The sequence below is a fragment of the Pogoniulus pusillus genome, chromosome 4 (assembly GCF_015220805.1).
Source record: "Pogoniulus pusillus isolate bPogPus1 chromosome 4, bPogPus1.pri, whole genome shotgun sequence".
NCBI lineage: Eukaryota > Metazoa > Chordata > Aves > Piciformes > Lybiidae > Pogoniulus > Pogoniulus pusillus.
Window position 1 is genome coordinate 15,239,009 of NC_087267.1, and position 288,358 is coordinate 15,527,366.

The 288,358-nt window shown below is 39.2% G+C and overlaps 1 long non-coding RNA gene and 1 other non-coding gene across 2 annotated transcripts; one reads left to right on the forward strand and one right to left on the reverse strand.

The window, feature by feature from the left end:
• Positions 1–10,698: 10,698 nt before the first annotated feature.
• On the reverse strand, positions 10,699–10,800 carry LOC135175166 (U6 spliceosomal RNA). The gene has a single exon (XR_010302277.1). It is a non-coding gene; the product is annotated as a U6 spliceosomal RNA (small nuclear RNA).
• A 99,973-nt stretch (positions 10,801–110,773) lies between these two features.
• LOC135175099 (uncharacterized) lies at positions 110,774–117,941 on the forward strand. Its single transcript, XR_010302237.1, has 3 exons — positions 110,774–110,818; positions 114,427–114,528; positions 117,827–117,941. It is a non-coding gene; the product is annotated as an uncharacterized LOC135175099 (long non-coding RNA).
• Positions 117,942–288,358: the final 170,417 nt, after the last annotated feature.

The window sequence follows — 288,358 nt, forward strand, 5'->3', positions numbered from 1 at the left end:
TCCTTCCTTCCTTCCTTTCTTTCTCCTCTATAAAATGACAAAATGCTGTTTTAAAGCCTTGGACTAAGTTCTTCTGATAAGTCAGCTGTTGCATATTCTTTGCCTACGGACCGTGACTTGTAATTTGCAATGTACTGTGTAGGCAGCAGTTTTACAGGTACTTGTCAATCTATTTTACTATATTCCTTGCCCTTGATGTTTTGTCTCCCACTGGCTGTATTCTCTCTTTACATTTATTTTCATTTTAACCCCTTAGTGGTCTCTCCTCTTTTTATCTAAGACTTATGGGATGAATTTAATAGATTAAAGAGTTTTAAGAGTTTTATATGTCACTGTTGCTCATGACAACCTCTAGTGTTGGACTAATCAAGCCATACTGTAGAAGAGTTCTTCTCTTTATATTATAAGAAGCATGGTGCACTTGGGATGCTCAATTAGGCTTTCCTTCATAACAATAACAATAATAATAATGCTGTCTTTAGTGGGCAACACATTATATATGTATATTTACATATATACTTACATATATATGTATATTTACATTCTATGATTCCATATTTGCAATTATTTATTTAATAAAAGTTCAATGTTCCTTTACCAAAAACTTAGCAAAGTTTTTGGTAAAATATTCTGTATTTAAAAGACCAATAGTCATGAAAATATACTGTCCTCAGTAACCACATTGTATCTCATCCTTTTCAAACCTCAGAAGATTTGGAGTGCTCCTAAATGAAAAGGAAAGAATCATAGAATCAACCAGGTCAGAAGAGACCTCCAAGAGCATCCAGTCCAACCTAGCACCCAGCCCTAGCCAGTCATCTAGACCATGGCACTAAATGCCTCATCCAGTCTTTTCTTGAACACCTCCAGGGACAGCAACTCCACCACCTCCCTGGGCAGCCCATTCCAATGCCAATCACTTTCTCTGGCAACAACTTCCTCCTAACATTCAGCCTAGACTTCCCATGGAACAACTTGAGACTGTGTCCCCTTGTTCTGTTGCTGGTTGCCTGGCAGAAGAGACCAACCCCCACCTGGCCACAGCCTCCCTTCAGGTAGTTGTAGACCGCAATGAGGTCCCCCCTGAGCCTCCTCTTCTCCAGGCCAAACAACCCCAGCTCCCTCAGCCTCTTCTCATAGAGGTAAAAAAGAAGTGGTATGATTTTTTCTGTTTGATTTTGGTTTTGGTTTTGGGGGAGGGGTGGGCAGGGAATGATGACACAACCCACAGAATATTGAAACTTGGCTTGAGTAGTTAAAATTCATTTTAGATAAAGAAAAGCTTCACTCATAGTAGAACTCTACATTTCTGTAGATGATAAATTTGCAAGGGTAGAGCTGTCAGAGATCCAAACCTACTTGTAATTTATGTTTCAATAGCAAAATAGCTATTGTAGAAGAAACAAGAAAATGTTGAAATTTGTCAGTGAAATGTTTTGACATTTTCTGAAAAGGAATCAGTTTGTTTTGAAACATTTTTTTTGTTATTTTATCCTTACTGAAGCACCTTGTATTGATAAATAAAATTTCTCTTTTTCCCTAAGAAGAAAGCTCTCTAATTATTTATTTTTCAATTCTAGGGGAAACTTGGTCAAGATTATCATATTCTCTTTCTCAAACAGTTTTAATGAAGCAGAACATCTTCCTTATATGAGTAATGTAAAGTAATGCTTTGAAAAGTTAATAAATGGGAGATGAAGCCTGTCTTTACACCCTTTGGTACTCACTGGTTATCATTGTATGAATACTAAGAACAAAAATAGCTAGAATAAAGCAAAAATGCCAGCCCTTTTTGTAAATAAGAAGAGTCTGTGATGTTATGATTAACTTCTTCAGACAATGACCTTCTACCTTCATATCATTACAGAAACAAGAATATCTAAAAACCTGCAGTTAGGAAATACAATCCTACTGAAAATATTGACAAACATTTTTATGCTTCATAACCATCTGGATAGGACTCTGAGAGTCCACAAAATCCTTAAAGAGCCTGGATGTTGAGTAGAATCATAGAATCATAGAATCAATCCCAGCTCCCTCAACCTCTCCTCATAGGATTTGTGCTCCAGGCCCCTCACCAGCTTTGTTGCCCTTCTCTGGACACGTTCCAGCACCTCAACATCTCTCTTGAATTGAGGGGCCCAGAACTGGACACAGCACTCAAAGTGTGGCCTGACCAATGCTGAGTACAGGGGAAGAATAACCTCCCTTGTCCTACTGGCCACACAGTTCCTGATACAGGCCAGGATGCCATTGGCTATCTTGGGCACCTGGGCACACTGCTGGCTCATCTTCAGCCTACTATCTATCAGTACCCTCAGGTCCCTCTCCTCTTGGCTGCTTTCCAGCCACTCATTCCCCAGCCTGTAGTGCTGCTTGGGGTTGTTGTGGCCAACGTGCAGAACCCTGCACTTGGCCTTGTTAAATGCCATCCTTTGGCCTCTGCCTACCCATCCAGCCTGTCCAGGTCCCTCTGCAGGGGGGTATCCTTCTGATTACATCAATTCAGTGTGGCAAACACATTTGACAAAATGCATTACAACAACTCTTTGTGTAATCTTTTTAGATTTACTGGCGTATTTACAGGTGCTGGTCACACAAAATAAGGAAAGGCAGCTCTCAAGCAGTTGGTAGCTCACCTACAAAACAGCAAATGCATACTTTATCTCCAGAATGAATATAATTTTCATTTTTGATCATTGTAATAAAAAATTAAAGTAACTGAATAAAAAGAAAGCCCTCCACAAACCACAAAATTAGACTGGAAAAAGCACGCATGGATTTCACAATAAGCTCCTTGAGTTTTCAACAGGTAATTATCAATTCATCAGTGAACATGTGAAACTCATTTTCTCCTATGTATTATTCTCTCTGATTTGATGAAGGAATAGACTGGCAGATATTCAGACCTATGAAAAATGTTCATTTATTTTCAGATACAGACTTTAAGGATGCTTGAAAATGTTAAGAGACTGGTTCTAAATGTTCTCTTATTTTCAGGTATTTGAGGGCTTGGGGTTTTTTTATTTGGTTTAGGTTGGAGCTTTTCGTTTGTTTCTGTTGGTTTGGTTTTTAGGGTTTATTTTTTGTTTGTTTGGGGTTTCTTTGGGTTTCTTTGTGTTTTGGTTTGTTGATTTTTTTGCTGTTGTTTTGGGGATTTTTTTTGTAGTTTTGTCTGTTTGTTTGTCGAGGGTTGGACAGTACTCTGTTTTTACACCTTCAACCCATTTTTACATCTTTCATGCAAACTGATTTTTTTAATGTCACTTCACAAAAGAAGCATCATGAAACTGTCAAGTGTGTTTGGAGGGTTTTTTGAGTACATATTTTTTAAAATGCTCTCTTCAGGCAGTGAATTTTTAGTTTCTTTTCCTTCATTGTGAGTTTTCTTCAAAACTGTAACTTTTGATATCTGAAAACCATTAAGAAAAGATGAAGATGATTGAATTTTTTGTCTGAGTCCTCTCCTCTTTTCTCCCCATCCTCCAATTACTCAGAAAAATTATCAAAATATTAAAGTATGTTTTTCTTTAGTTTAAAGAAAATATAGACAAGTATAAAAGCAGACTTGTGGTCAGCTCTGTTCCTCAACTCAACTTTTTTTTCCCTGGGAAACAATACTGGGATTCAAGATATCCTTCTTTTGGAACCAGGAACATACCTGGAGGTTTCCAGATTTAAACTATAGGAAAGTCATTTGTCAGGGGTTTTAAGTTGTTTATTTTTCTCTCTCTCTCTTATTGCCTTGATGAAAACCCCTGCCATGTACAAAGTCTAATCCTCCCCAACAGCTGTGCAGTGCACCCTGATGAGAAATGTGAAATATGATGGAGTGGGAAGATTCCTTGAGCGTAAATTCAAGGCCAAACTTTGCTGGTTCTCTCTCCCTCTCTCTCTCTTTGTCTGTGTGGATTGTGGGTTGCAATACAAGGAACAATTTTACTCTCTGTTTAACATAATAATATGTTTCCATAGCATTGTACATGCTTTAATTGGAAGGAAATGTTCCTAAGGCAATGTTGTAAGTGTTTTTTTACCTCATAAAAGTTTTAGTCCTTTTCCATGAAAAACAACATCTTTCACAGAAACAACAACTGAAACCATTAATTAGCCTCTATTTTAATTAAATGATGATCCTCATTTAACAGTAATTAAATTTCAATAGCTAGATAAATTAAGATAAGAGCATTTAGTTTAATTAAATTAGGTATGGTGTTATTTGTTATTACCACTGTGAATGACTAAAAATACAACTACAAATTTCTTTATTAATTTCTTTGTAAATGTAAATGTACTTTATCATTTAAAGAAAATTATTAACACAATGATCTCACTTAATTAAAATAAAACACTTAAATTTCAATGCATTTCCATATCTGTAAAAGATAAGTACAAGAAAGCTACTTAAATTTTCAACTTTAAATGTAGGAATCCACCAATTTTTGAATATTCTTATATAAGAGAATACTGTATACCTTTAAAAAAATAAATCTACTTATTTTGGTTCAAATTTCTACTCCTTTGAGTTCAAATTATTGCAGTGGCTGCCTATCTTGCTAAAGGAATGAAATTTTAAACATGTCTTCAGAGCTCTGTGTGTCTCTGAAGTATTAAAAGCAACACCAATAAACAAGCAAACAAGCAAAGCACACTATGCTGTGTATGATATTCTAACCAAAGGGGGAAAAAAAAGAACAACAGCAACAAAGGAATTAAGGCTTTAAAATTTATTAAAATGGTAAATATTGCCACTTAAAAAAACTAAACCCACTCTTCAGAACAGGAACTGAAAAGTTGATCCATCTTGGAAACAATTTCAGAATGACAGACCTAAACAATCCAGCCTGCCTCTGGCAATGGCAGGAGATCTAAATCCTGTACTTTGTGGATACTACTGCTGAGACTCAAACAAAAGTCTTGGGGTCTATGCAGGTTTGACTTCAGCTCTGGATTCCTGACTTAATCCTGACTTAATCCTGACTTGACTAGAGAAACTTATGCAAAATGATGTGTTGCTACCTCTATGATATGACACTGGGCAACAATCTGATCTGAAACAATGATCTGAAACAATGTCCCAGGTTGAGGCTATAGGGTTAAAAATCTTCTGGGGACTAGAAGATTGTTACTCAATCCCATAATTCTGCTATCTTGTTATGAGCTCATAACAAGTGAGCTCAGTTCACTCTCCTTTCCTCCTCCTCCTGCCCTGTGTGTGTGGCAGGAGCCACTTTATCAGGAATAACATGTAAGCAGTAGGTCTCTTTGGTTGGCAGAGGGATTGAAGGGCAGAGGGAGAGTTTACATTTAGTTATTTTGGGGTGGGGAAAAATTCAGTGGGGTTTGCCATGGATGGGGAAATTGCTTTATAATGTCTACCTCTGTATTTTCTCTCTCTAAATATAATTCTGTATTTTCTCTCCAATTTGATTTAAGAGTTAATTTCTGTTGGCTCTCTTTAAAAAAACACAATAAACAATCATATTTATTGAGCCATCAGTTGTTTTCTCAGATGATTACACTCTGTCAGTTTCTCCTCATTTCTGTGTTTACCAAGTACTTATAAACTATGATTCCAGAAAGGAGGACCCCCAAATATTTGCACTTCTTCATTCTTCCCCCCTTGAAAGAATTTAAAATTCTCTACAACACCTTGTTACAGGTCACCTCTAGCTCTGACAAAAAAACCTCCTGCTATCTAGTTCTGCAAAAATTACTATTTTTGCTTGAATGTATCTCTGCAGCAATTAGCACTGCTGTGAAGACATAAAGGAGATGATAATGATAATAATAATAACGTTAAAGAGTAAAAAATTAAGCATATTCATAATTTTCTGTTAATATATTTACATGAAAATAATATATTTAAAGACAAAAAGTTCAAGGGGTGTGAAGATTTTATTACTTAAATAAATAGTTAGGAGCTGTTGCAATTTCACCAACAGGTAAATGGAAGGCACATCAGCTTTCTGGAGATAAAGTTTGTCCTCAGTATAGTACTTAGCAGAAGAGAAGCTCAGCAGGTGAGCAGCAAAATAAATATGGAAGTTTAGCACTGTAAATACAGATTCCACATCTGCTGCCTGAAGACATAACTATGATCCTCTTCCATTATGCAAAATAAACAACACTGGAGGTGGATAATCCTGTACTGTAAAAGACTTCTGTTGAGAATACTCCTTTTGACTGAGAAGGTGGTGTCCTTTACTGGAAGCTAGACTTAAATCATAATCTCTGCATGGTTGTAAAGTGCTTTATATTTGTATGATAGGTAATCTATTGTATATAATTGAATTATTCTTATGGATGAGGTAGGATTAGAGTGCTTTCAAGTAGAAGAAAAATGTAGACAGTTGATCCACGGTTAAAACATTTCAATTGATCATAACCTATTCTTTCACTGGTCTTTTTAAGATAGCACTATTCCTGTTGTCTCACTTCAATCACAAACTCTACAAACCAAATTCCATATGTACTGAAATGACTGAGGTCTTTGCCCTACCAGAACAAAAAGGACAAAAAAAATAAACACAGTTTCAGCTACAGCTGCTGTCTTTATTTTGGAAAAGACCAGGAAATTTGTCCAGACTACATTTCTGCACAATGAATACTTTTAGTATGATCATTTTGGGGGATTGGCAAGGGAAGAGAACCATTAGGTAAAAGTGTCTGTGAAGCAGCTCTTACTGTCACATTTCACAATATGAATACAATGAAGATAGAGGCAGGTGTAAGGACTGAAAGAAATGACTGAACTAAATGATGAGGGAGAGGATGGGCTCAAGGGAAAGGACTCTGTTAACAACTGAAGCACCAGAATAAACTCTGGGTTGAAAACTTGACCAAAAAATCTTGCCTTCACCTCAGGTACACTTTCTTTGAAAGTTATTTCCTCCTAGATAAAGAGCCCTCTGTAATCAGCATGTGAACTTCTAAAGGCCAAAGCTTAGGCTTAAAAAAGAAAATATGGCATCAATCAAGGTTTTTTTTTCTCCTGTTGGTTCCTTTTTGTCCAAGAGACTATTGATTGCTGCACCATATCACCTGATCCTGGAGTAAAGGCAAAGCTAGAGAATAGTGTGGATTATCAGAGAATGGCAAATATTCAGCCTGATAAAATTGAAAAGAAGTGCTACACAGAGGAGTCAGGCTGTTCTGTTGTACTTGTCTTAGATGTATGGTGAAAAGTCCATTATCTCCAACTGTGCTGGTAACTTCCTCTGCATGCAGAGGTACTCCTAGGTGTTGCTTAGCCACATGTATTGTCTCCAAGTGGCTGCTGTGATGGGCTACAAAGCACTCTGGTTCCTACTGCTCCTGCTTTGCCACATGGCCACCCTACTGTGTGGTGGGACAACCACTCCCTGAATCTACTTCCATCCATTGCCATCAATCTGGTTGTATATAGATATGGTATCTTGTTTCCCTTCCCAATACCTTTTTGTAACTCCCCTTACCTTAAATACCTTTCATTTATTGTTAAAGTTTTTTTTCTTTTAACTTCCAAATCGAAGCAAGACTATTCTTTGGGTGTTTTACCCCTTCTCATTCTCTACTTCTAATTCCTTTTTCTTTCCAAAGGGGGAGGAGGTGAATAAATCTGTCCTGGTAGGGCATAAATCCTGTCAGGCCAGTTTAACCCTTGCTCTCCTTCTCCTGTTGCAGGTCCATGAGTGGAGTTGAATGAGCAAACTATAGAGGGTTTGGCCCCAGCAAAACCTTGAGGGCTAGGGGCTTAGCACCATGTGTCAGGTGTCTTGTGCTGCCCCTCAATGTGCCTGCATGGTCAAATGAGGCACAAAGCTTTGAATTCATTGGCCAGAATAATGATGCTAGTGCATATTGGCCAGTTTCATTTCAAAATTATTTAATGGGGGGTGATTTAGAAGTTGTGCCTTTCTGCACTGAACCTTTCTGCACTGACCCTCCACCAGGAGCACATTTGCACCTTGTTGACTGGGAATCAAAGCAGCTATGTATTTGCAGCTAGCACTAGCAGCTCGGCAGCAGCAACTCAGTTCTTCTCTCCTTCCCTCTGTCTGGAATATTTTGTACTTTACCCCGGGATCATTATTGTGAATTTGAAAGTGTCTTTGGTATAGGAGACTTACTCAGGGACCAAAAGGCATCATGAGTACATATGCTGGAGTTAATGCTAAGACTCCATAAGCGTAGTCAGAATTTTTCCTGGTTTTGCATTCCTATTCTCGAAGTTTTGATTGTTTAAACTGTTTAATTCTGTGGAACTAATTTTTAAATACTATTAACAAAGTTAACATTTATAAAGGAATTAATATTCATAGTACATAACTGGTAATTTCCAATACACTTTTCTTGCATGTGCAAATCATAAAGTCAGTACTAACCAATTCAAGGAGAAGAATCCCAACTTCATATCTTAGCAACAAAATGGACTTCCTTAGAGTGTATTTTCAGAGTCGTTTTAGTGCCTTGTCAACAGAAAATGAAAGGCTCATTTGTTTCTAAAGACCAATAAAGTAGTTCTCAACATATAATAATGTTATTTTATGAACCTCCAAGTTCGACAGTAATTTCAGTAGAATTTTCATGATAATAATGTTTATAACAAAAACATTCAAGACACAAGATAATGGAAATACAGAAGTTATGCTGAATAGATGAAATAAAAAATAATTTGACTCTCTATGGCTCCTTTTTAAAAACATTAACTGTATATCAAACATTAAAAGTCTATGTGCTTCCATGGTTAAAAAAAAAAGTGTCTAATTGTTAGGTAGAATGGATGCACAGAGGACCAGGGCTATTATTATAAATACCACAAGCCATCATTACTATTATGTGGAGGGGGAGTCTCAGAGTTGCTCAAGGTAATAAATATCCAGATTTGTAAATTAGTTCCTAAACTCAGCAATTTTTAAGATGGGAAGATGGAACTGTTATATGAAAAGATGTCAACTGTTATCCAGGGAATCTGAAAACTGAGACTGAAATGGGATATAGATCAAATTGCCACAAGCAAAATTTAGATAAACTAGTGACCGACACAAGAAAAAAATAGGCGACCTCTGCTGTCAGGAAGACACTCTCCCTGGCACTGACACCTGGTAGGTTATAGTTGAAAATCTCTCTAGAGTGCAGACTACAGGAATCATGTAATCATAGAATTATAGTATGCTTTTTTGTTGGAAGATCACCCAGTTTCCTATTGTAAGCCAGGACACCTAGTAGACCATGGTTGAAGCCTCTGTAACTTCTCTGGGCAACTTGTTTCAGTGCTTTGTCACTGTCATGGTGAGGAATTTCTTCCTAATGTCTGATCTAAATCTATCTTCTTCCAGTTTGAAGTTCTTCCTGCCCTTACATGCCATTGTAGAACGACTTCTCCAGCTATCCTGTAAGCCTCCTTCACATACTGGAAGGTTGCTTTAAGATCTCTTCAGAACTTTCTCTTCTCCAGGATGAATAATGCCAACTGTGTTAACCTTTCTTCACAGAGAAGGGGCTCCAGCTCTCTGATCATCATTGTGGCCCTCCACTGGGCCTACTCTAACAGTTCCAAATCCATCATGTGCTGGCGGCTCCAGAGCAGGACACAATACTCCATCTGAGGTCTCCTGAGAGCAAAATAGAGGAGCAGAATCACAATGCTTCTTTTCATGCAGCACAGGATGTAACTGGCCTTCTGGACTGCAAGCACACATTTCTGGCTTATGCTGTTTCTCATCAACCAGTATACTCAAGTCTTTCTTCTCGTAACCTCTCTCCACCCACTCTCAGCCAGCCTGTATTTTTGTTTGGCATTTCCCTTACCCAGGTGTGGGACTTTGCAGGAACTTAATCTCCTCTAATACCAACGAGAATGGAGATGCTTAACTCACAAGTATAAATTAAATGAAGGTGTCTCAAGGTCAAACAAAATCTCAGACCAGAAGGATTCTGAGATACCTTTGTCGCATGATTCACAAATAAAATTTATCACGTTGTAATGTGGACTTAATGTTGATTTCTTTCACTCCAGAACTTTTTCTGCCATTCTGTTCTTTACTTTATAAACATTATTTCTTTGAGAAAGCAGAATTGGAGTCTTTCTGTGGCAGCAACTTCCAGAACAACATTCATGGCCATAACTTCAGTCTATGTTATATAGCTTTTTTATGTAATCCCATTAGCTATCATCTCTACTAACAATGAGTGTCACCCTAAAACATCAAAGAAGTTTGTTATTTTTTCTCATTAAATTCTCCCTTGAGTAGCAAAATGGGGGAAATGGAATGCTGTTAAAGTCTCCACATCTACTATCATTCCTTGTCTTTATTTTTATCATTAATAGCCAGTTAAGAAAAAAATAGATTTTGGCAATAATATAATGAAATGGCTCTCTGTTGCAACTGGTGCCTGTACTTTTCTCCTTGGCTTGCTTTCTATGTAACTAATCCTTCTGCTTTCTAACTCCCCTGCTTGATCGTCCAAACTCAACTTGTATGTAAGGCAAACGATGGAATAAGATAGAGGGGTGGAAAGAAGGTAGAAGGGTGGTTGGGAGCCCCTCCTGGGGACTCTGGTTTCTAGGAGGGGTGTTGTGTTTCTATATTACCTTTATCTTGTATATTTATGTATATATTGTAAATATCTGCTATTATATTGTGCTAAGGTGTTCATTCCTTAATTTCCAGATGTCTGAGTCTAGTCTGGGTGATTCCAGAAGAGTGAGGGGTGAGTAACACCCAAACCATCACAGCTTTATTTTGGCACCCAATGTGAGGCCATGCTAATCTTCTCTGTATTGTTCCAATTTTAGTATATGTGCTGCCAAAGCAGGGTTGGCTAAAAGACACATTTAAATCTAAGTAGTATAAAGCAGCTCAACTGGTTAACATCTTTCCCTATTCTTTTATTTATTCCAAGAAAACTACCTCTATATTGCACTTATTATGTCATAACTAATGTATAATTAAAATTAACTTTGATGGCAGTGTCTGAGCTTTAGATAAAATAATCAAGTATTAATGAGTAAAAATCAACTCATCCTCAAAAGATATTTTGGATAATTGCTAAAAAAAAATAAAATATTGATAACCAATTTTATATCTTAACATCTGTCTGTGTATTTAATGTTACAATGTTCATTGTAAACAGAGGGGCTCAAAGCTAGAAAATGCACCTGAAAATATATGTAGGTGATACACTGTTAAATGTCACATCATTTGTGAGGAAACAAATAGGCATATTTGTGTTGTCCTAAACCTGCTGTACAGACTGTCGGAACCAAGTGTCTTTGTGGTGTATATTGTTGTGCTAATAAAATTTTCCTCTATGATTTTCATTCTATTCTGCCACCGACCTTCCCCACACACAGTAAAAAAATAAAACAATAAAAAAATAAAAACCACACACACCCAAACCAAACCAAACAACAACAACAAAAATCCAACTTGATATGGGGATATGAAGAAATAGGGGATAGCATAGAATAGAACATTATGACTAATAGTATATCTACACTGGAAACATAGAAACAAAATAGGAAATCATGAAATCACATAGAAGTAGATGACTCTCAAGGGAAGAAGCTGGTCTTAATCACTAACAAAGGATGTACTCACAAGTAGCAACATGAAAGCATTCCAAGGTTATCTAAAGAGCAAGGCAAGAGCAAAGACGTCATAACATTATTTGGGAAAAGAAGAACTGACCAGCACTCACCATAAACCCATCAGTAGGTATCCATGGTGAGAAAAAGCAGAAGACCATCAAGGACATAAGTGAGCTAAGGCTGAGAAGGGTATTGCAGACCTGCACAATCATCAAATTCCAGGCAAGGGGTGAAAAGTACATTGTGACAAACACCCATGGCCTTCCTCCAGAAGACCACCACCCACACTTGAGGGACCCCTGCCCACTATTTCAGAAGGGAACTATGCAGGCGCAGAGGACTGATAAGATAATTAACATACAAGCTGGAATAGGTGTGTTTCAGTGATAAAAATGTATAGGCATTTCATGAATATGCAGGGTTTCAGTGTACAAATGTGGGAGAGCTTGCTCCTCTGGGTTATGCACGACTTTAGAGGAAATATCCCCCATGCATCTTGCATAATAAACATACCTAATTTATAACTTTCGAGTTATAGAGTTCTTTCTGTACATCAAACCAACCAACCAAAAAAAATCCAAACTATCAGCAGAGCTGTAAGGACTGTGCAATAATAGGACATTATTACATTTGCTGAAAAGCAAAATCCTGGTTTGGAAATTTCTAAGTAAAAATTACTCTGAAATAATCAAAGAAAGGTTTTGATCACATTCTAGGTCTGTGTTCTGATCACCACTCAGTAAATGCATGAGTCTACTTTTCTCGTTCTTGCTCCTCTGCATATCTCCTGCAAAAGCTTCAACCATATGTCATTCAGTGAAATGAGCTCTTTTATGAGTAAATTAAGAAGCTTTACAATCATATGTGCACTAGGTTTTCATTTAAAAAAAAAAAAAAAGTTGATTTGTTTCTTTCATTTTGATTTTGTTGTGTTTTGGTTTTTTTTTTTTTAAGTATATTAATGCAGTATATTAAGGATGTTAAGAGGTTTATTATTCCACTGTAATATTTTATAGTATAACAAATTAAATGCATTCTTCAAAGCTTTACTTAGTTTCTTTGTCATGAACTCTTGCAATAATGCTAAATGAATTCGTAATGATTGGACACTTAAAATAATGAGAAACAATCCATTTTAAGTTTTAAACCTTAACAACTCAGCAGGAATGAATTTTAATAATAGCAATAATGTATTCGGGAGATATCCCTGTAGATGTCGTATACAATTAATTTGTGATAGGTCCCAGTAATATGATCACCATGTAATTTAGTAGACTCTTTTTTTAACTTGGTTCTGATGGAAAACATGTTTGAAAAAAAAAAAAACAAAAAAGAAAATTTTGCAAGGCTGCTTTTCCAATGATGCTTCAAATGTATTATTCAGTTCTGCTAGAAGTTGAGGGGTCCACAGTTAATATGCACTGGGAGCGCTTAAGAGACTTTTACTATAGTTTATTGCAATTAAGCCTTCCAATTCTTGACTTCAATGTCAAAGCAGGGACAGCAATTTCAGATTACTCTGGCTGCCAGACCCACCATTTCTATTCAGAAGATAAACTCCAATTGACTTCAGAGGAGCAAGTTCAAGACCTTTGTGAGTAAATAAAACCCATGAATAAGAAGCTCTCTGATGAAAAAGATTAGCACACTACTTCCTTAGCAAGAGAGGCAAGTTCTTATCCAAGAGCTGCATACTGAAAAAAACCCTTTCTTTGTTTAAATAACTGTCTGCACTCCTAGACTACACTAGCAGTTTCTTAAAAGTGCACATAAGTAATGAAGGTGACCTGAGTGTTAAAGGATAATTGCATCGTGATTTGATTTAAAATACCTTTATCTTGGTGTGCTCAGAATGTCATTGTTGTTGCATGTAGGTAACAATCTTATTTATCTGAAAATCTTGGGGGAGATTAAAGGGCAGGTTTAGGAATCTTGGTAATTAAAAAAGTTCAATAGGACCACGCCTCTGTTGAAGCCTATATGTTTGTGCTAATGTTTTGTATTGATTATGTGAATATTGGATGACACAAGTTCAGCAGACTTTGTATGACCTACAAATGTGCCAAAGCAGTAATTACCAAAACAGAAGTTGTCAAAAAGGTCCGCTGAAGCTGAAGAGGGATTTCTGGGAAGGGTGGCAATTTTCTTTGCTCTTCCTGACAGTATATTCATCTAAAGAATGAATAGCAGCATTTTCGTGACTGAAGTCACAACAGTCACTCCAAAATGAATCACAAACCTTTCCTTTTCTTTATTGAGCCACTTATTGTTTTAATGGAATATGCCTTTGACACAAGATACAATGTAGACAGCATCCTTTTGAGAGGAAAATACCATGTACATGAATTAATTTATCAGAGGATTACAGTAATTTAGAGGGTTTGGATTAATGATTAGCTGATTAACACAAACAGAATCCAGTCCAGGCAGACTGTGCTAAATAGCATTATTAACAGCAGCAGACAGCTCTTTTTTTCTTCATGAATCTGAAAAATGTTGGTAATTATATTTTAGATCAGATTTTTTTTTTACTTAAATTGAATGGAGACAAACCAGCAAATAAATTCCATGCTCACTAAAAATCTTCAGCAGTTTCTATTCAAAGAAAAGGCTTACTACATACATATGTGGCTTTTTATATGTGTCTGCAAATATATGTGTGTTATCTGTGCAGTTTACACATATTCTACACATATAGAATTTAAACAATATGCTAAAAAATGATAGATTATAATAATTTTAAGTTTATCACATGAATAGTATATGCCATATAATCTACAGGGCTAGAAGAAAAGATTCATGGTACTGAAAGAAACAAAGGGAAAAAAATGTTAACTTAATGGAGCTTAGAGAAACTGCTACACCAGCAGTATCTCAATCTCTGAAAAATGTGCATTTGCACACAGGAAAACATAGAACTTTTCCTAAAAGTTGTGGAATTGTATATCTAAACTCAACTTGCCTCTAAAATAAAGAATAAATCCTTCAGAGTGGGCATTTTTAATGTATTCTATAAATAAATTTTCATAATACTATAAACAGACTTCACTGTTAGAAAAATCTCATAGATTCTGTCCTGACCATGAACATGATGACAGCTTTCTAGTCTGCTGTGAAATGGTTTTGTGGCCCAGGCCTGCACATAAACTTGTACATATATATATTTATATATATATATCTCATGAGCTTTTGAAAGTTTAGACATTCATAATATACAGAATTAAATCAAAAAAACATGTCTCTTCAGGAACACAAGGTACTACCTGATATTATCTTATTATAGAATCAATTATCATAGACAGTGTCTCTTCTAAAGACAATATTCATTTTGGTGTGTTGTTCTATCAGGTAAGCAGAGCAGTGGTTATAGTGAAATATAACCCATTTATTTTGGTTTCTCACACCTCTCTGTGTCTACCTCTTAACTTGCCATTTCACTCGTAGCAATACCACTTTTATCAGCATTGCTTCCCCATGTCATTTATAATAAAATGCAAGTGCCAGTAAGTCCCTCAAAAAAAGCTTTCTACTTTCAAATTGTTGTCTAACAGGGAAATAAATGTTTATATCTGAAGTGATACCTCCACAGGTTAGCTAATCTTTAAGCATGCAGTATGTTCACTTAGTTCACTGTCAATTTACATTCGTGACTCCGTTAAGTTCAGCAGCATCACAGAGAATTTGATCTTTGGTCCTTTTGTGCAAGCATATAATTGCATGCAATTTCAGAGTTCCTCTGGCTGTTAAACCAGCATCAGCTGAAGTTAAGCTTTTGAGAGTAATTATTGGTGCCTTACAGGGATGCTACATTTTTCTGTACTACACTGTGTCCACAAACAATACATTTGCAATAATACAATAGGTCAAACATGCAAAGCAAACTAACTTGTGTGGAATTTCCTGTTCTGCACCTGCAGCTTTACAAACAAAATGGTATTAAAATACCTTACTAAGTATCACAAAGACCATAATAAAAACCTAGCATTAAATTGTTAGAAAAATAAAAGTATTTGTGACCTCATTACTGAAGAAAGTACTAAAAGTTCTATCTTCTCTGTAGAAAAGACCTCTCTGGGCTCAATTAATTTACATAGACCTTGGAGTACATCCTTCAGCTACCACTGACCACATCTGCTATTCTGAAACTTGTTATTCTTTCCAAACTGTTGTTGGTTAATTTCAACATTATATAAGACAAGGCAAGTTGTTTGCAAATCAAATGGTAGCCATGAATATTTTCTTGCATTATGTTGTGCATATCCAATATAGATATGCATACAAAAGTGTGGATATATATACATATATACGCACACATATGTATATATTCAGTGTATGTTCAGAATGTGTATGTGTGTATTAATAAACACAGTTTTATGTTTTTATACCCTAACTCTTCAAGATTCTCTGAAAACCAAAATATTGGTTTATTATTGTTTTTTTCTCCCTCACAATTTAGCAATTCTGTTTCTTATTAGTCTTGTAGACAACAGATTTACATTTTAATTTTAGCTGTTCTATTTTTTTTTCTATAAAGGCAAAAGCTACATTTTAACTTTAGAGTTGTGCTATAACTCCACTACTTCTGTGTGCTAGTTTGAAGCAGGCTAGAATGTTTTGGTGAGAGAAAGTAGATAATTGGCTGTGAAAGGAAAACAATGGTGATGTCTCCTTCCCTCACAGTCTTGCTGAGAGGTATGGGAACAAGAAAGTAAACATTAGATAACACTTTTCACCATTTTCTCACTCTGCTTCTGGCTTCAGACTGAGCTACATCTCCTTAACCTCACTGCCACTAACCTTGCTCCTTAACCTCTTGGCTGAACGTCTTTTCTTCCTAGGACTGGGGTAAGGTTGAGAGGGTCAGGGGGCAGGTGCAGGGGTGGTTGAGAGCCCCTTCTGGGGACTCAGGTTTCTGGGAGGGGAGTTGTATTACTTTTACTTTGTATATTTCTGTATATAACTGTATATATTGTAAATATCTGCTTGTATATTGTGCTGCTGTAAATAAATAGCTTCATTTATATTCCCAGAGTCCGGCTGAGTTAGCTGGGGTTCTTTCTAAAGTGTGGGGGGGGGCAGATAACACCCAAACCACCACATTCTGTTATGTGAATCTACAGAATATGAACGAGGTAGTTATTCAGGTTTTGTTTAACATGGCAATATTCAAAGCTTGTCAGTTGTAGTGAATCTTATGTTAAAAAGACATACATACAAGCTAAATATATATAAGGACAATTCACAATGTTTACTTCGAGCACCTACTGTGGATACCTATGCTTGGAAGACAGGTTCTCATCAGTGAAATCCACTTCATATAAAAATCTTCACAGCTGCCAAACACATGTAGTCTTGACTTTGTAGAGCACAGTGTTTTTTGGGGCATCTTCAAGGCTTGGATTCTGCACAAGGTGCAAAACACATGTGGCTACGTGTTTCATGTCTCTTACTTTTATCACAGCAGAAGTTCATACAGCTGTTAGCTACTTTTTAAAACACTGTTTTTACTGTTGAACAAAAAAAAATGTACTGTTAAAAAACCCATCTTTTCAATTTGGGGAAGAGTATGTCACTGTCTCTTTTTTATGTTGAAACAAAAGTATAGAGTCAGATCTTGTATATGACCACCGCTGCTTACAGCTGGCTCAGATGTTCAAGCTAAAAGACTAAAACAGATTTAAGAGGAGTCTGCATTAGTTTCCTAACTCTGTACAACCATTTTCTTGGGTAGAAAATGGAATTCAATGTTGTGAACAAGCCACCTGGAAGATGCATCATTCCTTGAGAAAAATAAGTCAGCCAGAGATGACTAAGGTTTTTTTAGGCCATACAGTGTTTGGGAGGTTGTTCAGTCACTATTGACTGACTTGATGTAAAGCAAAAATGTAAAACTGAACCTATGTGATTGCCACTTTTTCTGCCACCTAGTCTCTCATGTAGCTTCCATGCCTGCAGCATTATTCCACTAAATCTGCTTTCCCTAATTCTTTTATTTCTCTTCCTGTTGTCTTTGTTTATATATCTGTTTGGTTAATTCCTTTGTTTCCCCAGTGCAATAACAGGGAACTGCTGACCACAGATGTCAAAGTCTTAGCCAGGGTGAGGCCACTGGCATCCAAATGCAATAGTGTCACCTGCTCTCTAAAAGAGAAACATGTCCTAAGCAAAGCTTCTATTAATGCAAGTAATCCATTTGTATGTAAATATATAAAGCTTTAGTGGAGATATTTGTATGAAAGCACAAATATGATTTGTAAGACTGGGTTGGAAAATGTATCATGTAGGAAAAACAGGGAGCTAAAATGTTTGTGCTAAGTAAACTGACATCCTGGCCTTGTGGGCCTCTGAAAGAGAAATGATAAACAACTCATTGTGCACTCTCACAGTGCAGCTGCTGCAAAGACATGCGATGATCTGGCTGACCTTGCTTAACTGACATGGATAGCAACAGCTATGAGATATACTCTGTGAGGAGTTACTAAATCCAGAATGCTTTGCCAAAAAGTTATGTGATTCGCAGCTATATAAATTCATAGTTTAGTCTCACTCTTTTTATTCAAATCTCAACTGACAGATTTCGCAGAATCACAGAATTAAACAGGTTGGAAGAGACCTTCAAAATCATCAAGTCTAACCTATTATCTAACCTAATCATCCAAACCATGGCACTAAGTGCCACATCCAGTCCTTTTTTTAAACACTTCCAGGGACGGGAACTTCACCACCTGTCTGAGCAGCCCATTCCAATGGGAAATCTCTCTGTCTGTGAGGAATTCTTTCCTGACATCCGGCCTAAACCTCCCCTGGTGCAGCTTGAGACTAACATCCTCTCCCTCTGTCACTGGTCACTTGGGAGAACAAGGCAAGCCTCCTTACTTTAGAAATGATATATAAATAACACCATCTAACTAGGTATTTTCCAAGGCTCCAAAGATCTTGAAAGTCTTTCAAATCCCAGCAGCTTTTTTTTGTTTGTGCAGTTGTCAAGGTCCAGAGAGCAGAGATGAACAATATCTCTGTCCAGAGGAGCAAGATCTGTTCTTACGGATTTACGTGTTGTGAAATTAAGGTGCAAACGAGACCATGCATCACCACAAAACTATTTATTAAAGGATAAGTCTGGACAAAACAGAGGGAGAGAGAGAGAGCGATAAAGAGAACGATGGAGAAGAAGAAAAGAAGCAGGGAAGGAAAAGAGCTGTGATCATATTATCCTCAGTCGCAGATGGGGGAGAGAGAGACGGGTGCGTGGCCCAGGGATGATCCTCTGTGGAGTTCATCAGGGGTTCTTCCGGCGGTGGTGCAGCTCTGGTAGTCTGGTGGAGGTCCACCCTTGGTAGTCTGGTAGAAGTGCACCCTTGGTGGTCTGGTAGAAGTGCACACTTTGGCAGGCATTCCTCCTGCCTTTCCTGCAGTTTTCTGCTCGGTGTCCAGCTGCAGCTCCCCAGGAACTCTTCCTGTGTGTTCTCAAGCATTCGCAGGGGTCCTGTGGCAGCACCTGGGGAGGGCCTCCGCCCCCTCCCTGTCTGTACCTGTCCATACCCTGAATACAGATAAACCTTTACTCTTTGGGGTAGCTGAGATAAGATGTAGGCATCCTGGGCATTGCAGCCAGGCTGAGGTCCAGGAGTTTCCAAGGCACTGTTGATTCGCATCCCTGAGCTTTCGGCCAAGCACCGAGTCTGAGTCTCAGAAATTAACAAAGGCAATCTTTATATTTGTTGATTAACAAGAGAGAGGATTTAGGCTATCAGAGCAATTTCTGAACAGAAGATTTTAAGAACTTCAATTAAATAAGGCGGTGATTAATGTTCACTGTTTCAGCACCAAGTGCTGCTGTATTGTCACTTGTCTTCTAGCCATTTTTCCCCTGTAGCATTTTTACAGTACAGGTAATAGGTACACAACCACGATAAAAAATGCATCTTGCTTCCTTTTGAAAGAAGGCAATAGCTCATTTTCTATGTAATATTATTAAACTTGAGACAAGATTTTCTGTTTAAAAAAATCATACCTTTTCAAAGCTAAGTAAGCTTGTAGAAATACTCTTCAAATGAGTAGTTGTTACAGGATCTAGTTAAACTGTGGCTAGGATACTGAACATACACAAACCTGGTCAGTTCAGCATTCACGGAAATCATTTAAATTCATTTCACCATATTTACAAGATCAAACTGAATCATTTGCTTTAGTGGGGGGGAAAGTGTTTCCTCATCACACGTGTGCTCAACCCACCATAAACATTTGCCGTTGGAATGGGCTGCTCAGGGAGGTGATGGAGTCACAGTCCCTGGAGGTGTTCAAGAAAAGCCTGGATGAGGCACTTAGTGCCATGGTCTAGTTGATTGGATAGGGCTGGATGATAGGTTGGACTGGATGATCTTGGAGGTCTCTTCCAACCTGGTTGATTCTGTGATTCTATGATTGTGTGACACTAGCTGCAAAAAGAAAATGTGCTCATTTGAAAGATGCCTTTATTCACAGAGTTCATATTTTTCACATGTAGGGATGCCCGTTGGCAAACCCACTGAAAAGGTGCCTCTGAAGTTAAACCACACAAAATAATGAGGTTTGGTTTGGTTTGGTTTGGTTTGTTTGTCCAGCTGAGAGTGTAATGGTTGTATTTAATTATATAAATATAACTCTGAAAAAGTCTGATTTCGAATGAGTTGTTTTCAGTATCCAACTGAGTTGGTCAGTGTCCAGCTGATGATCAGATACACACAGTGTAATGAAATACCATCTAACCATTACAAATCAGGTATATATAAGTTAACAGGACATATAATAGAAAAGTTGATTATCCTAACTTGACAGAAAGGCTCTATCAGTTTTCACATAAATATACTGCAGGGACGTTAGTCCATCATATTGGAGACAAAAGCAATATGTTTAAAGAAACATGGACTTGAGATAGTTTGGTTTTCAGCTTTCTGGGTTTACTGTGTAACTGCAGTCAAATCCGACTTAAAAAAAAATATTTCTGCACTGAGGTTAGCTGGAAAATGTAACCTTCATTTTAAATTCTATTATTCAGCCCAAGAAACTGCCGAATGTGATGTGTCTAATATTGTTAGCTCTACTATATATTGAAATACATAAATGCAAATGAACTGACTAGTCATGAATTGCAAAACAGCTAGTAATATATTGCTAAAGGGATGTTTTTCTTGTTATGTTTCATATGAGAATCTCATTCTTTGGAATGTCATTCAGAATATATGGTATTTACATATCTATCTTACCTTGAAAAGGAGGTCTTTAAATTCTTAGTCTTGGAGGTACTCATATGCACAACATTGGTTCACTTAGTTCTAAAACTTTTTATGCTCCTAATCACCAGAGTGCTGAAGTAACTGACAGTGCTATATGAAAAAAAAATCTGATGGAATTTTTGATTGGAATATGAATGCACTTAGAGATTAAAAGGACTCCCAAAACCACACCGTAAGTCTTACAGGGAATGTCAGCAGGATTCTGCGCTCCTGAAAATCATTGTGCCGTCCTTCTTCTTGAATTAGAAGTTGATTCTGAAGTTAAATATTAGATACAACTACAGTGTCATTGGGGGAAACAATGACAGCAAATCAGGGGATGTGGCTGAAGGCATTTAGCTGGAATTTGCTGTATCTGAATACCATGAAAGCTATACAGACCTCAAGAAATTTTGAATATTTTATTATGGAAACACCATTTGCCATTCTAGAGGTATCCCACAGCTCAAGTGTTTACTGATGACAGAGTTTCTCAGATGGGTACCTGCCCAATTGAAGCAATTACTGAAGCCACAGCCAGGACCTGGCCACTTTGATGTGACGGTGTTCAGCAGGCCCTGCACTCTGGATGCATGCTATAGACTCACACCAGCAGCCCTATTCCTTCTTTCTACTACAGCTCGCTTTTCCATTCACTCCTGCTTGCATCACTGATGTGCACAGGGCACACCAATCCTGAACAGGGTGTATAGCCTTTATCCCACAGTTTTACATCTTCCATAGTCCCAAAAAGTCCTGGTCTTGGGAAGAGATTAGAGAATAGAAATACTCATCAGTTGAATAAATTCAGAGTCAGCACTCAATATAATAATCATTCTAAATAACTGTAGATGTTAGTCAAATCTAGACCAAAAAAAAAATTATTTGATGATTCAGTTTAATATTCTGGGTTACATAGTTGCTCACTCACACTGCGTACAGGGCCTGTAAGGACAGCATAGTTTTAGATATCTACACATTGCTTCTGCATCAAAGCACCCTCCTTGGGCAGTGTTCAAAAGGAAAACAAATAAATCTTGTTTATTCTCACTTTGGCTCTCAGGAGTTTTTTACTTGTCAAAAGATTTAGCTTTTCTCTTTGTATCTTCTGCTGATTAGCACTCTCCACTCTTCTTCCTTGCTTTTGTCTTTTTCTCACTTATAATCCCCTAAAAGCTGTACTTTACCACTGTTACCACTGTCATAATTTCAAAGCTCTTCTGCAGCTTAAAACCACTGTCAGAGGTTTAAACTTCGGCATTCCTAAAAGTGCCAAAGCAACAGCATGCTATAGTGGTGCTGTTGAACTTGGCTAGATGTTTAAAAGCAAATCATATTTACAGCTTGGTGAAAACCAAGTTTTCAACAGTGTCCCATTAAGAAAGATGCAGATGTCTCTGAGTAACAAAGAAAGAACACCAAATAAGCAATTAAGACAGAAAAAAGCAACAAGTAATTGCAACATCAGCTATTTCAATACTGTTTCAGAAATGAAAGCATCATGTGTGGAAGTTCTCCTTGAGGTCTGCTGTTGAATAAACAAAGACTAACTGATCCAGTATATGCTCCATGATAGTGCTTTTATAATCTCATATTGAATTGGAAATATATGGCTGACCTCAAATGGCCTTAATGAATTTGTGTAGTCCAGTGCCTGGTACAGTTGTGACCTAGAGAGATGGTGATTCTTTTTAATCTTCATTTATGGAGATCACTTTCCTGAAGACAGATAGAGTTAAACCTCAGACATCCTGAAATTCTATATTTATTTAGCTTTAGAAAAATGTTTTTTCTCTTAGTACTTATTTCAGACTTGGAGTGAGTTTATATACACAGTCAAATTGATACACTCTAAGAAGTTACTGCACAGCAGCTAAGACGGACTAATTAGAGAGATACAGACTCTTATCCAGCAGCAAGCAGAAAACAATTTTACCTCCAGAGAAATAAATTGTGTAAATAGATACTTATAATCATTTACCCTTATCAATTATATGCCTTAATTTTAATTTAAGTCCCCTAATTTGTCAAGTTGTACAGCTAATTTCTTTTACCCTATCTCCACATTTAAGCATCTTACAGTAAATCTTGATTTATCATAAGGAATAAAACACAGAGACAAGATAGCCTCAATTCTAGTTATTTCTTCCATATTCTCTCAACAATTACTACATTCATGTCTCTACCTTACTGAGAACAAGACTGAGGTCTGCTTCTGCCATGCAAAACAGAACAATGCCAGTAGGAAACTCCTACTCTGTATAATACTGATCTCTTTGAAGGCATATTGCAAATATGGATGCAGGCCTTTGCTGTTTCTTGAGGAAAATGTGTATTTTTATTCCAGCTGTTCTATCATTGAGATAGATAGATAGATAGATAGATAGATAGATAGATAGATAGATAGATAGATAGATAGATGGAAATACAGAAACAAGTTTGGGAAATTTTAAACAGAATCTTCCAAAAAGACATATAGAAATCCTTTTCCTAGTGTCAGTGGCCAGCACACAGAATCATGTTGGTGAGTACTTGGTGCTGGTCTAACAGAAGTATTTGTTGCTCTCATTACTGTCTTGACGTTGGGTGCTCTGACAGGGCATATCTGAACCACTGAATTAGTAAAAGATGCTCAACGCTTTGATGAATGTTTAATAAGTGAACTGACATCACAGTCATACATTTTCACAGTTTTCAAGCTCTGCAACAACCACTTTCTGGAAATACTCTTTGTTCTAAAGAGAGAAAAATGATAGTCAAAGTGTAGGCTTTTCTATGAAACTTTAATTATTTTTTGTTTGGTTGGTTGGGGTTTTTTTTTTGCAGTCTTTGAAGGCTGTTTACCTACAATAAATACAATTTCAGAACAAAAAAATAATTTACAGATAACAAATATTTAGTGATCTTTGGACATAGTATAAAAAAGGGAGAAGAGAGACTTATTAAACAGTCTTGGATCTTTTTCTAATCAGACTTCATATTGTAGTCCAACACATAAGAATTAGGCCATTATATCATGGGTAATAAGTGAGAACATTTTAAGTCTGTTGAACACTGAATATTTCACAGTTGATTAAATTGCTGAAATGCAGGTGAGTTTGTCCTCTGAGAAAATCCAGTGTTTGGTGCTCCTCAAATTCTTACTTTCATCTGTGCAGAATGCTCATCTAATGAATAAAATAAAGCACATCAGCTAGCACATGGCCTGATAATATGTGGTATTGTTACATTTATGCTGCTCTGTTTATAAGAGGATGTAGTCAGTCTTGTTTGGGATTTGTTTGTTTTGCTTTGCTTTTGCTTCTTGTTTTCCATTTGTTTCTTGAAGGAAGCCATATTTTAAATTGCTTGGGTAGGAAACTTTTTAATTAGAGGCCTCCCACAGTACATTGCAGCAGCAGAGATTGTATGGAAGAAATACATTTAAGGAACACGCTAAGCAAACCAGCATAAATTTTTCACAGTCAGTTCTCATAACTACCAGTAAAGAAGTAACCTCTCCAAATCTTTTTGAAGCAAACATAAATCTGTAATAAAACAATCCACAGAAAAACCTGCTTTTTTGGGTTTCATTTTTTATAGATAGTCCTATGGCAATGAGCCAATGGTCAGCAATATTACAGAAGAAATCTTCCTTTTTCATTTGCTACTTTGAGATGTTAGGATAGATTTTCATAGTCTGATGCACAGAAATAATTGAAGTACTTCCAAGTGTAGGAGTTTTGGTCTCCACTGTCATAACAACTTCCTTTGGAAGAAGATTCTGCAGTCATAAATCTAAGACCAAAGGACCCAAAAGGAGTAACAGTGAAACTGATTCTTGGCAGAAAACTTCAAAGTTCCCACATTCTGTTATGGGGAATATGAAAATACATTAGATAATAATTGGATGATGAAAAACTACTCACTTTATCTGCTATCCAAAATCAGGCTCTTTGCTTACTTTCTCAGTTGCCTGCCAGCTGCATTTTCAGTCTCACAGAAAGCAAGCACTATTTTTGAACCTGTGAGTGACTGGCCTTCAAGTTGAGCAGAACAGAATATTCAGTGACTAGAACTGCTGTCAATGTCAGTGTTGTTTTCAGGTGATTCTGGAGGTAGGGACGTTCCAGGACTTCTTGTTTTTCTTTGCTAGACTACTCTTAGTGTTTTCTGCTTTGTAAACAGGATTTTTGGATGTTCATTATTTCATTTAAAATATTTTTGACTTAAAAATATTTGGATTGCCCCATCATGCTTTTAGTCCTTCTGTTCTCATACCTGAAAAACCTATCTTGAAACCTTACATACTTAAGCATGTTAATTTATGTCTGACACACATTTGCAATAAGTAGTTATCTGTTAGTAGAAAGATGGCAGGACAAGATTGCACAGTATACAAGTAATATGAAATGTAAAAGAAAAAAAGACTATGTCACCCATTTTCCAGTCATAGAACAAAGAAAACAGCATCACAGAATCAACCAGTTTGGAAAAGACCTCTAGGATCATCGAGTCCAACATGTCACCTAACCCTTCTAATTAACTAATCCATGGCACTAAATGCGTCATCCAGCCTCCTTTTAAACACCTCCAGGGATGGTGACTCCACCACCTCCCCAGGCAGCCCCTTCCTATGCCAATCACTCTTTCCGTGAAGAATTTCTTCCTAATGTCCAACCTAAACCTGCCCGGGTGCGATTTGAGATTGTGTCCCCTTGTTCTGTCACTGAGTGCCTGGGAGAAGAGACCAATCCTTACCTGTCCTTTCAGGCAGTTGAGAGCAATGAGGTCTCCCCTGAGCTTCCTCTTCTCCAGGCTAAACAACCCCAGCTCACTCAGACATTCCACTTAGGGCCCGTACTCCAGCCCCCTCACCACCTTTGTTGCCCTTCTCTGGACGTATTCAAACACCTCAACTTCTTTCTTAAATTGAGGGCCCCAAAACTGGACACAGGACTCAAGGTGTGGCCTAACCAGTGCTGAATACAGGGATAGGATGGAATGTCTTCCCTGGTCCTGCTGGCCATGCTATTCTGGATACAGGCCAGGATGCTGTCAGCCTTCTTAGCCACCTGGGCACACTGCTGGCTCATGTTCAGTCACCTGTCAACCAGTATCCCAGGTCCCTCTCTGCCTGGCTGCTCTCCAGCCACTCTGTCCCCAGCCTGTAGCACTGCATGAGGTTGTTGTGACCAAAGTGCAGAACCCTGACTTAGCCTTCCCAAAACTCATGGTGTTGGACTGTGCCCATTTGTCCAGGCTGTCCAGGTCCCTCTGAAGAGCCCTCCTGCCTTCTAACAGATCAACACATGCTCCCAACTTGGTGTCATCTGCCAACTTACTGATGCTGGACTCAATCCCCTCATCCACATCATCAAAGAAGATATTCACAGTATCACAGTATCATCAGGGTTGGAAGAGACCTCACAGATCATCAAGTCCAACCCTTTACCACAGAGCTCAAGGATAGACCGTGGCACCAAGTACTAAACAGGACTGGGCCCAGAACTGATCCTTGGGGCACACCACTGCAGCCAACTGGATGTGACTCCATTCACAACCACTCTCTAGACCCAGCCACCCAGACAGTTCTTGACTCAGCACAGAGTTCTCCTGTCCAAGCCATGGGCTGCCAGCTTTGCCAGGAGTTTGCAATGCCAGACAGTGCCAAAGGCCTTGATGAAGTCCAGATAGACTACACCCACAGCCTTCCCCACATTCACCAGGCAGGTCACCTGGTCATAAAAAAAGATTAAGTTGATCAAGCAGGACCTGCCCCTCCTAAATCCATGCTTGCTGGGTCTGATCCCCTCTCCATCCTGTAGGTGCTCTACGATTGCACTCAGGATGATCTGCTGTATTATCTTGCTTGGCACTGTGGTCAGGCTGACAGGTCTGTAATTTCCTGGCTTCTCCTTCCAACCCTTCTTGTGGTTAGGCACCACATTGGCCAGCTTCCCATCTTCAGGGACCTCTCCAGTGTTCTATGTCTGTTGATAAATGATGGAGAGTCATAAAGTTGATGATGATGGAGAGTCATAAAGTTGATTTTTTTAACTTGTTCACTTCTATTTAGGCTAAATTTTTTTTAAGCATTAAAACAAATAAACATTAAGGCTTGGCAGGAAAAGCAGGTGATCATTGTTGGTCCGAAAAACAATAAAGAGGACATGTGAGAATATATGCTTTAAAAATGCATTAGATATTCTATAGCAGTAAAAAGTATTGTGAATAGGCTCAGGTATCCTTTTCAGCAGTTTTATTCCATGGATATAAAAGCTCACAAACATTTATAATGGATCAATATATTTATTCTGCTTCATTCCAGGTATTCCACTTAATAATTTTTATGCTTTTATAGATATGAAAGCAGATCTATTTGTACATCTGGAAAATGTTGTTTCATGTAATTAGGATAAATATTTCACAAGGAAATATTTTATTCTTGTTTGTTTCACCCACAAAATCCAAACCAGTATTATTCATACTGTTGAGTTATATCCAGTAGTACTGTCCAAACATTATTTCAAGGTGAAAGAGGTAATACATTCTGTAATAAATTCTGACAGTTTTCGGCAGTATTATTGAATGACATGGAAGTGCAGATCACAGGATCACAGGATATTAGGGGTTGGAAGAGACCCAAGGAGATCATCAGTCCAACTCCCCTGCCAGAGCAGGACAATACTATCTAACACAGATCACAGAGGAACACATCCAGACAGGCCTTGAAAGTCTCCAGAGAAGGAGACCCCACGACCTCTCTGGGAAGCCTGTTCCAGTGCTCTGTGACCCTTACAGTAAAGAAGTTCCCCCTTGTGTTGAGGCAGAACCTCTTTTGCTGCAACTTACACCCATTGCTGCAACTTACATCCATTGCTGCTTGTCCTATCACAGGGAGCAAGTGAGAGGACCCTGCCCCCCCCTCCTGCCCAGCCTGAAGATACTTATAAACATTTATCAAATCCCCTCTAAGTCTTCTTTTCTCTAGGCTAAAAAAGCCCCAGGTCTCTCAGTCATTCCCTCCAGTCCCCTAATCTTCCTCGTAGCCCTCCGCTAGACCCACTCCAGCAGATCTCTGTCCCTCTTCAACTGGGGAGCCCAAAACTGAACACAGTATTCAAGATGAGGTCTCAACAGGGCAGAGTAGAGGGGGAAGAGAACCTCCTTTGGTCTGCTGGGACACATACTTCCTAATACACCCCAGGATCCCATTGGCCTTCTTGGCCACAAGGGCACGTTGCTGTGCCATGGTTAGTTTGTTATTCACCAGGACTCCCAGGTCCCTCTCCACAGGGCTGCTTTCCAGCAGATCCCCTCCCAGCCTGTACTGGTGTAGTTTCTTATTCCTCCCCAAATGCAAGACTCTGTACTTGTCCTTGTTGAACTTCATCTGGTTCCTCTGTGCCCAGCTCTCCAGTCTGTCTGTTTCTCTGTTAGAGAAAATCACTTTTCTCTAACAAAAATCAGTGTCCAAATATTAGGGACATCCTCAATTAGATCTGGTGTCTTAGAGCTCTCCAGTATAAACCACCTCTCTGGGCAACCTGTTCAGTGTTCCAGTGGTTATTTTAAATTGAAGTCGAATGCTTTGGTTTTTCAGAAAATCAAAGTGACATGTTTTGAGATGGGGAAAAAAAGAGAAATACATTTTATTTGAAAGGACATGCCAAGCTACAGTACCCAAATACACCTGTCCTAAAACAAAGAGGCTAGGGAAACTGAAACATGAAGAAGCAAATTGCTCTAGGGCACACCCAGGAGATAACAGAAATACAAAGAATAGAGACATTTTCCCCAGCTCTTTGGTATGAAAGCAGTTGCTTATCACTTCAAATGGTACCTTCTTACAGTGCTGACATCAGCATTTCCAACTTTTGATATTTTCAAGCTCTGTTTACAGTCTATGTATTCATTAAGATGATTTTTAAATGGCCAGTTTCTGACAAGAAGATTTTGGTGATTGATAAATATGTTCTTCAGCTGTTTTCGTTCATCATAACAAAGGTGAATCTCAAAACTGCACTTCCACACAGTGGAAAAATAGCATTGAGGTTGCCATTTGAAAATACATCTAAGTTATACAACTTTGAACTGTCTGAATTATTTTCCTAGATTTTAGTATCTGCCCAGTGTTTCACTTCTTCCACATGAACTGCTATAACAAAATACAAAATAATATTGGTATCCAACGTTCCAAAAAAATGGAAATTAGGTGGGGTGACAGACCTCGAGCAGAAGCCCTACGAGGAGAGGCTGAGGGAGCTGGGATTGTTTAGCCTGGAGAAGAGGAGGCTCAGGGGTGACCTTATTGCTGTCTACAACTACCTGAGGGGTGGTTGTGGCCAGGAGGAGGTTGCTCTCTTCTCTCAGGTGGCCAGCACCAGAATGAGAGGACACAGCCTCAGGCTGCGCCAGGGGAGATTTAGGCTGGAGGTGAGGAGAAAGTTCTTCACTGAGAGAGTCATTGGACACTGGAATGGGCTGCCCGGGGAGGTGGTGGAGTCGCCGTCCCTGGGGCTGTTCAAGGCAGGATTGGACATGGCAATTGGTGCCATGGTCTAGCCTTGAGCTCTGTGGTAAAGGGTTGGACTTGATGATCTGTGAGGTCTCTTCCAACCTTGATGATACTGTGATACTGTGACTCTTAAGAAGCATGACCAAATATTTGCTAAGAGCTACTGTTTTCCTAATGAGAAGAAATACCTTGACACTTTTACTGAATGTCTTAATCAAGGGTCCTCAAACTTTTTAAACAGGGAGCCGGTTCACTGTCCCTCAGACACTGTCAGGGGCTGGACTATAGTTTGTTGGGAGACGGACTATAGTTTGGTTCCAGCCCAGTAGTGTCAGGGGGCCAGACTATAGTTTGGTTCCAGCCCAGTCCCAGCAGCTGCTTGGGGGCTGCAGAGGCTAGCAAGCAGATTAAGTGACAGGAAGCAGCTGCTTGGTTCCCCCCCAGCCCCCAGTTGGTGAGGGTAGAGGGGGTCTATGAATACCAGTGGGTTGGATTGAGGACCCTGGGGGCCGTATCCAGCCCGTGGGCTGTAGTTTGAGGACCCCTGGTCTAAATCATCATGAGTTGACCAGAGATGTGGTTTCTGAGAAAGTTATTGCTCTTATTTCCAGAGTCTAAAGAATATAACATTTCTAGACGCCAGTCCTCTTTTTATCATTATATGTATTTATATAGAGGATCTGAAAAGAGCAATAACTCATTTTGAAGTGTGGTACATTTACCACACATGGTTCTCTTCTTGAGACTAGCACGGGTTTTATGAATAGCCTAACCATAGCAAATTTACATGTTTAAAAACTGATGGACAGTGTACACCCATCATTAGAGATAAGAATAGTCCTTTGTAGCCTGACTCATTATCCTCCCATCACACTAGGATACAATGGCTGTGTATCTATTGTTCTTCAAATTCCCACTTAAATCTAGACTGCCTACACACTGCCTTGCACATCAGTTCAAATTATAGGCAGTTCCCAGTGTTTTTATTAATTTCTTCTCTGATAAAAACAAATTAATTCAGTCATGAGGTTGAAAATTTTTTGAGCTCAAACTTCTGTTTTTGCCTTTCTGGACTCTTGTCCATCATTCAGGAGAATTAAAGCTCAACAAAACTGTACTGGCCATCACTAGACCAGAGAATATGAAGGTAATTTTCCTAGACTTCTGATTAAATGGGAGTTTTGTGTACACAAGCTATTCCTAGACTGGCACTATTAAATCTGAAGGAAAACAGAGAATTCTTGCAGAACACTGCATATTGGTTCACAAACATTTGAGATGGGACTCTCCTATGAAAGCAAGCAATGGTTGAATGGCTTTGACTAAAATGCAGTGATTTAGAAGTTGGTAATATCTTGCTTTTGCATTGTAGGCTTATACAGACTTCCTGTTGTGCTCTCCTGGTGGTGTAAGACGAAATGACAGAGAGAGAGCTAAAGAGATTTGAACATAGGAGAACTTTAATCAGGTGGCTTACCATGATGGTTTCTTATATGTCCACCCTGTCCCTTCAGAGTGATGGTGCATTCCCGGAGAGAGACACGAAAGGTCATTGTACTGGTTCCTGGTTTCTCACAGAAGTTGTGAAATGGATGGGAAATTAGGATAATGTACAATGGCACCCAGAGTTAGAGCAATAGTGTGTGAACATCAAGACCACAGCCTAAATAGGTGTCCATAATGCAGTTCTGATCCTTAGTTAGTGGTCCTTGGTATCATCACATTGCAGGAGACATCATTTCTCTACCCCAGTATTGCAAGTTAAATAGCTTTAGGCATTAAAAGAAAAATTGAAGCAGAGTAATTACTGTAGTGCTGAATGTACGAATGACTGTGAGCTGGCAAGTCATTTCCAGATCTGCTGTGTTCACATGTTGTTATCCAAGTTAAGAAGCAGAGATTTCTTCATGGATTTTGATGGCTTAAGGCTGCAAAGAAACACTAAACCAGAATGGAAGTTCATTTAGGTTCACAGTGCCTATCAGTTGAGGATGAGTCTGAAAGAGTGGAATACACTTCAGTAGAAACAACTAAATTCAGATGTCTACAGTTTCAGTGTGGATCTTGTTCTGAAGACCTAGTTAATACAATCATAAAAGTCTAAAAAGACATTTAAATGTTTATCCCCAAGGGTTATCTTTCTCATAATCTGAATGATTGTTCAAAAACCACTGACCAATGCCTTAATCCTGACCTGATTCCCACTTTTGGAAGTTCGTTTACTTTCCTACAGAAAGACAACTGTGTAAGAGTTATGATTGGTGATAAACATGATAAAGAGCATGGAAGACCTGTGCTTTTCTGGGTAATCATTTAAAAGCCATGACATGGTACTCAGGACATCTCAAAGGATGCTGCACTTGTGTTTAATCAGCAAAACCAAGATCTGGCTTATAGAAGCTGAGCACCACACAGAAGCATGGGATATCTAACAGACCTACATTCAGCAAGCAAACAGGTTAGAGGCCAAAAAAAAAAGCTGATAAAGCGAACTCTATTAGTTCAGTCAACTTGCTTCAGCAAAGTCAAACACATATTTAGAACAACTAGGCAATGAAAATTATAGGTAATGATTCCACTGCAGTAGTGAAAAATAAAATAAAATGACAGCACTCAAATATATTGACCATGACTTATTTCACTGCATTCTCACTGTTAGACCTTAATGGTAATATCTAAAACCAAGGAACAGAAAGCAATAGCATGGTTCAGAATGATCATGAAATTTGTTTCACAGTGTCTGAGATGAAGCAGGAGACCTCATATAATGAAAAAGGTAACACCTAACTAAAGCATATTACTAATGACAGGCCATGAACTGGCCAGGCCTTTTGTGCCTGGGCTGTTATTTCTAGTGAAAAGTTAATTCTTTCCACATAGTAGCCACATCCAAAAATCTAAGCCTTAGCTGTTAACAGTGATTCAACTGCTGATCTGTTCAAATTCAGAGCAGAGATCTGTATCTCACCCACCTGAATGACTTACTAAACAGATAGCTTCTTGCCATTCTCTCCTACACTACCAATAACCAAATCTGTGTTTGTAATTATTTTAAAGTTAAATGAAAACTTTTTTTTCCAACCAGTCTATTGATCTTCTTCTTTAACAAATTATCCTTTAATATTTGTTGCTAATTGGAAACAAGTCAAGCATTTGCAAAGACACTTTAATGGCAACTGGTGTTACCAAGAGAAAAAAAAACCAGTCTTTTTCTCTAAAGAAATTCCAGAGTGAGCTCTGTAAAGCCAGATTCTGTGAACAGAGCTGGGTGAATGATGGGCAAAGTCTAAAGGGAGTCTGCTGTGCTGTTAAGAAAAGGATAAAAAGAAATATTCTGAAGATCAGGTTCTCACATAAGGGATATATAGCTAACCTGAAAATGAATTGCATCGGAGAAAGGAAGCTGTTCTGTGTCTTTCTGGGGCTTATATTACTAAACCATGTCAAATTCTTCTGTAAGTAGTCCAGAATGAATTGAAACTGAGTGTTTATTTTATTTTGTGTAATCTTTACTTAGCTCCTGAAAGATGTTTAAGTGTAATTGACTTAATACAATAACAAAGAAGACAGTTCATGTGGACACCTTGAAAACATACTATTCAATATGTAAAGAGAAACGGAAAGTAACTACCAATAGCCTTAAGGTCTATGAAACATTTTTTTCCCTTTAAATGGTACACTTGTGGACATTTATATTATTTTACTGTTTAGTGCAGAAATGCTGTACCAAATTACACTGTAGAGAGTGTTCAGGATTTGTTGCATTAATTTCTTTTCTTGGTGCTGTGGCATTTCCATGTAGCATGTATCATAATAAGGGACACAAAAGAAATATGATCTTTCTGCTACTTAATGTATTTGGACTCTAAATGTCACAAAACAATTTAATATATTCCTCAAACTTTTAAGCTGCAGTCTCCAAGAGCTGCTACTATGTGAAAATGCTTGACAAAAATGTTTGTGTTATCCATTCACCTGATACTGAATAATCACTGAATTTGATGGGAAGTCCATCTTGCTAAATTCAAGACCTAACCCACTGTACTGAAAGTACTTCATGTTGATGTCTTGACAAAAGCAGGAAATGTTGTCCCTATTAAATTAAAGCCATTATAAGCATTTTGTTTTGATAGCACTGCTGAGATAAGTATGCAAATAAAGCTGTAACTGCATAGTCAGAAGTTATGTTTATTTTTTTTAATCCAGCATGGTTAAGAGCTTCACTATTTTTTTGTGTATAGAAAGATGTTGCTTATCACATAGACACAAAATGTCATCTTTTCAATATTTTTCACAAAAGAACCTTTGTTTGCAATATAAAAACATTTTTCTCAAGTTCCATTTTATAGCTGATTCTTTTGGTATAAAACACTATTTTAACATTTTCTGTAAAGAGTGATTCAGCAGTTCAGTCTTTCTGACAGTGATTTGAAAAGCTTGCAAGCTGCAGAGTCTCCGGACCAGGTAAGGTAAAAGAGATTGTTCAAAAAGGAGCTCAGCATTTGTTGTGTAGGAATTGTATGAACATGAGTCCTTGGACTGTTAAATTGAATCTTTTTCAAACTCAGTTTATGCAGTTAATTTTAGAATTTGAAGCATGCTTTTTAAAATACACTTTTAAAAGATTTTCTGGTAGTTGTGAGGTCATTACTATAACAGCTATTTACCAAACCTCTGCCGCTATTATCACCACTCTTTTGAAGTAGAAGGTGGTAGTGAATGAGTCTGAAAGAGCAAGGCCACTGTTGAACCAGTTGTGATATAAAGAATTGGGCCTGGGGGATTTGGAGTCAAAAAAGCAAGTTCTACTGATGTCATAATTGCTGTTTCTATCTGACAATCAAGGAACAGCTAGTTGCAAATGTCTACTTATCTCACATTTCCCAATGAATTTCTGTCTGATGTATTGAAACAGGGTACATCTCATAGCAATACAGGAATCATAATAAATCTTTGATATGACACAGAGTGGAGTCTGTTGCTAAGCATACATTTTTCAATCTTTCATGCCTGCACAGGAAATCGGATGTAAAGAGAAATCTTTAAGAGCAGGAGACAAATAAAGAAATTATTAAGGAAGTTTGTGCAAATTGACAAAACTGGGAGAGTGAGAGAATGGTATGTCCTGACATTCTATATACACAGCAGTATCTCAGACAAGTGATAATGAGATCTCTTCAATCCCTTGGCTTGAAACCTAGTTTGAACATGCTCTACATGTTGTTTCACCTGCAGAGAACTCTGCAGTTCTATAAATTTCATTAACTCATATACAACTTCACCACTGAACTCTTCTGCTGCATTGTGATCTTTAGTTTTGGTTGTACATTTTTGTTTATGTTGCATACATTTTAAATTTACTTATGTATTTCCAGCTCTTACAAAAAAAATGTCTGATTTGAAACCAGAATAGAAAGCAAGGATGGAATAGTCTAGAATAAAAGAACATTCAAGAAAAGTGGTGAAGCAAATTTGAACAACGTGAGATCTATCTGAGATATATACATATAAATATATATATATACACATATATATAGTGGCTGTTTGAGCTAGATTTCTAGCTGAGACATAAAAAATATTCAGAACAGAGAAACTTTGAAGTAGAAGCTCTGAGGGGAGAGCTGAACACTCTAGGGATAGAATCATAGAATCAACCAGATTGGAAGAGACCTCCAAGACCATCCAGTCAAACCTAGCACCCAGCCCTAGCCAGTCAACTAGACCATGGCACTAAGTGCCTCATCCAGGCTTTTCCTGAACACCTCCAGGGACAGTGACTCCACCACCTCCCTGGGCAGCCCATTCCAATGCCAATCTCTCTCTCTGGGAAGAACTTCCTCTTAACATCCAGCCTATACCTCCCCCAGCATAGCTTGAGGCTGTGTCCCCTTGTTCTATTGCTGGTTGCCTGGCAGAAGAGACCAACCCCCACTTGGCTACAGCCTCCCTTCAGGTACTTGTAAACAGCGATGAGGTCCCCCCTAAGCCTCCTCTTCTCCAGGCTGGCCATATAATGGCAGCAATGTATAAGTTAATATAATTTCACTGGCTTATCAAGAACTTTTCGTCTATAAGCACAGCTTGTACCTTCCCCTTACTGCTTCTGCTGCTTCAGCTGCACCCACTGTTATCTTCCCCCACTGCTGTTTTGGCTGCCATTGCCCTTGCTGCTTCGCCACTGCTTGATCCCTTCCCCATCTTCACTATTATATTTCTCTAGTAGTTTATTTCTCCTTATACTGTTATATTTAAACTATAACAAATACAATTTGATTTTTTTCCCTGACTTTCCAAAAAAATCCATGTTGTGGTTTATTCTACTGGGGATCCACCCTAAGACGGGGCAACACATACACACATACTTATATTTTTACACATTAAGTCAATATCTATTAATATTAAGTGATTTTTTTTTCAATAAATCATTTAAAAATTAATACTTTTGTTTCATACCTTTTCTTTGTGTCTGTGTAGTAGGAATAACTCAGAAGATCTCTGTTTTTTCCCATTGTAGATGAAAATGAAACTATGTTCTGGCAGAGCAGAATCTTTGTTTTCCCTTGAGCTCTATGTATGTACTTTAGTTTTATCAAATATAGTCAGACATATGTACAGTTTCAGCATATTCCAGTAGCCTCATTATCTGAGAAAGAAATCAGTTATGGGGAACCGAAGAAATCAATTATTTTTACAAATCTGAAAACTAAACAAAGAAAAACAAACCAAACCTCTACCTTCCACTGAAGAAACTGAACTCTAAAATTTTGATAGAAGTCAAAACCACCTGAGATATTTTGATTACTAAGTCCCATAAAATATTTGCTTTGCAACCATTTGAGTTTAGGCCAACTCAGTCTACTCTGTCAGTACCCCAAAGAGCGCAGCACGACTTCTACATGTTTGCATTGTCAATCAAGTCTGAAGCTTGCTGTTGTTTGGACTACACTTACACTGGTATATCTTGCTTTCTCCAGTCTTGCCAACTATGGTATTACACTTAACACAGAACTGACATGATAGTGATAAGCCAAAGAGTGTCAGGACACAGTCATGAAAGTGGTGATCAGTGTATGAGGAATACAGCTTTTCTTGAAAGACTGTGGGTGTTAAAGGACAAAAATGAATAGTGAGCTTGAAAAAAAAAATCTCTAGAATCACATTTTTTTAAATCAATTTGCATTTAACATGTAAATAAAATAGCTGAATCAATATTTGTCATATATGCCAATTCCTAAAGACAGCAAGGGAATTTCAGGTGAAAAAAGGGAAAAGGAAAAAAAAGACAGAACTTCTTTTGTCACACAAAATCTATAAAATCATACTTATTTTTCTGTATGTCTTCTCAACACCTTATGTAACTCACATTATGTTCTGAAATTAAAATCCATTGTGTACAAGCATAAACCAAGATGCATAAACTATGTCAGGTGCCAGTTCCGTTAGCAAACCTTAGATATAAGATTACTGGAAAGTGTAATTTCTCCTACAACACAGAAGTCTCTGATTTCCAGAACACTTCTGCTCCACATCAGGTAAACTCAACACATTCACACCAGTGTTAAAATGTCAGTCTACCTTGCTATTGCCTTCAGAATAAATTAAACAAAACCCAAGAGAAAAATGCTTCAGACAGACTAAGCAGTACCTCTGTGAAGATGATTCTCACATTGACAAGGCCACAGAGATGATTAAGGGAATGGAACATCTCTGCTACAAGGAGAGATTGAAGGATTTGCAGCTCTTGAGCTTGGAGAAGAGGAGACTGAGGGGTGACCTCATCAGTGTTTATAAATATGTAAAGGGTGAGTGCCAGGAGGATGGAGCCAGGCTCTGCTTGCTGATGCCTGATGACACAACAAGCAACAATGGGTGGAAGCTGAAGCATAGGAGGCTTCATTTAAACATGAGGAAGAATTTTTTTCACTGCGAGGGTGACAGAACACTGGAACAGGCTGCGCAGGGGACCTGTGGATTCTGCCTCTCTGGAGATATTTAAAACCTGCCTGGACATGTTCCTGTGTGATCTGGTATTGGTGATCCTGCTCTGGCAGGGAGGCTGGACTAGATGATCTTTCAAGGTCCGTTCCAGCCCCTGACATTCTGTGATTCTAGGATTCTCCTCTTTAGCGTCTTATTCTGTCCCACATCCTGCAAAGTATCTCATTTACTGAGCTGGTCTCTTTTGGGTCATTTCTTTGTCAGGGCATTCAATGCATGGCCTGAGAAATGAAATTCATATGAAACTTTAAAAACAATTCTTGATTGTTGCAGTGAAAAGCTTCAATTTTAGCAAATTTAGCTTTTTTAAGATAAATTTTTACCCTATTTCTCCTTAGGACAATGTATTGTGTCAAACATCTGCAAAAATTAAGGCATGAAAAAGCAGGTAAAATACCAAGAAGCAAATGCCTAGCATTTTGAGAGTGTTAATTAGATGTCTTTGTGCTTTCTATGTGAGGAATATTTTGCCAATGCTTGCTAATTATTACAGCAATTAGGTTTAATAAGTTGGGAATTTCACAAGCTTAGGTCTTTTGGGTTACACTTTAGCCAATAGGGAATGGGTGTTAATTAAGGACAAAGAAGAAAAAAAAAATTAAGAAGATTTGATGAGTTTAAGGAAACAGCAATTAAACAAAGTGGTAGAGTGATTTGCATATTTTAATAAGTCAAGAACTCTTGGATGTCAGGAGGTGGGGAGGGGGGAGGTTGTGTTTTCATTAGTAGTGTAATTTTTCCAAAAGGTGTTTTCAGATTTTAACACTATGTCTCCAGAAATATAAGCTTTTAGATACTGAATGTCAATTTTAAAGACTGTATTACTAATTATTTGAAGTAGGTTCTAGATGTTAGATAGAGAGTATCAAAATAAATATGAGCAGTAATAGAGCTTACTTTTATTTCCAGAAAACCAATGTGTGCTCTTGTGAGTGTGGCATCATATATGAAGGGGCTGCACAGGCTATCTCAGCTTCACCTGTGATATGCTACCAAGCACCCAGACAGTCTGTGTCCTGTAACAAGCAGATACAAATCATTAGGAAAAAAAACCACACTTTTTTCTCATTAAAATAACAACAGAAACGATATGTAAGGAAACAAATTTGCCTCCTTCAACAGAAAACAAGTTGGATCACTACATTCAATATTCAGTTTCAGGATACCATCAAGATTATCAATGCTGTCTTTATTTTCTATACAAAGAATAAATAACCAATTGTTAGTGTTAGGAAAATCCACTTCAAATTAGTTCTAAGGCATTAGAAATCATAGAATAGTTAGGTTGGAAGAGACCTCAAAGATCATCCAGTTCTAACCTCCTGCCATAGGCAGAGACACCTCCCACTAGAACAGGTCACTCAAGGCTTCATCCAAGCTGGCCTTGAACACCTCCAGGGAGGGAGAATCCACAACCTCCCTGGGCAACCTGTTCCAGTGTCTTACTACCTTCACTGGAAAGAACCCTTTCCTAACATCTAGTTTGGATCTCCTCTCTTCTAGTTTAAACACATTTCAGGAGGTTGGCCTGGGCCAAACTCTCCAGCCTATCCAGGTCCCTCTGGATGGCATCCCTGCCCTCTAGCAAGTTGACTGTGATACACAGCTTGGAGTCATATATATATATATATATAGCTCTGAACAGACTGAAAAAGCATATTACTTGAACAAAGAGCAGTCTTTCTTAGAACTTAATTTCACTGTCCCATGCAACTTTTCATTGCACATAGGTATTTTAATTGTTTAAAGCTTTACAGGTCTTTAAAAAATTCGATGCAATGAAAACTGAAACAGCATGTTCTGCTAAAAGTGTATCTTCCAAAGCAGCTTGTCAGCTCTGAGATATTAACAAGCAGAGGCTAATTTGGGTGCAATTCAGGCCAGAAGCACTAGATGTTTTCTGGCAACTTAAGATTCATAATGTTAGATTTACATGAGCCAACAAGGGTGTAAACTGTTGATTTATTCATCAGCTAGTGAGGAGTTGATATGAGAAACTTACCATCAGTGTTCCATGAACTATAGATATATAGAAACCCAATTCATACACTGATTTTCTCAAAATAACACCTATGTGCCTGCCTATGAAGTTGGTGATGTTTCCACAAAGCTCAGTATGAGCTACTTCTTTTGCATGGGTGGTCAGGCTATTTCATAAAAAGGTGGGCAGGAAATGAGGAGGAGAGACAGATGAGGAAAGAGAGATGGTAAGAGTGGAGAGGTCTTTATGCATAAGTACAGTAATTAGATAGCAATACACAATGTTCAGTGAGAGGAAGGGGAGGAGAGTCATCCACCTTCACTCTCCAGAAACCCAATGTCAGTTCCACCACCAAAATTAAACAGAAATGTCATAGGGTGTATTATTGCATTTATAGTCATAATAACATAAGAATCCTCACTGTCAATAATAATCCAGGCAGCAAACAACTCACTATCTAGTGCTATAGACTTTAAATTGCCACTTGTCATGGAGCAGACTGTCATAAGAAGTTGCAATGTAGCAGCACAATAAGAATGGGCATGACAAAAATAACACTGCACAATGTTAAAAGTTATCATTGACTGATAGAAATAAGAACACAAAACCACTGCTAGTCACAAAAGCTTAGCCATCTGTTGATGCAGTTACTACATCTTTCTTTTGTGGGTCTTGGGCACAAGCAAATAGACAAAAACATTTGTTCCATTTAGAAAGATGCAATTACAGTGATGTTACTATAGGCAGACTAGTGATAAAACGACCTTCCATCTCTCCAGCTGTGCTTTAGCTATCTACAAAGTAATTTCTATGCATATATTATAATTTCAAAAGCAATAGCTATAAAATCACATTCCAGTGGAAGCCTTCATTTCCCACTTATGACAAATAATATTTTATGAATAACCATTTTTATGTAAGTTATCACATTTCTAAGGTAGCAAGTGAAAGTGTCTTCTGCTGACTTGGCTGATCAGCTGGGAGATGTTTAATCAAAGAAAGACAAAAAAAGAAATACCACAGGTCTTTATACACTGAAGATGATGTGAAATAGAGGTCTGCTGCCTAGTCAAGTAAAATGTAAAGATCTATAAATAGAGTTTATTCAAAGCAAATCTGATTTTCATTTTCACTGAAACCTTTTCATTAAGCAAAGTAAAAAAAATTAAGGCCATTTTATAATACCTGATTTCATGCTGCTTTGACTGCTTTGCATTTCTCTTTCATGGACTTTCACTGCATAGTTCAGTATTTCCTCCTGGAATTGAAAATTTGGACATTGGTTACACTACCTGAAAGAAGTCTTCCCTGTCATCTCATTTTACTATCCCTTTTCCCAGTAAGTTCTCTCATCTCCTCAGAGATGAAATCACTGATAGAAGTGTTAGCTTGTGGAGTGGAAGGGACATGTGTCAGAATATCTCTGTGCTCAGCATAGCAGTGGAGCATGTCTTTACTGATCTGACACTGACTAAAAGAAGAAAAAGGTACCCCTTTTTTTATAGCTATGTGAGCTCTGAATCCTCCAAGATATCGTTCCACCAGGCTGAATGTCTGTTTAAATAAAAAGAATATTGAAATGAAAATAAATGTAAGAGCAAGATTACAGCATCAGACCTACAGGGTTCTTTGAAAAGGTGTCTTTGAAAAGGTATTAGGACATATTGTTAAGTAGCATCATGATGGAGCAGGTCCAGAGGAGGGCCACAAACATGATCAGGCATTTGGAGCACCTCTGGTATGAGGACAGGCTGAGGGAACTGGTATTGTTCAGCCTTCAAAAAATGAGGCTTTGTGGAGACCTAATAGTGGCCTTCCAGTATCTGAAGAGTGCCTATGATGAGGATGCAGAGAGACTATTTACAACAGCCTGTGGTGATAGGACAAAGGGCAACAGCTTCAAACTAAAGAAGAGCAGATTTAGATTGAATGTTAGGAACAGGTTCTTTACTATGACAATGATGGAATGCTGGAACAGGTTGCCCAGGGAGGTGGTTGGGGCCCCTTCCCTGAAGGTATTCAGAGAATTATATATCCTTCTGTGAGTCTTAAAAATCAAGATTCATTCTGATCCACACCCTGATATACCTAGTGCACAGATCACCCAAACAGGATGCCTACACTGCGTCTGGTAGCACAATGGCACATTTATCTGTGCCATTAATAAAAGTCTGTCACACGTTGGTAGATTATTTTGCAATTTTCTATTTATTGGGTAGACAGAACATGATCAACAGTAACATAATTTCTCAGTCCTTTATAATTACTGGCAATAAATGAACTCATGACTTCAGACTGAGGACTTCATACTTGTGACTACTACCTACTTGATATTACACATTGCTGGAGAAATGACCTTTAGTGACCTATGATAAAAATGTCAAATGTCATAGCTTAATGAATTTTCTAAATTTCAAGACTGCAGCTAAAAAGGGCACTAGATTGGGGGAAATATAGCAAAGGAGACTGAAGATCTCTTGATACCCTCTGATAGAAAGGTCAAGCACAGGAAATGTTCATTTGTGTGTAGTGGTTCATAATGACCAGGATTTTTGCTGTGTAAGGGTTATCTGTAAGAAAATTACATTGGTTCATTTAGTGATTTACAATTCTTCCAAATGAGGACATGTAATTCCTGTCAAGAAAGACAGTCTACATCCTCTCCCATCGTGCTTCCAACTTTTTAAAAGCCTGCAATTTCTTTTGAACATCTGTCTTTCTGATAAATGTCCTGTGGTCTTATTCTGATATTAAAGGTAGACTTGAATGAAGAGAAGGGTCTTGTGTTTTAAAGATGCCAAAATTTGATCTCATTATGGTCACCAAGGAAAGGTACTTACAGAGTTATAAATTTTCAGACAATTTTTCATTCAAGTCTAACTCATCTGAGAAATGTCTCTGATAGGGTAGTTGGAGCTGCTAAAATGTGTGTGTGTGTATGTATATGAATGCTCCTGTGTAAATAACAATTCCAAACCACAAAAAATGTTTCAATGCCATTAGTTATATGACTGTATACCACATCAACTCACATTCAAGTGGATTGTCCATCCTATTTGTTAAATGACACCTGACAGATGAAATTATTTTGACTCTGTTTTTCAAGAATGACAACAAAAAAGGTCATTGAAGAACCTGAAATTATAGAGAGAGGGAGACAAGAAAGCGACCTTTCTTTTGTCCATTAAGAGACTAAATTATCAAAGTGCATATAGCAAGGTTCAGCTATTATATCTTTCTTCTGAGCTCTCTATCCTTGACATCCAGATCATGTGCTGCTGACAGGAGAGAGATGACAACTCCATTTGTATCCCATGCCTCTAATTTACAAGCATGCCACCTGGAAAGACCTTGAGTGCTCCAAAGACCCCCAGACCATTTATTTCTATATCAGTCCATCAAATTCTTATTATCTACAGCATTCATGTTTACCTCAGTTCTTTGTCAATCTTGCTGAAATCTGAAGCACTGACTCAGCAGTCAGACTTCATTTTGTGTTTTGCCCTCAGAAAGATGTCATGTGTGTGGTTTGGCACTTTGTTGACCAAGAAAATGTATTTGTATTATCAGTGACAGTGCTGCACTAAGAAGTGCATTTAAACTGTCTGTTACAGCTACAGAGGTAGAGGAGAAAGTGAACGAAAAAAATGAACTCTATACAAGGAGAAACATCAGATTTTAAATGATGTCTTAAAAGAACATTTCTGTTTCTAAAGAACGCTGTACCTTCATAAACCAATATGTGCAACGGAGGTAGAAGATCAATCTCTACCCACTACTAAAATAAATTACCTACAGTGAGAAACCTCTCAGCTATGTATACAATGAAATACTAAAGAAAATGTTCATTTAGGGAGAACATGCTACAGTAATTTGAGATACCAAAATGTGTTGGTTTGGTTGGAAAATCATAATTTGTTGTGCAGATTAAAATTCTGTACTTATTTAACATGATACAAGACATAATGTTTCTGATTACAAATGACAGAGCAGGAGGGTAGAGGGTATTTCTGCATTTATTTTCCAATTTAAAAACATTTTCAAGCAGTATGACAATCACTGTTGCAGGGCATTGATCTGCTGCTCTTACAGATGCAAAACTATTTCAAAGTTAATTCTGTAGCTTGGTTGGGGTTTTTTGGTTGGTTGGGGCTTTGGTTTTTTTTAGGGTTGTTTTTTGTTTGTTGTTCTTTTTTTTTCCCTTTGAAGATATTTCAACTAATTATTGAAAGACAAATTGTGAGTAGCTTGTAAGGTCTGATGTTGCAAGATCATGGTAGTATGGTTGCTCTATCATTGAGTCTCATGTACAGTCCCACTTACAAGCATCTGCTGCCTATCACTTTAGAACCCCAGAGTGCACTTAAGGTCTAGTTGAGTGAAATACACAGAAGTGTTTTCTTGCCTAGAAACTTCAGTATAAAAATCTATGGTCAATACTTCATTTTCCTGGAAGATCTAAGGAGTTGCAATAAAGAAAAACAGTCAAACAGTTTTCAAGAGAATAGTGCTTAGGGAGAATGCAGGAAACTGCATAAAACAGAAAGAGAACATAAGAGATGCAGATGAGGGTAGCATTTTAAAAGAAATAATAAAACAGGTGTCCTATTTCAGTAGTGAAGATTTTAGAGAAGTATTCTTTGAGTTTGGCACATCTGATTACTACAGATAGAAGCAATGGTTTAAGAGGTTATGGATATAGAATCATAGAATCATAGAATCAACCAGGTTGGATGAGACCTCCAAGATCATCCAGTCCAACCTAGCACCCAGCCCTAGCCAGTCAACTAGACCATGGCACCAAGTGCCTCATCCATGCTTTTCCTGAACACCTCCAGGTATGGTGCCTCCACCACCTCCCTGGGCAGCCCATTCCAATGCCAATCACTCTCTCTGGGAAAGAACTTCCTCCTAACATCCAGCCTATACCTCCCCCTGCACAACTTGAGACTGTGTCCCCTTGTTCTATTGCTGATTGTCTGGGAGAAGAGACCAACCCCACCTGGCTACAACCTCCCTTCAGGTAGTTGTAGACAGCAATGAGGTCACCTCCGAGCCTCCTCTTCTCCAGGCTAAACAACCCCAGCTCCCTCAGCCTCTCCTCATAGGATTTGTGTTCCAGGCCCCTTAACAGCTTTGTTGCCCTTCTCTGGACACGTTCCAGCACCTCAACATCTCTCTTGAATTGAGGGGCCCAGAACTGGACACAGCACTCAAGGTGTGGCCTGACCAGTGCTGAGTACAGGGGAAGAATAACCTCCCTTGTCCTACTGGCCACACTCTTCCTGATGCAGGCCAGGATGCCATTGGCTCTCTTGGGCACCTGGGCACACTGCTGGCTCATCTTCAGCCTGCTATCTACCAGTACCCTCAGGTCCCTTTCTTCCTGGCTGCTCTCCAGTCACTCTGTCCCCAGCCTGTAGTGCTGCTTGGGGTTGTTGTGGCCAAAGTACAGAACCCTGCATGTGGCCTTGTTAAATCTCATCCCATTGGCCTCTGCCCACCCATCCAGCCTGTCCAGGTCCCTCTGCAGGGCTCTCCTACCCTCCAACAGATCCACACCTGCTCCGAGCTTGGTGTCATCTGCAAACTTACTGATGCTGGACTCAATGCCCTCGTCCAGATCATCAATAAAGATATTGAACAGGACTGGGCCCAGCACTGAACCTTGGGGCACACCACTAGTGACAGCTGCCAACTGGATGTGGCACCATTCACCACCACTCTCTGGGCTCTGCCATCCAGCCAGTTCTTGACCCAGCATGGAGTGAATCTGTCCAAGCCAGGAGCTGCCAGCTTTGCCAGGAGCTTGTTGTGGCAGACAGTGCCAAAGACCTTGCTGAAGTCCAGGTAGACTACATCCACAGCCTGCCCCACATTCACCAGGTGGGTAACCTGATCATAAGAGGAGATCAGGTTGGTGAGACAGGACCTGCCCTTCCTAAACCCATGCTGGCTGGGCCTGACCCCTTGGCCATCCTGTAGGTGCCACACTGACAGGCTCTGTAATATCCTTGGCATGATGACATCATCCCTCCACTCCAAAAAAGACCTTTTCACCTCACAACACATCCTGCCACAACAGAAATTGCTTAACTGCCATGATTCTCCAAGGATCTAAAGCAAAAGTCAAAAGGAAGAAGAAAGTTCAGTCACAGCACTCCTACCGAGGATAAAAGATGTTCACATGTTTTCTTCACTATCTGGTGCCCAAAATTGGATTTGTACCTATTAGTTTGTATATATGGGTTGGGAAAAACTAAAGCAGGGAAAGAAAATAGTTGCAAGTCGTAGGGAAAAATCCAGGTGCTAACATAGTTCTTATATGACATTTCTGTGCACATACACCTACATTTTCAATGCTGCATCACATTGCAAAACAATGCATGTGCCAAGGTCAGCATTTCTGACATGCGCACACACCGATTTGATGCATCTTGCTCCCTGGATGGGTTGGCAAATTCTCTGTCTCACTTAGCTTGCAGATGGAGGACAAGGACTTTGCTTTGTGTGGCAAAAACATGACATTGAGAAATAAATGGGCTCGGTTCTGCAGACATTGCCTTATATTTCCTTTGTATTTGAGAAGATCTCCATTTGCTTATATGAACATACGACTTCATTGGCATTTACTGCTGCTGTAGCACTCCTAGCTGTAGCATTCCAAGCAAATTGAAACACCTAGAATGATTACAGTACAGAGACGTTCTATCAAGCATACTTGAATGCAGAAAGCTATTTTATTAAAAGATGATTAATTTTCAGTTCTGAGATAAATTATTTCTATAAGTGAAAAAGGTAAAATTACCTGTCACTAAATATGTTAATGTATCTCACTTAAAAATGTCTTTCTGGGTGCATCTATACTGTTGTTTCAGCTTGGGGTCCCTGTCAAGGTCTGGAGAACACAGATTAATGATAACTCTGTCCAGAGGAGCAAGATCTGTTCTTACAGATTTCCATGTTGTGAAATTAAGGTGCAAACAAGACCATACATCACCACAAAAGTAATTATTAAAGGATAAAGTTGAACAAAACAGAGGAAGAGAGAAAGAAGAGGAGAGAGAGGGAGAGGGAACAATGGAAAAAAGAGCAGGGAAGGGAAAGAGCAGGAATTATATACCGTCAGCCAGAGATGGGGTGGGGGAGAGACAGAGTTTTCAGAGTCCAAGTACTTCTCAGTGTGTGTGTGGCCCAGGGATGTTCTTCCTCAGGAATTCTCCTGGAGTTGCTCTTCTACCTTTTCTTCTGTCTAATCAGGCATTGCTCAGGTCTTTTTATACAGTGTTTTAGTCCCAGTCTTAGGTGCCCAGGTGCAGCTTCCTAGAAAATCTTCCTTTGTATTCTCATACATTTTTAGGGGTCCTGTGCCACTTGCCTGTACATACACCAAATATAAATCAGATCTATATAGTCAGGCCAGCTGGCAAGTCTACTGCATATTTCATAAGCCTTTTACACCATCCTTTCTCTCTGGGGTAGCTGATGTAAGACGTCTTCACACACATCCTGACCATTCAAGCCAGGCACCTGGCCTGAGCTCTGGAAAGGCAAAAAACGAGATCTTTATCTTTGTCCATTTACATGAACAAGGGAGAGATGATTTAGACTCTCACAGTCCCAACTTCCCTCATCACAGAAACTAGATTGCTTTTAGCTCTCACTTTGACTTTGGGTTAAAGCAAACCAACTACTTATTTGCTAACCAGGACACCTAGGCCCACATATGGACTGTGAGAAATTTAATTCCACTGGCTACAGACCCAAACTCAGAGGCTCAGGTTAGACTTCAGTCTAAGATTTTGCATTGGGAATAAGTACAATGAAAAGAGAAGAGTCTCCTTAGACTTTATAGCAGATACTAAGCCCATCTCCAGGAACCTTCCATAACAGAAGCTCTGGAGTATGAATAGTATCTTAATTTTATATTTAAATTTCTTGTGAATGCTGCTGGGAGGAGAGTCACCAAAACTGATGTAAATGCGAGTGATCAAACACCATCTTGCACAATATGTACTAAAAGATGAGGCTAATATTTTTGCAATTCTACATTCTTAATTCACGTAACTCAAGACTGCTTCATTGTTTTTTTAGCAGGATCCATAACAAGTAATAACATTTATGCATTTATTTGTCTGTTTGTCTGTTCATTTGCTTGTTTTGGACAGAAAGCATCTGAATGGGTTGTGCCAAATAGATACAAGACAAAAGAAATGGACTCTACAATTGTTATATTTCATCTGACTTCATTAGAAAATTTCTATAGTCATCAAACCTAACCATCATTCATTCTATCTTTGCACATATTTTTTACATCAGTATGTAAAAACCGCAGTCATGACCTGATTTATACCATGTCTGGTTATTAATCCAGGCGAACTTCAAAGTCTTCCAATCCTAGCACATTTTCAAATTGTGGTGGGAGTTTTCATTTTATGTGTGTTAAACAAAAAGAAGAAAAGTTACTAACAGCACAGCATGCTCCCCAGAAGCAACACTGTGATGGTTTCGTTGCTACCCACCCCCACACACTTTGGAAATCACCCAGACTAGACTCAGTCGGCTCTGGGAATTGAATAAAGCTTATTATATACACAACATACAAGCAGGTATTTACAGTATATACAGTTATATACAGAAATACACAAGGTAAAAGGTAATACAGAAACACAACAGCCCTCCCAGGAACCTGAGTCCCCAGGAGGGGCTTCCAACTGCCCCTTCACCTTCCCCCTGCCCCTCTCAAACTTATCCCAGTCCCAAGGAAGAATGGAGGTTCAGCCAGGGGGTTAGGAAGCAAAGTGGATTAGCCAGGGAAATGGAGGGTGAGGTTAGAGAGAGAGATGCAGCTCAGAGCGCCCCAGCAGGAATAGTTGTGCCTTATCTATGTTTTGATTCTTGTTCTTATACATCTCAGCAATCCTATGAGGGAAGCAGACATCACCATTGTTTTCCTTTCACAGCCTGTAATCTAGTTCTTCTCACCAAAACATTCTAGCTAGCTTCAAACTAGCACAAACACCTATCCAGAAAGTTACCAAAGGATATGTATGACTTTTTAAATACTTAACCAAGTCAGAGTTGTGTTGAAGGGAGATGCTGTGGTGGAGGGGCAGTAGCCCCAAAACTGAGGCTTTTCTATTCCTCTACATGCCCAGACATGTTCTTCTGCCAGGACCCACAAGGCAGCAAACAAATTGTGTAACACACACATGCCCAGCCCGTGTACCCCTGAGGTCCGGGCAGGTAATCTCCTATTGGGAGGGTCCAGGCATGTCTCTATGGCCTATTGGGGCAAGGTTTGCCTTACAGCCAGCCTAATTGGTCATGTTAGATGTCCAACGAGCCACGAATCTCGGCCCCAGAGCGTTTAAAGAGAGGTGCACAGCAGCACCACGTGTTCAGTCCTGTTCAGTCCGATCAGACGATCCAGACTGTTTACCAGTTCAGAAGCTTAGAGCATTTTAGACTCAGCTCTGATACACAGCAGCATCCTGCTGCCCTGACCTGCTTGTATTGGCCTAGACATAGGATCAGGCCTTGCTCACTTGCAAGCATTACAGAGGCTTAGACCTCATGCATTGATCTCAAGGCGCAACCAAGCTACCTGCAAGCCCTCTGAGAAGCAGAGCACATTCATGCCTGCACCATACATATATGGGGAGCCGAGAGACCCCCTGCCTAAGCCTAGAGCTATCTTGATTCATCTGCGGAGTTAAATCTCCCTGCAGCAAGGCATAAATACTACTTGCCAGCTATCCTGTAACTCTGGAAAGACCCAGAGCTCAGCAGACCCTCAGACAGTCTGCAAACCTGCAAACACAGCTTGCTAGCTGCCAGACCGTGTCAGAAGCAACACGGGCAAATCCTTCTCCTGCATCAGGAAATTCCTGCCAGCTGATCATCCTTGGACACACACGGCTTCCAGAAGAAGAAGCAGCACGGAGGCAGAGATCACCCCAGGAGTGAAGGTTAGAGAAAACTCTATTTACCCCAGAGACTGGGAAAAGCTTTATCATCCCTTGCAAGCCAGGACAGACTCCAGCTTCAAGACCCCAATACTGGGCACACGCTGAGACAGAATCCTGAGAGGGTGATTAATGATTAATACTTAAGAGCAACACACCTAAGTAAGCTTTAATTCTCTTGTAATATAAGTTACCTCTATCCGAAAGCACACACAGTTTCAGCCCTTGCTGGGCAAACACTAGAGTTGTTAAGAGGCATTATGCCAAAGAAATATTTCTCTCTGACAATAATTGTTAATAATTTGATATTTTCATTTAATAATCGATCCCTGTAAGTATATATGTCCCAAGATATTTTCATAAACTTGCAAACGAACCCTGGATTTCATAGTGGTTGGGGGTGGTGTAAATTTGTAAATATTAATTTTAATAAATAATTTCATAAAAAATCAAAACCACCTCAAATGAATCTCTCACCTCCCCCTAACAGGGGAGGAATAGAGAAACTCCCTCCATGACAGACGCATACCCTTGAATGTGAACTGATATGTTTTGATTAACATTATTTTATTCTAGCTTCATTTTCCTTTCACCTTCTTTTTTTTTCTTCCCCTTTTTTTTTTCTCTGTGTGTGTGCTGGGCTGTAGGCTGTTTCTCAATTATGCTGATTATTTTATCCACCTTTCCCTCAATAATCCTCTTTGACACGGAGTTGTCAACCTAATCCGCTAGAATCTTTCCAGTTTCCTTGTATCAGACTTATCTCATGGGAAGGAAGCAGGATGGATATGCATGAGCTAAGGTTATAAAACTAAAGCAAAGTTGTCTGGCTGATCTCTTAATATGCTTCATGCAAAAGCCTTTCAATGTGGTTAGTGTGCTGTCTACCAAAGGCATTGCAACATTTCCATTAATCATTCTGGTGAAATCACCAGGCTAAGGAAAGCACTGTACCTAATGATACAGAATATCTCACCTCAAGATTTTAGAGGAATGACACATTCAGTGTTGTCATGTTTTCTGGAACCTGCATGAGTAGTTCCTGAATTCTGCTTAATGCTGGGAATGTGCCACTATGTACCTGATATCTTGTTGCTAAATTGTGGTCTTAAGTTCTCACTTTTTTATATCTGTTGACCTGCAAATTCCAGAGGTAGTAGCACTGCAATATTACCTGAGAGTGAGAGAATGTTTACACCTCAGTAAGGCTGTCTTCACAGGCAAGTATGTTTTGTGGGGAACAAACAATTTACTTTTTTTTCTACTAAATTAAATCACAGCATCACAGAAACATTCAGTTTGGAAAAGACCCTCAGGATCACCAAATCCAACTGACAACCCTACTCTACAAGGTTCACCCTAAACCATATTCCCAAGCACTGCATCCAAACAACTTTTAAACACATCCAGGGTCAGTGACTCAACCACCTCCCTGGGCAGCCCATCCTAATGTCTGAGCACTCTTTCTATGAAAAAAAAAATGTTCCTAATGTCCAGCCTAAATCTACCCAATCACAGCTTGAGGCCATTCCCGCTTGTTTTATCACTATTTACCTGAATTCTGATGTAGAAGGTGAGAAATCATACACTGCTGCAAGCTGTGACTGGTAGGTTTAGACTGGATATTAGGAAATTTTCTGTTTCCACAGCAAGAGTGGTCAGACATTGGAATGGGCTGCTCAGGGAGGTGGTTGTGTCACCGACCTTAGATGTGTTTAAAGGTCTTTTGGATGTGGTGCTTGGGGACACAGTTTAGGGGTGAAGATTGTAGAGTAGGATTGTTGGTTGGACTTGATGATCCTGAGGGTCTTTTCCAATCTCAACTTTTCTGTGATTCTCTGATAGCTGTGATATAACGAGGAAAAACATTCTATCATACTAGAGAGAGTAAAAATTATTTTACAAGCTTCTTTGTGGTGTTTCAGTTCTCAAAAAGGGCTTCCAGGCAGAAGATCTACACTCTCATAGTGTGTCTAAAAGCTAGCAGCTGTAATTACTATTTGGACGTCTCAAAAAGATTAAAAAGTTATTTGTGGCCAAATCACAACTTCTAAAATTTTCTGAAAAGGGAAAACATACCTAGATTCCAACACTATTCAGCCAAATCTTTCCACAGAAGAGGACTATAAATATCATGTATTTGGGAATGTATTTAGAGGAACAAAAATATTTTGAATGTTTTAGTAAATCCTCTTCAAGCATAGTAGAGCAAATTACTGCTATTTCATATGCGTGTGAATGAAATCTGCTTAGTATATCATAGGAAAATTAAAGTATTTAATAAATAATCTGCTTAGTATATCAAGGAAGAATTAAAGCATTTCACAAATTATCAAATATGCATAATCCTATCTAAGTCTTGTTAAACCAAAAAAAAGCCTGTAAGAGAGTTTCTGCAGAAAAGTTACTTCAGAATTATCCTTAGATAGATGAGTTCATCAATCTTAATAATCTTAACATTGAAATTAAATGTAACTGTTTCTCTATGCTAAACATGGTTAGGTCACATTTCCACCATATAGTCTAACATATAGAATCATTAAGGTTGAAAAAGACCTGTGAGATCACCAAGTCCTGCCATCAACACAACACTATTACAGCCACTAAACCATGACCTGAAGGGTCACATCTGCAAGTTTTTTGAACATGTTGAGGGACGGTGACTATATCAGTTCACTGGGCAGATGGTTTCAATGCCTGACCACTCCTTCAATAAAGAATTTTTTTTCTAATATCCAGTCTAAGCCTCCCCTGGTGCAACTTGAGGTCATTTCCTTTTGTCCTATTACCAGTTACATGGGAGAAGAGATTGACCTCCACCTGACTACAGCATCCTTTCAGATAGCTGTGGAGAGCAATACGTTCTTGTCTCATCCTTCTCTTCTCCCACTCCCTCAGCTGCTCCTCAGAAGACCCATTTTCCAGACCCTTCACCAGCTTCATTGCCCTTCTCTGGACATGTCCCAGCTTTTAATTGTCTCTTATACTGTGGCACCCAAAACTGAGCACAGTAGTCAAGGTGCTGTCTCACCAGTGTCATATACAGGAGCACAGCCACTTCCCCACTCTCACTGGACACATTACTTTTGGTACAGGCCAAGATGCTGTTGGCCTTCCCAGCCATTTGGGCACATTGGTGGTCACGTCTAGTCTGCTGTCCACCAACATCCCAGGCCCTTTTCCAGCTACTCTGTCACAAGCCTGCAGCATTACATAGGACTGTTGTGACCCAAGCACAGGACCCAGCACTAGGCCTTGTTATACCTCACAAAACTTATGTCAGCACACTTATCTAGTCTGTACAGATCATAGAATCACAGAATCAGCCAGTGTTGGAAGAGACAACTAGGATCCTCTAATTCCAACCCCCCTGCCATGGGCAGAGACAACCTACCCTAGATCAGGCTAGCCAGAGCCTCATCCAGCCTGGCCTTAAACACCTCCAGGGACAGGGCCTCAACCACCTCTCTGGGCAACCCATTCCAGGCTCTCACCACTCTCATGGCAAAGAACTTCCTCCTCATATCCAGCCTGAACCTACCATTCTCCCGCTTTGCTCCTTTCCCCCTAGTCCTGTCACGCCCTGATATCCTGAAAAGTCCCTCCCCAGCTTTTTTGTAGCCCCTCTTCAGATACTGAGAGGCCACAATAAGGTCACCTCAGAGCCTCCTCTTCCAAAGGCAGAGCATTCCTGCCTGCAAGCAGTTCAACACTCGCACTCAGTTTAGTGTCATCTGCAAACCTGCCCAGGGAGCCCTTGATTCCCACATCCAAACAATTGACAAAGACATTAAATAAGACTGGGCCAAATTCTGAGCCCTGGGGAACACTCTCTGTGACTCAATGCCAACTGGATTTAATTCCATCTTCCACAACTCTCTGGGCTCAGCCACCCAGTCAGCTTTTTACCCACTGAAGAGTAAACCTGGCTAAACCATGAGTTGCCAGCTTCTCTAGGAGAATGCTGTGGGAGACAATGTCAAACCCTTACTACAGTCCCGGTAGATGACATCCACAACCTTTCTCTCATTCAATAGACAGGTCATCTGGTCATAGAAAGAAATTGGGTTGGTCAAGGATGTCCTAATTCATGAACCCATGCTGGCTGGGCCTGATCCTCTGGTTGTTCTGCACATGTTGTGTGAGTGCATTCAGGATGAACCATCCCATAATCCTTCCCATTACTGAGGTCATGCTAACAAGTCTGACTTTCCCTGGATCCTTCTGGCCCTTCTTCTAGATGTCAAAGTCCAACTGTCTGGGACCTCCTCTGTTAACCAGAACTACTGACACAATGGAAAGTGGCTTGGCAAGCTCTTCAAACATCTCTCTCAGCACTGTCAGGTGGATCTCACCTGGCCTCGTAGACTTGTGAGTGTCCAGGTAGCGTTGCTTCCTCCTAGATTATGGGAGGTTTATTCTGCTCTCTGTCCCTGTCTTCCAAATGAGGCTAACTGGTCTTGTTATTAAAGACCAAGGCAAAGACAGTATTAAGTACCTCAGTGTTTTCCTCACGCTCGGAAGCAATATTCCCTCTGCACACGCAATAAAGGATGGAGATTCTCCTTGCCTCTCCTTTTGCTGTTAATGTATTTATAGAAACCTTTTGTAAGGTTTAGTATTCTAAATTGATTTGGTACCTTAATTTTGTAGGGAAATAACAGAAGGAGCTATATAATTGTTTTATAATGCTTCTTAACCTTTTGTTAACACTGATGCATAAGGTGTCGGTGAGATGTTGCATGACAAACTTTGTTTCTTCAGCCTCATTTTTTTTGAAGAAAGTGGAAGCAACATACAGAGAACTGCACTGAAAGAACAGCTCTTTTGTGGTTTGAAAATGAAGCACTTAAAAATATAAAAATATCTGCATAAAAATATCTTGTGCAAAATAATTAGCGAAGTAATATTGTATAGAAACTGTTACCATGACCAGAAACTTCTTTTACCACGGTACTCCGCTTGTATTCAGCAGTCAAGGAGGTGAAGCAGTGTTGGGTCTTCTCTATAGTAGTTTGTAATAGAAGTTAAGGTGAAAACTGCAAGGAGATAGGGCTGCTACTCTATTGTAGCATAGGAGTATTCTCATAGGAGAATCCTGCCCATCTATTTTGCAACACTGTGTCATGCAGCCTATCTATCTTCATGCCTACATTCAATTTTTTTTTCACAGTATCACCAAGGTTGGAAGAGACCTCATAGATAATCAAGTCCAACCCTTTACCACAGAGCTCAAGGCTAGACCATGGCACCAAGTGCCATGTCCAACCTTGCCTTGAACTGCCCCAGGGACAGCGACTCCACCACCTCCCCGGGCAGCCCATTCCAGTGTCCAGTGACTCTCTCAGTGAAGAACTTTGTTGCAAATACTCAGACTACTTTCTCCATAAAATAAAGGCATTTATACTGGCTACATACTGCGCTGCCATCTAAACTACTCAGTCATCCCAACACCATCAAGGATATCACAAAGAAATAATTAAGTACCTCAGTCTTTTCCTGATCTTTGATAGTAATCTTCCCCACTTCACCCAAGAAGGGGTGAACATTTTATTTGACTTTCTTTTTGTCATTAATGTATTTATAAAACTTTTTTTCTATCCTTCACAGCAGCAACCATGTTGGATTCTAACTGGGCTCCTGCCTTTCTGATGTTCCTTTTGCACGGCCTGTCTAGATTCATGTACTCCTCTTGAGTTGTGTGCCCCCCTTTCCAAAAGTGGTAAACTCTCCTCTTTTTCCCCTGGGCCCCTGCAAGAGCTCCCTATTCCGCCAGGCTGGTCATCTTCCTCAACAGTTCATTTTAAGACACATAAGGACAGCCTGTCCCTGCACCTCTGATACTTCCTTTTTGAAGAATGGTCAGCCTTCCTGGACCCCTTTACCCTTCAAGACTCTTTCCCAAAGGACACTCTTAACCAGTGTGTGATGGTTTGGGCTCTTACCCGCCCCCCCACACTTTTGGATTTGCCCCAGCTAACTCAGACGGCCTCTGGGAATATAAATGAAGCTATTTATTTTACAGCAGCAAATATACAAGCAGATATTTACAATATATACAGTTATATACAGAAATATACAAAGGATAAACAATACAAAAGCACAACTCCCCTCCCAGAAACCTGAGTCCCCAGGAGGGGCTCTCAAACCACCCCAACACCTTCCCTTGCCCTCTCAACCTTACCCCAGTTCTCAGGAAGAAGAGAGGTGCAGCCAAGAGGTTAGGAAGCAAGGTTAGTGGCAGCAGGGTTAATGAGATGTGACTAGGTCTGAAAGCAAAGGCAGAATGAAAAGACAAAATGGAGAATGTTTTGCTTCTTCTTCCCAGAGTTCTCAGCATGACTGTGAGAGAAGAGACACAATTGTCTTCATTTCACTGCCCATTATCTAGATCTGTTACCAAAACATTCTAGCTTGCTTCAAACTAGCACACAGTGTCATGAACAGTCTGAAGACTTCCTTCTAAAAGCCCATGGTAGTGGTTTTACTGACACTCCTGCTTAGTTCACCAAGAATGAGGAAGTCTATCATTCTACCATTTCATGATCAATAAGCACAAGACAGCCACTGACCACCACATCTGTGCCAGGAAGTTATCTTCCACACATTTCAGGAACCTCTTGGATTGTTTTTGCTGCACTGTGTTGTATTTCCAACAAACATCTGGTAAATTAAAGTCCCCCATCATAAAAAGGGCTGGTGATTTGGAGACTTCTGCAAGTTGGCTGTAGAATCCTTCATCAGCCTCCCCATCCTGGATAGGTGGTCTGTAATAGACTCCCAACAGGATATCTGCCTTGTTGGCCTTTCTTCTAATGCTTACTCGCAGACACTCAACCTTACCATCGCTGTTGTCAAGTTCTACACAACCAAAACACTCACTTAACATGAAGTGCCACTCCACCACCTCATCTTCCCTGTCTGTTCCTTCTGAAGAGCTTATAGCCATTCATTGCAGTACTGCAGTCATGATATATTTTGCATACACGGAAGAAAGTCAAGATTTATACACTTCTTCCTGTCCAGGTCAAGATAATATATATCCAACTTAGCAAGCAAACAAACAAAAATACTTGCTGAGATGCAAGAAAAACAAAAGCTATGGGAAAAATATGAGAAAAAGAGAAAATTAATTGATGTCTTGAAAATTAAATGATGTCTTTTTTCTGAAACAGATTAAGTCCCTTTAGTGTCCAGCCACCTCCATAAAAACAAGGCTTCATCAGAAGTACGTGTTATCATCACTCTGAACACCCCCTCCCACACCCCCCACTCTCTTCTTATTCATAGAATCATAGAATCATTGAATGATTTAGTTTGGGAGGGAGCTCAAAAATCACCCAGTTCTAATGTCCTGCCGTAGGCAGAGACACCTCCCACTAGAACAGGTCGCTAAAGTCCTCATCCAACCTGGCCTTGAACACCTCCAGGGTAGGAGAATCCACAACCTCCCTGAGCAAGCTGTTTCAGTGCCTCACCACCCTCACTAACATCTAGTTTTACTGTCCCTTCTTCCAGTTTAAAGCTATTACCCCTCTTCCTGTTGTTACAAGATCTTGTAAATAGTCATAGAATCATAGAATCAACCACATTGGAAGAGACCTCCAAAATCATCCAGTCCAACCTAGCACCCAGCCCTGTCCAATCAACTAGACCATGGCACTAAGTGCCTCAGCCAGGCTTTTCTTGAACACCTCCAAGGATGGCAACTCCACCACCTCCCTGGGCAGCCCATTCCAGTGCCAATCACTCTCTCTGGGAAGAACATCCAGCCTATACTTCCCCCAGCGCAACTTGAGACTGTGTCCCCTTCTTCTGTTGCTGATTGCCTGGGAGTACAGAACAACCCCCACCTGGCTATAGCCTCTCTTCAAGTAGTTGTAGACAGCAATGAGGTCACCCCTGAGCCTCACATATCTGAGTTACTGATTTGATTTTAGACAAAATTAAATTAATCTGAGAGGGTGTGCTAGCTGTCTAGAGTTTCTAATCGCCTGCTGAAGTCTCTCCACATCATTCTTCATTTCATTTCTCACACAGGAGTCACTAATGGTATTTCAAACTAGCTAGTAGGTAAAAATCAGGAACTGGATACTTCAAAGTTTATAGAGGATTTTTTTAAGTGAAGGTTTACAGAGATATAGAGCAATTGAAAAAAATATAATGAAGCAATATTCAGACAATAAATAATGTTTATGTGATCTATTAGATAAGTATTTTAGCTATACTTCACAAGCAGAAAGGAAACTTCTCAGCAGTTCACAATTTCTCATCCTTTCCCTTCTCCTGGGTGAAAGGAAGCAAAGAACCACAACTCTGAAGTCCACAGAAACAAACAAACCACAAAGCATGCAGTTGACATGAAGCATCTATTAAAGTAAATTGTTCCTGTATTAGTGTAAACACTGTGCACTGAAATTGTCCCTGTTGCCCTTTCTGAATGCTCCTCGACCCTTACTTTAACATGTCTCTAATATCTAGTTCTTTTTGAACATTAGATATGTGCTGCTTGAACTTCTTTAGGAGCTCAAAACCAGTCAGATATGTTATCTACTTCTCTCTCTTTTTTTTTTTTTTTTCAGTTTAACCAATACTTGTTTTGAATCTTTAGGATTTGCTGACTGCTGTACTTTCTACAATCACCTAAATATGCTGAATCCTTTGTTTTTCTCTGCTTTCATTGTTTGAAGATTTCTCCCTCCTCTACACTGGTAGTGTCTTCATATTCCCCACATCAACCCAAAGAATAGTCCCCTACTCTTTTCTTTCCTGTAGCTTTAATGTCCGAGGAAAAATGAATGGGAGTGCCCAGAAACATATATCAGTAACCCTGTACAGCTGCAAGGTACTGCTTAGAAATACAAAACTGAATGGTAACTAAAGTATAGCAACCAGCACGGAAGGCTAATTAACGTTAAGTTTTCCTTTGGCATTTGCTGGTGGAAAATATGCCACCTCCATGCTGTGACCTCCCAAGAGCAGAACATGTCATCTCTGTGGCAAATTGTGCAAAAACCATGTCCCAGTATTTATACTCTCAACTATATCACACAGCAAAGACACTGACTCTTAGAGAGAGTAGAGGCAGGAAGAGAATCTAACCTCCAGATTAGTTGAAAATCTTTCTTCAGAAGCTGCACTGGAGAATTTACCAAACTGTAGAACCCTCCACTGCACATTTGATTGACTGAATCATAATTATTTTTTCCAAAGCAACAACTGGAAAAGCACAGCAGTGAACCAAGATATAAAATGGACAGTAAACATCTACTGAACATTGTACATTATAAACAGAAAATAAGAAGAAAGGCACTAAAAGGTATCTCGAGTGTGAGAGGAAGCCACATTTCTGAGTAACTTCATGGAATTAACTGGCATCACAAAAGCTTTTATATATTTTTTTACTTCCATCTCTCCCCTGTCTGTCTTTAATTGATAAAACATCTCCATATTGCAAATTCTAACACCTATTTAATTATACTGTTAGAAAAGTATATGTGCAGTATGTGATATTTAACTAAACTAGCCTCACAGCTATTGCTTGATTTTGCTTGTTAAATCCATGGCACTGCTAAGCACAAAAACAAGATAAAAGAATAGAAAAGGTAATGGAAAATTTTTATTCCCATAGGTACATTATTGTGCCAATGTGCAGGAGTCTGTTGGTGCATTTCCCACTGAAAGACAGGGAGCCAAACTTTTTGTACTTAGTTAAATGTATATTTGCTTACCAAAAAGATGAACTAATGATCTAGAGTCAGTCTCAGGTGTCAAAATTTTTTCTAAGAGCCCTGAATAAAATGTGCCTGGTTTTTAAGCCAATTCATGCTTGAAAGTGAGGAGTGCTTTCTAACCTAAGGAAGAAGTCATCTGAACACTTTGAAGAACATGATAGGATGATTACTGAAGACAGGGGTGAGTAGTGACCCACTGTTTCCATGTCTTGAAGCATGCCCTGTAAGCTCTCATTCAAATGCATTTCTTTTCAAAGAACAGTTGATGGAGAAATACCATTTTATTGAATTACCTAGAGGTAACAATTTGTATTGGCTAAACCTTTGTCAAGTAAAGTCATAGGCTTTATTCTGGAGGTAATTCAAACAATTAAACACACATCACACATTTTATATATCACGTGCCTCCCTCCTGAGGCTGTGTCCTCTCATTCTGGCACTGGCCACCTGAGAGAAGAGAGTAACCTCCCCCTGGCCACAACCACCCCTCAGGTAGTTGTAGACAGCAATAAGGTCACCCCTGAGCCTCCTCCTCTCCAGGCTAAACAATCCCAGCTCCCTCAGCCTCTCCTCATAGGGCTTGTGCTCGAGGTCTGTCACCAGCCTCGTCACCCTTCTCTGGACATGCTCAAGCATCTCAATGTCCTTCCTAAACTGGGGGGCCCAGAACTGAACACAGTACTCAAGGTGTGGTCTAACCAGTGCAGAGTACAGGGGCAGAATGACCTCCCTGCTCCTGCTGACCACACCATTCCTGATGCAGGCCAGGATGCCACTGGCTCTCCTGGCCACCTGGGCACACTGCTGGCTCATGTTCAGGTGGGTATCAATCAGCACCCCCAGATCCCTCTCTATCTGGCTGCTCTTCAGCCACTCCGACCCCAGCCTGTATCTCTGCGATTATACACAGGTGTCGTATAGAAATCAGTTGCTCAGTCATGCTAGAATTAGTATGCTCTATGTGTAAAGGAATCTGTCCTCAGAAAAGGAACTTTCATGGGACTGCTACCAGATGGATGCATGGTTCTATATGCTGCTTATAAGCTCTTATTTCATGTCCACGGAAAAGGCTGTAATTCATCTGAACCCAAATCTTCAGAGAAGTAAGTGAATATTATTCATACTGACATCATTTGGAAACTCAAATTGACAAAATGTAGTGACTTTTTGAGCGTTTAGCATTTTAAATGGAAGAAAGAATATAATTGCATGATGCTGAGACAAACTTTTTATTTTGCAATACCATCAGTAAAGCTAAAAATAATTAATAACTTAGAAAATAAATCATCTCCACCTATTAGATTCAGGACTTTATTTTGGGAAATGATAAGGAGAAAACTGAAGCTTAAGCAGTCATTTCTATTAAGTCATGACAATAGATGAGCAATACTTGCCCTTGTTATGAAGGGGGAGACTAGTTGAATCTGAGTTTGGGGTGAAATGCAACGAGGCCAATTCAAAAGTTATGAAATAATTTATAAATATCTACAAAGGGAATTCCTCCAAACTTATTTACAACTCTCCACACAAATTCTTGGATGGGGTAAGCAGAACAATGGAGTTTTGAAAGGTTTTAGAAATGTCTTTGATAGAGTCTTGCAGCTTAATTCACCACTTGTGAGGTTAACCAAATTCTTTTAGCAACTTGGATAAAGAATTCAGAATACTCACTAGTCCTCAGTCTTCATGTCTGTGCTCCAAAACATATGTAGGAAAATACACAGTAGAAGTCCTGTGGTGAATTCCACGAGGGCTGTGACGTGGCTCGGCTGCTGGCACGCTGTCTGAGGAGACAAGGTCTCTCCATGGCTTCTCAGAAGATCATCAGATGTTCAGCCAGCTGGGCAGAGTAGGATCCAAGCTGGAGGCTAAGGTAGCCTGATTTGGTGTGCCAGGGGTCAGCGACCCTCTCTGGGCTGGCATAGCAGGCTGAGGTAGCAAGCGAACGAACGAATGAACAAGCACACAAGCCCCTTATTCACCTGTTTACCCCCTTTTATAGAACAATGGCTGAGGCTAAGGGTCTCTTTGGCCACGATATCACCAAATCACCTTCTGGCAATCACCCAAACATACCCAAAAAAGGAAGAACTCACAACTGTTCTCCTCCAAAATGGGAGCACATGCACCTTGCACGAGAAAGGGGTGTGGGTCTTATGAAACCCCTCTTAGGTGATCAAACTAAACCAGACTAGGTTGTTTTGGGCTTCTTTTGTCCTATTTTTCCCACCTCTTGCTGCTCCACCTCAGACCTTTAAAAATTTAGAGGATCTTTGAAGAAAATAGTTAAAGCACATTCGTTTTGCATGTCTTTTACCAATACCATACTGAAATACATTAATCTTGGGTCATTAATCTATGAGATCAATGTGGACACTGATTATTTCTCTTGCCCTTTTAGAACAACAATATACTCTGCTGTTGTGCAGAGAATCAGAATTCACTGGTGAAGTAGGCAGCAGATTGAGGGGATGATGAACTGCTATGAAAGACCACAAAGCCTTTGAACTCCATTGTGTATACAGTGGGGAAAAAAAAGAAGAAATAAAAGAACAAGAAAAAGAAAATAAATAGAAATTAAATGAAACTAAATGAAAATAAAAGGAAGGAAAGAACAGTGAAAATAAGCACCAACAAATTATTGAGGTTATATTTGGAAAAACGGATACTGTTCCCATTCTTGTGTGTATAACTTCTGTTCACAGACAGTTGTGCCGTTTTTAGCTTGCTCTTAGCAGAAATGGGTTGACATTATGACCAGGAATAACATATGCCATTCTTGTTCTGGGCTGATGCTAATTTGTGTAACACATTGTACAAAGACAAGGTTCTATTAATTTACATTTATCAGATAAGAAAGCTAATGGAAACCAGGCATTTGATGAGATCTAAAAATTTAAAGGGCAGCTCAGTTTGGCTGATAGGCAAATTTGGGAAATAAACTCCAATTCTGTGTCTTTTCTATGTGACTATTCTGTCTCAGGAAGTAATTCAAAGAATTCAACAAAGCATTGTAGATCTCAGCACAGTCATATGTGTATCACACTACATTGCACCATGAAGCCAGAATTGTAATGAGATGTCTCAGTCATGCTCTCTTGACCAAAATGGATTAATTGAGCATCAACTGGGAGTTCAGTTGGTAGTTTTCACAGTTCTGTAATCCATCCAAATGAACACGCTGGCTTCAATTTTCTTGTTCTCTGACAAACAATAGCTGACCAAATATTAGATATGTTTCCAGGTACCTAAGAAAAGAGTAGATTATTGTTGGGATAGTCACAACAGACAGTTCAAGGACCCTCCATGTTGTAAGATAAGGTGAAGAAATTAAGGGGCATTGTACTTGGGTACCCCAAATTCCTTTCTTCTCCCTCCCATTCCACAGGTTTGAATGGGAGAAGGCAGCACTAAAACTGCTTTCCCCACCCCTGCCCCGCAGTCTTGAAAAGAAGCAGTAAAAGGTGCCTTTCTGCACGAGGGCTGACCCATGGGGAAACCAATACTGGAATGAGGCTGGTGGTTGGCTGAGTTTTCATGCCCAGTATAAATGATAATTGAACATTTTGTCTAGAAAAAGGATAAATAGAGCAAGAGTTCTCACCATGAGGGCCTTGCCTTGGGTGTTCCCATCTTCAGAGTCCCCTGTCACTGTGAAGGACAGCTTCCTATTGTGACTGGACCATCCCCACTTTTGAACAGCTCCTACCTTTTGTACAGCTCTTGGTTTTATCTCATCCCTGCTTTTGGACAGTTCGCCCCACTTTTGCACCTTTTTGTGCAAACCTGAGGGCTTGGCAAGCCTGCAGTCCTTGAGAGACAGAGCTGGTGGGGCGGCATCTGGATGGCTCTCTCTCAGACCTTATCAGTAGCCAACTTCCTGTCTGCCTCCCAAGACTGGGGACGCTAGTGATTTTGGCTTTCCCCTGCTGCTGAGAGGGCAGCATCGTTCCATGACCATCCCACTCAAGAAGAAGTGCTCAAGACATTTCTGAGTTTGGCAACTCTGCCACTCACCTAAGGGATTCTGCAGCATGAATCTCTATTATTGGATATTGCCTGCAACATCAGAAGGCTGCTCCTGCCAAGGAATCCAGCAAGGGATCATTGTCGAATGCCTATCTCACCTCTATGAATAATAATTGCTATTTCCTTAATCTTCTGCTCAGCCTGATTGATAGTGAGGTAAAGCTGTGTTTATAGCTTAGCCTTTTCCATTTCCTGACTTTGTAAATATCTAAATTTATCTATAATATCCTTTTGGAAGAAATTCTTGATCAAACTGAAACTGTTAATAAACTAAACTAATTTTTGTATATAGTTTTGGGGCAAGGTTCCAGGAAAATGAAATAATTCTATTTTTTATAATTCCTGACTCAGACATGTTAATTCCCTGCCTCCATAGAATCATAAAATCATAGAATCAACCAGGTTGGAAGAGACCTCCAAGATCATCCAGTCCAACCTAGCACCCAGCCCTAGCCAGTCAACTAGACCATGGCACTAAGTGCCTCATCCAGGCTTTACTTGAAGACCTCCAGGGACGGCATTAAGGTCCTGAGAGAAAAAAAAAAAATCTCAGTCCTTATTAGTACTGAGTGTACTAGATTAAGGGCACAGGAGACCCCAATACAGTTTTCTTTTATAGGTAACCTCTAGAATTTTTATAGAATATGGTGTGTACCATTTTCTAAACTGCCTCTGGATTTTCCAGATATCCAAATTTGAGTCAGACACTCCTTGCTTTAGATAATTATTGATTTCCACTTTATGTTACCACCTAGATTATAGAAGGCCCATGAGCAGTTCAGTTTCATTAAGTCCTCAGTGCAGTCTTCAGTTAACAAGCTCTGAGTACCTGAATCCAGCTCTTTGGATGCACCTACCTTAAACTTCTGTGACACTGAGTAGATGGAATTTTCTAATTAATTTTATGAATTTGTTGCTGTTATGTGTCAAGAATATGAATGTAGAAGTATTGTAGGAAAGACTAGAAGTTTCAGCAGGTGTACTTCAAAATAAGGAGAATCTTCACAGGAGTTTACAGTAAGCAACAAACACACAAACAAATGAGGGAAAACCCCACAATAGATAATTGTATCATGCATAAGAAGTATCCTTTAACTTTTGTAATATCTGAAATTGATTTCCTAAATTACTATGAGTGCTAATTTGTCTTCATATGTTAGTACATTGAGTGCTAGAGATATAATTACCTTACTGAGATTTAAAGGGGTCTTAAACACATGTACTGTGTATGGCATCTGGCTCATCCTGAAAATTACTGTTCCATCATTACACTGGGCAAAAAAAAAATCAAGAAGTTACTTCAACTGCCTTTTATTCTGTTTGCCTTTCATCTGGGCACTTCTAATCTGTGACCCTTCTAATTTATTCCATCTTAAATCTACAGAAGTCATGCTTCCAGTCACTCTCCTGCATGTTGACCATGGTGTAACACTGTGAAGGAGGAATATATCTTTATTTTTAAATATTGTCTTAAATCTGGCTGTAAAACTTGAGTATTTTGCCCAGTGTATGGATGCACCTGATGTCACATAGATCAATCACCATCTGTTTTACTATGTTGTAAGCACAGAGTTTGCAAAGCTGAGAGCTTGGAGAGACAAATATTCACAAGGAAAGCATCATTTCAGTATGAAATTTAACATTCAAGAGAGTGCAAGCCACATCCTACATATTACATGTACCTCTGATGATATGGCTTCTTAACAAACACCGTCTTTGAAGAAAAGATATGTAGAACATCTATGTTTCTGTCAATATGGAATTGAGTCTCTTGGTTCCCACAACCTACCTGGTCAATTCCATCACTGAAATGAGAGGAACACTACAGAAATAATATTCCATTAGCTTTTGCAGATCAGTTTTATTTATGGCAAATCTGTGTAGCTCTGAACACTGAGTGAGAAAGATATTAAAGGACAGCTCTTAGGGCATAACCCATTTGTTAAGGTCAAAGCAGTAGACTTTGAATACATGCTACACTCTTGAAGACTAACTGATAAAAAGGTTTATATTAACTACCTTAAAGAAAGTTTAACAAATGGAAGACAGTTTTTGCTTTGGCATCGGTCACCAGAAACAGATTATTTGTTTATTTATTTAAATTATTGGTTTCTTGTAATTGCAGGCACTGCTGCTGTTCCAGGGAAAAGCTCAAATCAGAAATATCCTAACAAGCAAAGTCCTGATGCAATAAACAGTACACTGCAAAATGAACAGGCTTCCTTCTCTTCTCCAGTTTTATAATTCTCATCCACATCTGTAAAATCTCAACTGATTTGAGGCTTAGCTAATTAGAGATCATTTCTGTCCCTATAATATTCCAAAACAGTTGCATTCATAGAGCAATCCAACTCCCATCTCTTTCCTCCAGGTATATCATAAGATTCTCAGCTGCTCATTTTAAGATATGCTCCAGAATAAATGTTAGCCTATGTTATAAAAATTTAAGACAAAACTTTTCAGGTTTCCTGTTCAAATGAGTTTAACAAGAAATCTAACCATGTATCAGAGAAAGGAAAGAGACCACTTTTGTTTTGCTTTCTTGTCACCGGAGGAACCTAGGCAAGAAACTTCAACATCTAAGCACTCACAAGTGTTCAGAATAATCCCTTTGTGCCCCCTTTCTGCTCTGGGCAAGCATTCAGCTTCCTGAGGCTGTGATTACACAGGCAGCCAAGCTCTTCTGATGGCTTTTGGCTGCCAAGATAAGGAAGCTTTGCACTTCTCTTGCTTTCTTTGAGTTGCTAGCACTTTTCTCCCTTATTTCTAGAACACACAAACAAGGAATGTGAAACTGAATTTATCACTTCTCAGACAATACCTGCTGTGGAGATAAATGTCTGTTCCACTTCCTCACATTTAGAGGAAATAAAAGGCAAGTCTCACACTAGCTTCAAGACTCTTCATGACTATTTCATGTTGTTTCCACATACAAAGAATTAGCAGTAACTCTTAGTAGCAAGTTCAGTGTGGTTGTTTTCTCGCAGACTTAATTATGTCTCTCAGAATACTCAAAAATTTGTGAGTCAATTTATTCCCTGGCTCAAAATACTTGATTACTCTTTCAGACAAATATAAAACATCAGGAGTATTTGCACTCCAAATATCTTCACTAATCCAAAAGTGAACATATACTTTTTACTTCTGTGCCTAATGTGATGCGGTATTCGTCATAATTTCATAGAATCATGGAATCTTTTATATTGGAAAAGACCTTTAAGATAACTGGAAGCAAGTGTTAACCTAGCACAGATGAATCCACCACTGAACTTTGTCATTAAGCATCACGTTGTGGGAACCGAGGAAGGGAGTCAGCTAGAGCACATCCCTGTGTACCCTTTATGCAGGAAGATTAAGGTTAGAAACACAGTAAACTGGTATGCTCGCCTTGAGCAATATTTTTTACAGATGCATAATGAATTTCAAACAAAGAACTGAAAGTAGTCTGTGCCAAGATAGCAAACACCTCAATGTTATCCAATAAAAATGTTAAACCTGATATTTTATCCAATCATTGTATTCCACAACTTGTAGAGTTACCACAATCTGTGGAGTGGCATACAAAAACACTGCTGCTATAGCAATAAATGGCTTCAGCTACTACGATGTCCACATATTCTTGTACTGCTGTTTTGTCTGTCACAACTACAACAGTGACATCACATGTACAAGGCCAGGTGCTGAGTCCTGTGCTTTGGTCAAAGCAGCTCCAAGCAACACTACAGTCTTGGGAAGAATGACTGGAATGCAGTCCAGTGGAAAAGAATCCAGAGGTGCTGGTGGATGGCCAGCTGAACATGAGCCAGCAGTGTGCCTAAGTGGCCAAGGGAGCAAACAACATCCTGGCCTGTGTCCAGCAGTAGCTGGGGAGTGATTGTGTCCCTGTACTCAACACTGGTAAGGCCACAGCTTGATTACTATATTTTAGTCTCCCAAAGTCATTAGTGATATTGTTAGGACAAATGTCTTTCTGGAGGAAAGCAGAGAATGAAAAGCAACTGGAATATTATTTTTAAATCTAAATTAAAGAAGCTGAACTTTATTGTACTGTTCTAATTAATGAATGCATACATTTACATAGACATTGATAAAGTTTTTTCTCATTAATCTTATCACTATTTCTCTTTAAAATATTATCATATATAATTCTATAATGTAATAGCATAAAGAACCAACCTTCATCATTCGGGATCTCTTTCTTCCAGATTTCACTTCCTGGATTCTGTTTTTCTTTCATTTCTTATAAAACATGTTAAATTATACTTCCAGCTTACTGGCAGAACTTCTTATTTCCATTATGTCTATGTTGATTATTGTTATGTAGGCAAATACTCCTCCGCCCTCCAGAGCACTTGAAGATATCTTTTCCTATTTAACATTCACATAAGATCATTTTTGGATAATGACAGAAGACTGGATACTCCTTTCACAATATTCAAAACATGGATTATATCTTCAAACCAAATAGTAATGAAATTGAACCTAGAGAAGATTCAGGATATTACTCATACAGCAGTGGAATTTACAAGATGAAATAGCCTGGGGAAGAAAATGGAAAAAAAAAATCCATAGACATCCCTTTCCTTTTTTTTCCCCCTTCCCAGTCACAGTGTAAGTATTTTGGGGAGAATAACAGCTTTATAAATTATGCATGTTTGATAATGCCTAGAAGGTGCAGTAAGTTGAAGAAGCACAAGGAATTTGCTTCATGCTGGTAATTTGTTAATAATACACCAGTAAATTACACAGAAGAAGACATCTGAGAAATAGATTGGACAGATGTTTGGCAGATCCAGAGAACAGACAGAGAACTGTGAATCATAAAATGCTAGTAGGAGACAATCGCCCAATAGGGTAGAAAATTTCCTAAGAAACCATATCACAGGAATGGAGAGAGAAAAGATAAAGTATGCCTTGACATCCATTTTAAAAGTGAGGGAGGAACAAAAAGGATAATTAAGAAGAACATGGAAGTAATGAAGTGCTAAGGGAATTCAACCGTCAATAACAGCTTAAATGCAAGTAACTGTACCATTTGTTTGGAAGTTTTGATCAGAAGGATGACTACACTTTCACTGTAAGTAGTTCTGGCTAAATGTCCAACTCCAAAATCGGGATTCAAATCACCCCAGATCTCTCCAGATTTATCATGTGAGATATATGGGAATTGATCTGGTTATCTCTGAAGGGAGGGAAAGAGGGGGAGGGAGGAGGAGGTTTGGGTCAGGAGTCTCCTGGCAATCTGACGGGAGGGGTTTTGTGTTTCTGTATTGCTTTTAGTTTGTATATAACTGTAAATATTTGTGTATATTGTGTATATACATGCTTGTAAATTGTGCTAAGCTGTAAATATAGCTTCACTCTTTAACTTCGTTGTGTGTGGGGAGCAGGTAACTCCCAAACCATCACACAAGGTCATTCATTTAGGTCAGAACAATCACCAGTATCAAGAAAGTTTTAGAGATAGTGGGGAATGAAAAACTGGACATTGGCCTGCAATGTGCACTCACAGCCCATATGGCCAACTCTATCCTGGGCTGTATCAAAACAAATACAGCCAGCAGGTTTATGCCCCTCTAGCCAGTGTCATGAGTCAATGCCTTGTCTCTTGTGACAGTTTGGGAGTTACCTGCCCCCCTCACAATTAAGAAGATCACCCAGACTAGACTCAGATGGCTGGAAATTAAAGAATGGAGCCATATTTACAGCTTAGCACAGTATACAGATATATATGTACAAATATATACAGTTATATACAAATAAAAACTAACACAGAAACACAATACCCTTCCCAGAAACAGAGTCCCCAGGAGGGCTTCTGACCCAAACCCCTTTCCCCCTCCTGCTTTCCCTCCCTTCAGAAATAACCAGATCAACCCAGGTGGAGGGGCTGTAGGCCCAAAAATAGGCTTGTTTATGCCTTGTCCTGCCTGGACATGTTTTTCTGCCCAAACCAGAAGTAAACACATTAAATGGATAAAAGGGACACAACAGACCTGGTGCCATAAAGTCTGGTCTGCCACGACCCCTGATTGTAAACATGTTGTGTAAGCCCCCACACACCCAGCTCATGCTTCCCTGGTGTAAGCCCATGTGATTCCCATATTTGGGGAAAATCCAGGTGAGTGGCTTTTGCCTATTATGGTGAGGTTTGGCTGACTGCCAAACCTGATTGGTCATTCCAGTGGCCAAGGGGCCATTAATCTTGGCCCACATTCAATAAATAGGGGTACACAGGTAAACAACATGCTTGGACTCTCCCAATAGCTCAGACTTCCCTGCATAGTTCGGAGTCCCCCTGCATAGCTCGTACTCCCCTGCCTGCGTACTTACTTGCAGAGCTCACTTAAGCCTGCATATATATATATGTGGAGCCCATAGTCTCCCAAGCAGCCATGCACACCTTGCACGCCCGCTGCCTTATCATTGCCTGGTAAGCGCCACTGCTGCCGAGTTACTAGGAAGCAGACTCTGAATTGTCTGCACGCAATCGGCCTATGCAGCCAGCGTTACATCATGCTGGGACAGCACAAGATCCTACTTCCGCACCTGAGATCCTGTCTACGTATCCCTGGAGAGAGCATCCAGAAGAAATCAGCAGCACAAAGTCAGAGACTGTCGCCTTCCCCACAAGCTGGGAAGAATCTTCTTTCCCCTCAAGCCAGGAGGATTCCAGCCTCAAAGTCCACGGGCAAAGCTCCCCTGAAGTTTGGACACTAGGCGTAGGCTGTGACATAGCCCCAGAGGGTGATTGATGATTAATAAGAACTGTAAGTAAATGCTTTAATGCCTCTGTAACATCTGTTGCCTCTGCCACAGAGCAGAAACAATTTCCAGCCCACTCAGCTGGGTGAATAGCATCTAGACCCTGAGTGGCATTAAGCCGCAGGGAAGGTCCCCTCTCTGTTTATAGTTTGAATGTTTGCTAGTTATTAATAAGTTACTGTTGATATTCATCCTAGAATGTTTTCATGACCATGTAGAATCTTTTTAATATTAAATATACAGTGGTTGGGGGTGGCGAGAGTTCAGAATATTGAGTTCAATAAATATATATTTTTATAGAATATTATCTTGTACCAATTAATTTCTCCCCTTCGCCAAAATTGGAGTATGTGGCAGAATACCCCTCCGTGACTGTGATAAATCTGGAGATCTTAGGTGAGATGTCTAAAAGAGATGACAAGGAGGTTAGAGGAAAAAGAGGCTAGGTGGATTAGAGAGTTAAGGCAGAATCATCCAGAGACCAGATCACCAGAAAGAAGGCAGAGCCCAAAGTGAAGAGCTGAGCAGTCTGTGTGTGTGAAGTGCCCATCTTATCTATATTTTGAATAGTTGCATTTCTCAGCAAAAGGATGGTGATACAGGGCACACGTTGTTTTTGTTCTTTCTTTTCACAGCTAAGGATTTAATTTCTCTCAGTAAAAATTAGCCTCAAACCATCACATCTCTGTTAAATTTACTAGTTGGGATGCAGACTTTGTTTCACAAAGCTGTTCATACAGAAGTCAATTAGGAAAGATCTAGTCTGCAACTGGAAGATAAAAAATTAGGAGAATATTCATAGTTAGAATTTCATTTCTGTGTAGAACAAAAATTGATACCTTAGCCAAAGTGAGATGAATATTAGCAATGAGTGTAAATTGCAGCAAAAGAGGTTCCGCCTCAACACAGGCAAGAACTTCTTTACTGTAAGGGTCACAGAGCACTGGAACAGGCTGCCCAGGGAGGTCATGGAGTCTCCTTCTCTGGAGACTTTCAAGGCCTGTCTGGATGTGTTCCTCTGTGATCTGTGTTAGATAGTATTGTCCTGCTCTGGCAGGGGGATTGGACTCAATGATCTCTTTGAGTCCCTTCCAACCCCTAATATCCTGTGATCCTATGATCTGTAAAAAATTGCATAAATTGAAGAAGATGCTTAAATTAGATGTAGATATTAAAAAATGTTTTTAAAAATTAAAATTAAAGACAATTTTTTTTTCAAATAAGTTGACTGTTTCAATTAAATCATACAAAGCAATGAAAATATCTTTCCCCAAATTCCTTTACATTGTCATCTTGTGTCTTTTAACATTTTCTTTGCTCAGTCTTTATACTGTGTAGAATATTTCCATCTTTCACTTTTCTAAATTCCATGTATGCCTGAAATCCTTACTCTTATCACCCACATACCGTATTGAAATGTGTTCAAATGTGATTTGACTTAAGCTCCAAATCTAACACTCAGCACTGTTGTTGGGTACTTACTGGTTCATTTGCCCTAAGATACATTTATTTGAAAAATTCCTGTCTGTGGGGAAAGCAAACTTGAACTGTTTGACATTGGTCAATAGGCTGCAATTGTCTGAGCATGTTGGCACTCATCCACAGAATTAATCACAATGTCCTGTTGACCCAGTTTGAATCCTGTGTTGGGATTATACAGACTGTATTCTTTGGATTCAGCTTTGGTTTGGGGAATACCATTTCCAATTTATGCAAGTTTTAATTCTGTTTTCACAGCTGTTGACTAGCTCTCTCCCTACTGCTTTTATCTTGCGGAATTTGTCATGTTCTGTTCCCTCTTAAAGCTTTTATTTGGTGTTAGGAATAGGTTTACATTTCTTTGCCAATGCTACACTCTAAACCTCACACAAAATCCTCTCATAGGCCTTCTGAGAACCCAGCTTGGAGGGTACCGAGACATTTTAGAACCGTATCAATCTTTCCTATACAACAGTTATTTTTTTCCCTATGTTCTTTAACCACCATGCTATTTATTCTTTTCCTCTTCAGCAGCCTAAACCCTTTCTCACTTGGTCATGGTGTAATTCAACTGCACTTTAATAACAGCAGCAGTGGCTCATATTGAACTACCCAGTAGGTGAAATGAGGGTGTATTCTGTTCTTCAGTTTCCTTAATATCTGTTTAAAATTCAGTATCAGGTAAGTTCTGGAAGAAATAAAGCAGAATCTGGTAGGTTTTTTTGATAGGCATAGTTTAGCCATTACACATTTACCCCTTGCTATAACTACATAGGCAAAGATTTTTTAAGACAAAATACAGAGTTATTGAAGAATGTAAGCTATTCATGACAGTGCTGCAACAAGATTTATGTATGTTGAATAATGACTTTAAAATGAAATCTAGCAGAAATCCATAAACATGAAAGTGGGAAAGAGAGGAAATAAATGCAGCTTTCTGTGGACATGCATCATACTGAAAGCGTTGCTGATAAGGTGATGGAATAAGTAAGACTGACTAATCCATAGGTGGAGAGATGTTCCTGGGGTGCTGCCACCAGCTTCAGGTGTCCCAGGTGATGTGTCCCCACTGAGAAAGCTGGCATAGCCCACGTTTCTGGTTCATTCATCATAGGTCCACCTGCCCCACGCTAACAATGACTATGCAGTTTCCAGGGGTGACTTCCAGGCTGTTTTCCTCTGTGTGTTTGCAGGGGCTGATGCCAAGTGGTCTCTGCCCCTCTTTGCCATCCACTGTCCACCACAACCCCTGGGCAGTTGCTGTTTCAGTGTGGGCAGAGATGACAGGTGGGTCATTCAAGATGATCTTATGTTTGTTGAGACACCTCTTAGTTCTTAATGTAATCATCAGGATCACAAGGTGATTTACATATTCAAGAGAGAATTCCTTCCCTTCCTCTAGAAAGCTACCAGTATTCAGGAAAACTCCAGGTAATTACTATCATAGAAATATCTTCTACTAAATTTTGACTTAAAAAGACTGACAGGATAGAAAAGGATATAGAGGCAGATAAACTCTCACTATGAGGTAAACTGTGAACTTTTAGAATATTGACCTAAATACATTAAGTTTTACTTATCTATAAATACATGCTAGTGAAAAAATATACTACTTCCATCTGTTAGTTAACAAATGTAAACAGTTCCTGGGAGATAAAGATTTCACTGTATTCTACTTGGCTTTAACATCATCAAAATTAGTAGATCTTTTGTAATATGGATTAATTTAAAATTTCTCTGGAAGTTTTTTACATCAGAATCCATTAGCTCACACAGATGCTGTAGCGCTGAAGATCTGAAAAATAGCAATGATGGATATTTTATCACTAAAACTAGCTCTAGCTTACTGAATGTAAATAATGAGGTGAAACAACAAAGTAATTGTTCTTCTGTCAATCTGACCATTTGACATGGTCAAACTGTAGTTGATCGACTTTTTTTTCTTGTAGCTGTCACAATCTTCAGGGATAAAACCACAAAACATTAATTTCAATGGACTAAGCATATGCTTAACATCTTATCTAAGTGTAGTTTTAAAAACACATTTCAAAATATGCTGGAGGCATCTTTGTTTCTGAATTGGGATTTTAATTAGTACAACTGCTTATATGCAACTGAAATGTGCATTACAATTATGCTATTATTTTAAATATAGCTTCCCAAGGAATTAAAGTCCATGCAGTTTTGTGCTATTTCTGTCTCTATGTGTTTGCTTCTCTTTGCTTTGCTCACCTCTCAATTAATTTCCTGTTGAATGGTGTGCTAGTTTGAAGCTAGCTAGAATGTTTTGGTGAAAAGAACTAGATTACAGGCTGTGAAAGGGAAACAGTGGTGATGTCTACTCCACTCATAGGCTTGCTGAGATGTATAAGAACAAGAATCAAAACATAGATAAGACACTTCTGCTTGGGAGCCCTGGGCTGCATTTTTTTTTTTCTCTCTAGCCTCTCTGCCATCTCTCTGATTAATCCACTTTGCTTCCTAACCCCCTGGCCAAACCTCCATTCTTCCTTGGGACTGGGCTAAGGTTGAGGGTGGGAGAAGGTGGAAAGGTGGTTGAGAGCCCCTCCTGGGGACTCTGATTTCTGGGAGGGTTGTTGTGCTTCTGTATTACCTTTTGCCTTGTATATTTCTGTATACAACTGTATGTACTGTAAATATCTGCTTGTATATTGTGCTAGCTGTAAATATAAGCTTCATTGAAATTTCCAGAACTGTCTGAGTCTAGTCTGGGTGATTTCCAAAATGGGGGAGGGCAGGGGCGGATAACACCCAAACCATCACAAATTGAAAGTGCAAATAAATTTGAATAAATAAATAATTTTATAATATTTTATAATATCTATACAAATTGATAAATTTAAATGAATTTAAATTTCAGGAAATTCAGCAGCCATGTAGATTGGCAAGCCCCTACTACTGCTCTAGCCTTATTCACTATGAGAGACTGCATCTATCTGAGAACTATTATGATAGTTGTAATAGCAGGTAAATTACAATTCTTGCCTCCTATGAGACACTAGATCGTTCAGTCACAAGACAAAAAGCCATAGGAAAACTGGTTTAATTACTTAGAACTCTGCTTTTTCATAATTTTCATAATTCTTTTTCTTAAACAATATCTGTCTAAAATGTGTGAGCAGTGCCCTATTTTTTTTTTCAAGGGGAGAGTAAAGTATGTAAATTAAGAAACTTTTTTCTATTACTCCAACAGCATGTCATAAAAGAAACAGCTGGAATCAGAGTATCTGCTCTCACTAGTGCATTCCACCTCAGCGTTCCTCTGCTCACCAGCTGTTTTCATGCCTGAAGCTTCGGATTTGAGCTTTATGTTTTGCACATCGATTTCAGATGTGTTACAATGTTGTCTTAATCTGCAGCTGAAGAAGTCTGTAGTCTCATTGGGATAGACAATAATTTACATTTCAGCTGTGTTTCTTGTTGGGATGTCTCAGAAAGGACATTTTCCTGTGTCATTACTTCAACTGTGAGGAAAGATGGAATATTTATCAGCAGGGCAGTAAATGAAATAATAAAAACCAGCAAATCCCAAAAGTACAGAAGACCATTGCTGGGAGTTAAAATTCCAGTTTTACTATTACTAAATACTTAAGTGAGAGGAAGCAGACTAACATAATGCTATTTCAAATCTGTTGTTTGCACATTTGTGAGTGTATAAAAGGTGTTTATAACGCCTTAGTGTGCCTGGCACAAACTGCCATTACTCTTGCAAGTACAGATGTCACTTGTATGACACTATATTTGTTTCAAAGATAGAATTTCAGCAATAGTTGGCAGGAGATTTCATATAACCAATGGTATTTTTTCTTGGATCTATTTTCAGCAGACATAACCACTTTCAAATTTATTTATCAAAATATCTTTGGGTGTGCACGATTTTTTTTTCTTCCTTGAGTATCATATGCAAAATGTTTCAGCAATGAATACAGAAACAGTGGCTGCTGTGTGTGGAAGAATTTTCTTGCTAACAGGACATGAACTGGTAAGCAATAAGCAAACCTGTGCTGCCAAGTGTCCTTGAGTCCATTTTGGACTCAGAATACCAGGTGCTGGGTGGCACCCCCCACATACAGCTGCAGGAGGCTGAGCCCACCAGCTGCAGGGGATGGGCTCCTACGGGTTGTTGATATAAACTGACCTATCTGTACCTTGCACATAACTTTGAGCCAATCTGTACTTTCCACTTGTACCAATCTCAAACTAAGTTAGTTGTGCACATCTCTTCCAAGTAGCATATAAGCTGCTGTATTGCCTCAATAAAGCACACTGCTTGCAGCTAGCTCATATCGAGTCCTCTCGTCAGTACCCCAATCCTCCTCCGCTGGCTTCCCGACACCGCAGCTGTGGTCTTCTTCTGTCTTATTATACTTCTTTGACATGGTAAGAATGCAAATTACGTAGTTGAACAGGTACTGGCCATGAAACAATAGACATTACAGTATGTAATATAGTATAGCAACTTTCATGCAAAGGTCTCCAAGCTATCTTTATATATATATTTATATATATTTATATATAGATATAGATATGTATAGATATATATATTTGAGCAAACAATGGAAATAATATTCTTGATAATTGCATTAAAAGACAGGCTTATTTAGTTTTGAAAATGCTCACTGTCTGTTTCATCTATGTAACCAGAAAGACACTGCAAATTTTGTAGCATCTGAATAATTGAATGGTATTGTGAATTGGGAGTCTTATGATTGTAAGTAGGCAAGTAAGAAAAGAATCATGCTGCATTGCTGGTTGTATAAGGAAACCCACTAAGAAACATTTCCACCTCCTTCCTCAACTTGTACTTTTGCTAAGTTACACTGTGAGTTAATAATTAACTGTAAATTTAAAATTGCCTATTGTTAACCATCTACAGTCAAAAAACACTAAGCAAGGAAATCTGTGAATAATGGAGAGAGAATAAATTGAATAAGAATAATTTTAAAGGCTCCAAATTAGTTTATTTTAATATAAAATATTCGTAACTAATTATTCACAAAGCACTGATTTTTCAATTCACAAATCTGGCAGAAAAATAATAATTTTTTAAAAAATTACTCTTCTCTCAGTTCCCCAGGAATATGAACTTCAGAGCAGTTGCTTACTTGCCAGAATATAATTCTTTAGGTATGTATTTAAAACTATAGTTCCCACAGCTGTAATTCATGACTGTTCCTTATAGAAGGCTATGGGTCAAAGAAAGATCTAAAACATTAGATTTTATTCTATATTGTTATTAATAGCAGTTCTGGACAGTATCCTGATACAATGGCTTGCTATATCCCCAGCAGTCTAACAGTGAGTATACTTCAAACACTGATTGGCTGTCTGATCTTCTGAACCAAAAAGGCTTGAGGATTTTCCCTTACATTTTCAGCATTGTAGATAAACACATCCACATTCCTTGGATCAGGATATTTTGCATGCAATTAAATAATTCCTGTTTAAGGAAAAGATTTTCGTGTCTTGCAAATCACACATTTATAAAATCATAAAATCACAGAATAGTTGAAGTTGAAACACAAGGCCAACAAACAGACTACTAAACTGACAGCAGCAGGGCAATGCATCTCAAAAATAATCCACACTAATGATCTATCATCAGGCATAATTTATGTTCTGAGGTCTGTTGATGTAGTCTGTCTATCAATGTACTCTAAGCAAGAATCTGCTCTTATCTGTACTTAAGCTCTTAAGAGATTGATGTCTTTTATATATTTAACAACGACAACAACAGCAAGCTATATATTATTTAAGTGACTGCTTCTCCTATTGAAAACCACTCCAAAATTCCTTGCAGTCTTCAAAGGACCTTAGTGTTAGTTGATTACTCTAGCGCCATGCACCCCACAATAAAAAATCTTTTCAGCACATTTCAATTTTGCCTTAACTGATCTGGACAAGGCACTGGACATGACTAATGACTATAGTAGGTTAAGTATACTAACATTCAGTAAGAGCCTTTAGATGACAACATTTCAAATGGAAATTTTTTTTTTCCTAATGGATCTTTTCTTTCTAGATAAGTTACTATTGAAATTCAATGAAAGAGAGGAATGGTCTGAAATTTGAATGATGTCTGGATTGGAAACTTTGGCAAGGGTAGATACAGGCAAGAATTGGAAGTTTAGAAGTCATCAAGAGATTGAAATTCTCTAAACAAAACTTAGTGAGTCAATAGGACTTAATTGCTTAAATGTCTGACGTGCTAGATCATGCCTCCAACACTGGAAGCATTTTCTGTTATAGTCAATATACAAGTCCCCTCTCTTTCATTCATAGTATTGAACTTCTATGTACTGGATGTCCCGACTCACAGAAGGGCTAAGGTTGAATGGGACTTGGTTCAACCCTCCTACTCAAGCATAGCTACACCCAGGACAATATCTATATGAGCTTTCAGTATCTCCAAGGATGAAGACTCCACAACCTCTCTGGACAGCCTGTGCTAATGCTCTCTCATGTTAAGAGGAAAAAAAAAATTAGTTTCCTGATGTTTGAAGAAAACTTGTGCTTCAGTCTGAGCCCATTGCCTTCTGTTCTGTCATTGCACACAGCTGAAAAGAGCCTGACTCCATTTTCTTTGTATCCTCCTTTCAGATGTTTGTACTTTAACAAGATCCCTGCCAAGAGCCTTCAGGCTGACAGGCCTCCACTCTGTCAATCTTTCCTCCTAGGAGAGATACTTCAGCCCCTTAATCCTCTTAGTGGCCCCTTGATGTACTCCCTCCAGTAAACCCATGTCTCTCTTGTATTGAGGATCTTAGAAAGGGACCCGGCACTTCAGGTGTGGAAATGCCATGCAGAGGGAAAAGATCACCTCCCTGAATGTGCTGGCAACATTCCTCCCCTAGTTTAGCATTAGTCCTCTTTACAGCAATGGCACACTGCTGGCCCATGCAAGAATGAGAGATATTATGTACTCGTCTACAAAATGTTCTTTGTACTTGTGTAAGAAAGACATGCTGAAAGACATACTGAAAGATATGTAGCAAGCAATTCCAGCAAATTTGTTGCTATTCACTGACTGGTGTTTTTCTAAGTTCAAATGCTATCTAAAATTATCTGCAGGCTGCTTTTTGAAATATTAACTACTGGATTGTTTTCTCAAGTTAATGTGGCTTTAGATAAGAGTTTTAAAGACCTTTTCTACCCTCCTGATGGAAACTTCAAAACGTAAGCACAGGGAGTCCACAAGTACCTTCAATTCTTGCCTGGCTTAAAGGATTTATTCAAAACCCTTAAGAGCTCACTTACAATGGTAAAATTTCTGTGACATTTTATGATAATTCAATTCAAATTTATGAAATTTGACTTTTCTATAGCTCACTATTTATATAAATTAGTTATAGAAGACGAGTTTTACAACTTTGGATTGATCTATGTGTTTGGGCTCCAATTTCTGGAACTTGTCAACAGCCAGAAAGTTTTTGAGATGATAATTTAGGCTTATGATCAAGATAAGGTTTAGAGAAACCTATGTATTTTTTAAACTCTCGATCTGAGACAGGTCACTATTTGTGATTCATATTAAGTAGGTTCCTTGCTCCTAGTCTTTGCCTAAAGATACAGAACATCATGTTGGTGTTATCTAAGGAAATGGTGATGATTAACAGACAAAAGAGCAATCAGACTATTAAGCACAGGCTTAAATAACGACTGCAAGTTTCTGCTTACAAGTAATTAATAAATAGCTAGATAAATATTTCCACATACCAGATTTCATGTTGCCATGACAGTCTACCATAGAAAGCAGCTGAAGAAGATACAGGTTCAGAAGAGGAGAATATCTTCAAGATTTAAGATGTTTGCATTAAATATATACTATTTTGTTAGGACAGATCAAAGCAAATATGCTATACTTTTATGTGTAAAAGAGGTAGCAGTAGTCTGTATTAAATATTTGTCAGATTGGATAAAATAATTCTGATCTGTTGTCAGAATGATTATTGGAATGTAATTTTCTTTGGCTGGGAAGAGTTTAAAAAGCAGTTATCAAATATTTCCTGGGTCTACAGGATCACTTTTTTCTAATGGAAGCTCTCTTTCACCTGAATTGAAGCAGTACTGCTAATGCTTGGTAATGCCTATCTAAAGATGAAGCTGGGGAAAATTAGGAAAGGAGAGATATATAAGAGAAAATGGAAGATGCAGAAAACAAAAATCTATCTGAAGATGAATTAATATAAAATTTGAGAAACCACAACTGCAATTTTAGAAGTGATTTTCTCCATTGTAATTAAAACACTTATTATAGCAAGCCAGGTGAAAGGCAACAGATTTAAGATTTGACAGCTCCAAGTTCAGGAAAGCTCTTGAGGCCAATCACTGGTGCTGCAACATTTCCTGTCACTGGTGCTGCAACATTTCCTGTGAGATAGGATCTCTTTTTGGCATCGCTGCTGAGACCTTCAAAATCTACCCAACAATAATGTATACCCTCTAATGGTTATTCTCCCTTTCTGGCACATATAATTCAACAAGTACACAACTACCTGCACACAGATTTCCTTGGCATGGGCCATTTACTTTTCATAAAATCAAGGTGGGGGGATAGGCAAATCTAGTCTACCTCGAAGTTCTGTTTGAAGCAAGGCTTTGATGAATTTGGACATTACAGGTCATCATGGCAACCAATAGACAAATAAAAAAAAGCCCTTCTTTAAGAATTCTGCACAAGTTTTTTATCAGAAATCCTTGCAAAGTTTGTTGTTTAGTCAATGAGATAAAACCATGTTATATCGAAATCTGTATGTGAAGATTTCTGTCTCCTTGGTACCTCAACCAATGTATTTGCCTTTTAGCATTTCTCAGTGATGAATCAAGAAGGCCTTGACTTAACTGTCAGCTCCAAGAAAAAATCTCTGTAAAAAAATCTCTACATCAAAATAATGTTTTGTGTAACATATTCTTTAGGAAGAGCTCCAAAGACGAAGACTTGCATGTTAACCCTGCAGGCAATTTTAAGCACTTAGATTACCTGTCTCAGTCTTGCCCTTGAAATCTCTTAGCATCCTTTTGAAAGTTGCATTCTTCAAACTGGTGACAGTTTAATGGAAGGTCATAGTACTGTGGAGACATTATCCTAGTCCATTAGTTATTTTCCTAGCCACAGATTGTAAACATAAGTGTGGTGATAGTTGATACAATTTTCTAGCATGTGAAGGTAAGAACTATGCCAGAAATAGAAAATTGTTCAGAGCATTATTGAATCATGCAACTGATTTATTTGACAACCATGATATTTTAATTTGTAAAAGCTTATAATAGTGTTGTTTCCTTCGAACATCATCTTAACCTTTCCCAGACCATTCTTAAACAATATTAAAAAATAATTACAATATATATTTTTGTGTGTGTGTCTAACTTGAACTCTTTAGCCATCTCACCTTTTTCCATTTCCTCACAGGACTAAAGAAAAAAATAGTTTTTCCTCTGGTGTAAAATTGGTTTGTTTTGAATCATTCAGTCCTATTTAATATCTTTATTTGTGTCCTGGTTAACATCTTTATCAATTATCTGGATGAGAGCATAGAGCTCACCTTTAATATGTTTATGGACAACACCAAGCTGTATAGAATTGTCTATCTGTTCAAGAGTAGGGAGACTCTGCAGAGGCATCTGAACAAAAGCGACCAATGGGACAAGACTGATTGTGTGAGTTTCAATAAGGCCAAGTGCCAGGGTTGACACTTTGGTTAGTGATCAGACTCGATGATTTTAAAGGTCTTTTCCAATCTAGGCAATTCCATGATTCTTTGATCCTTTGATTCTTTGATCTGAGAGCCCTAAGGGTCATACTTTGTTACCAAGGTCAAAAAGATATTCTTATTAGGTTGAACACATATGCTACCAGCCAACAATAGTTCTTGATAACAGATTATGAACAATAATTGTTAAAATAATTTTGAAGGTTTGAAGTTTTTCCTCTCAGTGAATACTAAAATAAGTGAGAGGGCCACAATGTTTCATATGTTGAGTATTTACCTGCTGTCATTCAAGGAGCCCATGGCAAATGTCACTAATTCTCTAAGTGGAGTCTTTCAGTTGACAGTGATCTAGATTCTATCAGTCAGCCTTGCTCCTGCTAAGGAGTAGCTTCTTATCAAGTACAGCATGACCTAATTCACTGCCATTCATTAACTTACTGTTAAAGAGAAAAATAGCTTCTCTGACATGTTTACACTTTATATCCCTGATCCATACAGCTAATGTCCAGCTTCCCTACATGTGAAATCAATATCACCTTATTTCACAGCTCAGAGTTACTGTTTATCAACATTTTACACTATGGCAAAGTTGGGAAATCCCATTACTTCCTCTTGAAAATCTTTCTAAGCCTTGTTGTAAGCTGTGTATTGTGCTATGCAAAAGGCAGATCTCAAGAGGAAAGTTGAAACTTCTCTATTTGGACTTCTAACAAAAAGCAGGAGGAAACACTCTCAAAATAAAATGTAATCATGAGACAAATCAGTACCAGCTGTAATGAACACCTGAGACCCTTAAATACTACAAAATGAAAATGGCTTTTTGCCTCCTTCTCTTAATGATGAGGAAATGGACTTTTTGCAAGGGGTATTATCTAATTTTAATTTGATTACCTTGGTTGAATACTAATTCACTGAACAGTAACTAGTGTTATCCTTTAGTTCTTTTCTAGGGACTCCAGTACTAACAGCCGGTTATTAAAGGATTAAATTCTTCTCAGTGCATAAACAGCTCAGTCCATTACAAAGCCCATGCTTTAGTCCCCTATTTGGGGGTTAGATACTTGTTTTCACTGCAAGAAAAAATACATTTCGTTTTTTTTAGCCACTCTACTATCCTTTCTTCATTCACTGTCATAGTATTGACTAACAATCTAGGTTTTTCTTTCTCCTTTTTTTCGCTTTGCCCTACTTCTGTCACTGACTGTAATAGACAATATGAAACAGTGGGACTTGCTGTTGGGAATTATACAGTGAAAAACTGGTTTTTTGCAACTTGCTTGTTTATTTGTTTGGAGTTTTTTGGGGGGATTCTTTTTGTTTGTTTTTTATTTGTTTGTTTTTGAGGTTTTGAGTTGGCTTTTTTTTTTGTTGTTGTTGTTGTTCCCTCTCATTCAACTTGACTGGAGTTTCCTAAGACTCATGAAATAGTGTGAGAAGCAGAATTTAAGCTTAACCTTTTTATCTTTTTGCTAGCCTCACTCCTTTTTTCAACTACTAGATTACAGAAAAAGAAGTAAATAAACCAAATGGCTAAAGAAAAACTCCTAAACCAAATAACTAAAGAAAAACTCCTAAACTCTTTAACCATGCTGACAGCAAGCAAAACATGAAAATTACTACCATTTCTTCTTCTCTATCTGTAACAGATTTCCATTTTAACCTCGTGAGTAAGAAAGAAACATAATAGAAATAAGAAGAGGACTCAGAGCTAAGAATTTATGGCAGGAATCACAGGTGAGACGCCCCCTAGAACTCAGCCTCTTCCTAAAAACAAAAAGATGCTAAATTCATTTTTCATTGTGTATGGTTGCAAAAGCATTTGAGTCATCTGAAAAGCTATGCAGTTTGGGGTGGTTTGTTTTTTTTTTTTTTGGAGGCCAAGGAGAGAAGCTTGACAAAAGAAAAGCAAATAGTATCTTGATTTTCATTCTTCCTGTTGGTTCTCCATTTTTATTTGAGTTGTGTGTAGCCTTTAACTTTTTCAAGTGTATTTTTGTTACAGGAAGATCACTAAGGGGAAGAAAAGGTCAGTCAAATCAGAGAGAACAGAAAAAGAAAGGAAGAAAGGAGTAGAGAATGGCATCAGTGGGAGTGAGACTGAAGCAGTGAGCTGGATCAAATAGCTAGGCGATACCAAGAATGTTCAGTCTGAAAATTATACACACCCTGGACAGAGTCAATGTACAGAGGTCTCCAGGTCAGCAGTAAGGTTCAGGCAGCTGAATTACGTTACTAATAGTAACGTTTTTCATTTCAGAGACTCTCTGATCAGCACAGAAGATTAGGGGAAAGGGAAAAGTAAGATGTAGATGCGAAAAATTTGCCTTTAAGAATTACTCTCAGACCTCACTGAATATATCTTGCCAGGACAGGGTCTTCCTTTATACTTTAAATCAAGTGTAAAAACAGCTTTTCTTTATGTTTTTTCTTACTCCATTTTTTTTTAACATCACATACCCATTTTAACAGAGAGAAGGAATGAGTATGACCTTAGCCCAGGATTTCAAGCTAACAACTCATGGCAAAAATCCTAGTTTCCATGTCCTCTAGGACTGTTCTTAGAGTCAACTCCTTTGCTGAAGAGAAAATAGAAGTAGTGGACTGTTAGAGCAGGAATGAAGAGACAGCCTTGATCCCAAAATCTTTAGCTTAATTGAGACAGATTCTGCTGTATGTGTTAATTTTTGGCTTGCCATTCTGAATCTTATTTTTAAATATCTTTAAATGTCAGTGTTATCACTGGCTATCTCCTGGCAACATTAGGAACTTTTGTTTTTCAGTCTTTCTCTGAATACCTTTGAAAAGAAACCTTCTGTTACTTTTTTTGACACTTCTCTCTCAAAAGGCTAGCTCAAATAGACATGCCCACTATGAAGTACACAGTCCCTGGATTGTTTTAAATCTCTCATATATGGGACTAGAGTAAGCATCTAAGCAGGACAGGCATAATTCGAGAAGGCTAAAATTTGGGTTTGTTTCAATGTATTTGTAATTTCTGCTATTCTAAAGCAGAAAGAGAAAAAAAAATGAAGAACATTTTACTGCTCTTTTGCTTGTACATGTCCCTAACTAATAAGTGTACTTTCCAATAAGTGTACTTTATATACTGACCTAATTTCAAGGACATAGATAGTTTGTTTTTTTCCTCTGGTATATGTCAATCAAGTACAGATATTTATCAAGTATGCAAAGATTGTTTCTGCCTCTCTTCGTAAAAAAAAACTAAACTAAGATAATTTTTAAAGGCTAAAAATTTCAAAGATGTCCTGCTTTGAGGATCACAATGAAATCTGAATTTCAAGTCAATTATAAAGGATGCATATTTGAAAGTAACAGACTCCTCAATGCTGAGCAGAGTTCAGAGTTCAATATGTGAATTCTAGATTCTTTCATCAAACTGATAAAAAAACCCAAAATCAGACAGTAGAAGTGGATCCACTGAATCTGAGCTCCCAGGGAGGTGTTGAAGTCACCGTCCCTGGAGGTGTTCAAGAAAAGACTGGATGGGGCACTTAGTGCCATGGTCTAGTTGACTGGCTAGGGGTGGGTGCTAGGTTGGACTGGAAGACCTTGGAGGTCTCTTCCAACCTTTTTGATTTTATGATTTTATGGTAAGGTTTCTGAAACTCAGATAACTGTGATCTTTTCTCATTTGTCTTTTTTCCCCCCTTATTGTGGTACTTACTGTATCTGAACGAGGGCTACACCAAAGAATGATAGAGCACAGCTTTTTCTGCAGCAGGTAGTTTCTGAAAAATGTATCTGAAAAGAAGAATAATCTATGCTTATCTACTAAGCTATATAAGGAATAAAAAAGAGAGAAATCATCTTCAAGAGATGGTTTCATCATATTATGTTTTCATCGTGTTACCTTCAACGTGTTAGTAGTTTTGTTATCTCCTTAGGAAAGCAACACCTGAAAATGAGAAAGAAATTTCTGTATTTAAGAACAAATTAGATTCTTCTCTCAACTAATTATTTTTATCTAAAGCTGTGTTAACTATCTTGCTGCTGTGTCAGGTTTCTCACCTTCTTTTCATGCAACAGTTAGCTTGGATAATTTCACATTCAAGTCATTCCTGATTTATGGTTCTCTGAGCATTTCAGGTAAACTTGATCACTCACACTTGGCCATTAATAGAGACAGCACTACTTTGAAGACTGTAAACCTTACCAAGAAGGCTTGCTAGGTATTTGTCCAATCCACTCGCTTCTATGAGTGGCCCTAGCTGCTTTGCAGACCTGTCTCCTACCTGTAGGGCATTTGCACCAATAGTACGGCATCTCACCAGCCACCTTAGGATTGGGTCTCCTGACTCCCTTGCACATTCCTTTCTAAATTCCCTGATCTCTTTGAGGGGATCACTGGAATCCTGGATATTATCCTCCTCCTCTTCCTCCAGTTGTCATTATCCTAGAAAGAGAATTTTCCTAAGAGGACTCTTAAACTCCTCAGAACCATCCTCCTTCTTGGCAGCCAACCCAGCTGAGAACATAATCTCCAAATTCCAGGAACATCCCTTTACTCTTTCTCCACAGTACATCAAAGAAAAGGGAACCAAACTTCACTGTCAACTAACAGTTAAAGTAAAAATCAATAAATGACCATGCAACAGCTCAAAGTAAACAAAATAGCTCCATTTTAACTTTTGAGCCTAATTAGCAATCAATCAAATTGAATTAGCCCCATGTTGAAGTGCCAAAATGTATCATGTTCATGATCACCTAAGGAATCTGAACATGCACAGGTCCACGGGATCTGATGAGAGACACTCATGAGTCCTGAGGGAACTGGCAGATGAAGTGGCTAAACCACTGTCCATCATACTGGAAAGACCAGTGAAGTTCCTGCTGACTGGAAAAGGGCAAACATAACACCTACCTTCAAGAAGGAAAAAAATATGACCTTGGGAACTACAGACCAGTTGATCTGACCTCTGTTCTTGGCAAGATCATGGAGCAGATCCTCCTGAAGGCTCTGCTAAGGCAAATGGAAAACAAAGCAGAGGTGATTGGTGGTAACCAGCAATGGCTTCACCAATTTGTCACGCCGGACACATTTTGTGGCTTTTTATGATGAAGTCACAGCAATAGTGGACAAGGGAAGGGCAACTGACATCATCTACCTGGACCTGAGTAAGGCATCTGAGACTGTCCCACATGACATCCTGGTCAGCAAACTGGAAAAACACAGACTTGATGGGTGGAGCACTGCTGGATAAGGAATTGCTTGGATGGTCACACACAGAGAGTTGTGATCAACAGCACAATGTCCACCTGGAGACCAGTGACAAGTGGTGTCCCTCGGGCCAGTGCTGGCACCAGTGCTGTTTAACATCTTTGTCAGTGATATGGACAAAGCAATCGAGTGCACCTTCAGCAAGTTTGCAGATGACACCAAGCTGTGTGGCACAGTCAACTTGACGGAGGGCAGGGATGGCATCCAGAGGGACCTGGACAGGCTGGAGAGGTGGGCCCAGGCCAACCTCCTGAAATGCAATAAGGCCAAGTGTAAGGTCCTGCACCTGGGGAATGGCTGAGAGCAGCCCTGAGGAAAAGGACCTGCAGGTCTGGATTGATGAAAAGCTCAACACGAGCCTGCAGTGTGAGTGCAGCCCAGACAGCAACTGTGTGCTGGGCTGCATCAAGACAAATGTGGCCAGCAAGGTAAGGAAGGTAGTTCTCCCCCTTTACTCTGCTCTCATCAGACCTCACCTGGAGTACTGTGTGCAGCTCTGGAGCCCCCAACACAAGGACTCTGAACTGTTAGAGTGAGTCCAGAGGAGGGCCATGAAGATGATTAGAGGGCCGGAGCACCTCTGCTATGAGGACAGGCTACAGGAGTTGGGGTTCTTCAGCCTGGAGAAGAGAAGGATTTGAGGAGATCTTATAGTGGCCTTTCAGTATCTGAAGTGAGCCTATAAAAAGGCTGAGTGGGGACCTATTGACAAGGTCTTGTAATGACAGGACAAGGAGCCATGGGTTTAAACTGGAAAAGGGGAGAGTCAAACTAGATGTTAGGAAAAGGTTCTTTCCAGTGAGGATGGTGAGACACTGGCACAGGTTGCCCAGGGAGGTTGTAGCTGCTCCCTCCCTGGAGGTGTTCAAGGCCAAGTTGGATGAGGCCTTGAGCAACCTGTTCTAGTGGGAGGTGTCCCTGCCTATGGCAGGAGTTTAGAACTGGATGATCCTTGAGGTCCCTTCCAACCTAAACCGTTCTATGATTCTCTGATTCTATAATTGCATTTACTCTTTGGTTAGAATTTAATGTCCTTTATAAGATGCACATAAAATGTATTTTTTCACCTTTGGTCTGATACCAGTTTCATTTGCATGTCCTCCAGCAACCTTCCAAAGAGTGCTGATGTGTAATGACTGTCCTATATAGATTGTTCTTTTCAAAAGAAGTCTTCATAGGGCACAAACCCCTGTAGGCAATATCTCTACATTAAACTGTGTGTTCAATATTCTCAGAGTTCCTCCCAAAATTACCCCTTCTCTCTTTATTTCCTTCTCACTCAGTCTTTCTTAGCAGTTAATTTCATTCCTCCTTGAAATAGATTTTTTTCTTTTTCTGCTTTGTCTGTGTATTTTCAGGTAAGTTTAATTTTATCAGCTGTTAAAGAAAATTTCATTTAAACACAGTGCTTCTGAATTAAATACATATTAGTACAGAACCAGAATTTTTACTCTTTCATTTTGCAAACTATAACCCAGGTCTTTTATACATCATTTTGAAAAGAGTTTTGCTCATATAATGCTTGAATCCAAAGATACTAAGCCATGCAGCTAAAATGGATATCTTTCAAATTACAAATCCTCCAGGGAGATTACTATGCCTGGACTGACTGCATAGAGTTAGGTGATTCAGACTAGAAGCATATCTTTATGAGTTAGGAAGTTACACAGCATTTCAGTTTATCCTTAAGAAGCCAGGAAGCCTAGGATACCACATATATATACAAAAATGTGCATAAGAACCTCAAACAAGATGAGGTCTCCACCTTGTGTTTGTCTGGACTTGCTTATAATATCTGCAGTGTAGAAACTTCAGTCTGATCTGTGCTGACATACCTGTGATCTACGCTTGCTGTCATCCTAAGGCCTATGGCTTGGCATCACTTAGTTGAAGGAAAAATGCATGTAACAAAGACATTGACCAGCTGCAGAAACTCATATGTTTTGCTACCTGATTTTAACAAAAACAGTTGGAAATTGAGAAACCACATTACTAATAGAAACAATGAGAAGACAACTGCTACTTTTGCATGGGTAAGGCTAAGGAATACATTGAAGAAGAGGAAAATCTATCCAATATGAGCCCAAGCTGGTACAAAATCATGCCTCTATCATAATACCTTCACTATCAAGACAAGTTCTGAGATTCTATTTGACCATCTGCCCCTGTCTGAGTCATTGTCAGATTTATAACTGTTACAGTTATATTGGAGCATAGGCACAATGAGTCTTGACCATCAGAAAGGCACAACTGTGCATAAAGCTTATGTCTCTCACATCAGAAGCCTGATACATTCAAATTAGTCACAGATGCAATGCCACACACAAATAGATTTCCTGCATGTCAGCAACTGATTCTTGGGTCCTTCTTCCAAACTGCATCTTAATACCATGTCTTGAAAGCAGACTGGACAGATTGACATCCTTAGGATAACTTTAGTCTACCAGATTTTTTCCATGGCTTGTATTACGAATGCATTACCAGGTAGCCAGGTGGGGGGTGGCCTCTTCTCCCAGGTAACCAGCAATAGAACAAGGGGACACAGTCTCAAGTTGTGCCAGGGTAGGTGTGATGGTTTGGGGGTTACCCCGCCCCTCCCACACTTTGTATTTGCCCCAGCTAACTCAGACGGACCCTGGGAATATAGATGAAGCAATTTATTTACAGCTAGCAGAATTTACAAGCAGCTATTTACAATATATACAGTTATATACAATTATATACAGAAATATACAAAGGATAAACAATACAAAAGCACAACTCCCCTCCCAGAAACCTGAGTCCCCAGGAGGGGCTCTCAAACCACCCCAACACCTCCCCCCGTCCCTCTCAACCTTACCCCAGTCCTCAGGAAGAAAAGAGGTGCAGCCAAGAGGTTAGGGAGCAAGGTTAGTAGGAGCAGGGTTAATGAGATGTGACCAGGTCCAAGGCAAAAGCAAGAGAGAGAAACAAAATGGAGAAAAAGTCTTTCTTCTTCCCAGAGTTCTCAGCGAGACTGTGAGAGAAGTTGACATCAATTGTTTTAATTTCACTGCCCATTATCTAGTTCTGTTACCAAAACATTCTAGCTTGCTTCAAACTAGCACAATCCACCCCTTGTCTACTTCGCTCAGAGTATCGCTGAGAATTATCCAATCTAATCTAAACCAATATTTACACTAAAACAATATATATACAAGTTCAGTTCACACTTCAATCAGATGTAGGTGATTCAAAAGCTCAGAACAGGGACTCCCAGGTGATGTTGGGTTCGTGCTCACGTACTGTAGATTCTATCGTAGATTCTCTCAGTGTTGGGCGCCGATGTTACCTAGAACAGAAAACTCCTAACAGCTTAATTTAAACTCTCTCAGCTAAGGTTAGATTTCTCTGTGGAATACACTGGATTTCACCATTCTCCTGCATTACCCAGTATGTATGACCAGGACCTTCAGCAGATACCACCCCTCGGACAGGTTTCCCTTCGCCCAAAGGAGAAAATACCCAAACAGTTTTCCCTAACAGATTCTTCTCACGTACAACAGGAACTTTATCACCGTCTACTGTTTGGACCAAATCTGATTGTGCAGGTCCTGCTCTGTTTACTGAACCTCTACTATTTACCAACCAGGTAGCTTGTGCTAAATGTTTGTCCCAGTTTTTTAGAGTTCCACCCCCATGGCTTTTAGGGTGGTTTTCAGCAAACTGTTGTAGCGTTCAATCTTCCCTGAAGCTGGTGCATACTAGGGTATGTGATAGATCCATTCAATACCATGCTCTTTGGCCCAGTTTTTCACAAGATTGTTCTTGAAATGAGTACCATTGTCTGACTCAATTCTCTCTGGAGTTCCATGTCTCCACAATATCTGTCTCTCCAAACCAACAATGGTGTTACGTGCAGTAGCATGTGGAACTGGATAGGTTTCCAACCATCCAGTGCTGACTTCTACCATCGTCAGCACATACTGCTTGCCAGAACGAGATCGAGGTAAAGTGATGTAGTCAATCTGCCAGGCTTCACCATACTTGTACTTTGACCATCTCTCACCATACCATAAGGGTTTGATTCGCTTAGCCTGCTTAATAGCAGCACAAATGTCACAGTCATAGATGACTTGGGTGATAGCGTCCATGGACAAGTCAATTGACCTATCACGAGCCCATCGGTATGTTCCATCTCTGCCTTGATGTCCAGATGAGTCATGGGCCCACCGAGCTAAGAACAGCTCACCTCGGTGTTTCCAATCAAGGTCAAGGTCAAGTTCAGAGTTGGTATCAACTTGAGCAATCTTAGCAGCTTGATCTGCCTTCTGGTTATGTTGATGTTCCTCAGTTGATCTACTCTTAGGCATGTGTGCATCTACGTGCCGCACCTTCACTGGAGTTCTCTCCAGCCGTGCATCAATGTCCTGCCATAGATCAGCACACCAAATAGGCTTTCCTTTCCTCTGCCAACCATTCTTCTTCCAGTCCTTCAGCCAACCCCATAGAGCATTGGCTACCATCCACGAGTCGGTGTAGAGGTAAAGGATAGGCCAATTCTCACGTTCAGCCACATCAAGAGCAAGTTGAACAGCTTTTACCTCAGCGAACTGACTGGATTCCCCTTCTCCATCTTTCGTTTCGGTAACTCTCCTGGTTGGACTCCAAACTGCTGACTTCCATATTCGCTTGTTCCCAACAAGACGACAGGAACCGTCTGTGAACAAAGCATAGCTCTTTTCCTGATCAGAGAGATCACCATAGGGAGGAGCTTCCTCAGCACGAGTTATTTTCTCCTCTGGAGGTTTGGAACAGTCTGTGCCTTCCGGCCAGTTGGTGATCACCTCCACCAGACCAGGTCGGTCAAGATTACCCATTCGTGCTCGCTGGGTTATCAAAGCCATCCATTTAGACCAGGTTGCATCTGTGGCATGATGTGGTGATGAACCTTTGCCCTTGAACATCCAGTTAAGAACTGGCAGTCTAGGAGCTAAAAGCAATTGTGACTCAGTTCCAATCACTTCAGAAGCTGCTTTCACTCCCTCATAGGCTGCTAGTATCTCTTTCTCTGTTGCGGTGTAATTTGTCTCTGAACCTCTGTAACAACGTCCCCAGAAACCAAGTGGACGACCACGTGTCTCATTTGGAGCTCTCTGCCAAAGACTCCAAGTTGGACCATTGTCACTGGCAGCCGTGTACAGAATGTTTTTAATGTCCGGACCAGATCTCACAGGTCCCAAGCCCACTGCATGGACTACTTCTCGCTTAATCTGATCAAAGGCTGCTTGTTGTTCAGGTCCCCACTCAAAATTGTTTCTCTTACGAGTCACATCATGCAGAGGTTTGACAATCTGACTGAAACCAGGAATGTGCAGTCTCCAAAATCCCACCACACCAAGAAAAGAAAGTGTGTCCTTCTTACTGGTGGGAACAGCCATGGTAGAGACTTTGTTAATCACATCCTGAGGAATGTAACGGCGACCATCCTGCCACCGCACTCCCAGAAACTGAATTTCTTTGGCAGGTCCTTTGACCTTGTCTCTCTTAATGGCAAAACCTGCTTGCAACAGAATGTCAATGATTTTGTTACCTTTCTCGAAGACTTCCTTAGCAGTTTGGCCCCACACAATGATGTCGTCGATGTACTGGATGTGCTCTGGAGCTTTACCTTTCTCCAGTGCATTGTGGATGACTGAGTGACAGATGGTTGAGCTGTGTTTCCACCCCTGAGGCAAACGATTGAATTGATACTGGATTCCTCTCCAGGTGAATGCAAACTGAGGCCTGCACTCCTTTGCTATGGGAATAGAGAAGAAAGCATTAGCAATGTCATGGTAGCTCTGGGGTAGAGTGCTTGCCTGCCGTGCAAAAGGTCCCAAGTTCGATTCCTGTCTAGACTCTGTGGCGTTGTTTTTGTTTTTGTTATCAGTGTTTATGTTAGTGGTGGGAACACTGGCTGTGTTCCCAGAACCTATAGAGGAGGGTGGAGAGGCTGGCAAGGGGGAAGCCGACAACTGTGTTCCCTTGTTTTGCTGTGAAAGAGACTGCTTCTGAGACACAGAATTTTTCCTAGCTCTTACAGAAACTGGTTTTGAATTTTTCACCAATAATGCCAAAATTAATATGAATATTAAAATCATGAGGCAAATATTAAAAATTGTGAGAAGAAAAACAGTTTTACAAGAGCATGTACCTAAACAAACAGTTGGAATTCCTGTCTTAGGCTGAATAACTCTCATTAGAGCCATATTTAAAGCAGAATTTCCATTGATTGTCACATTATTGACCAGAGCTCCTGTAATGTCCTTGGTAATATTCTCAGAGATATTAAAACCAGCATAACCAAGAATAAAATCACCCCAGCTCCAGAACATATCTGAAACCTTAGCTTTAGCCTTATTATAAGCCAGATCAATGAAATAAGCAACAATTTGACCTTTTAACCAACTAAATGCCAAGAAAACAAAACCAGACCAGAGCAATGCACCAACCAAATACAATAGCTGCTTGATTAGCTTCATCTTAATTCCCAGAGCTAATTTCCACTCACTCCAAAATATCTAGCCCCACGTTGGGCGCCAATTAAAAATGTGATGGTTTGGGGGTTACCCCGCCCCTCCCACACTTTGTATTTGCCCCAGCTAACTCAGACGGACCCTGGGAATATAGATGAAGCAATTTATTTACAGCCAGCAGAATTTACAAGCAGCTATTTACAATATATACAGTTATATACAATTATATACAGAAATATACAAAGGATAAACAATACAAAAGCACAACTCCCCTCCCAGAAACCTGAGTCCCCAGGAGGGGCTCTCAAACCACCCCAACACCTCCCCCCGTCCCTCTCAACCTTACCCCAGTCCTCAGGAAGAAAAGAGGTGCAGCCAAGAGGTTAGGGAGCAAGGTTAGTAGGAGCAGGGTTAATGAGATGTGACCAGGTCCAAGGCAAAAGCAAGAGAGAGAAACAAAATGGAGAAAAAGTCTTTCTTCTTCCCAGAGTTCTCAGCGAGACTGTGAGAGAAGTTGACATCAATTGTTTTAATTTCACTGCCCATTATCTAGTTCTGTTACCAAAACATTCTAGCTTGCTTCAAACTAGCACAGTAGGTATAGGCTGGATATTAGGCAGAAGTTCTTTACAGAGAGAGTGATTTCCCATTGGAATGGGCTGCCCAGGGAGGTGGTGGAGGCACCGTCCCTGGGGGTCTTCAAGAAAAGACTGGATGAGGCACTTAGTGCCATGGTCTAGTTGATTGGATAGGGCAGGGTGCTAGGTTGGACTGGATGATCTTGGAGGTCTCTTCCAACCTGGTTGATTCTATGATTCTATGATTATTTAATATTTTTATTTCAATACTCAGATAATTCCATCAGGTAAAATTAGTATCACATTGCTCTTGTGAACAGGATTTGACATGTTTATACACAATCACACTTATGTAAATTGTGACATCAGTTAGTAGAAGGACGGACTGGTTCAGAACAAATAACAGAAAAATAAATTTCCTTTTAAATCAAACTATTTTGGGGAAGCACAAATATATTATTAAAATTTGTATAATATTTTACACTATGGAAAATTATTAATATTCTATTAAACATTTTGTACTTTGAAGGTACATATTGATTTGAGAACATCTGTCACATCCCTAGGGACACACTAAAATCTCAGTTTGCAGACCAGAAAAGCCAGTGTGCTGGAGAAGTCACATACATAAAATTGATAAGGAACCCCAAGGAGTGGCTAAGAAGTTAGTCACATAGGGAGAAATGTCTGCTTTCTTCAGATCCAGAGGCTGGACCTGTCTCCTGAGATATATTCTTTCAAAAGCCAAAACCTTTTATTTTAAAATAAAGCCATGATACAAAGCAATCTACCACCAAACTCATGTCATTTTCCCCCTGAAGAATATCCTAACAAATTGCAGGCCATTTTTTGTTCAGAAACCTTCTGCCAGATGAAATTTCACAACTATACAAAGGAGAATTCAAGATCCATTAGAAACACTCAGCACATGACTCTGTAACCTTGTGGGGTAGGCACTCATCAGGGAAATAGTCAATTATGAGTTTCTTGTCAACTCTGCTCATCTTTTTCCCCAGAAGACTGGTTACTAAAAAGTATAAAACAATATCTTGAAGCAAAGGCAGAATTTATGAACACTATAAATGCTGAATTATAGCATAATATAGTTTTCTACTGCTTCTCTTCTCACTTGCCACCAATTTCTTCTTTCACCTCTTTCTGTATACTCCTGTGAATATTCCTGCAGAAGAGCAGAAGATGGGAGTAAGAAGTAGCTTTCCTTTGCTAACCTCAGCTAACAGTATACTCTAGAAGCATAAACATGTTCAGACATGCTTGAGTTTAAACCTATTAATCTGAAGAGGGCATTGAACCTGTGTGTATGAATGCTATAAATCTTCAATATGTTTTTAGTTCGTTGAGAGCTCTACTGTCAATGTCAGCCTCGTGTTCTTAGGAAATGCATATTAAATGTCCTTCAGAGACCTTTGATATTTGGCTTCTCTTAGGCATTTGATAGCTGGTAAATTGTGTAGACTGCAACAGTTTTAATGTACCTGAATAAGAAAGTCACACTAGGCACTGGGGAAGTTTCAGTCAGAAAGGGAGATATCTGTGAGGTTTAAACACCTACAGGATTAGACTTTTTATTGTCATTTATAACTTCAGTCTGCAAAATCTGTCTATATCCTTAATTTGATATAACCTTCCTGGCCTTGGGATACACAGATCTAACAATACAATTCACTGCAGCAAAGGGAAAAAAAAAACAGCAACAAGAAAAAACCCAGATTCACAAAGAAAACAACAACAAAACAAACCCCACAAACCAAAACAACCAAACAACAAGAAAAACCCCAGACTCACAACAAACACAACAAAACCACAAACCAAAACAACCAAACAACAAGAAAACCCCCAGACTCACAACAAAAAACAACAAAACCACAAACCAAAACAACCAAACAACAAGAAAAACCCCAGACCCACAAGAAAAACAACAAAACCCCACAAACTAAGTTAACCAAACAACAAGAAAAACCCAACTCACAACAAAAACAACAACAAAAAAAACCCCAAAACAACCAAGCAACAAGAAAAAACAGAGACCCACAACAAAAACAACAAAAAAAAACCCACAAACCAAAATTACCAAACAATAAGAAAAACCCCAGACTCACAACAAAAACAACCAAAAAACCCACAAACCAAGACAACCAAACAAGAAAAACCCCACACCCACAACAAAAACAGCAACAACAACAAAAAAAAAGCCAACCAAACCAACCAACCAACAACAAAACCACAGACCAACAAAAACCCCCAAAAACAACCAAACAAAAAAAGGAACAACTCTGAAACAAACAATAGAAATAAAAGGCCTTACAGGTACAAATTAAACCAGAATTAAAATATGATCTATGTTTTCAAGGCAAAGCAGTACATTAGTTTTATTCCCCATCAGAGGAGCACCTTATTTTGTTTGCTGAAATGGTTCGATTGTTTTGTAGAATAAGCTGGAGTTTAGACAAGCAGTCAATTTTAATTAACTCCATGTGCAGGAGTCTTTGGCATTTGTGGAAACTGGGCACACAGCCAATCCCCAAAGCACCTCTGATCAGTTTGCCTGGAAAGAGGTAAAGAAAAGGAAGATGTTTGCTTAGAGAGTTTAGAATTATAGGCTGAAATCTCAACAGCTGGTAATAAAATTACTTACAGAGTTCTGCCTTCTTTACTGATCAGTGTAGCACCTTCACTGAGTACAAAGGAGCCTCTCCTCTGGAGATGCTGCTTGCTATATGGAAATGCTGCTATATTAGTTTGTCATGTTTCTGTTGACGTTCAGCATACCTAAAGTATTTCATGCAATAATAATGACAACAACAGTAATATCTATGTTATTTAAATTCATACATGTCCTGGTGTGTGCCCATTTTTAAAGTTTTAGTGGAATATTTTTTTAAGTGACAAGGGGGAAAAAAAAAAAGCCAAATACTTTCTTTTATATGTTTTGAACTAACTCCATGAGACATCATTAAGGTGGTAGATGTACATTAAATTTTCCAAGAGCCAGCATTTTTTATTCTTGCTTTGAATCTGAAATACAGAATCCTCAGTATGTGCAACCTTTTCTCTATTCCTCTAATAAAGCAGCAGTGTATGAATGATAAACCAGTATGTGTGTGAACACAAGTAATTTATTTTACAATTGACTAAGCCTAGAAATAGCAAGGTAACCTTTTAAGATTTGCAACGAGAGTTTCTCAAGAAATAAAACTGTGTATTTTATCTGACTAACAAAATAGCCACATTTAGCCCACCACAGCGTATGCTACTCTTAAAAAAAAATAAAAAGGCAAGTTTATGTTTCTACTCAACAGCCAGAAATCTGTGTATAGAACGTTTCTTCCATTATTCAAATCCTTTAGAGACAACAAAATGGTTACACTATTGAAATTTAATGCAAAGATAAAAACTGTCCCTTGATAGTCTCAAATGCAAACTTGTACTGCTTTTATTAAATATAAAAACAATAATAATAAAAAAAAAACCCTGTCCTGGAGTCCTGTATACCCCAAAATTCCTCTCCCTCTGTGGTTTGAATAGGAGAGGAAAAGGCACAAAAAAATCTGTCTCCCCCACCCCCCGTCCTGCAGGCACGAAGTGGGGAGCAAAGCGCCCTCCCGGCAGGAGGGGTGCCCGTGCAGTGCCCGCGCTGCAGTCAGGCTGGGGATTGGTTGGGGTCTTTGCGCCTAGGCAGTGGTAACTCTGCTCTTTGTCTAGGGAGGGTATAAATATTGGGGTACTTCCTGCCTTGGGGTTCCCACCTTACACTTCTCCCCCTCCTGGATAGCTCCTGCAGAAAGAGTCCCCTGGCCCTCTGAAGGACAAGCTCCTGAGGGACAGGACCCTCCCTGCTTGGGACACTTCCCACCATAAGCACCCCCTTTATGCAGGCTCGAGTGGCCTTAACGAGTTTCGGATGTCTTTTGAAAGAGAGCAAGAGGACAAGCATCTGCACCACCCTTTCTCTCAGGCACCCTGGCTCACCTGTGAGTAAATTTTTGGCTCAGCCTGATTAATACCGGGGAATGCTATGTTTAGTAGCTTAGTCTTGTCCAACTCCTGACTTCTACAGTAGTCAAATTTACCTATGGCATCCTTGTAGGACCTTCTCAATTCAACCGAATCTGCTAATTAAAACTAAAAATTAATTTCTGTATATAGTTTTGGGGTGGGTTTTGGGAAAATAAAATAACTCTATTTTTATATATATTCCTGACTTGGCCGCATTAATTCCCTGCCTCCACAACAAACCCACACCCCAAAACACACTATTAAGGCGCATCTGAATTAACTGAGCTTTAGCCATTATTTTCAATAGTGTCACACTACTCCCTAGATGTTTAAAGATTTATCTTAATTTTACAAAGTTGCTTTTGGTAAAGAAAACTCTCCAAAATATACCAATGGAAAAGATATGAAATGGTATGAGGGATTATGCAAAATTGATAATTTTGATATCCAGGTGATGATTGTTAATAACTACGAAAACTGTTTATTAACGTTAAAACTTACCAGAAACTTGTTCACAGGTTCAAAAATGCACAGGTTGGAAATGTAGACATGCAGGGCACAGGCAAAACTAGAGCACTTATTTCTTAAAGTGGCAAACACAAATATTATACTGGAAGAGGCTTTGAAGTATTTATTCACAAAATTATAAATCAGACAGTATCCAAAGCAGGTAGAACTCTGTCGTCTTGATTCTTCCCAGGCTTCTGAGGAAAGGAGGCAGACAATCTCTGACCTTGTCTCCTGGCTCCTCTGGAGAACCTCCAGGACTTCTAGTGCTAGTAGAACTTTCAGGTGTACACAGGATGTCTTGCAATGTGCAGTCTCAGCACGATGTCACGCTGGGGGCTACACAAGGTGACTGCGTGCAGGTATTTAGAGCCTGTTCCTGGTAAGCTCTTCAGGCAAATTCAAGACAAAAAATGAGACAGCAGCAGCCTCCGTGCTACCTGCTTATCTCTTTTATCAATATCCAGCCCACAACTAGTGGGGCATTGGACACAGATTAGCCAATCAGAATGGCACTTTGCCAGGCTTCACCATATTATGCCATATACGCCAGGCCTCATCACAGTGCTTTCACCCTGCCCTCCCACAGGTGCCTCCCCCAGCACAGAAAAAGCAGAAGAACAGGGGAACATGGTCTGGGCAAGCCAATATGAATAAGTCCATGTTTGCCCCATCAAGCCTACCACCACAAATGGAAAAGTTGTATCTTTGTATGTGAACACAGCAAATGCTGACCCTCAAAGCCTACAACATTAATGATCTGTTCCTGGATAGAGAGTTCACTGTTAAAGAGCCTACTGTAGAGTTGGAACCCAGGGTTTTAGCAATAAATTTGCACACAATTTCAAGACCTAACATTTGTCACTTCTTTCAATGTATGTAAACAGTGTGAAATACTTTCACAGGCTGCATTAACATCTTGGATTTAAAATGAATGTACATTGAGTCTTGGGAAATGGTATAAACTCTCTTGGTCTGAGATGAGAAAAACTGAAGTATAGTCTATTTTCTCTTTGGTTCTTGTGTCTTTAACAGTTATGATCCCTAACAGTAACCCCTTTCTGACTTGTTAGCAGCCCTCTTTCATTGATTATTCTGAAATGTACCAAAGCTAAGCAATTGTTACTGCTCCAATTAAAAAATGTGTTATTAACTTCATAGTGGTGAAATATGCTGTAAAGTTAAGTCATGGATCTCTGTATTTTGGTGCAACTTTGCTCCAAGCCACCATCTCTCTCTCTTTCCCAGACACACAAACAATCTGTAAATCTTACTCATCTGCTAGTGGAAAACATTACAGTGGAGCAAAGGGGAAGTGAAAGGAGCAAGGGCTCTGTGGCAAAAGAAGGCCAAATTGTTTACACTTTGCCTTTTTATCCCTTTTAGCAAACCAGTCAATGTTATAGACATTATAATTACTTTCTTTTTACAACCAATGATCAATTTTCTCTCATTAGAATATTCTAGTGTGATGGTCAGGGTGTTCCCCACCCCCCCACACTTTGGAAATCACCCAGGCTGGACTCAGCCGGCTCTGGAAACTGAATGAAGCTTATATTTACAGCTTAGCAGAATATACAAGCAGATATTTACAGTATGTGCAATTATAGACAGAAATGTACAAGGTAACACAAGTCCCCTTCCAGAAACCTGAGTCCCCAGGAGAGGCTTCCAACCACCCTTCCACCTTCCCCCTACCCCTCTCAACCTTACCCCAGTGCCAAGGAAGAATGGAGGTTCGGCCAGGGGAGTTAGGAAGCAAAGTGGATTAGTCAAAGAGGCTAGAGAGAGATGCATCTCAGCCAGTTCCCCATCAGAAGTAGAAGCAAGTGCCTTATCTATGTTTTGATTCTTATTCTTATACATCTCAGCAAGCCAATGAGTGAGGTAGACATCAGCCTTGTTTTCCTTCCACGGCCTATAATCTAGTTCTTCTCACCAAAATATTCTAGCTAGCTTCAAACTAGCACATCTAGTTAGCCTCAGACCAGCACAGGAGGTAGAGAACACAGCATTCTGTCAAACTTTGCAAAATTTTATAGTGATTTTCATAGAATTCCTGTTAAATTTCCATAGATGTCTTTTTGTTGTTTTTAACTCTGTGAAATTCCATGCAACTGTGCAAAACCACTCCTCTTTTTCTTATTATTCTCAGCCCTTTCCTCTGACAACTTTGCTGAATTCCAGTTTCATAGGACTCTCCTTAGATTGAAAGGAGTCTCCTTGAAGGAGGAAAAAAAAGGCATGCAGGAGTATATTTTCCATGAAATGTGACAATCTGGTCACAGAAGTGACATATCTAGGAAGGAAGAGATTGTGGTGGCAGGGATGGGATGTTAATTTTAATAATTCATTTGGGAAATGCTATACTTGATGTCTCAAAAAGCCGATAGCAATGCAGAAATCCATAACTTGTAAATTATTGAATTTCACACTTCCATGGCTCAGTGAGCAATCTATACATACATACTAGTCCCAAAGGTCATAATGGACAATGACTCCTTATATGTGTTATAACATTGATAAACAAAGTTCTTAGCAAGGCAGAAGTGGGAAAAGAAGCTCTGCAGTTTTCACCTTAAGTGTCAGACAGAAAATGAGTCTTAAATCTCACTTGTGAGCAGCAGGTTTTGTTCTATTGTCTGATCTAAAATCAACCATCTGATGCAAACTCAGACAAGTTACTGAAGTCTGAAACACTTTTCACAAGTGAGGTGATGAAACAGATGTTTTGTTTCTATTAATCATAGATTCATAAAATGCATTAGGTTGGAAAAGACCTCTAGAGGTCAACTAGTTCAACCCCTCCCTGTAGTAAACAGGCACATCCCCAACTGGATTAGGCTGTTCAGGGTCCTATCAAGCCTGACCTTGAATGTCTCCAGGGATAGGGTTCCCACCACCTCTCTGCACAACCTGTTCCAGTGTTTCACCTCTCTCATGGCAAAGAAAATCTTCCTAATGTCCAGTCTAAATATAGTCTTCTCGAGTTTAAAGCCGCTGTCCCATGTCCTAGTGCTACATGCCTCTGTAAACAATCCTTCCCCAGCTTTCTTGTAGGCATCTTTCAGGTACTAGAAGACCACTACATTACCTTCTCCAAGCTGACAAGCCCCAGCTCTCCCAGCTTGTCTTTGTAGGAGAGGTTCTCCATCCCTCTCATCATTTTTGTGGCCTACCTCTGAACCTTCTCCATCCAGTCTAACCTTTCTTGGGCTGAGAGCCCCAGAGGTGGACACAGTACTCCAGGTGAAGTCTCACCAGAGCTGAGTACAGTGGCAGCATCACCTCGCAATCTGCTAGCTATGCTGCCATTGATGCAGCCCAGGATGGAATTGGCACTCTAGGCTGGAAATGCATGCTGCTGGCTCTTTTGTGCACTGATACCCTCAAGTCTTTTTCCACAAGGCTTCTCTCTGTTGCATCATGCCCCAGCCTATGTTGGTATCTAGGACTGGAACATGTCCAGAGAAGGGCAACAAAGCTGGTGAGGGGCCTGGAACACAAATCCTATGAGGAGAGGTTGAGGGAACTGGGCCTGTTTAGCCTGGAGAAGAGGAGGCTCAGGGGTGATCTTATTACTGTCTACAACTACCTGAAGGGGCATTGTAGCCAGGTGGGGGGTGGCCTCTTCTCTCAGGTAACCAGCAATAGAACTAGGGGACACAGTCTCAAGTTGTGCCAGGGTAGGTATAGGCTGGATGTTAGGAAGAAGTTCTTCACAGAGAGAGTGATTTCCCATTGGAATGGGGTCTTCAAGAAAAGACTGGATGAGGCACTTGGTGCCATGGTCTAGTTGACTGGCTAGGGCTGGGTGATAGGTTGGACTGGATGATCTTGGAGGTCTCTTCCAACCTGGTTGATTCTATGATTCTATGATTCTATGACTGTCCTGAACCAGGTGCAGGACCTTGCACTTGGCCTTGTTCAGTCTCATAAGGTTCACCTGGGCTCACTTTTACTCCACGATAGTCTTTCAAATTCAGGCATAGGGGAAATGACATTGTGAAGCAGAATTATTTCACAATCTCCGAATTATTTCAACAGGTAACTTACTCCCCCATCTTGATTGCACACAGATCCTCAGGAGACCACCAACCAACTCAAAGTAACCAATGTGCATAATACACTGCCTGCACACCAGTCTTATCTAATGACAAATCTAAAGCACAAGCCCTGTGAGGGGAAGCTGAGGAAGCTGGGGTTGTTTAGCCTGGAGAAGAGGAGGCTCAGAGGTGACCTCATTGCTGTCTATAACTACCTGAAGGGAGGTTGTAGCCAGGTGGGGGTTGGTCTCTTCTCCCAGACAACCAGCAACAGAACAAGGGGACACAGTCTCAGGTTGTGCTGGGGGAAGTCTAGGCTGGATGTTAGGAGGAAGTTCCTTACAAAGAGTGATTTGCCATTGGAATGGGCTGCCCAGGGAGGTGGTGGAGTCTCCATCCCTGGGGGTGTTAAAAAAAACCAGCCTGGATGAGGCACTTACTGCCATGGTCTAGTTGACTGGATAGGGCTGGGTGCTAGGTTGGACTGGATGATCTTGGAGGTCTCTTCTAACCTGGTTGATTCTATGATTCTATTATTCTAATTGTGCTTATCTCCCCTGGATTTTGGACAAAGGTAACATATGGTTTTAAGCAGGTAATTAGATTGTTCCATACAGCAACATTAATTATCAAGTCTACATCTGATAAAGACAAAACTATCATTTTCTGTACCTCCTTTCAATGCTAAAATCATAACTGTGTATAATTTTGATTATTTTGCTCACAAATCTCTAGGTTGCCCAGACCTCTAATATATTAGAATATAGAAAATCTTTCAGAATTTATGCACTTATATGATACATTTCTTCCCAATTTCTTCCATCCTCTAGCCCCAGGGTTTCAAAGATATATAACCAGTAATAAGTATGCTACTTCACTTCCCATCCTGCTTTAAGCCTTAATGTATTGCATGCAGTGTTTTCATTTGTAAAATGAAAATCAAGCTAGCAAGATTCCTGACATTTTGCACATCATTACCTTTCCATAAAGTCTAAAAAATTGGTCACTTTTTCAACTGTTCAATTAGAAATTAGTGTATCAATATCCCACCTGCCAAACAAGTGAGTTTAATGGTAAATAAGGTTTTAAAATATTATAAAAACAAAATTAAAGGAATTGCTTAATCACTAACATCTAAATTTCCCTTAATATGAATTACACTGGGCATTTTCACCTTATTTTTTACACAAAAAGTTAGAAAAAAGGAGTGATATTATTCCATGACAGTTCCTCTTGCCAGCCATTCTCTATCCAACCATGCATTCACTTCCTGAAAAAATTGTTTTCAACCACAGAGTTACTACTGAATTCTTTCAGTCATTGTGTGGGCAGGCTTCACTAAAAATCTGAACCTCTCTACTCCTTTAGTGCTCTGATGTCTCTTCCCATTGTTATAGTTTTGCTCTCAATCCACTCCTTCCATGACCCCAGATTAGTGTGTTGTACCAGCAGTTAAGAAGACTAGTCTCAAAGGAGATTCAAAAGAAACTGAGCTGGATAGCAGCTCTTTTCAGTGGTTGTGTCAGACACTACCATGCAAGAAATGCATTTTCTCCATATACTGTTTGAAGATACAAATGCAGTGTTTATAAAGCTAATGCTATGTCTTCCCATCCCAGTGAACGCTTCAGAGACAAAAGTTCAACGTGTTCAAATACTTGTGGTGGTTTGGGTGTTCCCCACCCCCCCACAGTTTAGAAATACCCAAACTAGACTCAGTCGGGCTCTGGGAATATAAATGAAGCTATTTATTTACAGCTAGCACAATATACAAGCAGATATTTACAATATATACAGTTATATACAGAAATATACAAGGTAAAAGGTAATACAGAAGCACAACTCCCCTCCCAGAAACCTGAGTCCCCAGAAGGGGCTCTCAACCACCCCTGCACCTTCCCCCTGCCCCTCTCAACCTTACCCCAGTCCTAAGGAAGAATGGAGGTTCAGCCAAGAGGTTAAGAAGCAAGGTTAGTGGAAGGTGAGGTTAGGGAGATGTAGCTCAGTCCGAAGCCAGAAGGAGAGTGAAGAGAAAAATGGTGAGAGTGTTATCTAATGTTTTCCCTTCTTGTTCCCATACCTCTCAGCGAGACTGTGGGGGGAGTAGACATAACCACTGTTTTTCCTTTCACAGCCTATGATCTATTTTTTCTCACCAAAACATTCTACCCTGCTTCACTCTAGCACAATACTAAAAGTCTTGAAGATATAGATGATGCTGAGTTGATGCTCTGTTTGTTGGTTTCACCAAAATTATGTGCAAATGTCCGTATCTCACTTCCATACTCCTTAAAGCTCCCTTTTCTTAAATTGTATTTACAGGCACTATTCCTTCTGTCAAATAAATATGCCTTATAACTGTGAAGATGTATACAATGGCTCATCTTAATTAAAAAACAACTAGGAAATATTCCCAAAACTCCACTCAAAACATTAAATTACTTTCACATGTTTTAAACTATAATTTTCTCCTAATAAATTCTTGACTTCTGTTAAAACTACAGTCCATAGATATTAGTCATGTAGGTCCTATTCCAGTTCCCATTAAAATCTTCTGGTTAATTGTCAATGTCCATTAGCTTGCTTTTTTTTGTTTGTTTTTTTCCTGTTTTTCCTTCTCCCCCTCCCCTAGTATTTAACACATTGTTTCCACTTTGCCATTGCAATGGTGAATCACTCTTTCTGTGAATAATTATTTTCCTGACATCCAGCCTAAACCTGCCCTGGTGCAGTTTAAAACTGTGGCCCCTCATTCTGTCACTGGTTGCCCGGAAGAAGAGACCAACCCCCACCTGGCTACAACCTCCTTTCAGGTAGCTGTAGAGACCAATAAGGTCTCCTCTGAGCCTTCTGTTCTCCTTAATGAAAAGCAGCAGGGGTAGAGGAAATGGCTGCAAGTTGTGTCAGGATAGGTTTAGGCTGGATGTGAGGAAATATTTCTTCGCTGAAAGTGTAGTCAAACATTGCAATGGTCTGATCAGAGCAATGGTAAAGTCGCAATCCCTGAAGGTATTTAAACATCATGTGGGTCTGCTGCTTAGGGACATGGTTTAGAAGTGACCTTGCAGTGCTGGGTTGAAGGTTGGACTAGATGACTTTGAAGATTTCTTCCAACCAGAGATATTCATAGAGATATTCTATGATTCTGTAATCTGGTATCTGACTCATCTTGCTCTTGCCACTGGCCATCAAAAATGAATGAAAGGTTAGGTCTCAAGAGGAACTCACTCTGAAACCTAAAACAAGACTAGAGATGGAATGAAACAGCCAACAGAATAAAGCACATGACGTGTGTAATTCACCGTTTCAATTCAAGACTAAGTCTCATGGCACCTGCACTTAGAGTTCTTCATGTTAATTTTTGTTTGGAAATCTCACTTAGTGATTGAACTGGGCTGCCTGGATTTGTCTTACTGTAACAAGAACACAAGCAGCAGCTGATCAGTGATAATATACATAATTCCATTGATACATCCAGGAAATCCTGAATCTCTGCAGCACTCCTTCAACAGGGATCTGCACAAATGTTGGAAAAGCAGAGCACTGAAGAGTACAGCTGCAGAAATATGTGGATATATTTATATATACTGTATAACAGAGAAATGGTGGTAGTTAAAAATAGTTTTTAATTTGACAGAATTCCATCTGTACTGCTTAGACAGGATGGTCGTATTTGGAATGCTGAGGATTTCTGTGGCTACAACACAGGCACACATATTTCTATATATTCTTACATTCTGCAAAGCTGCCTTTGCACACAGCTCCAGCAGAAGCCATAAACATCACCCTAACCTTTCACACAAATATGGAATTTCCTGAAGATTCCTTCCTTCTGATTCTCTAGATGTCTTTGTCATAAAAACTTCTGCAGCAAAGATTAACCTGCTGCTATTGACCCAGTGAGAAAACAATCCTCCTCTTTCCATCTAGATCTGTGCATCTGAAATGGAACAGATGAGTATGACTCAGTAGAAATTATCTTCTAAAATCAGAAGCAAAATCTAAAAAAAAAAAGTAGTAAATCAGTGCAGCAAACTAGACTTCTATATAAATATCTCTGTTTCATTGCAGAAGTAAAAGAAACATGATTTTCAAAAGCTCAGAGTAGTGTAAATGAAGCTGCAAAGACACCATACACAGCTTCTATAGAAGGCAAGATTTCTACAAGACTAACTTTAAGTGAATAGTTTTAAAGTCAACATGATGATAATGGTCTTTCCCAACTGAAACTACTCTATGGTTTGGTCACTTCAGTCAATGTTATATTTTCACCTCCCAATCTCTTTAGGTCTATCCGATTTGGTATTTTACACAATTACTTTGCATTCAAAAGTAGAGTGTTCAGCCTTCTTTGTTACAGCTGGCATGTTCTGTTCATTGCTGGGTATCTTGGAAAATCAGCAATTGTGTGTGCATGGATGATCAAGAGGACCATTCAAATCAAACAGCAGCTGATAATGCAGCTCAGAAAGAAGAGCCAAATTCATTAGTGTACACAAATTCATACCAGATAAGCACATGTTGCATTTATGTATCCAATATTCACAGATGCATTTGTGGTTCTATTTCTGTTGTGAAGTAAATAATGTAATTTAATAACCTAGCTGTAATCATAGAAGGTCCTCTTTCAATTTAAGATCAGCAGATATTTGTGGCATGTTACTCATTAACAATACAAGTAGTTTCCATGTTCCTGTTGAACTACAAACTTTAATGCAATTACTCATAAATGTCCAGTAAGCAGTGAAAAAATACTCAACCCTTCTGCCAGCTCATGTTCAATGGCTTTCATCCAATTGCATCTTTTCAAATGGATTTACATCTATTTTAAAAAGGCTGAGACCTTTGGTTTGCAGAAAGAAAGGTGAGATTAATTTTAATCCAATGTATTTGGTAAATTTTAGCCAAGAATGTTGTTCATGCAGTAAATATTGTTAGGAGAAGCATACATTAGCCATCTAAGCAAAATTTATGGATGAGACAGGAGTTTATCTGGCATCTTTATCAGCTCTTTGCTGGAAAGTCCAAGAAAGTAGGAAACTAGGATTTCATCAAAATGGGAGAGCAACGCTGGTGTGTGATTAGTCCCACTCCAGCTAGACACTAAGCACCTGCAAAAAATGTGACTGACTGGCAAAGTTAAGGCCAACTAAAAGACATCATAAGACTCCAATAAATGAGCAAGAACCTATAGCATTATTTCATCTAACATTGCTGATTGTGGTGGAGGGGCAGCAACTCCAAAACTGAGGCTTCTCCATGCCTCTACATGCCCAGACATGTTTTTCTGCCAGGACGCAAGAGGCAGGAAACAAGTTGCATAACACACACACACGTCCAGTCCGTGTGCCCCTGGGGTCCGGGCAGGTAATCGCTTATTGGGAGGTCCAGGCATGTCTCTACTGCCTATTGGGGCAAGGTTTGGCTTACAACCAACCTTATTGGTCATGTTAGATGTCCAACAAGCCATGAATCTTGGCCCAGAGTCCATAAAGAGGGGTGCATAGCAGCTCCACGTGGTCATATGGTCAGATGGTCCAGACTGTTTACCAGTTCAGAAGCTTAGAGCATTTAGACTCAGCTCTGATCCACAGCAGCATCCTGCTGCTCTGACCTGCTTGCATGGCCTAGACACAGGATCAGGCCTCACTCACTTGCAAGCATTACAGAGGCTCAGACCTCATGCATTGATCTCAAGGTGCAGTCAAGCTACCTGCGAATCCTCTGAGAAGCAGAGCACATTCATGCCTGCACTTCATATATATATATGGGGAGCCAAGAAACCCCCTGCCTAAGCCTAGAGCTACCTTGATTCATCTACGGAGTTAAGTCTCCCTGCAGCATGGCATAGACCCTGCTTGCCAGCTGTTCTGGAAGTCTGGAAAGACCCAGAGCCCAGCAGACCCTCAGATTGTCTGCAAACCTGCAAACACAGCCTGCTAGCTGTGAGACCGTGTCAGAAGTTACACAGACAGATCCCTCTCCCGCACCGGGAAATTCCTGCCAGCTGATCATCCCTGGACACGCACAGCATCCAGAAGCCGCAGCACCGAGGCAGAGACTACTTCACCCCAGGAGAGAAGGTTAGAGAAATACTGTTACCCCAGAGACTGGGAAAACCTTATCATCCCTACAAGCCAGGACAGACTCCAGCTGCAAAGACCCCAATACTGAGCACATGCTGAGGCAGATTCCCGGGAGGGTGATTAATGATTAATACTTAAGAACAGCACATCTAAGTAAGCTTTAAACCTTTGTAATATAAGTTACCTCTATCTGGAGAGCACACACAGTTTCAGCCCTTGCTGGGCAAACACTAGAGTTGTTAAGAGGCATTAAACCTAATTTGATATTCCCATTTAATTATCAATCCCTGTAAATATCTCTCAAAGCTATTTTCATAAATTTGCATAAGAACCTGATTTCATAGTGGTTGGGGGTGGTATAAATTTGTAAATATTAATTTTAATAAATAATTTTATAAAAAATCAAAACTGCCTCAAATTAATCTCTCACCTCCCCCTAACAGGGGAGGAATAGAGAAAACCCCTCCATGACACCGATCTAACACACTGTAGAAAAGAAGTGGAGATCATCTTTGAATTTGATCTGTTGTTGGTTCTAATGTAGGATTCAAAAAAGATCTTAGTATATCAAGGACATATAAGACAAACAATAGCTGAAATATGAATTAGCAGGAATGGCAGGAAAAACATACAGATTTAACCAACTGAGGAAAACAAAGTTCAATCACAAACTGAGGAGGAACTAGAGGATGTGATTGTGTAGATCCTGTGTGCTAGTTTGAAGCTAGCCAGAATGTTTTGGTGAGAAGAACTAGATCATAGGCTGTGAAAGGAAAACAATGGTGATGTCTGCTTTCCTCAGTCTCTCTAAGGAGTTTGGGAAGAGGAAAGGAAAACATTAGATAAAACTCTCGACATTTTGTCACTCACACTGCCTTGGGCTTCTGACTGAGCTGCATCTCCCTAACCTCACCTTTGCTTCTTAACCTCTTGGCTGAACCTCTAATCTTCTTTAGGGCTGGGGTAAAGTTGAGAGGGGCAAGGGGAAGGTGCAAGGGGCAGTTGAGAGCCTCTCCTGGGGACTCAGGTTTCTGGGAGGGCTGTTGTGTTTCTGTATTACCTTTTACCTTGTATATTTCTGTCTATAACTGTATATACTGTAAATATCTGCTTGTATATTGTGCTAAGCTGTAAATATAAAGCTTTATTCAATTTCCAGAGCCATCTGAGTCTAGTCTGGGTGATTTCCAAAGTGTGGGAAGGTGGGTAACAGCCAAACCATCACACTGACATAGCTGATATGATTGCCCTCACTGTTTCCATTTTAATAATCTTAATCTCCCTTTTTATAACAGTCCCTTCTCAATACATCTGTTTCTCTCTGCAGATTTTGGTTTCCTCTGAAAATAAATAATTGTCTAACCACATTGATTGCAACAGCAATACAACTTTCAAATAGTTTAAAATTGTGTGCCAGGGGAGGGCATCTGCAGAAGCAGCTACAAGCAGCCTCTTTCCTTATCCTAGATGCAATGTAGTCTTCCTTTCTTTTGGCAAAAGGACAGGCTAACTATAGTCAAATCAAAAGAGTAATGGCATTTATCCATATATCACTCAAGCAATATAAAATATATCCTCTTCTGAAAACCTTTTGTGGATCATCAAATAAACAAGATTATCCATTCTTTAATTTCCTGCTAGCATTTGGACACCTTGCAAGACAGTCTCCCGGGAGAGTTACCACATTGTTGCTAACTGGCTGTATACTCACATCAGAGATTTTTTCCATGGCAAAACACTTGAATCTCCCTGAAGAAATGTCAGCAAAGTCTACAGGCTATAAGGAAAATGCAGCTCTAAAGTAGACAAGTGTACTGTCACAGTTTTCATTGGGACATCATCAGAGATTCCTTTTCTGTGTTGACTGTAACAACTCTAGGATTTCTGGATTAAAAACAAACAGAAAAACTAAGCACAACCCAATGTTATGATTCAGCTACTTACGTAAAACTGAAATCAGTGTGGACCACGTAAAATTCCCTCAAGTACAGTTTTGAAGTCAAAGTCTGCCAAGCAGCTGCCAATACGCTTAATAAATAACATTTAACATCTGTCTAAGCAGTTCCACATGGAACTCTGATAAAGAGGTACCTAAGGAGCAAGACCCTGGAAATTCAACAGCAAGGGAAGGCACTTCAGCCAGAATGGAACTGCCACTACTGAACAGGGGCAAGAAGGTCTGCCAGCCTCTTCCTATGCTTCATGCTTCGGCTATTCTGTCATCTACTCCTGTCACATGTTCCACGACGTCATTCTCTTATGCAACCTCTTTATCCTTCCCAATCACTTTTCCTATGTGTTACCCACTATAAGAACTGCTCCAACAAATGCTTGCCCAGCAGATAATCTTTTAGAAAATAGCTGAGTATTGTATGAATTTTCTGCTTTGCTCAATTGTATTTCCCCCAGATAAAGCCCCTTAACAAAAGGAGATTGCACCAAACTTTGTTCTCTTTTCTGCCAAGCTCTGGATTCAGGCTAACAGTAGATGAATGCAAGATGAATGAATTGCTACTGCATGACCAGACTGCCATTACCAGAAAATTGAGACCTTTTATATCTTCATCAGTAGCATTGTTTAATTCCCCACAATGCACAAAAAAAAAAAAAAAAAAAAAAAAAAAAAATCTGTCCTTTTCTCCTTTTTTTTTTTAAAGGAAATTACACTGCAAAAACCTTTGAGCACAAAATCCACATTTCAAACACCAGTCTAACTCTACCGCCATATTTTAAAGGAATGATTGGTTGTCTTTTTACCTTTTTCAGGAACAAAACCTGTTCTGTAGTTGGGGACTTCCAGATGAGAGTGGGATTATAGATACCTACAACCAGTATAAAGAACTGTGGCATTCAAGGTAAGGAAAACAGAACTCGGGAGGCATTCTTCTTGTGAACCTAACATGTAGGTCATAAAGACTGGTTTCACTAAGTGGAAATATTAGAAATGTAATAAAATATTCCTTTAGTACTTGATCTACTCATTCCTGCTTTCATTACTCACCCTAAATATTCCTTTTTATCATTTCGATCAGCTGGCATGGATTTTTACTAGCCTGATATAGATTCTTAAGTTTACTAGCACATACGTAAAATTTGATTACACGTTTCAGGTTTAGTAGATGACTACTTCTGAAAGAATCCCTGTGACTGTATGCTAGCTCTGCTTAAAAATCAAATTACTTTATGCACTGAGCTTATTTGAAATGTTGAGTTTGAACCTTAGCCTCGGTTTAACTTTAATCGTCGGAAAGTTTTAACTGTAATATTCAGCAACGATTTTCACTTAACGTTGACACTGACATTTTCACTGTGCCTGCACATCAACAAACATTTAGAAACTATTAGTCATGGTGCAGAATACTTTTCAGGAAAGATGACTGTCAATTTTAATACATACTTAAATGGTGTAGGTCAGGATCTATTTTTCATTTGTCTGATCTGAAAATGTGTCTTAACAGAGTGCCAGTCTGAGCTGACAAGGCATTTAAACAGAGGCATAATGTTAAATCTAGCAGCCTGACTGGAGTCAATGACACTTTTTGAATGCCTAAAATTTGGCAGTAATGAACTGTCTTACTCAAACAGGGTAACAGCCATTATATTATTTACTGCCTTACTCAAACACGGTAACAGTTATTATAATGTTAGTTAAAGATCAGGAATCACATTTGAAATGTTTAAGCTAAGTCTGAACAAATGCTTGAAGAATATGCCGAAAAAAAAACCACAACAAAACAAAACCATAGAGTTGAGAGTGGAGCTAGATGATCAAATTATTTGTCCAACCTTTAAGTTATTTGTTTGCACAACATAGAGTGAATTGTGACTCTACATAATGATAAATTCAAATTGTTGAAATATAAACATTCTGACAATCTAAAAATACTTAGTTCTTTTAAAGAATAAGACCTTTCACTGTTTAAACAGTGAAACGTTTATTACATTAAATTATATACATATAATATTACATAAGTAAATCGCATTAAAAAATTACATAAATAAATTACATAAATAGTTACTTACATATAATATTTACTATGATTTTTAATAAGACTTTTCTCTGTTTAAACAGTGAAACATTTATTACATTAAATTATATACATATAATATTACATAAGTAAATCACATCAATAAATCACATAAATAAATTACATAAATAGGTACATACATATAATATTTATTATGATTTTTAATAAGAATTTTCACTGTTTAAACAATGAAACATTTAATATTACATTAAATATAATGACATGTGTATAATATTTAATATTACATAAACAGATTACATTAATAAATTACAACAATATTACATAAGTTACATAAAGTTCATACACATAATATTTAATATGATTTTTAATAATACTTTTCACTGTTTAAACAGTGAAACATTTACTATTACATTAAATGCAATTACATACGTATAATATTTAATTACACAAATAGATCACATCAATAAATTACATCAATATTACATAAATAAATTACATAAATAAAGTTACAAATAATATTCAACATGATTTTTACTAAGACTTTTCACTGTTTAAACAGTGAAACATTTATTACATTAAATATAATTATATACATAGGATATTTAATATTACATAAATAAATCACATAAATTACATCAATAAATATAAATATAAATATAAACATTCTGACACTAAAAATACATATTTCTTTTAAAAAACAATGCATTACACTGTTTAAACAGTGAAACATTTATTACATTAAATATGATTATATACATATAGTATTTAATATTACATAAATAAATTAGATAAATATTACATAAATAAATTATGTGAATAAAATTGCATACATATGATATTTAATATATTTTAAGTAAGATGTTTCACTGTTTAAACAGTGAGACATTTAATATTGCATTAAATATGAATACATACATATAATATTTAACATTACAAAAAGAAATCACATAAATTACATGAATATTACATACATAAATTACATAAATAAAAGTACATACATATAATATTTAATATTATTTTTTACTAAGACTTTTCACTGTTTAAACAGTGTACAATTTATTACATTAAATATACTTATATATAATATTTAATATTACATAAATAAATAACATAAATTAAATCAATAAATGTAAATATAAATATTTTGACACTCTAAAAATACCTATTTCTTTTTAAAAATAAGACTTTGCATTGTTTAAGCAGTGAAACATTTATTGCATTAAATATAATTATATACATATATGTAATGGTACATAAATAAATCTCATAAATAAATTACATAAATAAAATTGCATACATATAATAGTTAATATTATTTTTAATAAGACTTTGCATTGTTTAAACAGTGAAACATTTAATATTACATTATATATTATTACATGCATATAATATTTAATATTACACAAAGAAATCACATAAACTACATGAATATTACATAAATAAAACTACATACATGTAATATTTAATATTATTTTTAATAAGACTTTGCACTGTTTAAACAATGAAACATTTATTGCATTAAATGCAATTGCGTACATATAATATTTAATATTACAAAAAGAAATCACATAAATTACATGAATATTACATAAATAAATTACATAAATAAAAGTACATACATATAATATTTAATAATAATTTTAAATAAGACTTTTCACTGTTTAAACAGTGAAACATTCAATATTACAGATGTATACTCTGTGTCTATGAATACAGAAATCCATCTCCAAGCATGTACCTTAATATATGTCAGATGTACTCTACCAATTCTGTGGCTATAAAAAATAAACTCACCATAAAAAAAAAAACAAAAAAACAAACAAAAAAAAAACCCAACTATTTTAATCTTTTTGTCTCACACCAATTTGTCTTCTAGGAAATAAAATAATTAGTTTATTAAAATGTTTTCTGAGCTTTCTGACTCCCTCTTTGCATAGCTGAGTCAACTGACCCAACACTGCCAAAAGCAATATGACATTTGTCTACACAGTAAAGGCTGCTACACTGGGTGTAACTAGCAAGAAAATGGCTATAATCTAAAAACTGAAAAGCTAAAAAATGTCAATTAAAATGTGACAAACATTTTCATTAAATTTTAAAAAGTTAGAAACTGAAAACCTAAAAAAATGCCAATTACAAGCTGATAAACATTTTTATTTAATTTTCAAAAAAACCCCTTTGTGTCTTATTTTCCATCGGATATCATGAACGTTTAAAAGGTATAATGATAATTCTTTTTAACAAAGATATTACAGCTCTGATGAGCACTTCTTAAAACCAGTGCAATGTAAAGACAGCAAAAATACTTTCAGCTTCTGAGAACTATGAAGTACCTGAATAAGGGGGAAAATATTGAACCCAGCCAGCATGACTTATCCTGCCTCTTTACAACTCAAACTTGGACAAATTCATGCCTTTAAAATATGGAATATATTGGGTAACAGGGATGTCCTTATTCCTTTTCTCCTTCCCAGGGCTCTACATGTAAGATTGCAAATATGTTCTGTAGCAGTAAACCCACTCCTTCCCCAACATTACTCTGAATCTGCAGGTGAGAATGTTCTTAGCAAAGCTAGGTAAGAGGCTCTATACTTTGTTCTTTAATCTAACTGAAGTTTTGTGTTCCATAATTCAGAATATATTCCATGCAAGTCAATCAAAATAGTCCTGCTAACTTCAGCCAGTTCAGCATCAGCAGCCCAAAAGGAATTGTATTCACTTCACTTTTACCCACTCTCAGTGTTTACTCGCTCTACAGTGCTCCTTAACACACAGCATTGCTACACTGGTGCAGTTTTGGAATGATGAGTTGTATATTGGACATTTACTTTATCTTCTGCCATAATAAATTCATCTTTAATGACAACAAATGCTATTATCTGTAAAGTTAGTTTTGGATCCTAATGAGATCCTTTAACATTTCAAACACACTAGATGTTTCTAATGATATTTTTACTACCTGGCATATTTTTTCTTTTTCAAAAATATCACAACTTGTACAATTAAACTGTCCTGTAAATCTGTTGAGGATTCGCTTCTTAATAATACTTCACTTTGCATCAGACTATATTGTCATTGTAGAGTTTTTCTGTTTGACTGCCTTTAGTGTAATTTACTAAATCTTCTAGAGCTGAATCAGCTGAAGTTATCATCTCCTCCACAGATATTAGATTTTGGCACTAATAAACGTTTTGAACTTTGATTTAAACCATTAAACTCTTTTTTACTTATTTTTAATGGCTAATTATAACTGTTTTTACAGCACTAGAATGATTAATTTAATTTCAGTTTTTAATCAACTTTTCATAGTTTTGCTTGATTGTCTTACACATTTTTATGTGCATGTGTAAGACTAGCCAAAACCATGACATTTTCTTGGTCAAAACTGTTTCACTATTTTCTATGCAACTTACTCAATCATTCATCAGAGTTCTATGTTCATTGGTTTTGAATATTGTGCTAGTTTGAAGCCCTAACCACCACACATATCAACCAAAAATCTGTTTTTTTAAACAAATCTGTTCTTGAAGAGTGGTTGCACAATAAAATTATAGTATGTGTTTATCACAGAATCACAGGATGTTAGGGTTTGGAAGGGACCTCTGGAGATCACAGAATTGGCACAGGAGGTTGGATTCGATGATCTCCTTGGGTCTCTTCCAACCCCTAATATCCTGTGATCCTGTGACATATGAGACAGTATTTTCTTAGTCTAAGAAATCCCAATATCCCAAAGTTGACCTATGTTTCTAGTTCACCAATGGTCATTCCATCCTACTTCTGAAATATTGATAATGTTGAAAGTAACTTCTTTTGATGCTCTGTATTATGTTTTACAACCAAAAAGAATATGACATATTATCCCTATGGCTATTGTCCCTAAATACAAAACTTATTCTCTGGAATATTCAGCATCTGAAACAAACAAGTGTTAATTAATCAGTCAATAGAAGTATCAGTTTTAAATCCTGACCTCCTAAGACAGAGCTCTCTGGAACTGTTTATATGTGGTTTGGTTAAGGTATTCAACATGAAGTTGACATTTCCAGTGGAGGTAAAGGATGTGGTAGTCTCTTGAGGCCAAGCCATAGCTGACAGAGTTGGATTGTAGTCAACAAAATTCATTAGAAATTTGTAACAGAAGATTAGTTCTCTACTTAAAAAAAAAAAATAACAAACAAACAAACAAAAAAAAAAAACAATGTGGGGGAAACAGTTTAGAAACAAATGGTTTATGATTTGGAAAATGTGAAAACTGACAATCAAATGCTCAAATGACCGAGGTCCTGGGCAACAGCAGGTGACACTAAAATAATCATATTTAGGAAGTGTACATACAAATTAATGAACTGATTATTGCTAGAACTCTTGAGGATTCAGTATCCAGATGCCAGTGTTTTAGATTAGTACATTGCTTTTTCTTTCTGTAGGGTCACAAACAGGGATCTTTAACATACTATGTTACTTTAACAACATACCATGAAAGATTAGCAGCACAAATATTCTTATTGAGTATATGAATAGCCTGCAATAGATGCTTGCAGGCATTGATTGTCTACCATCATTATTCTTTGCAAGTACAGGATGTGAAAGTGCTTCACGTTCTTCAAAAAATGGGTCTACATCACCAAAGTCACCAAAGATGGGTAATCATTATTTAAAGGTTATGGTGCTAATCAATCCATGTTGAATGTTTATGCTTAATATTATGTTAATTGATGTATTTAAGAGTGTGTTAGTTTGAAGCTAGCTAGAATGTTTTGGTGAGAAGAACTAGATTACAGGCTGTGGAAGGAAAACAAGGCTGATGTCTTCTTCCCTCATAGTCTTGCTGAGATGTATAAGAATAAAAGCAAAACATAGATAAGGGAGTCTTCTCTCTGCTGCTGGTGAGCTCTGAGCTGCATCTTACTCTCTACCCTCACCCTCTGTTTTGAACTAATCCACTTTACTTCCTAAACCCCTGGCTAAAGGTCCATTCTTCCTTGGGACTGGGATAAGGTTGAGAGGGGTAAGGGGAAGGTGAAGGGGTGGTTGAGAGCCCCACCTGGGGACTCAGGTTTCTGGGAGGGCTGTTGTGTTTCTGTATTACCTTTTACCTTGTACATTTCTGTCTATAACTGTATATACTGTAAATATCTGCTTGTATATTGTTCTAGCTGTAAATACAAGTTTCATTCATATTTCCAGAGCCAGCTAAGTCTAGTCTGGGTGATTCCTAAAGTGTGGGGGGGCGGGGAACACCCAAACCATCACAAAGATCAATGACTAAAACCTCCCAACCCGCCAAAATGACACTTTGAAATTTTAGTGCACATTCAAATGCATTGAAAACTTTTTGGTTTAGCCTATGTTGTAAAGTAGCACAGCATTTAGTCAACAGAAACAGATGCCAAAGAGCTTGGAAATACAATTTTTTTCCCATTCAATGTTTTTCTTTTCCCCTTCGCTGATGAAACAATTCAGCAATGTGTATTACTGCTTCATTATCAGTCTTTGGCATGCAGAATCTTTCTAAATAACAATGCTAATATATGTTCAGTAATTTTTCATTTGGCAAACTGGTTTCCATTGTTAGTGAACCCATTTGAATCCCAAGAAACTGTTATCACCTCTGATAGACCATCATGCTTGGAATTTTTTTATGACACCACTAATTCAGTTGTCATCTTTTCAAATGCATGTGCAAATTCCATGAAGGCTAGGGGTTTCATCCAAGTGGAAAATCATCTGGAGCATGCCAAGTTACTGGGAAATGTACAAATATGTATTCATACAGAAAGGAAGACCTTCACAGGAAGCTTAGCCACAAATATAGAGAAAGGAATTTGTTCATTGGCTTGCACTTCCTAACTTTCTGAATTTCTCATCCAGGAACCAGCCACCTGTTTTGAAGTCAGTCACCGTGCAAGTGTCTCCGGTAGAGCTACAGATAATGTAACTGCTGACAGTGGAATACATTAACTGCTTGCTATAAAAGTATGCTACTGCTCCAATAAAGTTGTCACCTGCTTATAATTCGTATTGGAAGTGGTGTCCATTTTTTTCCTTCTCCCAACATTCTGAATCAGTTTCTTACTTCCACAACTGGTGGGTTTTTTTGGTCGATTTGTTTGTTTAGTTCTTTTGGGGGTTTTTGATAGGTTGGTTTCTTGTTGCTGTTGTTGTGGGTTTTGTTTGTTTGTTTGTTGGTTTGAGGGAGTTTGCTTGTTTGTTTGAAATAGAATCATGGAATCATCTAGGTTGGAAGAGACCTCCAAGAGCATCCAGTCCAACCTAGCACCCAGCCCTATCCAGTCAACCAGACCATGGCACTAAGTGCCTCATCCAGGCTTTTCTTGAACACCTCCAGGGACGGTGACTCCACCACCTCCCTGGGCAGCCCATTCCAATGGCAGTCACTCTCTCTGGCAAGAACTTCCGCCTAACATCCAGCTTATATTTCCCCCAGCACAATGTGAGACTGTGTACCCTTGTTCTGTTGCTGGTTGCCTGGCAGAGGAGACCAACCCCCACCTGGCTACAACCTCTCTTCAGGCAGTTGTAGACAGCAAAACTTTGCTTACAGAAATCATGTGTAGGTCGATCTCCTATGTGCAGAAGTGATTGTATAAGCCTAGGTGCATTGCATAGTGTTCATGGTATATGAAAGAAAGCAGATGGTCCAGCCTCTTAGAAATCTTTCCCAAGAAAATGGATAAAATTAAACACTTATTTTGATAGCATTGCTGTGTAACATGGGTTATGCAGCCTTTACTTGTCTTTACAGATAATTACCTTATGGAGACCAAAACTTCTAGTAATGAAAATATTTTTTTGAAGTAACTCAGCCCACCAAACACTTACAAAACAACATTTCTACTTTTCTCAGTATTTGGATTATTTTTTCTTCTCTTTCCTTAAATACCCTCGTATCATGCCAGAAAGTCACCAGATTGGAACTATTTTGGTGTAAGTAGGTAGTGTAATGTTTTTCATTCCCCACTGAGAAGAAATGCTCTCCATCAGCTACATCTTCCTTTTTATAGCACAAGGGAACCACCCCCAGGACTTCTGCTGACTGCAATATGGCAGCACATCATATACAATCTGTCCAGATCCGTTTCCATCTAGTTTTAGTGCAGTCACCAATGTCCAGTTTTTACAAAGTTAACAACAAATATTGATATATTTGATACAAATTTATTTCACCATAGAGAAGACAAGTGCTGCAGTAATTGTATGAAGTCAGAAAAGTAAACACTTTTTAGAGGTTTTTATCTGCTGCTATTTTTATCTGCATATTTATAACTTCATTTGCCCTACTGCTAAGTTGCCTACGGCAAGGGTACAATCATAAAAAGAGGTGACTTCACACTATCTGAAATAAGGTAATGTTGTTAATATTGACAATATTTGAGGCAAACAGCAATGTCAACTGTAAATTCTGAAAAACAGAAATAGCAGATAAATTTGCCCTCCAAACAAGATATATTGTTATAATTACATCTTGGAAGCATTAGCCTCAGAAACACAAGGGAACAATTACAGATAGAATAGATAGTTTTAACTTCCCACAAATATGCTATTAGTCATACACCAGATTAGATATTACCTTACATGAACGATCCACTTCAAATTACTAAAGCAGCCCTCAACAATCTCTTTTCATACAACTTAGAGCAAAGAAACCATAATGGATTAGAACAGAAAGCAGTTAATTAATTTTTTTAAAGATCATTTCTTATGGGGGGAACAATAGATCGTAAGTATAGCTGCTGGCACAATAACCAAAAATGGGGATCATCTTGAAGAAGGCTAAGCCAGGCACTAATGAAGGTCAAGTATTTAATATTCTATTAATAACTTATGGTGTAATGGATGAGCAAGAAAATTCAGTCCTGCAAGAGTCAAATCACTACGTATGACTCATAAAGCTCAAGAATTTTAAATGAGCATTTATAGCTTTCTCCATTTGCAGTCCTTCACTACATAAACCTTCAGATGCAGACACACAAACTTAACCGTAGTATGAATGACTTGTTCCGTTGTATGAATGAGCAAAAATAATTATCTAGCTAAATGCTATGCATGTAGTAAATTATCATTATAAGCAACAGTAATAACAGATGAGAAATGCCTGCAATACACATGGAGATACTATGAGGAAACTTCCAGATAGAGGAGAGGAGAGGAGAGGAGAGGAGAGGAGAGGAGAGGAGAGGAGAGGAGAGGAGAGGAGAGGAGAGGAGAGGAGAGGAGAGGAGAGGAGAGGAGAGGAGAGGAGAGGAGAGGAGAGGAGAGGAGAGGAGAGGAGAGGAGAGGAGAGGAGAGGAGAAGGAAAGGACTAATGTTGATGCCTTTGTTTCCTTGTATAATCCTATTTACATAATTAGCAATTTGAATTATTCACTAAACTGTGATGTTACCTGGTTACAGTAGCAGCAGGTAGCAAGTAAGTTATAAACTGCACATCTCCTGAATTCCAAGGAAACTGACAGCTACTTAATTTTGTTGTCCATTCTTAATGGCATTGCCGAAAGAGAGTTGCTGGCTTGAATCAATGTTATCTACTTGCTAGATTTTCAAAGTTTAAAAAAACAAAACAACAGTCTGCAGCTAAAATTCAGGAACAGAATTATTTTATGCAGCAGTTCTAACATACTCCTTTATAGCTGTCAAATTAAAGAATTTGTCAGTGAAGGCAGTGATTTCATATAATGCAGTGTGCAGCAATCGGTTTTGAGCAGAAAAACCTTATCAACATTGCTAATCTTTCACTAGTTTCAAATATGACCAAATCAGGGAGGTTTTAATGTGTTCTTTCTCACTTTCTTTCAGGCAAATTCTTATCAATTTCACTGGTAATCTTATGTATTTTCCTTGTTCCAGACTTTGTGCAACTCACAAAATGAAGAGCTTGCCTGGATTAGGAGTGAGTGCACCTGGCCAGGTTTAAAGACATATTTGTAACCGAGATTGAAATGAAGTTTAATCACTTCTAGTTTTGCCAATACAAAATTTGTCAACTCTGATATATTTCTATATTATTATTCTTTCTCAATATTGTGCCACCCTTTGGCCTATCCCAATAAATTTAGTTTTGAGTCTTAACTTCTTACTTTGCCTTAACATTTAAGAGTAGATAAAAACAAAACAAATTGGACATTGCTAACAACCTGATTTATGAGGGTTTCAGAAATGCAATTGTGTCTCTCTATTAATAAAAGCTGAAACTGCACAAAATATCAGCATAAGCATCTGTCTTACCCAGAGCAGGAACATTTAGATGACTTAGGCATTTCTTAGTAAAAAGCATAGTAATAATATTGCTGGAGTGATATAGTATTAACATTGCTGAAGTGATATAGTACCACATAAATGAACTGTTTGATTTATTTATTTTTTAATTTGAGTATTAATGGGAAAGAAAAAAAACAACAATACAAGGATTGAGCTGATGTACTGTATTTTAGGACTTTCATGTATACATTTGCAGCCAAATCAGCTTATCTTTTAGCAGCTCGTTTATCACAACTGCAGATTGTAAAGAATTGTGCTTCCAATTCTGGGCTCAAAATTATGACCAACATAAGACTTATTTTAACCAAGGATTTGTCTTGGTTAACACTGGTTTAAAAGCTGCATAGGAATGAAAGAAGAGGTCACTGGAGAATGCATTGACAGGGACCGCTCTTTGAACCACTGTTCAATATAATAACTAAATGCATCAGAATTACTTTTTGCTTTCTGCTAACCAGTTACTTCGTGAGGGATGTATCATAATTTAACATCACTTCCACAGCTAATTAAGTATCTTCACCTTAGGTTACATAACAGCTAATGCAAAACCTCTTCATAAAAGTCTTCTGCTAAGCTAAGTAGGTACATGCAGTGAAAGAAACACAGGATAAGTAATCCACAAGCCCCACACTTTTAGAGCTCAGTGAGATCTTGCTTACACACCACATATTTTAAAATTAATAACTACTCCATAGAATTATAAGTTAATATACACAGTTATTGCTTCACCAGCAGATTTAATCTCGTGGGAGACATCAGTGAAGCACTGGTCACTTTAAAAAAGAGTAACTGCAGTTTTACTGCATGTACTTACAGACCTTCTGTCTGACTGACCCAAATTCCCAATTATTTTCAGTTACAAAAGTGACCAGATATATAAACATAACAGGGGCTTTCTCTGACTTCTAGAAAGACAAAGAATTCCTGTGTTTTATTACAGCATCTAATTATGGGTAAAAGGAGTAGAAATTTAAACATATTCCAGTATTGCTGAATAAGATACCCAAAGAACATTAATCCTCTCTAATAATGATACAATGGGAAAAAAACAATACATATACTTTTAAAATTAATTTGCTCATATCTGATATCTGGACTATTGAGAAGTTTTTAATCAGTCATTTTATTACTCTTGTTATTATTATCAGATACAGCTTATATTATTTTCATGCAGCATCAACATTTTCACACCAGAAAACACTTTAATATATTTCCTTTGCCCCTAAAATTGAGTATTCTGTGGAAAAAAAAACCCAAAACACAAAAATAATTATTTGGGGAATTATAACCATGTAATCTGTTTGATTGTAAATTATTGCTTCATACACTTCTCTCAATACATTTTTTGCTATTGAGTATTTTTTGTTTTTCATATAACTACATTAAATCTTCGCTCCTACCCCAGGGAACTAATGTTCTAAGTGAGGATTTACCTGTGATACTTGTTTGTGAAGAGAGAATGTAAAGGACAGGTTCACTTCCCTCTCTGACTATTTTCACCTTTATTGGTGAGTTATGCATAAAGAGCACAGGATAAGATGAACATCAGCAGCTAATCAGATGTAGTCATATATGCAGTTATATTCTACTACTGTGTAACACTGCTGTGATAGTATTTTTAAGACTTAGATGTGTCACTTCTGTTTACTTCCAAGCTGTAGCACATTTCATTGTCTGGTAGACCACCGATGTGTCCAGTGTGGCTACACATCTTTAAAAGAATGTTTATGTTAATTCAGCTTCTCATTGTTAGAGGACATCATTCTGTTTGTGGTTGGAGATATTCAGGAGGTGCTATCTTTTCATGTTGCTCAATAGATTCTCCCTCCTGTTTTCTGTTTTGGCAACATACCCATTCACAAGGTTGTATGTTGGTGTGTAGAGGCAATAAATATCATGGCTATAAAAAGGTCCTACTTTCAAACAATTGTAACTGGTACCCAATGTTCTCAGATGATGGAAAGGAGGCTAGCTTTCAGTCTCAAAACTGCTATGGGAGCAATGTAGTAAGACTAAATGATCAATTGTTGTTTAAATAATGATGAAACAAATATGTTTTTGAATGCATAAATTGTAAGAACTTTGTACCATGACTACTACTTTATCTCTCAATCATGTACACAAAGACTATTCAATCACACTGAAATAGCAGGGGCTGATTGACTGAATATGTAGCTCATTTTTGGCCTGTGTTGTCTGATAAAGAAAAACACTTAAGTTTTGGTAGCTTTCTACAAGCAAGCCGCTCTTCTACTGGTCATGGCCATCTTTTTCAAACACTTCAGTACTAGGGCAAGGGCTGCAGAAGAGAACACAACCAACCATACATCATTATCTCTTGCCTAAAGAGATTTTAAAACATCAAAAACAAATGAGATATCTCAAGGTCAAATCAAGGCTGATTTCTGTATGGTAATGACTTTTTTTTATCTATAGTTTTATTTTTCTGTGATTTTTAGGAGTTACAGTAGATAAGACAGAGAAGCAGAGAAAAGGGAACTTTTGTGATCAGGCATCATAGGAGGCAGCAGACATACATTTTCAGTCTTCCTGATCACGTATCAGGTTAAGTTTTGTTTTGCTTTAATGGGTTCGGTAGAATCAGAAATGAAGCCTCATTTCGATGTTATTTTCTCTGACTTTATTGATGACTTGAAGCTTCAAAGGAGGAATGTATTTTTAATCTCATCTTTGAGTAGCTATATCATATGTGAATAATTTGTTGGCCTGCTGATGCAAGTCTGTCGTGAACAATTTATAGTGTAATTCTGTCTTTGCATTAATGCACCCAGCATTTCTCTAATGGCATTCTTTATCTCCAGATATGGAGAAAAGATTACTTTTAATCCTGTTATAAATTAAATTTCCTATCATTTTGGGTTTTTTACATATTCAGCTGATAACAATCTTCACTTCACAGAATTAAAGAAAACTAGTTATTTGGCACTGTAAAAGAATGTAAACAAATTTCCTCAAATTCATACTGTAATGAGAAAAAACAGTTATAGCAGATAGAGATAGTTGTACACTCAAGCTAAACAACAAACTATTTAACACTTTCAGTAGCATTTATTTAATGATCATGTTTGTAGCTCTATGTAAAGTTTGTGTTGTAAATAATATCATTTTTAGATTAAAGTATACTTTCCAATTCAGACTTAAAACACAATTAATTTTATTTACAAACATATTAAAAATGTGGAAAGAACAAATACTTTGTTTTTTGGAGTTACTGATCCTGTCAAAGAAATGCTACTTTGAGTTAAGTGTTGTTAGAATGCTAATATTGAATGAAAAATTAGTTCCTTTGGTGACAACGAATAAGATTCAATGCATTTTTAGGCACAATAAAGACTGAGTAGTGTAAAAGTTAGCCAATAACTACAAAGGAAGCCTGCTGTACCTGTCTTCATAGGTGAGAGCAGACCTTCCAAAAGCTGAATTCTATCTGATCTGAAAGACATAAAGGTCAAATACATTTTGTAACATTTATGAAGGCAATCACTTCAGAATATTTCTTAGGTCAACAACTTCAACTAAGACATCAACCATTATAAACATCTTCAGTAAGTTGTATAAACACTGGAATACATAGAAACTGGACATGGAGACCTTAAAATACATAAATGTTATACACATATGAAGTATGTGTATAACATATGTGTAAAGTATGTGTATAACACAGACAACATGCTGTCTTTCATAAAGATAACTGAAAAAGTATGTGTATAACATATGTGTAAAGTATGTGTATAACACAGACAACATGCTGTCTTTCATAAAGATAACTGAAAAAGTATGTGTATAACATATGTGTAAAGTATGTGTATAACACAGACAACATGCTGTCTTTCATAAAGATAACTGAAAAAGTATGTGTATAACATATGTGTAAAGTATGTGTATAACACAGACAACATGCTGTCTTTCATAAAGATAACTGAAAACATATCTTTTCAAGTAGCTTTATGGAAGTCTATTCTTTATGAAGAAAACAGGAAAATTGTTTACTGTTTGCAATGGGGAAATGACTACAAAGCAAATACCAACTCTGTTTTCCTTGGTTCACCAGAGGTTAAAAAGAATCCATAATGATATATTTACCGTATAATCTAAGGGCTTTGTTGTTAACATCATTTACAAACACTTCCTTCTCTCAAAGCACTAAGTAAAGAAAGCTAAAATGCAACTTGACATTTGTGATGAAACAAGTATTTTTCTTATTAACCATACAATCCAGTTTTTTATTTGCTGGTTTGTTTTTTTTTCCTTGTTTTATCATAGATTTGGCTTACAGATTGACTGCTTTCATTACAGACACGCTCCCAAAAACGGATGGGGAAGTGGAGATACAGTATTCAGAGTCCAAGAACAAGTACCCAACTGCACTGCTGAATTGGACATGTTCAAACGAGGGCTAGAAGACACGAATGTGTTTTCATCCATGCAAAACTTCAGATAACTTTTATTTGTAAGAGTTACACCGATGTTTCTCTGAAAGAGGGAAATAGAATTTTTTAACACAAGAATATTAAGTTCATCATAGTTGATTAAACATTTTCAGATTGAAAAACCAAACAGTAATAACAATCTCTATGGAAAGATATGACTTCAAAGCTCTTTCAGGCTTTCTTTTTTAATTAGTGGGATGGATTGGGTGTTACCCGCCCCCCCCCCCCCCCCCCCCCCAACTCTTATGAAATCACCCAGACTAGACTCAGATGAGCTGGAAATTAAAGAATGAAGCTTTATATTTACACCTTAGCACAATATACAAGCAGATATTTACAATACATACAGCTATAGACAGAAATAATACAAGTTAAAGAAGTAACACAGAAACACAACAGCCCTCTCAGAAAACAGAATCCCCAGGAGGGGCTCCCAACCCCCCTTCCACCTCCTTTCCACCCTTCTACCTTATGCCAGACTTTGCCTTATGCTCAAGGTGAGTTTGGAGAATCGTCCAGGAGGGTTAGAAAACAGAAAGATTAGTTAGACAGCAGGTTAGGGAGGAAAGTGCAGGCAGCCAGAGCCAGAGAGCAGCTGTGTTACCTGTGTTTATGTTCTTGTTTTTATACACCTCAGCAAGCCTATGAGTGAAGAAGACATCACCATTGTTTCCTTTCCACAGCCTATAATCTAATTCTTCTCACCAAAATATATCAAAACTAGCACAATTAGAAATGTGAAGGAGAAAAGGAAGAAATCTATTCCTCATCTGGGGTTCCTTACAACCCCTAATATCCTGTGATCTTCTAAATTCCTTGTTATATTGTTCTCACACTGCACAGCAGCTCCTGGAGAAGCCAAGTAAGTTTGAATTCTGTTGATACTCGTTAAATTTTCAGTAGATGCAGTAATTCCAGAGGGCAGACATTGACTAATTTACTATTGTTCACTGATCTGTGAGACAGCAGCATTCTAGGTGGTGTTTGTGTTAGTATAACAAGCAGATCCATTTGATGTAGCAGTAGTAAATATTGTATGAGTTAGATCATTAATGGGTCTTTTCAATTCATGCTGCCAGAACTATGACAGATCTAACATGGTCCAGTAAGATATTAGGCATTTTTCATACAACTTGTCCATTTAATCTGATCCATTTAAAAGTCATAAATTTGAACCAGTGTGTGTATTTTGTTCAGCTTGATTTTTTTTTAGCTAACATACCACAAATGGTGTTATAGATCTGAATTACTACAAATTAAATGTCTATATTTTCTTCTGCTTTTCAATGCTTTTTAAACTGAAGAAGGAAGAAAATATATCATAGAACAGTCCCTCTGGCAACTGGGCTATAGAGTATTCACTGATGTATAAGTATGAAAAGAGATCAGTATCTTCTGTTGCAATTTGTTCAGTTTTCCAGTTGGTGTAACAGATGTGTTGCCTGCCTTAGAAAAATATAGTTACTCTTATTAAATATTACAGTTTGTATTACTGTCTTCGCTCATGTACTGGTGCAGACCTTGTCCACCTAGCTCAGCATCAGATCTTCCTGAAGCAATTCACTGCAAACAGAATAATTAGCATCTTCTATGAAGACAAATTCACCCACACAGCTTGTTTCTGTGCATGTACCAGGCTAAGGTCTCTACAAAGCCCCCACTCTGCTGCAGCACAGTAGGTGCACAGCTGATCATGATGTAAGGCACATACCTTGCATGAATTGTAAGCTGAGGTGGCAGCAAGGTTAAGGATGTCCAGGCAAGAATTACCCAGAAGGCCTGACTGCTGGAAACGCCCCATCTTCCCTTGCCTCATATGAGCAATACATAAAGCACATACACTTGGACTTCTTACTGAAGCACACTGAGCCAAAAATAGTAAATATCTCCTTCCAAAAAGAAGTAAAAAGTAATTTTCAGCCCAATGCTGCCACAATTGCAACTTATTATGAAATGTATTGTGTATGTGTGCCGGTTTGAGGCTATTTGGAATAATTTAATCAGAGTAATTAGATCATTGGCTGTGAAAAGAAAATTATAGTGATGTCTATGTTACCCATTGGCTTTACTTAGGGATATAAAACCAAGAAATAATAACAAAAATAATTGGTCCCTTTCTGGCTATCATATACTTCACTATCTCTGCCTGAACCTGCATAACTCGAACTAGTCATTCCTCTTTTAACCTCTTGCCAGCCTTTCGCAGCTCACCCTGCATGTAAATGAGATCCTGAGATAAGGGAGGGGGGTTGGAAAGAAGGAGGAAGGAGGGGAGTTGGTTTGAAAGCACTCCTGGGTAGCTCTGCTGGTTGGGAGGGGTTTTGTATCCCTGTATTACTTTTAACTTGTATATTATTGCATATAGTTGCAAATATCTGTAGATGTTCTATATATATATGTTCGTAAATTGTGTCACACTATGAATACAGCTTCAATCTTGATTTCCATCCAGCTGAGTTGGTCTGGTGGTATTCCTAGCCATGTGGAGAGGCAGCTAACTCCCAACCCTGCACAGTATCAAAGATACAGCACTGAGAGAAACCTAGCTATCTGCTCCCACTTTGAGCCTTCCACAGTTTAGCCCCATCATGCTGGGTGGTGGCGTCTCTTGATGTGAGAAGGTGCAAATCCGTTCAGCTTCTCTCCTTTCTCATCTGTTTGCAAGGGCATGTAGCAATAGGACAAGAGGCAATGGTTTTAAACTAGAGAAGGGTAGATTGGACATCAAGAGGAAGTTCTTTACAACAAGGGTAGTGAAATACTAGAGCAGGTTGTCCAGACAGGTGGTGAAGGCCCCATCCTTGGAGACATTCAAGGGCAAATCGATGGGGCCCTGAGCAACCTGATCTAGTCATAGACGTCCATGCTTACCACAAGGGGATTGGGCAAGATGGCCTTCAAGAGTCCCAACCCAATGCATTCTATGATTCTGAGACCTCTATTCATTATCGCCCTAGTGCTGTATGTACTGCTTTCCCTAAAACTCCTTGCAGTGTTTCTGTCAAAGTGAGCTGTTATCTAAGTAATCTCTACAAAGCTGGCTCAAATGACAGCTAATACTTTTGTTTGCAAGCAACCACCTTTACCTGCTACACAAAACCTTCCATTGGCCCTTCCCATTGATGTTAGAAACTTTTTCAAAGGCAGCCCTGAAGTGTAATTGCTTTTTGTGAACATTAAAATGTCATTTTAGTGCTTGTCTGGGTGTTATTGATTTCATCTAACAAGTAGATGAAAGTGTCCAGGGACCAGTGCTGTGTAATTGCTGCTGTGACACAGCCAACAGTGTTCTGGCCAGAAGCTTTTTGTTGATAATTGATACTAGGTCTACTTCTCTAAGTTCTTCCAATAAAGTATGAACATGGATACATCAAACAGGAAGGTAATATTATTTCCACTTTGACAGTGAGACCTTCATATCACCTCATTAGGAAGTTTGAAATTTGAAGTGACATATGCTTCTTTTCCTTTCTATCAACTGCATTTTTCTAACTCAGTGAAAGCTGTCTTTTACACTGTGTACATCTTAAAATCCCTAAATAGATTTTATATTCAATGTCAGTAAATTCCTCGAGTTTCTATTTCCCGCTTGGAAATAATGGGAGAATAGTTTCAACAGCAAAACACAAAGCAGTAAAATCAGCAATAGTTTGGAATAGTTCCACAAAGAAGAATAAATTAAAAAATATGAATTTCACTTGTGCTGCATTAACTAATAATGGACTGATTTTAAATACAGATGTCCATGTAAGGGAGGGGATACAAAAAAGAGAGTATTCCTAGAGTAGTCATATGCCTTTTTGAATGTAAGAAGTAGGAAAATTAAGTCTCCAACATTTTTTCCAGGATAGACAGATTGGAGTAAAGCTGATATATGTGACTGAGAAATTAATCTTGAATTTGGCTCAGCAAACGTCTGTTAAAATGTTTAATGGCAAAAAATCTTATTTTTTCTTCAAAATTTCATATTATCTCTTCTGAGACAAATTTGAAATTCAAGCACTAATGTGTTTGTTTCCAGAAATGTTTTTAGGAGAAAGAATATGTCTCTGAAACAAAAGTAGTGAAATGACCACGTAACATCCTGCCCTTCTCCTGTGTGCTAGTTTAAAATTAGCTGGAATATTTTGGTGAGAAGAATTAGATTATAGGCTGTCGAAAGGAAACATGATGTCTTCTTCACTCATAGGCTTGCTGAGATGTATGAAAACAAGAACATAAACATAGGTAACATAGCTGCTCTCTGGCTCTGGCTGCCTGCACTTTCCTCCCTAACCTGCTGTCTAATCCTTCTGCTTTCTAACCCTCCTGGATGATTCTCCAAACTCACCTTGAGCATAAGGCAAAGTCTGGTATAAGGTAGAAGGGTGGAAAGGAGGTGGAAGGGGGGTTGGGAGCCCCTCCTGGGGACTCTGATTTCTGGGAGGGCTGTTGAGCTTCTGTATTACTTTTTTAACTTGTATATTTCTGTCTATAGCTGTATATATTGTAAATATCTGCTTGTATATTGTGCTAAGGTGTAAATATAAAGCTCCATTCTTTAATTTCCAGCTCATCTGAGTCTAGCCTGGGTGATTTCATAAGAGTGGAGGGGCAGGTAACAACCAAACCATCACAACTTGTCCATCAGAAAGTCAAATACTAGAAAAACAACATGGCAACAGTATGACCCAGCAAATTCTAAGCTTTCCCTGCCAAAGCACTCATGTCAGAGTGGTTGACAAATCACAGCTTTTGTCTCTGGACTTATCACGGACATATTTAAGGTTAAAATCTCAAGTGAGAGTCGATTTTACCTCCCACTCAGCTCTCGCTGTGGAATGGAAGATGATGGAAGGTGTATTTCTCCAAAAGGATACTCATGACTTTTGACTAGTAAAAAAGCCTACGCTTACTTCGGAAAGGAGGTGTGAATCTAAGCTTTTCCCTTTCATTAACAGCACATCTGAAGCGGGTAGTGTGTGAGGGGAGTATCCTGTACTTCAACCTTTGCAGAATTACCTAAGCTTTTAAAAAATAAAGCTAGCACTGGATTTACTCCCTTCTTCAACATGCACTACTCGTAGCAATTGAAGAACAGGGAGCAGTGTCAAAACCCTCCTCATGTGCTGAACTTCCAGGCTACTTTATCTTAATCATGAAAAGTAACCTGTTAAAAAGGTGCATAGTCGAGTCTCACATTTAGAAGAATAAAAATAGCTCCATTGTGCTACACCACAACACTGCAATCAGACTATCAAAGTGAGCTTTAAAGGCTTTTTTTGTTTGTTTGTTTGTGGGTTTTTTGGTCTTTATTTTTTTTTTAATTTACTATTAGGCACTTGTATACTTGTATTGCATATTTTGTTACATGGTTTGGCAAGAGCTAGCACTTCTAAAGAAAAGAGAGAAACTAGTGCAGGCAGAGAGAAGCACAGATTTGTGTAAGATTTACTTAACATAGTACTAAAATAATGCACTTTTTGTCAGCAATGTGACAAAATGCACTTATTGTCACATTTTGTCAGGAGCTTTAGCTTTTTCACTCTCTTACAACTCAAATTCCAGCAAGAGGCTGGGCTTGTATCAGACTGCAAAGGAAGTTAGTATTTAACCTACCAACAGGATGTACCAAATAATCTAATGTGTGCTAGTTTGAAGTTAGCTAGAATGTTTTGGTGAGAAGAACTAGATTACAGGATGTGGAAGGAAAACAAGGCTGATGTCTTCTTCCCTCATAGTCTTACTGAGATGTATACGAATAAAAGCAAAACATAGATAAGGGAGTCTTCTCTCTGAGCTGCATCTTACTCTCTAACCTCACTGTCCGTTTTGCACTAATCCACTTTGCTTCCTAACCCCCTGGCTGAACCTCCATTCTTCCTTGGGACTGGGGTAAGGTTGAGAGGGGTAGGGGGAAGGTGAAGGGGTGGTTGAGAGCCCCTCCTGGGGACTCAGGTTTCTGAGAGGGGAGTTGTGTTTCTGTATTACCTTTTACCTTCTATATTTCTGTCTATAACTGTATATACTGTAAATATCTGCTTGTACATTGTGCTAACTGTAATTATAAGTTTCATTCATATTTCTAGAGCTGTCTGAGTCTAGTCTGGGTGATTTCCAAAGTGTGTGGGAGGGTGGGGAACACCCAAACCATTACATAAAGAAAAGTCCTTCACAAGCTAGAGAGCCCCAGGGCAGACATCAGCTTGTCCAAGGATATTTTTTAGTCTGTTATTCCATTCCTTTTTCCTACATTTCCCTATTTAAGGGACTGCACAGCCAATTCTTGCTCTCTTTCTTTCTCTCTCTCTTTTCTCCATCTCAGGACGTGTGCACCTTTATCTCTCATTGCAGGGGAGAGGCTTTCTCCTTGGCCTTGGCTAGCAGCTAATTTTCCAGCTACACCACAGGGCCTATGAAGCCTGTGGTAGGCCTGGGTATGGAGCGGGGGAGGAGGGTGGGGGCAGTTTGGCTGCACTTGGGCCTGCTGAGGCGGTGTGGGCCGGAGGGCTTTTCTTTCAGAAGCACTGGAAGGTTTTCAGCTTAGTAGGCCCAAGAACTGAGCTTCATTTGTCAACGTATTTGTAACTAAAAATTCCATTTAGACTTCCAATCCAGCATGGAAATTAATTTTTAAATTGTTTACTTCTTGGGAAGGGGTAAAATACTTTTTCTGCCCTTTTGCCCTGGGGAGCCCATGGCCCAAAACTAGGAGATAGCAATTTATGGATTATGCATATATATTTTATTTTATTTGTGAACCTATGAAGTTGTGAGTCACCAAGGATCCAGCATTACAGACACTAACACGAATTTGTTGTTTGCAAAGAGACTGTGGTTGTGCTGTAAGCATTCTTGGTATTTACAATTCACAAACTGCGATGGTTTGGCTGTTCCCCGACCCCCCACTCTTTGGAAATCACCCAGGCTAGAACTCAGCTGGCTCTGGAAATTGAATGAAGCTTATATTTACAGCTTAGCACAACATACAAGCAGATATTTACAGTATATACAGTTATAGACAGAAATAGACAAGGTAAAAGGTAATACAGAAACACAACTCCCCTCCCAGAAACCTGAGTCCCCAGGAGAGGCTCCCAATCACCCTTCCACCTTCTCTTCCCCCCACCCTCAACCCTACCCCAGTCCCAAGGAAGAATGGAGGTTCAGCCAGGGGGATAGGAAGCAAAGTGGATTAATCAGAGAAACGGCAGAGAGGCTAAAGAGAGAAATGCAGCTCTCCCCAGGAAAAGTGACTTATCTGCGTTTGAATTCTTGTTCTTATACATCTCAGCAAGCCTATGAGTGAGGTAGACATCAGCCTTGTTTTCTTTTCACAGCCTGTAATCTAGTTCTTCTCACCAAAACATTCTAGCTAGGCTCAAAGTAGCACATAAGCAATCAGACTGGTTTAGTAGGACTAGCTGCGATTCTTTTATTTGACTCAATTCAGTTTGTGTTTTGGCATTTCTTTGTTCAGTATCAGTAAGTGTGAGAAATAACTTCATGGTCTCCTCTTCCCAAAAACTCCAGGGAAAGTGATTCAGAAACTTCAAACTATATTGTGTTCTTGCCATCTTTAAATCTAACCCATCCAGAAATGGAATACTACATACAACTAAGTACTATTTAGTGCATTAATTCCACTGAGGATTGGTTGATAATTATATCCCAGTATGATTTCCTCAAAGATATCATACAGGCCATTGATAAACATCTGAGGAGAAAAATCAGGGGATTAACTGTAATTATAGCAAAGTGGTTTGCCATTAAAGTAATTGAATAAAAACTAATTGGATTATGTATGATCTTCAGCCGCTCCTAGACTTTAAACATTAATTAAATTATCATACTTCTTATTCAAAACTGGAGTGGTTGAATATTAGCTATTTTGAGACTACCAAAGCAGGAGTTAAAAAAAAAAAAAAAGGAAGATATTTGTGCTGAATATAATGTTCAGTGTCAGTACAGTACAGTAACCAAAGCACCTCTCTCCCCCAGTTCAAATATGCTGGACTTCTTACTTGTCATTTATATTCTATAGAAGAATCACTCCTTCACTGACAAACTCATAGTAACTAAAACAGGTTATGATTTTTCTAAGAGAAAATAACAATATTGCATTCAATAAGCAAAATGTGATTATCCAATTTTCTCAGAAAGCTTTAAAAAAATAACATGGAAAGAGTGGTTGGGCATTGGAATGCACTGTCCAGGGAAATGGTTGAGCCACCAACCCTGGCTGTGTTTAAAGGTCGTTTGGATGTGATGCCAGGGGATACGGTTTAGGGTGAACCTTGTAGAGTAGGGTTATTGGCTGGTGGTAAAGGGTTAGATTTGATGATCTGTGAGGTCTCTTCCAACCCTGATGATACTGTGATACTGTGATACTGTGTGACTTGGTGATCCCAAGGGTGTTTTCCAACCTGAGCACTTCTGTGATTCTGCAAAAATAGAAATATGGATTATTGCCTAGTACAGATTGAATAACTGTGTTGAACTAAGTAGAAGGAAGAAAATCTGAGTACTTTACCACAAATTCACTGTGTATAATGTATTATTATTAAATATACTCTTATTGAAATGTATGTATTTAAATTTATTTTTCCCAAAATAAGTAACCTTTGAAAGGGGGGAAAAAAAAGCTTTTTACATGTTAAATGGACATGGAGGCTAGGTAATATTCACTTCCTTTAAAAGTGATTTTGCTAAATAAAAGCAAGGAAAAATAAGTTATTTGAGAGAGGATGAATATTAAGCAAAATTACTGAAAAAGTAATATATTTTTTCCCATAAATGTCTTATTATAGCTTTAGAATAATATTTTTTAAAAAGTGATTACATTAGAGGAATTACTTTGTGTGATACCAGGAAGTTGTCTGTGTGTATATGAGTACATATATCTGCAAACATGACAGATGTTCTTTTAGGGAGCACAAGCCCTATGAGGAGAGGCTGAGGGATCTGGGATTGTTTAATCTGGAGAAGGGGAGATTCAAGGGTGACCTCTTTTCTGTCTACAACTACCTGAAGGGAGACTATAGCCAGGTGGGGGTTGGTCTCTTCGCCCAGGAACCCACCAACAGAACAAGGGGACACAGTCTTAAGTTGTGCAGGGGGAGGTATAGGCTGGATGTTAGGAGGAAGTTCTTCACAGGGAGAGCGATTTGCCATTGGAATGGGCTGCCCAGGGAGGTGGTGGAGTTGCTGTCCCTGGAGATGTTCAAGTCTGAATGAGGCAATTAGTGCCATGGCCTAGTTGATTGGCTAGGGCTGGGTGCTAGGTTGGGCTTGATGATCTTGGAGGTCTCTCCCAACCTGGTTGATTCTATGATTCTATGTCTACTCTTAAATTCTAAAGTGTCTGTGCAACAGATTATTCTAAAAGGATCATCAGTGTAGAAAATAACAGACCATCTTTCACAAAGACTAAGTATTTTCACGTTATGGATATGGTAAACTCTGATGTCAATGAAGGCAAAAGGGAAAAGGTAATATTGTCAGTGATACTTTCTAACATAGTTAGATAGGGCCTTTGAGGGTGCTGATGGAAAACAAAATAAAAGATAAAACACATTCAAAGCATTACTCAGAATATTAATATTTTAACATCTGTTCTGGATGTCTCCAATAACTGTCTTAGCTGAAGCAGTAAATAAACATTGATTGACAAAAAAAATGAGGATATTAAGGTTGGGATCATCCTTGGGGACAGTGATCATGACATGGTGGAGTTTAGTATTATATAGGGTAGAAACAGACCAACAAGTACAATTACAACCCTGGACTTCTGCAAAGCTAACTTTGTACTCTTCAGGCACATGTTTGCAGAAATCCCGTGGGCTAAGGCTCTAGAGGGTATAGGAGCCCAAGAAAGTTGATAATTTTTAAACACCACTTCCTCCAAACTCAAGCTAGGTGTGCTCTCCTGAGTAAGAATCAGGTAGACGTGCTAGGAGACTGAGCAAGGAACTTTTGAAGGAAATCTCAGGGAAGAAACTTACAATCCATGGAAGAAAGGATTTGTCACTTGGGAGAACTATAGAGAAGTTGTCAGGGCATGTAGGAAGCCAACAAGGAAGGCCAAAGTCCTCTTGGAACTGAAACTGGTAAAGGAAGTAAAAGAGAACAAGAAGGGCTTCTTCAAATATATCATAAAAAGAACAGGGAAAGTGTGGGACTACTACTGAACGAGGAGGCAGCCCTGATAACTGAGGATGCAGAGAAGGCAGAGTTGCTGAATGCCTTCTTTGCTTCAGTCTTTACACCTAAGGCTGACTTCCCCTACGTACACCAGACCCTGGATGATGGAGAGGAAGCCCGGAGGGGAGAATGATCTCCACTGATCAGTGAAGACTGGGTTAGGGATCAATTACACAAATTGAACATTCACAAGTCCATGGACCCCAACAAGATGCACTCAAGGGTGCTGAGAGAACTGGCTGATGTTATTACTCTGCCACTCTCCATCATTTTTGCCGAATCATGGCAGACAGGAGAGGTGCCTGAGAACTGGAGGAGAGCCAATGTCACTCCAGCCTTCAAAAAGGGCAAGAAAGAGGTTCCAGAAAACTATTGACCAGTCAACCTTTTACACTGTCTCCCATGAGCAGCTCAGGAAGTGTGGGATGGAAGAGCAGAGAGTGAGGTGGATTAAGAACTGGTTACAAGATATAATTCACAGAATGGTGATGATAAATGGTACCAGGTCCAGCTGGAGAGCTGTAACTAGTGGAGTCCCCCAGGATCAGAGGCAAAACTTCTAGTTGCATGATACATATAAAGCTTGTTTTATAGGGATAGATGCTTCAATCTTAAGGGAAAAAAAAAGGTAGTTTTCAACATCTCTTAATTGTGTCTGTGGTCATGCAGGTAGTGTGAGATCAATTTGGGCCTTTTCTCTAGAGACAAATTTGCCTAATGCTTCTAGCATGGGCAGTAAGATTTCAAAGTGTATGCTAAAGGAAGTGAATGTAACAAGACTAAAATTGAAGCAATACTCTCATGCTTTCTTAGTCTTGTAGCTGGGTCCAAACTATTCAAAGTTTATTGATCAATTTGTCAAGCAGACCTGCTAAGAGTGTTACAATAGACCAACTAAGACATAATAAAACAGGACATTGACTTTTCAGAAGCATATCTGAAATACAGTGTGTGAGCTACACTTTCTCAGAGAGCAGAAACTAGATGCAGCTGTTATTTTGAGGATCAGTTCAGAGACGAACAAAGAATAAAACCAACACAACTGGATAACATGATTTTTTTTTTCTGAGAGTCAGATATAATTCATCAAAATACCTTCCAAAGGTAGATACAGTTCCAAGATAGTTTTAGAGCATTGTGGAAGTAATTTGAACTTGAGTTCAGCCACTGAAAACCGCTTTTATTGGTTGTGTCCTTATGTATATTAAACAAACTCCCAAACATCATCTTGTTCTACTAACATTATCATTAGCAACTGATGCAGGACATTTGATGGTTAATTGGCAGTGACCGGTTCAACTTTTGCTTTCAAAATGTGTCTGTCCTCACTACCTTCTGCACTATTCTTTACATTTGGGAGATCAAAACACACAGGAAGACTACATGTTTGGCAATTATACAAATATTGTGTTCAGCATAGAAAGAGAAATATGGCCAATGTTTTTGACAGGTATAAATACAGACAGTCCTGAGATGTCAAGGGCCAGTAACATGCTTGTTTGCATTTAATACATAGTGTGCAGTTTGGTCCATGAAAGAAGGAGAAAAAGAAAGAAAGAAAGAAAGAAAGAAAGAAAGAAAGAAAGAAAGAAAGAAAGAAAGAAAGAAAGAAAGAAAGAAAGAAAGAAAGAAAGAAAGAAAGAAAGAAAGAAAGAAAGAAAGAAAGAAAGAAAGAAAGAAAGAAAGAAAGAAAGAAAGAAAGAAAGAAAGAAAGAAAGAAAGAAAGAAAGAAAGAAAGAAAGAAAGAAAGAAAGAAAGAAAGAAAGAAAGAAAGGAAGGAAGGAAGGAAGGAAGGAAGGAAGGAAGGAAGGAAGGAAGGAAGGAAGGAAGGAAGGAAGGAAGGAAGGAAGGAAGGAAGGAAGGAAGGAAGGAAGGAAGGAAGGAAGGAAGGAAGGAAGGAAGGAAGGAAGGAAGGAAGGAAACCAACAAATGAACAACCCCACAAAAAAACCCCAACAATTACTGATCTTCTATATTCTAAACATCTAGAAGTATGTGAATTTTCAGATTAAATACATAGACTCACATAATGACAGTCCCTGGTATAATGTTTAGATCTGTTTGTAGGTTTCATACATCATCTTTTAAACAGACTTGATTTTACCTACTTCAGATAAGCAACAGTAAGACTAAATATCTAATTTCTTATATATATATTTCTTTTCAGAAAATAACTCCAACTTTAACATTTGTACAATCAGTAGTTTGTCTTTTGCATATAAAAAAAGAAATCTAAAAATTCAAAGAGTCCAATATTCCACCTGAGATGTAAACAAAAGTATCCTCACAATACTTCTGTGGTTAGGAAAGGCAGGAAGCAAAATAAATACTTCAGCGTGAACAATGTGGAGCAATTATTATTACAAGCCACATGCTGAAGGTCTGTTTCCCTGTAATGTTGAAACTGCAACTGTTCAACTGTAATGTGGAACTTTGTTCAATAGGATACTTTAATTTTAGCAAAAACAAAAAATCAGAACTAGTAATCAGATCTTTATAAAAGTGTCAAGTGGGGAAAGTGTTGACAATTCCATTAAAATCAACCTTTTCCTTTTAATAGGTAAAAGAGTATAGTGAAAAAAATAGCTTAGACTATTAAGCTTTTAATTTAAAACAATCACTTTCTAAATATCCTTGACAGCCCTAGAGGGCAAATTAAGACAGAACAACTTAATGTAATCTGTTCCATCTGTGGCAATACTCACAAAGAAACAGTCAAGTCAGCACACACTAGATAAACCTATCAAGCTATTTCATCACAGTACTCTTCTATCCTTACACATAAGATAGACATAACTGAAACAAAGCAAATAGTCAACAATCAAAATTTAGCAATGTCTAAAGTATAAATTGATAATTTTATATTCCAAGTTGTCTCTTTTTAATCTCCCTTTTTTTTTTCTTGCTAGAATCCTTATTTCTGTACTGTGTAGTTATTTTTCCCATGCTTTTTCATGCTATAATGAAAAGTTTATGACTCATAAAAACATTCCTAGTTTTGACTAGTGAAGACATAGTTCTGCTTAATCCCTCTTTTCCTTGATTCTTTTTATTTAAAAAAAAACTCAACCAAACACACAAACAACAACAAAAAACCCCTAACCAAAAACCCCAAACAAATAAACAGAGAAAACAAACAATCATATGTCTGTACAGCTTCCATACTCTGAAAACAAAATCTATCAGCATGCAGTGGGAGAATCCATGTTAAACTTTCTCAGTGTGAATTTATAAGTCTAATTCTAAAGTCAGGGTTCCCAAAACCAGTTTATCCAATAAATACCAATTTCTTCATTATAAATAGACAAATAATGATTGTCCAAATAGCCATATACAGAAAGGTCAAGTATGAATTCAACAGTGGAAGGGAGTGGCTAAATCTTCCCTTGTATTTTATTTTCAAAGGTGATGGAGGAGTAACTACAAGATGATAGAACCGTATCTTGCATCAGAGGAAAACAGCTTGTAAGGTATTTTATTGAATGCCTCCAAGATTTGTGGATAGATAGCCTTCAGAGTTTGGCAGTGGGTAAGGAACTCATGTAGACCAATGTCCTGGAAATGTATACTTGACTCTTCTCCATGCTTTCAGATTTCTTTTGGGATTTCAGTTGGTGTTTTTGTCAACAGTGGAAAAGTATAATGTTCATATTCCCCACAGTCCACAGTAAATACTCAGAAAAGCACCAGACTGAATTTCTCCTTGTACAAGGAAGATGATAATGTAATAGTAGGTTCACTACACTGAATATTGTTTCCAAGTGTGAACACCAGTGGTCTCCTTCCATTCAGAGCTGCTTTTTTGTTTAAAAACCTGTAAGTTACATAATTTTGTCCATGGAATAATATCACAGTTATGAAAGACATCTGAAAAGTTATAAGAAAATGGAAAAGACAATATATATAGAGATATATTTATTAATTATTCCTAACTATATATTCCTGTTCTTTATGAGCAAATCATTTTGCATAGTTTCTATTACTTTCACCAATTCATCAAATATTTTGACCATTTAGAAAAACTAGCTTTCACAACTATGACCTTCATGCCAAGTCTAAGCTTAGAGCAATTTTTACAGCTGAGTTATCACCCCTTGAAGACTGGTATTACAATGAAACTGCTGACACAACCTTTACTATAGCAATGCTGCTGTAATAAAATTTATAAAGGGCAATCTAGTCTCTGGGATGTCTCAGGCACTGACATCTCTTGATGCATTTCTTGATACTAAAAGGGATCAAAAGAGTGACAATTCAGATGATTATACTATTGTAATAGCTTTTCAAAACTGTGCTGGAAAGAACACTAAAGTGATTTAATTTTTAACATCTTTTTGTTGTTCTTTCAAGAAATACAAAATTATATAATTCATGTTGAAAATAAAGGGTAAGAATTGAACTGAGGGATGGTGATCCCTGCAGACTACAATTATCATCACTTCTTATTCTTAACAAAACGTGGCATGGCCTAACATACCACAAAAAGATCGAACCACCAGCAGGTTCTTTAAAAAGTAGTAATCAAAGACTCATACAATACTGAATTTTGACTTAAAAGGAAATAGGTAGTACTGTAAAAAGCAAGGAAATTTTAATTATATGATGATAGCCTATCCTCTCAAATGTGACATTCAGCTTATTAAAAAAAAAACCCAAAACATTACTGGCAGCATAAAAAATGTGAAATGGGAAGGCACTATGTATTCCTTCTGCGGAATGCTGTGAGAGTCTGATCCTCTCTCTTGTTAATCAACAAAGATAAAGATTGCATCGTCCCTCCTTAATCAACAAAGATTGCATCATCTCTCCTTAATCTTGTTACTTCTGGGACTCAGACTCGGTGCTTGGCCCAAAAGCTCAGAGATGCAAATCAATAGACAATACCTTTGGAACTCCTAGACCTCACCCTGGCTGGACTGCCCAGGAAGCCTCCATCTTATCTCAGCTGCCCCCAAGGGATGTGTATGCAGGGTGTGGAGAGGTGTAGCTGAGAGAGGGCGGAGGCCCTCCCCCCGGCAACGCCAGACCCCTGCGAATGTGTGAGAATGCACAGGAAGATGCCCTGGGGGGGCTGCAGCTGGACACTGAGCAGAAAACTGTATAAAAAGGCAGGAGAAATGCCTGCCAAAGTGTGGCATTCCCAGAGGACCACCATTCCCACCGGACCACGCGTGACATCACCAGCAGACAAAGTGTGGTATTCCCACTGCACCACCAGTGGCATTCCCAGCAGACCACCATTCCCACTGGACCACCAGTGGCATCCCCACCAGACCAAGAGTGGCACCTCCATCAGACCACCAGTGACATCTCCACCGGACCACCGAGGGCAGACCATCACCAGACCACCAGAACTGCACACCACCTGAAGAAACTTGGACAAACTCCATAGAAGATCATCCCTGGGCCACGCACCCGTCTCTCTCTCTCCCCTTCATCTGCGACGGAGGGTAATATGATAACAGCTCTTTTCCCTTCCCTGCTCCTTCTTCTCTTCTCCATCAATCTCTTTATCTTTCTCTCTCCCCCTTCTCCCCTCTCTCCCTCCGTTTTGCCCAACCTTATCCTTTAATAAACAGTTTCATGGTGATATATGGTCTCGTTTGCACCTTAATTTCACAACACGGAATCCATAAGAACTGGTCTAGCTCCTCTGGACAGAGATACTGTTAGTCTCTGCTCCTCCGGACCTTGACAAATGCTTATGTAAGAGTTGCAGACTGATTACTTAGTATATTTTTTTAATAAAGTATTTCTTATTATATACACTAAAATAAACACCAATTGAAAACTCAGAATAAAAAAATGTTAGAAAATGTATAAATGATTTGTATGAGACAATCTTCTAGAGAGATGACCAAAAAGTGCCTTCACTCTTTAAAATGCAACTGCTGATATATGTTGGGTTTTCACTGGAAATCATATGTTGGAAGACCATATTTATTAATAAGAAGGTAAAAAGCTATGATGTCACTGTCCTGGAGTCCTCTATACCCCAAAATTCCTCTCCCTCTGTGGTTTGAATGGGGGAGGAAAAGGCGTGAAAAGATCTGTTTCCCTCCCCCCTGCCCTGCAGGCATGAAGGGGGTGAGCAAGGGGCCCTTCCGGCATGAGGGGTGCCCCATGCAGTGCCCATGCTGGAATAGGGCTGGGATTGGCTGTGGTCTGTGCACCTAGGAAGTGGCAACTCTGCTCTTTGTCTAGGAAGAGTATAAATACTGGTGGACTTCCCACCTTAGGGTTCCCGCCTTAGAGTTCATGCCCACCTTAGAGTTCTTCCCCAGCTTAGAGTTCTCCCCCGCCTGGATAGATTCTGCAAGAAGGAGCCCCTGGCGCTCTGCTCCGAAGGATGGCTTCCCACCATTAGCACCCTTTATGCAGGCTCAATAGGCCTTAACGACCCTCCAACCACTTCTGAAAGAGAACCCAAGGGGACAAGCAGCTGGACCATCCTTTCATCCAGCCTGACTCACCTGTGAGTAACTTTGGCTTAGCTTTATTATTAGTGGGGAACGCTATCATTTAATAGCTAAAGCCTTTTCCAACTTCTGACTTCCAAAATAGTCAAATTACCTATGGTATCCTTCTAGATCTTCTCAACCTAACTGAATCTGCTAATTAAAACTAAATTAATCTCTGCATTTAGTTTTGGGAGCGGGTTTTAGGAAAATAAAATAGCTCTATTTTTCTATAAAATCCTGACTCGGCCACATTAATTTCCTGCCTCCACAACAGTCATACACTCCATATGATTGAAAACAAATATCTCTGCTACTATAACTACTATTGGAAAGCTTTTCTCTGTTCTACATTACTGGGGCAGGGAGGGAGAAGAAGTTAAGTGAATTAATAACTAGACCAGATTCAGCTTATCTTAGAAACAGTTTTTATATTGTAAATTGCAGTGAGGCCTATTCAAAGTTCTTTGACACTGAAAGCAATTGCTTCTCTCCCTCTGAACACTGGTGAATGCTGAGGATAATAGAACCATAGAGTTGTCAGGGCTGGAAGAGACCTCAAGGATCATGTAGCTCCAACGCTCCCCTGCCATGGTCAGGGATACCTCACACCAGATCAGGCTGCTCGGAGCCACATCCAGCCTGGCCTTAAAAATTTCCAGGGATGGGGCTTCCACCACTTTTCTGAGCAACCTGTTCCACTGTCTCAGAACCCTCATGGTGAAGAACTTCTTCCAAACATCCAATCTGAATAAACTCACTTCTAGTTTTGCTCCATTTCCCCCAGGCCTATCACTACCTGACATCCTAAAAAGTCCCTCACCAGCTTTCCTGTAGGCCCCTAGACCCACCAGATACTGGAAGGCCACAGTAAGGTCTCCTCAGAGCTTTCTCCTCTCCAGACTGAACAGCCACACTTCTCTGAGTCTGTCTCCATAGTAGAGATGCTTCAGGTCTCTGATCAACCTCATGGACCCTTCTCTGGACACATTTCAGCACATACATATTCTTCTTGTAATAGGGGCTCTAAAACTGGATGCAATACTCAAGGTGGGGTCTCATCAGAGTGGAATGGAGGGGGAGAATCACCTTCCTTGATCATGCTTCTCTTGATGCAGCCCAGTATAGGTTGTGCTCTCTGGGCTGCAAGAGCGCACTGACAGCTCATGCTGAGCTTCTCATCCACCAGTACCCCCAAGATGTGCCAAACCATCCACAGCTAAGGATAGCATGTCATACCAACACGTATATATAGGCACACTATATACTTGAACACCACCATAATACTTTGTTAGCATTGTCTGTAATTTTATATATGTCTGTAATAATATACATCTGTAATTTTACACTGTCATCAGTGTCCAACATCAATTAAAGGGAGTGCAGCAGATTTCTATAAAAGAGTCCATCTATATCAGTACTTGGTATAAACCAGACACCATTTACTGTAAGTGTATGCTGTCCTAAATGATCAATTTTGAAGAAATATCCGTGTAGACCTCTCTGTCAAAGGTGTTCACAATGAATATTCTGAAGATACTGCTGAGCTTCATGTAAAAGCCTGAAAGGGCTGCAAAATTCAGTCTTGTGGTATGCATTTTTGCTTTTAAGACAGATCCCAACAATCTACAAACAAGAAATACAGCTGCATTCTTAAAATGTTTTGTCTGATATGAATTTTGTGGGTTTGTATAAGTATACCTCTTTTAATTGAATGTGTTATGCTGTGTGTGTTGGATGTGATGTGGCAGGATCTGCCTCCTGAAGCTGCCTAATATCCAGTAATACAATGTATGTCGTATCATTTATGATCTAAATCAGTACATTTCCATTTCTCTTTGTGCAAATCTATTCAAATTCCTTACAACAAAGTAAAATCCTGAGGAAAAATAAACACGGAGCCACACAAAAGGCTTTGCATGTAACTATCATATTTGTGGTTTGGGTTTGTTTTTTGTGTTTGTTTTTTTTTTTCTTTAAATCAATTTCTACAAACATTGAAAGCTATTGTGTTAGCAAATTTGAAACATTTGCTGTGCCTAAAAGGTAAGAAGAAGAATGACAATTGTAGGGAAATAATGAATACATGGGCAAAAAGAATATTTAAAAAAAAAAAAAAGACCCATTGTGTGAAGCAGCCCAGATGAATGCTGGTGATGACAAGAATACTACAAGCATTATGCATTGCTGGTTTTTTGCCATGCATTTAGAAAGTGCAACAATCATATGAATAGTTTTTCCCAGAGGAAAAAAACCTGTAATGTTCCTTAAATCATGGCTTTTATTATGTTACTTAGATATGTTTTACCACTTTCATAGTCTAAGGCAGGGGACCTCAAACTTTTTAAATAGGGGGCCAGTTCACCGTCCTTCAGACACTGTCAGGGTCTGGACTATAGTTTGTCGAGGCCCAGACTATAGTTTGGTTCCAGCCCAGTCCCTGCGGCTGCCTGGGGGCTGCAGAGGGTGGCGAGTGGATTAAGTGGAAGAAAGTGGCTGTTTGGTTTCCCCCCCAACCCCGGGAGGGGGAGTTCTGTAAATACCAGCGGCTTGGATTTAGGACTCTGGGGGGCCATATCCAGCCTGAAGGTTGTAGTTTGAGGACCCTTAGTCTAAGGAGTAATACATGCATGGTGCTAACAAGATAAAGCAAAGTTTCTTGTCTAACATTTTGAGAGTAATTCTACCTTAAATAGAAACAGTATCAAAATTAGCTTTCAGACTTCAGCTAAAACACTCCAGAACATATGTATTATATTTACCTGGGGGATGGGGAGGGGAGAAGGACGAGGTGCAGTAAAATCAATATTTCAATATTACAGCAGCTGCTAAGATTAATTCTGAACGATGTTGAACTGAATAAGATTCCATTTATGAAAATTAAATCAGAGAACTCACAGATGTAGATACAAGGTCTAAACTTTATCCATTGGTATTCAGTCTGTTCTGCAAAGTTTAAAGATGAGTTAATTTTTTTCAACTAATAATGTATCTCAAAATGTAGCTGAGGTTTCACTTCAAAGCTTAAGATTCAACAAACACAGCAGAATTCTGTAGCTAAGGAAAGAACATTCAGAAAAAGAAATACACCTATCTGTTATCTTGGTGAACCTTTAAGTTCATACTTGGGAGAAACACTGCAGTGCCTAAGTTTTATAATTGGGCATTTGCAGTCCCTGGGGACATGTCAGCATTCTCAGGCATGAAGAGGCAAAATATAGAAACCACCTCTGATTGTGGAATCATTTGGAAATGCTGGTTTACTAGAAACACTCGTGCACTAACAGCTTTCAGAACAACCATGTGGGGACTCATTCCCTTTCAGCTCAGAGAATTAATAGCTTTAGCTTGAAACCATTTCACCATATAGACATCCAGTGAGAGAGTGACTGACCTTGCATGATTTACATGGTAATTCACAGCCTTTACCATGAGTCTGGAAGCACTGATTGCATTCTCCTTCCAAGGAAGAGTTGAATGGGTGATAGAGAGAATGACATCAATTCTGCCCTTGCCACAGAAAGAGGCAATAGGGCTTCAGCAGACTGGAACATAGTGTGTGCGGAGGCAGCTCAGTTGTATCACTTGTCTCAGAGAAAGATAATACACAAAAGTGTTTTGTGTAGGGATTTGTTGCAGGTTTGGGTTTTGTGGGTTTGTTTCTTTGTGTTGGTTTGTTTGGTTGGTTTTCCTCCAGAATGTTCTCTTCTACCCAGAGGATGAAGTACTGAATACAAATAATGAGGATAGGATGTCAGGTGGGACTCAGCAGTAATGAGTAAGCGACAATATTTTATTGCTCAAAAAGCTGCAGATCAGAAAGTTCTTGTCCTCTGGGACTTTAAGTCTCTGGAGCTGAATATACTTTATATCCCAGTACCTTAGAGAAGTTTTCCTGAGCCAGTGCTCTTAAGTCTTCTCCAGTACTGAAAGGGTCAATATGTTCAGATAGAACAAAAACTTACAGAATTAGGGAAGATTTAGTATTAAGCATTTGTGACAATTGTCTTATAAACACTGAAACATGCACCTTGTATTTTCTAATTTGCTGTATGTGTTACCTTGAAAGTAAGCCACTACTGATGGTGTATTTAAATGAGCAATTATCCATTTGAACCTATGCTGGTGATGACACCTGGTCAAAGGATTATCTAACGGTATGCAAGGAAAAACTTTTTTTGTCCTGGATGAGGTGGTTCTTGGTCTACAGGAACAGCACTCTGTTTTCAGAGAGGGACTGAAGGAAATCTGTACTAGACTGCATAAAACCAAGTCTTGGCTGTCCTGATATAGCAGAGCTGAATGATAGGGAACAGGCAAATGTCAATGTAGAGCTTTTAGGGTTTTTATAAATCTGTCATTTTCATATCTGCCCTGACAGTGTCCTAGTGTTAAGGCCTGGTCCTCCCCGTACCGACCCTGGTCAGCAGTGGGCAAGTGGTGGTTACCATGCCAAGGTTCAAATAGTTCCCTTGGAGTAAATGGAGGTGAAACTATGCAAAGGACTAATGAACTGGATTTATTAGACTGAACTTTCTGTCACATCTCTGACAAAAAATGTAGTCCTGCATTAAGTCATTAAATTTTATGTTAAAGCATTTAATACATATATTCAAAGTGCTGTTTTGATCACAGGTATCAGATGTTGAAGTACTTCAGAAAATGACAAATAAGGGAAAAAAAGCTTCTCCTTTTTTTTTTTTTTTTCTTTGGCCCAGCTTTCATGGAATCACAGAATCACAGAATGGTTTGGATTGGAAGGGAACTTAAAGATCTATCATCAACTGCCAACCCCCCTGCCATAGACAAGTACACTTCCTGCTAGATCAGATTGTTCTACTCCCCATCCAGGCTGTCTTTGAAGATTTCAAGAGTAGAAGCCTTCACAACTTCTCTAGTTAACCTGTTCCAATGCTTCTCCACCCTCATAGTGAAGAATTTCTTCCTAGTGTCTAATCTAAGTCTAGCTTCTTCCAGTTCATCGCCTCTCATCCTGTCAGTTCATGCCCTTGTAAAATGATCCTCTCCAGCTGTTCTGTAGGTCCTCTTCAAGTACTGAAAGGCTGCTCTAAGGTCTCCCCAGAGCCTTCTTTCCTCCAGGCTGAACAACTGCAACTCTTGCAGCCTATCTTCATGGGACAGGTGATTCAAACAATCTGATCATCTTTGTAGTCTTCCTCTGGACCCATTCTAACTGTTCCATGTCATTCTGGTGTGGGACGTTCAGAGCTGCACAGAGCACTTCCTGAGAGCAATCTGGTGGCTATCCTTTTTGTGTGGCCTATGATAACAGCTGGCTTTCTGTTCTGCAAGTGCACATTGTCAATTCATGTTCAGTGTCTCATCTGGCAGCACCCTCACGTCCTCCTTCTCAGATTTTCTCTCTATTCATATTCTTGCAAACCTGTATTTGTGCTTGGGATTTCCCTAATTCAAGTACAGGACCTTGCACTGCACTTAGCTTTGCTAAATTTCACAAGGTTGTTACTGGTGCTGGCCCATCTCTCATGCTCTGCATGGTATCTCTTCAGCATGTCAGCTGCACCACTCAGCTTGGTGTCATCAATCAATTCAGGATCTTTAGGTGGTCTTGAACCTGATTGTTGCTTATAGTGATCAGTTTTTTTCATTTTCCCAGTCCTTGCTTTTTCCTTCTGTTACTTGGATGGTGTGGTTATAGACCTTGCTGGTGAAGACTGAGGCAAAAAACTTGTTGAGTACCTGAGCCTTCTTATCTCAGGTTATCTGGTCCCCTTTTTCCTTCCACAGGGGCCCCACCTCTTCTCTAGTCTTTATTATTATTACTATTAACATACCTGCAGAAACCTTTATTGTTGCTCATCATGTCTTTGGCCAGATTTAATTCTATGTGGGCTTTAGCTTTCCTGACCTGATCTCTGTCTACTTGGACAAGTTCCCTCTATTCCTCCCAGGATTCTGGAGGAGATTGCCATCAGCACATTCCAGGAACAGATTCCATTCTGTTTACTGGCTAAAACTGCCTTTGAACTCTCTCACTAAAGTTACCATTGGAAGCATTGGTGTTTGAATCTATTTTCAATGTAGTATGTCTGCCAGTTCCATTTCAATTTGAAAATTATTTACTAGGTCGCTACTTAGCAAGGTATTCAATAATTCACTGCCTTGCTCCTGGCCTATAGATGTTTCAAACATACATTTCTTCAACTCCACAGCTCAAGTTGCATAACTTGAAAGTGTCCCTAGTGTTAATAAATTTGTCACTTCTACAGGCTGTTAATTAAATTGTGACCCACTTTATGAACATCCGATGGCATCAGTTAGTTTCCAAAAATAACAAAGACATTAAGCATTATGAGACTAGAAAGATGCAAAAAATGTCTGTCTTTACACAAACTGTTTTATAATCAGAAGTGTTTACACAAAATATATTGCCTGGAAAATTAATGCAACTTTGTTATTATCCAAAATGGTCATTAGGTGTCATTATCATTGTTACCTGGGAATATGTCCACAATTAGTCTTAAATGTCTAACAGTAGTTCCTCTCTAAGTTAGAAATTCTCTTTCACAATGTTAGAGGCAGGATTCTATTACTAGCAAAGCTTAGGAATTTAGTACGTTTCCTAAGGTTTTTTTGTGTAACTGGATTCAAAGTGGCTAAAAATAAAGTAGTGGCACAAATGGAAGAGAACAAAATAAACTAAGGATAATTTCATGTCATAACTAAAGTTATTACCTTGATATGTGCAAACTGTGGATAGATGCAAATATAAAGAGGACCTAAGAAAATTGAATCTCCAAGTACTGAATGTGAAATAATTCAAACTTATTTCCATGTCTTAAAGTGTCTCAGCAGTTTGCAGTTTTGTTTCCAAAGAAACTGTCTGTCTTAAGATCTTAACTTGGACAAAATACGTAACTGACAAGTTATCCACTGAATCCATTAAACCCAGGATTGGCCTCTTGACCTCACAACCATAAATTGATTCCTGATTTTCGAGAGCATTTCCTCTCCTTTAGGGTTTTATGCTTAGCTCAAAAATTTGCCTTATCATCACTCTTTTTTTCTAGGGGACAGGTGGAAAGAGATGCTGTGAAATCCTCAGGACAACACCAGCAATGAATGTGGAATAATTTAATGATGAAACAGCCACTGAATACCCTTTGGTATTCAGGTCTTAAATCAGGTAATTCTAAAGAGGCACATCTGATGTAGATGTTGCTTTCTCCGTGTCTATTTCTTCACACTTTAGCTTTGGGAGAACAACCTAAGCAGTGCTGGTGATGTAGAGATTGCTCACTAAATTTCATTCATGCAAGAGAGTCCAAGTGTTTTATGAGAAAATTTTTCATTTTTTCACTTCTTTCATAATTACTCAGTACTTAGTGAAAAGTTTAGGAAGGCATGTTCAAAAATATCCATTGCTAGGAGAGTAGCAAAAAAAAAAGCAGCACAAAGGAATATTCGCAACAAATGACAATGTTGATCTGCATTATTTAGTACACGAAAGCCTCTGAATCTGGAAAGAACGTATAGAATAAGAAAAACATAAAGTCAGAGTAGTGGCTGAATTTCTGGCCTTTTCAAGATCTTGTATTCTTGTCTTCTCGTTTCCTTCATCCTATCTAGTTCTTTTTAGAGGGTTTGTATCCCTTGGAGGCAGTATCAGAAAACACAATAAAATGGTAAGCACCATGTTTCAAGATGTGAATGTTGCACTGTAGCAGAAAGAATGAAATAATTTTCAAGTCCAAGAGTACTAGCTGATCATATGTACTAAATCTCAGCAGAAACTGTATTATGAAGAATCTTAGAATTCTTCTTCACCTTTCAGAATGGTACTATCACGCCTCACAAAAATATTATCCAAGCTACAAAAGAATGCTGGTCAGATTTTAGATCAGCTGTATAGAAATGCCATGTTGTGCTATTTTTTTAAACCCCAAAAAGCTTCTCGGATCTTTGCCAAGAGATTAACTTGTATTCTCTAATTTACATCATTAAAACTGTTGCAACCACTACAGAAATTGGTCTAAAAACCTTGAACAGTTATTATACTCTCTCCCAGGTTTTAATTAATACCACACATCAGAAAAAAAATGGTTCAAGTAGATGATCTTGGAGGTCTCTTCCAACCTGGTTGATTCTATGATTTTATGATTCTATATTTCATCCAACTCTTGCCTATCACTCCATATAGTTGCAGAGATTTTCAAAACAGTTCATGGGAATCACAATGTTACTTTATTTTCTTGGTACACAGCTAGACATGAAAATGGCAAGCTATTATTTCAAGAACTGGGCAACCCTTTGTGATAAAAATATGAACTATCAAGAATTTGTTCATACAGATTTGTCCATATGAAATGATGTGTGTCTACCATGGGCTGAATGCCATAGGCATCAGAAGAGACGGGGAGATGCCAGACACAAGCCAATCCAATCCATTTATTGCATTCCAAACATGGGTTTATATACCTTTCATCAGAAGGCTACAAATTGTATTAAACTGTAATTGGTTACATGTACTTGCATTAGAAATTACATACTAACTGGCATAGACATTCATCATATTCTCTCAACAACACATACACTGTGTCTAAGCAATCTAAGTCAGCAGAGATAGGCAAAAACCACAGGCTCCAGCCTTACATTTGTTTATATTTGTAACACCATTCTCTAAGATCATTCCAACCTGCTATTTTATCTTAACTCAGTACTTCTGAGCTCATGCAGTCTCGCCTGTCCATGGCTTATGTTCCAGTGTATAATATTCAGACAATTCTATAGAATCACTACATTTAATATTATTATTCCAAACATGTGTCTGTGTTTTTCTACCTTTCTTACAGCCAAAGGTTTAGAATGGGTGTGATTAACTATAACATTATCATAGAATCATAGAATGCTTTGGGTTGGAAGGGGCCTAAAATATCATCTATTTCCAATCACCCTGCCATGGGCACAGATGCTTTCCACTAGACCAGGTTTCATTATGACAGTTCATGTTATTGTAAATGTTTGTAAATCAGTATGTGATCCATGTGCAGCCAGTGTCAAATCAGTGTCCAATTTGGTCTTATAAGGATATTTCTTTTTAATGTTCATATATTCATGCATGCTCTTGCATGTATTGTGTATATCCTGAAGTAGCTTCAAATATGTGAGATAAACTATGACCTAGAAAATGCCTTCTAATGTAAAAGTTATGAACATTTTTGTATTTATTTTGTTAAAAGCTGTAGAATCACCTGAAAAGAGAAAGAGAATAAATCACCCAACAGGTTTGCCAGGTGCTTTATGTGCACAGTGATCACTCTGGTAGCATTATGGTCATGAAATAACAAGTTTATATTGTTAGATTTGTTTAAGAACTGCATACTATTTTCTTTCCACACTACTTATGCTGTCAGCTGGAAAATGAACTCACATATAGAAAGCAGATTCAGACAAAAAACTGTACTTGTTTTTAATGAAACAAAGCTCTACAATGCTTAGAGTCTAGGTACACATGAGCACCATTGTCTACAAGACACAATGTGCTCCAGTTTAGAAGTTCCTGGAAACTGCCAAAACAAGCCCTTTGGACTACTTCTAGGACTACAAATCATCACCTCAGTTCTTATTATAACACGACAACCTAATAAACTCCATTTTACCTGCTGAGAACAAAGCAAGCAAACTAACAAACAACAACAACAATGACTGAAAGAACCGAACCCAGCTCAACAAGAGATTATTTCTCTGTAGATTAACTGTGAGGATTGAGATAGGGAACATCTCTGTAAATCAGTCTTGTGGGGCTGTTTCAGACAACTATCCTGGGACTCTATAACCTCTACAAGGAATGTGCAGGCTTATTGGCTTCCCAGTCCTTACCTGCTGCCTCCATGCAAAGCTATGTGCTTTGATGCAGCTATATTGTCCTTCTCTCAACCTGTATTACAACAGCTCTCAGATAAACCTCTTCACATTACAATAGAGAATGACTTAAAAATGTCACAAGTGAAAAACAAACTCCTTTTATATATATTGATAGAACAGGGCTGTAGGGGGGAAGTTACGCTTCACATGAAACTGTTGCATTTGATCATTTACCGGAGAAGTGACATTCATTCAGACTGCAATAATTTCAAGTCCCTGTGAATACAGTAAGTGGTTTATCTCTCCAATTACATCCAAAACAAGAATAATACATTTGCAGTATTAATATTTTCTTCTAAAATGTAACAGTATTTTAAAGACACCCTTAACAAAATAGTATAAAACACTATATCAAATGTTATATAAAGCAAGTGAGCTGTCATTTAAAGTAAAGCTGTTGAATAACAATTTCAGGCTTGGGTATTTTTCCCTGCATAAATCCTTTCCTCAATGACTTTGTCTTACCACTTATGCCAAAAGAAAAGGGATGAAAAAATCCCTTTTTTCCTAAACTGTAGTGTACTTCAAATTCACACAAACAGAGAAGTATGTAAACGATTTTTTCACTTGGTTAAGTGAAAGAAGCATGATTACACCTAGTTTCTGTGATGATAGTGCTAGTAAATTGAAAGAAAATATATGGGCACAGAGGTTACTGACTTCTGGATGGCCTGATCAAAGCAAGGATGAGGCTCACTGAGGGAAAGACAAAAGGACCTGTGGTTTGGAACAGATTCCCTGCAAGGTCTTTATTGGACTTTGGCATGCTTAGCTCTAAACAATGATCTCCACAAACTCTTGCATATTTGTGTTCCTTAGTTCTAAGTTCACTGATGATAATGATCCTTTCCAACACATTGATCTGGAGCTATTCTTCACAATAAAGGTATTGTTTTCAGATATGTTCTTTTATGGTCTTTAAAATATACCAAATGTATACAATTAACTATCCCCACTATTTTTGCAGAAACATGAGGCAAGAAGTGTGAAAAGTTCTTTCCATGTATTCTTACCCATGATACTTCCCATATATTCCTGTCTCCAACAAACTGCTATTTCTTTCTCTCTTCAGGAAATACTGTTTGTCACAAACCCAAGGTGATAGTATAAAGCCTTTTTTTTATTATTATTCTCTAGATTCTTCATAGGTTTGGTTGTTTTTGGAGGGTTTTCTTCTGTTTTTTAAGCCTTTGTGGTACAATAAATTATACCTGGTGATGGTGATTAATAATGAGACACTTCATGGCGAAGCTGCTGTGAAGAAGGAAATAGCACAAACAAGCAGAGTTATCTGTTACCACATGACAAAGTTCAAGTTTAAGAAGCTGCTTGTCAAATACAATCGACTGCATGAGTGATAGATTAGATCTTAATAGTAGTAAAAGTAAGCTATAAGCCATTGCCTTCTCTTACGATATAAAAGCCTCTCCTTTTAAACACTGTATGATGAAATGCAGTAAAACAAAATTAAAAGTCATAATGGGAAAAGCAGTAATGTTTCTTTCTTACCCACAAAACAGTGAGGTGTGTTAATATTTTTATGGCTTAGTTTCTGTCCAGGAAATTTAATTTTGTTGTTGTTATGCAAAAAGAATCTAGGCAAAAAAATACATCTAGACATGATTTCTGTAAGGTTACTATTACTAATGTTTCAAAATATCTCTTTAATTTTGCATCTTGTAAGCAGCTTTAGCAATAATTTCAGGGCCACAAAAATGATCAAGGAGTTGGAGCACCTGTGCTATGGGGACAGGCTGAGGGAGCTGAGGTTGTTCAGCCTGGAAAAGAGAAGGCTTCAGGGAGACCTAGTAGCAGCCTTTCAGCACTTGAAGAGGGCTACAAGAAGGATAGAGAGAGACTGTTTACAAAGGCCTGTGGTGATATCACAAGGGGCAATAGCTTCAAATAGCAAAGAATAGATTTAGATTGGATATTAGGAACAGGTTTTGTAGCATGAGGTTGCTGGAACACTGGAACAAGTTGCCCAGGGACGTGGTTGAGGCCCCATCCCTGGAGATATTCAAGGTGATGCTCAACAGGGCTCTGAGCAACCTGATCTAGTTGATCCATGCCAACTGCAAGGGATATTGGACTAGATGATTCTCAAAGGTCCCTCCAATCCAGACCATTCTATGATTCTGTGATTCTAATTGCTTGATACATTCTTAGTAAGGCTATTTAAATGTTTTTCTCTTTCTTCTGAATGCCTTGCAGTGGAAAAAAAAACAGTATAAAATTGCATAGATGAATGGTAAGTTTAGAAAATAAATGGATTTTTGTTATTTAAGAAACTTATATATTTTTAGTTTATTTCCATTCTGAAATGTAAGCAATGATTGTTTCAGGTTTGTTTTTGGTTTTAGTTCTTCAGAACAATAAAATCCCTCAAAACACAAGGTATTAGATCAGGCAAAACCTTTATTCTGAAACTTCAAAATGTTATTTTTTATTTATGTGAACACATGTTTAATATAATTAACATATAATAAATATATATAATATTACTGTGCTCTGATGTACTTGTAAAAGTCTTGAGTTTAGTCCATCTTATTTCCCCAGGACACCTTTAGTATGCACTTCAAAGGGCACTACTGATATGTCATGGAAGTCTGAGTTCACAGAAAGCAATTCAATTGCTTCTTATTCCATTAATATCATCATGATTATCTCACAAGATTTGTTGGTGATGTTATATTATTTACAGTCTTTATGTTATTATTTCTTTTCTTCCACTGAAACTTTTACTTTTTATACAGCATCAATATACTACAACATTTAGATGCTGCAGATTTTGTGTTTTAGGGAAGATTTTGTAGTCTACTTTCCCATTTTGCACTTCATCATAGCTGTGTAATAACTTGCTTTAGTAGCAAGTGCTAAGAAAACATCTCTAGGTTCTGGTAAAATGTTTTCCCCTTTGAAATGATCTTTGCAAAGTGCAAGAATTTGCTTAATTTCATTCTTCAATATTGTAGAAAACTGTTATTTTGTGGATAAGTATAAATAATGTATGAACTCAAACTGTTAAAGACAGCGAAGTCTGAAGACTGAAGTGTGAGACTGGCGGCCCTGGTCGATATTCACAGTTTTGCTGTGGATCTGCTGTGCCATGCTGAAGAAGCCATTTGCTTGTGTTCCTACTCCATTTGCATACACAGTGAAAATGTGAGAAGTAACATCTCTGTCCTCTGAGAAGACTCAGAAATCACTACAATGTTCATAATTAGCTTGAATAATCAGAAGATTTTGGGATTGATTCTTTACAGAGAGTTTGATGACATTTGTAGAAGTTGGCTTCACATGTGGCCAACATATGCAGTTGTCAGACATGTCCTCCCAGGTGCTGATGTTCTAAGTGATACAGAAAAAGCAATATGAGCTGTAAAGGTGCATGACAGAGATGGCACGTGTAGTTGCAGGTAAAGTGCTGGAACTAAAACTGGAACAGAAATAAAAAGTAACTGAAGAGAACTCTCACAGAATTTTATTTGGATGTACCTTACATAGTCTAGAATTTTGCTTATAAAATTTCACCAATATCAGTGTTTGGGAAACTATATAAGCCATTACATTTTAATGTTTGATACTGACATTTCTGAGAATGTCTGAGGACCTTTAAAAAGTAAAAAAAAAATACATGGTTACTACCAGATTGCTTATATTGAGAAGGTATGGGAATTCTACCTCTCCACTAGATCTCAAAGAATTAGCTTCTTCTACGTCTTTAGCAGGAATACAGGACAAAAACAATCTTACAGATACAATATCTCCCATCTGTGTGATAATTTTTTTTTTAAAAAAACAACCAAAATCTTTCATACACTAAAAAAAAAATATATTTTTTAACACATTAATCTTTCTCTGAAATTCACCAAACATTAATACCACAAGGTTATTTGCATGCTAAATTACATTCTTTTCAGTTTCTATTTACTTTATTGTTACTAGTATTGTTCTTCGGTGTCCAGTCCTTCTGTATTTCCAGCTGTTCCTTAGTGTCCAGTTCTTCTGTATTTCCAGCTGTTATTCCCACTTACAGCACATTACTTTCTTGATCATCTTCTTTTGCTGCATTATGGAACTTCAGTCCCTTTTGAGAGTGTGTATTAAAATTATCTTCCTAAAATTACTTTGCACATGTTGGAGGCTAACTTTCTTCTTTTTTAGAACCTTTTCTGTCTGTCATGTAAAAAGTAGCTCAGGTGAGGTCTCATCACTCTTTCCAGCAATATCATTGCCAATTTTCACACACCAAGAAATACTTGCTTCATAACCCCTCACACTGTATTTCCTTTTTTCATGGCAAATTTATGGTGGTAATAGAACTTTGACCATCCATCTCTATTGATGTATCCACAGTTACAGCTTTTTGTTTTCCTGACAGATTTTTGTGTTGGGGAAATTAGGTTTTTGAGTCTGCTATTGTTTTGCAGATATTTGATCTTACACATGATATTCTCAAATTTCGTCTGTTTCACACATTTTTTTTTTAGGTGATACAACTACCAAGAATTATATGGGCAAAATAGTACTATCCTCTTGGCATCCAGCCCTTTGATATTTATGATCCCTTCTCAGTATGCTCTAAACAGTCTCAGGCCCCTTTCTACCTCTCCTTATAAGAGATATGCTCCAGTCCCTTAATCATCCTAGTAACCCTCCATTGGACTCTCTCCAGTAGTTCCTTGTCTCTCTTGAAATGAGGATCCTAGAACTCCACACAATACTGTTGTGGTAGGCCTGATGAGCCAGAAATAGGCTTATGCATGTACTGGCTTGCCCAAGCATGTTTTCTCCTTAGCTTGTGCCTGCCTTCTGCAAGGTCTATGCTTTTCCCAAGTTTAGGTAAAGCAAACCTATGTCTTTGCCTAATATGGTCAGGCTTGGCTAACTGCCATTCTGACTGGCTATTCTGTATCCAAAGGGCAATTAATCTTGGCCCACACTGATAAGAAAGATATACCAGGTAAATGCAGTGTGCTCTGCTGTGTTCTGATGTTCTATTTGTGCCTGCTGCTGCCTACTGCTACTACACACTTCCTTATTGTTTGCCTGGAAACTCCACTGTCATGAGTTTACAAGGAACAGACTCTAAATATCTCCCCACGATCACCCTGCATAGCCAGCGTGACATTGTGTTAAGACTGCACATCGCAGGACATCCTGCCTGCACTTGAAAGTCCTCTGCAGAGACAAGAAGTCCTGGAGGTACATAGATCGTCCAGAGGAGCCAGGAGACATCGTCATAGATTGTCTGCCTCCTTTCCCTAGAAGCCTGGGAAGAATCAAGTCTCAGCAGCCAACAAGACAGAGTTCCCTAAAAGTGTTTGTGTACTGTCCGGGACTGTGGCTAGCCCCGCAAGTCAGGTAATAATAATTTTGTGTGTAAATGCTTAAAAGCCTCTTCATAATTGCAAATACAAGCAAGAGCATTTCTGTATATCAGTCCTCAGTAGTAACTATAAACATCAAGTGTTACCACTTCTAGAGGCAGATACTGTTTGCAAAAATGTGCAGTTAACTTCAGAAAGGGCAGTTACTTAGAAGAGACTTGACTGAAAAGTAGAATCACTGAACAGAATTAGTTCTGTTCTAGCTCAAACCAAGACAACATACCTGCAGGCTGAATAGGCAGAATCAAGTCACTCCTTTCAGCATCTAGGACCACTACATAGGAGGCGTTTCAGAACAGAAAACCAGCATGCATGGAAATAATTTGTACTCTTTTCAACTGTGAACTTTTTCATTACAGTCTTTTTTTTATCATATCAGCCTGTCTGACCCAATAGGAATACCATCTGATCACAAGCTTCCAATTTCCCACTACTTGAAATCTACTTATTACAATAAAGGGAGTTTCCTAGAAACAATCACGAGTAGAAACATGGGCAGATTAGCCTTTCATATGCACAACTACTGTTTGATAGAAACAGGACAAAGTGCATGAATCTGCAGGGTGTTGAAGAGACTTAAATCTGCATCTAAAATATCTGATGGTTAGATTCTTCATTGGTAAAAAGAAAATGTAATTCAATAAATAGAGAAAGATAACAAAATTGTGAAAGGAAAATAAAACAATCCAGAAAAGTAAATAAAACGAGTAAGAATAAATTGAAGTTACATCTTCAGATGTAAGTTGAAAATAGTTTTGTTTCCTTTGTCAGAAGGGAATGGGAACTTGCATACACTGGGAACTCTATCTCTTCATGGTATCCTTTGGTGAGACTTTGAAGAATGCTGATGTAATATTCTGCTAAGGAGGAGTTTGAATCTGGGTCAGGAGTGAATTGTAATGAGGCTTATGTAAAAATTATTAAATAGTTTATTAATTATAAAAAAAAAAATTCCCCAAACCTATTTACAATTAACACACACAGATTCTATTATGCTGTGGATAAAACTATTTTGCAGAAGGTATATTTACAGTCAAATTAAATGATTTAGGAAAAGCTTTTAGAAAATGTTTCTAACTGGAGAGTCTTGCAGCACAAACTGCTGCTTAAAGGGTAAGCATAAACTCTCACAAACTTGAGTAAAGAGAGTTAGTTTACTCACTGGTTAAAAGTCTCAATATTTGCAATCCGAAAGCGTAAAAGGGAAAAATACAGTGGCAGCCACGTGGTGGACTTCCACATGGCAGTGCTAATGGTGTGAAGGGTTTTTGCTGCTTGTTCAGTTCAGACTGAGCACGTCATCTGAGAAGGCCCACGGACACGAGACAAGCCTTCTGTGGCTCTCAGGAAGTCATCAGGTGTTCAGACACCTGGGCAAAAGAGGATCCAGGTTTTTGGGCTGGAGCAGTCTGGTTGAGTGCTGTGTGTAGCAAGGAGTCGACCCTCGGGCCGGAGCAGCAGCCTGCAGGTCCAAGTGTTGCGACTTGTGGCTAGGCCATTGCTATGTCGTTACCTATACTCGGGCTCAGCTGAGCTCAAGCGGGCAGCTGTATCCTAGCCTAAGGCCAAGCCGTTTTCAGTCCCTTGGCTCGATCAGGCAGGGTCAGGGCTGCCCGTCATAGACAAGTCCCCAGTTACACATGATGCAAAGTGTGGTGGCACACAGAGGCATGTAAGGCAAACAGGTAGTGAACAAAACAAAAGCAGCAGCAGCAGCAAACAAGCAGTGTGCTAGTTTGAAGCAGGGTAGAATGTTTTGGTGAGAAGAAGTAGATTACAGGCTGTGAAAGGAAAACAGTGGTGATGTCTGCTTCCCTCAGAGTCTCGCAAAGGAGTTTGGGAAGGAGAAATGAAAACATTAGATAACACTCTCGCCATTTTTCACTCACTCTGGCTGGGCTGCTGACTGAGCAACATCTCTTTAACACACCTTCCACTCACCTTTGCTTCTTAACCTCTTGGCTGAACCTCTATTCTTCCTCAGGACTGGGGTAAGGTTGAGAGGGGCAGGGGGAAGATGCAGGGGTGGTTGAGAGCCCCTCCTGGGGACTGAGGTTTCTGGGAGGGGAGTTGTGTTTCTGTATTACCTTTTACCTTGTCTATTTCTATATATAACTGTATATACTGCAAATATCTGCTTGTATATTGTGCTAGCTGTAAATAAATAGCTTCATTTATATTCCCAGAGCCGGCTGAGCCTTAGTCTGGGTATTTCTAAAGTGTGGGGAGGTGGGGAACACCCAAACCATCACAAGCAGTTTGCTAGGGTTTTAAGCATTTTGACGAGCATCTTTGACCAATAGCAACAGATAAACCCACTCCTAGAACCTATCCTGAATTATTTCTCCAAAAAAGGGAGATGCACAGGCCTAGGATCCATGACCTGTGTTTATCACAAACAAAGCAAGCTGCAAAACAAGGCCAAATACGGAGTCTGTGATAGACTGAGAGGTGCTGAGGCTTTTGTCTGCTTTCCTGCTTCTTCCACGCAGGAAGGGGAGCCAAGGTGGGTATTCAGGCAGGTGTTTAGGGCATGAGATGGATATGTGTTCTAGGTATAATTTGGCCCTTCCCCTAGATATCCTACCACCAAATGTTTTAGGAAAGGAGGTAGCGGCAGGTAGACACATTAAATTCACATGTCAAAGTAATGATTTCATGTATTAAAATGTCAAGATCTTGCACTACAGCAAGTGACTGTGACATGTTCTCCCTTACTTTTAATTTTCCTCTTTCAATCTCAAATGTTTTCATTATTTGTAAATGTTATACAGTAGATTAGCAGCTTCTATCTTGAAGATTTTCTTCAAATCATGCTCTTTATAGAGTGATATAGTGTTCAGGGTTTGATTAGGTCAGATAGGGTATTACCACTGAGGTAGACAACAAGAAATTGCAAGAAAAAAAATCCTTTGTTTGCACTGCTTCCATATACCAGACAGACTCTGACAGGATCATCACTCCTTTTGGTATTTTCTAGTCAGTTTCTGAGCTCTCCAGCCGGGGTAACCTTTTAAAAAGACCCAGCGGAGTAATGCGACAGCTGGTGCTTATCTCTCAGAAAGATTCTCTCATCAGAGCTTCAGCATTGGCTTTTGCCTCTATGTTAAGAGCACAGCCTGTAAGGAGCTGTTGGCAACATTGCTAAATACCGTGAGATTGAAAGGGTGCCTGGAATGGGGAAGTCAGGTATAACAGAGAAAGTGACATTACACCTGCAAAGAGGCAATTAGTAGCTAGAAAGACTGCAGGAGAGATTAAATGCTCAGAAAAGAGACTAAAATGCAGCTAAATGAAACAATATGGCTTCACTCCTCAGAGTTGTTGTATTTTTGACTAATCAATGAAATGCCTAATCAATGAAATGGCCTTTTGAAATCTCTATTAGACCGTCTAATTGAAAAACAAACAAACAAACAAAAATAAAAACTGAGGGGAAAACAAACCAATTAACCAGAAAAAAAAAACAAACAAACACAAAAAAAACCAAATTCACCACCCCAAACAAACAAACAAAATTCCAACCAAACCAAACAACTAATTTCAGAAGATATAATAAGCTAGGACACCCACATAGTTCAGTGAAGAACATCCTGAGCAGCACTTGTAGAAAATCATTTAAGCCGTTAGGTTTGGCACTTTCACAGTCAGTCTCCAGCCTGAGCACCTCCTTATCCAGTGTGTGGAAATGATATGTCAGAGGTCAAAAAATATTTGAAACCTTATCTGGTGAAGAAGGAATACTGAAAGGAAATAGATACCTTGTTAAAAATTCTTTATGAAGTAAAAATTAACTGATTTTTTTTCATTATTATGATATCCACATAATAAAGCTAACAGTGTCCTGCAGATATTAAGTTCTATCCAAAGATAAAGAGAGGCTTGGGAACATAGGAATGCCAAGCATTGGCAATAGTTTTTGTATGTGAAAAAAAAAAAAACAAACAGTATTCAGAAAAACAACAGGAGATGTGGAGGCTGGGATAAGGTTTGTGTGTATGTGTGAAGTTATCTGATCACTGCATTAGCCACTGGTCACTGCTTTTACAAACCTAGAGCTGCAGGTCTTTTCTACCTAACCCCAACATATATTAACCATGGCAAACATAAGCTCAGAAAATGAATAATCCCAGTGAATCTGAGGATGGCTTTCCACCACAAAAGCTAGATGAAAAAACAAAGGACTCTTAAAAGAAGTCGAAAGATATCATATGTACTGTCAATAAACTGCTTTTACTTACCACCCAGTCTCAGGGGATGATAAAGGTCAAAAGGCTTCAGAAGGAGAGAAAATTAAGGGTATGAGTAAGTGTATACGCACAGAAAAAGAACAAACTGTATGGCGAAGAAATGAAAATAAATCTGCACTGTTAGATAATAGCCAAAGAAAGGAGGCATGGGAAGAAAGAAGAACATTCATTTGACATTCAAAAGGGAAAAAAAGGCATTCAAAACAAAATGTTCAGGTGCTATTTTTGAAAAATTATCTTGGAGACTGCTCAAATGAAGCTTGTTCAATAGGTTATGGTGGTTAGTGTATGCCAGCTTCTCCAGCCAATGCTACCCAAATCAGCAGTGTAATAAGGATTAAGTTTTTGGATTACTTGGAATTCATTTTCATCTGGAGCTGGACAGTCAGTTTCAGTACAAAGAACAATCATTTCAAAACTATTTAGTAAAGAACATGGATGAAAACACCATTAGATTTATATGTGTATAAATATAAAGAGGTTGGAATACTACAGGATATTATGTTATCTGAAATATAATATTGGATCATTTAGTCTCTACATCATTTGGAAATAGCAATATGGTTTTATGGAAGATTCGTGCTGAAAAAGGTTGTAAGTGATGTTTAATGTATATTATTGACCCAAAAGGCTATATAAATTGAAAATAAAATAAAAGAACAAAAACACAAGAAAACTACCAGAATACAAATTTAAGGTCTACTTCCACAATGTAGATCTATGTAGATCTAAAAAAAACAATTTAATAACACATCTCAACACTTACATCTCTATGTGTAGACTATTATCCTAATAAATAAGATCAATAGGAAATTGAGTTTTATTTTTCAGTCCATGAATTTCACCTTTGCCTACAAAGTTTGTAATTTGATAAGTGCAAGGGTGTTGTGGTGTTTTGGTTTTTTTTTTCCTGTGATAATACCTATCTCACACACCATAATTGAGTTTACCATTGTCTTCATTCTGGAAAGGAGCACTTGACTAACACAGAGGCACATACAGCAGGTTAAAGGAATCAGCCAGCTGGAGAACCCCACATCACTGTCAGCTGGCCCTCCAGACAAGATTATTGTAAAAATATATTTCACTTCATTCTTTGCATAATTTATTACAGGAGAATACAATAAGGGAAAAATTCTAAAGTTTCTCCCTAACTCTCCCTAAATGGATGAGTCATACACAGTCCTCAGAGTGTTATTTACTGACATGGAAATGCCAGTATGGTATTTGCCACTTTTAGAATCTCAGAAACTTAATGTACTAAATCATACACAGATGCCCAAATGTTAATCTCTGGAAGTATATCCTGAAATCCTACAGAATGAAGCATAGCAAGGTTTAAAGAGACATGGTGTAGGAGGGTTCTTGTGAAGAACACTGGATAAAGACATTGGTAAGAGAAAAATAACTAACCTGCTACATTTTTGGTTGCTTTTCTTCTTTGTGGGACATAATAACTGACATATAGGGGAAAAAAATCTTAAACAGAAAATAATTTACCCCATCTTTATTTTGCACTCATGGAGTGCACGGAGTTCTTAAAGTTCAGAAAACTGGCTTGTTATTTCTGGTTATTACTGCTGTGAAATATGAAAGACTGTGAAGGTCACATTCAGTCAGATAACTGGACACTGATAAAAGTATGTCTTAAAACCTTTTTTCTTGACAGTTCAAGAGAATCTAAGTTATTTTACTGCATGTATAAGAACCTGCCATTGATAAAATACTGTACTATATATCATAGCCATATATAATTTACAATAATATATAGCTGTCATGTAGTTACATCTATATTCTCTCTCTATATATATAACAATGTAATTCATAAATACTATAAATTATATATTGTGAACACTACATTGGAAGGACTCCTTACATGAATAACATGCACCTTTGTTAGTCTCAAACAGCCACTGAGAAATAGTACCATAATAAACATCTGTAGCAACATTTTTATTTTGGCTCCTTTTGACATCAGTAATTAAGTACATACATTGATAAATAAATATAGGTCATGGGAGTAACACAAGACCTGAAGTGGTAGACAAACATTAATAGATACTAAATTACATAGACTTAAAATACATCAGCACCTTCCCAGCATCTCCAGTGTCTTCCTACAGAAAAAAGCCAACACTTTGTAGACTTCACCTTGATACTTTAACCAGCCACTTTAGGCATGGACAGATGTATTAGACTGTACTCTCATAGATGAGAAATATTTCCCTTTCAAGTACAGACTGACTTCACCTCCTTCAACTTTCAGCCTCACTTAAAGAGTTACCTGTTCCAAGGTAATTGTTCCAAGGTCTCTTATTGTTTAGTTTTCTAAAGGTTAAATACCAGATGCTGCTGAGGGAGCTGGGGTTGTTTAGCCTGGAGTGGAGGAGGCTCTGGGGGGACCTTATCGCTGTCTACAATTACCAGAAAGGAGGTTGTACCCAGGTATAGGTTGGTTTCTTCTCTCAGCAACCAGTGACAGATGCAGTCTCAGGCTGGACCAGGGGAGATTTAGGCTGGATGTTAGGAAGAAGTTCCTTGCAGAAAGTGATTTGCTATTAAAATGGGCTGCCAAGGGAGGTGGTGGAGTCACTGTCCCTGGAATTGTTTGAAAAGAGACTGGATGCAGCATTTTGTGCCATGAGTTAGTTGATTGGTTGGTGTTGGGTGATAGGTTTGACTTGATAATCTTGAAGGTCTTTTCCAACCTGATTAATACTCAGTGATTCTGTGATTCCATTTGGTCTGAGAAGGCCAGGTAGTCTCTCTGGGCAATCAAGCCACTGTGAGAGGTACATTCAGCACCTTCTAGCACAGTTGCCACAACGGGGTCTTTCTCTTTCTGTATTCATACTGACACTAAAGGAAGCTAGTTGGCTGGCTTATAACAAGTGTGCAAATGCCATAGGCATCAGAAGAGATGGGGAGAAGCCTGACACAAGCAAATTCCAATCCAATCCGTTTATTGCATTCCAAACATGGGTTTATATACCTTTCATCAGAAGGCTACAAATTGTATTAATCTGCAATTGGTTACATGTACTTGGTTAGAAATTACATACTAATTAGCGTAGACATTCATCATATTCTCTCAACAACACATACACTGTGTCTAAGCAATCTAAGTCAGCAGAGATGGGCAAGAACCACAGGCTCCAGCCTTACATTTGTTTATATTTGTTACACCATTCTCTAAGGCCATTCCACCCTTCCATTTTATCTTAACTCAGTGCTTCTGAGCTTGTGCACGCTCACCTGTCCATGGCTTATGTTCCAGTATACAATATTCAGACAAATCTATAGAATCACTACATTTAATATTACTATTCCCAGCACAAGTGTGCCTATGTCATCCTTACTCCCTCAAATCAGCTAAACTAGATGTTGTACCCACATACTGTTAACATTAACATAAAAAAACATTTAGAAATATACTTCATATAAATACTTATTGGCCTCGATTTTTGCACAGGACTGTATTTCTAGATATCAAACCATCCTACAGTATATAAATACCATTTTCTTTCCAGTAATCCTTACTTACAATGTGCTGCATGGTGTCCAGTTACATAAATCTGGGAATGCATAAAACAAACATAAAAAGGTTACAGTAGCCAGTGAATAAAAATGCTAATCTCTTTATCATAAAGTATCACAAACCACATTTCTGATTCTCAGTTTTACTACAATCTTCTGAATAAATTGTTGTGTCAATTGGTTGTTTTTTTTTTTTCTTAAAGAAAGAGAATGAGAGGGAAAAGAATTACCTGATAGAATAGATTGGAAATTTAACCTGACATCTAGTGGATTAGTTACCTGAAAAAAAAAAAAGCAAAATCAAACAAAAAACCAACAACTATCCACAGAGATAGAAAAAGTTATATATGTATATGGGGAAGGGTGTTTGTTGTTTGGGTTTTTTTGTGCAAGTACAGTTCTTATGGGCTCTTTTTTAGAATGGCAGTGAGAAGAAGGTTACAAACAATCGCTTAACACTGATGGAGCTTGGAGCTTCTGTAACAAATAGATTTTTAAAATAAACAAAATGAACTGTCATCCAGGAGAAAAGGTTTGCTTCAACTTTACTACTTTAATAGTAAAAAACAAAACTAAACTAAACTAAAAATCCAGAAGACAATCACCAGGTGCTTTTATTTCACTGCCTATGCACGTAAGTTATTTTCTTAGGCTGGAAGACAGACCTTACTGTAACTGCTATGATGTACCTGATACACAGAAAAGTATCCATAAGGCATCAGAATTTAACAAACTCCAGAGGGAGGAGCAAAGAAAGCCAATAAAACAAAACAAACAAACAAATGAACAAAAAACCCAGAGTTCCATAAAAAGATTCATAGCAAATTTGAAGTATTGTATGTGGATTAAAAGTTGAGATGATTCCCTGAAGAAAATGCTTGCTTTTTACTAAAGTATATGTGGATGCAACATGTTTTGAAGTGAATGATGGCATATCTTACACTGTGTATGTGTATGAATGCATAAATGTAGAAATACATGTGTATGCATGCATCTTCCTAAAATTGATCTCAGACTGCAATAATTTTTAGGAACAGCAGTTATAATCCCTACTATTCACAGCTATTAAACATATATTCATGATTGTTAAGCTGTATACTTATCAAATACAGCTAAAGAACTAAGAAGAACAGACTAGCTGATGAAGTATGTCATTTTAAACCTTATTCTATTATGCTCTGCCCATTTATATACTGTACCATAAAGAATGAAGGATGTATAGTAAGCTTCAAATACTCCTATTTGCCTTTTCTTTCAGAAAGTCAGTATCAGCACTGCTCATCATAAAAGCCTATGTATATGGTCTTATTAGAGAGAGACTGTTTTCTTTGAAGTAAGAACTTCCCAGGCACTGGTATTTCAGACACAAGCCAATGTCTTATTAGCAGCTAGCACTGCAGAGCTGCAGGCTAGGTAGGACTGGAGTAATGGCTCCTGTGATTGACACTGTTAATGACTTTTTCCCAGAGTTCTTATTCTGGCTAGTATTTCTCTGTCCTCCTTAGCTACTTTTCTCTGTACTCTGCCTTTTTCCACATTACTCTGCATCAAACATGTTCAATTGCAGAACTCTACTTTTAATTTGAAAAAAAAATCACTAAATAGTGGTTTTATAGAGCCATGGAATTGTTTTCTCAAGCAATTCTGCCTCCCACACAGATAAACATTGTGGTGTTGGACTAAAGGGAATACATAAAGACAGAACACCATAGGAAAACTTTAATTATTTATTTGTTTGTTTGTTTGTTTTAATGAGAATCATAGAATCAACCAGGTTGGAAGAGACCTCCAGTCCAACCTAGCATCCAGCCCTATCCAGTCATCTAGACCATGGCCCTAAAAGCCTCATCCAGTCTTTTCTTGAACACCTGAGCATCACTTATGTACAAGGGTCCAGAGATATTAGTATCTCTTTAGTGCTAGAGACACAAAGTTAGTTTAAATTGTGTTTGAATATTACAAGATTTCCTCTGAAATTACTGTATCTATGCATATGAAAAATGGAGTGTCATTACAAACGAGTCATCTTTTTATCTACTTCCAGCCACTCGACAGACTTTCTGTCTAGGCTTGTAATCTACATGAATTACAGGGTCAGTGAAGAGAGACAAACACCTCCAGAGTGGGAGGCAGCCCTCCTATGCGAGTGTCTAAAACAAGGGGGATAAATTAACAGCTTGAAATGCTTTGCTGTTTCAAAAGAAAACAGCAAGAAGGAATAAGTTAAACAGCTTAGACCAGATGTCACATTTCAAACATGAAAATTTAAGTAAATCTCACACTGAATGCTTGCATTAAAGAGCAAAGTCTAAGTTGAACAGTCAGCGTTGCTATGACTAAATTTGCTTACATTTAATGACAAAGTTATATACATGACTTCTACTGCATTGTGAACCTTCTGTTTCATCCATTACTTCTTATAACAATGAAGTTACAATTATATAAAATCATAGAATCATAAACTTGTTTCAGCTGGAAAAGACCTTTAAGGTCATCCTATCCAACCATTAACCTAGCACTGTCAAGTCCAGGACTGACGCATGTCACTAAGCACCACATCTACATGTCTTTAAAATACCTCCAGTGGTGGTTACTTAACCATTTCCTTGGTCAGCCTGTTCCAGTGTTTGATAACTCTTTAAGTGAAGAAGCTTCTTCTAATATCCAACATAAAACTCTCACGAGGTCATTTCCTCATTTCCTCTTGTCCTCAACTTGTTAGGGAGAAAAGCCTAGCATCCACCTCAATACAATCTCCTTTGAGATATCATGGAAAACAATAAGGTTTCCTTACAGCCTCCTCTACTCCAGGTTAAACAAGTCCACTTCTCTCAGACATTGCTCATAAGACATCTTCATCAGACCTTTTGCCAGCTTTGCTGTCCTTCTTTGGACTGACACAGCACCTCAATGTCTTTCTTCTAGTCAGTGGCTCAAAACTGAACACAGTACTAAAGATATGACCTCACTAATACTGAATACAGGAGGCAATAACTTCTCTAGTCCTGCTTATTAAACTCTTTTTTAATCAGCCCAGGATGCTGTTAACTTTCTTGGCTACCAGAGTGCACTGCTGGTTAGTAGTCAGCCAGCTCTCAATCTGCATCCCCATGCCTTCCCCTTTCCAGCCACTCTTTCCCAAGGATGTAACATTGTATGGGGCTGTTGTGACCACAGTGTAGGCCCTCGCACTCAGCCTTGCTGACTCTCACACAACCGGCCTCAGCCAATCAGCCCAGTCTGTCTAGGTTGCTCTGTGAGCCATCCTGCCCTCAAGCAGATCAACGCTTCCTACCAGCTTAGTGTCATCTGCAGGCTCACTGAGGGTGTGTTCAATCCCCTCATCCAGATCACTAGTAAAGTTACTAAAGAGAATGGGACCCAATATTGAGCACTAGGGAACACCACTTGTGATGGACTTAACTCACCCACAAATCCTTGAGCCCATTGATCCATCTGGTTCTTTACCAGCAAAGCATCCACCTGTCAAAGCCCTGAGCAGTCCAGAAGGATGTTTCAGAAATTTCATCAAATATTAGAGGAGAACAGGTTTGTTAGGTATGACCTACTCTTCAGGAACCCATGCTGACTGGGCCTGATCAGCTGATTGCCCTGTGCATGCTGTATAATGACGGAAGATCAGAATGATCTTCTCCATGACGTTCCCTGACACCAAGATCACCGAGAGGCCTGTAGATAAATGCAGAATATCTTCTGAGTGTTGTCCATGTTTACTCAATGAGAAAATCAGATTTTGATTTGGTCATGCAGACTCCTTGGTTACTCACTAATGTTATTCACACATTAGGAAGGGCTTTGCAAACACCAAATATTACACCTCAGAACTGCAGACAGGTTTGAGGACTTTGCAGATTTGAAGTATCTTTGAAAATATGATCTGGTGAACCCCTTCCAGAGCACACTGCAGGCATTGGAAATTCTTGTTTTTATTTCAAAAGGCTCTGAATCAAATCGCAGTTACTTCACCTCTTATATATGTGTGCTAGTTTGAGGCTACTTGGAATATTTTAATGAGAGAAATTAGATTATAGACTGTGAAAAGAAAACAATGGTGATGTCTACTTCACTCATAGGTTTGCTGAGATGTATAAAACAAGACCACATAGATAAAGGAGTCAGTGTCTGTGTTCTCTCCCTGGGCTTTTGCTGTTCTGCTGGATCTGTATAACCCAACTAATCATTCTGCTTCTGCCCCCCCTTGCTAGTCCTTACAAGCAGCTCACCTTGCACATAAGGCAGGCTTTGGGATAAGGTAGCGGGGTGGAAAGAAGGTGGAAATGTGGTTGGGAGCCCCTCCTGGAGACTCTGATTTCTGGGAGGGGTATCATGTTTCTGTATTACTTTTAACTTCTATATTTCTGTATATAGCTGTATATATTTGTAATACATTGTACATGCCTGCTTGTATATTGTGAATATAAAGCTTCATTCCTTAACTTCCAGCCAAGTGAGTCTAGTGTGGGTGATTTCATAAGAGTGATGGGTGGGGTGGGTAACACCCAAACTATCACAATGCATGATTATGCTTATTTAGAAAAGAGTTTTGTAATATCAGAATTCAAGGAAAATTTAAACTAACTCTACAGAGATACTAAATCTTCCAAGTCTATCTGCTTAAACTGATAATATACGAGGTCCACAGTGTTTCTATATTGAAATAAGCCTTGCTATTCCTTGCCAGGAAAAAAAAATGTACATTTAACATTCTGAAGCTGTCTATGCTATGTTGATCTGCAGCCAGAATGAATAATTCTAGAAGGCTGATGTTTGAACACATGCTACAGCACAGCAGAATTAAAGGTGCAAGTTCAAGTGCTGCAATTTCAAAGTATTGATCAATGGTAATTTTGGGCACCCTTGGGTTAGTTGTGCTGGCATATGGCAAGCAATCAAACCATGAAGGTTAAGCATGAATCATCAGTGCCACTGTAACTCACCTTCTTCACTTTTCTTAGATATACAAAACCGTTGATGTTAGGTTGTCTTTCTTCTGTGTTCTTGCTGTATGCATCACAGCAAGGCACATTTTAAAGCCCATGTCTCCTGTGCATGTCACATTACAGAGGATATTGAAAAGGAAAGCTGCTCGGTTTTGTTCTTACCAATTTGCTGCTTATGCTGAAAAAAATCATATACATATTACTGCTACACTTCAGTGCATCAAAGGAAGCCTCAGATTATCTTCCACCTACCCTCAATCTTTCAAAATTTTAATTGAAATATTCCCTTATCTTACAAGTTTTTTTTTCTTCTTGTTCCACATAGAAGGTATAGAAAGAATACTGTGTACACTCAGTTGCATATTTACCAGACCTTGTTTATTAAACCTACTTTGATTAATATTCATTTGACAACCTCTGAAGAATGATGTTGATTATATTATACTAAATGGTGCTGCTATGTCACTTTGTTATTCAGCACTGATCCATTCACTGTTATTTTATTACGTGTAGGCAAGGGACCCCACCTTGAGTATTGCATCCAGTTTTAGAGCCCCTATTACAAGAAGCATATGGACATGATGGAACGTGTCCAGAGAAGGGCCACGAGAATGATCAGAGGGCTGAAGCACCTCCTCTCCTGTGGAGACAGACTGAGAGAGTTGGAGCTCTTCAGTCTGGAGAAAACAAAGCTGTGAGGAGATCTTATTGTGGCCTTCCAGTATCTGAAGGGGGCCTACAGGAAAGCTGGTGAGGGACTTTTTAGGCTCTCAGGTAGTGATAGGCCTAGGGGGAATGGAGCAAAACTCGATGTGGGTAAATTCAGATTGGATGTTAGGAAGAAGTTCTTCAGCATGAAGGTTCTGAGGCAGTGGAACAGGTTGCCCGGGACGTGGTAGAAGCTCCATTCCTAGAGGTCTTTAAGGCCAGGCTGGATGTGGTCTGAGCAACCTGATGTAGCATGTCTGTGCCCATGGCAGTGGGGTTGGAGCTAGATGATCCTCGAAGTCTCTTCCAGCCATGACAATTCTATGACTCTGTGATTACTCCTTTCTGTCCTGGGTAGCACAAGGTTAATTTGTAAGAATTTCAAACATGATCCTACTGTTTTCAAAAGCAAACATTAGGAGGAAAAAAATAAACTTTTGACTTTCAATAGTCCATTTGTAGCTTCAGTACAAGTGGTTATTTTATTCAATTTGTACTCTGTATTTACAATCTTGACAGGATATATTTGAAGAAATACAGATCTGGTTACCAGGAGCAGTATGAAATAGAGATGCAGAGTGCAACACAGAGGAGGACATACACGGGGTGGCAAGAGATGGTAGCAAACTGGTGCTAGAGACTACATAGCAATAAACAATTCAATGCATGGAAAATGAAAATAAAAATGTTTTGCTTTTACATGGTTCCAGCAAGGAGGGAGGCTGGGGAAACAGAGTAGGGAAAAAGAGACAATGCATTCATTTTCATATATGCAGGTAAAATAACAGTAAAGAGTGGAGTTTTCCATGGTAAGAGCTACAATTCTTGTGTAATGGGGAAAGTGTGGGCATTGGAAAGGTGAATCTCAGACTCCAGTTAGTTTGCAAAAAGCCAGTGTATTCACCATGATTGTATGATTATTGACACCTCTGGTGTCATGCACTCAGTACCTTAGTAGTGTCCTCTTTTGCATCCCGATGGTAGAATTTCTCTTTGCTCTCATCAGAACCCACCTGGAGCACCGTGTACAGTTCTGCATCCCCATGTCATGGAGGGGATTTCTCTATTCCTCCTCTGTTAGAGGGAGGTGAGAAATTAATTTGAGGCGGTATTAAATCTTTATACAATTTATTTATTAAAATTAATATTTACAAATTTGTACCACCCCCAACCACTATGAAATCAGGTTCGTTTGCAAAGTTATGAAAACAGCTTGGGATATATTCACAGAGATTGATTATTAAATGGAAATATCAAATTATCAACAACTATAGACAGAGAGAAAGATTCCCTTAGGCTTAATGCCTCTTAACAACTATACTGTTTGCCCAGTAGGGGCTGAAACTGTGTGTGCTCTTAAGATAAAGGTAACTTATATTACAAAGGAATTAAAGCTTGTTTAAATGTGTTGCTCTTAAGTATTAATCATTAATCACCCTCCCGGGATTGTCACAGCGTGTGCCCAGTATTTGGGTCCTGGTAAAGCTGGAGTCTGTCCTGGCTTGCAGGAGAATGATAAGGTTCCCAGTCTCTGGGGTAAACAGGATTTTCTGACCTTCTCTCCTGGAGTGAAGTGGTCTCTGCCTTGGAGCTGCTGCTTCTTCTGGATTCTGTGTCCAGGAATGATCAGCTGGCAGGATTTCCTGGTGCAGGAGAAGGATCTGTCCGTGCAGCTTCTAACACGGTCTCACAGCTAGCAGGCTGTGTTTGCAGGTTTGCAGACAGTCTGAGGGTCTGCTGGGCCTGGATCTTTCCAGGCTTACAGGGCAGCTGGCAAGCAGGGTCTATGCCAAGCTGCAGAGAGACTTGAGCTCCGTAATAAATGCAGGATAGCAAGCCAGTATGTACGGCTGCTCTTGAGCTTAAGCAGGGGGCTCTTGGCTCCCCTTATATGTGTGAAATGCAGGCGTGCATGCGCTCTGCTTCTCAAAGGGCTCGCAGACAGCTTAACTGTGCCTTGAGATCAGTGCAAGAGGTCTGTGCCTCAGTAATGTTTGCAAGTGAGTAAGTAAGGGCCTGACTCTGTGTCTAGGCCATGCAAGCAGGTCTGTGCTGCTATGTGGATCAGAGAGCTGAGCCTGGATCTCTGAGTCTGGATGCTCCGAATGCTCTGAATGCTCTGAACTTCTGAACAGTCTGACCACGTGGTGCATCTTTGCACCCCTCTTTATAAACTCTGAGCCGAGATTCATGGCTCATTTGGACATCTAAAGTGACCAATCAGGCTGGCAGTAAGCCAAACCTTACCCCAATAGGCAATAGGTGTTTGCCTGGACTCTCCCAATAGGGGATTACCTGGGCAGACCCCAGGGGTACACGGACTGGGCGTGTGTGTGTTACACAACCTGTTTATTGCCTCATGGGTCCTGGCAGAAAAACATGTCCAGGCAGGCATGTAGAGGCATAGAGAGGCCTCAGTTTTGGGGCTGCTGCCCCTCCACCACACCCCAAACACAAGAAGGACATCTAACTGTTAGAACGAGTCCAGAGTAGGGCCATGAAGATGATCAGAGGGCTGAAGCACCTCTCCTATGAGGACAGGCTACAAGAGTTGGGCTCTTCCACCTGGAGAAGAGAAAGGTTCGAGGAGACCTTATAGTGGCCTTCTAGTATCTGAAGGGAGCCTACAGGAAGGCTGGGGAGGGACTATTGACAAGGTCTTGTGATGACAGAATGAAGGGTAATGAGTTTAAACTGGAAGAACGGAGATTCAAACCAGATGTTAGGAAAGGGTTCTTTACAATGAGGGTAGTGAGACACTGGAACAGGTTGCTCAGGGAGGTTGTGGCTGCTCCCTCCCTGGAGGTGTTCAAGGCCAAGTTGGATGAGGTCTTTAGTGACCTGTTCTAGTGGGACATGTCCCTGCCTATGGTTGGGGGTTGGAACTGGTTGATCCTTGAGGTCACTTCCAACCTAAGTCATTCTATGATTCTATATGCATAGCTTAAGTCTGAATTTCCTTAACTTCCAAGCTCAGTCTGAGGATAATTGCAGTAGCTCTGTGGTGCATTTATAGAATGAGTGTAACAAATCTGATAAAATAAAATATAATCCAAAAAAAAGCTCCAAAATATTGAAAAGAATCTATCCTTTCCTTGCCAAAAGAACATACCTAATGTAATACATTTAGCAACTTTTTCATAGATACACAGAAGGAATAAGTTGGAAGATATTTTTTATTTCTATGAATTTGTTCAAGAGAATAATTTCCTAGCTCTAGTGGAAAAATCCTAACTATTTTCTTTTCCTACCTTAACCATTTTGCCATTTGAGGGAAGGATTTATTTTTCTCTTTCCTTTCATTAAAATCTTTGTTCTTCAAGAATTCAACACCACAGTTCCCCTCTCTTTGAAGAATATCTTCATTACCAGGTTGTAAAAATCTCTGAGCAGAGGCTATGGGCTAATGAGATATCTGTTCCTACATCACTACACATTCCTACTATGAAGTGTACAATGAGGATAAAACAAAATCCAAATAGCATCTTCCGCCAGAAGAGGACCTTGTCCTTTGAATGCTAGTCATATACACTCACCTTTCTTCCTCTCTCATTCAATTACTTATTTCATATAACGTTGAACCAAATAATCTATGACAGTTTTTCCACTCCTGCAAAACTAATGGTTAGCATAAACAGGTTAAAAAGTGACTAAAATCCCCTCAGGAAGAAAAAAATATATTAATCCCTGAATTCACAGAATCTCAGAATCAAAGAATGTTAGGGATTAGAAGGGAAATCAAAATATCATCTAGTCTAACCCCCCCTGCCAGAGCAGGATCACCTAGAGCAGATCACACAGGAACATGTCTAGGCAGGTCTTTTATATCTCCAGAGAGGGAGACTCCACAACGCTCCTGGGCAGCCTGTTCCGGTCACCCTCACAGAGAGAAATTTGTTCTTTGTGTTTCCATGGAACTTCCTGTGCCTCAGCTTCCAGCCATTGCCCCTTATCCTGGGCATCACTGAGCAGAGCCTGGCTCCATCCTCTTGCCACTCACCCTTTACATATTTATACACATTCTCGAGGTCACCTCTTAGTTTCCTCCTCTCCAAACTAAAGAGCCCCAGCTCTCTCAGTGTCTCCTCATAAGGAAGATATTTCACTCCCTTCATCATTTTTCTGGCTCTATGCTGGGCTTTTTAAAGTCCTTCTTGAAGTGAGTGGGTTTTGAAGTTCAGTTTGTAACATGGGAGGTTTCCTGGTTGCTGATTTTGGTTTCTGGGTTTGGTCTCTTCTGCTGGGTTTGGCATGCTGTGGGAGGAGTGCAGGCATTAGCTTTCTGTCTTCTGCTTGCTGATGCTTTCTGTGACTTGCTGCACTTTTTCTGCAAATAGGCTAAGGTAATTGTGCATTATACTATCTCATATATATTAAACTCTTTTTATCTCAACTGTTTGTCTCAGCCCCGAGGGTTTTTTATGTGTTGCTTTTCCTCACTCACTTCTGTGTTAACGCATCACAGTGTAAAAACTGGTGCTAATCCCTGTCTCCTACTTCACTGGACTTAGTTTTATGAATTCTATTTTCACACCTAGGTAAATTCTTATGGTTCTCCCAATTCATGCCTAAGTTTAAGGCATAAATCCTTAACTTCCCCTATAAGACAGTACTCAAACAGCATTCTAGTTGCTTAAAACACTTTCTTCCAAAAAAAAACTTCAATGCTTTAGCAAGATCTTTAAAGTGAAGACCAAGAGATTAACAAAAGCTGAAAGTAATTGCTTTTCAGATTCAGTTCATAAAAGTCTGCTTTCTTGTTTAACTGTGCTATCTTCCCCATAAATAGAAGTAACTCAAACAAATAGATTAAACACAGAAAGAAGACAATAATCATCTCGAATTGCTTGGGAGGACTGTTGCAATTGCACACTTTATTGAAACTGATATCAAGCTTCTTTCACTCTTGTGCTAGTTTGAAGCAGGCTAGAATGTTTTGGTGAGAAGAACTAGATCATAGGCTGTGAAAGGAAAACAGTGGTGATGTCTGCTCCCCTCAGAAGTCTCACTGAGAAGTGTGGGAAGGAGAAATGAAAACATTAGATAACACTCTCGGCATTTTTTCTCTCACTCTTGCTTGGGCTGCTGGCTGAGCAACATCTTACTCCCTAACCTCACCTTCATTTGGCCTAACCCACTTTGCTTCTGAACCTCTCTCTTGGCTGAAGTTCCATTCTTCCTTAGGACTGGGGTAAGGTTGAGAGGGGCAGGGGTAAGGTGCAGGGGTGGTTGAGAGCCCCTCCTGGGCACTCAGGTTTCTGGGAGGGGAGTTGTGTTTCTGTATTACCTTTTACCTTGTCTATTTCTGTCTAGAACTGTATATACTGTAAATATCTGCTTGCATATTGTGCTAGCTGTAAATAAAATAGCTTCATTCATATTTCCAGAGCCAGCTGAGCCTAGTCTGGGTGATTTCTAAAGTGTGGGGAGGCAGGGAACACCCAAACCATCACAACTCTCCTGCAGTGAGCAGAAGAGTTCATCAAAAAAAGTTTTCTGTTTTTTTCACCCTCTCACTAGGAAACAACTACAGACAACTATCTCTTCCTTCTCTCTCCAAAGCAATCAATAGGGAAAGCACAGCTTCCATTCTTGCCAGACATTTGGAAGCTTGTATTCCTTGCAGCTGTCAAATTCTTCAGAAGTTAAAGCAGGCATTGAACACGTACAGACTACAAACCAGAACGTATTTGACATATTCTTTTATTTGAAGTATCCTGTAGGATTAATGGTTAAAAGAAAAAACAAATTAAAAAAAATAAAAAGGCACACAAAAAAATTTAAAAAAAAAAAACCACAAAAGAAAAGCAAGCACAAAACCAACACACCCAAAAAATCAAACAAAACACACACATATAAAAAAAAATTACAAAAACCAACACCACTGGCTTGCCTGTGAAGCAAAACTTCCCTTAGCAGTACAATGAAAACATTTCTTTCTGCTGTACTTTACAATCATGCAGAAAATGAAAGTTTTATAATAAAAGATGACTCCCTAGCCTTTGTTGATGAATGACTGTAATTTTCCATTGTACACCTTGAATCATCTAGTTTGCCACAGCAGAGAAGCTCTCTAATTCTGAATTGAAGGTATAATTCTAGAACACAAGGCTCCACTGCAGAAGGATAAAGCATTGGCTGTGAATCCTTTATATTCAAGTATTGTTGAGGGGAAAAAAAAAAGATACCTTAATCCTATTTATTTACAAGGAAGAGGATTCTGAAGTGGAATTTGTCACTTTGCCATTTTTATGTGGAACACAGAAACCGAATTCGGGTCCAAAAGAAGATATGCAACAGGGCAGAGTAGATCCAGGAATGAGCAGTTGCACAGATCTCAAATGTAAGAATATTTTCAAAGGCATACAGCACTAAATAGATCAAGACTTATAACATGGGAATGAGTTTACCAAGCTTTAATACTCAAGTAAGGAAATCTCTACTTAAACTATTGTCTCTGAGTCAGATGCCCCTATGTTACATGACTGTTCCTTAGGCAATCATTCTTGCCATTCTTCCACAGAAATAGGAATTCAGAAGCCAGGAGGTTGAAAAAAAAAATGAAAAGGATCATTGGTTATTATAATGATATCAATACATCACTGGCTTCTCAGGATGGAAAAGTAATCAGTGTATTAAAACTGCATCAGCAGAGCAAAACAATGTGAAAAACAGTATATTCCTAACTGAAACTAGTTTTGGAGATCACAGTGGGACACACAGTTGTAACTCAGTGACAGTAACCAGAATAAAGCCAATAAGTTGTAAGAAGGAAAACAAAGATTAATGCTATGGTATCAAGAGAGTGACAAACGCAAATGTGTAATGAAGATAATGTTGTGAGAAGAGGGATGTATGGCACAATTAGGGGACTTAACTAACTTATTGAAGACCTGAGTTATTTCCCTGGAGTGAGAGAGGCTAAATCCCCAGTGCTTTTCATGGTCTATATCCTAAGAAGGATGCAGGACAAGTACCAAAATATTTCAGTAAAATATATTGCTTCCTTTAGCTTTTCTCAGAGGTGCACGTACCTCTATCACTAACTCTGTGTTTCTGGGATACAATCCCCTGGTCATGTTTGTTACTGATTTGACCTACAAACAGAGGCCTCAGATCCCTAGGGCAGTGGGATGAGCTCCAGAAGCTGGACAGGAGTGTCGTGAACCATAGGAGCTGAAGAAAGCAGGTATGATTTTACATCACTTAACACTCTATTTTGGATGAGGTTTCAGCTAGCACATTTGTTGATGTCAGGCAGTTCAGTGCAGGGGACTGTATTCTTCACCTTTATCATTCAAGTATATTTTTTATTCAAATCCTTACACTACAGCTCACATCCGATTTTTTTTTTTCCATACAGTTTGGAAGAACTCACATTTCTTGCAAACTTTTCAAACCATGCAATCATCAAGACTAAACCATTTCTCCTACAAAATAGAAATCCCTGTGCATAGCATGTGGGATATCTTGAGAACAACAAAGACATCCTGTCACACAGGCAGAGCCAAGATTTCACTGTCCATATGCAGTAATCTGAGCCATTTTCCATTAGCTAAAAAAAATCTCAAGATTCACACAGAATTAATAGAAAATAAACCAACCTAGATTTATCTGTGTGTGAGTTATTTTTTATCAAGTAGTAGGAGAGCAGTCCTTTTGGACTAGTAACCAGCTGGACAGCTGATTATTGATTCACAAGGTAACTATCAGCTTCAACTGAATGCCCTAAGATCCTGGCATGCCAGTCACACTTGGGAGATTTTCACACTCGGCCAAACTCAAATCAGGCAAGTGAGAAAACAAGCACTAAGCCTTTTCTCAAGGACTAAATGACTCTTTTTTTAGGAGGGGGATGTTTTATTAACTATAAGTCCCTTATATAACTCTTTCAAAATACAGTTTTGATCAGTGATATGCAGGTGAACTGGCAAATATTCATTCCATTTCCATTTGAGGACAGTAAGAACTTCCTTTTTTTTTCAATAAAGAACATCTTTTTTTTGTCCATAAACTCATGACCATCTCTATAAATAAGCACCAAATGGATTTTGTGGGATGATTTGATTGCCATTAAATTGCATCTTCAAGTATTAGTAATGTTTCATTTTTGTTATTTTTACTTCCAACAAATAGCAGCTGCTAAGAAAAGTAGACTTGGGAGAATGCTACACTTTTAATGAAGAATTAACTAAAGGCAAAACTCTGAGAGCAGTTTCCCACTGACATTCAAAGCTGCATCCCAGCAAGGATTGTTTTAGATGAATTGCTGTAACAGAGACTAAAATTGATATTCGAGTTACTTGAAAGTAGGAGCAAAAAGGATTCTAAACTATAACTTGACCCTGTATCTTCAGTAAATTTTCCAGGGTGTAATAGAATTAGCCTAAAAAAAAAAATCAAGTATTATTCCTGCCTACTGGAAAGATCTGGGACTGAAATACAGACTAATTATTCCCAAACTGGATCTGTGAAATATCTGCTGCAACCTGTAAAGCATAAGAAATGAGTACTTAAGAAAAAAAATAGCTTTGAGTGTCTATGGGAAGGCATAAGACACTGACAATCTTTAATATGTTCTTCCATTAATTACATCAGAAAGGAGAGTAAATAGAGAAGAGTTATTTCCAACATATCATGTGTCTGTAAGTCTAAAGACCATATGCTGTATGCAAATTACTGTAATAGAAACAAAACAATGTCCATTCAAGACTTTCTCAATATACTGATTTACATACAAAGTTTAAAGTATTAATTCTGAAATATTCTAAACTACAATGGCTCTAACCTATTGTACTCTAAAGTACATTAAAGTGCTTTAATGGCTCACTAACAGAGCTACAGGAGGCCCCTGCATGCATTACTGTCAAGCTAATTTATTCAAATATTTTATTCTAGGCATATGCAGAGCAAATAATTAGCACAGACCTCAAACCAGTGTTTTTGACGTTTCTCTTGGATTACCATTTAGGCATAAAAGTGGGTCTGCACTGAAACTGGATGTACAAAAACCTGATTAATACCTTTGCCTTATGTTTTCAGGCCCATGTCTAGCTAGCTCATTGAATAGAACATGATTACACTCCTGAAGAGGAACCTCTGCAATTTTTTTTCTTGCTGACTACCATCAACATAATTATTTAGTACACTTCAATGTCACACCAGCGTGTTCACAATATTACTATACCAATAAAAGTCCTGCAGTCACGTTTACTTAGCTCTAGTCTTCTAGTGTGAACAGGGAGCCAAAATGAAAAATGTCTTGTGCTGCATTTCCTAATAAATCAGACACAGGGGCAGGGAGGACTCTGCAGGGTCTGGAACACATGAACTGCGGTTGTACAGGCTGGAGAAGAGTATCTGGGTATCAGAGAGAGCTATTGTTACAGGTAGAAGTCTATGACTTGAGAAAAGATATCTAACAACAAGAAGAGACCAGGCAGAGCAGATAGGTCTCTGTGCACATGACACAGAAAAGGGTGTTTCTTGTTTACAGAAACCCAGTGTAATGGTTTAAATCAGAACAAAATGGGCCAAACTGAATCAGTGGGTTAACCTGTCTATTTTCCCAACACAGAAGTGAGGGGAAAATAACACACAAACATTCGGGACTGAGACAAAAAAAAATAAAACGTGAGACAACAATAGATTGACTGAGCAAAATCAGATAAACATACTGCAAAATGCACCTTAGCCTACTTACAGAAAAAAGAATGGCACAAAGCAGCAGCAAGTAGAAACAAGTGAGCCAAAAGCCCAAGCCAGAAAACTTCTCCTCCATCCCTCCTTGTCCCTCCAACATCCCAGCAGAAAAAGCAACACCCAAAACCCCTGAACACAGACACAGCAACCAAAACAAGAAGCCTCCCACGTAACAGTGAAATTCAAGCCCCACGATACTTTGCTCCAGCCAGCTTTGAAAGCTGGCATGACTGCAGCATGTTATCAATAACAGCAACAGATTCAACTCAATCCATGACACCCAAGCACAAAAAGAAGAGGAGGACCTAGAAGATGTTGGAAATTAAAATCTTACAAGATGTGGCTCTATGGCCTTCACATCTTTAGTTCCTGAAAAGCTTAATGGTACCACATGGAAGAAACTCCAACACAAAGCTTTCTAACCTATTTTCACAATCCAGCCTCCTCTGATTGGAAACAGTTGGATATAACAAAGCATAAAGAAACTGAAGAAAGTATGAAGATAAGGAACTAATACATAGACTGGGGATTTTTTACAGCCCTTTGCTGTTTCTGCAGTAGCAACATGTGTGAAGTTAATTTCATTTTACTGCAAGTCCAAATATGTACTGACAACAGGTATTCTGGACTCTTGTTAACAGAGAGTTATGATGCTTTCTCACTCTACTTGATTAAAATATTTCTGTGAACACTCAGATATATATTTTAATTATTTTTTGTTATTACTGTTTTTTGTTATTACTGTATATCTTTAGCTACACATCCATTATACTACAAATGTCTGTGTACAACCTCACAGCACTTGAAGTTTAATGAAGGTGAATTGTTCTACAAAAGAGTTTGCATTTATGAAGTTTAGACTTTGCATATCAATTTCTTTTACTAGCTATGTAACATATAAATAAATATATAAATTATATATCTTTATATGTTTTTATATAAAAAATATTTATATATATATATACAAAATAAATGTGTTGGTATGGAAACAAACAGACAAACAATGCTTTGCTGAAACAAAAGTTTAACACATAGCTAGTAAAAGTATGCAATTCAGTGATTGCACATGATTACAAGGACACACAGGTCAAGTTTCTGATCAGATCAGTGTTGTTGTTCTGGTCATCAAGCATAGTTTTTGTTTCGTTTTGGAAAAAACAAAAACAATTGTTGTGTCCAAAATAATTCATTCTGATATTAATGCTTGAAAGTGGTTTAATTCATTCCATAAAAGTAAAGTGTGAAGATCATCTTGCAGAAAGTTTAAATTCAGATGAAACTTTCATACATTTATACTTTTATGACAGAACTGGATCTCAGTAGAATCATAGAATTGTCCAGGCTGGAAGGCACTTCCAAAGGTCATCTAGTCCAACCCCACCCCACAGTCAGCAGGAACATCCTCAACTAGAGAGTTAAGTATGTATTCAATGTAATTAGCAAAAAAGATTCTGTAGTTACAGTGATTTTGTTTGTTTGTTTAGTTGTCAAGAAAGGAAATGGAAAAGATTTAATTTGAAAGTGGCCTTGTAAGTGAGATTTTGTGTGCATTGGTTAAGTGCGTAAACCAGAATAGGAGACCTTCTTCTTACTACACTTTTCCAGTTTCTACTTTCTAAGACAAGCAGGATTAAAAAAAATAATTCTGGGGTATAGTTTTTCTTCTTCCTTTGCTATCAAATTTCTCCACTTTCAAGCAAGTGAAGTGCTGTAAAACCAGAACAACTATAACTCAGAGAACCTGTTGAAGTTGGAATAGAATATCCTAGTTTGAGGCTAATTGGGATATTTTAAGGAGAAAAGTTAGATTATAGGATGTGAAAAGAAAACAGTGGTGATGTCTTCATCATAGGCTTGCTGAGATGTGTAAAAGTAAGAACACAAACATAGATAAGACAGTGTGTGTGTCTCTGTCGGAGTCTGTGTTTCAGCCTAGGCTTCTTCTGTGTAACTCAACTAATCATTCTGCTTCTAACCCCCCTTGCTGATCCTTCCTGCTCACCTTGACTGTAAGGCAGACTGTGGGATAAGGTAGAGGGGTGGAAGGGTGATTGGGAGCCCCTCCTAGGGATTTTGATTTCTGGTAGGGGTGTTGTGTTTCTGTATTACTTTTAACTTGTACATTTCTGTATATATTTGTAATATATTGTAAATACCTGCTTGTGTATTGTGATAAGCTGTGAATATAAAGCTTCATTCCTTAACTTCCAGACAGCTGAGTCTAGTCTGGGTGATTTCATAAGTGTGTGGAGATGAGGCAGGTAACTCCCAAACCATCACAGGGGACAATATGAGCAGTATCACATATGCAGAGATGAACACAACTGAATCAAAACACGACTCATCACATTAATGGCAAGCTTCTGGGCATTACACCAGTATCTTGGAAACTTAAATCAATTCAATTAACCCTACCTTCTCAGTCTAAACCATGTTACTGTGATACAGTACAGTTATGAGGATCATAGAGATATAAAATGAGAAGTTTGAATATTGCTTTTTCATGTTTTATCAACAAGCCTCCAGAAGTCCATATGAAAACATGATATGCCCTACTTTGTGTGTACAAAAGCAAACCCTGCTGTATTTATCTGAGATATTCCAGTGTCATATTGATGTAATACAAGAACAGTATTTGACTCATTAGGAAGCCTGAGTAGAGCAGTCTTACTTTAGAATAGTATATTGCAGGAAGTTTTTCCTACTTCTCAGTTGGCAATACTTGGGGTGTTTTCTAGCCTGCTCTTTAAAATCTGTGAGTGTTTGATAATAACAAGGTCTTTTGAATTGCAGAGTCTATCACAGTTGTTGAAAATACAACTTCATATTACTGCAAATCAAGACTGAGATATATTCAGGGAAGCAGAGGATAGTTCTTTCTGCAGTCTATTAGATGTTTGCTTTGATTTTTTTTTCAATGGAGTATGAAAAATAGCACAAACACACACTGTGGTTGAAGTGAAACAACCAATATTTTTTTTTCTTATTTAAAAAGTAACAATCTAATTGTCATAGCTAACAGTAAAAGCATAAGGGCAAAAGAAAGCAAACAAATGGAAAGAAGTCTGAAAAAAATAATTTGCAAAGAAAATTCTAAAACCAATTCTAATTAATTTATGAGACCTGAATCTTGTATGAAACCCAGTTGCAGAAAAGTTATTTTGAAATCAAAGCAGTGCCAAACTTCAAGAACAGTACCTGAGCAGGAATCACGGGAAATTTCAAGACTTTTTTCATGGTACATTCAGAGATGCAAGGTTTGAAAAATTAGACCAACCCAATGTTGATAACAAGATGAAGTCCATGAGGCAGAAAGAGCTCCTTGTTCAGTATTTCGTTAGAGGTTATGAGGTTTATGTAGTCTGTCTCTAAGGATATGCACCTCTATATGTTATAAATATACATCAGCATTTTTGCTTAAAGACTCAGGTAACAGAATAATTAAACTGTTAAAGTGTACCTATCCTTAATGTGTATAAATATTTAATGTTCATATTGGTACATTAATCAATGTAATGATGATAACACAGTAATTATTCCTTAACTACTTTACTGGTTGTCTCTATTATTTACTGTGGAAAGGTTAATTGTTACAGATTATATCCTCCTCTGTTTAACTCTGACTTCTCTTTTCCTTGCTCCATCTTCCAACAAAGTGTTTTGATTTATTAAATTGTATCTTGCAAATAGATTCAATCATCTTGCCAGCACGTGTTCCCTCTTTAAACTCATCATGGCAAAGCACTGTGCATGCATGATCAGCAGCATTCCTCACCATTTAGTTGACAACACAGTTATCATATTCATAACTCTTCACAGTCTATGGCTCTGACTATGCAAGCAATGCTAAGTTTTATAGACTACTGTTAAAATAATTTATATTTCAGCTTTCTGGGCCATCTGAAATATGAAGAAAGAAAATATAGAAAAAAATTAATAGATGGCAGACAATAGGAGCAGATGTCTGATAGGATGCCCCTTATATAAAGAAGTAAAAACAGTATGTGTCCTGACTAAGATTTGGGTTGTTATTATATGTTTCTACCTCACATTGGAAATTAATGTTATTTACAGTAATGCAGTGTTTCCATTTATTTTTATTATGTGTCTGTACCTTACTATTATTAAATGTTCACTGTAAACTAGATTAAAACTGGATAGCTCCATGGAATATACTAGCCATGAAATCTCCAACAGCAATGCATTAGATTCTTTGCAGTAGAAATTGTATATTGTTGATGCTCCTTTCATGCATGTCCCATGCTTTCTTAGCCAGTCCTCCTAGTCTGGTATTCAGATTAGTGCTCTTTCCCTGCTACTCTTGGGAGAGTGCATCACTCAAGAGTAATTGAGGAAACAAAGTCTGTGCTTCTCCATAGCTCAATGTAGCATATGCAGTTAGCTTCTCTGTAGCTGGATTAAATATGATTGCCATGTATCTCTCAGGTTATCTAATACCTCAGGTTGTCATGAAACACAGCTCAATCTGTGTATCTAAAAGCCAGAATCACAAAATTGATACCATATTACCTTTAATGCCAATAACTTAAATATGAGAAAAGACTGAAATCAAGAGCACAAAAATATTCAGTGTAGCCTTTACATTTTATGCTTTCTTTTTGTAATGTAATAAATAGTTGCATAATTACAAAAGGAGATAAAATATTTATCAATTTTTAGAAGTTCTAAAGTGCAACTGACTCCTTCAGTTGAGTGCTAATAAAAATTAAAAATCTGTGCAAATGACTTTATTTGATCACTTAACCTGATTTATACTGGGTCACTTCAGCTGAGCAGTAATGAAATCTAAAAATTTCTGCAAATCACTTACTTGGTATTTTGATTTATACCTGATGATGATAAAATCTGAAATGAACTTAGGTACTTGTGGGAAGCTTTCTCCTGCAACAAGCTATGGAATGTAAACATCAGGCCCTGTGATGGGAAGTGTCCTTGGGTCTTACTGATTCCCAGGGGCCTAAGCTGGCAACCATGAGCAACCCACGCACAGCTGTCAGGGGGTGGAATCTGCCGGCCCCCGGGGCGGACGCAGCCCCAAGGGGGGCTGACCCTGGCCAGCCCCCCTGGGTGGTACTCACAAGTTGTTTACCACAGGTAACCTATCTCTGCCTTACACATAACTTGGGGCCAATCTGTACTGTCCACTTGTGCCAGCCCCAGGCTGGCTGGAAACACCTCCTCGGAGACACTATATAAGCCATTGCACTACCCTAATAAAGTTGTACTGATGTACTGATGCACTGATGCCTAGAAGCTGCTGTCTCGAGTCGTCAGTACCCCGATCTCGCCTCTCGCCAGCCTCCGTACCCCGACAGGTACTGTCTATCTTTGCATTGTATTTTTTTTCCTAACTCATTTATGTGTAAAGTCTCTCACATATATATCCATCCACAACTACCTGAAGGGAGGCTGTAGCCAGATGGAGGTCAATCTCTTCTGCCAGGCAACCAGCAACAGAACAAGGGGACACAGTCTCAAGTTGTGCCAGGGAGGTCTAGGCTGGATGTTAGGAGGAAGTTCTTCCCAGAGAGAGTGATTGGCATTGGAATGGGCTGCCCAGGGAGGTGGTGGAATCGCCATCCCTGGAGGTGTCCAGAAAAAGACTGGATGAGGCACTTAGTGCCATGGTCTAGTTGATTGTATAGGGCTGGGTGCTAGGTTGGAGTGGTTGATCTTGGAGGTCTCTTCCAACCTGGTTGATTCTACGATTCCATATGCTCATTATGAATTTGAAACCAAGAAAGAAACCATACTATTATTCCGTGGTTAAAAGTAGTGACAACATGACTTATAACCTCAAATTAATTCAAAATAGCCATTGTGGTCCTACCCAGCAGTTAGGTCACTGTAAAGTACAGGAATAGAGAGATACATTTATGAAACAAGGCTTTTCTCTTGTCATAAAACAAAGAAGTGAAAAAAAATAGCCCCACTCAACACAGTTTCATTTTTAACCTTATTCAAAACAGTACTGATTTTTGTCTTTCACACATGATCTGTCTTGGAAAAAAAGTTCTCTTTTTTTACAGATTATCTTGTTATTTTTAATAGTCTCCATCTATATTCTGAATTTTCATTGTGTCAGTTATCCAATCCTATTTAAATGCTGAAATGTGTGGGCCTCGTGGCTGTTTTAATGTTATGCCTTTCATGTTGTAATTAAGGGGAGTCTCCAATGAATAAAATAAATGCTTTCAGAGGAATCTCAAGCTCTCAACAGACATCAGCTAAAATGTTAAGAGCGCCTCAAAGTCCCTCTGGTGCTATATTTTCTAACCATGAAAGAAATGTCATTATTGTAAATTCTCAGCCTTTGTCTGAAAATCTTGTACCAGTTCCCTTGAGCGTCAGTTCAGTTAATTAATTCAAACAATTTCCCCTCTAATCTCTAAAATATTTTCATATTTAAGACAATAAATGAGACACTTAAGGGGCTCATTCGTTGTTGGTCATTAATATGCCATGGAATTAAAAGAATTATTGCTGGCCTTTGGTGACATGAATAATTTCATATGGTTTGGACCCATACAAGGTTAAAATTGTCACCTCTCAATGCTCTGAGTAATTGAATATAATAAAATTTCTTGAATAGGACTTGCCACTCCTTTGGCTTTCTTGATATCTAATTTGATACTTAACCACATGATTTATGCCAATATTTGAATCATATTATTTAATGATTACTTTAAAATTAGTAATTAATTTAGCAGTTACTTGATTGCATTTCCCCTGAACCAGTGCATAAGGTTAATGCAATAGGAGTCTGATGGGTCTGGTAACTGACAGTAATTGGTTATTATGTTACATGTTAAGATAAGGAGTCAGCAGCTGAGAATCCCCATGAGATCTGCAGGAGACAGAGCTGTGTGTTCACAAATCTCTTTTCTTCCCTCTCAAACACTTGGCTTAAATTCATAACAGAGTTATTTTTGACCTTCAGGGTGATGTTTCATATGGCTTAGTTCTAACCAACGTGCAATATCAGGTTGTACCAGCGTAGCAAAATAATTCTTTCTCAGAAAGATCAACAAAGCAATCACAGATTTCCTTTTTGTGCTCCAGTGCAGTATTTCAGTGCAACTGTCAAAATAACATGCTGCCAACATAGAAAGTTATCCATTTCTTGACATTATCTGATGTTCAGATTAGGAAGCATGCACTAAATCCAGAATAGGTTAATATTTTTTGTCATCATTTAGTGGAAATCTTTCCTATAATTTTGAACTTTATTGCTTGTAATTCTGAAAACCTGAACTAATAACTTACAATAAGCTGCAGTGATCATCTTCTGTGAAAGGACATGGAAATGAATGAAATATTTTTTGGCTTAGTAGCCCATTTTACATGTGCCTATCAATAATTTATGTAAAGTGTCAACACACAGTTTAAAATGTGTTCTTGAGAATACAAAGTATTGATGAATATAGATAAGGATTGTGCAGAGGAATCAAATTTATTATCCAAGACTTTTTCATTTAGTCTTCTTTAGAAGGCAAATTGTTAGAAAGCTTTTACAGCTTATGAATTGAATTGCCACACTTCTAGAGCTCTTTGAATATATTATACCTTTTAACTCTGCATGAAAGAAAACTGTGTGCAGAGTACATATTTGTGTTTTGATGACTGTGTGAGCACAGTTTATCATATCCAAACTCTTATAATTCCAAAGATTAAGGGAAAATAAAAGTTAATCTTCAAATTTCTGAAATATTCATAGATATGGTGTTCAGGGGATTGCAAGATGGGAAAACTTTGAAATCCTGGTTCAAATGCTGTGGAAATTAAAAGAGATTTATGAAAGGAAGTGACACATAATACATTGTCATGAGGAACAAGCCCTTGAGATAAGTCTGCAATCAGGTCAACAGAAATTAAAGGAAAGAGTATATGAAAATATTGCATGGCATATTTCTCAAAGTACATCTTCTGAAGGTCATGTTTTCATGAATTAGATTAGGCACTGTCAGTTACTTCTATTTCTGCAGCATAGCTTCAGTCATATTGTGTTAGACAATGTGAAATAAAGTGACTTGACGTGACGCACTGGAATATGTGGCTTTTAAAGTGGGAAATTTAGAGATAGCATTTGGGCATTTTCCACCTGTCTGAATAACCAAACACCTAAAGATGACTGCCAGTCTATGCTTAAAGCCAATTCAAAGACTCAATATCAAGAGTATAGGGAATTTGGAGTCATTGTCTAAGCTCTGAGAAAAGTTGTGTATTATCTCATTTGCACTAACAGCAATTAATTCAAACTAGCCATGTCCAAATCTACCAGCAGGCAGCTGCACCACAACATTTTAGCCTGGAGAAGAGGATGCTCAGTGGGGACCTCATTGTTGTCTACAACTATCTGACGGGAGGCTGTAGCCAGGTGGAGGTTGCCCTTTTCTGCCAGGCAACCAGCAACAGAACAAGGGGACACAGTCTCAAGTTGTGCCAGGGGAGGTGTAGGCTGGATGTTAGGAGGAAGTTCCTTACAGAGTGAGTGATTTGCCATTGGAATGGGCTGCCCAGGGAGGTGGTGGAGTCACCATCCCTGGAGGTGTTCAAGAAAAGCCTGGATGAGGCACTTAGTGCCATGGTCTAGTAGATTGACTAGGGCTGGGTGCTAGGTTGGACTGCATGATCTTGGAGGTCTCTTCCAACCTGGTTGATTCTATGATTCTGTGATTGCAAATATTTACTATTACAGACTGAAGTATGCATTGGGGTTTCTTTTTTCTTCTTTTTCTTTTTTATTAAATTTCTTCTGTGACTAAATACTGAACATTGGAGAGCACATGTAGAAGTGAGTAGGGGAATTCTAATTTTCTTGGAATAGAAATTGCAGCACAGCTGAAGGTAAAAGTCACAGTTCAGTTCTTTTAGAAATATCCCCAGATGGATCCAAAATCACTGTTTGCTGCTGTCGTGAGCACCTAGTATGAAATGAATAAATGTAATATTACTGTAAAACATTGAAAGAAAAAAAAATCATGTCTGATGAAAAGATACAATCCAAAGTGGGACTGTCTGCCAGTTCAAAGTACATTTCACACAAATATATGTAGAATCATAAATACAAATATAACATATGATCAATCTATCCTGCAAAAGACTTGCTATCTAATAAGGAGATTTAACAAAGCGACAGAGTCTCAAGTTGAGCTAGGGGAAGTACAGACTGGGTGTTAGGAGGAAGTTCTTCACAGGGAGAGTAATTGGCCCTGGAGGTGTTCAAGAAAAGCCTGGATGAGGCACTTAGTGCCATGGTCTAGTTGACTGGCTAGGGCTCAGGGATCGGTTGGAGTGGATGATCCTAGAGGTCTCTTCCAAACTGCTTGATTCTATGATTTTATGATTCTATGATAATCTTCTTCACTACAAAAGAGTTCACACCATTTCTGATGCTAAAATGACTGAAAAACAAATGTTCAATACTTCCAAAAAACTTTGCATCAATTTCAATAAAAGGTACACTTATATTTTGACACTCCTTTGTTGAGGCCTGATAGTGTGACAGGCACTAATTCTTGACTTCATGTTTGAAAATCCTAGCACTGTGGAACAAAATGAAGTGCCATCTTAGGGAAAAAAAGGCTTTACTAACCTACATTAAAGTATGCTATTGGTTTTCCTGAGATCAAGATTTTATTCCAAGCTCACTGTCTCTCACTGTGTTCCAGAATATTAATACTCCTGTGGAAGCAAATGCATTCGCATCCTTAGATCTTATACTCTCTACAGTATTACATTTCATTTCTTGGCTTATGCCACATGTTTTTCTGTAAAGGCATAAAGTAGAACTTGCAACCTAAGGTGGTATTTCCTGGTCGAGAGGGCTGCTACAAAAATAAAGCAAAACAAGCTACTGTTTCTACTCAGCAGTGTTTCAGAGGAATCTGTCATCAATCATTCTCCGTGACTGTAGATAACAGGCAATCACAAAGAATATTTTTCTTTTGCCTCTTCTGGCTCTGCTGAATCATAATTTGTGGGATTTCTGAGATTGGTGCAAAAGTTAGTGCCATAGAGACTGTCAGATGAAACTGAATGTAGAAAATATGGCTAAGTATCATTAAAATCACACTAAATATTCAGACTATGAAACTAATGATGCTCTTCCAAAGAGAAAGTTAGAGTTCCCATACAAGAATAATTTATTTTATGCTGGACAACATACAAAGGAATTGGGAAGATAGAGATGCTATTGTTAAGGTTCCTGCATCACAAGCATGCAGTCATATGCAATCTTCCTGTTTTCACTTGACACTTCAAAACTAATGGTCTGCAAGACACTTGGCTAATTTTAAAGAAGGATGTCAGCTTCTGTTAAGGTTGAATGGAGAACAGTAATATTGTGCCTTCATTCACCTACATTGGTAACCAAGATCATAAATTCCACGGGGAAAGCTGACTCTGACTTAACAGAGAGCAAACTGGAAAGGGTAAAAAAATTAGGTGAAACTTACTCTCCAGTGTTCTACTTTAGTTCGTCAGAGGACATGTGGTTCAGTCTAGATAAGCATTTACCAATGAGTACTGAAAGAAGCTGTCTGTCCCTCATCAGATGAAAGTTAGGTACTATAACATTAGTGAATAGATCACAGAGAAGATGAGAAAAAGAGGGAAATACATATGAAGAGAGGAACAGAGTTAGTAAAAGGATTTAAGCTCTGAAATCAAATGCAATCTTCAACTGTCTTGCCTAGATGACCCCACAGATGCATAGCTGTCCTCTCTACTTACCTGTAGTCCAACAAAAAAAAAACCTGTTGTGTGGCTCACTACTCACAGGAGTGAATAATGAAGCTACTTCAAATCTTTCCAATTGACCCACACTGTAGCAGTGGTATGAAACTGTGTCTCCTGCCTTCCCAAAGAATCATAGACCCATAGAATCAAGCAGGTTGGAAGAGACCTCCAAGATCATTCAGTCCAACCTATCACCCAGCCCTAGCCAGTCAACTAGACCATGGCACTAAGTGCCTCATCCTGGATTTTCTTGAATACTTCCAGGGATGGTGACTCCACCAAGTCCCTGGGCAGCCTATTCCAATGGCAAATCACTCTCTCAGTCATGAAGATGCCCAAGACAGGGCATTTTTCTATTCCTTTCTTCTTAATGTTCTGATTTGTATTTAAAAAAACTAATTGAAATTATATTAGTCAGCCCCATGTATAACCACCACCCTCCCCAGCTCTGATTTTGAGATAACTAATTTTTTGTCATGTCTTTGAAGTAGAAAAGCAAGCTCTGTAATGAACCTAGCTTGAGATCAGTGGTCATAACTGTGAATAGAAACTTGAGATACCAACTTTTTTCCAGACTAGTTAGTAAACGTCTTTGAAGTCTTCTTGTGTGCTTTTTTATTAGGCCCATGTCGTGGTAGGCCTGATAGGCCAAAAATGGGCATATCCATGTCCTGGCTTGCCCAGGCATGTTTTTCAACTCTCTCTCCTTCTGTTTTCAGGAGAAGCAACTGCGAGAAAGAAGGCAAAAGAACCTGGAGCCACCAAGTTTAAGAACTCTGGCCTGCCCAGACTTGTCTTTGTCCTGTGGTGAACAAGGTACACATGCTTAGCTTGTGCCTGCCCTGTGCAAGGCCTCTGCTCTTCCCAAATTTGAGTAAAGCAAGCCTATGGCTTCACCTAATATGGTCAAGCTTTATTAAGTGCCATTCTGATTGGCTATTCTGTGTCCAAAGGCCCATTATTCTTGGCTACATTGATAAAAGGAGATACGCAGGTAAACACAAGGTGTGCTCTGCCATTCTATTCATGCCTGCTGTTGTCTATTGCCATTGCTTACTGCCTTATTTTTTGCCTGGAAACTTACTGTCACGAGTTCACCAGGAACAGACTCTAAATGCCTTCACGTGATCAGCCTGCATAGCCAGTGTGCCATCGTGCTGAGACTGCACATCACAAGACATCCTGCCTACACCTGAAAGTCTCCTGCCAGGATGGGAAGTCCTGAAGACACACAGATCATCCAGAGGACTAGGTCAGAGATTGTCTGCCTCCTTTCCCCAGAAGCCTGGGAAGAATCAAGTCTCAGCAGCCAACAAGACAGAATTCCCTGAAAGCATTTGGGTACTCTCTGAAGCTGCAGCTAGCCCCGCAAGTCGAGAGATAGTATTTTGTGAATAAATGCTTAAAGCCTCTTTGTGAGTCACCAGTGGTGACTCTTTCTGCCATAAGCAGAAAGAAGCTCCTAAAGTCCATCTAGTGGGCAAATGGTATATTGACCACAAGCAGTATTTGGTGGCAAGAATCTCCTCTTCCAGTTCAGTTAATGTTTATATTTTTGCAATTTGTTTCCAGATCTGATTATTAACTGTAAAATGTCTCCATGACCATGCGAAGAACCAATTAAAGTTAATGGTCAGGGGTGGTAGAGCTCTGAATATCAAAATTAATAAAAAATATTAATTTTGGAAAAATATCATCTCACATTAATTAATTTCCCCTTCATTACAGCTCAGTTTCTTTGGTTCCAATGAGAACACACATTGTTTCTCATGTTACTATTACTGTGCCAAAAGATGTCTTGCATAATGCAAACAAAGGAGGGAAAATTTGTTATTTACAATTCAGCAACTCAGACTCTACTCTCACAGCAGAACAGAAAGGCAACCTTTGGCCTCAGGTCTTTCTTCTTAAATCTGCTTTCTACAAGGATTTGCTGTCACAAAAAAATCCTTGTATAGGCAGTTACTGGAATATGATTATTTTTCCAACATTAGAATTTTAATATTATTTGATATCACATTTAATATTCTTTACTATATTTCTACCTTTACATACAAATACTTCCATTTTCCATCTCTGAAGTCAATACTTGTTTACTAAACTCTCTACATTCTTATTTACACTGTTAGACATAGCCTCTAGGGTTTCTTTTCATTCTTTTAATAATATGTTTTTCCCTCTATCCCTCACCAGTTTTAAAATTCTATGCTACTGCTACTGTGTTTGTAAGTCCTGTAATAACCTGTGCAACTTCTGACAGGTTGGAAGCAAATGTGTTAAGCTATTGTCTAAGAAATGCTTGCTATGTTCTTTGAGGAAGACAAAATTCTTTCTTCTACAATTCATATCACTTGTCTTTGCTCTACTTAAGTTTCATGAGGATGATTAGGGGACTTGAGCATCTCCGCTGTGAAGAGAGACTGACAGACCTGGAGCTGTTTAGTCTTGAAAAGAGAAGACTGAGAGGGGATTTCATCAATATCTATAAATATATGAGGGATGGGTGTCAAGTGGAGGGGGGCAATCTCTTCTCAGTGATGTGCAGTAATAGGACAAGGACCAGAAGTTTTGAACATGGAAGGCTTCACCTCAACATGGGAAGAAATATCTTTATAGTGATGGTAACAGAGCACTGCAGCAGGCTGTCCAGAGAGGTTGTGGAGTCTCTTCTGGAGACCCTCAAGCTCCATCTGTATGCTTTCCTGTGCAAACTACCCTAAGTGACCCTGCTTTTGGCAGGAAGGTTGGACTCAATGATATCTGAACGTCCCTTCCAACCTCTAATGTTCTGTGATTCTGTGATTCACAGGCATCTCTCTCTAAGTCAATTTTCTTGTGCCTAGCACAAAATGCATTTCTGCTTCCAGAAGAGGTTTTTAATCATATCAGGTATTTCTCTTGGGTCATTCACTCACACAACAAGTTTTGTTTTTTTTTTCAAGTATCCAGCAGAAATATTATGACATCATTTTGCTAATATGCCAAGGGCAATGTATAATTCTATTTCCTTAATTTAAAACTCAGACATCTAACTGGTTAAGTCATCATAGCAATTTATATATCTCTTTTTTGTTGTTGTTGTTTTTGTTTCTGCTTCCTTCCTTTAATTGCTCAGCCTGTGGTCAGTTTTTCTGCTGACTCTATTGTGTTTGGGGGACTTGGTGGGATTTGGTTTTGGTTTTGTGTTTGCTGTGGTTTGTTTGGGTGTTTTGTTATTGTTGTTTCTTTGTTTGTTTGTTTTAATTTATGTAATCATTTGTTTTCCAGAACAAAATTAGTTTTGTGAATAACAAGGTTAAATTGCTACAGTTTTCTGTCTTTACCTTTCTACTTCTTAGCTCTTCTTTAACGTTCCACTACCTTACATCATTTTTCATCTACGTATCATTTCATGTAGCAGTTCATTGCATTTCTCACGTAGGACTTCCCCTTTAGAACAAAGATTCTTTTCAAGTAGCTGTGCAGCCTCATTAGGGTTCTTTTGTCTTCAGTGATTTCATGTACCATTTAAACTTCTGTATCTTTTCTTTCAACACTTTATACTAATTCTTGTGTTGTCTTCTCAATATGAACCCACAAACCGAAAACACATATACATTTCATATGGAACCATCTTGCATTTTTCAGTTGCAATGTTTTAACAGCTCCAGTGTTAAGAAAACACTTTGGCAAGGCAAGCTATCCTGTAGTTTTAATGTTCAATTCACTCTTAGATCATCTAGATATTATTCATGAAATAAAATCTGAAGGGGGCTCCTACTTCTTTGGATGTATTTCTTGATGGCGTAGTTGTAGGATGCTATCAAGATATTCATATCCCACCACATATCTCTGCAAGAGTTTGAATTCTTTAATACCTAACTAAAACATTAAGCATCTTAGTCCCATGAGTATACACTAAAACACAAATTTAATATCTTCCCACCTACAGGAATATACCATCTCCAGTAATCTTCTCCTTTGACTTCCCGTTGACCAGCAGTAATGGATTTCCATTCAAGTTACAGACTTTTGTAAATTCTCCTTTTACACATAAAACTCCTTTAGGGCACCCCATAGGTATATTCTGCAAAAAAAGAAAAAAAAGTACATTGAAGTTAAGCATCACACCTCTGTGCATTTACCTCACAATCACTATTCTTGATATAATGGAGTATAGACCTCACCATAATTTCTACCCAGGTATGATCACCTTTGGGAAAAAGGGGAGGTATTCCAAGAAGAGTTTAAGGATGATGCTAGGCTTTGTAAGAAAAAAAAATAGAGAGGCAAAAGCCCATTTAGAACTTAGGCTGCCACTGTTGCTAAGGAGAATAAAAAATGTTTCTATAAGTACATTAATGGCAAAAGAAGGGGCAAGGACAACCTCCAGTCCTTGTTAGATGCAGAGAGGAATACAGTAACAAAAGATGAGGAAAAGATAGAGGTGCTTAACACCTTCTTTGCCTCAATCTTCAATAGTGGGACAGGTTGTCTCCAAGACAGCTGGCCTCCTGAACTGGCAGATGAAGTCAGGGACCAGTATAGCCCCCTGTAATCCAGGAGGAAGAAGTAAGGGACCTGCTGAGACACTTGGATCCTCACAAGTCTGTGGGACCTGATGGGATCCATCCTAGGGTGCTGAGAGAGATGAGCTGGTCAAGCCACTCTCCATCTTTTATCAACAGTCCTGGCTCGCTGGAGAGGTCCCTGAAGACTGGAAGCTGCCAATGTGATGCCATCTACAAGAAGGGCCAGAAGGAGGAACTGGGAAATTCCAGACCTGTCAGCCTGACCTCAGTGCCAGACAAGGTCATGGAACAGGTCATCTTGAGTGCCATCACAAAGCACCTAAAGGATGGCCAAGGGCTCAGGCCCGGCCAGCATGGGTTTAGGAAGGGCAGGTCCTGCCTGACCTTCCTGATCTCCTTTTATGATCAGGTTACATGCCTGGTGAAAGCAGGGAAGGCTGTGGATGTAGTCTACTTGGACTTCAACAAGGCCTTTGACACCATTTGCCACAACAAGCTCCTGGCAAAGCTGGCAGCTCCTGGCTTGGACAGATTCATTCTGAAATGGATCAAGAACTGGCTGGAGGGCTGGGCCCAGAGAGTGGTGATGAATGGTGCCACATCCAGTTGGCAGCTGTCACTAGTGGTGTGCCCCAGGGATCAGTGCTGGGCCCAGTCCTGCATTCAGTTCAAGATTTCTTCAAATTCTGTCCAGGTTATAAAACTCTGTCAAGAAATATGATCCTGTTCCGGCAGAGGGGTTTGGCTCAATGATCTTTTTGGGTCCCTTCTAACCCCTGACATCCTGTGATCCTGTGATTTCATCATCATCATTCAGCCCTTAAGCTGAATCTATGATTTCATAAGCATAGATTACTCTACTTGTTAGTGTTAACTTCTTATGTTAACAGAATACCCAACAGATAAGAGGTGGAGAACAAGCAGAATCAGTAGACATGAATAATATATGCTGGGATCAACATAATATTTACATTTCTCAAACACAAAAGACACAAGAGTATCATACTCTCTATGCTTTAGGACACAGTGGGATGTATACCCACTAAAGAAAGAGGTATACAGTGAGATGTCCCGGTCAAGTTGGAAATATCCCAGGTTTCTCAAGTGAAAAGCAGTTTTAACATAGAGAATATGCTATGTAGCCTCCTGATTCCAGTCAAAATGCAATAAAAATTAAAAAATGTTCAAACATGGTTTATAAACATGTTCTTAAAAGCTTTCAAAATTACACAGTATTCAATACATTAAGAAAGTCACATCATGAAATAATATCCTAAAACCAAACCTCTATAAACAAATTCCTTTCTTTAACAATTGCTTTCTTTAAGCTGTTTATGTTTCTGTCTCCAAAGAGAAGACAAGTTACAGAGAACCCAAATCAGCAGTTGTGTTTAAAAATGTGACTCCTTAGGCACCTTGCATTCCCACTGAATTCACTATGCAATGCCACAAATTACAAACTTAACTGTAAAGCCTAACAAAATGAGCATTCCTAGTCATCTTGAAGTCTCATTCCCAAATGTAATTCCCAGCCAGAAGGATCTAGTAAGTAAGAAATAACTTAAAATTATCAAAGAGAGATGCTTAAACTTCACTGCTTTCTCATTGTCGTGGAGGGGTTTTCTCTATTCCTCCCCTGTTAGGGAACGGTGAGAAATTAATTTGAGGCAATATTAATTTTTAATAAAATTATTTATTAAAAGTAATATTTACAAATTTGTACCACCCCCAACCACTATGAAACCAGGTTCATTTGCAAGTTTATGAAAACAGCTTGGGATATATTTACAGGGATTGGTTATTAAATGGAAATATCAAATTATCAACAACTATAGACAGAAAGAAAGATTCCCTTAGGCTTAATGCCTCTTAACAACTATACTGTTTGCCCAGCAAGGGCTGAAACTGTGTGTGCTCTAAAGGTAGAGATAACGTATATCACAAAGGAATTAAAGCTTGCTTAAATGTGTTGCTCTTAAATATTAATCATTAATCACCCACCCAGGATTCTGTCTCAGCGTGTGCCCAGTATTGGGGTCTTGGTGAAGCTGCTATCTGTCCTGGCTTGCAGGGGAATGAGTGTTCCCAGTCTCTGGGGTAAATAGGGTTTTCTCTAACCTTCTCTCTACGGCTGCTCTGGAGCTTAGGCAGGGGGCTCTCGACTCCCCTTATATGTATGAAGTGCAGGCGTGCATGCGCTCTGCTTCTCAAAGGGTTCGCAGACAGCTTAACTGCACCTTGAGATCAATGCAAGAGGGCTGAGCCTCAGTAATGCTTGCAAGTGAGTAAGGCCTGATCCTGTGTCTAGGCCATGCAAGCAGGTCAGGGCAGCAGGGTGCTGCTATCAGAGCTGAGCTTGAGCCTCTAAGTCTGAATGCTCTGAACTTCTGAACAGTCTGAACAGTCTAACCACATGGTGCATCTTTGCACCCCTCTTTATAGATTCTGGGCTGAGATTCGTGGCTCATTTGGACATCTAAAGTGACCAATCAGGCTGGCAGTAAGCCAAACCTTACCCCAATAGGCAATAGGTGTTTGCCTGGACCTTCCCAATAGGGGATTACCTGGGCAGACCCCAGGGGCGCACAGGCTCTGTGTGTGTGTGTGTTACGCAACCTGTTTACTGCCTTGTGAGTCCTGGCAGAAAAACATGTCCAGGCATGTAGAGGCATAGAGAGGCCTCAGTTTTGGGGCTGCTGCCCCTCCACCACACTCATACCTGCAATTTCTCATATCATGAAGAGCCACTTTCTGAAGAGACATGTAACAGAGATATGTAATGGTCAGACTATCATCTCTGCAGTAATAGAATCACCAGCCTACAGAAATGTTGGTTGTAAGTGACCTGTGAAGGTGGTCTAGTCCAACTTCCTCTGACCTTAAATGCTTCAAAGTGTATTCCAAGAGTGCACACCCACTCCAAGATCTTTCTAGGAAGGGCCATGTGGCTGACCAGGTTCCCCAAGTCTATGTCTCAGTATTTTTAAATATGTAGAATTAGTTAGTTTGTTTTTTTTTTTAACTTCCTGGAACCTCCCTGAATCCTCATCCTCTTTACAGGTAACCATCCTGGACTCAATTGTGTCAACTAACTCCTCAAATGTCCTCAATTGGATCTAAATCAAACCAACTTCACCAAGTTTATACAAGGTCAAAGAAATCATAGAATCGTAGAATCAGTCAGGGTGGAAGAGACCTCCAAGATCATCCAGATCAACCTAGCACCCAGACCTAGCCAATCAAGTAGACCATGGCACTAAGTGCCTCATCCAGTCTTTTCTTGAACACCTCCAGGAAAGGCAACTCCACCACCTCCCTGGGCAGCCCATTGCAATGGCAAAATCACTCTCTTTGAGAAGAACTTCCTCCTAATATCCAGCCTGTACCTCCCCCGGCACAACTTGAGACTGTGTTGCTTGTTCTGTTGCTGGTTGCCTGGAAGAAGAGACCGACCCCTCACCTGGCTACAGCCTCCCTTCAGGTAATTGTAGACAGCAATGAAATCACCCCTCAGCCTCCTCTTCTCCAGGCTAAACAACCCCTGTATCACCTGGATGTTGGAGGTTGTTCCTGGCTCTTCTTTTGCCATTAATATACTTATAGAAACAATTTTTGTTCTCCTTAAGAGCAGTGGCCAGCCTAAGTTCTAAATGGGCTTTTGCCTCTCTATTTTTTTTCCTACAAGACCTAGCAAAATCCTTGAACTCTTCCTGGGATACCTCCTCTTTTTTTCATAAGGTGATACACCCTCTTTTTTTTTTTCTTTAATTCCTTTAGAAACACCATCTTTCCATGTCCTCCGTAGGCAGCACACAAGAGACAGTTTAGATGGACATGCAAATTCAAAGAGGGATTGATGTACACATTCATTTCTCTAGAGGTGAAAATGTTGGATTTTTGCCACTCCAAAGAATCATGTAAGATGCGAAGAAAGAAAAGAGGGGAAAAAAATCACAGTATCACAGTATCATCAGGGTTGGAAGAGACCTCACAGATCATCAAGTCCAACCCTTTACCACAGAGCTCAAGGCTAGACCATGGCACCAAGTGCCACATCCAATCTTGCCTTGAACAGCTCCAGGGACGGCGACTCCACCACCTCCCCGGGCAGCCCATTCCAGTGTCCAATGACTCTCTCAGTGAAGAACTTTCTCCTCACCTCAAGCCTAAATCTCCCCTGGTGCAGCCTGAGGCTGTGTCCTCTCGTTCTGGTGCTGGCCACCTGAGAGAAGAGAGCAATCTCCTCCTGGCCACAACCTCCCCTCAGGTAGTTGTAGACAGCAATAAGGTCAACAAAACCCCACTCACAAACAAACCAACCCTAAACCACCACCAACAACAACAAAAAAAAAAAAAGGGAACACAGCACATACACACACACACCAAAAAACCTAAAACAAAACAAAAACCAACCAACCAAGCACAATCAAAACCACAACTGGATTAAAGTCTAATATTAGCTGGTGACAATTTTCCAGAGAACTGATGGTGAGATGTCTTCTGTGCCAAAACTCTGTCCCCTATAAATCTGCTCAACAAACGGTTGCTATTGTTGGTATATTGCAGCTACTTTCCCCATAAGTGGATTTCAGCTGGCAATAAGGAAAAATGTCTATTTCTTTCTTTCATGGAGCTAATGACATCTTTAGTACAATTACACACACAGCTGCTGTGGACAAGTGATGCGTCGCCAAGTGCATCCCATGCTATCATGTTTCCCTTTTTTGTGCTGTGCTGTTTCCTTTCCATTCTCTTTGTAATAATAATAAAAGAGAAATTACCAAAGACGGATAGAAAAGATTCGCTTGTTCTCACTTTTTGCCTAGGAATGAGCAGAGAATGAGTCCACCACTGAGAAGGGATGATTACAGACACAGGTTTCCTTAGAAGAGCTTGTTCAGGAAAGAGAATGACAGTAAGGTATCAAACTCTTTAATAACAAGCCTGGTGAGAATAGTGAGGAGAAAATTATATTTCAATAGACTCCATAGGGAACTACATACATTTGTAGACTGCAGTCATTGCCAATTTCCTGCCACCTTGGGATATGTTTCATTAAGTAAAAAGCAAGCAATTTTGATGCTGATATGAATGGAGTAAAGGCTCAGGACTAGCTTTTGAACTCTGAATGAAGCAAGGGAAGTTTGTAGTCATGAAGAAGAGGGATAGCTACAATAACCTCAGTTAAGTCAATGTTTTGTAAAAAAAAATCTTCTATAAACACACTTTTCCCTTTGTAAAACTACTACAGGTTTCTTTTCCTTGTTTATCTTCCCCAATCCATCCCTCCGTGCCAGCTCTGAATTTCAAGTTGTGATGGTTTGGGTGTTACACCACCACCACCCCAACCCCCTCCCACTTTGGAAATCACCCAGACTAGACTCAGTCAGCTCTGAAATTTGAATGAAGCTTATATTTACAGCTTAGCACATATAGAAGTAGATATTTACAGTATATGCGTTTATATACAGAAAAAAACAAGGTAAAAGGCAATACAGAAACACAACTCCCCTCCCAGAAACCTGAGTCCTCAGGAGGGGCTCCCAACCACCCTTCCACATTCTCCCACCACTCTACCTTACCCCAGATGTCGCCTTATGCCCCAAGGGAGAATGGAAGGTCAGCCATGGTGGTTAGGAAGCAAGTGGATTAATCAGAGAGACGGAGGATGAGGTTAGAGAGAGAAATGCCCAGAGTTCAGGTAGTGCCTCAGTGTGAATACCTTATCTATGCTTATTCTCTTGTTCTTATACATCTCAGCAAGCCTTTGAGTGAAGTAGACATCACCATTTGTTTCTCTTTCACAGTCTGTGATCTAATCCTTCTCACCAAAACACTCTAGCTAGCTTCAAACTAGAACACAAGTAATACTATTTTATACTCTCATTAGTTTGCTAGAGAATATGTATCAGCACCTTTGTCGCCCATAATATTTGCCTCTTAATGAGCAATACTTTCAAAATAATAATGGAAAAAAAAAAGATGACTGAAAAAAAGACATGCCTTTAAATCTACTGCAGTAGGCCATGTACATTCAAGTCTTTCAAAACATTGTTGATAAACCTCAATTAAGATACCACAGAATAGCAATAGTACATTTTTTTCTCTAGCTAGTAGATGTTATGATAGTTTGCTGATGTACTCCAAGACAATAGTTTCATGGAGGAAGATTTAAGTTCCCTCTTACAGAGTATGTATGACATTTTCATCTTAATTCAAACCCATGAATGGCAGCCGGGAGAGGAGGAGGCTCAGGGGAGACCTCATTGCTGCCTACAGCTACCTGAAAGGAGGTTGTAGCCAGGCAGGGGTTGACCTCTTCTCCCAAGCACCCAGTGAGAGAACAAGAGAACACACTCTCAAGCTGCACCAGGTCAGGTTTAGGCTGGACATTAGGAAGAAATTCTTCATGGAAAGGGTGGTTACCCATTGGAATGGACTGCCCAGCAAGGTAGTGGAGTCACCATCTATGGAGGTGTTTAAAATGAGACTGGATGCCATGGTTAAGTTGATTAGAAGGATTAGGTGATAAGTTGGACTTGATGATGCTAGAGGTCTTTTCCTATCTGGTTGGTTCCGTGATTCTGTGAAACAGGCCTATAAGAAGCAGAAAAAAATGGGATTCCAAACTAATGAAACATTTTTATTTCTTTTTCTTCTTAATGGAGTTGTTGCACAGCCACTATACTTGTCTTTTCTCTAAACTACTAATTTCTAGATGCTGGACTCAGGATTAAATTTGTCATTTTATATATAATCTTTTAAGAAAAATAATGATTCCTTAAATTACAGATGCATGTGCTTCATACTCTGCACTGTTCAATAGCTCAGTGATTAAGAAAACATCTCATTCACTCAGGCTCTACAAACTCTAACTTTCTTCTGAGACAATTTGAGTTTTGTTTTGGTTTGCCTTTTTCCTCTAAAAAGCTCACATTGCTTACTTCAGCAAGGACTGGAATGATCAAGAAGTATTTCATTTCCTGTAAGGATGGTCTGAACATCAGACTGGATAACCAATCTCATCCAATATTTAATAGAACTGTAGAGTCATTTAGGTTGGAAAAGATCTTTAATATCAATTCCAATCATAAACATAACAGTGCCAAGTCCACCATAAAACCATGTCTCTAAGCATCACATCTACATGTCTTCTAAATACTCTCAAGGACAGTGACCCAATCACTTCCCTGGGCAGCCTGTTCCAGTGCTTTGCAACGCTGTTGGGGAAGATATTTTTCCTAATATCTAGTCTAAACTTCCTCTAATGTAGCTTGAGGCCATTTCCTCTCTCTTTTCTCTTCCAAGTTGAGAGAAAAGACTAACACCCACATCATTAGTACCTTCTTTCAAGTAGTTGTGTAATGTTAAGGTCTCCTTGGAGCCTCTTTTTCTCCAGACTAAACAGCTCCTTTTACCTCAACTACTCACAGAATCACAGACTCCTCGTGGGACTTGTCCTTTAGATGCCTCATCAGATTAGTTGTTCTCCTTTGGACACACTCCAGGACACAAATGTCTTTCTTGTAGTAAGGAGCCAGTAACTGAACACAGTATTCGTGATGCAGCTTTACCAATGCCAAGTGCAGAGCAACAATCACTTCCCTTCTGCTGGCCAAATTTTTCTCATACAACCCAGGATGCTATTGACCTTTTTTACCACCTGGGCACACTGCTGGATCATACTCATTCACATTTTATCTAAATTATGCCTATTTTCTCTCAAGATTTATAGCATTTATCAAAGCTCCAAACAATGGAGATAAAAACTCTCAGAAAGAAGAAAATTAAATCATTGCTCTCAGTTTTTATTAGAATGCAAATAAATGTTAAATGCTAGTAGAAAATTAAGTAATTTCCCCTTTTTCATATCTGAAGTTCCAGGCTTACATACTTTTGCAGTCAACACTACCCACATTTTCCATGTGAATAGGGAATAGTTTCAGAATGATTGAAAAGTCATCTTAGAGGAAAAAAAGATGAATGTCTACTTCCAAAAAGTGTAACCTAGAGAGGCTTGGAGCCCATACTCAGAAGCAATATGTCTTGTCTTGTAATGCATGGCAATTGAAATGGGTTGGGGGGTGCTTCAACAGTGGAAGCTTAGAAGGAAATGATTTTCATACTCAATCTCATTAACACTAATATATGTGTGTATGCATTCAGGTGTGCACAGACACATATGGATAAAGTGTCCAAGTGTTGCTCTGAGATCATGTAAAGAGGTCATTTCACATAGAAGGAGGATATATTAAATAAACTCCATGTAACATAGAGATTCTTCTTCTTTTTTTTTTCAGTTAGTCAGAATTACATAGTCATTTGTTTTACTGAGAAATTAAAGTCAGCAAAAAAAAATATTGCCTCAGGTACACCCAGAAAATATAAATATGGTTATATAGAAAAGAACATTGAGTTTTCATATGCTTCTCAAAGGAAGCATATTTAATCATTCAAGTGAACCATTATGTAATTTAGAAAGAAATTCCATGGTTGTGGATAATCATGACCTTTCCTAAAAAAATCTGTTAGCTCTTCTGGAGCTGAATTATGACATTCCTAACATTCCTCTCTTGCATAATTTGAAATATCAACTAATTTTGTTCCAAAAACCTATTAATGTCTTTAATCAAAGGTTTCTCCACATTCTGCTTAATTTCTGCTGAAGTTCTGGGAAGTTTTCAAGCCATGGGATAGATATTTCAGGGAGATCTGGCAAGAGTACAAGCTTAAACATTCAAACAACAACAGCTAGCCTAGAGAATTGATTTTAATGTCCATAATTCACAAGGCTGGAAAGCCTGGGAGTGTGTTATGCAATGACTGCAAGAAACATTTACACGGATGTTAAATCATTGTAATAGCTGCACATACAATTGTCCCAAGGATATAAAAACTAGTGCTTTAAAGAACAAGTGCCTCCCGTTGCAGCTCTCTACTCTAAACATCTGACACTTACATACCCATATTTACTCTTCTTCATGGAGTTATAAAATGGTGATAGAATCATCAGCAATCACTGTCTCTGAGTATAAAAATGGTGGATAACATTGTCTCATTAACACCCCTTAGTCTATCTACATGTATAGTTGATCAAAATTAAGAGTCTAAATATATTGTATATATTAAAACTCTTATTATATGCTCAAAAACTGCCCCACTGTGATACATGTGAGAGTTACAATAAAAATGACTGCCAGATTTACATCCCTATCTGAGCAGAGAAGAACTTCAAAGGACAATGAAGCAGAGAATAAAAGTGTCTCCATTCACAGAATCATATCTCACTTCAACAAGTTGCTGACACAACAGTAGAAAATGTAAAAAAAAGTTAATTCCAACTCTGTGCTGACAAACAGTTGTCATGGAGGCAGAGAATTAATGAGGCCAAGTCAGGAATTATCAAAATAGAACTATTTTATTTTCCTGAACACCCTGCCCCCAAACTGTATACAAAACTAATTTAGGTTTATTTACAGATTCAGTTCAATCAGGAATTCTTCAAAAGGATGTTATAGAAATTTGAAATATAGAAATTAGAAATGTAGAAAATTAGGAAGTCAGGAAATGGAAAAGGCTAAGCTACAAACACAGCTTTACCTCACCATCAATTGGGCTGAGAAGAGAACTAAGGGAACAGTGGGTTTTACTCAAGGAGGTGAGATAGGTTTTCCACAGTGATCCCTTGCTGAATTCCTCTGTGGAAGCAGCCTTCTGACACTGCAGGCAATATCCAATAGTATCCATGTAGCAGAAACCCAAGGTGAATGGCAGAGCTGCCAAACTCAGAAATCACAAGACAGGTCTTTGTGGAAGTGATGCTGCCTTAGTAGCAGCAGGGTAGAGCCCAATTTGCAGAGCCAGACAGTTGGCTGCTGATATGGTTCAAGTGTAGCTGGTCTGGATATCTCTTTTGGAGGGGTCTGAGTCTGCGTTTGGGGTTAGATATGAGGCCAATTGGAAAGGTTTTAAATAATTTAATAATATATACAAAGAGAATTTCCCCCAAACTTCTGTACAGTTCACCCACACAAATTCCTTGTATGCGGTTAGTGAAACTATTTTGCAGGATGTCTACAGCAGGATTAAGCAATTTGTTAGAGGTTTGGAAAGGTCCTGGTCAGAGAGCCTTGTGGCATAAAGTGCCATTGGCAAAGTCAATGAAACTCATAGAATCATAGAATCATAGAATCAACCAGGTTGGAAGAGACCTCCAAGATCATCCAGTCCAACCTAGCACCCAGACCTATCCAATCAACTAGACCATGGCACTAAGTGCCTCATCCAGGCTTTTCTTGAAGACCGCCAGGGACGGTGCCTCCACCACCTCCCTGGGCAGCCCATTCCAATGGGAAATCACTCTGTGAAGAACTTCTTCCTAACATCCAGCCTGTACCTACCCTGGCACAACTTGAGACTGTGTGAGGGCATGGAGTCAGTCATCGGCAAGTTTGCAGATGACACTAAGCTGGGGGCAGATGTGACTGGGTTGGAGGGCAGAAGGGCTCTGCAGCGGGACCTTGACCGCCTGCACAGATGGGCAGAGTCCAATGGGATGGCATTCAATAGCTCCAAGTGCAGGGTGCTGCACTTTGGCCACAACAACCCCATGCAGAGATACAGGCTGGGGTCGGAGTGGCTGGAGAGCAGCCAGACAGAGAGGGATCTGGGGGTGCTGATTGATACCCACCTGAACATGAGCCAGCAGTGTGCCCAGGTGGCCAAGAGAGCCAGTGGCATCGTGGCCTGCATCAGGAATGGTGTGGTCAGCAGGAGCAGGGAGGTCATTCTGCCCCTGTACTCTGCACTGGTTAGACCTCACCCTGAGTACTGTGTTCAGTTCTGGGTCCCCCAGTTTAGGAGGGACATTGAGATGCTTGAGTGTGTCCAGAGAAGGGCGACAAGGCTGGTGAGAGGCCTTGAGCACAGCCCTACGAGGAGAGGCTGAGGGAGCTGGGATTGTTTAGTCTGGAGAAGAGGAGGCTCAGGGGTGACCTTATTGCTGTCTACAACTACCTGAGGGGAAGTTGTGGCCAGGAGGAGGTTGCTCTCTTCTCTCAGGTGGCCAGCACCAGAATGAGAGGACACAGCCTCAGGCTGCACCAGGGGAAATTTAGGCTGGAGGTGAGGAGAAAGTTCTTCACTGAGAGAGTCATTGGACACTGGAATGGGCTGCCCGGGGAGGTGGTGGAGTCGTCATCCCTGGGACTGTTCAAGGCAAGATTGGACATGGCACTTCGTGCCATGGTCTAGCCTTGAGCTCTGTGGTAACAGGTTAGACTTGATGATCTATGAGGTCTCTTCCAACCTTGGTGTGATACTGTGATACTGTGATACTGTAATATTTTCAGAGCATTGAAAAGAGTTCTTTAAACACTTGTAAGTGGTACACCCTCATACTGCCTGAAAAATAGCCACCACAAATGTTGCTAGTGCTCTTTATATTTCTGAATGCCCACCAAGTTGTGTCACAGCTGCTACACATAGTGGGACAAGGATTCCCAGGGCAGCTGGTGCCCGGCTGGAATGCAATTGTTTGGAAAAAAATCGTTCCCTCTCCCTTGCCACAAAGCCCATTTCAAACACACAACACTATTGCATTTCTCATTTAGTGTAATTAGAAATGGACATCACAGTGCTCCTTTATCATATTGCTTAAGTCCACTAATAAGTATGACAAAATTAAGACAGACTAAATACAGGAAAATCACAGAAAAACACACAATCATTTCAGCTGGGAAAATATCTTTAAGATTAACTGTTCATTTTTCAGCTTTCCCACTTGGTAAGGAAAATGCACCTAGCCAACATCTCCTGTCTTTTTCTTGTTAATTTTCATTTCAGGATACTTTTTCTTGGGTAGAGAAACAAATTTGTGAAGCATCATGTCAATTAATAGCCCTTAAAATGTTATTATTACTTATATTAATAAAATAGATACTTTCTTGAGTAAATTTTGGCTCTCTGAGTCTTTTCAATAGAAACATAGAATTATCAGAGCTGGAAGGGACATCAAGGATCATCTACCTCCAACTCCTCTGCCATGGGCAGAGGTATGTCACACTAGATCAGGTTGCTCAGAGTCCTATTCAGTCTGACGTTATAAACTTCCAGGGTTGGGATTTCTCCACCTCGCTGAGCAACCTGTTCCATTGTAGTGACCAAGTATTGATGGCTGCAGCCATTAGCCTATCATAAGGCAGAAACAGGGACGATACCTCCAGAGGAATGCACTATGTTGTTAAAAGTGGATACAGTCACACAGTTACTGGATGGCTATTGACATATTAGCAAAATTACAACCATCTGCTTCTCACTCATCAGGTCCTTGTGCCAGGATGAGTGCCAGAGTGCAGAAGCCTAGATTAGACCAGCAGCAGTCTGAGAAGCACTCTTCATCAAGACTTGCTCGGAGTTGTAGGTGAGGTGCGACCCCCAACTGCTCCTATAGAATAGTTGTGCAATGCACTGTAATGTGCATTTTGGTGCAAGAACAATTTGTATTTAGTACTTCTATTTTTAAACATAAATTAATGTAAATTCATAATTAACCAAATAGCCTGGTTTTCTTCAGCATCCTGTTCTCTTAAAACCAGAAACTTTTTTTTTTAATTAAGCCTCTATTTTTTTAATTCTCTCTTTACCCACTTCCCCCCTAGCAATTCCTCAAGTCTCCCAATAAATCACTTAATATTGCAAAAGCTCTGAACACTGACTGAAGTTTTACTTTTCTCATTCTCATTTTTTAAATGCTTTTTTTTTGCACACACACTCCCTTTTTTTCTTAATGGAAAAGACTTACCTATGTAAATAAAATAATTACATTTTATATTCAGGTTTGATACAATTCGTCACTGCCATAGAGCTCAGAGTTATGTTTAAAGATGTCCTTACAGCCTTATTATGTGTGGAATTACGAAATACATCAAAATTTGCACGTCTGTTTCCTTTAAAAAACAAAAATGAATACTCCAGGTCTCGGGTCTCAGTGCATTGATAGTCACAACAACTGATATTATTTAGGCATGCCAATTTATGTTTTCTCTGTAGAGTGAAAAATGCAAAAATCCAAGACTGTAGTCTGAAATTATGTCACAGAGTCATCTCCTGTTTGACAACAATTCTTTACCACCTGGTCTCATATATCTCCAGCTACTTTTTTCTCTGGGTCAGAGCCCATTTCCTACTATATGATGAACAATCTCTTGTTCTGGTACATCTACTTCTATCAGACAGAGGTAAGATTGCTTTGAGCGTATCATTCTTCTTTCAGTGATCAACACTCCTGCTTGATTAAAAAGTAGGAAGTGTCAGCCATCATAACAGGCTTCCTGTCACTTTGGAATTTTATTTGTCTCCTTTAGTCTGAGATTCAAAAGTCTGTTTTTGACCTCTCGTGTATATCTGCTGTCACTACCATCTCTGGATTGCTGGCAGCCATTATCCACACTCCACTTTGCTGACAGATCTTCACCCTGTCTACCTTGATGACTGCTTTATGGAATCTGTGAGCAATTCCTCATCACTGCAGTTGATTCTAGATTCCTATGCTGTGTTTACTGCTTTATTTCTGCTGGGCTGAATGGCAAAATGGCTGTACAACACTCAGGGTTTACCTTTTTGTTCAAATACTGTATAGTAGCTATACTAATTTTTCCCACCCTGCAAAAACAGGAGGGATCCAACATTCTGTCCTCTTTTCCTTTCCATTCCAGGTGTGTCTTTCCTTTACATTCTTTAACCAGTTGATACACAATGAATTATTATCTTGAGTGATTTTTTCATTCCTATTGTTACATACAAGCTGATGTTGTCAGATAACATCTGATTTTCAACAGATGTCCAAATAAAATACATATTGTTGTGAGATTTGCAATAGTTATTGACATATTTGTTTACTAAGGTGCAAGATGCTTCCAGGAAATAATCTCTGGTTTGGATTCATCAGTAGAGTTTGCTGAGTATGTTGCAGTCCTGATGAGCAGCAGAGTATGGGCAAGGGCTGCAGCAAAATCACCGTGAACCATTCGCATTGCTAAGGGACACCTGTTCAGACAGTTCTCCTGTGACAATGGCACTGCCAGCATTGACCAGAAGGCAAAACAAAAGTCAGAGTTTAGAGACTAAATATGCATGCATATTCTCACTTCAAGGCCAAATCAGAACTACTGCAAGGAGAGAGTAGGTCTGTATTCATGAATTAGACATGAGTTCCAAAGAACAAATAAATTGCTGTATGAGATTATTTGTACTGGTATTTTAACGGGTTCAGAGGGCAATTGGTACACATTCACATAGTGTTCACTGATGAAATATAGAGATTTCTTTCATTAATTTAGGATAAAAGAGTATTGCTCATCATCTAAATATTTCATAGGTGAAATCACAGATTCCTAAGAGTCTTTCTTGTATTCCACATAAGAAATTAAAGATTATTTGTGACTACCTAGAAATATTAGGTAATATTCATTACACCAGTTATATAAATCAGAGATCTTTCATAAATTCCTTATTATTCACATTTATTTCCCATAGTTTTTTATGTGTAATACCGTAAGTATCTGAAAAATTACTTTTTGCTTATGTAGATGATAGGGTCTGTTCCCTGAGGACCTAAAACTGAATTATTCAGTGCTCCATGACAACTCTCAAGACAAATTAAATAAAATTCAAATGAATCCTGATGATTTTCCCCTTATATTCACATTTTAAAATAATAAGCCCTGACAAGAAAAGGCATTACCATCTCATATGGCCCAATTAGGAGAATGAAAGACTTGAGGCTATATTATTTGCTATGGCACTTTCGTGTTGATCTACATTGGAATGATTTGCCACAAGTCTGGTTGTGTTTCCAGCCTTGAAACTTCTGTATAGGGATCATAGAATCATAGAATCATAGAATCAACCAGGTTGGAAGAGACCTCCAAGATCATCCAGTCCAAACTATCCCCCAGCCCTATCCAGTCAACTAGACCATTGCACTAGGTGCCTCATCCAGGCTTTTCTTGAACACCTCCAGGGACATCAACTCCACCACCTCCCTGGCCAGCCCTTTCCAATGGCAAATCACTCTCTGTTAAGAACTTCCTCCTAACATCCAGCCTATACTTCCCCCAGCACAACTTGAGACTGTGTCCCCTTGTTCTATTGCTGGTTGCTTGGGAGAAGAAAGCAACCCCCACCTGGCTACAGCCTCCCTTCAGGTAGTTGTAGACAGCAATGAGGTCACCCCTGAGCCTCCTCTTCTCCAGGCTAAACAACCCCAGCTTCCTCAGCCTCTCCTCATAGGGTTTGTCTTTCATTTGATAGTCTGAGAAGGAAAAAAAAAAGTCTTTGGTGTAAAAAAATTACATGAATTGCATGTCTGAGAAATAGACAATAGCAAAAATGGGGGTTGGGCAGTTGTCACATTCATTACACAGGATGATGATGATAGATATTCGTGGCCCATTTACTTGCATGTTACACTTAGTGACAGAGATAGAAGTTCAACCCTTCCTAAGGGCACAGAGAGCAAGTTAATCACTTGAGATTAAAACAAAAAAAAAATTGTTCTACCCTGTTTTCAGTCTGATTTTGCTTATAATACTTTTTTTTTTTTTTTAAGTCTTTGTCTAAAGCTGCTGCTCAATATTTATAAAAATGTTCAAATTTTGCAAGGTAAATTAAAAACAAAACCAAACCAAAAAAAAGAGATGAGTGTTTAAAACCTGCTCCTTAGAAAGACAGCTGTCACATTTGTGTGACTGACCTTAATTCATCAGAACAGATATATTCCTAGAATGACTTGTTGAAAACATCCTTGTCTTCATACAGGATAAGTGTGACTAATTATGCAAAATTGATAGTCTGTATTAATTTTGATATCTCAGCAATGATTCTTAATAAATATGAAAACTGTTTGTTAACATGAAAACTCATCAGAAAACTTATTCATAAGGTTCAAAAATGCACAGTTTGGAAATTTATACACACAGGGAACAGGCAAAACTTGAGCACTTAATTCTTAAAGTGTCAAAAGCAGATATTATACTGGAAGAGGCTTTGAAGTATTTACTCACAAAGCATAAATCAGACAAAAGCATAAGGAGGGGTTGCTGTTGAAGTTTCCCAGGCTCTTTTCTCTGGAAGTGGGGATTCTATAGCATAGTCTTTGACTTGGTGCTCTGGATGATCTGTGTATCTCCAGGACTTCCTGTCTTGACAGGAGACTTGCAGAGGGGCAGGCAGGATGCAATGCGGTGTGCAGCCTTGGCACAATGTCACGCCGGGGGCTATGCAGGCCGACTGCATGCAGGCAGTTAGAGCCTGTTCCTGGTAAGCTCTCCAGGCAAATTCAGGATGCAAATGAAGCAGCAGCTGCCTCGTGCTACCTGCTTACTTCTTTTATCAATATCCAGCCCAAAATTAATAGGGCGCTAGACATAGATTAGCCAATCAGAAAGGCACTTTGCCAAGATTCACCATATTAGGTGAAGCCAGGGCATTCATCCTCCCCTCCCACACTTGCTTCCCCCCAGCACAGAAGGAGGGGAAGCAGGGGACCGTGTCTGAGCAAGCCAGGGCATGGATAAGCCATGTTTGGCCCATCAGGCCCACCGTCACAGTAAGCAAACTGTAGTTAAATATCAGTGTTTTATTCCATATAATCTTTTATAAATACTCGTCAGCATAAAAAGTAAGGGAAGAGATCCATCTACCATTTAACTTGATCTTCTTCTGCTTTAGGCAATGTGATGGTTTGGGTGTTACCCACACTCCCACACTTTGGAAATCACCCAGACTAGGCTCAGCCAGCTCTGGAAATTGAATGAAGCTTATATTTACAGCTTAGCAGAATATACAAGCAGATATTTCCAGTATGTACAGTTATATACAGAAATATACAAGGTAAGAGGTAATACAGGAACACAACTCCCCTCCCAGAAACCTGAGTCCCAACCACCCCTTCACCTTCCCCCTACCCCTCTCAACCACACCCCAGTCCCAACAAGAATGGAGGTTCAGCCAGGTGGGTTAGGAAGCAAAGTGGATTAATCAGAGAAATGACAGAGAGGTTAGAGAGAGAGATGAAGCTCAGAGCTGTTTGCTAACAGTAGATGTTTGCTAACAGTAGCCCTAGCAGCAGTGTTAAAAGTGCTAGCAACGTTCTATTCTGGTTCACAGGGGTTTTGATTTCTTGTACTTTATATACAGAAAGTCAGAGATGGCTCTTGAGCCTTAAATTTACATAGGATGCATGATATGCTATGCCAATGGGTCCATAAGGAACCATTTCAAGTTGATCAGGAATGAACTTAATATGTGACTAACACTACAAGCTCATCTCTATATATTCAAGAAACCCATTTTTCTCACATTTGAAAATTCCACAAAACTCACTTAAATTTCATCATGTTGCTTCAGCATAACAACGGGCTCAGGAAAACATCAGAAAGAAAGCCTATCCTCTCACCTCTCACCCAGCACCAGCTTACTACTAAGTGCCACCCCACACAAAGAAAAGTTTGCAATCAAATCTTGTGTCTTAAAGAATGAATACAACTTGCCAAGCCCTGCCCTTCTTGGGTAAGTGGATCTGCACACATACATATAGGAATAAACTCAGGGGTGACCTTATTGCTGTCTACAACTACCTGAAGGGAGGTTGTGGCCGAGGGGAGGTTGCTCTCTTCTCTCTGGTGGCCAGCGCCAGAACGAGAGGACACAGCCTCAGGCTGCACCAGGGGAAATTTAGGCTGGAGGTGAGGAGAAAGTTCTTCACTGAGAGAGTCATTGGACACTGGAATGGGCTGCCCGGGGAGGTGGTGGAGACACCGTCCCTGGGGCACTTCAAGGCAAGGTTGGATGTGGCACTTGGTGCCATGGTCTAGTCTTGAGCTCTGTGGTAAAGGGTTGGACTTGATGATCTGTGAGGTCTCTTCCAACCCTGATGATACTGTGATACTGTGATACTGTGAACTCTGAATCTGACCTCTGTTACTGAAAATTTCAACAATGGCATAAATTGATAGATTGACACCTTCCAGGTCCCTCCTAGTTGATACATTTTAAAAATACATTGGCAAAGTCAACATATGGTATCTTATAACTCTTTGATCTAAAGAAGTCAATAAGAGAAGTCATGGGAAGGTGAAGAGTGCTGACTATAATACTAATTTAATGAAAAACAGGCTAAAATTGCTTTAAATAGTCATCTCATGGATCGCCTGAAGCCATATTTATTTCTTCATCATCTTATGAGATTCATAAAGGGCAATCTTTGTTTAAGAGCAAAATCTGACATTTACTGTTATGCCCCAGTAGTGTCCCTTTCAATTTAAGAAGTTTAAGAGCAATATATCTCTTTTTGGTACAATGATATGTGGTAACTGAGTTTGTTTCTCAAATATCAAGACAATGGTTAATCCACATCAAAGCAGCCTCACAGTGACTGGCTGTCCTGGAGTCCTGTATACCCCTAAATTCCTCTCCCTCTGTGGCTTGAATGGGAGAGGAAAAGCTGCCTGTTCCTCCCACCCCCACCCCCCCCCCAGCCTTGCCCTGCAGGTGTGAAGGGGGTGAACAGGGGCCCTTCTGGCACCATGCAGTGCCCGTGCTGGAATTGGGCTGGGATTGGCTGTATCCTTCTCGCCTAAGGAAGTGGTAACTCTGCTCTTTGTCTAGAGAGGGTATAAATATTGGGGGCTTCCCATCTTTGGGGTTCCCGCCTTGGAGTTCGTTCCTGCCTGAACGTTCATGCCTGCCTGAGAGTTCTCCCCCCCCTCTTGCCTGGCCTGGATACAGAAAGAGCTTCAAAGGACTGCTACACCCATTGACACCTTTGTGAAAAGCCGACGACCCTCCTGCAGCTGCTGAAAGGGAAGGAGAGGGACAGGCCACACGACGCAGTCAGCCTGATGGTGAGTTATTTTGGCTCAGCTTTATTATTAAGTGGGAAACGCTATTAACTAATAGCTAAAGCCTTTTCCAACTTCTGACTTCCAAAATAGTCAGATTATCGATGGCATCCCTGTAGATACTCTCAAGGCAACTGAATTGGGTAATTAAAACTAAATTAATTTCTGTATATATAGTTTTGGGGGTGGGCTTTTGGGAAAATAAAATAACTCTATTTTTGTATAAAAATTCCTGACTCAGCCACATTAATTTCCTGCCTCCGCAACACTGGCACAAGGGATTTTCATGTAGTAAACACAAGTTTTGGTGTAACGCATCTGAATCTGACAAGAATGAAGTACTGTCTGCAAAACGAATCCAAGTGATAAAAGAATGTAATCAAAGCTTTTCATAAAAGCAAAAACCAAATTGCTGTATTGATTCCACTAGTGCCTGTTGGAGTCAATTTTATCTACACCACAGAACTCTGGATGGATCCTTGTCAGATAGTTCTTGCCTTGGGTTTTCATCAAAGAATTGTTTCAAAGCAGTATTTCATCTAGTGTTTCAACACAATATTGGAAGTTCTAGGCATCCAGCACACTTACAGCTGTCTCAAAAAGTTGTAAGGTCTTATAAAATAGTATCTTTTGTATTTTATTTACTTTATGGTTTCTGTATTTGTAGGGGTTTATTCACATAGTGTTTTCACTATTTTCATGGAAGGAATATTTTCTCCAGAGTCATTTATATTTTAAGATTTCTAAATGGTTTGTGTCTTAAGAATTGGCAATGCTGAATGAATTGTAGCACCTGTTGAACTGCCAGCAGTGCCTAGACCATGTGCATTAAAGCTGGTTCAAATTTCAGATGTCAGCTATTATCTCTGCCTTGATCCTGTCACAGATGTCACACAGGATAGGTGTTAGTCAGATGTAAATGTAAATGTGATCTCAGTAGGCTCCAACCTAATATATTTCTAAGTCGTATAACACACAGCAGTCTTCAGCAGCAGATTTTGTTCTGCACAGGTACTGTCTGCAGCCACCTCTGCTGTTAGTCATGGAAAAGACTCCCAGTAACACTACCTTCTCAGCCAATTTATTCTGAAATGCAGTAAGTGTGTTTATTCTTACAACATAGAGATATTTTCACATTGTTTAAGCAATCTTGAGGTCATTTTACTAGAAAGGTAAAGGGACAAGTATTCTAGATTAGAATTTTTATTCTCCTTTCAGGTTTCGTAATGACTTCTTGAGGATGAAATCACTTTAGATAATCACTCAAACCCTTTTTCCCTTAATTTTATTTTTCTGGAATTCAGGGGAAAAAATAAAACCTGAAATTAAAATTAAATGTTTTATCTCACACCAGATTCAACGTACACAGTGTCTCATGCCAAAGCAATCTTTGAGTGGTGTTCATTAGGCTCACTAAGACGAGCACTGCTACAGGAATATTGCCTTTAGGTAACCATGCCATGGTCTAGTTGACTGGCTAGGGCTGGGTGATAGGTTGGACTGGATGATCTTGGAGGTCTCTTCCAACCTGGTTGACTCTATGATTCTATGACTTGCTATGAGCAGGCGGAGCAAAAAGCATTGCTCATTCAAGCCTCATAGACACAACCACTGTTTGTCTAGAATGCTTCCTCAATCAGTTCTTAGAGAAGAATACAGCAGAACTGGTTCTGGAAGGTTGGAGATGACTGAATGCAGGAAACTGCAAAATTTGCACTGGCACAAACAGACACAGAAGCTCACTACAGCTGTAGCACTTGGGTTCATTTCAGTGTATACTCCTAATCAGGTATCTGTATATATCTTTGACTAATGTAACTTTTGTTCTAATTTAGATGCCTTAATTATAAATGTTGTATTTTAAACAGATTTTAACAGATTTAAGAATCTAACTTTTGCTTAATGACTACCCCCAAAATACAAATTCCAGGACAGAAACTATCACCTCATTTTATCTGAGAACAATAAATGCACATTTTTTTGGATATCATTACTCTATCAGACATGAAGGCATACTTTACACACACTTCTGAAGACACATTTATCATTAGACTCAGTGTTGCTGGTTGGCTTTTGATATTTCTCCTCATATTTGTTTGTGACTATATTACCACATATAATCATGGTGTGACCTAGCTGTTTCAAAACTAATTTAGGTGTATCTGTATCATATATGTACAGCTGTATGTAGTCACAGTGGTGTTGTGGAAGGCCTGTAGGCCCAAAAAGAGGCTTATTTGTGCCTATGCATGTCTGGACATGTCTTTCTGCCAGGACCCCTGGTTGTAAACAAGTTGTGTAAGCCCCACACACTCAGCTCGTGTCTCCCTGGGATAAATCCATGTGATCCCCATATTTGGGAAAGTCCAGGCAAGATCCTTCTGCCTATTATGGTAAGGTTTGGCTGACTGCCAACCTGATTGGTCATTCTGGTGGCTAAAGAGGTCATTAATCTCAGCCCACAGTCAATAAATAGGGGTGCCCAGGTAAACAACATGCTCTGGCCCTACCCGCAGCTGCTCTGACCCTACCCGCAGCTCAGCTTGGACCACACTGCAGTGCCTTCCTGCTCTGACTCGTCTGCAAGGCTCAGACACAGCTCTGACCCTCACCTGCAGTGCTCAGATGCTCAGTCCCCCACACTCGGACACCATTGTATAGCTCCAATGCTCAGAGGCTCAGACCTCATGCTTTGAGCTATTCGCAGCTTACCTGCCTGTGTACCTTAGATGCAGAGCTCATTTAAGCCTGCACATAATATATATATATAAGGACTCTATAGCCTCCTAAGCCAGCTGTGCACATCTGCCAGCTGTCATGCTTCAGGACCAGATCCTGCATTGCTTTACCTAGGGAGCTCAGACTCCTAGCCGACACACACACAGCCTGAAGCAGTGAAGAACCATGCCAGAGACAGCACTGATATTTTTCTCCTTCTCCTGAAACCCTGCCAAGCTGAAATCCCTGGACACAGCATCCAGAAGACGACAGCAGCACCAAGGCAGAGATCATCCCTCGCCAGGAAAACAAAGGTCAGAAACATTTCCCCAGAGACTGGGAAGATTCATCTTCTCCCCTCAAACCGGGAAGATTCCAGCCTCAAAGAGTCCACAGGCAGAGACCCTGAAGAACTGGACACTAGGCACAGGCTGTGACGCAGCCCCGGAGGGTGATTAATAACTGATAAGAGTTGTGAGTAAAAGCTTTGATACCTCTGTAATATAAGTTATCTCTGCCATAGAGCAGAAAGAGTTTCAGCCCACCCTGCTGGGCAAATAGCATAAAGATCCCAAACAGCATTAAGCCGCAGGGAAAACTCTTCTCTCTGTTTATAGTTTGAATGTTTGCTAGTTAAATAACAAATTCCCTCTACATATTTTATCCTAAATTGTTTTCATAACCCTGTACAAACTTTAATACTAATATACAGTAGTTGGGGGTGGTGAGAGTTCAAATATTGAATTTAATAAATACATATTTTTATATAAAATTTTATATTGCCCCAATTAATTTCTCTCCTCCGCCAAATAGGCGTAGGTACTGAGAATCCCCCTCTGAAACAAGTGATGACAGCTACATTGTTTGTTCTTTGCTTTTCTGTCAATTTCATGTATCACCATCTTTACTTGGTTCCATACCTCCTTCCACCTCTTCAGGCCCTTAACCAACCAACCCCCTGAATTAGAACAGATGTGTTTCTTGGAAATCTCTCAGATTTCTTTGTTACTTCTACCTCCTGTTTATTTCACCCTCTTTCAATCTCACTTAGTTGTAATGAACTTGGAATACCAATTACATTTTGATAACAGTTATAATATCTATCTCAATACTGTGAAAGTATCCACTGTTTACACCTGATGTGAAAATGGGTAGTGGAAACTAAAAAGATCACTGTCAAGCTTTGGTGAGATTGAGTGTCTTTACAGTGTTATAACCCAAATCACTTAAAAGTGTGTAATCCAGAGGTTTGCTTCTTTCTTTTGGGAATAAGAATGATATAAACATGTACTGCAACAGGCAATGGTGTTAAGATGCTATTCCTACATTGTGTGAATCCAACATCCTAAACAATGAGAAGGATGGAAAAAACAAAACCGAACAAAACCCCAAGCAAGCAAAAACTCAAACAAAGAAGTATAAACTTTTTAATGTGCTCATCAGTGTTTAGCTTTTCAGTTCAAATTCCCAAGAAACTCAGTAGCAGACCTATAAGTGCACAGCATTAGCATTTGACCCATCTGACCAGAGCATCCACACCACAGTCCTATCCAGCCTGCATGCTGAATTCCAGCCTTGTGATATTTTAGGGAAAGTAACAGCTCTGTCATTATAGAGTGTTTCCTTTACTTCTTCCATGAAAAGGTCAGTAATGACAGGTCAGCCTCCAATTGTATAGTCTGTTTCCCTCTTGCCCTTTTCAGAGGCAGAATCCGTGCAAAACTTCCGAAATACCATGCAAGTTATAAGAAAGGATTAGAATAGGTTTGGAAGAAAATGCTGGTTATCAAAGTCTTTCAAGTGAAAAATCATTCTGAGACAAAGGCTATTACAATAATCCTTTAAGTAGAGAAGTTTACTCTCTAATCCACAGTGAACTTTCCCTTTAAACATGAGTCAAGTTGTCATTGTGCATAAAGCACCACAGAACCAGTCAGAGAAGTAAGTTTACTTCTATCTTTCCTTTTAATTTTTTGCTATTTCTTGTTACTTTGTGTAAGCAGATCTTTTAAACACTGGCTTTAAATGAAATGTTGATGAGGGGAAGCAAGAAAACCTCAATGTAAAGTAAATGATATATCAGCAGATGATTTAATATACATAAACAGTGCTAATAGTAGATCATAAAGTAAAAAATCTACATTAAACATAGGATGGCAGTTCTGAAGTTATTATTGTCAAAAACTTGCTACTAGAACACTAGACTTTGCCCCAAAGTAAGTAGTTATCCTGACAATATTTACAAATAACTAAAGGGGTCAGAAGCACAAAGAGAGGATTTTTATACCCAGGAAGTCAAAACCTACACAGGTTAGATTTGTTACCAGACGGTCTTTTTGCTTGCCACATTTCTCTTAAGATACTTATTAGTAGTCAAGTCAAGGAAAGGAAACAAGATTAATTTTAAGGTTGCTACACAGACATGAAGAACCCAAGACCATATTACTTTGTACATGAAATACACATATCCTTTGTAAAGCAAATATTCTTTTCCTCCCCTCCTCCCACATATAGAGAAAGAACAAGAAGCCTGTTTAATTTTTGCCCTTGTTATTAATTACAGAGAGTTTGTAAGGAAGGAGAAAGGGATGCATTCCTAATTTTTAAAGGAGTGATAGAATTCAGATCAACTCCAGTGAAGAGATGTCATGCCCTTCTCCACAATGTAATCTATTCCAGCAAAGGCATCTAGCTCTTAGCATCACACACAAGATGCTATTTGTCAAATTGACCTAATCTTTTTTAATATACTGCACCTAATCTTTTGTAATAAACACATTAGGCTAACAATATACAGATGAACTTTATATGAAGTATCATTACATTTGGGGTGAATGAGCCAGTAAAAAAAAAATCAGATTTAACTGGCAGTGGATACCACAGAGCTATCTGAATGTCAGCAACAGTTCAGAGCAAAGTGATCAGTGCTTCGAGGTTACATATAAAGTGTTTTCAATATCCATGCAAGACCGGTGAGATAAAAGACCACTGCAAAGGCAAGACAGGAATGAAAAAGACACTGATAAAAAGATGCAAAGCATTTTAAAGAACTTCATATTCCCCAAAAACATGAGTAAAAAAGGAAAGAGCATTAATATAGATCGAAAGAAATCTTCTTTTATTTCATCTTCAGTTATAGTCTAAAGGAGAGAAAGAAGGATCAGGAATTAGTACACTTCTACAAAAACATTTGGCAAATGCTACCAAAGGTTTCCTATTCTCACCTTTGACAACACTGATTTATTTGTTAGCTAGGCCCATAAGTTGTGAAAAACTTCTCCTTTTATCTCTTTGAATTTACTGTGTCTAGACACTGTGCTTCTGGTCCATGACATCCTGAAATAATAGTTGATCTTTGTTTTCTGTCTATACAATCAATAATTTTTCTGCAGCTGTGATCATCTGTATTTTTGTATATACCCTTCTCTTATCTGGCATCTTTCTCACACGAAAACATAAACTTTTGTCCTTCTGGACTGTGCAATGTGAAGATGCTGATGTCACCCCATGTGTTCTGCCCTAAAAGGTAAAAGTAAGCCCTGACTTCACCTAATATGGTTAAGCTTGGCAAAGTAACACATTTATTGGCTAATCTATGTCCAAAGGTCCATTAGACTCAGGCTACATTGATAAAAGATGATGCTGCCATTGCCACTGCTTCTGGCAGTGTTTTGCCTCCCTGCTGTTTTACCTGCCATGCTTTACAGCATTATGCTCTGCTAAGCTATAAGGTAGCCCTACTGCACAATTACAAGCCCTGAAACTTTGGTCTTGTCTGCCTGGAAACTGCTTTGCTTGAGTTTCCCAGGAATAGGCACCAAATGCTTTGAAGTGATAGGTTTGCTTGGCCAGCGTGACACTGTGATAAGATTGTACATCCTCAAGGCATCCGGCCTGGCCTTCTCCAAGTCCTCTGATGAGTCAGGAGCCAAGGGGACTCAAGATCAGGTCAGAAATCATCTCTCTTTTTCCCCAGCATAATTGATAGTGCCTGGGAAGATCAGGAGCCACTCGATGGCTGACAAGACATCGACAGAACTACCTGCAAGTGTTTGGGTACTGTGTATTAATATTTTTTGAGTAAACACTCAAAATCCTCTTTAGCAAACATGTAGTAAAACTCCATAAGAAAGGAACTTCTCAAGTCCATCTAGTGGACAAGCACTGTAATTAACTGTGGGAACCTCTCTCCAGTTCAATTAAGTTTAATGGGTTTTGTATTATAGCTAGTTATTTCTTAAGTGTTCCAGATTCTGTTTATCCTTTGTGGAATTTTTTTCATCACCATTGCAAAGAACCTCATATTGTTATTTAAAATTACTGTGTGGGTAGTGAGAGTTCTGAATATCAAAATAAATAAACAATATTACTTTTGAAAAAAATCCTATCCCATATCATTAATTAATACCATCCACAACAACTCTTTACATCAAAATGAAGTTTCATTTTCTTCCTAAGTCTTTGTCCTGGAGTCCTGTGTACCCCTAAATTCCTCTCTCTCCGTGGCTTGAATGGGAGGGGGAAAGCCACCTGGTTCCCTCCCCTCACTGGCCCCACAGGCATGAAGGGGGTGAGCAAAGGGGTCCTGCCCGCACGAGGAGTGCCCCGTGCAGTGCCCGCACTGGGATCGGGCTGGGATTGGCTGTGCGCTTTTGTGCCTAAGGTGTAGTAATTCTGCCCTTTGTCTAGCGAGGGTATAAATATTGGGGGGGCTTCTCGCCTTTGGGGGTTCCCACCTTGGGGTTCATCCCTGTCTGAGCCTTCGTGCCTTCCTGAGACTTCCTCCCCCCACCTCGCCTGGTGCTCTGCTCCAAAGGATTGCTTCACCCATTGACACCTTTTGTAAGAGCTGAATGCCTCTTACCGACTCGTCGGGAAGCTTCTGCAGGAGAATGAGAGGGGCAGACCGCACGAGGAAGCCTGATCGTGAGTTATTTTGGCTCAACTTTATTAGTAAGAAAACCGCTATTAACTAATAGCTAAAGCCTTTTCCAACTTCTGACTTCCAAAATAGTCAGATTATTGATGGTATCCCTGTAGATAATTCTCAAGCAACTCAATCTGCTAATTAAACTAAATTAATCTTTATATATATAGTTTTGGGGGTGGGTTTTTGGGAAAATAAAATAACTATTTTTGTATAAAATTTCCTACTCGGCCACACATTAATTCCTGCCTCCACAACAGTCTTCTTCTGGTACTTCATACAAATTTCTGTTGATTCCTTTTTGCTCTTATTAATTGTATCTTTAAAAATATCAATCATTTATCAAAGTGTATCTCATGAAAATGCTGAAGTTTTCCGAGCTTGAACTGATGCACTTAAAGTGTTTCTTCCAAAAGTCAGATTTAGTTGTAAAATTAACTGGAAGCATATTAGCAGGAAGCATATTTACTGGATTATTTCAACATGTAGCATAGACATCTTGGCATGCTTTATAGAAAAGTTGATACATCTTGAAAGGAATTAAATCTTTTGGTACAGAGGATTTCCACCTTCTACACATCTGTTTTCTTCATTTGACACTAGCCTTTCCTGTCTTATATAGGACTAAAATATTTTTTCCTGTATCACCATCTTGTTGTAGAACACATATAAACTATAATCTTATTCATTTAGCTTTAAAAATATTTAGCTATTCCCAGCAGATTTAGTTTTCCTCTTTAAAGAAAAATTAGGCATTGTTATAATAATGTTTCTCATGTGTGACTTTGTAGAAATCTTTTAGTGACACATAGGATACAAATCAGCAAGGTAGGAAAATATCTCTTCACAAAGCCATGACTGATTCTTCTTCACCACTGCCTTTGTTTTCTTACCAGTATCCAAACAATGATTCCATTTTCATATCTTTTGTCCTCTAAACTTACTTTTCTGGTTCAATACTTATGTTTCCAGGATCTTCCCAGGAAAATGTTTTCAGTGTAGTTTTACAGAATGCATATATGTCTCTCCTTTATCCCACTTCTCCCAGTAAATCCGTGCCTAGCTGATGCTGTAAACACAGCATCTGAGTCTATGGCTTCTGCAGCATGCATGTTGGACTAAGAATTGTGGTCTAAGTTCTGATGTCCAGTCTGTTTTAATTAGCATTGTCCGTATTTCGTGTGCTTCTGGAAACGTCTCTGTTATTTTGCTAATTAAAATTTTATAGCTACCTGCCAGCAATCAGATCTTCTAGGGCAAATCCCTTATCTTTTGGTCAAGGACTAAATCCCCCCAAATATCTAGCTTCTGAAAGAATAAAACCTGAAGGGTCTAATGACAAAATTAATTCTGTCATATTGTCTTTAACACTACATGGAGAGACACATCATGCCATAATGAAGGGTTTGAAGGGAGAATTTACTTTTTTTTTTTTTTGCTTCTTTATTACTAAACTGGTCAAGGTTGTATATGGACATAAAACTTTTCAAATCTTAACAAAAAAAAAAGCAAAAGAGCATTAAAAAAAAAGCCTACAAACAATTAAGTGTACTTTTAATTGTACATCTACTGTTAGGTCGGGTATTACACATTCCACTACTCTGCAATACTCAAAGTGTAGTCGTATGTCTGAAACCAATTCCTTAACATTGAGTGTTTCATGCTATTTGAGGGTGCAATATTTACTTTTCTGATATCAAATGGAACAAGTCTTATGACCATAAAGTGTGGACTTTATAGTCCAATCTTTATAGTCCACATTTTATGGTCCACACTGGCCCTGCCAGGATGTTTCAGGCTGAGCACGCAGAAGTGGACATTTGGCTATCATTTCTTTTCTCTGAAATGTGTCCTCAGCTGTACACAGAGCAAGCAGAGTATTAAATGATCTACTGTTACTGTTCAATACATCCACTGCCTGACTTGAAATATTGAGTATAACTTGTACAACAGTTTTGTGGTAGTTAAAATCTTGCTAAAGGGACAAGAGTGACTGCACAAGAAAAGCAAGGCTTGAAGTAGAACCTTTTTTTTTTTTTTGCCTCTCAAGTTGTTAAACATTTTGTCTGATTGATGAAGGGATCTTTTGTATTAGTTAAGGTATTATAGAGCAAGGTTTCATAATGAGAACCCAGCTGATTTTTGTACTCTGAATTCTGACTTTTTACTCACAGTATTTGCCACTCTGAGGCAGTCTATAGGGTTCAGCAGTCACAACCTGAGGGATGGTAGATGGATTTCTCTATACTGCCAAAGAAGCAACAAGTAAAAATGATAGATTTGAATAGTCCAGGCTGAACCTAAGAAAGTCCAAAAATAATCTGAGTGCATGCAGAAAATCTATTACTGTGGGAAAGGGTGCATAAGATTTTTGAAGCTTATTTCCAATGGAATATGTACTCTTAAAATAAGCATTCTGGGCTATACTATGAGTTTGGACTTTATCTGTGACTAGGAATTATGTTTCTCCCAAAAATCTAACAGTTTTATAAAACCCTCATCAAACATAATAACAACAGGATAGAAACAAAATATATAGCACCAAAAGAAATACCTAAAAACTACTTTAGCAGGTCTGTCAGATCTACTACCATGTTGTACTTTACCAAATATCACTTTAATTTTCTACTGAGACAGTGAATCTTAGGTTTCTGGTCTTATGATCCATAGAAACTGAAGAAAAGCTATACAATTTATAGTTCACAATATCTGTGTAGTGTGAAGCTGACAGGACAGTGAAAATACCTTACCTCTGCAAGGTAAGAGCCAAAGAACAAGACAAACTTACAGTGTCACACACCTACACACTGTATGAAAGAATATAAAAGTTAACAGATTTGTGTATTTGAAAGACAGAAGAGGCTGCTTTGACAATCTAATCTGAACTCCTGAATAACAAAATCAAGTCATTTTATTTTACTCTAGAATTACTGGGTTTTTTTTTTTCTATTTATAATATGCAATCTAAGTAGAATGTATCTATTAGCAAGTGTAGTGGTTTGGGTGTTACCCATCCCCACCCACCCCCCACCATTTAGAAATCGCCCAGACTAGACTCAGCCAGCTCTGGAAAATTTGAATGAAGCTTATATTTACAGCTTAGCTCAATATACAAGCAGGTCTTTACAGTATATACAATTATAGTCAGAAATATACAAGGTAAAAGGTGATACAGAAACACAACTTCCCTCCCAGACACCTGAGTCCCCAGGAGGGGCTCCCAACCACCCCTTCACCTTCTCCCACCCCTCTCAACCTTACCCCAGTCCCAAGGAGGAATGGAGGTTTGACCAGGGGGTTAGGAAGCAAAGTGATTAATCAGAGAGACAGCAGAGAGGCTAGAGACATGCAGCTCAGAGGTCCCAAGCAGAAGAAGAACGACTCCCTTATCTATGTTTGGATTCTTGTTCTTATACCTCTCAGCGAGCCTGTGACTGAAGTAGACATCAGCACTGTTATCTAATGCTTCTCACCAAAACATTCTAGCTAGCTTCAAACTAGCACAACAAGGCATCTCCTAGTGAGTCTGGCATGCTTGCATCTTAAGTGACATCTATTTTTTTTCTTATTAACAATGAAAGACTAGACTAAAACTTTAAATTCAGAACTTTCAAGAGCCCAAAATCAGATTAATAACTCGTTTTTATTGGAACTGAGTTATTTTCACTGATGTTTGAAGTGGACCAAGTTATCTGGATTGGGCAAGATCCTCTAGGTAATTGGATAGGGCTGGGTGCTAGGTTGGACTGGATGATCTTGGAGGTCTCTTCCAACCTGGTTGATTCTATGATTCTAAGTGTCTTAGCTGCCTGAGGTGAGATGTCATGTCTATGTCATCTGATCAAGAGGATCACAGAATTGGAATCACATTGGAATGTTAGGTGCTGGAAGTGACCTAAGAAAGATCATCTAGTCCAAGCCCCTGCCAGATCAGAATCACCCAAATCAGATCACACTGGAACGCATCCAGACAGGAGCTCAGTTCCTCAGTGAGCAACCTCAGAAATCCAACCCAGAACCATTCACTGCCTTTCAACATCACAAAAATTTGTCAGAATGTTTGAATTCTTTATTATACTGATTTTCAAAAGCCTGCTACATTAAACAGACCTCCTGAGTCTTTGAAACAGCATCTTTCAATTTGGTGGAAAGAAAATACAAGGCAATTTCTGATTATTTTTGTGCGCTTCCTGTTTTCGCTGTTTAACATATTTCACTTTGTGGATGTTGACAGCCTGAATATAAATAAGTAGTGAAAATCACCAGATGAATACAGATCCTTACCACAAAACTGTTTATTGCATACATTTATAACCTTTCAGTTATCTCTCCTAAGGAAATAATGTGTACAGCCTCAGATTACACTTTAACTATTCTATACATTTCTGAAGCTTTGTATGGAATTCTTTGTGCGATGTTATAGGCTGTTATATTTAATACCATACTGGTTTATTATATACTTCAATAAATTTTCTGCACTTAGCTGGCTTCCTTTATTCTAGTGTTGCTTGCAACATAACAGCTTTTGGCGTGTCAATGAACCAATTCTATGGCAGATCATGAGATAAGAAGGCATGTGGATAAATGGAAACAATGGGGGAAAGCAGGTAGTGAAAAATTCCCTTTACACAGGTCTCTTAATCATGGTTAAATATTCAGTGTCTTTGCCAGTTTCTCTGTATCATCTGTCCTCCACATCTTGATAATTTACCCCACATGCAACTACAGAGTAGCCCAACAGTGATTACCTTTGTTTATTTTCTTTTCAGCATCAGTGACACTTCATACTAGATGAAAAAGTCTGCTGAGAAACAATACTGCAACCATTTGGAGATCAAAAAAAAAAAAAGAGAGAGAGAGAGAGAGAGAGAGAGAGAGAGAGAGAGAGGGAGAGAAAGTCTCCTTCAATTAATAACTGGATTTTAGTTTGCTTTCTTGACTTTACTGCCTTTGATATGTTTAGTGTTATCTGTTAGAGACAACTGCTGTGCTGGTAATCAGGTAAACAGCAGCACACTAGGATGCAGCCACTTGGCTGATACACAAGCAATGTGACAACTCCAAGGACAACATCAGTGCCACCACTGCACAGTGCACTCCTTAAGTGAAACAAAGCAATTCTCTATAGATAGGAAGGGTACTGTTGTGAGACTCTCTGCATCTGTCAGCATTCTCTTTTCAATTCATATTGGAATTAGTTCAGAAAGAAATTTGAAAGACACGAGGTAAAACAGCTCTTTTATTTTCTAGCCTATGCTGTATCATATTCTCTTTTCAGTCAGTAGATAAAAGATTAACAATTAGACTCCAAAGTAGCTCATATAGAGTATAAGGAAAGAACTATTTCAGAAAGCATGCTAATAATTAAAAATTAGCTGTTGTTTAAATGCCAACTTATTAAATAAATCTGACAGGGATTCGTAATAACTTGGAACAAATAGATATCATCATGCATATGTTACACAGCTTACTTGCTTTTGAGGTGATAATTCACCCTTCCTCCTGAAAGAAAAAAAATACATGACAGGGTGAAAGAAGGGTTAAAAGCTTCCAGGCATCTCTACATCACAGAAAGTGAGGTGAAATTTTTGAGAACCTGAGATTTGTCATTACACTATGTACACTGTCAGACCTATTTCTTACAGTGTCAGTGTTGAATCCTGGGATAAAATGACTCTTGAGCCACCGATATAGTTAGATGGCTGTTCTCCAGAGTTTTGTGTTACAGTGACTTATATGCTTACCTGGAAGAGGCGTGCACAACTAACTTAGTTTAAGATTGGTACATGTGGAAAGTACAGATTGGTCCAGGGTTATGTGTGAGATACAGATAGGTTAACATTATATCAACAACCTGTAGCGTCTGTCCCCTGCAGCTGGCAGACTCTGCCCCCCTGCAGCTGCATGTGGGGGGTGCCATCCGCCGCCTGGTAACCTGAGTCCGAGGTGGATTCAAGGACACTTCACAGGGTTGCTCATCACTTATCAGTTCATGTCCTGCTAGCAAAATATCTCTCCACATTACAGCATTCTCGTGTTCTTACTTTCATTTCCAAACCAAATTTTATTTAAATTACATCCTCTTACCCCCTCCTCCAGTAAGCTGTAGAAACACTGAAGAAAACCTGGATAAGTACCAGAAAGGTAAACTTGCTAAATGGCCCTTAAATCTGAGTGCTGGATTTGTTCTAAAATCACAGTTAAAAACAAAGCAAAGTTGATAACATATAATCCTCTTCTGCATACTCAGGACTCTGCCTCTGATGTGTGGACAAATAGCTTAAACTCTTCCCTACATCACCAGCAGAGGCAGAGAATCAGGTTGGCATCTGAGAAGCAGCAAACACCGCCTCATTCCTCCATTCACAGGTAAGTCGGCAGGATTCCTCAATAGTCAGAGCACCAAGCTGGCTTCTCACTTAGTGAATCTTTGAATCACATTTTGAATGACAAATCACTCCTGCCTTAGCTAGGGGAGCCAAAGGGGAACCCATTCCTTGTGTCTAGAACTGGGACAGCTGTCTGGGTCTTCTATGCCTTCTGTACACACATACCTCACACCCTGTTCTCCCTCCCTCTTCCTTTCTTCTCTCTTGCCTTATTCTGTCTATCTCTCATTCTGTCTCCACACTCAGATAAATAGAGTTTTCATTTTCAAAAATACAGGAATCTAGCACTGAGGTACAAGAATAAAAAACAAGTTATCATAACTTCTGCACCTATGTATTACAATATTATCACAGGATCAGATAATATCAGATAACAAGGTGCTTACATTATTTATATATGCTATGACAAAAGTAGTAAAAGTACTCAATATGAATATCAACTTTTTATAAAGCTAGTTTCTGTAGATTAAATAAATCAGTATAGAAGTCTTTCACATGTTCATCATGGGAGAAATTCTCATCCCATTTGAGACATTTGTGATCATCATCATGTTTTCATCAAGAATGTACAATGTTTTGAGTCATCATTTTGTGAAAATAGATAAGAAATTCAGAAGGGGTCTGGCTTTGGAATGTTAATAATCTGAATTTTGCTAAAGATATAATACTAATTATCTTTGTGTTTAGCTCTACCCTAGGATACATATATAGGCAGAACTAGAATTAATGTGTACAGTGAAAAAAATAGATTAAAGGAAACTTCAGTTCTCACAGGAGACAAGAAAATGATAACCTGAGGAAAGACTGGAGTTTACTCTAGAAGATATATAGTATGTCAGTTTATCCCTGTAAATCAAAAGAGACTTGAGGGTGTTTTTGTGTAAAAATAACTCTTTGTTATTGTAACTTGAAAAAGAATAGAGATACCAGTAAAACTATTGATTTATGTTCTGTAACCTTCACACTACTAAACAGATTATTTTTTTCCCTCAAGAAAGTATTAATCTACTTTTTAAAACCGTGGAAAATGAAGGAGTGTGTTACTGTGATTGATCTTTTCAGGTAGATATCTATCCTCAAACTCCAATTTTGCTCAGCCAGCTCAATGGCAGAACTTCATCGCAAGGCTCTCGGCACGTGGAGAAGAATGTAGAGGAGAAGTGCATGGAGACCAAGAGTAGTAGAGTGAATAACACTCCTAACATAATTTCATTAACATTCTCTCCAGAACTTCACGTGCTCTTTGGTAGGCTTCTACTTTTAAGAGGGAGTCACTGAGCTTGTGAAAGCATGAAAAAAATATGGTAAAACCTCTTGGCAGTGGTACTGTCAGAATGTTTTGAAAGTGAAGTAATGTTTTTTGCTGCATAGCTAACTTCAATCTTAGGATATTTTGAATTACCAGAAATTGAGGAATTTCCAGGACAATGGCAGAATGTTAACATTTCAAGATTGTGCCAGCACTCAGATTCACAAAAATTGGAGTCCTAGTTTAACTTACATTGTCCTTCATGTTTCTGCTTCTGAAGGATGCAGGCAAATACTTGTAAATGTGAATTTTATAACTAGTATATGTTGTCTTCTCTTGAGAATTTGAGAGCCCCAAAGACTTCAAAACTGCCCTGTTCATCAAAACCTGAAATGTGTGCAATGCAATGAAGAATGTCCACAGAATAGGTGATTTCACATGTCATATTGTCTTAATTTGTCTTGTCTTAGCACAGAGCTAAAGGACATTTTCATCTGACATTTTAGTTCAAGGAGTGGAAATCTCTAGGAATGTAGGAAGTACACAATCAATTTAATAAAGTAGATATCATAGAATCATAGAATCAGTCAGGGTTGGAAGGACCACAAGGATCATCTAGTTCCATCCCCCCTGCCATGGGCAGGGACACCCTACCCTAGATCAGGATGCCCAGAGCCTCATCCAGCCTGGCCTTAAACACCTCCAGGGATGGAGCCTCAACCACCTCCCCGGGCAACCCAATGCAGGGTCTCACCACTCTCAATATGGTTTCACTCAAATCAAAAGACTATTAAAAAATCAGTACATGCTTACCCACTTTTCCTTAAATAGAGTGGAAAGAAAGCTTCTACCTTAGATATAGGAGGAGTAACCCTCCCAAGACATTTAGATTCCTTAACTAACAGATTTAAAGCCCTAGGATATTTAAGACAGGACAAACTCGTTGAACTTTTCTTTTGAAACAGGGAAAAGATATACTTACAATTTGCATAGCAAAAGTTTTACATTTAATTTTATCTCTGCATTCATGCAAAATTTACAAGCGATAATGAGTGACCTGTGATTGCACCAACAGTTTATCTGTTTAATTCTATTCAAACACATGTAAGGCATGTGCTCTGCTATTTGAGGAAACATAAGGTAGGAAGAAATTACATTCTTAGATAAATGTTGATAGGCTTACTAAAAGACAGCACAACTTTCTACACCTATTGCACACACTTAACCTTAACCTAGGCTGTTAATACAAGGTGCAGCATTTTAATAACATAAATAGCTGCACATTCTGGTTGATTATAAGAGTGGCTGCCATCAGATAATATTTTTTTTATAGCTTTCAAATATCAAGATAAAGCAGCCATCAGTGTCTCATTGCTCTTTCATTAGTGCTTCATTTGGTTAATATTCATTCAATTTCTGTATTGATTTGTATGCAAGATGTAAAATAAAATCACTTAATTTAATACATTAATGTAGTTGTATTGCAAGGGGTGGCAAACAGATTGTGGAGATTAAATAACATGCTTTATGCAGCAAGGCTTAGTTTAATTTGTTTGACAGCTGAGGTTTTGTACTTGTAATTGCAGACATTGCAAATGGAGCTAAACAACATTGTGCTGCTGCCCATGTATATGAGACCCAGAACTGATGGGAATTTCAAGGCCTTCAGACTCTGAAAATCATTGTGCTGGCTTTTTTTAAACTTCTTAGATTACATTTTGATATAGTAATTAAGAGAATGCTACAGAAATAATTCACATGCACTTGCTTGACTGGGTTCTTTGATGTCTTTTGAATACTTTGTATTAATATGGATTTAAAATTACATCCTGGCCTGTATCAGGAACAGTGTGGTCAGCAGGACTAGGGAAGACATTCTGCCCCTGTACTCAGCACTGGATAGGCCACACCTTGAGTACTGTGTCCCGTTCTGGGCCCCTCAATTTAAGTTGCTGAGATGCTGGAACATGTCCAGAGAAGAGCAACAAAGCTGGTAAGGGCTCTGGAGCACAGGCCTGTGAAGAGCAGGTGAGGGAGCTGGGGGTGTTTAGTGTGCAGAAGAGGAGGCTCAGGGGAGACCTTAGTGCTCTCTACAACTACCTGAAAAGAGGTTGTAGCCAGGTCAGTGTTGGTCTCTTCTCCCAGGCAGGCAGTGACAGAATGAGAGGACAGTCTCAAGCTGTGCCAGAGGATGTTTAGGAAAAAATTCTTCACAGAAAGAGGAAGGCCTTTGGAATGGGCTGCCCAGGGTTATGTTGAAGTCATTGTCCCTGGAAGTGTTTGAAAAGAGGCTGGATGTGGCACTTGGTGCCACGATTTAGTTGGTTAGATGGTGTTGGGTGATAGGTTGGACTTGATGATCTCTAAGGTCTTTTCCAACCTGGTTAATTCTGTGATTCTGTCATTTGTGACAATGTATAAGCTTACATGACCTAATTACAACTTTACAACTGATCCTTGGTTTGGTTTTGTTTTTGTTTTTTTTAATAAGCACTAAGGGAACTATTCAGAAAGTCAATCTTCCTTAGAGAGCTATTGTTCACTTGTTGCAACTTTGTCATAAATGAAACCGAAACTACAGACAAACAAATGCTGAAGACTGTTTTAGTTGGGATAAATGTGGGATATGGTGTGCTAAACTGTGTTTCTCACATCAGCAAAAAATCAGCAATTTAATCTCATAGGAAGCTAGTGAATTACTCCAGAAGGAATCCCAGACACAAATTTGCATGCATACGTTATGTGTCCTGAGTAACCTGGAAAAGTAAGGAAGTAGTAAACTAAAGCGACAGTGATGGCACACAAAGTGAAACTGATCTGCAGTCCACCCCCCCACACTTTGGAAATCACCCAGACTAGACTCAGATGGCTCTGGAAATTGAGTGAAGCTTATATTTACAGCTTAGCACAATATACAAGCAGATATTTACAGTATATACAGTTATAGACAGAAATATACAAGGTAAAAGGTAATACAGAAACACAACTCCCCTCCCAGAAACCTGAGTCCCCAGGAGAGGCTTCCAACCACCCTTCCACCTTCCCCCTACACCTCTCAACCCTACCCCAGTCCCAAGGAGGAATGAAGGTTTGGCCAGGGAGTTAGGGAGCAAAGTCAGAGAGGCTAAAGAGAAAGATGCAGCTCGAAGCTCCCCAGAAGGAGAAGGTGCCTTATCTATGTTTTGGTTCTTGTTCTTATACATCTCAGCAAGCCTATGAGTGAAGTAGACACCACCATTGTTTTCCTTTCACAGCCTGTAGTCTAGTTCTTCTCACCAAAACATTCTAGCTAGCTTCAAGCTAGCACACATAGAAGGATACACAGGGGCTGATGCTTGTAGACACTGCAGAGATTCATTTTCACAGGTGCCTATTTTAACATAGACTTCCTGAATTTAAGCAAGCCCAGCGGAGACTCCTTTAAAAATTTGCCATTCTAATGTAAAAAGCATTATTTTCTTTAACATAAAAAGCAGCTACAGGGAATGCTACTACATAATGTCCTATTTAGAGGATAGATAACATGTAGCTTTAGCTCTTTTTATTAGTTATATCCCTCAATAAAGAGTATCACAGTATCACAGTATCATCAGGGTTGGAAGAGACCTCACAGATCATCAAGTCCAACCCTTTACCACAGAGCTCAAGACTAGACCATGGCACCAAGTGCCACGTACAACCTTGCCTTGAACAGCCCCAGGGACGGCAACTCCATCACCTCCCCGGGCAGCCCATTCCAGTGCCCAATGACTCTCTCAGTGAAGAACTTTCTCCTCACCTCGAGCCTAAATCTCCCCTGGTGCAGCCTGAGGCTGTGTCCTCTCGTTCTGGTGCTGGCCACCTGAGAGAAGAGAGCAACCTCCCCCTGGCCACAACCACCCCTCAGGTAGTTGTAGACAGCAATAAGGTCACCCCTGAGCCTCCTCTTCTTCTCTCATCTTTTTGTAGGTCACTGAGGCATTTGACATCTTTACTGTTTTTTGAGTTCATTAGGCATATAGAAGGCACTTGAAACATGCCTTTCCATGTCAACATAGGACTAGTGATGTGAACAGTCGGCTCTAAAAGTTTGCTTGTTGCCCGAGCCCAGGCATACCTGCTGAGAAGAACCTCTGATTTTGTTCTTGTCATGTTAGATCAGTAGATATGTCTCGTTCACTGTGAATTCAGCAAATATTGTAACACCAGAAATGTTGAATGGGAACCAGGAGGATTCTTCATTTGCAAATTAAAGAAAGTAAAAAGGAATCAGTAAAGAGGTGTTTGCTAGAAGTTTGGAAAGCATGGTTAATTTTCTTTCTTTACATGGTCTGGAGTATAGATAGCTGCTTTAAACCAGGTATCATTTTTCTATGCTTTGAAGGCAGGGGAACTGACCAGCTACAAGGATTTACAGATTTTAACATAAAGTATGAAATTTCAATGGAAGTAAGAGCAGCTAATGTTGGGACTGTGACTCACATGAAATAGTTAACCTATTTCAGCACTAAAACAGCACGAATATTTTTTGTTAATCTTCTCTGAAAAACAAACAAACAAACAAACCCAAAACAAACAAAAAACCCCAAAACCAAACAATCCTCACTAATGTTTATGTAATAAAAATTGTGACTTCAAATACTTACCTTCTGATCCATTGCAATTAGTAATAGATATCTCAAAGTTAGAAATCTCATCTAAGCATGCCATCTAGATTACTTTAACATAGCTTGCTAAGTTATTGATCATCTTACAGCAATCTCTTTGTTATTTTCATTCTATTTCAAATTAAACTTCTTCCTATTCCTATCCATAGTTAACTTTTTTGCCTGCACACTGATCTTGTCCCTGATGTGCTTATTCTTTGCATTATACCAACACTGAATGACTCTACCACAGTGACATATTAATGAAACTAGTGAATCTTTCATCCTTGGAAAAAGAAAGTGGCCTTTAAAGCTCCTGCAATAGAATCGATTCTGCATAGTTAACTAAGGAAAGAAAAGTGCACCACAGAACATTTGCAGAAGTCTACAGCTCTGCAAGTCTTTAAAACAAAGTCGAAAATGGCGGTGAATTATAATGGTAGAATTATAGAATTGTCAGGGCTGAAAGAGACCTCAGTGATCATCTAGCTCCAACCCTCCTGCCATGGGCAGGGACACCTCATGCTACAAATCTATATATTTTTCAATACGTATTTCTACTACTGCATCAAATTTACAGAAGGCAAATGTAAGGCACCTTTGGTCCCATTCAAGATCCAGAGAATATCAGATCTGGAAGGCAAATTAACAAGGAACTACAGAATCTTCAACATGGAAACAAACTGACTGAAGTCACTCTAAAGAGTGCAAAAGTGATGTGAATCGTACTTGTAAACTGGAATTACCCAAGGGCCTGTCATTACACAGTAGCATTCCAAGAGATTGGTGAATATATAAACGTTTATGCTCCATCTCTTTGCCTTTAGCAGCCAGCGTTTGCAGTGTGGCTTCAGGCTGCAAATGATCAGGATGTGTTTTGTGATCAGCCTAATAGAAAACCATAGAGAGAAACTGGTGGCTGTGGCTTGTGGCTTGCTCCTTGTTTATCGTGATCAAATACTTTAAAATTCATGGGTATAAATATATCCTTTAACTGCTATTTCAATTTTATGTGTCATTATTGAAAGCCTTTTTAATAGGAAAAAAATTATATCAGTCAGAGGAAAGAACTAAACTTTCACATTTTTCTAAATCAAACTTTAGTAGTTTTGAAGTCATCTAAATGGATCCCTTCATAGTATAATGCTTTGATGCCATTTAAAGTAACTTCACAGGCAAATGATTTTGAAAAAGAAATTCAGGTACGGTGCAATTTAATGCACTGAGTAAGGATAATCAGCGAGTCTAAACAGAGCAGAAGCCCTCCACTGCATTCCAAGTATTTGCTGCTTTATAAAATTTGTGATGCAGTAGTAGGATGCTGTGGTTTCAGGTCAGATTTCATTAGATTATATTGCTTCACATTATGTAGCCACTAACAGATGAAAATTCAGCATTTTAGCTATGTGCTCCTCACCATGGCAAATTCGTGATCAAGCTGAACATTGACATAATCTGTACATGTCAAAACACGCTGAATTTGATATCAGGAAGAGCCTGGATGTAAACCCTATGAAAGTCTAGGGGAGGAATTTCCAGATTTCAGCGGATTGTGAAAAAGAAGTGACAGCAAGCTGATGGCTATCCTGTCAGAAAGCAAAACTAGACAACATGGCGGAGTCGCTGTCCCTGGAGCTGTTCAAGGCAGGATTGGACGTGGCACTTGGTGCCATGGTCTAGCCTTGAGCTCTGTGGTAAAGGGTTGGACTTGATTATCTATGAGGTCTCTTCCAACCTTGGTGATACTGTGATACTGTGATACATTATCTGAGACAAATCAAACTTGGGTTTTTTTAGGATTAAACGATAACTTTGAAATGTCTCAAAGCAACCACAGGCCAGAAGAAGCATGAAAACAAGAATAGGTCTGAAGTACATGATCTCCTTCCAACCTAAGAAGCAAAGAGAGTGTGAGAGTCTAAATCCTATCTCTTGTTCATCAACAAAGATAAAGATTGCATATCTCTCTCCCTAATCAACACAGATAACGATTGCCTTTGTCTGCTTCCCTGGACCCAGACTCGGTGCTTGGCCGAAAGCTCAGGGATGCGAATCAACAGACAACGCCTTGGAAACTCCTGGACCTCAGCCTGGCTGCAATGCCCAGGACGCCTACATCTTATCTCAGCTACCCCCAAGGGAAAAGGTTTATGTGTATTCAGGGTATGGACAGGTACAGCCAGCGAGGGGGCAGAGGCCCTCTCCCCGGTGGCGCCGGACCCCTGCAGATGCTTGAGAACACACAGGAAGAGTTCCTGGGGAGCTGCAGCTGGACACTGAGCAGAAAACTGCAGGAAAGGCAGGAGAAATGCCTGCCAAAGGATGGCACTCCCACCGGACTACCAGAGGTGCACCACCACCAGAAGAACCCCTGGTGAACTCCACAGAAGATCATCCCTGGGCCACGCACCCATCTCTCTCTCTCTCTCTCTCTCTCTCTCTCTCTCTCTCCCCCACCATCTGCGACTGAGGGTAATATGATCACAGATCTTTTCCTTCCCTGCTCCTTCTTCTCTTCTCCATCGTTCTCTTTATCTCTCTTCCCCTTCTCTCTCTCTCCCTCTATTTTGCCCAACCTTACCCTTTAATAGTTTTGTGGTGATCTCCGGTCTCATTTGCACCTTAATTTCACAACACGGAAATCCACAAGAACAGATCTTGCTCCTCTGGACAGAGATATTGTTAATCTCTGCTCTCTGGACCTTGACAGGGAGGCACTGGGAAGGTGGAAGTATGAGTCTTACCACTCCTTGGTAAGTGGGCGCTTGATAAGTGTCACCCCTATACTAGATAAGGGACTTGTGAAAAGATCTTTTCTGTTTGCAGAATCGTGTGAATTGGATGTCCTGTGACTTTTCTTTAATATGAGCTACCAAAAGACAAAATAATGGAAATAATCAAAACTGGCAGCTGTCTCTGAAAGGTTTTCTTAGATCACAAAACACTGTATTAGCATGATCTCATTTTTAAAACAGATCCCCGGATTTTGGCTGAGGAAGACTAAAACGCTCAGGAACAAATGTTTTCACATTAATTGTGTCTTTTCATGAGTGGTCTCTTTGTTGCGGCTTTACACCCAGCCCAGCAATTTTCACTGGTTGCTTAGGTAGCATCAAAATATATCACAGTCATTCTTTTAGATGGCAGGGAAATTTCCTTCTTTCTATGATTTCTGAAGCTTGCCTGCTCCCCTCTCAGTTCTCACAGACTCCATTCACACCTCAAGACCCTTTTTCAGGCCTCATTAGCTTTGCCTACTGTCACACTTCCTGCAGAAAAAAACCCAACCGAGTCACCGTCTAGAGGGTCTTCCACCCCTACGCTGTGATAATCAGCAGCACAGACACCTAACTTTCCAAGGATACAAAGACAGTGATGCCACATTGAGTGGATGCAGTGCCATATAGTTTCAGCTGTGCCACAGAAGGAACAAAAAAATCATTTCCTCTTCCATTATTTTGACACAGGGAATAAAAATAATAACTTGCAACTAAACACACACAATTCTGTAAATATGCATACTGAATGAACCAGAGTGAATCCCAGTCAGATCACTGCCATTTCACAAGCCAAGGAGTCTAAATTGCTCAGTGTACCATTTGATGCAAGCTTTTCCCCAAGTCCCGATAAGGAGGCAATAACCCAAAAATATTCCTGTGCTGAACTTGTATTTATAGATTGGGTACTTCTATAGTTTTCTCTAGGCTTTACTGATTCCTGGCAGCAATCTCCTATAAGGTTACATGAAATTGAAGGTCAGAAATGTTCTTATAAAAATCATTTAAGTAAGGCATAGGGAATGTTTATTTTCTTTTCTTTTTCTTCTTTCCTTTTTCTATATTCCTTCTTTTTAATTTTTTTTTCTTTGTATTGTGGTTTTTTTCTTTTTCTTTTTCTTTTTTTAATTTCCTAATCTTAATATCTGTTAATGACATATAATTAGTCTCCTTATACAGAAACACCTTAAAGTTAATTTATGGTTTCTATATTAAGGTACTGTTCTGCTAAATTAATCCCATTAAGGACTAGGAGATTATACATAATTCACCACACAGTGATCAGGTGTGTCTGACCTATGTGATACGCTAGGCTGGGTTAAAGTGAGGACTGTGAGGCAGCTGAGGCACAGCTTCCTTTCAAGAAGGACATCCAAAACCGATTATACAGTACAGCACAAAACATTTGCAGAAACCAAGCTAGCTAATATGTATGCAGAAAAAGCAATCATTCTGGCAGAATGTGGCCTTCTAGTAGTGTAGCTGTGCAAAGCAGCTTGAATTAGAATTAGGTAGCCAGGAGGATCGTTTTTTTCTGTTTGCATATCTAAATCTGATGAGCCTGCAAGCTTCTTGCAGAGAAGAGAGAGGGGGGAGAGCAGCACCCCTGTGTCTTGGTTTAGAAAAAAAAAGTGTGAAAATGAAATTTTATTCATACTTAGTGTTGCATCAACTGAAATAGTTTAAGAGAGATTTCTATCCATTCTCTAGTATCCTATCACTTGGTTAAAAAGGCAATCTATTAAATCTTCATGTATTTCCTGGTTAATTTTTGTGCAATCCAATTATACTGCTACAGAAATCCTCAGAGTAATCCTTATAAAGATTACAAGTATAAATCCTGCTTTGAATTTAGGTGGGTATGTACTTGAGGTCCTCCTCAAGGGCCTTAGGTACTCTAATGAACAAGCATCCACTTCCTCACATGCTTGTAGTCAACCTTCTGAGGTTAGATTCATCTCACATGACTGCTTTTGTTAAAGAAACATAAAAATGGGGAAAAAATTTCCGACAGGTTCTTCAAGCAAATTCAGACAGGTTCTTAAAGTAGTCCCAAAATCAACTTAGAGTAGCTCTTCAACTGCTAGTTAATTTTGTGCTGGTATATAATTGTACAATGTTTCACTATATGGATATAAAATTCTATATATGTAGTAAACCAGAAAATACTTGGATACCACATGTAGTGTAACAAACACTCATTTCTCTCTTACATCTCATAGATTATTGTCTAAGAAGCATAAAAGTTGGTGGTCCCAAAGATGGACTCTACTGCAAGTGAGGTCTCACCAAAGCAGAACGGAGTGGCAGAACCATCTCTCTGGACCTGTTAGGCATGCTTTTCTTGATGCAGCTCAGGATGCAATTTATTTTCTGTGCTGCAAGTGTGCGTTGTTGGCTCATGCCCAGATTCTCATCCACTAGTACCTTCAAGTATTTTTCTGCAGGGCTGCTCTTGATTTTATCATCCCCCAGCCTGTACTGATGTCAAAGAATGCCTGGCCTAGGTACAGGACCTTGCATTTTGCGTTATTGAACCTCACAGGGTTCTCCTCAGCCTACCTCTCAGTCTGTCTAGGTCCCTCTGGATGGCATCCATCTTTCAGTCTTATCAACTGCATTACTCAGCTTGGTATCATCTGCAGACTTGATGAGGGTACACTCAATCTCAATGTCTATATCATTGAAGAAGTTATAGTGCACCACTGGTCGCAATACAGACTCTTGAGGGATACTGCTTGTCACATCTGGACGTTGAGCCAATGACCACTACCTTCATGCTTCACACTTTGGAGAGAAGACACACATTATGTTAGGAATAAATGTCTGTCAGAGAAGGATAGAATACCATACTATCCTTAATCTTAAGGAAGAGAAAAATCTGTTTTTCTGACAGTAGCTTGGGTAAACAGAATTCTGCCTTTGATAGAATGTCAATTTGGTGTAAAAATCCTAATTATCATGCTCATGCATTTGTATACTCTCATCTTGTGCTGAAAATACACCATCAAAGGTGCACATTTTTGTAGAGGTTTTAGGTGAAGAAAAAAAATCCCTGGTGAAAAAAAACCAAACTAAAAAGGGTCCCTTCCATATCTGTATCAATCTCACTTTATATTGTGGTATGTTTTGATTGAGATTTTATTGATTTGCTGTTTTTTTTTTCCTTTGTCAGTTTTAAAGTTGTTTTACCAGTGTTTGTCAGATTACTGAATCGAGTTGGAAAAAAAATTATCACCCCAAAGTGATTCTGAATAACTCTCTGCAGAATTTTTATATAATCACAGGCTTCTCTTTTGTTTGTTTTTGAAAAGGGTTAATGTAAATTACTTTGGGCACTTCAGATATGCAAAGCACATCTCACAAAATAGAGAAGGTCTGTTCCTTATATTAGAAGCCAGGCAGGTATTTTTATATAAAAGGATATATTTTCAAAGCTCTACAAAGGAGGCTTGTGCTAAAATCTGTTCATGTATAACAGGATTTGTGCTAATACTGCCTACGCACTACTTTGAAACTACACTCCCCTCTGGTCTTAAGAGTTTGTAGCCATAGAAGTGACTGTGATTTGGATAAAAAAACACCTGACATTTCTGGAAAATCTCTCCCTAAGAAAACAAAACTACAAAGAAATAGGTAAATCTCAAGTAAATATGCACTAACATAACTACCATCATAATAATAATGGGGATTCTTTTTAAAGTTTAGCAAGTGCCTCAAAATCACAGTAGCCTCAAAAAATCTTCCCTGTTTTAGCACCTCTTTTACACATGTAAAACATAAGGCTGATGGCAGTTGTTCTGGAAAATGATACAGATGTTCAGCCTACAACAAGCTATGTAATAGTATTGAATTTTATAAAGCTAGATGGATTTAAGAGAATTTCAGATTTGGTTCAAAGCCTTAACAGGATCTAGATCCATAACTGTTCAGGAGGGAAAACAACTGCCTGATTCTTGGTAAACGCTATTTAATAGAATCAACAAGTCCCTCTGATGATAATTCTGGTTTCTAGTTTTGGTGTTCTATGTGACAAATAGTTTTAAACTATAAAAGGCTAATACTATAGAAAAGAAGCTACATATGTGCATATATGTTCCAGTGCACATCTTACCTATAAAAATATGCTATTAGATACCTAAGTCTAACTTAATTTAATTAGTGATGGGCTCTAACTCGTCCAGGTAATAAGGAAAGTCTTTCCATATGGTAGTTTCCATGGAGAACTGGGATTCTGCTCTTCAGTTCAGACTGGAATTTGGGTGGAGTCTTCTATTTATAACAGCCTAAAAGCAAATTTCAGAACTAAATGATTCACAGAGCAGTCTGATCAACACTTCATGTCTTAAATCTTTGGTAAAGCTGTTATAGACCATTCAAAGACATGCAGAGAGAAAAAAATAGAGTACAATTGAATCCCATACAGAAAAGTCACATCAGGTAGTTGGCTAGAATACAGTGTGTTTTATGGATTGTAACTCATGTATACAACAGAAATTGAAAAGGGTTTTGAAATGAAAGAGTACCTATACAGAAAACCAAAATATTTTTATTTTAAGAAAGAGAAGTTTGTTTATCATGTATAACACATCACTACAGCTTGTACCATTCAAAACTCATCTCTTGTTTATGTTGAACAATGACCCGAGGGAACTATTAAAGTGTTTATTCTAATAAAATCAGAGGCAGGGGGTGGGGGGTTGGTAAAATACCCATTCTAAAATATTTGTTGTGGTGGTTGTTAAAATAACAAAGCTTTTATGCTCAGACCACATGTAAAGTCTGTCAAGCTTGTATTTCCCTTCAGGACAAAAGCTCTAGAAGCTTTTACTCTATTTCTGTACCTACCCTTCTCCTGTTTCTCTTTCTTAAAAGCCAGAATTTGGCTTATATTTTTACCTACCTTGCCCCAGTGAAATATTTGGGTTGTTTGTGTTTCTTTCTACTTAGTTTATTCTGGAAAGTAACCTGTATCTCTCAAGTTCTCCTTATGCATAGAACCTGTAGGGCATGCACATATCTAGCGCGCCGTGTCACTTGGTGGGTGAGGAGTTGTAATGCTATGCTAGGATATAGAAGTCTATTCTTACAGCAGGATATTAAACCGTTGTGTTTGTTACCTCCATGTCATGGTTTGGGTGTTACCCACTCCGCCACACTTTGGAAGTCACCCAGGCTAGACTCAGCAGGCTCTGGAAATTGAATGAAGCTTATATTTACAGCTTAGCTCATTATACAAGCAGATATTTACAATAGATGCAGTCATATACAGAAATATACAAGGTAAAAGGTAATACAAAAACACAAACCCGTCCCAGAAACCTAAGCCTCCAGGAGGGGCTCCCAACCACCCCTTCCACCTTCTCCCACCTTACACCAGACACTGCCTTGTGCCCCAAGGAAGAATGGAGGATCGGCCAGGGGGGTTTAGGAAGCAAGTGGATTAATCAGAAAGATGGAGGGTGAGGTTAGAGAGAAAATGCCCAGAGCTCAGGCAGTGCTCAATCTCCCTTATCTATGTTAGAATTCTCGTTCTTATACATCTCAGCAAGCCTATGAGTAAAGTAGACATCACCACTGTTTTCCTTTCATAACATGTGATCTAATCCTTCTCACCAAAACATTCTTCAGACTAGAAGCTTCAAACTCTAGCTTCAAACTAGTGCACTCCAGTAAGAAAATCAGTGACATATGCTACAGATGTGGGTTGGATATATTTAATAGCTGGAAAGCATGGTGGAAAGAATCATTAATGTGACATAAGCTTCATGTATAAGACTATATTTGCAAAATCTGCCAACACAGTAGCTGGGGAATGACTACCATTTTTTTCCCCCCTTATTTCTCCTCTATTTAATATAAACAGAACCAACCACGGCATACAAAGTCAAGGGGCAGGGGGAAGAGTAGACAATAAGAGAGAGAGGGAGGAAGAGAAGATATTAAGATCCATCTGATTCCATCCACTCAAGAAAAATTCAGATCCACAGTCTGCAAAGTTCTGTGAAGTAAAATTCAAATTGAACTAAAGAACACTTCTGTCAGTGAACACATATTATCCAGAGCAGTTTTGTTTGATGTTTTTTAACAGAGATATGTATGCCTTTTCAAAGAAATACACTTCAGTTCAGTCACAAAACATTGTCCTTTCCATTGTGCGCATGCATGTAGCACTTTATTACTCCATTGCATAATATCAGTCAATCACAAACAAGCTGCCATGGGAAGTTGTGGAGTCTCCCTCTCTGGAGATATTCAAGACCCACCTGGATGCGTTCCTGTGTGATCTGGTATGTGTGATTTGGTGTGATCCTGCCCTGGCTGGGAAGTTGGACTAGATGACATTTCTAGTCCAGTCCCTAACCTTCTGTGATTCTATGACAGTGGTACGCCAGAGCTCCAGACTCCCATAAAACAATCAAGAAACAAACACATTGCATGAAAAATTTGCCTACAGAATACATATTAAGTCTTACATTGTTTTCCCTTTTCTTTGAATGAGAAAGTTATAGAATCACTTTGTCAGATATCACAGACATTTGTTAAAGTCTCTTTTGATATTAAACCTAAAAGCCCATTGTTCATAAAGCCTTACAAATCATTTATATTATCAACACAGTTTGCACAGTTATGCATAGAATACCTAAAGTTAGTTTCAAGGCCAATTACAATTACCCACTTCCATCAAATGGAGCTACCCAGAAAATAGTACTGTGTCAAACCTCTCAGCAAGAGCAAAACACAACATATTTGCTGTTATCACAAACTGGCATACTTGTAGTTGGACGTAGGAGTAGATTGTTGATCCTCTGTTTGCCAGCATGTGATTAATAGTTATCCAATATCTAGCTTCAAAATGACACCTTCTTTCACTCTTCATCAATTCTGCAGTCTGTTCCTAATTTTAAATTGGCCTCTTTTTTTTTTTTTTTTCCCAAAAATGGGTAAGGAAATATTTTTTTCGTCTACTGAAGTGTTATGTGAAAAATGTCTACATTTCCCTTAAAACAAGGAATCACAGAATGTAAGGGGCTGGAAGTGACCTTGAAAACTCATCTAGTCCAAGCCTCCTGCCAGAGCAGGATCACCTACACCAGATCACACAGGAATGTGTCCAGGAGAATTTTTAATATCTCCAGAGAGGGAGACTTCACAACACCCTGGGTAGCCTGTTCCAGTGTTCTGGCACCCTCACAATGAAAAAATTCCTCCTCGTGTTTAAATGAAACTTCCCATGTCTCAACTTCCACCCATTGGCCCTTGTCCTGTCCAAGAAGAAGCTGGCTCCATCCTCCTGGCACTCACCCTTTACATATTTATAAATACTGATGAACAGTCATCTCTGTGGCTCTGCACATAGCAGTTCTATGTCTCTCTTGAACTGGGGGCCCAGAACTGGACACAGTACTCCAGATACAGCCTCACCAAGGCAGAGCAGAGGGGCAGGAGAGCCTCTCTTGAGCCACTAACCACAGCCCTTCTAATACACCCCAGAATTGCACTGGCCCTCCTGGCCACAAGAACACATTGCTGGCTCATGGTCAACCTCCCACTAACTAAGACCCTCAGATCCTTTTCCCCTTCACTGTCTTCCAACAGGTCAGTCCCCAATCTGTACTGCTTCCACTGTGACTTTAAAAAGCATTTGCCATAAATTGTATATATTTGGTAAGTAAGAAACTATAAACATATAATGTCCAATATCCTATCAGCAGCATGTTTCTACTAACCAAGATTAAAAGATCCAAAGGATAGCAAGATACAGGTACAGAAGATCTAATGCTGAAAATGAAAAAGACTAAATCGGTGTCTGATTTTCAGATGTAGTATGCTGCCAAGCCATGCCCTGTGGCACACAACAATTACCCACTGTTAAATTTCCCACTCACCCCAGATGGTACTCTTCGCTTAGCTGTCATGTCCTCACAGTGTTGACAAGCTGCACTGACTTTGTTCTATCTCCGGTGAAAAAAACAGTGCAGACTAAACAACACAAACCAAATAAATGTGGCTGATAGCTCATCATTCCATAAAATCAAAGCAAGGTTTGTGTGTTAGTTTGAAGCTAGCTAGAATGTTTTGGTGAGAAGAACTAGATTACAGGCTGTGAAAGGAAAATTATGTTAGGAGGAAGTTCTTCATAGAGAGAGTGATTTGCCATTGGAATGGGCTGCCCAGGGAGGTGGTGGAGTCACTGTCCTTGGAGGTGTTCAAGAAATGACTGGATGAGGCACTTAGTGCCATGGTCTAGTTGACTGGCTAGGGCTGGGTGCTAGGTTGGACTGGATGATCTTGGAGGTCTCTTCCAACCAGGTTGATTCTATGATTCTATGAATCCCAGCTGTTACGTGAGCCTACCAGGGGGGCATCCCTGCTTGACCTGCTGCTCACAAATAGAGAGGGGCTGGTAGGGGATGTGGTGGTTGGAGGCTGCCTGGGGTCCAGTGACCATGAAATTATAGAGTTTTCAATACGTGGAGAAACCAGGAGGGGCATCAACAGAACCTCCACACTGGACTTCCGAAGGGCAGACTTCAGCCTATTTAAGGAACTAATTCAGAAAGTTCCTTGGGAAATAGCCCTTAGAAACAAAGGGGTCCAGGAAGGTTGGACCTGCTTCAAGAAAGAACTCCTGAAGGTACAGGAGCAGGCAGTGCCACTGAGCTGGAAGATGAGCCGACGAGGGAGGCAGCCAGGCTGGATGGGCAGGGAGCTGCTGAAGGAATTAAAGATTAAAAAGAGAGTGTATCACCTTTGGAAAAGAGGGGAGGTGTCCCAGGAGAAGTTCAAGGAGGTTGCTAGGTCTTGTAGAGGAAAAATTAGAGAGGCAAAAGCCCACTTGGAGCTCAGGCTGGCCACGGCTGTCAAGGAAAATAAAAAGTGTTTCTTTAAATATATGAATGGCAAGAGAAGGGCCGAGGACAACCTCCAGTCCTTGTTAGATAGAGAGGGGAATAGAGTGACAAAGGATGAGGAGAAGGCAGAGGTGCTTAACACCTTCTTTGCCTCAATCTTCACTAGTGGGACAGGTTGTCTCCAGGACAGCTGGACTCCTGAAGTGGTGGATGGAGTCAGGGACCAGTACAGTCCCCCTCTAATCCATAAGGAAGCAGTAAGGGATCTGCTAAGTCACTTGGATCCTCACAAGTCCATGGGACCGGATGGGATCCACCCTAGGGTGCTGAGAGAGCTGGCAGCTGAGCTGGCCAAGCCACTCTCCATCATTTATCAGCAGTCCTGGCTCACTGGAGAGGTCCCTGAAGACTGGAAGCTGGCCAATGTGATTCCCATACACAAGAAGGGTCGTAAGGAGGAGCCAGAAAACTACAGACCTGTGAGCCTGACCTCAGTGCCAGGCAAGGTCATGGAACAGGTCATCTTGGGTGCCATCACAAAGCACCTACAGGATAGCCAAGGGATCAGGCCCAGCCAGCATGGGTTTAGGAAGGGCAGGTCCTGCCTCACCAACCTGATCTCCTTTTATGATCAGGTTACCTGCCTGGTGAATGTGGGGCAGGCTGTGGATGTAGTCTACTTGGACTTCAGCAAAGCCTTTGACACTGTCTGCCACAAGAAGCTCCTAGCCAAGCTGGCAGCTCATGGTTTGGACAGATTCACTCTGTGCTGGATCAAGAACTGGCTGGATGGCAGAGCTCAGAGAGTGGTGGTGAATGGTGCCACGTCCAGTTGGCAGCCAGTCACAAGTGGTGTTCCCCAAGGATCAGTGCTGGGCCCAGTCCTGTTCAATATCTTTATTGATGATCTGGACGAGGGCATTGAGTCCAGCATCAGTAAGTTTGCAGATGACACCAAGCTAGGAGCAGGTGTTGATCTGTTGGAAGGTAGGAGAGCCCTGCAGAGGGACCTGGACAGGCTGGATGGGTGGGCAGAGGCCAATGGGATGAGATTTAACAAGGCCAAGTGCAGGGTTCTGCACTTCGGCCACAATAACCCCAAGCAGCGCTATAGGCTGGGGACTGAGTGGCTGGAGAGCAGCCAGGAGGAAAGGGACCTGGGGGTACTGGTAGATAGCAGGCTGAAGATGAGCCAGCAGTGTGCCCAGGTAGCCAAGAGAGCCAATGGCATCCTGGCCTGTATCAGGAACAGTGTGGCCAGTAGGACAAGGGAGGTTATTCTGCCCTGTACTCAGCACTGGTCAGGCCACACCTTGAGTACTGTGTCCAGTTCTGGGCCTCTCAATTCAAGAAAGATGTTGAGGTACTGGAACATGTCCAGAGAAGGGCAACGAAGCTGGTGAGGGGCCTGGAACACAAATCCTATGAGGAGAGGTTGAGGGAACTGGGCCTGTTTAGCCTGGAGAAGAGGAGGCTCAGGGGTGATCTTATTACTGTCTACAACTACCTGAAGGGACATTGTAGCCAGGTGGGGGTTGGCCTCTTCTCCCAGGTAACCGGCGATAGAACAGGGGGACACAGTCTCAAGTTGTGCCAGGGTAGGTATAGGCTGGATGTTAGGAAGAAGTTTTTCACAGAGAGAGTGATTTCCCATTGGAATGGGCTGCCCAGGGAGGTGGTGGAGGCGCCGTCCCTGGGGGTCTTCTGGAAGGGACTGGATGGGGCACTCGGTGACAGGGTCTAGTTGACTGGCTAGGGCTGGGTGATAGGTTGGACTCGATGATCTTGGAGGTCTCTTCCAACCTGGTTGATTCTATGATTCTATGATTCTATGAATGGTGATGTCTACTTCACTTATAGGCTTGCTGAGATGTCTAAGAACAAGAATCAAAACATAGATAAGGCACCTTCTCCTTCTGGGGAGCTCCGAGCTGCATCTTTCTCTTTAGCCTCTCAGACTAATCCACTTTGCTTCTTAACCCCCTGGCCGAACCTCCATTCTTCCTTGGGACTGGGGTAAGGTTGAGAGGTGTAGGGGGAAGGTGGAAGGGTGGTTGGAAGCCTCTCCTGGGGACTCGGTTTCTGGAAGGGGAGTTGTGTTTCTGTATTACCTTTTACCTTCTATATTTCTGTCTATAACTGTATATACTGTAAATATCTGCTTGTATGTTGTGCTAAGCTGTAAATATAAGCTTCATTCAATTTCCAGAGCTGGCTGAGTCTAGTCTGGGTGATTTCCAAAGTGGGGGTGGGCAGAGAACTCAGCTTTCTAAGGTGAAGTAACCATAAGGACCCATTAGTCTCAGGAAGCAGCATATCTTTTTGTGTTGCTGTACCAGAGTACACCAAGGCATATGGAAAAGTCCCCAAAGGTATCAGGATTTGGCTTTCAACAGACCTTTTCAACATCAGTGCTCCAAGACAAGTGTAACAGCAAACCTGAGAGCAGCATCTTGCCTTATATAAGGAAATATTTTGTGAACTTTTTGATTAGTTTCCAACCTCTTCAGTAGAATTATTATAGCAGAACACAACTTGCAAATATTGATTTTCTATACTAGATCTATCTTTTCTTACAAGAATTTACATTGTTTTCATAATTATTCTGATTTATCAGCTTGATTAAGGAAATTTGTAAAGATTTATGCAATTTTCTCAGAATATTTATTGTTTGTGGGACAAAAGGTGTATTCCTTACTTCAGCTTACGAGCCTAAGTTACATTTGTCAAGCCTACCATCCTTTTTCTCTTCTTCATTTTCTTAGAACAAACGCAAATGGTCACTTTAAAGTTTAATTTCATATTGACAATTCTTGTTTATTCTAATTTTTTTCAATGCTACTGTGAAACTACATAGGACATACAGCTTTTAGCTGATAACACTGCCTTCCATTCACACTGGGAAACCTTTCAGCTGTGGACTTGGGACTGCAGCTGCTCTCCCAGTGTTTTCCAGTTCCCCTGATGTTGTTCTCATGGCCTTGCATCTATGAATACCAAAGCATTACAGTGGGCTTCTCATGGGAAGTAATTTTCTGACTTGACATTTCCCCCTTCTCTCTGTCCCTTTCATACTTGTAGTTTTGTATTTCTAGTTTATACTACAGGAAAAGGAGGCCTAATGAACAGCACAGAAGAAAAAAGTCATGACCAAAAGCACTTTGCAATCAAAAGCACCATGAACTGAAGCAGGAACAGGAACATGTTCTCCAGGAGAGAGCCTGGTTAGTTCTCTGTGAAAATTGTGTAGTACTAAGGAAAGGTTTTGTTACCTCCTGCTGCACTGGAAAGGACACTCATCAGAGCACACTCTCACTTCTCCATCCAGCTGGCCACTACAGAAGGTTTTCAATTTCCCTTTTCTTTCATTGTGTCTCTGTCTTTTGTTGTCTCATTTTGTTTTGTATGAAAGTAAGCAACCTTTAGTTACTATCTACAGTCAACATATGTAATGCTATGGACCCCACAGGTAGCCTTTGTCACCACCTTTTGTGAAATAATACAATGTCTTACTTGCATGCTAGAATAAACTGACCTGCGAAACAAACCCCAAAACTCATGCAGAGTTATGAAGTAGGTAGGTTTTATTACAGCGCTGGGTGCAGGCAGGATCGCTCCATCAATCCTGCATACTCCATGCTGGCAGAAGCCACAATTTATGTCACAAGAGCATGCATATTCGTAATAGGAGGTAGGGTTATTACAACTATTTCTTGGAGTTCATTAACATGAGTATTTTCCCATTCTCCACCCTGCTGGTGGAGCACCAGGGTAAAATGACTCTTGGGTCACCAATATGGTTACATGGTCATTTTCCAGCTTTGTTTCCGTGTTGCAGTGAGTTAGATGCTTTCTTGCAAGAGGCACACACAGCTAACTTAGTTTAGGATTGGTTACACATAGATAGCTCTGGTTGGTCCAGGGTAACAAGCATGGCACGGATAGGGTGATATACAATAACATTCTGGGGGGTCAGCCCCTAGGCCGGCTAACCCAGCCCTCTTGGGCTGGCTAAATCTGCCCACATGCAGCTGGCACTCCAACCCCTGCAGCTGCATATTGGGGGTGCTACCCAGCACCTGGTATCTTAATCCCAAGATGGACTCAAGGACACTTCCCAGCACAGGTTGCTCATGTTTATCATTTCATGTCCTGTTAGCAAAAATCTCTCCGCATCACCCCAATTCCAACAGGTCCAACCCTGGTGGTCTGGAATGGTTATCTGTGATGAATATCCCACACAGTCTTCCTTCCAGGGTCTTTCTCATTTCTGGTCAAGCAGACCCTCCTTTGTTGCTGATGTCAGGATATCCCTGCTTTCCTTTGTCTCCTTACTACATTCCTTAGTCACTGCAGCCCTGGGTCTTTACAAGATTACTTATCACAGACCTCCAGTGAGTAGCTGCAGACAATCCTACAGTAGCCCTTGTTCAGGTTTGCAGATTATCAACGGATTACTATAAACAAACATCTCTATAGAGTTTGGTATTTTATGGTTTGTCACAGACACCCTCAAAATGAGCATCTGGTCTATGAGACCTTTTCACCAGCATTCCTTGATTTTTCCTATATCAAAACTCAGTTCCTAATCCTTAAACTTTTATTTATAACTATGCCAATATTTTACCTTGTTACCTGGTGAATTCCCTTGTCTAAAGACTGCAGGGCAGGTCTCCTGATATCCAAACCTGACCAGAGCCTTGCACATCTCCAGCCTCTATATTCCACCTATACTCCCAAGAAACTGAGGCAATAAGCAGAGGAAGCAGCACATCTTATGCCAGCCTATAAAAGTGTTCTTCTATCCAACAGCTCAGGCAGAACCGAGGTATTATAGGAGCAGAAATGTGATACTGGTGATGTGACTTTTCACTATTTCGGCTGTTAACTGAAACTTACACAGGCTGCAGTTTATTCAGATTTCCTGGGATAAAAGGAACTTTGTGTGCTTTATCTTTGCAGCACTGCTGATGATTCCCATTTTTTCTTGCAGCAGTCCAACATACACATCAGAATTCAATGAAAATTTAAGAAAAAATGTAAAATGTCTCTTTTTTTGATTGTTTTTCTCTTTACCTCTCTTTATTCTGTCATGCCATTTGTACGATGTTATATGCTCCTTACTGTTAATGTTTGGATAGAGCCCTTTCAATTTAACATAGTCATGCTACATTTCGCTTCCAATTCCCCAATACTCTCAAATGTCAGGTCTAAAATATTCATAAATCTCCCCCACCAAATTTTTAGATTGTTAGTACCAATCAGTGATCCAAAGGCCCCTTATAGTCAATAAGGAGAGAGAGACACCCAGAAAGAATTTCCACCTTCTTAAATACCTGCTTTAGACTATGATTATAATTTAAGACATGGTTATCTACATTTTAGAGAGGCTGAGGGAGCTGGGGTTGTTTAGCCTGGAGAAGAGGAGGTTCAGGGGTTACCTCATTGCTGTCTACAACTACCTGAAGGGACATTGTAGCCAGGTGGGGGTTGGTCTCTTCTCCCAGGCAACCAGCAACAGAACAAGGGGACACAGTCTCAAGTTGTGCCGAGGGAAGTATAGGCTGGATGTTAGGAGGAAGTTCTTCACAGAGAGAGTGATTGGCATTGGAATGGGCTGCCCAGGGACGTGGTGGAGGCACCGTCCCTGGAGGTGTTCAAGAAAAGCCTGGATGAGGCACTTAGTGCCATGGTCTAGCTGACTGGTTAGGGCTGGGTGCTAGGTTGGACTGGATAATCTCAGAGGTCTCTTCCAACCTGGTTGATTCTATTCTATGATTCTGTGATTCTAAAATGTAACAACAGAGAATCCTCATGAAACATGGAAATAAAAGATATTTAACCCTCACTCATAAATGTAGGCTTACATCACCATGAAATCTAAGAAAATATTTGATTTCATATCAGACTGGAAGCAGTGGGATTCTTGCAGTCTGGTTTGGAATCCTGTAAATTCTTATGAGTAGTATAAGAGATCATCTATAATTAAGCCTATCCTCAAATTCTCCCACAAAAAAAATTAAACAAACTGTTAGACTCATGTTGAAAGTCTCATTTCTGGACTTGTCACATTAATTTATTTATTTGTTACAAGTCTTTATTCATTTTCTAGTGAAGTAAAACCTCATTTAGATGATACATTTAAGCATCAAACTCACTGACATGAATATCAATACTTCCTTCAATACAATTAGTTAAACTACATTAAGTTACATTGAAGTAATGTCAGTTTTGTCATGCTGTCATGGATCATACTATCTGTGCTGTCAAAAGTTTTCAATCTTACCTGCTTCTATTAAAAGTTAGAATAGAAAGGAGACTCCATTTTTTAGATACCAGTGATCTTAATTTGTGTGTCCTAGTTCCATCTTGTATTAAGTGTGCAAAATGCTACTGCTGTGCTAAATGAGAGAAGAGCAATGCCGCACACCAGACCCACGGAATCACACATTCTACAGCCATCAAAATAGCATGCTGAGATTTTTTTTTTCTGGTGTTTTCTACTAAATGATTAAGTTACTCTTTCCATTTACATACAAATTGGGGGGAAAAAAAACACCCAATACAACAAAACTGAAAAATAAGTGGCTTGGGAACAGATGGGAAGATTTCAACACCTCCTAGCTTCCGACCACAAACCTTTTAGAGTTTTCTATTTTAAATTCAATCACTTCTCACGCTAAACTCATCTTCTGGAATGTTAAAGACAGGAGGAAAAAATGCATAGTTGATGGTCTGGTGATGTACAACAAATATACTAGGGCATAAACAACAGGCATCTAACCTGCATTCAGCTCTTGAGGCTCTATTTTACATTATCTTGGGTGTATCAGAGTCTATGTCCACTACATATTCTATTGTTTTCAACTAAAAGCAGAAAAACAAATTATTTTGCACTACTATGAACAAGATAAAAGCAAATTATGAGACAAAGAAGACAGATAATTAAATATTTGTGGCAATTTCTATTGCTCCATACATGGAAATAAAATCTTATTTATATTTAAATTTTAAATTTCAACCCTTATTACAAGGGAATATGGAACTTTTCTGTTGAAATATCCTTGGCAGTGGACAGACTTTCTGTTGAAATGTCCTTGGCAGTGGAGAAAGAAACCTATTACGAAACTAACAAACCTCTATATGGAATTAGTGAAAAATGGAGAAACAATTGTCAGAACACACTGTCCACTATGCATTTGCTTACTTTTATAGATATCCAAACCATCTTGCTTTCCTTCCCCCCAGAAGTGCACATTATCACAATAAATTTTTGGAAATCAATAGCTGGGCACTTTCACAGTAGCTCTGACGTATTCCAATTCTACTGACTCGCTCAACCCTTTCAAATAGCAGAACCTATTGGCCAAATATGCTTAATTAATTTTTTTAAGCTTGTGTTGTGGAACCTTAATAAACACATGCAACATTACACTTTCTTCCCTCCACCATCAGCTAACATAGCTCAAGGAAGTTATTATCAATACTTTTAAATGGCTACAATGTGACGCAAAGTTTGTTTTCAAGCCCCATTGAAACTAACAGAACCCAAGGTCAATCAGCTCTTTTTAAGTTCAGATCTGCACAGCTGGATTTTGTAAGACATCATAATCGAATTAAAGACAGCCTGTCGATGAAGGAAAGAAAAGAAAAGCAGGAGCTAAGACAAGGGAGCTGGCAACCAGAAGACACAATAAGAGAAATGATGGAAGAATAGGAAGAGCTTCTGACTTTTATTGTTCTGATTTGTGCGTTGCTTACAGCAGCACAAAGCAAACTGCAAAGCAGTGAAGACAAACATCCATTTACTGGGCTGTATCTAGCTGACTTATAGAAAAAGAACAACAAATATGGGAATTTGTAGTGAAGCTCTTGAACTGACTTATTTTCACTCACTGCAGTCTTAAAGAAGAAAGTGTTCACTTTGACTTATATTGAGGATTTTAAAAATCAATATACTTTTTGTTTCACTGGAAATAATTAACTGATTTTCAGTCTCAATTGGCTTCACAGAGGAAAACCAGAAGAGCATGTTGCTAATCAGTAGCTATAAATAATCATCAGACTACATAATAGCAGTATAACACTAATACTAATAATAGATGCAACTCATCTCTGACTTACTTCTTTGGTTTTTGACAAGAATTTCATAAATATCATAGCATAAGCCCTTGAATGATAAGTCTGAAAGGAGAGGATCTTGAAACTACTCTGGACTAAAAATTTACTATGAGTCAGCAGCATGTCCTCACAGTGGTCAGTGGTACTCTGGGTGTGCATTTAAGAAGTATGTGGCCAGCAGGTCAAGGGAGGTTCTTCTCCTCATCTACTCTATCCTGCTAAGGCCACACCTGGAGCATTTTGTCCAGTGTCAGGCTCACCAGTTCCAAGGAGACAGGGAACTACTGAGGGAGTACAATGGAAGGTTACAAAGATTACTAGGGGACTGGATCACCTCTCTTACTAGGAGAGGCTGAGAGACCCAGGGATCTTTGTCCTGGAAAAGAGGAGATCAAGAGAGGAACTTACAAATGTCCAGAAATATCTTTGTGATCATACAACATTACAGTAAACTGCACTTTAAATAGGTGAATTTTAGTCAATAATTTTTTTTCTCCCACTCAGGAATTGGTTTATAGTGACAAAATTTATTTCCTTTGTGAACTCAGACATTGCATTGTCAAAGAGGAAAGGAATTTTAGTTTCTGCTGATCTGTGTTTGAATATAAAAAGAAATAGTTACTAAAAACTATTATCTGAGTAATTTAAGATATACAGCCATACCAGCACTTTCTCTGGTTTTCTCTCTAAATAAGAACAATTGGAGAGCTACTCTGGTTCCAGCAAATCCTTAAATCTTCCTGGCAAAAATGAAGTTTAGAAAAAAAAGGAGGGGGGAAGTATGCTTGTTTCAGTTTGGATAGTAAAAAATGAACATTCAGGGCAGAGACATTAAGTATTCTGTGCTTTTCCCAGCAGAAGGGATTTTCTTAGACTGTTCTCTTACACTTTGTCTCTGACAGCAATACTTACAAAGACTATTGTATTATGGCTTTCTTCCATACAAAAGCTTACCAAAGACATAAATAAACCTCTCTGTAAAAACATTTTAAAATAATTCTTAAAAAGAGTCTTGAACGAAATTGAGGTAATATTTATGAATAAGCCTCTTAGGCCTACCAATTTATCAATTTGTTTTCTTGCTCCAGTAACATCAGAAGAGTGCTGCAATTTACTAGCTGAGGAGTAATGTATTTATTGTTAACAGCTAGACCTGAACAAAGAACCTGTTAAAAAAACCCACCCCTCTAAACAGCACTAAATAAAGATTACAGGGATATTACATCTTCCTTCACTGTATTTGAGGGTGGCTAGTCAGGAAAGTGCCTTGCAGTAATGTTTTGCACTGGAGGAACCTGCCAGCTTCCTGATGAGCCTTACACGGCCTTGACTTTAAGACAAGAAATAACTGGTGCTAAACTCCTTTCAGCCCAGTCTGTGGCAGCTGGCAGGAGGCAAATGACTCTTTGGGAAGACAGAGGAAAATGGAAAAAAGTCAAATATATAACTAAAGTGTTGCATAACCCTGATTAGCTTGCTGCAGGAATGTGGTCAAGGCCCCACAAACCAATGTGATCAAAGGCACTACCACATGGACTCCAGATGATTCAATGTGAATTATGCCAGAGACCTTTAGTGATCATTTCGGCTCTCAATATATCCCTCAGGGCCACAAGGCACACGCCTACACACTAGCATAATCAGTCAAGGACAACCCACTTGATCAGCATAAACCACACCTTATTTTCCTCATTAACGAGGTGTCCATTATCTATCCATTCTGAGATCAGTTAGCCAGCAGCTGGTGGGAACCAAAGTCAGCACCCGCCTGTTACTATCATTCTTCACTTCGCATTTCCACACTAAAGCACAATGCAGAGCAAACCTACACATATGCAGAGAAAATACAACTAGAGGCATTCAAAGTAAAATTATCAGCTCTGTAATATTTCCTTTTTCCTCTTGTGCCATTTCCATTTATGTCCTTCTCTTTCCTTTTTTATCCACTCGCAAGAACTTTTAATTGATACATGGGTTGTGCAGTGCTATAAGGAAGCTCTAATTTAAAACGTTCTAGATAACATGGTCAGGCTTTGCTGCACTGATAACTGCAAAGTGAGCTTGGCTGTGAGCCCTCAGTTGTGTTCAGTTTGGCTTTGTTTGGGGTTTTTTTTGTTTTGTTTTGTTATGGTTTGGGGATTTTTGGTTGGTTTTAATTGCATTACAGGATATTAAAAAAAATGCGAGGGCAAAATTATTGAGATTGTCAGAACTGAGTTTTTTTTTTACTGCCTGCATCTTTGGTTTTGGACATATTTTGTATGTATATAGAATGAAGGGGACAAGAAATTACCTATGGGTTTTTCAATGTATACATGTAATACCTATGGACATACACATGAAAACAGAAAAAACATGCAGAAGTCTTGCAAAGATGTAGTGTGGATATTTTTACACATATGAGGCAGACAAAAAATCCACTATCTTACTACTATCCTATCTCACTTTGTCTCCAGGAAAAGTGGCATAACTGGTCATCATTTCAACCAAAATATGTGCCTCTGTGTGTTCACATACTTGTCCAGGTATATAAGTGTACATCTATGTGCACAAACACCTCATATACTGATTCCTCCTTTCTCTTTGTTGTGGGTTAAGGGTTAAATGATGGACCCTAAGGTGGAATGGGTGAGGAGGTGGGAGTCACTGGGTCATGTTATTCCCTTCCCTTTCCTGCGTAGCCTCTATTTAAGGGGTGGAAACTTCTAGGGTGCTCTCTCTGTCTCATGTGCTTTTCACCTTCCTGTCTAGTGGAGAGTTTTTGTTTTGCTTTGGCCACACAGCTGGGCCTAATCCATTAGCATCCACCATCTGATTTTCATATAATCATAGAATCAACCAGGTTGGAAAAGACCTCCAAGTTTATCCAGTCTAACCTATCACCCATCCCTAGCCAGTCATCTAGACCATGGCACTAAATGCCTCATCCAGTCTTTTCTTGAATACCTCCAGGGACAATGACTCCACCACCTCGGGCAGCCCATTCCAATGGCAAATCACTCTTTTGTATATATCTGTATTTTTGCTTTTCCCTTAATATCTTCTATTTTATTGTTGGAGTTGTAACAAATTACTCTCTTCACTTTCAATTCTGTTCGAGTAATTTTGTTTACCCTCTTTACTTCCTCTGCCTTTTTCCTGAGGAAAAAGAAAGAGTAGGGGAGGTGTGGGGGGTGTATAAGGTTAACACTCCAGGGGGAGCAACCCTAAACCTGAGTCTAGGTGGTCTTTACCACTCCCTAGGGGTGGGTCTGAACACCACCAGGTGATGGTTAGCCCACTCCCCCTTCCTGTCCCATAAAAGCAGGGGGACTTCCTCTGCATCAATCTGTGCTCCCTGCCTCGGTCTTACCACCACCACTACTTGTTCCTGGTTTCTCTTTTTTTCACCAGGTGGCCATCACCATCACAATCAGGTTGTATTTATACATTTTATATTTATGTTCCCTTTCCTAACCTTTCTAACTCCCCTACCTCAGATACCTTTTGAAGTTATTGTTAAACCTTTTTTTTCTTTTCAACTTCCAAATCGAGAGAGATTTCATTTATTTGGGTGTGCTGACCTTTCTCCTCTCTCTACCTCTGATTCCTTTCTTTTGGGAAAGGAGGGGGAAGAGGGAAGGGCACTCTACAAATTGTTATTGGTTCTATCAAATTTATTGGAGTCTCTGGAAATTTAAATTAGAACCGAGACAGGGGGCAGTAATCTAAATTCTGTCCTGGGAAGTTTTTGGCCTGGGAAACTTTAAACATAGTGACACTCTTCAAATTGTTGTATTAAAATTTTCATCCTTCTGTCCAATACTTTTAAAAGTACCTGTTGCCTATTTTGTATTCTGCCTTCTATTCAATTCAAAAGTCCACCATTTAATTTTGCAGCAGGCAAACATTCTACTGTTCCAATGCAGCCTTTCATATTGAGTATTGTCTTACTGCAAGGCAGAAATGTTAAGTACTATAAAGCAATAATTCTAGCAGAGTGTTAGATATGAAAAATTCATGGCTTTGTAGCTAGGGATTTTACTGAAATATCATTCTAAAGTCTACTTTTTGTTCTTTCTTTCCATTTTTTTTTTTTGTAAAATTATAAGAGTATTTTTGAAAAATTCTGATTTTGTTTTTCAGACATGAGCCCAAGACATCTTTTCAGGGTGTCACAGGGAGAGAGGCTGAGGGAGCTGGGATTGTTTAGCCTGGAGAAGAGGAGGCTCAGGGGTGACCTTATTGCTGTCTACAGCTACCTGAGGGGTGGTTGTGGCCAGGGGGAGGTTGCTCTCTTCTCTCAGGTGGCCAGCACCAGAACAAGAGGACACAGCCTCAGGCTGCGCCAGGGGAAATTTAGGCTGGAGGTGAGGAGAAAGTTCTTCACTGAGAGAGTCATTGGACACTGGAATGGGCTGCCTGGGGAGGTGGTGGAGTCGCCGTCCCTGGAGCTGTTCAAGGCAAGATTGGACGTGGCACTTGGTGCCATGGTCTAGCCTTGAGCTCTGTGGTAAAGGATTGGACTTGATGATCTGTGAGGTCTCTTCCAACCCTGATGATACTGTGATACTGTGATATTTTAAAATAGAAAATAGACACTCAAAAAACAAAACAAAACCCTGAACCAACCCAAATGGGATTATATTCCACAAACTGAAAACAGAGGAAAACATCAGCGCAGAAGAGCTAAACACGTAACAGGTTTACTTCAATTTGGCTTGACGGAGTACAGGGAGTTAGTTTTTTCTGGAAATTTATGCTGGAAAGTGTCAACTAATCAAAACCAAAATGCCTTGAAAACATAGATAGCAGGAACACAGAAAGCATAAACAACAGAGGACCACTGAGAGTGGGCTCCTTTTTAAAAAATATAAAGGTTTGTCTTGGTTTTTAAAGAGAGACGACAGAAATTAAACTCTCACATCAAATTGGAGAGAAAATCCAGAATTATATTTAGAGAGAGAAAAATACAGCAGTAGACATTACAAAAGCAGTTACCCCATCCATGGCAAACCCTCTTAAATTTTTTCCCCATCCCAAAAAACCTAATTCTAATACTCCCCAGTGCTCCAATCGCCCCCCGCCAATGCCTCTGCCACCCAAAGAGGCCCAAACAAGCCTCTGGAGGCCTACTGCTTACATGTTCTTCCCACTAAAGTGGCTCCTGCCACACACACAGGGCAGGAGAAGAAGGAAAGGAGAATGGACTGACCTTGTTGTGAGTCTATAAAGAGATAGCAGAATTATGGGATTGAATAACAATCTTCTAGTCCCCAGACGATTTTTTTTTAACCCTATAGCCTCAACGTGGGACAAGGTTTCAGATCCAGAAGCCAAATTCTGCCTAGCTACTCACCATTTCTCGATCACCCCTTATAAATTACTCTATTTAGGTGTGCTAGTTTGAAGCAAGCTGGAATGTTTTGGTAAAAGAAGTAGATAACAGGCAGTGAAATGAAAACAATTGTGTCTCTTCTCTCACAGTCACGCTGAGAACTCTGGGAAGAAGAAGTAAAACATTCTCCATTTTGTCTTTCATTTCTGCCTTTGCCTTTAGACCTAGTCACATCTCATTAACCTTGCTCCCACTAACCTTGCTCCCTAACCTCTTGGCTGCACCTCTCTTCTTCCTGAGAACTGGGGTAAGGTTGAGAGGGTTTGAGAGCCCCTCCTGGGGACTCAGGTTTCTGGGAGAGGAGCTGTGCTTCTGTATTGTTTATCCTTTGTATATTTCTGTCTATAACTGTATATATTGTGAATAGCTGCTTGTATATTTGCTGCTTGTAAATAAATAGCTTCATTTATATTCCCAGAGGCCGTCTGAGTTAGCTGGGGCAAATCCAAAAGTGGGGGGGGGGGGGGGCGGGTAAGAGCCCAAACTATCACATTAGGAAATTGAAACACAATGCAGTGAGTTTCTCCAGCTTTTCACAATGGTAATCGTTGTGAAAGACTTCTCAATCTCAGTTTTTCCTACCGCAATGTTATATCTTCTAGACTACTGTTTATTCTTTGAGATGCAGTAAGATCGAGAACTCATTAGAACTCATTTTAGCTGGCACTTTTCTCTGCATCCCACATATTGTTGCTTAGTTGAAGTGAACACCCTGAGTTGCTTAGGATAAAAGGTTGTTTTATAAAAACCGTGATCGTTATTATTAACTGCAATCTTGTCCTCAGGTGTTTTGACTACTTGGGAAACTTCAGAGACATCTCAGATGAGGAATGGATATTATTATGCCTTGCATTTTAACATCAGGTTTGTGGGGAAAAGAACTTCATATCTCAATCACTTTGTCTTCCTGGTTTGTCTAGTGGTCCTTTAGAAACAGCCCACCAAAGGAACAAAGCCTGAGAAATTATGTGTGTGTTTGATGCTGGAAAATATATCTGGACACAGCAAGTTCGTTCAGATCCACACCCTCTACGTGCTGAGGGGAACAGATGAGCCTGTAACTCATGTCTTCACTCATTCTACTTCATGCTCAAAACCATCTAAATAGAAGACGATCATTACAATATGCTTGATGTCTCCCAAACAAATTAAAAAAACCCCAAACCCAAAACCATAGGTGTTACTGAATGACAGCAGGCCTACACTGTGTCTTCAGTGAATGAATAACTCCCCATGTTATGCACTGTGTGTGACTTGTCAGTCTTTCACTTTTGAGAAAAGAAAGGGGCAGACAAGACTAGGCTATAATCATCATTGTCTATTACAGAGACAATTAAGGGTTCCCTGTACAAGGTGATGTTTATTTTCTTTGACATGGGCTTTGTGCCACATGCAGTTGGTGGATTTGAATCGTTATCCACATGCAAGAAGTCAGGTACCTTTCTGCTTTCTGCTGTTCCTTTTTATGAGCTTTCCCCTTTATCCATACATGCTTCCCAGTATGCATTTTAATTAGCAGTGAGTCTCGCATTTCCTTTTCAGCACATACAAAATGAAAATTACTGGTCTATAACAGAAATAACTTCATTCAAAAGCAGTGTTTGTTCAAAAGTTAAGAAAAATGAATAGTGACCAAAAGACTGGGATCTATACTATTTTCTCACTCACCTACATGTACAGAAGCCAGAGATCTTAATTTCCTTTGCCACGTTGACAAAAATAAGAGAGCTGCTAAATCACAGGTGTGAGCCTTTTTGAATGTCATAAAAATTTAGAAAAGAGACTATGAGGTATAAACAATATTTTGGACCCTGGTGAGAAAGGATCATTTGTAGGCCAAATAGAAACATCAATTACTGGAAAGCGTGCAGCTGTTGGTATAGTGGTGATTCACTACTAAATGTGAGCATAATGGGTCCTATGATGCAGGGAGTAAACTGAAGAATCTCTGACAGTGGCCTAATTGATGCCAAGGTCTGCAAAAACTTGCTTTAAAGATGATTCAATTCCCACTCCTGCTCTGGAGCTCAATATAGGATTAAAAGCAAAAAAATGTGAGTTCTGTGGTTTCAGCCTGTACAAACAAAACAAAAAAAAAAAGGCAAAGCAAATGTCTTTTTAACTAATCACAAACAATTAAATTCTCTCATATCAAGACACAGACACCCCCTAGGCATTTTTAGGAAGTAGATTATTCAATCTGAAGTTACAGTTGTTGTGGCTAGAGATTTGGCAGTAAGCTTATTAAAAATAGCTTTGTATTTTATTCCTTCATTATAGATATTTCAGACCTAATAATTGAACACCCCAGGCTACAGACAGTTACTGCCCTGTTATGCCCAAAAAGCAAAAACACACACAACAAAACAAAAATTTTCTTATCTATCCACATAGTACCAGAAGCAGGGAAAAAAATGCATTAGCACATAAACCCCATTGGAGTTCAGTGAACTTCTTCATCAAAGCTGGTCTAAAAATCAAAGAAAGAAATTAAAAAGAACCATAGCCCCTACAACTAATTATTTTTTTTAAACTATATAAATAACAAGTATTTCTGGATATTCAGTTGGATAACTTAAGTTCTCACTATTACTAAAGCAACTGTTAGCAACAAGTGCAGTATTATCAAAGCAGTTAGCCATTTCTCTGGAAGATGTACATCTTAATGTGTGAAGTGTTAACTGTGTTCTCACTGGCTGGCTTGTTATTCTTCTTTTCTTGTCTAAGAAACCTTTTATCACCGCAAGAGGCCACATGTTGAGAAATATGCTAACCTGATTTTGCTTTAACTGTCCATTTTCTGTGACTATTCAAACAAAGAGGAATGCCTCAGAAAAGGGCATCATCCTCTTGCCAGTTACTCAGAGGAAGCGCAATGATTAAGAATTATTATTGCCTATGGAAACTTGTACTGAGGCTCTAGCAGTAATTACATCTTCGTTTCTTGCACCTGGCTGTCCGTATCTCCCACAGGATGTGGTGTCATTGTGTCCTTATCTCAACACAAACTTTGGGAGACAACAAACTCCATAATGTTTAGCTGGTGTAGGCTTAAAAAGGAATTCTAGATTAGTAAAAATATGAAGATGCAACTAAATAAAAGACAGTGCAGCCTCAAGTGACAGTACCAAGAGAACAGGATTACCTTATAGTTTCAATGAAGCTCTGGATTAATTAGTCAGGGAAAAGGAAAAGATCTTTCCATTTAAATCCATTTATCCTGCTCTCACCACTACTCATGAACAGATCATATGAGGAGTCCCATATTGTGCGTACAAAGAACAGCAGATACTTAACTGACCTACAGTGATGAATTCCTTGATTATGACATTCAATTACCATCACTTCCAACATTTTATTACATACTTTTATGCTGTTCTGCACCTTTAAAAAACAACCAACCAAATAAACAACAACAAAACCAGTTTTACAATAATTCTTAGATTAATATTTTTGCAAGTACAAATATACTGCCTACTCAAGTATGTAGAGCAGAATCATAGAATGGTTTAGATTGGAAGGGACCTCAAGAATCATCCAGTTCCATCCCCCTGCCATAGACAGGGACACCTCCCACTAGAACAGGTTGCTCGAGGTCTCATCCAACCTGGTCTTGAACACTTTCAGCCACAACCTCCCTGAGCATCCTGTGCCAGTGTCTTACCACCCTCGCTGTCACCCTTTCGTGACATCTAGTTTGAATCTCCTCTCTTCCAGTTTAAATCAATTACCCCTCATCCTGTCATTACAAGACCTTGTCAATAGTCCCTCCTCAGCCTTTCTATAGGCCCACTTCAGATACTGAAGGCCACTGTAAGGTCTTCCTGAAGCCTTCTCTTCTCCAAGCTGAAGAGCCCCAACTCAGGTAACCTGTCCTCATAGCAGAAGTGCTCCAGCCCTCTTATCATCTTCGTGGCCATCCTCTGGACTCACTCTAACAGTTTGATGTCCACCTTGTGAGGGATCCAGAACTGCACACAGTACTCCAGGTGGGGTCTGACAAGAGCAGAAGTATCAACAATGTGTAAGTTACAATAGTATACTGTAGCAACACAGCCTTGGTGGAAGGGTGAGTGACACTTAAAGAGTGAAAGAAGCAAACTGACACCGAAATGGCTAGAAATGATGGGCAATCTATTGTTTACAAGTTAGTGCAGATCACCATGATGACACAGTGGTTCTTAAGATAGACGAGGCAATTACTTAGTACATGCCAGAATGAAAGAGTGAGAAGAGTGGAAAGGAAAATGAGGTAAGATCAGAGGTAAGAGGATAAATGAATCACAACTACAAGTTCCAGCAGCATCCCAATGTCTTCTTGGTGATGGGTGTACACTGACAGTTCACAGTGCTACCTTTTATCCCTGAATTTCCCTTCATTCCCCACCTATGGGTGCTTGGTAGAGGTATTCCCAAAGCAGGGTGGACCACATGCCGCTCAAATGATGGCACATTGGGACCTCAGTTTAGCTGAGTCATTCTCACGTCTCCAGTTGTGCTGGGGGAGGTATAGGTTGGATGTTAGGAGGAAGTTCTTGACAGAGAGAGTGATTGGCATTGGAATGGGCTGCCCAGGAGGGTGGTGGAGTCACGATCCCTGGAGGTATTCAAGAAAAGACTGGATGAGGTACTTAGTGCCATGGTCTAGTTGATTGGATAGGGCTGGGTGCTAGGTTGGTCTGGATGATCTTGGAGGTCTCCTCCAACCTGGTTGATTCTATGATTCTTGAGGCACCTGCAAAACAATGACCTCTCATAATGCTCTGGATGATTGTTGCTTCACCTCTTTGTGAAACCTCAGTTGTGAAGCAATGGCCTTGAGTTGGCACAGGTGAGGTATAAGCAGCCAAGTGGTGCTTGAACAGCAATACACTGTTCCAGAAACAGATGTTCACACATGCTTGAATACAAAGAAAGAGGAGCAGAGAAGCTGTCTACTTGAGACAAACTTGTACAACAATAGATAAACAGTTTGTGGAGAACAAACTTTTACAGCAACATAGCTTCCTCATAAATAAATTATGGTGATGCTTAATCTAGACAAAGAAATTTATAGGACAATGATTTGGAGACTTACAATATATCACAGAAAAAGTGATTAACTAAAGAGAAAACTTTAAACTGTCTGTATTCTGGTTATTGAAACAAAAATCTTAATTCAATGACAGGAGTTATACCAATGAAAATGAAAGTTAAATGTTTACTTTCAAGACCAATCATGGTATTAGTCATTGCAAGTAAGTGAGGACAAGGCTGATTTTCTTAATAAAAGAATCCACCACATTAGCTCAAGTCAGGAAACAGCTCCAAGGCTTTATGTTTTGTAGCTCTGTATTTCAGGATCATTCTTGAAAATATTGCTGGTAATTTGAATGAATTGTATGTTATCAAGGTCAACCACTATGCTTACCTTTGCAGAGCTCATAAGTTTACTAGTTGGAGGCAGTTTCACAGAATCACAGAAATGTTCACGTTGGGAATGACCCTCAGGATCACTAAGTCCAACCCCTACTCTACAGAGCTCACCCCTAAACCATATCACCAAGCACCACCTCTAGATTCCTTTTAAGCACATCCAGAGTTGGTGACTCAACTACTCCGCTGGGCAGCCCATTCCAATGCCTGACCACCCTTTCAACTAAAAAATGTTTCCTAATATCTAGTCTAAACCTATCCAGGCACAGTTTGAGGCCACTCCCTCTTGTTCTATCACCATCTGTGAGAAGAGACCAGTGCCAACCTTTCCACAATGTCCTCTCAGGTAGCTGCAGGATACTGGACTCTAAATTCTGGATTTGTTAATGAACAATGCAATTATTATTTTCTTTTATTTAGATTTATACCTATCAACTATCATTTGCAATGAATACCTTAATTAAATTGAACACATCTCCCGTTTCTGTTAATTTGAGTCCATTCTACTGACACTCTTTTCTCTCCTGGGATCTTCTATCTACTACTTACACAACCCCAGCTGTTTGAATTCTGAAGTTCCACTCATGATGTGGAAAATATCTCCGATTCTGGAGGTGAATAACTGTCATTTTGTGCCACCATTAGTGAATTTTGGCCAGAACTGAAACTCTCTACACTAGGCATAGCAGAAAATGTGACTCAAGATGTGAGTGCTGAGCAAGCTACTACCTTTCCTTCCTGCCCCACAGAATTTAGTGATGTGATGTCAAATATGTAAATGTTTAGATATAAAATTTATTAAAATCTATTTATTTTTTAAAGCCCCAGCATTTAACAAAGCAGAAGCCAGTGATAAACTACTCACAAGGACTGCCAGAAGGTGATTTCACACACCATAACCATTTTACTACAGAGTGATTAATACTTATCTTAAGGGAAAATAACATGCCATGCTTTCTTGCTAAGAACATAAAAGAAACTGCTTAGGTCACCAGGAGCAGAATTGTGGACATGGCCACAGTGGCAGCTACATTGAGAGATGGTTAGGTCAAGAACAGGACATGATTATTCAAAATGCCAGATAAAATATAATGTTCAAAGGCCATAGGGATGTTATCAGAGTAAATGAATAATTAGACTTTAAATACGAAGTTCATATTGATTAGAATGCAAATGTCAGTTGGAATTAAACTGCAGGAGGATTGCTTTTTTCCTCTGTTATGCAAAAGGTACCCCAACAAGCCGTTCAAAGCACTTGTGTCTGTGCAGTGCACACTCAACCAAACAGGTACGGAATCACCTTTTCTCAAGGTGCAACTACCCTGCTCCCTGTAACTGTCACAGCTCTTTGGAGACATCAAGAGAGAAACACCAGGTTCAAATTTGCATAATTTAGACCAAGGACCATGAAAAATTCAGCAATGAAATTACTTGCTGGTTGACTTTCCATCTAGTGCAGAGAAACAGAGCTCCCCAGCAACACTATTAAAGACCAAATTGCTGCAAATATTTGCCTGCTTAAAAAAAATGATAGGTATTAAAAGTACAGGTGCATGTGGCTAGTTGAAAGTCAACACAGAACCTTTGGCAGAGCAGGAATTGAATGAAAGCTCACAAATACCAATTCTAGGACATGCTCTCAGTTGCGTTTTGAAAGGAAGATTCTGCCATATTATCTGTACAGCCAAACTGCTGCACCATAACCAGATATCTTAAATTAAGGCTGCTATTTGTGTTGTCAATGCCTGCACATAATGAAGACAAACCCTATTATCAAACTCAATTCCATCCTTATATCAATATAAAAATGGAAGGGCATTTTCTAGGTGTATAAATGTGTTTGTCTGCCATCTAATATGTCCACATTATCTTGATTTCTCAGTTGTAATTAAATGTAATGGTTGCATATTTGTTTTTATTTACAAAAGCAGTTGCTTGTACAATAAAATTTGATTTAATCAATTGAGGACTCATTTAATGGACTTTTGAGACCCAAAGGTATTTAAACAGGGCTCTAATCAGACATCAAAGCATGCATAAATCAAAGTATTTAAATCAATGGAACACTAGGAAAATTGTGAAACAGACATTTTTAAAAATAAGCAATTAAAAATTATTTAAGATCTCAATTATCAGAATAGTGACATTATCCATGGCTGTATCCACTGTTTCTCTCACTAAATAGCTACCCCTAATCAGAGTTCTATGCTCTAGACTTCATAACTAGGAACTGAGCACAAGAATATCTTCCCTGCAAAATGTTACCTAAACAAATGGAGTATATAGTGGAGGAATCCAGCAATAGCAGTTGTGATAGAAAATTATTATGTTTCTGTATGGTGTTGGGGAGGGGAAATTAATTGGTGCAAGATGATGTTTTTGAAAACGAATATTGTTTATTTTGCTGTTCAGAGCTCTCGCCACCCCCTACCACTAATTTTATTAGTATTTCAGTTCTTACATGTTCATGGAAACATTCTGTGTATACTATCTAGATCTAGTAATAACCAGCAAAATATATAAACATTAATTGAACTGGAAGAGACTATTCCCACAGTCAAACACTGCTTGTGGTCAATACGCCACTTGCCCAGTAGATGGGCTCAAGGAGCTCTTTCTGCTCTAAGGCAGAAGGCAGTAGAAAATTACAAAGAGGCATTGAGCATTTACTCACAAATTATTATTATTACCCTCATGAGGGTTAGCCCCAGTCCAGACAGTGCCCAAATGCTTTCAGGGGACTCTGTCTTGTTGGATGTTGAGGCTTGAATCTCCCTGGCTTCTGGGGAAAGGACACAGACAATCTCTGACCTTGTTCTCCTGCGTTCTTCTGGAGGATCTGTATATGTGTCCAAGAATTCTAAGCAGGACCTTCAGGTGCAGCAGGCAGATGTGTTGCAGTCTCAACACGATGTCATGCTGGCCACACAGGCTGATCACATGCAGGCATCCAGGGTCTGCTCCTGGTAATAGGCAGCAGTGGAGTTTAGCAGGCAAGCAATAAGGCAGTGTGCAATAGCAACAGGGCTGGGCACAGCAGAGAGAGCAGGGCAAAGAGCAGGGAAGCAAAGCAGGGAAGCAAAAGCATGTTGTTCACCTGCACATCTCCTTTTATCAGTGTGGGCTGAGATTTGTTGCCCTTTGGACACAGAACAGCCAATCAGGATGGCAGTTAGCCAAACCTTACCATGCTAGGCAAAGCCACAGGCTCACTTTTCCCTAATCTGGGAAAAGCACAGGCCTTACACTAGGCAGGCACAGGCCTTGCACTAGGCAGGCACCTTACACCACAGGACCAGACTCTATGGCTCCAAGTTTTGTGTCCATTTCCTGTGCTGCCTCTCTGGTGGAGCAGAAAAGCATGCCTAGGCAAGGCAGGACATGTATAAGCCTATTTTGGGCCTATCAGACCTACCACAACATAAGGTCAGAATAATTTGCATATTAAAACCACAAAAACTTCCTGCTTCAGACACATAATGTACTTTAAAGTTCACACTTTGAACCAGCGTTGTCAGTGTAAAGCCTGGTAATCTTCTTCCATGTGTGCTTATAGTGCTTCTTTTTCTATTTTGGTGACAATTAATCTCCAGTTGTATAATTAAAATGGAGATTGGTTTTCTCCTTTTTTTTACCAAAGTGTATTTCACTTTTACAGGTATCCTCAAACAAGACAGAAATAAAAATACATGCCTTTCTCACAGGCATTTCTCTGCTTTTCTCACCAAAGAAGCCACTTACTTCGTTGCTGTTGGAGTTTGCTTACATGAACTCTACATCCAGGTGGTTCCTGGCACGGGCTGTGTCTGGGGCAAAGTATGTCTCTGTTCAGCCAGATATGTAAGCACTGTTCAATGCATGCAAAACCTACAAAACTTGGTTTGTAGCTGTCAGAAATACCTCATTATGATGGATCCTCCTGCTTGAGACTTAGAGTAGCTGGTTTTTCATATCATGATTTCAGGTGTATTGTGACATCTCAGTACAGAGGAAGTAAGATCTTTCTGCTGGTCATGCAGGCAGAAGGACACAGTTACTTGCTCAGCTGTAATAAATATGTAGTCATCCCTATGCCTGAAAATAATCTACAATCACAGGCCACCTTCTTTCTGCTGAGGTTATCCCTTTCTTTTGGCATCTTTCACAACTGAGAGAGAAATCACAACTTAATTCAGTTCAGGTTTTATCACTTCTAGTTTTAGGTATGTAAGAACTGAGGCCAAGTTCAAAGCCTCCATGCTGAAGGGACCTTCTGCCATCACCTGATATAGTCATCTGCTGAGAGTTATTTAGTTCACTTAGAATGAGACCTGCTTTTAGCATATGCTTATTTTCCTCCATCAACTAGTGAAAATGCCCAGAAAACATGTTACCTGACGAAGGATATAATCTAGTTTCTCTCATTAAAATATTCCCATTAGCCTCAAACTAACACAAAGGTACAAATCAAGGCCTTACTTTTGATTCCAATTCATTCCAGCAATCCATGGGAGAGCACAAAAACTGACCTGTATTTGCAAGTAAGGAGGTTGGATCAAAGCATGCATTTTTAAGATGTTGTTTTCCAGATGACAGTGATCTTAACAGTTAAGGTTCTTTTGGCTTTATCCCTACAAATCTGGCTCCATGCAGGTCCATTTCTATACAAGCATCCTTTGAGACAGTTTTATTATCCCTTCCCTGCTGAATTCTTCTTTCAATATTAGCTCCTAAGTTTTTTGTTATTGTTCAGCTCCACAGTCTTCCAGTAATAATCTCCTCCTGCTTAACAAGAATGTTTGTTCATTCCTATGTCCCCATCAGCTCTTTTCCCATTGTCACTGGGAAAGGAGCTTCCCTAGCATACTCGCTCATGAGGTCCCAGACTAACGTGGGAATGAATGTCATTCATCTTTTTTCATGCTGCATGACAGTACTCTAGGGAAGACACTTTTTATTTGTTCCAAATACACCTAATGGTTATACACATGAATTTTCTGTCATCCTTTCCCTGCAAGTCTGTCAGCACCCAATCCTTTCTCATCTCTTCTCCTTCAGAATAAACTGGCATAGATTGGTTGATATCAAAGCTGAGAATGTAGACTATTATCAGGTTAAAAACAAAAGTTTAACAGATGGCTTATGAGAAGCCATTTCACTGGAGATAGAATAGCAGCAAAATGTGATAGATTCTCAATATAAGCTAGAAGATTCCTGGAAATGTTAGCAGCTGTTTGCCAGTGTAACCTCAGATCTCTTGTGCATTGTCAGTTTTTCTCTTTCCTGGACACACTAAAGTACAAATAATCCGAGAGTCTGTCAGAAGTTAAAATAACACTTTTAACAAGTGACTTCTCTTCCTAACAGTGAAACATGGAGGGATTCTGCACCTGAAACCATTTAATGCTTTTAAGGAAGCAATAAAATAACTTCAGGTGTTTCTCAAAGAATGATTTTTTAAAACTTGTGTGGAGAAGATACATCAAAAATAAATCAAACCTCATTTTTCTTGTGTCACACAAAGTGTGTGTGATAGAAAATTATTAAGACCAAAGCTGCTTGCTGCATTGCCTCGGAACACTGTCCAATTGCCAAGGCATTCTCCAATCAATCAGCCGTCAGCTTCCTTTCTTCTTGCCAGCACTGAGAAAACTCACCATCTGACTGCAGATTATGAGATAAAAGGGGGTTAGTAGCTTTGTTTTCTTCCTTATTAAATGATTTGCACCACTCTGATCTGCCTTCAAGGAAGGTGTAAGCTGATAAAGAAAACCTACACTTTCTGGAAAAAATGTAGATCAAAATATAGCCTGATGTTTAGGTAAGGAGTTAATTAAAAATTAATAACAATAGAATGGGATTCGACTCACCAGATATATAATAGCTGAAATAATAACGTTCAATGTCAGAAGAAATCTCATTCTGCAAATACCTACAGGCTTTTCTCTTTCTTTTTAGAAAGTACATATCTAAATATGTTGCTACGTAGTTCTTTCATCAACTCACTGGTGCCTGTTTCCTATGCACTTGATTTATAAATCTACTAGCCTGTTTGGAGATCATCATATAGGAAGAGTATCCTGAGAAATACTGAGCATGAAGAACATTGACTAACAGGAGCAAAATAACACTAATATGGATTATGGAGCGGCATGTGGCTAGATCAAACATTCAGTATTTCTTTCTCCAGGTCAGAGAAATGGAATAGCAATGCAGCTTAGAAAGAAAACCAAACAGGTATGCACACCATCCTTTCAGAGAGTAATCCTTAAACACCAGCAATGTTAAGGATTGCCAGCATGACTAATGTGATTTACACTTTGTCATACAAATCTGGAGTCATTCCATGTAATACTGCATAACAAGGTATGCCTCCAAATTAAAGTAACAGCATTTCATCACCTCCTCCTACACCTGTAGCCATACCCACTTGGTGCCAGCCAGCAAACCTTTGTTGATTGTAGGTTCAATGTATCAGTGAGCAGTACTACTGGATTATATATGATGTGCCAAGCTGGCAAACACATCCAGTCTTCCCATCTCACGTCTGGCAAGTCACTTATAGCTGTGGCTCTGCCAAAAGTATTAATCTTCCACTTGTTCATCTACACAACATTAAGGGAAAGCCTATAAAGACAAAGACACACATTGCCTTAAATTTTCTGAACAACATTCAGGCCTTTTCTCACATAAATGTATTTAACTTACTCGACATCCGAGGCACTGGCAAAACCTTGATTTCTTAAGGAATCACAACCAGTTCCTACTAGATCTCTATTCTACCCTACCTACGTATTTTAAAGTACATCTCTGTTTCCAGAGCAAGACTTGCAAATTTTCATGTAAGTGGAAAATAGTCATGTTCAATACTTCTAACTGCAGCCTTTACTTTCAAAGATTGGTGGTTCATTGTTATCTGGTTGGGCTTTTTTCCCCTAAAGCTGTATTTATTTTATTAGTTTTTAATGTTATCTGGTCAAAAAGCTCCCTGTGTGCATGAAGAGGCACTTGTGTTTATAGAAACATGTTATGGGCGATGCAAACTCTTTACAGGATATAAATACCAGAAAATTAGGAGAACAGGAGTCATATTTAATCAACAAAATGTTATTACATACATGGTTTCACTGATGTACAGTGTATGCACAGGACTGTTGCCTCTCCAACCTGATCTCCTTCTATGATCAGGTGACCCGCTTGGTGGATGTGGGGAGGCCTGTGGATGTGGTCTATCTGGACTTCAGCAAGGCTTTTGACACTGTCCCCCACAGCAAACTGCTGGCTAAGCTGTCAGCCCACGGCTTGGATGGCAACACTCTGTGCTGGGTTAGGAATTGGCTGGAGGGCCGGACCCAGAGAGTGGTGGTGAATGGTGCCACATCCAGCTGGCAGCTGTCACTAGTGGTGTCCCTCAGGGATCAGTGCTGGGCCCCATCCTCTTTAACATCTTCATAGATGACCTGGATGAGGGCATGGAGTCAGTCATTTGCAAGTTTGCAGATGACACTAATCTGGGGGCAGATGTGGCTGGGATGGAGGGCAGAAGGGCTCTGCAGCAAGACCTTGACCACCTGGACAGATGGGCAGAGTCCAAGGAGATGGCGTTCAATAGCTCCAAGTGCAGGGTGCTGCACTTTGGCCACAACAACCCCATGCAGAGATACAGGCTGGGGTCGGAGTGGCTGGAGAGCAGCCAGACAGAGAGGGATCTGGGGGTGCTGATTGATACCCGCCTGAACATGAGCCAGCAGTGTGCCCAGGTGGCCAAGAGAGCCAGTGGCATCCTGGCCTGCACCAGGAATGGTGTGGCCAGCAGGAGCAGGGAGGTCATTCTGCCCCTGTACTCTGCACTGGTTAGACCACACCTTGAGTACTGTATTCAGTTCTGGGCCCCCCAGTTTAGGAAGGACATTGAGATGCTTGAGCGTGTCCAGAGAAGGGCGACGAGGCTGGTGAGAGGCCTTGAGCACAGCCCTATGAGGAGAGGCTGAGGGAGCTGGGATTGTTTAGCCTGGAGAAGAGGAGGCTCAGGGGTGACCTTATTGCTGTCTAAAGCTACCTGAGGGGTGGTTGTAGCCAGGAGGAGGTTGCTCTCTTCTCTCAGGTGGCCAGCACCAGAACAAGAGGACACAGCCTCAGGCTGCACCAGGGGAAATTTAGGCTGGAGGTGAGGAGAAAGTTCTTCACTGAGAGAGTCATTGGACACTGGAATGGGCTGCCCGGGGAGGTGGTGGAGTCGCTGTCCCTGGAGCTGTTCAAGGCAGGACTGGACGTGGCACTTGGTGCCATGGTCTAGCCTTGAGCTCTGTGGTAAAGGGTTGGACTTGATGATCTGTGAGGTCTCTTCCAACCTTGGTGATACTGTGATACTGTGATAAACCAGTAATACCACATTCTGTGGGAGTCTGGAAAACAGAGTGGATGCTTGTTAAAGCACTGTCTCTATTTGAAATGCATCAGGGGTTCATGTCAAACTACTCAGCAGATCCTTATTTCAAGTGGACCTGCCAACACGGGCTTAGTGTGTCAGAGTGCATCAGAGGGTTCAGGAAAGTGATTTATTGTAGCAGCATGAGTGTCTAATTATGTTCATAGCTTAGAGTTTTTTCAACCGAAAAGAGCCCAAACAAGTGAAAGGCTGAAATGAGATTTATTCCTTGTCACCAGTGTTTACTCACATGTTCTCATTGCTTTTTCTTTAAATTGCATAATTTTCCATCTTTCTCTGCCTCAGTCCTATAAAAGCTACAAATTCACATCAGAAGGTCTTACTCTATTGGATATGTTTTTAAAAGCATCTCCAAGTCTTATTTCTACAGAATGCCTTACTAACTACTTTTTCTTACATATAGTGGCTCTCAGTCATTTTCAGTATCTACAGTGCTATTAGTTAGTTTCACAGGCATTCTCCATAGAGGGAAACTAGAATTAAATCAAGTGATAACTTTGTAGAAAATATGAAATTTAAACTGGATTTAACCTTTGGTTGTTTTCTCAATTATACACTTTTTAGTTTAGTGTTTCCAGATTTTCAAGAGATCCTATTTTCTCACTCGGTGGGCAGTGTGAATGGAGCTACATTAATGAACAGTTACTCAACACTTTGCTCTACATTTATTACCCAGCTTGTAACCCACAGGGTTTTTCATAGTATATGACTTGAACTCTATTCCAACCCCAGAATTATTAGTTCCCACTTAGCCTCTTACTGTAGTTCTCATTGCAGTAGTTCTATTTCAGAAATATGAATTAATTTACCTTCACAGTGCTCCTGTAAGATATGTGATTGTTAGCATGTCTGTTTTATAGAGGCAGAGGAAAAAAAAAAATAAAGACAAAAGTTTTCACTAACTTAATATATCCTGTTGTGGTTTAAGCCCACTTAGACTAAAACTAAACAACACACAGGCACTTGTGAACTTCAACCCACTTTAGTGGGATGGAAAGAAGAAAACATTCCAAAATGCTCAAGGGTCAAGAAAAGGAAAGGAAAGGCAAATGTCTTACACTCTAAAAGACTCAAAAAGGACATAACAGATCACAACTGGAGAATGCTTCTCACATTTTTTCTATTACTAGATACAGCTTCTGCCTCATCCTATGAGTGCTAAGCACACTACCTGTTTTTCTGCTATTATGTCTAGGACATCAGGTCACAGTTTTGCAAGACTGTGGGTGGTTGTGGCCAGGAGGAGGTTGCTCTCTTCTCTCAGGTGGCCAGCACCAGAACGAGAGGACACAGCCTCAGGCTGCACCAGGGGAGATTTAGGCTGGAGGTGAGGAGAAAGTTCTTCACTGAGAGAGTCATTGGACACTGGAATGGGCTGCCCGGGGAGGTGGTGGAGTCGCCGTCCCTGGGGCAGTTCAAGGCAAGGTTGGACGTGGCACTTGGTGCCATGGTCTAGCCTTGAGCTCTGTGGTAAAGGATTGGACTTGATGATCTGTGAGGTCTCTTCCAACCCTGATGATACTGTGATACTGTGATACATTAGAAGAAAGTGGAAAATACCTCCAAAATAAAGGTCATTTGAATATAGTTAATGAGAACAAAGTTTTTAGAAAAGAGAAGGTTCCCTGCTCTTTTCATCCAGTAAGTGCATAATTTTATAATGTCTCAATATCCTCTGCTGTTCCTTGAGGTTTTATGAACTCACTTTTCTAGTCCATTGACTCCCTGGAACATGAACTAATAGCTGTAAAAGATCCAAGGCCATAAGTAAATATTTATGTGCTTAGTTCATGACAAGCGACTGCTCGTACATTGATATGAATACTTAGATCAGCTGCTTTGCAAATTGAAATGACATTGCTGGCTTACATGTGATTCTTACTTGAAAATGCTAACCTATGCCTTTCATTTATCTGCTCATCATTGTTCATCCTGACACATTCAGCAAAGCTATTTTTTTAATTATGTATATCATGGTTTCATAAAATGTTTGGACTGGTGGATACTTAGTGTGTAAGAGAGTTTTAAACTAAATCATAAAATAAGAGACAAGCATAAGATTATCCTAAACTGATCACGGCACATTCCTTAAATTCGCTGTCTGTAAACCCCTTGGATACACTACAAAGGTGAGAGTTTGCTGCACTGAGGTGAATTTAAAAGGAATTGGCGGGGCACAGTCACAGATTCAGAGCATGATGCAGCTCTCCAGCACTCTGCTGTCAAATGACCTTCCTTATCCTACTGAATTTTAAGCACAAAATCTTTATAAACCCACAAAAATGGTGTCACATACTGTAAACAACTGTTCTCATTCAAAGGTTCGCTTGGTCTTATGAACTCCTCGTATGTTATACTGGAAGAGAATACAATACAATTATTACACAAACTTCACTTGGTAGAAGATGGACAGCTCCACAGAGTTCTAAATTCTCTATATGATTTTTTAATAGCTCTTCCATATCTTTATTCCCACCATTACTACCAGCACAGTGCAGCTGCAGTCTATTAAGCTCAATAAAATAAGACAAGTAGCTAGAAGCACTGGAAACTAATTGATTTGTTTCTTCACAGAAAATACTCTCACAGTACCCAATTATTTGTATGTTAGTTTTAGTCATGGTCAGTTGAAACAGGTGGACTTGGCACTGTTAGAAGCTTATTTACTAACCATCTTTCAGTAAACCGATAGTGTCCTTGGCTGATCTACAGAGCAGTCATGCAGCAGTTCATGAAGAATGAACAGGAGAGCAATGACTGAGGAGAGAAGGACAAATCAGCTATACCAATCATCTCTGTCAGGTTGAGGTGTGTTCTATGCTGAATCCTCCCTGATATGTAAAATCTTATTGTGGAAGAGTTCTAGGAAAAGCAATGGGAGCATTCTGGCAGTGCAGATGTCCCAGCAGAGCAAAGGATCTATTGGCGATTGACGCAGTTCCTGACTAGTTTCAGAGAAGGGACACTGCTTTCTCTATCATAAAAGCTGGTCAATAACCTTTAGATGAGCCATTAAAAAAAAAAAATAGAATCTATTTGTTAAAATAAAAAGGTTGTAGAAGATATCTAGAGTCAAACAAAGAGTGTAGACGAATGGAATTTCTGTTTAGATATACAGGAGTCACCACAGAAGTGCTAATAACAACTTACAATGAGGCAAGAGAGACAAACAATTTACTGTGCTAAATCTGAACTATCTCTCTAATCCTGAATTTTCAACCCTGACAACAGAGGAAAGCTTCATATTTCTGGTTTTGATCATAAATTCCATCCTTGTTTTGGGGCACTTTTACAATAAGATTTTTTTTTTTTTTTTTAATATTGAGAGGATTTTCTAACAAAGTAAGATCCAGAACCTAAACAAAGTTGTCCTGTTCAATCTTTAGGACAAAGCCTTTGAGATAAGAACTTACACTTTGTGCCCTAAAAAATGGACAGAGAGTATCTAAGGTCTTGCCATTTCTCATCAAATGAATCTCCTGTTCCAGTCAGCTTTATCAAACAGTACAGAGACAAGCAATTTTTAGCAATAAACAGTTGAGAAAGTATCATAAGAACTTCCCTTAATGATGTCTACCTTATTTTTGTCTTTTTCCATGCACATGAAGAAGGACATAAGACATTCATTAAAGATTTATTTGCTCAGGTCTAGGCACCCGATGCAGCTAGTTCGTGATGACTTTATTCTTTAATATAGCTCAGATTTAATCTGGCTGCTAGAAATCTACCCTGTAAAAAAGAAAGTTCAGGGAAATAACTCCTGATTCATACATTTTGCCTCATTTATTTTCTATTCTTGTCTGGAAAGACAGAACAGGCTACACAATATCAAGCAGTGCATGCGAAGTAATGCTTGAGATAGCCTGGGTGTAATGAACGACACAAAACCCTGTGCTTGTTTGAAGCAGGGTAGAATGTTTTAGTGAGAAGAAGTAGATTATAGGCTGTAAAAGAAAAACGATGGTGATGTCTACTTCCCTCATAGGCTTAATGAGATGTATAAAAACATAAGTCAAAACGTAAATAACAGACTCACCACCACTCTTGCTTAGGCTGCTGGCTGAGCTGCATCTTACTCTCTAACCTCACCTTCCATTTTGGGCTAATCCACTTTGCTTCCTAACCTCCTGGCTGAACCTCCATTCTTCCTCGGGACTGGGGTAAGGTTGAGAGGGGTAGGGGGAAGGTGCAGGGGTGGTTGAGAGCCCCTCCTGGGGACTCAGGTTTCTGGGAGGGGAATTGTGTTTCTGTATTACTTTTTACCTTGTATATTTCTGTCTATAACTGTATACACTGTAAATATCTGCTTGTATGTTGTTCTAGCTGTAAATAAAAGCTTCGTTCATCTGAGTCTAGCCTGGGTGATTTCTAAAGCGTGGGGGGGCGGGGAACACCCAAACCATCACAAACCCAAATCCTACACCACAGACAAAAAGCTAATTCAATCTTGTACCAGGTTCAACACATTGAAATTTCTGCCTGTCTTGAATTATTTCACGCACACTTTTATGGGAGATTCATTGATATTTCTGTTTTCAGCCTGATACATATGATGGCTGGATCAATCCTTGCTATCAGTACAAACTAGGGGATTAGATGATAGAAAGCAGCCCTGTGGAAAAGAACTTGGAGGTGATGATGGACAAGAAGCTGGACATGAGCAGACAGTGTGAGCTTGCAGCCCAGAAGGCAAATCACGTCCTGGGCTGCATCCTCTCTGCAGATCCAGGGAGGTGATTCTGCCACTTTACTCTGGTGAGACCTCACCTGGAGTACTGCATATAGGTCTGGATCCCTCAATATAAGAAGGGCGTGCATCTGATACAGCAGGTCCAGAGGAGGGCCACGAAAATGATCAGGGGGTTGGAGCACTTCTGCCACAAGGACAGGCTGAGGGAGATGAGGTTGTTCAGCCTGGAGAAGAGAAAGCTTCAGGGGGGCTGAATAGCAGCCTGCCAGGACCTGAAGATGACTACAAGAAGGATGGAAAGAGATTGTTTACAGAGACCTGTAGTGACAGAACAAGGGGCAATGGCTTCAAACTAGAGAAGAGCAGATTTAGATTGGATGTTTGGAATAGGTTCTTTACTATGAGGGTTGTGGAACACTAGAACGGGTTGCCCAGGAAGGTGACTGGGGCCCCTTCAATGGAGATATTCAAGGTGCAGCTCGATGGGGCTCTGGGCAGCCTGATCTAGTTGAGGATGCCCCTGTTGACTGGGGGGAGGAGAGTTGGACTAGATGACCTTTGGAGGTCCCTTCTAGTCCAGACCATACTATGATTCTATGAAAAAACTGCTACTGCCACTGAATCTCCTGTAGTAGTTTGTCTGTTTCCCTGACCAACAGACTTAAGAATTGTTAGTAAAAGAGCTCCTAGATTTTGTGGTATCTACCAATTAAGTTAATGCAACTATGTTATTGAGGTATATCTGGAATACATTGCCAATGGTAATTATATTGCACTATACATGGCCTATGCACTAAGTAGATGATGGGTAAAGCTTAAATATGGCTTCTATAGCAGAAGTAGTTCACCTTAGTCTGTGCATGCACTGCCTTGCAAAACTGACCTGCAATAATGTTGCCAAACGCAGGCTCGGATTATCTCAGTATAACTGAAAGCGTTTTCCTGTGTTATTTTCGGATGAGTACACTGCTGGTAGGAGTTAAATATTCAGTGTCTTACTGCAAGAATTCAATCTGAGACCTGGCACTTTCAAATTCATGACATTAAGATTTTACTGTTTCTCACAACTTTTAAATGGACGTATTTCTTCAACATAGAATGGACCCACTTTCTGCTGCTTTGCTTTTTTCTGACAGACTACACACTCAGCCTTACATAATGGCTGTGCAGTTGTATTTTTTATCAAGACAAAGCTCAGACAAGTTAAAACAAACAGTTCTCTTTGTGTTCCAGGGAAGCTCTTTCCCAGGCTCATCCCAGCAAGCAGATAGCTATCAATGTGCACGTCCATGCAATGGTATCATGCAAAGCATCATTATGGGGATCTGGTAACAATTTCAAATATTAAAAGCATGTGGTTGTGTGTGTGGGTATGCCAGGCTGTCCTGTTTACATTATAAATTAATTAATGCTTTTCTTTCATCATATTAATGTTTGAGAACGTTTCCTATTTCTACAACTCACAGAATAAAGTCATTGGCTTGAAAATTGTATGGAGGCTCTCCCTTGAAGTCTCTACGCCCATTTCCTGCATCTCTTGTGGAAGAACAGTTACATTGACTGCCACATCCGTGGAACTACATACAACATTAAAAAAGACTAGAAAAATGTTATTCTAATACATTATCTGTCTCTAATTATCAGTTTTATTGATCAGACCAGTTAAATTACAGCTGATATCATAACAGGGGAGACCTTTTTCTGGATCACCCCCAAGCTGTTCTGATTCCCTCTGCAAATGCTCTGATTGTTATAACATCTCTCCATAGAATCAATCAGGTTGGAAGAGACCTCCAAGATCATCCACTCCAACCTAGCACCCTACTAGACCATGGCACTAAGTGCTTCATCCAGGCTTTTTTAAAACATCTCTAGGGATGGTGACTCCACCACCTCCCTGGGCAGCCCGTTCCAATGGGCTCACTCTGGGAAGAACTTCCTCCTGACATCCAGCCTATACCTCCCCTAGCACAACTTGAGAGTGTGTCCTCTCCTTCTGTTGCTGCTTGCCTGGCAGAAGAGGTCGACCTCCATCTGGCTACAGCCTCCCTTCATGTAGTTGTAGACAGCACTGAAGTCACCCCTGAGCCTCCCCTTCTCCAGGCTAAACACCCCCAGCTCCCTCAGCCTCTCCTCACAGGGTTTGTGTTCTAGGCCCCTCACCAGCTTTGTCGCCCTTCTCTGGACTCGTTCCAGGATCTCAACATCTCTCTTGAATTGAGGAGCCCAGAACTGGGCACTGTACTCAGGATGTGGCCTGACCAGTGCTGAGTACAATGGAAGAATAACCTCCCTTGCCTGATGAGGTTTTTTGAAAAGCCACAATTCCTCAGCTTTGGAAAAGGTAGGGGAAAAAAAATAAGGTAAGGTGCACCCCTTATGAAAATCAATCAAACAAACAAACAAGCCAACACAAAAGACAACAAATTGACTCCACAAGTTAATAAGTTCATGAAGAGTGACAACAAGTAAGAGTATTCATTTATGGAAATACTGAAGCCAAAAAAAAAAAAAATTAAATTAATTGAAAAGCAGATGACAGATTTAGAATGCACAACAGGTAAGAGAGGTTATGCATGCTGACTTTAGATCAAAATGCCTCAAGCTATCACAGCATAATTTGGAATTGGATTGAATAAAATGTGTTTTGCTTTCAGCTGCTAAAAAATATCCAGATTCATGATCTGGTAAAACTTTTGAAGGATTACAAGTACAAAACTAAGAAATTTTATGCCAGTTCTGAGAAGAAAGGGATTAAAATGAACTGTATCCAAATTCTATAGGTGTTTGTCTTTCTTGGTGCTTTAAGTCTCTCAGCACTGCTGTGCTTTTCTAAAGAAAGAACGCTGTATGTAGTGTGAAATTGCAAATATCTTAATACTGTAGTTCTTCTGGAAAGTGAAAATCCCTCCAAAAGAGGTGGTGAATGCTTGTTAGAAAGTGTGTGATGTCATGACAAGTTGTAAGTTTTCCCTGCTGGTGACATTAAACCATACTCTACTAGAATGTGGACTTCATTAGTAATTAAGACTTTGTCTTATGTTCCCTGCACAGCACTTGTTACATTTCAGAAGCAAGTTCTTCAACATTTTGGCTTTTTTTTTTCATTGGAACCCAGTCCTGTAAGCCTTAAATTCAGTAATTTGTCCAAATACTCTTTCACTGGGAATCAGCTGGCTGCTTTACATCATTTGATGTTTGCAGGCCAACAAGCACTGGCATATTGAAGAGCAGCTGTACTCTAACCCCACATCTCTTTTCTAATAATGTCACCTACATGGCAAAGTTGTCTGGCAAATTTATAGGGCTGGATACTCTGGAATTAACCACCTTCAGGAAAACAAGGCACCAAGGTCTCCTCAAACTATCAACTGAAAGTTAAAAAAATAAATACAGAAGAGAAGAAGGAATGCAAAGAAATAAGAAAGGTCCTCAACATAAATATATTTAAATAGTGTGTGACATCATTATTGTGGAAGAAAATAGTGCAAATAATGTGTATCAGCTGCTGATGCATAACTTTATACACTTTGAAAGATAGATTGTATAAATACAAATCACATTCACTTTAACTCTCATCCTTAGAAATGGCTTTAGAGATGTTGAATGTTAGACTGATTATATTTTTAACCTATGATATGCAATAAAGCAACTACTATTCTTTCTCACTATGGATAGTATCATCTTAATAATACTGGGATTTGATGAAGCATCAAGATTTCAAGTTCTATTGTTCATTTTCACCTTAAGTGGTACTTCTGCCTGTGCTGAGCTGAACAGTTCTATTGTAATTTGCAGAGTAAGTGAAGAGATAACATAGACTCTCACCCTTGGCATTTAATAAATATTTTTTAAGTATTTCTGTGGTTTTTATAAAAAATATTTTCACAAAAAGCATAGAATTTGACTGGGAATTTTGGTGGAACAAGATTCTGTTCAACCTGAAAAGCGGAGAGAGTAAATATTGCCTCAAAAGCTAAAATCATGACATACAGGACCATATACTGCATGTGCAAGTCAACAATCGAATAATATATATTCTCTGTTTACTTAAATTTTATTAAACCATCTATGCCAGTTGGAAAAAAATCAAACCAACTTTTGAGCTGAACCTCTTTGAATAAATCATCTTGTCTAGCACATGAAACGTACACATGCACACACACGTTTAAATCCAAGCTGTTGACTAAGCAGTGTATTGTTTAAAGTTGGTTTCAAGTACCATAACTACTCTTCTCAGCACTTTTCTGCCTCTTTTGCAACACATAAAATTCCACAAGATGAAATCTGCTGTACAAATAAAATGAAGTATTGTCTCCAAGGCTGGGTGAAAGAACTTTTGTTTGGTGTCTTTTTTGTTGATGGTGAGTTTTTTAATCCTAAATAGAGCATAGGGAGGAACTCCCAGTAATCCAAGGTGACTTACATCACCTGACTCCTTGCGTGGTATTTCACAGATGCTGGAAAATTATGTATCTTGACTTGATCTGTGAAAAAAAATTGTCAGCCCAACCTTGTTCTAATGACATTTCTTGTGTTAAGAAGCAGCATTTGTGTTTTCCAACAAGAAAGATACCAGTCCAAAAGCAACACCACCAATGATTAAAAAAAAAAAAAAAAAAGAAAAGAAAAGAATAAGGGACCAACAGCTCTGGAGTGATTTCACAGCGTAGTATCACACTTTGGGGCACTTTTCAGTGTTAAAAAAAAAAAAAAGAAATTGGTTTTACTGGTTTCTATTTCATTATATGTATCCCTAAGTCTTGGAGAACCACTTGCTAACAAAGCTAGTGTCTTATACCGTCCTGGAGTCCTGTTTACCCCAAAATTCCTTTCCCTCCATGGTTTGAATGGGAGAGGAAAGGCATGAAAAAACTGTTTCCTCCCCCCTGCCCTGCAGGCATGAAGTGGGGAAACAAAGGGCCCTTCTGGCATGAGGGATGACCCGTGCAGACGCCCACGTTGGAACTGGGCTGGGGATTGGCTGTAATCTTCGCACCTAGGAAGTGGTAAATCGACTCTTTGTCTAGGAAGGGTATAAATATTGGGGTACTTCCTACCTTGGGGTTCCTGCCTTAGAACTCTCCCCTGCCTGGATAGTTCCTACAGAAAGAGTCCCCTGGCACTCCAAAGGACAAGCTCCTGAGGGACAGGGCGGTCTCTGCTTTGGATGGCTTCCCACCATTAGCACCCTCACCTAACAAGCCTCGGATGTCCTTTGAAAGAGAGAGAGCTGACATGCATCTGGACCGCCCTTTCTCTCAGACAGGCTAACTCACCTGTGGGTAAACTTTGGCTCAGCCTGGTTAATAGTGGGAAATCCTATGTTTAGTAGCTTAGCCTTTTCCATCTCCTGACTTCTAAAATAGTCAAATTTATCTATGGTATCCTTGTGAGATCTTCTCAATCAAACTGAATCTGCTAGTTAAAACTAAGTTAATTTCTGTATATAGTTTTGGGGGCAGGTTTCAGGGAAATAAAATAATTCTATTTTTATATGTATTCCTGACTCAGCCACGTTAATTCCCTGCCTCCACAACATATACCTCCTGCAGTGTGCAGGAGGTACAGCAAAGATAACTGAGGTTTGTCCCCCTGAACACACTTTCATCCTTCTAGAAGTAATTTTGGAATAGTTGCATGGCTTCCACCTAGAATATGCCAAAATACCAAAGCATTCCAGACTACCAAAACAACTGTAGATTAAAATCAATACAATAAAAGAAAAACAGAGAGATGACTCTGAAAAGAACTTTTTACCCCCCCAAAAAAATTTGCTCACTGAAGGGAAGGAAGTGCTGATTATCCAAGAGTAAGCAAAGGAAAGAAATTCATTAGCATTACCAAGAGTTAGAGTGGAATCAGTGAGAAAAAAATATCACTGGACCAAGACAAGAAAAGGCACCTAGAATTCCTGAAGGCATTTTATGTATCTTAAAGTAAGCTCACAAGTGTTGAGGATGCTGAGGGAGGAAATTATTTCTCCAACTTTAGCACATGAATATAGGATGGTTGTTCTATAAAATCATCTTTAGAAATTGCATTAATTGTTTCAAACACAGGACTTTTAGATGATAATGAAAGTACTCATGGTACAGGGTACATGGTCTGGTGTTCAGTCACTGTAGTGATCAGAAACATCGGAATTAATCTCTGGAGACTGAGCCACAGCGGGTGCCTCTTTACCAGTGTACAAGAAAGGCCAACAGTAAATGCTGAGGCTACCTGAAGCAGATGTGGTAGATGCAGCCTGAACAATCCAGGGAAAGTCAAGGAAGTATAGGTCAAACCCAAAATGTTGGCCATTCTCAAAGGTAAACTCATTAAAAAAGTCTGGGACACCTAGATACAGTTCACAACAAACCCAATCACATCTGGCAAGAGTCTTATCTGGTTACTAAATTCAATCAACAACATTTTCAAATTACCTGTTAATAATCCCTAAAAAACAAAAGGTCTTCACTCTATCTCTGCAATTAGCTATCCAGAAATACAGGCACACAAATCACATTTGTGTATGGTATTTATCAATTTTCATTTGTGGAAGGCAGATGATGGCACATTTTTAATAGCAAAGATATTATCAATTTATTATCAATTACCTGAGAGGATTGTACTTTGTTTTGCTTTCTTTTGGTTTAAAGCACAAATCAGCAACGTGAGAAAAGTGAGAAACACGTTGTCTCCTTTGTGAACACAGAAGAAAACAAAGCTTTTTAGCAGGGTCAACAACCTGCCACAGGCATCTACTTCAAGTGTTGAAAGGGAAACTCCCTTGTGGAATTCTGTTAACCCCTTTACTGATATGCCAATAATGTAATTTCCCAGAAACCTAGCTTTATTCATTTATAGTCTGCAGACTATATTTGCTTTTCTGCCAATTAAATAGAATGGCTCTGCCAGCTCAGACAGTATTAAAGATTTAAATATCATATGTATGAAATTTCAGTGAGTTGTCACAAAGAATGCTCAAAATAAAATGCTTTGCAATGTAAAAACATACATATTAAATGGAAAAATACAGTTGAAATGCTCTTTCACAGTTGCATATGCATCACACTAGCACAGGGGCAGTTTTGCACATAAATATAGGGAGATTTACATGCCTAACTGTATTTAGTCTGTTTGAATCCTTGCCTCACCAACAAATGCAAAACATGATTAGCCATGATTTTCCCATTTTTATTACTATTTAAACCAAAGTATGTTTATCTAAGTGCAGGTAATAGATACAGTTTGTGGATTTTTTTACTTTGCAGATACTTTTTTTTAAGCAGTGTTTAAATTAATGTATATTTTAATTACATTTAATATTTTAATTCTATTTAATATTTTTATTTATGTTTTGAAAGGGGGGAAATGTGCACTTAAAATGAATACTTGTGTGTAAATGTGAGTGACCTGAACAGAGGAAGTGAGCATTCCCATCTTTGCTGTTGTGAATGACTCAGGTCCAACAAAGTTTTAAGGTACAGATCAATCTCTCCTAGCCTTGACCATCTGTAGTGGGTTTGGCTGGAAGAGTTGGATTTCTTCATAGTGGTTAGTATGAGGCTGTGTTCTGGATTGGTAATGAAAAGAGTCTTCATAAACCAGGAATGTTTTAGTTATTGCTGAACACAGGTGAGTTCTTTTCTGCTCCTCAGACTGTTCCACCAATGAGTAGGCTGGGGATGTACAAGAAAGTGGGAGAGGACATAGCTTGGACAGCTAGTCTCAGCTGACAAAACGGGTATCCCATACCATGTAACATCATGCTCAGCTATAAACAATGCAGGGAAGAAAGAAGGAAGAGTGTTCACAACACTGACATGGGCTGCCTGGGGAGGTGGTGGAGTCGCCGTCCCTGGGGCAGTTCAAGGCAGGATTGGACGTGGCACTTGGTGCCATGGTCTAGCCTTGAGCACTGTGGTAAAGGCTTGGACTTGATGATCTGTGAGGTCTCTTCCAACCTTGGTGATACTGTGATACTGTGATACTGTGATATTTGTGTTCCCAAGTAGCTGTTAGACATGATGGAGTCCTGCTTTCATGGAGACAGCTGAACACCTGCACTTTGATCAGACACAGTGAACAAATTTCTTTGTATTTTCTTGTGCATCCAGTTTTTGCTTCACCTGTCAAACTGCCTTTATGTCAGCTCTAAAGTTTTCCTAGTTTTATCCTTCTGATTCTCTCTCCAGTCTCACTGAGGATAGTAAGAAACCAGCTGGGTGGAGCTCAGTTGTTGTCTTAACAACTCCATTCAAAGGTCAAAGATCAAGCCTAGGCTTCTTCTATACCCTGACAATCAATGGAAAGAGAGAGAATGTACATCCATATTATACTTATTCATGTGATATTTAGGCATGTTAGACCTCCTAATTAAACATCCTTAGTTATATGAGAGGGACCATCTGCTTTTTTTTGTGGAGGTCAGATTATCATGACTGTCGGTACCCAAAAGATAAGGTGCATTAAAACAGTTGGGTTTCAGAGTCAACATACTCATCTTGAACTATCCATCCTCTAGATGCAGCTACATCTCTTTATTTATTGTGTAGACAATTGTTTTCTAGTGTGGAGTCCAGCCAATTTAGCCATTTCATAACTGCCTGCCCAAATAAGATGTTGTTTGGTATGTTTTATGAACAGGCTCTTGAAGGACTCTCTTGTGTGACCTATCTGAAATGACCACCTGTATCTTTATATTTCACTCCAGATCAGTCCTTTTTTTGTCCCTCCTCACAACACCCACCCTTGCCCTTGTTTAACTTATCAGAAAGCAATAAACATCAGCAGGTGCCTTACCCACCGCTTCAAGTAAGAATCACACTCCAAAAAAGATCAGTCTCTCTGCATTAGATTAGAAAGACACTCAGCAACTGCCCGAAAATACTAGGCCTGAGTCAGGGTGGTGTAATTCCACCCTCCACTACTGTTTTTGTCACCTTGGAGTCACAGAATCACAGAATTGTCAGGGCTGGAAGGGGGCTCAAGGCTCTACCCCCCTGCCATGGGCAGGGACACCTCATACTAGATCAGGTTGTTAGAGTCCCATCCAGCCTGACCTCAAAAACATCCAGGGATGGGGCTTCTACCACTTCCCCGGTCAATCTGTTCCAGTGTTTCACCACCCTCATGGTGAAAGGATGTCTTAGTGTAATTTAATTGTCATCAACAGTCTCAATGAGGAGAGGCTGAGGGAGCTGGGTTTGTTTAGCCTGGAGAAGAGGAGGCTCAGGGGGGACCTCATTGCTGTCTACAACTACTTGAAGAGAAGCTGTAGCCAGCTGAGGGTTGGTCTCTTCTCCCAGGCAACCAGCAACAGAACAAGGAAACACAGTCTCACACTGTGCCAGGGGAGGTCTAGGCTGGATGTTAGGAGGAAGTTCTTCCCAGAGTGAGTGATTGGTATTGGAATGGGCTGCCCAGGGAGGTGGTGGAGGCACCGTCCCTGGAGGTGTTTTAAAAAAGCCTAGATGAAGCACTTAGTGACATGGTCTAGTTGATTGTATAGGGCTGGGTGCTGGTTGATTCTATGATTCTACAATTAAATGTATTTTGAGATGTTAATTTCTCTTTAGCAAATATTGTAATCCCTGTTACACAGTTTTTTGGGATTGCCACAAAAATCTATGATTTTTACACCAGGACATATAGAGGATATAACACAGAAGAGAGATAACCATGCAACCACTCATACACTACTGCCAACAGTCACGGTAAATTCAGCTTTCTCTGAGAAGAAAGCTGTAATATCCATATACACCTTAGGAAAATGGATATTGATTGCAAATATGTGGTCTCAGAGCCATACACTCAGAGAATTGAATGACAGTTTGCAGTTAG